The sequence below is a fragment of the Ranitomeya variabilis genome, chromosome 7 (genome assembly GCF_051348905.1).
Source record: "Ranitomeya variabilis isolate aRanVar5 chromosome 7, aRanVar5.hap1, whole genome shotgun sequence".
Taxonomy (NCBI): Eukaryota; Metazoa; Chordata; class Amphibia; order Anura; family Dendrobatidae; genus Ranitomeya; species Ranitomeya variabilis.
Window position 1 is genome coordinate 52,219,284 of NC_135238.1, and position 246,170 is coordinate 52,465,453.

The following is a 246,170-nucleotide window of genomic DNA, read 5'->3' on the forward strand; positions in this document are numbered from 1 at the left end:
AGGCCCCGGATCCAAAATGGCCACGGGGATGCATCCGGGTCCTGCAGGGAGGACTTCCGGGTCAGGAGCAGGCTGCAGCTGCAGCTCTGTAAGCCTGCGATGAGTGACATCGCCGATCTCACAGAGTGCTGTGCAAACTGTGAGATCAGCGATCTGTGATGTCCCCCCTGGGACAAAGTTAAAAAGTTTAAAAAAAAATTCCCACATGTGTAAAAAAAATAATTAAAAAAAATTCCTAAATAAAGAAAAAAATATATATTATTCCCATAAATACATTTCTACATCCTTCAGTGGGAGATTAATGCTGTCCTCAGGGCTTGTGTGCCACTCCTGATCCTGACTCCTGTGCGCGCCATCTCTCACTCAGTGGGCCATAGAAAGCCTATTTATTTTTTTGCTTGATTTGGGTTCTAAAATCTACCTGAAAAAAAAACACTACATCCATCAGTGGGAGATTAATATTGTCCTCAGGGCTTGTGTGCCACTCCTGATCCTGACTCCTGTGAGCGCCATCTCTCACTCAGTGGGCCATAGAAAGCCTATTTATTTTTTTGCTTGATTTGGGTTCTAAAATCTACCTGAAAAAAAACACTACATCCATCAGTGGGAGATTAATATTGTCCTCAGGGCTTGTGTGCCACTCCTGATCCTGACTCCTGTGAGCGCCATCTCTCACTCAGTGGGCCATAGAAAGCCTATTTATTTTTTTGCTTGATTTGGGTTCTAAAATCTACCTGAAAAAAAACCCACTACATCCATCAGTGGGAGATTAATGCTGTCCTCAGGGCTTGTGTGCCACTCCTGATCCTGACTCCTGTGCGCGCCATCTCTCACTCAGTGGGCCATAGAAAGCCTATTTATTTTTTTGCTTGATTTGGGTTCTAAAATCTACCTGAAAAAAAAACACTACATCCATCAGTGGGAGATTAATATTGTCCTCAGGGCTTGTGTGCCACTCCTGATCCTGACTCCTGTGAGCGCCATCTCTCACTCAGTGGGCCATAGAAAGCCTATTTATTTTTTTGCTTGATTTGGGTTCTAAAATCTACCTGAAAAAAAAAACACTACATCCATCAGTGGGAGATTAATGCTGTCCTCAGGGCTTGTGTGCCACTCCTGATCCTGACTCCTGTGCGCGCCATCTCTCACTCAGTGGGCCATAGAAAGCCTATTTATTTTTTTGCTTGATTTGGGTTCTAAAATCTACCTGAAAAAAAAATCACTACATCCATCAGTGGGAGATTAATACTGTCCTCAGGGCTTGTGTGCCACTCCTGATCCTGACTCCTGTGCGCGCCATCTCTCACTCAGTGGGCCATAGAAAGCCTATTTATTTTTTTGCTTGATTTGGGTTCTAAAATCTACCTGAAAAAAAAACACTACATCCATCAGTGGGAGATTAATATTGTCCTCAGGGCTTGTGTGCCACTCCTGATCCTGACTCCTGTGTGTGCCATCTCTCACTCAGTGGGCCATAGAAAGCCTATTTATTTTTTTGCTTGATTTGGGTTCTAAAATCTACCTGAAAAAAAAAATCACTACATCCATCAGTGGGAGATTAATACTGTCCTCAGGGCTTGTGTGCCACTCCTGATCCTGACTCCTGTGCGCGCCATCTCTCACTCAGTGGGCCATAGAAAGCCTATTTATTTTTTTGCTTGATTTGGGTTCTAAAATCTACCTGAAAAAAAAACACTACATCAATCAGTGGGAGATTAATGCTGTCCTCAGGGCTTGTGTGCCACTCCTTATCCTGACTCCTGTGTGTGCCATCTCTCACTCAGTGGGCACTGGGCCATAGAAAGCTTTTTTTTTATTTTTATTATTATTTGGTTTCTAAATTGTCCCTGAAAAAAACTATTTATCTTATTTGGTTTCTAAAGTCTCCCTGAGGAAAAAAAAAAAAAAAGGTGGGAGATTAATATTGACATTTGTGCTTGAGTGACAGTCCTGCGTGTGTGGCATCTCTGTGATTTTGTGCCACAGAAAACAGAGTGTGTAACATTGTGCCTGATTTTCCTTGTGGTCTCACCAACCTGTTAAGGGATATTGAAATCATACTGAAGTTATAGCTTACCGTGTAAGTTGTTTGACAGCAACAAATAAAGTTACTTTGGTTAAGTTTTTAAAACAATGAGGAAGTCTGGTGCAAGAGGTCGTGGCCGTGGGCGTTCATTGTCAGCTGGTAATGATGGTAGTGGTAGTGGAGCATCAGGTGGTCGTGGGGATAAAAATATTCCACGTAAGTCTGGAGCTGTGGAGCCAGTTTCGTCGTCTGGCTACACAAGGCCTCGAACGCTCTCTTTTCTGGGAGTAGGAAAACCGCTTTTAAAGGCGGAGCAGCAACAGCAAGTTTTGGCTTACATTGCAGACTCAGCCTCTAGCTCTTTTGCCTCCTCTTCTGAAACTGGTAAATGTAAAAGCAGCGCGTCGCTTGTGGATGTCCACGGTCAGGGACAAGTCGCTTCCTTGTCCTCTTCAGCAAAAACTACAACAAGAGAGAAGGATGCAGCAGGCGACACAACGGGTTACTCCATGGAGCTCTTTACACATACCGTCCCTGGCTTACAAAGTGAAACACTTAACAGGCCATGCCCATTACAAGTTGATTCTGACATGGAGTGCACTGATGCACAGCCACAGCCAGAGTACTATGCTGCTCCTTTGACTCAGACCACCACATTTCCCTCTCAGGGTACTGATCCACAATCAGACCCTGATGAGACTATGTTGCCCCGCCACGAACGCTATACCACCGACCGACACAGTGACACAGACGAAGTTGCACACGAGCTCGAAGAGGAGTTAATAGATCACCCAGTTATTGACCCCGATTGGCAGCCATTGGGGGAACAGGGTGCAGGCGGCAGTAGTTCAGAAGCGGAGGTGGAGGAGGGGCCACAGCAGGCATCAACATCGCAACAGGTTCCATCTGCCGGGCCCGTATCTGGCCCAAAACGCGTGTCAAAGCCAAAACCTCTTGGAGGACAGCGTGGCCATCCGGTTAAAGCTCAGTCTGCAATCCCTGAAAAGGGATCCGATGCTAGGAAGAGTGCAGTCTGGCATTTTTTTAAACAACATCCAATTGATCAGTGCAAAGTCATCTGTCAAAAATGTTCAACTAGCTTAAGCAGAGGTCAGAATCTGAAATGTCTCAATACTAGTTGCATGCATAGACACTTAACCACCATGCATTTTCAAGCCTGGACTAACTACCAAACGTCCCTTAAGGTTGTAGCACCCTCGGCCAATGAAGCTAGTCAGCAACGCAACATCCCTTCCGTCACTGTAAGGCCACCATTTTCCGCACCACCGGCAGTATCTGTGCAGGTTTCTTTGCCAGCCAAAAGCACTCAGGGTCAGGGAATCACCAGTTTTGTAGGAGGAAATATTGCATCTAGGTCACCGGCGGAAACAATACCATCTCCAACCGTCTCGCAGTCTGCCATGTCCACCGGCACACCCGCAAGTTCCACGATCTCCATCTCTCCAGTTCAGCTCACACTACATGAGACTCTGGTTAGAAAAAGGAAGTACTTATCCTCGCATCCGCGTACACAGGGTTTTAACGCCCACATAGCTAGACTAATATCGTTAGAGATGATGCCCTACCGGTTAGTTGAAAGCGAAGCTTTCAAAGCCCTGATGGAGTACGCTGAACCACGATACGAGCTACCCAGTCGACACTTTTTTTCCAGAAAAGCCATCCCGGCCCTGCACCAGCATGTTAAACAGCGCATCGTCCATGCACTCAGGCAATCTGTGAGTACAAAGGTGCACCTGACTACAGATGCATGGACCAGTAGGCATGGCCAGGGACGTTATGTGTCCATCACGGCACACTGGGTGAATGTGGTGGATGCAGGGTCCTCAGGGGACATCAATTTCGGGACAGTTGTGCCTAGCCCACGGTCTAGGAAACAGTTGGCTGTAGGCGTTCGCACCACCTCCTCCTCCTCCTCCTCGTCCTCCTGCAGAAGCTACAGCTCTTCCACAGACCACAGTCGGCCAACCACTCCATCGGCAGATGACACTGTTGCACACCAGTTGTCCCATTATGGGCCAGCTACTGCCAAGCGTCAGCAGGCTGTATTGGCTATGAAGTGTTTGGGCGACAACAGACACACCGCGGAAGTTCTGTCCGAGTTCTTGCAACAAGAAACGCAGTCGTGGCTGGGCACAGTAGATCTTGAGGCAGGCAAGGTAGTGAGTGATAACGGAAGGAATTTCATGGCTGCCATCTCCCTTTCCCAACTGAAACACATTCCTTGCCTGGCTCACACCTTAAACCTGGTGGTGCAGTGCTTAGTGAAAACTTATCCTGGGTTCTCTGACCTGCTCCTCAAAGTGCGTGGACTTTGCTCACATATCCGACGTTCGCCTGTACACTCCAGCCGTATGCAGACCTATCAGCGGTCTTTGAACCTTCCCCAGCATCGCCTAATCATAGACGTTGCAACAAGGTGGAACTCAACACTGCACATGCTTCAGAGACTGTGCCAACAGAGGCGGGCTGTTATGTTTTTGTGGGAGGATACACATACACGGGCAGGCAGTAGGATGGCAGACATGGAGTTGTCTGGTGTGCAGTGGTCCAAGATACAAGACATGTGTCAAGTCCTTCAGTGTTTTGAGGAATGCACACGGCTGGTTAGTGCAGACAACGCCGTAATAAGCATGAGCATCCCCCTAATGCGTCTGCTGATGCAAAGTTTGACGCACATAAAGGAGCAGGCGTCTGCACCAGAGGAAGAGGAAAGCCTTGATGACAGTCAGCCATTGTCTGGTCAGGGCAGTGTACAGGACAAGGTAGCGTGCGAAGAGGAGGTGGAGGACGAGGAGGATGATGGGGATGAGTATATTTTTAATGCGGAAGCTTTCCCGGGGGCACTGGAAATTGGTTGCGTGGCAAGGCCGGGTTCTGGTTTTTTGAGGGACACAAGTGACGTAGATTTGCCTGAAACTGCCCCTCAACCAATCACAACCGGAGATTTGACAACTGGAACTTTGGCCCACATGGCGGATTATGCCTTACGTATCCTAAAAAGGGACACACGCATAACGAAAATGATGAACGATGACGATTACTGGTTGGCCTGCCTCCTTGATCCACGCTATAAAGGCAAATTGCAAAATATTATGCCACATGAGAACTTGGAACTAATATTAGCAACCAAACAATCAACTCTTGTTGACCGTTTGCTTCAGGCATTCCCAGCACACAGCGCACGTGATCGTTATCACACAAGCTCCAGGGGGCAGCAGATTAGTAGTGTTAGGGGTGCACACATCAGAAGTGGCGTTGGACAAAGGGGTTTTCTGACCAGGTTGTGGAGTGATTTTGCTATGACCGCAGACAGGACAGGTACTGCTGCATCAATTGAAAGTGACAGGAGACAACATTTGTCCAGTATGGTTACTAACTATTTTTCATCCCTTATCGATGTTCTCCCTCAACCGTCATTCCCATTTGATTACTGGGCCTCAAAATTAGACACCTGGCCAGAATTGGCAGAATATGCATTGCAGGAGCTTGCTTGCCCGGCAGCAAGTGTCCTATCAGAAAGAGTATTCAGTGCTGCAGGTTCAATATTAACCGAAAAAAGGACTCGTCTGGCTACCCAAAATGTTGACGATCTAACATTCATTAAAATGAACCACAACTGGATTTCAAAATCTTTTGCCCCACCTTGCCCGGCCGACACCTAGCTTTCCTATGAAAAGCTCTTGCCTGTGGACTACTGTGAATTACTTTTCTAATGTCTAATTTTCTGCAGCTGATTGTCCGGCATATGACATGTTTACACCTCCCTAAATGGCCAAACTCACCACACGGGGCCGTGGTATCGCGACTTGGCGCAAGTACCCGTGAGACAGCTGTTTGCCTGAAGAGGTGGGTGTGCTCGCTTTTGGTCGACGGCATTGGTACTGGGTCCCTCATAGTACAATAAAGTGTCTCTGGCGGTGGTGGTGCGCACCCAACGTCAGACACACTGTTGTAACATGAGGGGCCCTGGGCCTGTACCGCCGGCCACAAGAGAGTTCACCCACCCCCAGGTCAAACATTGCTCTACCACTTCCACAGTTATCTCTCACACTTCCACCAATGTTTAGTCTATGCGCTGACATCCTTCCATACCTGCCACTGACAATACCATTGTGTTGACATGTATGATGGTACATAACATAGTCAGGGGCAGTGTCCTCTATTTACCACAGTAAATACTTTGCGCTAAATTAGTAGGTCTGAAACAACGCAGAGGATCCCACCCCTGAACCTAATGATTGCACCCTTTAGTGTCTTTGTTTTAATGCGAGACATTCACATTTATTTGTTGTTTTTTGACTACTAACTGGCAGACACTCATTACAATCGGCCTCCGTTGACCACACCACTGCTGCCCGTGTACCCCTGGAACCTATTTTACAGTGCCTACAGCCAGCCCATTTTATTATGTTAGGCCTTCGAAGCCTGTCTGCGGTCCCTCCTTCCACTAGGCCTCCACTGACCAGACCACTGCTGCCCGTGTACCCCTGGAACCAATTATAAAGTGCCTACAGCCAGCCCATTTTATTATGTTAGGCCTTCGAAGCCTGTCTGCGGTCCCTCCTTCCACTAGGCCTCCACTGACCAGACCACTGCTGCCCGTGTACCCCTGGAACCTATTTTACAGTGCCTACAGCCAGCCCATTTTATCATGTTAGGCCTTCAAAGCCTGTCTGCGGTCCTTCCTTCCACTAGGCCTCCACTGACCAGACCACTGCTGCCCGTGTACCCCTGGAACCAATTATCAAGTTTATAAGCGTGTCCCGAGGAACACTCCGGTATAAAACATCAGAAAATATAAAAATAAGTATTTTGCTTATAATAAAGAAAATACTGGAGAGATATCAAATGCATACATTTTAACATTAAAAACAAAAACACATACAACCAAAAACTGGTACAGTACCAAAATTGGCCACCAGCTACAAAAACTTTCTCCTGCAAGTAGTTAACTGAAAGGTTTTTTTCCATTGAAAACACAGATATGGCATCCACCGAGTGTTGTCCTGTCGCGTCTTCTTTATATTATTGCAAAGAAGCTGCAACTGAATAAAGCTGTGCTTCAACCTTCTGGCTTTCGGCCTATAGTATCAGATATTAAACTGCATTTGGCCTTCAACTTTGGTTACGGCCTACTAACGGTGTCTGCCCCTCCCTGATGTTGCCCTCAACTGAATAAAGCTGTGCTTCAACCTTCTGGCTTTCGGCCTATAGTATCAGATATTAAACTGCATTTGGCCTTCAACTTTGGTTACGGCCTACTAACGGTGTCTGCCCCTCCCTGGTGTTGTCCTCAACTGAATAAAGCTGTGCTTCAACCTTGTGGCTTTCGGCCTATAGTATCAGATATTAAACTGCATTTGGCCTTCAACTTTGGTTACGGCCTACTGACGGTGTCTGCCCCTCCCTGGTGTTGTCCTCAACTGAATAAAGCTGTGCTTCAACCTTGTGGCTTTCGGCCTATAGTATCAGATATTAAACTGCATTTGGCCTTCAACTTTGGTTACGGCTACTAACGGTGTCTGCCCCTCCCTGGTGTTGTCCTCAACTGAATACAGCTGAGCTTCAACCTTCTGGCTCTCATTAAGTGTTTTTTAAAAAACAAAATGGTGGTTAGGGCCTACTAACGGTGTCTGCCCCTCCCTGGTGTTGCCCTCAACTGAATAAAGCTGTGCTTCAACCTTGTGGCTTTCGGCCTATAGTATCAGATATTAAACTGCATTTGGCCTTCAACTTTGGTTACGGCCTACTAACGGTGTCTGCCCCTCCCTGGTGTTGCCCTCAACTGAATAAAGCTGTGCTTCAACCTTGTGGCTTTCGGCCTATAGTATCAGATATTAAACTGCATTTGGCCTTCAACTTTGGTTACGGCCTACTAACGGTGTCTGCCCCTCCCTGGTGTTGCCCTCAACTGAATACAGCTGAGCTTCAACCTTCTGGCTCTCATTAAGTGCTGTGTTTTTCAAAATTGGTGGTTAGGGCCTACTAATGGTGTCTGCCCCTCCCTGGTGTTGCCCTCAACTGAATAAAGCTGTGCTTCAACCTTGTGGCTTTCGGCCTATAGTATCAGATATTAAACTGCATTTGGCCTTCAACTTTGGTTACGGCCTACTAACGGTGTCTGCCCCTCCCTGGTGTTGCCCTCAACTGAATAAAGCTGTGCTTCAACCTTGTGGCTTTCGGCCTATAGTATCAGATATTAAACTGCATTTGGCCTTCAACTTTGGTTACGGCCTACTAACGGTGTCTGCCCCTCCCTGGTGTTGCCCTCAACTGAATACAGCTGAGCTTCAACCTTCTGGCTCTCATTAAGTGCTGTGTTTTTAAAAATTGGTGGTTAGGGCCTACTAACGGTGTCTGCCCCTGCCTGGTGTTGTCCTCCACTGAACGAAGCTGAGTTTCCACCTTCTGGCTCTTTTTTTTTTTTTTTAAATTGCTGGATGGGGCCTAATAGCTCTGTTTGCTCCTCCCTGGTGTTTGTCCTCAACTAAAAAAAGCTGAGCTTCAACCTTATGGCTTTCGGCCTATAGTATCAGATATTAAACTGCATTTGGCCTATTAGTGTGTTTGGGCCCTTAAAACAGTGTCTGCTGCTCCTGGGTTTGCTACTCCACTCAACAAGGCAATGCCGCCTGTTTAGTCCTGTTACCAATTTTGAACTGCATTTAGCCTACTTTATTCTTTGGCCCTATATCTGTTTCCTCCTCATCCTGCCCACTGCCCAGCCACTGCTAGATGAGTCTGCTGGTACATTGACCTAGACCACTACATTCCCCTTGCACTCTACACAGCCAGAATCTGACCCTGCTGAAAGTCAGGTTCCCCTTCCCGCATGTTATACCACCTTACACAGGGACAAAGAGGAAGGTGCAGATGAAAGTGCAGGTTCCTTCATCAGGTGGGGGGGGCATACTCGTTGGTGACGTCACTGGCACATGGCCCCTCAGAGTACGCAAAAGTGTCGCTGCTGGTGGGAGGCGCCCCCGCCGTGCAAACACACCGCTGTACTTTGAGGGGCCCTGTGCCAGTGCCAATGCCAACGAGTGGGCCCCCCTGCTTGCTTAGGATCACAGCACTTGCAAACTTGACATACTTACCTCTCACTGCTCCACCGCCGTGACGTAGTCCATGTTTCCTGTGCCCACTAAAACCTTGAACCAGCCCTACCCCCCACAACTTTTGCCAAATCACCCCCAATTTCCAGTGCCCAACTATTATTATAAAGTTAATTTAGATTGACAAGCTTCAGAAAACAAGAATGGATGTTTTTGGCATTAAAATGGGCACTGTAGGTGTTTTCCTGGCCTCCACTCACTGCCGGCTATGCTTCCCCATTGACTTGCATTGGGTTTCGTGTTTCGGTCGATCCCCGACTTTTAGCGATAATCGGCCGACTTCACTCGACTCGACTCTGGACTAAGTCGGGTTTCACAAAACCCGACTCGATCTTAAAAAAATGAAAGTCGCTCAACCCTAGTTAGGGGTGTTGTTGGATTAGGGTTTCAGGTAGAATTGGGGAGTTTCCACTGTTCAGGCACATCAGGGGCTCTCCAAACGTGACATCGCGTCCGATCTCAATTCCAGCCATTTCTTCGTTGAAAAAGTAAAACAGTGCTCCTTCCCTTCCGAGCTCTCCCGTGCGCCCAAACAGGGGTTTACCCCAACCTATGGGGTACCAGCGTACTCGGGACAAATTGGACAACAACTATTGTGGTCCAAGTTCTCTTTTTATCCTTGGGAAAATAAAAATTTGGGGGGCTAAAAATCATTTTTGTGGGAAAAATAAGATTTTTTTTATTTTCACGGCTCTGCGTTGTAAACTGTAGTGAAACACTTGGGGGTTCAAAGTTCTCACAACACATCTAGATAAGTTCCTTGGGAGATCTAGTTTCCAATATGGGGTTACTTGTGGGGGGTTTCTACTGTTTGGGTACATCAGGGGCTCTGCAAATGCAATGTGACGCCTGCAGACCAATCCATCTAAGTCTGCTTTCCAAATGGCGCTCCTTCCCTTCCGAGCTCTGCCATGCGCCCAAACAGTGGTTCCCCCCCCACATATGGGGCATCAGCGTACTCAGGACAAATTGTACAACAACTTTTGGGGTCCAATTTATCCTATTACACTTGTGAAATTACAAAACTGGGGGCTAAAAAATCATTTTTGTGAAAAAAAAAAGAATTTTTATTTTCACGGATCTGCGTTATAAACTGTAGTGAAACACTTGGGGGTTCAAAGCTCTCAAAACACATCTAGATAAGTTCCTTAGGGGGTCTACTTTCCAAAATAGTGTCACTCGTGGGGGTTTTTAATGTTTAGGCACATCAGGGGCTCTCCAAACGCAACATGACGTCCCATCTTAATTCCAGTCAATTTTGCATTGAAAAGTAAAATGGTGCTCCTTCACTTCCGAGCTCTGCTATGCGCCCAAACAGTGGTTTACCCCCACATATGGGGTATCGTCGTACGCAGGACAAATTGCACAACAAATTTTGTGGTCTAATTTCTTCTCTTACCCCTGGGAAAATAAAAAAATTGGGGGCGAAAAGATCATTTTTGTGAAAAAATATGATTTTTTATTTTTACGGCTCTGCATTATAAACTTCTGTGAAGCACTTGGTGGGTCAAAGTGCTCACCACACATCTAGATAAGTTCCTTAGGGGGTCTACTTTCCAAAATGGTGTCACTTGTGGGGGGTTTCAATGTTTAGGCACATCAGGGGCTCTCCAAACGCAACATGGCGTCCCATCTGAATTCCAGTCAATTTTGCATTGAAAAGTCAAATGGCGCTCCTTTCCTTCCGAGCTCTGCCATGCGCAGTGGTTTACCCCCACATATGGGGTATCAGCGTACTCAGGACAAATTGTACAACAACTTTGTGGGTCCATTTTCTCCTGTTACCCTTGGTAAAATAAAACAAATTGGAGCTGAAATAAATTTTGTGTGAAAAAAAGTTAAATGTTCATTTTTATTTAAACATTCCAAAAATTCCTGTGAAACACCTGAAGGGTTAATAAACTTCTTGAATGTGGTTTTGAGCACCTTGAGGGGTGCAGTTTTTAGAATGGTGTCACACTTGGGTATTTTCCATCATATAGACCCCTCAAAATGACTTCAACTGAGATGTGGTCCCTAAAAAAAAATGGTGTTGTAAAAATGAGAAATTGCTGGTCAACTTTTAACCCTTATAACTCCCTAACAAAAAAAAATGTTGGTTCCAAAATCATGCTGATGTAAAGTAGACATGTGGGAAATGTTACTATTAAGTATTTTGCGTGACATATTTCTGTGATTTAAGGGCATAAAAATTAAAAGTTGGAAAATTGCGAAATTTTCAAAATTTTCGCCAAATTTCCATTTTTTTCTCAAATAATCGCAAGTTATATCGAATAAATTTTACCACTATCATGAAGTACAATATGTCACGAGAAAACAATGTCAGAATCGCCAATATCTGTTGAAGCGTTCCAGAGTTATAACCTCATAAAGGGACAGTGGTCAGAATTGTAAAAATTGGCCTGGTCATTAACGTGCAAACCACCCTTGGGGGTAAAGGGGTTAAACCAGTCATAGCCAGTACATGTACGGCTAGATCCATGCTGGTATGGATCAATCAGCTGGAGCAGCAGGTTCAGTGGAAAGTGTCGAGAGACAAATTGTTATCTGCCATCCCGTTAATCAGAGGGGCTGCAGCATTTATGGCCGATGCTTCAGCTGACTCTTTAGACCTGGCAGCCAGGTTGGCGGGCCTGATTAATAATGCAAGATGCGCTCTATGGCTGAAAAGCTGGAAAGGTGCCATATTTAAAGGATCTTCCTTCCGGAGGGGTGGCGGATACAGATAATCCTGATCCTCCAGTAGGAGGCAGACTAAGGTTTTTTTTCCAAAGAATGGGAAGCAATAACAGCAAGTACCTGGATCCTAAACATAGTTAAAGAAGGACTGAGATTAGAATTCCATCAGATTCCCCTGGAATCATTTATAGTGACATCTCTCAGGTCACCAATACAACAGGCGGCTCTTGAGTCAGAAATTTGCAGCTTAATGTCGAAGGCAGTTTTAATAAAGGTTTCGGAGGACCAGGAAGGAAGAAGATTTTATTCCCCTTTATTCCTAGTCTCTAAACCAGATGGTTCATTTAGAACAATCATTAATTTAACCCCTTCACCCCAAAGCCTGTTTTCACCTAAGTGACACGGCCAATTTTTACAATTCTGACCACTGTCACTTTATGAGGTCATAACTCTGAAACGCTTCAACGGATCCTGGTGATTCTGAGACTGTTTTCTCGTGACATATTGTACTTTATGATAGTGGTAAAACTTCTTCGATATGACTTGCATTTATTTGTGAAAAAAACAGAAATTTGTCAAAAATTATGAAAATTTAGCAATTTTCAAATTTTTCGTTTTTATGCCCTTAAATTAGAGAGTTATATCACATAATATAGTTAATAAACAACATTTCCCACATGTCTGCTTTACATCAGCACAATTTTGGAAACATAATTTTTTTTTGTTAGGGAGTTATAAGGGTTAAAAGTTGACCAGCGATTTCTCATTTTTGCAACAAAATTTGCAAAACCATTTTTTTTACGGACCACCTCACACTTGAAGTGACTTTGAGGGGTCTATATGACAGAAAATGTCCAAAAGTGACACCATTCTAAAAACTGCACCCCTCAAGGTACTCTAAACCACATTCAAAAAGTTTATTAACCCTTCAGGTGCTTCACAGGAATTTTTGGAATGTTTAAAAAAAATTGAACATTTAACTTTTTTTTCACAAAATTTTTACTTCAGATCCAATTTGTTTTATTTTACCAAGGGTAACAGGAGAAATTGGACCAAAAAAGTTGTTGTACAATTTGTCCTGAGTACGCCGATACCCCACATGTTGGGGTAAACCATTGATTGGGCACATGGCAGAGCTCGGAAGGCAAGGAGCGCCATTTGACTTTTCAATGCAAAATTGGCTGGAATTGAGATCGGAACCCATGTCGTGTTTGGAGAGCCCCTGACGTGCCTAAACAGTGGAAACCCCCACAAGTGACACCATTTTGGAAAGTAGACCCTCTAAGGAACTAATCTAGATGTGTGGTGAGCACTTTGAACCTCCAAGTGCTTCACAGAAGTTTATAATGTAGAGCCGTAAAAAAAAATAATATTAATTTTCACAAAAAATGATCTTTTTGCCCCAAATTTTTTATTTTCCCAAGGGTAGCAGGATAAATTGGACCCCAAAAGTTGTTGTGCAATTTGTCCTGAGTACGCTGATACTTCATATATGGGGATAAACCACTGTTTGGGCGCATGGCAGAGCTCGGAAGGGAAGGAGCGCCATTTGACTTTTCAATGCAAAATTGGCTGGAATTGAGATCGGAACCCATGTCGTGTTTGGAGAGCCCCTGACGTGCCTAAACAGTGGAAACCCCCACAAGTGACACCATTTTGGAAAGAAGACCCCCTAAGGAACTTATTTAGATGTGTGGTGAGCACTTTTAACCCCCAGTTGTTTCACTAAAGTTTAGAATGTAGCGCTGTGAAAATCAAAAAATCATTTTTTCTTTCCACAAAATGATGTTTTAGTCCACAATTTTTTTTCCCCCAAGGGTAACAGGAGAAATTGGACCACAAAAGTTATTGTCCAATTTGTCCTGAGTACGCTGATACCCCATACATTGGGGGGAACCACTGTTTGGGCGCACGGCAGAGCTCGGAAGGGAAGGAGCGCCGTTTGAAATGCAGACTTAGATGGATTGGTCTGCAGGTGTCATGTTGCATTTGCAGAGCCCCTGATGTACCTAAACAGTAGAAACCCCCCACAAGTGACCCCATATTGGAAACTAGACCCCCCACGGAACTTATCTAGATGTGTTGTGAGAACTTTGAACCAACAAGTGTTTCACTACAGTTTATCACGCAGAGCCATGAAAATAAAAAATATTTTTTTTTCCACGAAAATTATATTTTAGCCCCCACATTTTTATTTTCCCAAGGGTAACAGGAGAAATTGGACAACAAAAGTTGTTGTCCAATTTGTCCTGAGTACGCTGATACTTCATATATGGGGATAAACCACTGTTTGGGCGCACGGCAGAGCTCGGAAGGGAAGGAGCGCCGTTTGAAATGCAGACTTAGATGGATTGGTCTGCAGGTGTCATGTTGCATTTGCAGAGCCCCTGATGTACCTAAACAGTAGAAACCCCCCACAAGTGACCCCATATTGGAAACTAGACCCCCCACGGAACTTATCTAGATGTGTTGTGAGAACTTTGAACCCCCAAGTGCTTCACTACAGTTTATAACGCAGAGCCGCGAAAATAAAAAATATATTTTTTTCCACGAAAATTATATTTTAGCCCCCATGTTTTTATTTTCCCAAGGGTAAGGCTGGTTTCACACTTGCGTTTTTATCTGCATGCGTTTTTTTAAAAAACGCATGTGTGAAAAAACGCATGTAATCGCGGTAAAACGCATGCGTTTTTTTAGACGCATGCGTTTTTATAGAAAAACACAAGAAAACAAGAAAAAACCCTAACCCTACCCCTAACCTGAAATACGTGGCACTGAAATACGTGGCACTGAAATACGTTTATATACGTATATACGTATATACGTATATAAGTGCCACGATATTTCAGTGGCCACGTATATAAGTGCCACGTATATAAGTGCCACGTATATAAGTGCCACATATATAAGTGCCACGTATTTCATGTACATGTCACGATATTTAAGTGCCACGTATATAAGTGCCACATATATAAGTGCCACGTATTTAAGTGCCACGTATTTCATGTACATGCCACGATATTTAAGTGCCATGTATTTAAGTGCCACGTATTTAAGTGCCACGTATTTAAGTGCCACGTATTTCACGTAAATGCCACGATATTTCAGTGCCACGTATTTCACTGAAATACCGTGGCACTTAAATACCGTGGCACTTAAATACGTGGCACTGAAATTTCGTGGCACTGAAATTTCGTGGCACTGAAATATCGTGGCACTGAAAGACGTGGCACTGAAATACGTGGCACTGAAATACGTGGCACTGAAATACGTGGCACTGAAATACGTGGCACTGAAATACGTGGCACTATGACTGTCAGAAAATGTTCATTAAATGGTTAGGGATGAGTTTAGGGGTAGGGTTAGGGTTTGGATCCCTTTATCACCTTGATGGTGGTGGGTGACTTTTCAGTGTGTGTTCTGTTTTTTTTCTATAAAAACGCATGCGTTTTTAACGCAAACAAACGCGTTGAGATCGGACGCCATGTCGCGTTTGGAGAGCCCCTGATGTGCCTAAACAGTGAAAACTCCCCAATTCTAACTGAAACCCTAACCCCAACCCTAACCCTAGTCCTAACCCTAGCGCTACTTTCACACTAGCGTTTTTTTGCATACGTCGCAATGCGTCGTTTTGGCGAAAAAACGCATCCTGCAAAGTCATCTGCAGGATGCGTTCTTTCCCCATAGACTAACATTAGCGATGTATTGACACACGTCGCAAGCGTCGTGCGACGGTTGCGTCGTGTTGTGGCGGACCGCCGGCAGCAAAAAACGTTACATGTAACTTTTTTTGTGCTGACGGTCCACCATTTCCGACCGCGCATGCGCGGCTGGAACTCCGCCCCCACCTCCCCGCACCTCACAATGGGGCAGCGGATGCGTGGAAAAACAGCATCCGCTGCCCCCGTTGTGCGGCGCTTGCACAGTATGCGTCGGTATGTCGGGCCGACGCAGCGCGACGGCCCCGTACCGACGCTAGTGTGAAAGTAGCCTAACGGGAAAATGGAAATAAATATATTTTTTAAAATTTTATTATTTTTCCCTAACTAAGGGGGTGATGAAGGGGGATTTGATTTACTTTTATAGCATTTTTGGGGCGGATTTTTATGGTTGGCAGCCGTCACACACTAAAAGACGCTTTTTATTGCAAACAATAGTTTTTGCATCACCACATTTTGAGAGCTATAATTTTTCCATATTTTGGTCCACAGAGTCATGTGAGATCTTGTTTTTTGCAGGACGAGTTGACGTTTTTGCTGGTACCATATTTGGGTACATGACATTTTTTGATCGCTTTTTATTCCGATTTTTGGGAGGCGGAATGAACAAAAACCAGCAATTCCTGAAATTCTTTTAGGGGGTGCGTTTATACCGTTCCGCGTTTGGTAAAAAGGATAAAGCAGTTTTATTCTTCGGGTCAGTACAATTACAGCGATAACTCATTTATATAATTTTTTTATGTTTTGGCGCTTTTACACAATAAAAACTATTTTATATAAAAAATAATTGTTTTTGCATCGCTTTATTCTGAGAGCTATAACTTTTTTATTTTTCTGCTGATGATGCTGTATGGCGGCTTTTTTTTGCGGGACAAGATGACGTTTTCAGCGGTACCATGGTTATTTATATCCGTCTTTTTGATCGCGTGTTATTCCACTTTTTGTTTGGCGGTATGAGAATAAAGCGTTGTTTTTTGCCTCGTTTTTTTTTTTTTTTTTTTTACGGTGTTCACTGAAGGGGTTAACTAGTGATATAGTTTTATAGGTGGGGTTGTTACGGACGCGGCGATACTAAATATGTGTACTTTTATTGTGTGGTGTTTTTTTTATTTAGATAAAGAAATGTATTTATGGGAATATATTTTTATTTTTTTTCTTTATTTAGGAATTTTTTTATTTTTTTTTTTACACAGGTGGAAAAATTTTTTTTTTACTTTTTTACTTTGTCCCAGGAGGGGACATCACAGATCGGTGATCAGACCATGTGCACAGCACTCGGTCTGATCACCGATGTGACAGGCACGTTCCACAGGCTTGCCGGCGCCTGCTATGAGGATTCTCAGCAGACGCCGGCAAGCAGGGTCATCTTATGACCCGGAAGGAGTCCCGCGGCCATCTTGGATCCGGGGACTCCTTCCAGGTCACCGGAGCAGCGCGATCTCATCGCGCTGCTCCAGTGGGAGAGCGCAGGGAGCCCCCGTCCATGCGCGATCCCCCTCTATGCCGCTGTCACTATTGACAGCGGCATCAGAGGGGTTAAATGCCCGCGATCGGCGACAGCGCCGATCGTGGGCATTGCTGCGGGGTGTCAGCTGTCATATACAGCTGACACCCGCACCCGATCACCGCGGCGCTCAGCGTGAGACCGCGGTGATCGGGGCGCCGTACTAGTACTGCGGCTGGCACTAATGCAGTGCCGGCAGCGCCGTACTAGTACGGCGCATGGCACGAAGGGGTTAAGGAAATTAAACACATTTATCCGTAATAATAAATTTAAAATGGAATCAATTAAATCCACCATAAAACTTCTGTTCCCTAGATGTATGATGCTGTCCTAGATCTGAGCGATGCATACTATCATCTACCCATACATGGCGAACATGAAAATTATCTCAGAATGGCGGTGTCCTTCACAGGAGAGATGAACCACTTCTAGTTTATGGCGATGCCCTTTGGTCTTTCTATGGCACCCCGACTGTTCACCAAGGTGATGTTAAAGGCTATGGCTTTCTTACGTCAGAAGGACACGTTAATTATACCATATCTTGATGACTTCCTGATAGTAGGAAATTCGGCCACCCAATGTAAAAATCGTCTAGCTGATATAATTTCGTCCTTGCAGGCATTAGGGTGGATCATCAATTTCAAAAAGTCCAGGCTCGTAATACAAGCCCTCCAGTCCTTTCTGGGTCTTTACCTAGACTCAACTAGTCAGAAATGCCTACTTCCAGAGGTAAAAATATTACGCATTAAGGAGAAAATTAAGGCAGCAATAGACAGACCCCGGATGTCTCTAAGGGAGGCAATGTCACTTCTAGGTTCACTTTCCTCTTGTATCCCAGCGGTCCAATGGGCCCAGTAGCATAATCGGAAGCTGCAGCATCAAATCCTCCTTGAGGAGAGAGGTTTGTAAGGTCACCTTGGAGGAATAATAACTCTATCCGCTGAAGTCTTATCCTCTCTGGTTTGGTGGTTAGATAATACCCATCTATCTAGCTGCGTCCCTTGGGTGGTGAAACCGTCATGTATAATAACTACAGACGCTAGCCCTACAGGATGGGGGACCCATGTGGGAAACAATGTCACACAGGGTCAGTGGAATATTAAAGAATTTCAGGGATCGTCAAACCTAAAGGAATTAAATGCGGTTAGTTATGCTCTGCGCCATTATCTCCCACAGCTTCAAGGAAAACACTTAGGAATCATGTTGGACAACACCACAGCAGTCACCTATGTCAACAGACAGGGCGGAACCAGATCTGAAAGTTTGATGTCTTCCACAGAAGAAATTTTCGATTAAGCCGAAGGTCAGTTACTATCCCTCTCTGCCGTTCATATCAGGGGTGGCAAGGACAATCTAAAAGCAGATTTTCTAAGCCGCCATATGTTGAGGCAAGGAGAATGGTGTCTGAACCACCAAATATTCAGAAAGATCGTGGACATTTGGGGTCTTCCTCAAATAGATCTTTTCACCACAAGAAACAACAAGCGAGTACAGAGATTTGCCTCCCTAAGGGTATGTGCACACGTCCGGATTTCTTGCAGAAATTTCCTGAAGAAAACCGGAAATTTTCTGCAAGAAATCCGCATTTTTTTTTTGCGTTTTTGTTCCGTTTTTTTCGCGTTTTTTTAGCATTCTGCAAGCGTAATTAGCTTGCAGAATGCTAAAGTTTTCCAAGCGATCTGTAGCATCGCTTGGAAAACTGACTGACAGGTTGGTCACACTTGTCAAACATACTGTTTGACAAGTGTGACCAACTTTTTACTATAGATGCTGCTTTTGCAGCATCTATAGTAAAAGATAGAATGTTTAAAAATAATAAAAAAAATAAAAAAAATGCTTATACTCACCCGCAGACAGCTGATCTCCTCACCGGCGTCCGTTCCGTATAGATGGTGTGCGCGCAGGACCTTCCATGACGTCACGGCCACGTGAGCGGTCACATGACCGGTCTCGACCAATCACAGGACCGTGACGTCATCGGCAGGGTCCTTCACCGCACACCAGCTACAGGAACCGAACGGCAGCGTGCAGCACAGAGGCGGGAAGACATCGAGGGTGAGTATAGGACTATTTTTTATTTTAATTCTTTTATTTTTGACCAATTATATGGTGCCCAGTGCGTGGAGGAGAGTCTCCTCTCCTCCACCCTGGGTACCAACCGCACATAATCTGCTTACTTCCCGCATGGTGTGCACAGCCCCGTGCGGGAAGTAAGCAGATCAATGGACTCCTAGGTGTGCGGAATCCCTGCAATTCCGCATTTTTAATGAACATGTTGCTTTTTTTTCCGCGATGCGATTTTTTCGCGGAAAAAATCGCAACATTTGCACAAAAAATGCGGAATACACTGTAAATAATAGTAGGCATATGTTAGCGTTTTTTTCGCGTTTTTATCACGTTTTTATAGCGAAAAAACGCGAAAAAAACGCTAAAAATCCTGAACGTGTGCACATGGCCTAAAAGTAACAGCTCATCCAGAGATAGTTGATGCCCTTCAAGATCCATGGCATTTCAAACTAGCGTATGCCTTTCCACCAATAATACTGTTGCCGCTGGTCATCAGGAAAATCAGGGAGGAGAAAACCAGAATAATTCTGATCGCACCATTCTGGCCCAGGAGGCCGTGGTTCTCTTGTCTGCAGGCAATGACAATATCAGACCCTTGGGTCCTCCCTTCAATCCCCAATCTGCTCTCTCAAGGCCCATTCTTACATCCTCAAGTAGACAGTCTACACTTGACGGCCAGGAACTTGAGAGGCAGTTATTAAGATCAAGAGGGTTCTCAGAAGGACTAATTAATATGCTCCTGCAGAGCAGAAAACCCTCAACAACAAAAATTTACACTAAAATATGGCAAAAATTCTTAGATTTCTACACAGACACCTGCTCCAGGGACGTTCCAATAACACCTATCTTAGAATTTTTGCAGAGAGGTAGAGATTTCGGCCTATCTGTTAACACATTAAAAGTTCAGGTTTCCGCTCTAGGAGCTCTTTACAGTTATAATGTAGCAGGAGATAGATGGATATCTCGGTTCATCAAAGCATGTGAACATGGAGCGGCCCCCAGGCGCAGGACGGCAGGCTACTCGGTACCGGGTCTATCGGTTTTGAGGATGTCACGGTGGCCTGACCCAGTCCGTGGTCCTGCTAAGGGGCGCCCAATAAAAGGTGAAGGTGGTGGTGTAGGTCGCAGTAAATAACGAGGACACAGGGTTGCAGTCTCTTTACCTCTTTACTGAAGGCTTCAGCATCCGCAATCCAGAGCACTGTTAACTGGGCTGTCTGAGACCGGCCGGTCCGAAGGCACATCCAGAGTTCCCTTTACAGGTGGAAATCAGTGCCTTCCTACTAGCGCCTGGGTGTTGTAGTACTTCCCTGCTGAGCACCACGGGATAGTCCTCACAACTGTCGTGTATGTTTCTGTTCTTTCTCTCCGTCCCCCAGATGATATGGATAGGACGCACCCGTATGACGGGGTAGGCCTGGAGTTATTTTATAGGGACCCTAGAGATGCCCCTCTCCCACAATTGCCTCCGTTGTCTTCATTAGGTGATTTAGGTGAGGCAGCCAACCTATAATTAACTGCCCTGCCGTTGGTTTGAAGTAATGCGTGGAGCCCAATACTTCCTCGGCGTTCCGGCCACCGGCTACGCGCCTCAGTAGGATGTTGCCGATCTCGGGGCACGACTCCTACTTGTTCTTTCGCCTTTGTGCTGTGATCTCGTTTCTCACTTCTCCACAATAAACCTCGCTTCTTATCCTTTCTTAAAATACCGCCGCAATGAAGTGCAGGTGCGGCTCCGTAACGATCTGTTCTTTTCGCTAGACCTCTGTCAGGATCCCACCCCTGACAGGGACCCCCCTGAATCTTCCCAAGCAACTTCTTCTCTCACTAGGTGTTGCCTGGGCAAAACCCAGTCAGCTTTCTTCCTAACTTCCTATCCAGCCCCCAGTTTTACCAGATTATGAGGAGTGGACTAATACATAGAACCTTTTGCTCCCCCTGGTGGCCAGAGTGTGAAGCGTAATGTGTGACTGTGATACCTGGTCAGGTGAACTCCTTAAGTGCCATCAGACGTACCATCACTCCCCTTAGTGGCGGAGCGACAGTACTGCAACGACCAGGACTCCGGGGCGCTGCAAATGCATGAATCCAGTCCACATATCTTGTATTCCTCCCTGGGACTAGTCTAGTCCTGGAGACCTTGGCAGGATCACCATTTGAACCATTAGACTCAGTTTCGCTAAAATATTTATCTCTAAAGACGGCCCTTCTAGTTGCACTGACATCAGCTAGAAGGGTTAGTGTTATCCAGGCGCTAGCCATAGACCCACTTTTTTATTAATATCCCATGATAGTTTAATACTTAAACCAGATCCCTCATATATTCCTAAGGTGGAAGCAAAATTTCATAGATCTCAAGAAAGCTTTCTTCCCTCCTTCTTTAGTGATCCCGCCACTCCAGAAGAGGAAAAATTGAATTCCCTAGACGTGAAAAGAGCAGTCAGGAAATATATAGATAGATCTAGGGAATGAAGTGAAGTGAAGTGCAGGGCTCTGTTTATATCCTTTCAGGGCCGCAAAAAAAGGGTATGGAGTCACAAGGGACACCTTATCTCGTTGGATCAGGGATGCGATTTAACTGGCATACTCCTCAAAAGATGAAAAACCTCCAAAGTGTACATTCAGCTCGAGCCATGGCATCTTCCTGGGCTGAGAGAGCAGACATTCCAATTGAATCTATATGTAAGGCTGCTACATGGTCGACTCCGTCTACTTTCTATAATCAATATAGACTTGATCTTTCATCTTCTTCTGACTTAGCCTTTGGCAGAGCCGTACTCAGCATGGTGGTCCCTCTCAGGTGATGGATCTCTAGAAATCTCTCTAGTGGATGCTGTCGTGGCGAAGGGTAAAAAGCCGGATTACTTACCGGTAATGCTCTTTTAATGAGTCCACGACAGCACCCACTCACTTCCCTCCCTAAGTTAGTTGTAATTACTGTAGAATACGTAAAAGTTATGGATAATTAGATAGCAAAACAGGACTCTTGAACGTATATTTATATATTGCATGTACCTAAAACTGGGTCTGTCCCTCTGGAACTCTGAAATCCGACTGAGGAGGAGAGGTCGACCGCCCCCTTTTATTTCTGTAGGTTTCCTGTTCTTATGGGTGGATCCCCTCTCTCTAGTGTGTGCTGTCGTGGACTCATTAAAAGAGCATTACCTGTAAGTAATCCGGCTTTTCCAGGGTAGGTCCTGAGGTCCATGACCTCCTGGCCTGGGAAATCCCTGCTCTTGTGTTACTTTAAGCAGCTTGAATAGGACTAGTCCAACAACCGGGGTTTCCCGCTCCCGTTACTCTGCCTCCAGCTTTAGGATCTGCTGCGGGCATATTTCCTCTTCACTGAGGACCCCCTTTTGGGCTTCACCTACCCGGGTCGGATCTGCAAACCCTATCCTGCCCACCTGTGATGTCGGTACAGGCAGCAGTGGGTCAGTCAGTTTGCCTCTAATGTCTGCCATCTGGTCCCAGACTATATAGTTTAACAGCTGACTGGGTTTTGGGGCTTACGGGGGTTCGAATGGACCTAGCAGGGTCTCCTCAGCTACTGGGGGGGTGACTGTACCTGTCTCTCCAGTACCGATTGTCCTTTCTCCCGCTTTCAGAGTTGAGGTCACAGGCCACGCGGCTGTCTGCTGCCCGGTCACTAGTGTTGAGCGATACCGTCCGATACTTGAAAGTATCGGTATCGGAAAGTATCGGCCGATACCGGCAAAGTATCGGGTCTAATCCGATACCGATACCCGATACCAATACAAGTCAATGGGACTCAAGTATCGGACGGTATCCCTGATGGTTCCCAGGGTCTGAAGGAGAGGAAACTCTCCTTCAGGCCCTGGGATCCATATTAATGTGTAAAATAAAGAATTAAAATAAAAAATATTGCTATACTCACCTCTCCGACGCAGCCTGGACCTCACCGAGGGAACCGGCAGCGTTCTTTGCTTAAAATGCACGCGTTTACTGCCTTCCGTGACGTCACGGCTTGTGATTGGTCGCGTGCCGCCCATGTGGCCGCGACGCGACCAATCACAGCAAGCCGTGACGTAATTTTCAGGTCCTGAATGCCTAATTCTAGGCATTCAGGATTTTAAAATTACATTACGGCTTGTGATTGGTCGCGTCGCGGTCACATGGGCGACGCGACCAATCACAAGCTGTGACGTCACGGGAGGCAGGAAACGCGCGCATTTTAAAATTACATCACGGCTTGTGATTGGTTGCGTGCCGCCCATGTGACCGCGACGCGACCAATCACAGCAAGCCGTGACGTAATTTTCAGGTCCTGAATGCAGAATTAGGCATTCAGGACCTGAAATTACGTCACGGCTTGCTGTGATTGGTCGCGTCGCGGTCACATGGGCGGCACACAACCAATCACAAGCCGTGACGTAATTTTAAAATGCGCGCGTTTCCTGCCTCCCATGACGTCACGGCTTGTGATTGGTCGCGTCGCCCATGTGACCGCGACGCGACCAATCACAAGCCGTAACGTAATTTTAAAATCCTGAATGCCTAGAATTAGGCATTCAGGACCTGAAAATTACGTCACGGCTTGCTGTGATTGGTCACGTCGCGGCCACATGGGCGGCACGCGACCAATCACAAGCCGTGACGTCACGGAAGGCAGTAAACGCACGCATTTTAAGCAAAGAAGGCTGCCGGTTCCCTCGGTAAGGTGCAGGCTGCGTCGGAGAGGTGAGTATATCCCTATTCTTTATTTTAATTCTTTATTTTACACATTAATGTTGTTTCGATACCGATACCCGATACCACAAAAGTATCGGATCTCGGTATCGGAATTCCGATACCCGCAAGTATCGGCCGATACCCGATACTTGCGGTATCGGAATGCTCAACACTACCGGTCACCCTTTCCATCAAAGTCTCCTTCCATTTAGTTACCACCACTAGCTGCAGCTGCAGGTCTGGGTTGTCATCTCTCAGGCCGGGGGAGCCCTCTGCTTTCACCTCGCACTCCTGTGCCCTGTGACCTCCGCTCTCTATGATGTCCCTCGGATTCTTCGCTGCCATGTCTGTAGTTTGCCTGCCTGCACGCCACTCCACGTGCTGCTTCCACCCTGCAGGCTTCTTCAGCCCTCTCTTTCGTGGGCAGTCCTTTTTCTTTCTATTCGCGCCATACCAGATCAGGAGGCGGATCTCTTTTGCTGACGGACACCTCCTCATCGCATAGTAGTGCTGGCAGTCGGCGGGCATGGTCTTCGTGCCTCATAGCTGGATCCCACCCTTGATGACAAGCCTTTCTTTTCCTGGGCGCCTCATGGAACTATAATGGCGGCAAGTTTTGCACAGTTTAACAAAGTCTATTGTGCACAGGACCCGATTTATTGGGTCAGTCCATCCTGTTTGTGATGCCAAGTTAGAGCGCCCGCCAGGGCCGTGGGATACTCGGTACCGGGATAGTTCTTAAAGGGGATGGGTCATGACAGCAGTGACCCGGTCCGTGGCACTGGGTGTCCAAATAAAAGTGAAATAAAGGGGAAAAATAGAGTTTATAGGGAAATTGTTAGTGACGCCACCTGTGGTACTCGGTAATAAAGATGTTAGCCGACGTTGCAATTAGATCCTCTGGGGTGATGATAGTGATGCAGAAGGATTGATACAGCTCTCCACAGGTAGAGCTAACCCTAGGGCAGGTGTAATATTGATTATGATGATGGTGGTTGTGGTAGGCCGGGCAGGTGTTGTAGAAAGGATACAAGGACCCTGCAAGGTGCAGTTTCCAATACTTTACTCACAGTTCTCCAGTCCACAAACGTCAGCCTGATGCTGTGTTCTTCAGATCAGTGGTCCAGCAAACTCCCAGGTAAATTGGGATGCACCTTTCTAGGACTCCTTTCATATGCCTTTCTCTGGTCATCTCACTATGCTGGCTTCCACTTCTCCTACCCAGCATCTAACCCACAGTGTCCCAAGTCAGCAGCCATGAACCTGGTCAGGCGACGTCCTTTCAGTCTCCTGGATTCTATACGGTTGCCTTTTTGGCAAACTATGGGTGGATGTGGCTGGGCTTCTTGCAAAAGCCACAGCCTCTGGTTTCTTAGCTGAACTTGAAGTATTCCACTAAGTTGGGGCCGGTCCCCTTACTGCGACCTTGTCCCTCCACATCTGTGGCTTCTGCACTTCCTATGCCCCTAGGACCCCTTCTGTCCTCCCGGGAGCTTCCTTCAATCACTCCCTTTCAATTCTCTCTTCTGGCTGTCAGGAGCTGCAGACCCACATGTCTGCTCAGCTCCACTTCTCTCACAATCGCCTCACTCTAGCTACCCCACCCACTCCTCCAACACCCTTTCCTACCCAGCCCAGGTGCCCCATCTGAACTGGTGTGTGTTGCATGTGAGTGTTAGAGTCCTGGATAGTGCTACCTCCTTACCTGTGTCACGGGAAGCCTAGGTAGGCAAGAGCTAATAACCCAGGCCCCTGCGATTTCCCTCAACTCTGGGAAACCCTGACTGACCCTTCTCCAAGAGTTTACACTGATGGTGTGCATGTCTGGGCCTCCATCCTCACCCTGTCTCCTGTTTCAACCCTAGGCTCAAACCACCACCCACCACCCAGTGAAGAGACCACACACCAATACCCACAGTTAGCACAGACAAGGATAACGGAAAATATGCACCACGCCGCAGTCACACAGGAATACACTATAAGTGCATAGGGCAAAACAAGTACAAATAAAGGAAGGAGAAAATATGACGAAGGGAAATACAACACCAGATACGAGACTCCTTCTCCTAGACCACCACTCCAGACCAAGATAACCAAGCACAAGACAGAAGCTATAATCGGCGACGCCCAATGTTCAGAAGAACTATTTAAAGGCAGTGGGCGTGACCCAGCTTCCAATCCGAGCACCAGCTAAATTAACCCCGGACCAGCTAGATAAAATCTAGCCGACACCACTGAGCGCATAGAGGACAAAAGCGGAATTACCGCTGTCTGTCGAACGCCCTAGTATGAACAGCGTCCGACATGACAGTAACCCGCCTTCTACGAGGGACCCCAGGGCCCTCACGACTTATAGGACCCGGCTTGTCCGGATGGCGGCGGTGAAACATACTGACCAGCCGATCCGCATGAATGTCCGAGGCTGGTGCCCAGGACCTTTCCTCAGGCCCATAACCATGCCAGTGTACCAAGTATTGTAAAGTGTGGCGCACTACACGAGTGTCAACCACCTTGGAGACTTCAAATTCCAAATTACCATCCACCAAGACTGGAGAAGGCATCGGTGTCGCCTCCCCAAGACCCACCATCTTTTTTAGCAATGATCTGTGGAACAAGTTGTGTATCTTATACACCGAAGGAAGCTCCAAACGGTACGCTACTGGGTTAATGACGGCGGCGACCCTAAATGGACCAATAAACCCAGGATCCAATTTAAGGGATGGTATTTTGAGTCTTATGTTTTTTGTGGATAACCACACCCAGTCATCCACACTCAGGTCCGGACCTGGCACACGCCTACTGTCAGCCACACGTTTGTACCTAGCACTCACGCTCAACAGGCGCTGTTTAACTCTCCTCCAGACTGATGACAGTTGTGCTCCTAACTGGTCTTCATCCGGGACGCCGGAAGAGCCCCCCTGACTCAAAGTACAAAATTGAGGATGTAGCCCGTAAACACAAAAAAACAGAGACTCCCCAGAAGACTCCTGGCGGTGATTATTGATGGCAAACTCAGCCAAAGGAAGGAACATCGACCACTCCTCCTGGTTATCAGAAACAAAGCAGCGTAAGTACTGCTCCAAATTTTGGTTCATACGCTCGGTCTGACCATTCGACTGAGGATGAAACGCCGAAGAATGAGACAACTTGATCCCCAGCCGTGAGCAAAACGCTTTCCAAAATTTTGCCACAAACTGAGTACCCCTATCAGACACGATGTCAGACGGGACCCCGTGAAGTCTGACCACCTCCTGCACAAATACCTGAGCCAGAGTCTTAGCATTAGGCAACGAAGGCAAAGACACAAAGTGCGACATTTTTGAGAACCGATCAACAATCACTAAAATGACCGTGTTCCCCGCTGAGGAGGGCAAGTCAGTGATAAAATCCATGGAGATCTCCGTCCATGGCTTACTAGGTACCTCGAGAGGAAGTAGTGTGCCAACAGGACGGGAACGGGGCGTCTTAGCCCTAGCGCACGTGGTGCAAGCTGACACGTAAGAGACCACGTCCTGTCGGATTTTGGGCCACCAAAACCGACGTGACACCAACTCCAAGGTACCCCTGACCCCTGGGTGGCCAGCCAGGACAGCATCATGAAGCTCTGCCAAAACCTTTAAGCGGAGATGAAGCGGTACAAACGATTTGTTGATGGGAAGCTCAGATGGTACCTCCTCCTGGGCCTCGGCAATCTCAGCCTCAACCTTGGTTGTGAAAGCCGAAACCACAACACCCTTTTGGAGGATGGGTACTGGATCTTCCCGAGGTTCTCCCCCCGGAAAACACCTGGACAGAGCATCCGCCTTAGTGTTTTTAGACCCAGGTCTGTAAGTAACAACAAAGTTGAACCGCGTGAAAAACAATGCCCAGCAAGCCTGCCTGGGAGATAGATGCTTGGCAGACTCCAAATAAAGCAAATTCTTATGGTCGGTAATAACAGTAACCTGATGAACCGACCCCTCCAAGAAGTGTCGCCATTCCTCAAAGGCCAACTTGATTGCCAACAACTCCCTGTTGCCGATATCGTAATTACGTTCGGCGGACGACAGTTTCTTGGAGAAATAGGCGCATGGACGCAAATCGCTCAAGGATGAGCCTTGTGACAGCACCGCCCCCACACCAACCTCAGATGCATCAACTTCCACGACAAAAGGTTTCGATACGTCTGGCTGCACAAGAATGGGGGCCGAAACATTTCTTAAGAAACGCGCACAGCAGCCTCAGGCCAAACGGAGAAATTGGTACTCTTTTTAGTCATGTCAGTTAGCGGTTTTGCAATGATAGAAAAATCTTTGATAAACTTCCTATAGTAGTTAGAAAACCCAAGGAACCGCTGAAGTGCTTTTAGGTTATCAGGCCGTTCCCAACGCAACACCGCTTGCACCTTAGCGGCGTCCATTTTAAAACCAGAAGCAGACACAATATAACCCAAGAAAGGCAACTCCTGAACCGAAAACACACATTTCTCATGTTTTGCATAGAGCTTATTCTCTCTGAGAAGCTGTAACACCTGCCTGACATGATCTAAGTGAGTATCACGGTCGCAAGAATATATGGGAATGTCATCTAGGTACACAATAACGAATTTCCCCAAAACATGCGAGAACACATCATTTATGAAATGTTGGAACACTGCAGGTGCGTTTGTCAACCCAAATGGCATCACCAAATTTTCAAAATGACCCTCAGGGGTATTAAAAGCCGTCTTCCACTCATCACCTTGACGGACTCTTATGAGGTTGTACGCCCCCCTGAGGTCAAGCTTGGTAAACCACTTAGCACCTGCCACCTGGTTGAACAAATCTGGTATCAGTGGCATAGGGTATGGATCACGAATAGTGTTGAGCGATACCGTCCGATACTTGAAAGTATCGGTATCGGAAAGTATCGGCCGATACCGGCAAAGTATCGGATCCAATCCGATACCGATACCCGATACCAATACAAGTCAATGGGACTCAAGTATCGGACGGTATTCCTGATGGTTCCCAGGGTCTGAAGGAGAGGAAACTCTCCTTCAGGCCCTGGGATCCATATAAATGTGTAAAAGAAAGAATTAAAATAAAAAATATCGCTATACTCACCTGTCCGACGCAGCCTGGACCTCAGCGAGGGAACCGGCAGCGTTGTTTGTTTAAAATTTGCGCTTTTACTTGGTTATGTGAAGTCCCGGCTTGTGATTGGTCAGGGCGGCCATGTTGCCGGGACGCGGACCAATCACAGCAAGCCGTGACGAAATTACGTCACGGCTTGCTGTGATTGGTCCGCGTCCCGGCAACATGGCCGCCATTAACCAATCACAAGCCGTGACGTCACGGGAGGCTGGACACGCGCGCTTTTTAAAATGGGCGCGTGTCCAGCCTCCCGTGACGTCCAAGCTTGTGATTGGTTGCGCCGCGGTCAACCAATCACAAGCCGGGAGGCTTGTATAATACATCAGCTGAGAGGTGATACATGGGAATGTGAGACACATCCTGCAAATTCGACCAAACTTATTATGCAATAATTGATGTTTTGACAACATTGGCAGTTTCCCCTTGTTTGGTTTAGTTCATCCTCACTCATTTTGTGCGCCGCGGTCAACCAATCACAAGCCGGGAGGCTGGACACGCGCGCATTTTAAAATTTTAAAATGGGCGCGTGTCCAGCCTCCCGTGACGTCCCGGCTTGTGATTGGTTGCGCCGCGGTCAACCAATCACAAGCCGGGAGGCTGGACACGCGCGCATTTTAAAATTTTAAAATGCGCGCGTGTCCAGCCTCCCGGCTTGTGATTGGTTGATCGCGGCGCAACCAATCACAAGCCGGGACGTCACGGGAGGCTGGACACGCGCCCATTTTAAAATGCGCGCGTGTCCAGCCTCCCGTGACGTCACGGCTTGTGATTGGTTGCGTCTCCCATGTGACTGCGACGCAACCAATCACAAAGCCGAGACGTAATTTTAAAATCCTTAAGGACCTGAAATTACGTCACGGCTTGCTGTGATTGGTTGCGTCGCCCATGTGACTGCGACGCAACCAATCACAACGCCGGAACGTAATTTTAAAATCCTGAAGGACCTGAAATTACGTCACGGCTTGCTGTGATTGGTTGCGTCCCGGTCACATGGGCGGCACGCAACCAATCACAAGCCGGGACTCACGTAAAGGAAAGAAAAGCGCGAATTTTAAACAAAGAACGCTGCCGCTTCCCTCGGTAAGGTGCAGGCTGCGTCGGAGAGGTGAGTATAGCAATATTTTTTATTTTAATTCTCTCTTTTACACATTTTTACATTAATGTTGTTTCGATACCGATACCCGATATCACAAAAATATCGGATCTCGGTATCGGAATTCCGATACAGCAAGTATCGGCCGATACCCGATACTTGCAGTATCGGAATGCTCAACACTAATCACGAACCGTAATCTGGTTTAACTCCCTGAAATCCAGACACGGGCGTAGTCCACCATCTTTCTTCTTTACGAAGAAGAACCCCGCTGCCACAGGCGAGGACGAAGGCCTGATGTGCCCTTTGCTCAAACTTTCAGCAATGTAATCCTTTAACGCTTGTCTCTCCGGACCGGAGATGTTAAACATCCTTGCTTTAGGCAATTTGGCCCCTGGTTTAAACCTGATAGTACAGTCATAGGGGCGATGTGGTGGCAACTCTGAACAGCCCTTCTCAGAGAACACATCCGCAAAATCCAGAAGTGACTCAGGAACGCTTGAAGTCACAGCAGACACACATGTGGCCAGGCAATTCTCCTGGCAGAATTCGCTCCACTGAATTATGTCCTGAGTTTTCCAGTCAATAACCGGGTTGTGCATAGACAACCATGGGAAACCCAAAACCACCTGTGCAGGAAGATTCCTGAGCACCTTACATGTAACCTGCTCGAAATGTAGAACCCCAATGTGGAGTTTCACCTCAGCCACAGACTCAGTAATCTCCCCCTGTGAGAGAGGAGCTGCATTTATGGTGACCACGCGGATAGAATGAGGCAGTTTTTCGATCCTAAAACCTGCTGTGCGCGCTGTTGTGAATTTGGATTCTGGGCTCCCCCGGTGGCTACTGGTGGAATTGAACTGGTGTCTTCATCTTCTCTGTTCACCTGTTCCCATCAAGATGTGGGAGTCGCTATATAACCTTGCTGCTTTGTTAGTTGCTTGCCGGTCAACAATGTTATCAGAAGCCTCTCTGTGCTTGTTCCTGCTCCTAGACAACTACTAGATAAGTTGGACTTTTGTCCATGTTTGTTTTTGCATTTTTGTTCCAGTTCACAGCTGTAGTTTCGTTACTGTGTCTGGAAAGCTCTTGTGAACAGGAATTGCCACTCTGGTGTTATGAGTTAATGCCAGAGTTTTAAAGTAATTTCTGGATGGTGTTTTGATAGGGTTTTTAGCTGACCATGAAAGTGTTCTTTCTGTCTTCTGCTATGTAGTAAGTGGACCTCAAATTTGCTAAACCTATTTTCATACTACGTTTTGTTATTTCATCTTAATTCACCGCCAATACATGTGGGGGGCCTCTGTCTCCTTTCGGGGTATTTCTCTAGAGGTGAGCTAGGACTTATTTTCCTCTGCTAGCATTATTTAGTCCTCCGGCTGGTGCTGGGCATCTAGAATCAACGTAGGCATGCTACCCGGCCACTGCTAGTTGTGTGTTAGGTTTAGTTCATGGTCAGCTCAGTTCCCATCTTCCAAGAGCTAGTTCCTATATATGCTGATGCTATGTTCTCTTGCCATTGAGATCATGACAGTTTGACCGGCCACAAAGTGTTAATTGTTTGGGCTGAAGCAGGAGATAGAGAAGTGTTTAAGGGAATTTTTTTTTTTTTTTTTTTTTTTTCCCTTCAGAGTTTTGCTGTCTAGCCCTTAATTGCTGTCTAGCTGCTTCTTACCTCCTCTTAACCCTTGAATGGCTCTGTGTCCACCTGTTTGTAATGGATCTTCAGAGTGTAACTGCAGGTTTGAATAATCTCGCCACGAGGGTACAAAATTTGCAAGATTTTGTTTGTCATGCACCTGTATCTGAGCCGAGAATTCCTTTGCCGGAATTTTTCTCGGGGAATAGATCTGGGTTTCAGAATTTTCGAAATAATTGCAAATTATTTTTGTCCCTGAAATCTCGCTCTGCCGGAGACCCTGCACAGCAGGTCAGGATTGTGATTTCCTTGCTCCGGGGCGACCCTCAAGACTGGGCTTTTTCATTGACACCAGGGGATCCTGCGTTGCTCAATGTGGATGCGTTTTTTCTGGCCTTGGGGTTGCTTTATGACGAACCTCATTTGGAGCTTCAGGCAGAAAAAACTTTGATGTCCCTATCTCAGGGGCAAGATGAAGCGGAAATTTACTGCCAAAGATTCCGTAAATGGTCTGTGCTTACTCAGTGGAATGAGTGCGCCCTGGCGGCGACTTTCAGAGAGGGTCTCTCTGATGCCATTAAGGATGTTATGGTGGGGTTCCCTGTGCCTGCGGGTCTGAATGAGTCCATGACAATGGCTATTCAGATCGATAGGCGTTTGCGGGAGCGCAAACCAGTGCACCATCTGGCGGTGTCCACTGAGAAGTCGCCAGAGAGTATGCAGTGTGATAGAATTCTGTCCCGAAGCGAGCGGCAGAATTTTAGACGGAAAAATGGGTTGTGTTTCTATTGTGGTGATTCTACTCATGTTATATCAGCATGCTCTAAACGCACTAAAAAGCTTGGTAAATCTGTTTCCATTTGCACCTCACCGTCTAAGTTTATTCTATCTGTGACCCTGATTTGCTCTTTGTCATCTATTACCACGGACGCCTATGTCGACTCTGGCGCCGCTTTGAGTCTTATGGATTGGTCCTTTGCCAAACGCTGTGGGTATGATTTAGAGCCTTTGGAGACTCCTATTCCTCTGAAGGGGATTGACTCCACCCCATTGGCTAATAATAAACCACAATACTGGACACAAGTAACTATGCGTATTAATCCGGATCACCAGGAGATTATTCGCTTTCTGGTGCTGTATAATCTACATGATGATTTGGTGCTAGGATTGCCTTGGCTGCAATCTCACAACCCAGTCCTCGACTGGAGAGCTATGTCTGTGTTGAGCTGGGGATGTAAGGGGGCTCATGGGGATGTACCTGTGGTTTCCATTTCATCATCTATTCCCTCTGAAATTCCTGAGTTCCTGTCTGACTATCGTGACGTCTTTGAAGAATCCAAGCTTGGTTCGTTACCTCCGCACCGAGAGTGCGATTGTGCCATAGATTTAATCCCGGGTAGTAAATACCCAAAGGGTCGTTTATTTAATCTGTCTGTGCGCCTGAACATGCTGCTATGCGAGAATATATAAAGGAGTCCTTGGAAAAGGGACATATTCGTCCATCGTCATCTCCCTTAGGAGCCGGTTTTTTCTTTGTGTCAAAAAAAGACGGCTCTTTGAGACCATGTATTGATTATCGGCTTTTGAATAAAATCACTGTTAAATATCAATACCCATTGCCGTTGCTGACTGATTTGTTTGCTCGCATAAAGGGGGCCAAGTGGTTCTCTAAGATTGACCTTCGTGGGGCGTATAATTTGGTGCGAATCAGGCAGGGGGATGAGTGGAAAACCGCATTTAATACGCCCGAGGGCCACTTTGAGTATTTAGTGATGCCTTTTGGTCTTTCAAATGCTCCGTCAGTTTTCCAGTCCTTTATGCATGATATTTTTCGCGATTATTTGGATAAATTTATGATTGTGTATCTGGATGATATTCTGATTTTTTCGGATGACTGGGACTCTCATGTCCAGCAAGTCAGGAGAGTTTTTCAGGTTTTGCGGTCTAATTCTTTGTGTGTGAAGGGTTCTAAGTGTGTTTTTGGGGTACAGAGGATTTCCTTTTTGGGATATATTTTTTCCCCCTCTTCCATTGAAATGGATCCTGTCAAGGTTCAAGCTATTTGTGATTGGACGCAGCCCTCTTCTCTTAAGAGTCTTCAGAAATTTTTGGGCTTTGCTAACTTTTATCGTCGATTTATTGCTGGTTTTTCGGATATTGCTAAGCCATTGACCGATTTGACTAAGAAGGGTGCTGATGTTGCTGATTGGTCCCCTGATGCTGTGGAGGCCTTTCGGGAGCTTAAGCGCCGTTTTTCCTCTGCCCCTGTGTTGCGTCAGCCTGATGTTGCTCTACCTTTTCAGGTTGAGGTCGACGCTTCTGAGATCGGAGCTGGGGCAGTGTTGTCGCAGAAAAGTTCTGACTGCTCCGTGATGAGGCCTTGTGCCTTCTTTTCCCGTAAATTTTCGCCCGCTGAGCGGAATTATGATGTTGGGAATCGGGAGCTTTTGGCCATGAAGTGGGCTTTTGAGGAGTGGCGCCATTGGCTTGAGGGGGCCAGACATCAGGTGGTGGTATTGACGGACCACAAAAATTTGATTTATCTTGAGACCGCCAGGCGCCTGAATCCTAGACAGGCGCGCTGGTCATTATTTTTCTCTCGGTTTAATTTTGTGGTGTCATACCTACCGGGTTCTAAGAATGTTAAGGCGGATGCACTTTCTAGGAGTTTTGAGCCTGACTCGCCTGGTAACTCTGAGCCCACAGGTATCCTTAAGGATGGAGTGGTATTGTCAGCCGTTTCTCCAGACCTGCGGCGGGCCTTGCAGGAGTTTCAGGCGGATAGACCTGATCGTTGCCCACCTGATAAACTGTTTGTTCCTGATGATTGGACCAGTAGAGTAATCTCTGAGGTTCATTCTTCTGCGTTGGCAGGTCATCCTGGCATTTTTGGTACCAGGGATTTGGTGGCAAGGTCCTTCTGGTGGCCTTCCCTGTCACGAGATGTGCGAGGCTTTGTGCAGTCTTGTGACGTTTGTGCTCGGGCCAAGCCTTGTTGTTCTCGGGCTAGTGGATTATTGTTGCCCTTGCCTATTCCTAAGAGGCCTTGGACGCACATCTCGATGGATTTTATTTCAGATCTGCCTGTTTCTCAGAAGATGTCTGTCATCTGGGTGGTGTGTGACCGTTTCTCTAAGATGGTCCATTTGGTTCCTCTGCCCAAGTTGCCTTCTTCTTCCGAGTTGGTTCCTCTGTTTTTTCAAAATGTTGTTCGTTTGCATGGTATTCCTGAGAATATCGTTTCTGACAGAGGGACTCAATTCGTGTCTAGATTTTGGCGGGCATTCTGTGCTAGGATGGGCATAGATTTATCTTTTTCGTCCGCTTTCCATCCTCAGACGAATGGCCAGACCGAGCGGATTAATCAGACCCTGGAGACATATCTGAGGTGTTTTGTGTCTGCTGACCAGGATGATTGGGTTGCTTTTTTGCCATTGGCGGAGTTCGCTCTCAATAATCGGGCCAGCTCTGCCACTTTGGTGTCCCCGTTTTTCTGTAATTCGGGGTTTCATCCTCGATTTTCCTCTGGTCAGGTGGAATCTTCGGATTGTCCTGGAGTGGATGCTGGGGTGGAGAGATTGCATCAGATCTGGGGGCAGGTGGTGGACAATTTGAGGTTGTCCCAGGAGAAGACTCAGCTTTTTGCCAACCGCCACCGTCGTGTTGGTCCTCGGCTTTGTGTTGGGGATTTGGTGTGGTTGTCTTCTCGTTTTGTCCCTATGAGGGTCTCTTCTCCTAAGTTTAAGCCTCGGTTCATCGGCCCGTATAAGATATTGGAGATTCTTAACCCTGTTTCCTTCCGTTTGGACCTCCCTGCATCCTTTTCTATTCATAACGTTTTTCATCGGTCATTATTGCGCAGGTATGAGGTACCGGTTGTGCCTTCCGTTGAGCCTCCTGCTCCGGTGTTGGTTGAGGGTGAGTTGGAGTACGTTGTGGAGAAAATCTTAGACTCTCGTGTTTCCAGACGGAGACTCCAGTATCTGGTCAAGTGGAAGGGATACGGCCAGGAGGATAATTCTTGGGTGAATGCATCTGATGTTCATGCCTCTGATCTGGTTCGTGCCTTTCATAGGGCCCATCCTGATCGCCCTGGTGGTTCTGGTGAGGGTTCGGTGCCCCCTCCTTGAGGGGGGGGTACTGTTGTGAATTTGGATTCTGGGCTCCCCCGGTGGCTACTGGTGGAATTGAACTGGTGTCTTCATCTTCTCTGTTCACCTGTTCCCATCAAGATGTGGGAGTCGCTATATAACCTTGCTGCTTTGTTAGTTGCTTGCCGGTCAACAATGTTATCAGAAGCCTCTCTGTGCTTGTTCCTGCTCCTAGACAACTACTAGATAAGTTGGACTTTTGTCCATGTTTGTTTTTGCATTTTTGTTCCAGTTCACAGCTGTAGTTTCGTTACTGTGTCTGGAAAGCTCTTGTGAACAGGAATTGCCACTCTGGTGTTATGAGTTAATGCCAGAGTTTTAAAGTAATTTCTGGATGGTGTTTTGATAGGGTTTTTAGCTGACCATGAAAGTGTTCTTTCTGTCTTCTGCTATGTAGTAAGTGGACCTCAAATTTGCTAAACCTATTTTCATACTACGTTTTGTTATTTCATCTTAATTCACCGCCAATACATGTGGGGGGCCTCTGTCTCCTTTCGGGGTATTTCTCTAGAGGTGAGCTAGGACTTATTTTCCTCTGCTAGCATTATTTAGTCCTCCGGCTGGTGCTGGGCATCTAGAATCAACGTAGGCATGCTACCCGGCCACTGCTAGTTGTGTGTTAGGTTTAGTTCATGGTCAGCTCAGTTCCCATCTTCCAAGAGCTAGTTCCTATATATGCTGATGCTATGTTCTCTTGCCATTGAGATCATGACAGCGCGCATTGTCCTCATCAATGAGATTTGTGGCAGAACCACTATCCACAAAAACAGTGATTGGCAACTCTCTGCCAGTGACATTAACTTTGGCAGGGAGCATGCATTGAGAAACCACCATGGAGGATATGCATAAGCTCAGATTGGTCTCCTCCACACCCTCTGAGCTTAGAAGTTTTCCGCCATTGCGTTTTTCTTAGACAGCAGAGGACAAATGTTAACAAAATGATCAGTTTTACCACAGTAAAAACAAGGCTCCCTGCTTCTTGAGCACAGGGACTCGATGCTTAACATGTGACACCCCTGCAATTTGCATAGGCTCCGTGGGCTCACCTGCAGCAACCTCACGTGAACCTAAACTCTCTCCCATAGGCGGCGTCTCATGCTCCCCCTAACGCAAACGGCGATCAATGCGGACAACAAGACCCATAGCGGAATCTAGAGAAGAAGGAGTCTCGTACAACAGAAGGGCTTTTTTAACCCTTCCAGAAACCCCATGAATAAACTGACTCCGCAGTGCGGGATCATTCCACTGTGTGTCGACTGCCCAGCGGTGAAATTCAGAACAGTAATCCTCTGCAACACGCTCCCCCTGGCAAATAGCGCGTATCTTAGATTCTGCTAGAGCCATTCTGTCAGGATCATCGTAAATGTGTCCGAGAGCAGAAAAAAAACTCTCCACTGAGTTAAATGCAGCAGAATCAGAAGGCAAAGAAAACGCCCATGCTTGAGGATCCCCGTTTAGCAATGACAACACCAAGACCACACGCTGAGCCTCATTACCTGAGGAGACCGGGCGCATACGAAAATATAGTTTGCAAGCTTCACAAAAAGTAACAACTTTACTGCGTTCCCCAGCAAACCTTTCAGGCAAAGGAAACAGGCTCAGCAACTTTTCCTGCCGCTCCAGCTTGCACATTAGATACTGCTAGTCCCTGTTGCTGCACTGCCCCCCTCAACTCAGTGACCTGTAGGGACAGAGCCTCCAACTGGCGGGTTATGGAAGTCATGGGATCCATGGAATTCAAATAATGTTGGCCGATTATAATGTCACGGGAAGCCTAGGTAGGCAAGAGCTAATAACCCAGGCCCCTGCGATTTCCCTCAACTCTGGGAAACCCTGACTGACCCTTCTCCCAGAGTTTACACTGATGGTGTGCATGTCTGGGCCTCCATCCTCACCCTGTCTCCTGTTTTAACCCTAGGCTGAAACCACCACCCACCACCCAGTGAAGAGACCACACACCAATACCCACAGTTAGCACAGACAAGGATAACGGAAAATATGCACCACGCCGCAGTCACACAGGAATACACTATAAGTGCACAGGGCAAAACAAGTCCAAATAAAGGAAGGAGAAAATATGACGAAGGGAAATACAACACCAGATACGAGACTCCTTCTCCTAGACCACCACTCCAGTCCGAGATAACCAAGCACAAGACAGAAGCTATAATCGGCGACGCCCAATGTTCAGAAGAACTATTTAAAAGCAGTGGGCGTGACCCAGCTTCCAATCCGAGCACCAGCTAAATTAACCCCGGACCAGCTAGATGAAATCTAGCCGACACCACTGAGCGCATAGTGGACAAAAGCGGAATTACCGCTGTCTGTCGAACGCCCTAGTATGAACAGCGTCTGACATGACAACCTGAGAGTGGGATACCACACCTATGGGTGAGGTGTAGCACCTCTGTGGTGACTGGACCCCAGAGGCGCCACATACAGCACCATGGAATCAATGGTGCTACATAAATAAATAATAATAATAATAATAATAATAATAATTGCAAAGGTTTTGCAGTCTAGGAGTCCCATGCCTTAAAAATGGGAAAAAATGTTTTCCTCTATGTCTCTTCCAGGGTGTATTACTGACCTTCCTAATTTTTCGCAGCCCTTGCCCTTAGTATATAGGCTTTATGAGTCTAGGAGTCCCATTATGTACCCATTTTACCAGAATGTGTACAAAGCCCTCATTTACCTAATACAGGATGCATCGGAGTCCTTCTTCCTTCTAATTTTTGGCAGTTCTTGCATTGTGCACATAAGCTTTGTTAGTTTCAGAGTCCCTCTTTCATAAATTAAACAGGATGTGTCTGATCATGTCACATTCACCACATTCCCAGATATGGTAGTAAAATGGTAAAATTACATTTACCGATGGGTGTAGTTTTATTTCCCCCTCTACTATGTCATCTACTGTAGTTATAGGAGACGGGGAAATACGGTGAGAGATGGCCCAGCTCTTAAGGGGGCTTTTTTTTTCTCTTTTTCATTTTGTCTTATATACAAGTCATTATACAAAAAAGAATGTTCCTAACATTTTTTTCTGGTAAAAATCCATTTTATCTTTGTTTTTTTATGTTTTATTGTCAGTCCATTAGGCTGCATTCCCACGATCAGTAATGTTCTGGACACAATGTATTTTTGCTGTGTTGTACAAAACAAGAACAGTGGATGAGATTAATAAAAATCACATACCCACTGTGCTTCTTTTTTACGCTGCATAAGCTCACTTGCAGTGAAGGTTTCCAAGCAGCAGCATGTCAATTTCTCTTGCGGAAACACTCAGTCTTCGGTGCAGATTACATTATTGAATTACATTAGATGTGGTAAATCTACAGTTAAAAAAGAGAATGCGTTATAAGTGTATTTATGCAGGTGTTTTTAGCGTAGCTTTAATAAATAAATAATTTTAAAAAATGATGTTTTTTGATAACCAGCCAAGGTAAAGCAGACAGTTGCAGGCTTATATTATCAGGCTGGGAAAGTCCCTGGTTTTTGGGCTCTTCCCAGCCTAGAATTACAAGCGCCAATTCTGGCACTCTGGATTTTCCTGATTGCCCTGGTGCGGTGACAATATGGGTAATGGTAGTTGGGGTTGATGTCAACTGTGATTTGTCAAAAAATACAGCTGCCATCGACATCTGGGGTTAGTAATGGAGAGGTGTCTATCAGACACTCTCATTACTAATCCCAAAATAAAAAATACATAAACACTCACAAGAAAAATACACTTTATATGAATAAAGGCTCCCTCACACTTTACCTCGTTCACCAATTTATTGGAAAAAAAAATCCATGCAGAGCGCAGCGAGACTCGGCGACGGTGATGAGCGTTGACGTCACTACCCGGCACCAGTGAATAGCGGTTACTTTACCTCTATTCACAGATGCTGGAGACAGAATTGAGAAATATGGACTACATCGGACCTGTGTGGCAACATTTTGTCTAATAAATTGGTGAACGAGGGACTGTATATTGTCTTTATTTTGGTCTTTTTATGTCTTTCAGGTATCCTTTTCTGGACTACTTCAAATTGGATTACTTTGAACCTATATGGAATTTTTTTATTTATTTTTTAATAAATTGGTAAATATGGGATAGTGTGGGGGAGTTTTTATTCAAGTAAAGTGTTTTTTTTCCTGTATGTATGTTTATATTTTTTATTACCAGGTTAGTAATGGGGGTGTTTGATAAACATCTATTAACTAAAATGTACTTTGTTCGTGGGACAACCCCTTTAAGTTAACTTAACCTTTTCATATGGAAACAAAAGAAAACTAATAAGGAAAAACTTTCTCGATTTTAGACATTTTTTTTTTATGACTATCAAGGTTGGCCCCTGGCTTTGTCCAAGCTTTTAATTTTCACCCTCTGTGTATTTGAGTTTGACATCCCTGATTTAGCACAATGCATTAACCTTTTCCAACTATAACATTCTTAATCTGAGAGACTCCACTCCCTGATACATGACAGTTGTATGCACAGTTCAGATAGCTTTTACTTTCTTTTCTATATACCGTATTATAATCCAACTGTTAAATGTCATTTGTCATTTCTGGAATGTGTTATTTTTAACAGATTGACACTTGTTAAACAAAGTTCTATTAGGCTACGTTCCCACAATGAGCTTTCAGTGAGTTTTCGATGTCTCAGATTTCCTGCACTCATTAAATAAATTAGAAATATCAAAAGACTGACCATCACTTTCAAACAGAAATCAGGTGGGAACAGGTGCTTACTAAGAGTAGCCATCTCCATATATAACCAACAAATAAAGTAGCACTCTGTGGCGCTATAGCATGCAAACATGAAATATATGAAATTCGAATTGCATTACTGCGCTAGAAAATATGAAAAATTGAGAATACTTAGCGCATAAATTGGCCAATTCATGTGTACTCGGCAGCCGCGATAAGGCGATTCTCGTTGCTGGGACCTATCCTGTGGGGAATGCTCTCATAGGCTGATAGCCTACATTTATATGGGCTCATGCTGTAATTAAAGCAGCCAGATGCTGAGGGTTGGAGTGCTCAGTCAGAGAGCCTATATATACAAATACCAAAAGACTGACTGTCACTTCATAAATAGAAAACAGGTGTGAACAGGTGCATACTAGTGATGAGCGAGTGTGCTCGTTACTTGGGTTTTCCAAGCATGCTCGGGTGGTCTCTGAGTATTTTGGGCGTGCTCGTAGATTATGTTTGTGTCGCTGCAGCTGCATGATTTGCGGCTGCTAGGCAGCCTGAATACATGTGGGGATTCAATAACAAACAGGCAATTCCTTCTTGTATTCAGGCTGTTTAGCAGCCACAAATCATGCAGCTGCTGTGACTCAAACATAATCTCCAAGCAAGCCATAAATACTCAGAGACCACCCAAGCATGCTCGGAAAACCCGAGAAACAAGCACACTCGCTCATCATTAGTGTATTCTAAGAGTAGCCATCTCCATATATAACTGACAAATAAAGCAGCACTCTGTAGCCCTATAGCATGCAAACAAGAAATTGGAATAGCCTTACTGTTCTAGAGAATAAGAAAGAAAAACGAAGATACTTAACACATAAATTGGCCAATTCGTGTGTGTGCAGCAGCCACGACAAGTTAATGTTAATCCTGTCCTGGGCTGATAGCCTACATTTATATTAGGCTAAGTTCCCAACAAAGAAGATCGCCTTGTCGTGGCTGCTGGGCATATATGAATTGGCCAATTTATGTGTTAAGTATCTTTGTGTTTTTTCCTATTTTCTACAGCATTAGTGCTATTCCAATTTCATATATTTTATGTTTGCATGCCATAGCGCTATGAAGTGCAACTTTATTTGTTATTTATACCATGGTCATCGGCTGAGGTTCCTCTGAAACCACAATTAGGGTGCACCACCATAGAATGTGGTGCACCCTAATGTTACCTGGATAGGGACCCCTGAGCTGAACCTCTAGCTATGCCTTTGCACTGATGGCATTGGTTACAGAAGAATTTCTAAACAAATGAAAGCTCCCCTGAGTACATTTGGGGCCATAATCCAGAAGTGGAAAGAACATCATTTCACCATTAACCAGGCACAACCAGGTACTCCTTGCAAGATTTCAGACGAAGGAGTGAAAAGTATTATCAAAACAGTTGTCCAAGAGCCAAGGCTCTCATGTGAAGCGCTACAGAAAAAAATGGAATTAGTATGTACAATTGTTTAAAAAAAACCTAAGTAATGCACTCAGCCTCAATGGCGTGTATGCATGCTCACCATACAAGACTTCATTGCTCAACAAAAAGCATACTCAAGTGTATGTAAAATTTGTTCAACTACCTTCAGACAAGTCAGTGAAAAACTAGGACAATATAGTCGGGTCAGATGAACTCTTTAGATGCCATAATACACACCATGTTTGGAGGCCAAAAGGCACAACATATCACCTCCAAAACATCATACCAACAGTGAAGTTTGGAGGTGGCAACATCATGGTGTTGGGCTGTTTTTCAGCATACAACACTGGCAAACTTCATGTGATTGAAGGAAGGATGAATGGACAAATGTACTGAGACAATCTTAATAAAAATAAATCTGCTGCCATCAACCAGGATGTTGAAGATAAAGCAAGGGGGGACATTTCAGAAAGACAATGATCTCAAACACACGGCCAAAGAAACTTGATAGAAGGAGTACAGGGAACCTTGAGGATTTCAAAAGTGTTTGTGTGAAAGAATGGGTCAAAATCACACCTGAGCAATGCATGTGATAGGTTCTCCATACAGGAGGTGTCTTGAACCTGTCATCACGGACAAAGGCTTTTGTACGGAGTATTAAATACATTTCAGTAAGTGTGTTCAATACTTTTTCCCTGTGTCATTTACACATAACTTAATTTATGGGCATCTATGGATTGATTTCTTGGCCTGTGTACATTGGATAGGTTGTTAACAACATCTGGTGAGCATTTCATGTCAATAGCACCTTTAGAAATATATTTGCTTAGAAAACTGGAGACGTGTCCGATACTTATTTTACCAACCGTAACTCTATTGACTGAAAAATTAAAACATTATGGGTCTTTGGAAATTGGTACACTACCCCAAAATTTATGTTTGTATACTGATTTTTTTTCACCACTAAAACAATAAAAAACTGGACTTGTTTGGTATCGTCGTAATCGTAATGATGATTAGAATCATATTGCAAGGTCATTTTTACCGCAAACTGTACACCAGAAAAACAATTCCTCAAAAAATAATGTCACAATTTCTCCCCACTTGGGAGTTTTTTTTTTCTGTTTTCCAATGTGGTAAAATGAATGGTGTCATTCCAAAGTGTAAGGCTGGTTTCACACTTGCGTTTTTATCTGCATGCGTTTTTTCGCGGCAAAAAAAACGCGCAAAAAAATACTACAGGTTGCATTTTTGAAAATGAACGCATGCAGAAAAAAAACGCATGCGTTTGAAAACGCGACCAAACGCAAACAAAAAAAACGCATGCGTTTTCAATGTTAAATATAGGGGAAAAAAACGCATGCGTTTTTTGTGCAAAAAACGCTGCAGACAAAAACGCAAGTGTGAAACCAGCCTAACTTGTCCAACAACAAAAAAACGAGCCAAGAAAAATAAAATAAATGGTTAAGGCTTTGGGAAGAAGCGGACCAAAAAACAAAAAAATGGAAACCGGCCTCATCAGAAAGGGGTTAAAAAAATGTTTTGTTTTTGATACTTGTTGGTATTAGGCTTTCGCACAACTTTCTTGATACAGTCATGGGCAGATTGCATGCATTTTTCATGTGCTTTCACCGCGGAAACGCACTAAAAATGTATGCACATTATTTACCTACGTATTTTCCACATCTAATGCAAGTCTGAGGAAAATCTAAAACTAAGTGTACCCGCAAGCGAACATGCACTGCTTCCTAACTTTTAGGTTGTGTGCAACCGGCCTTACTGCTGCAAATTGAACAAATCGCCATCTTCAATTCTTTACAACCTATAAAATGTTTGGAAACTCTGCTGGGCATACATTGGAGCAGCGCTTTTGGAGTTCTTTTTTATTGTGAAAAAAATCCTTATTATCATTGGGAAGTTTGTCCAATAAATGTGATTTATACTCTTTATACGGTTGATGATGTCAACATTATACAGACTCATTTGTATCAACCACTAATAAAAATTTGAAAAAAAATAGTATTTGCATAATAATTTTTCAGATATATTAACAACATAAATATTAATATATATATATATATATATTAACATAACTTATATATTGACTGTTAAAAATGATATTGGTTATTTTAAAATACATATTTTATCATCTACATACGTTATCATCAGCAAGTTTATATGCGGTAATTTACACTGATGCAAAGTTGCATATATTGTAAATATTGTAAATTCCGAGTGTTGTCTGGAATCAAGCTCGCCATCTTGTGGTTAGACTACTGTACTACAGTTAACATTTATTCAGTTGGATTCACCATATTATTGACATCCAAGTGTTACGGTCCATGTACGGATAGTGAGTTCTTTGCCAGGAACAAGTCTCGTGACCCGAACTCTACATCTGCATAGTCATATAGGCATATATGAGGCCTAAGAATTTGGATCAGGAAGACGGTGGCTGGTCAGGAAGTAAGTTGGCATCTGTCTGTTATCCACATTTTTTTCAACAGCCCATTGACTTCAATCTGCAAAGTAGACCAATATAGGACATGTCTCCACTTTTATATACAGCCCATCTCTCACCCACGTCAAAACAGCACTATTACTTGTTGTGAGAGCGGGGTGAGGTGAATTTTTTATTTTTTTTATTTGCAGGGCACAGAATGGGAGTTTGTAAAATAGAGGGAGTGCTGCTATTGTAAAGAGCCACAGAGGCGACATTTACCATATGGAGGCACTGAGGACACTATTAGTATGTAGAATTACAGAGGGGGAAATATTGGGGGCATTATTACTATATGGAGGAACAATGAGGGGCAATATTACTATATATTTTAGCACAATTGAAGCACTAGTGTTATATGGAGACACAGTTGGTGCACTATCATTCTAAGGATGCAGAAAATAGGCCAATATTACTATTTGGGTGCAAACAGGGGACCACAATTACTCCACGGAGGCACAGAGAAGGACACTATTAAAATATGGAGGGTAGTGTTCTTACTGTATAGAGGCAGATTGTGATCGCTAATACTATAATGGAGGCACAGGGGTCTACTGTTATAATATGGCATAACAACAAAGAAACAGATGAGAAAACATGCCATTAGGGTATAAAAAGTAATGCTTTATTAATTAAAACATAATAGACCATGCTGCTTAGAGATGATAAAATAAATAACAGGGCTGAATAGTCACAAGAACGATAGCAGTGGACAGACTGGGGGAGGATCCCAACAAAAGTATGCAAAAATGAATAAATATACACCACTAGTTGGTTGTTACCAACTGCGGAAGCGGCACTCATATACCTATTGACAACAGGTCATGAGGGCTACAGCACCATATCCACCCATATAGACAATCGGATATATTATCCTCAGGGAAAGTGTAGATCCCCGCACAGTTAAGCTGCCTCAGCGTGCACTGACCGCGCCGCCACCCGCATACCCATTAAATAATATAAGTAACATAACCAATAATAAAACCAAATAGATGGCAATGAGGCTTACATACTGCAATGAGGAGATCCTCCACGAGCCTGTCAAACGCCCCAACGCGCGTTTCGGCTCAAACACCTTCGTCAGAGGGCAATGGAGTAAACTAACAGCCGTGTATATATATGGGTAACCCCGGAAATAAAATGCGGCAATGACCCGGAAGTGGCCGCCGCCGCCATAGTAACAAGTGATGCCGAGCAGAGACGGACCCAGCCGAGAGAACAGTGACCACGGGGGCCCCACGTGATCAACCGCCACCCAAACAGAGTCAGAACGCTACGGCGTCACCGGAAACTGCAGCAGATACAAAAGATATATATAATACGGTGACATCAGCAATAACAGGTAATAAAATAAAGAGAAAATCGATACACCAATATACAAAATAACAAAATAACATGAAATAAGAGGGCAACTGTAGATAGGGAAAACCACAAGTAATAGAAATAAGTATTAGTTGGACTCATCCTATCATAATAACACAGTAGGCAGTGGAAGATCAGAAAAAGTCCATAATTATATATGATCAAAAAACCATAATACATTTTATTAAAGTCCACACCCCCTACCGATTAATAAATATACAATAGTCCCAAACAGATATAATACAGATCATATGGATTATACAGTATTACCAATAATCAAACAAAAAATAATACTAACAACAGTACAATAAACCCCCCACACCACCAATAAGAATACAAAACACCTGCTACACATAGAATAATGGCGGTCAAAATCACTAGGGACATACATTATTTAAAAAAGTACAAGGCTTGAGATCTTCGGCCACCATAGGCCATAGATGTCCACCTGTAGCGATGATATATTGATCCATAGATGGTAGAAAAAAGCCAATGTCCGCCAATAAACCGTCAAAGATGAGATTATCCCGGGGAAAGATATAATCTACACGAACCTAAATAAACATATAAGAATGAAAAACATTTTAAAAACATACCATAACCTGTGACAAACAACCCCGCTACTAGGTAGCAAGCGACCAGACCAAAGATTATACAAATGGGGCATAGCTGATGTGTTCATTCAAACCCATTGGGTGAACAGTATTCAATGTCCAAATCCATCTGGATTCAATCTGGGCCAAACGTTGGAACGTGCCTCCTCCACGTATTCCTACTTCAAGTTGATCAATGCCTCTAACTTTAAGGAGCCTAGAGAGTCACAGTTGTGAAATTCATAAAAATGACGGGGGAAGTGTCTTCAGAAGAGATATATCCTCAGCAGTGGTAGCCGCGGTAATGCCACGTACATGCTCTCTAACACGTATTTTTAATAGCCTTGTGGTCATACCGACATAGATTTTATTGCACGGGCATACCGCATAGTATATTACATTCTTACTGCCACATGATATATTCTTTCTGATTGTAAATTCCCGTGACCCACCGGAGTTAGAAAAGACCTGGGTACGTTCAATATTTGGACAGGCCACGCAGTGGCCACATGGTCTGCAGCCATATCTGGAAGGTATGGCGTCCAAAAAGGTCGTCACTGGTGTACCACTGTAGTGGCTATGCACCAACATATCTCTCAAGTTTTTAGCACGTCTTACCGCAATACCTACATTTTCCGGGATAAACCTAGCTACCAACGGATCGGCTTTAAGTACATGCCACGATTTTTCCAAGATTTTACGCATACGTGGAAACTGACAGTGATAATTGGTCACGAAGCGAACGATATCCCTATCATGCCTACTCTTATTATCGTATAACAGGGAGTGTCGGGATGAGTGTCTAGCTCTATTAAAGGCTCTCTTTATACTACGATTACTGTAGCCACGCGCTATGAGTCTCCCCTTTAAATCCTCCGCCTGTGCCAAAAACACACTATCAGTGGAACATAATCTACGAAGGCGGAGGAATTGGCCTGTAGGGACAGCACGTATGACATGTCCCGGATGGGCGGAGGAGGCATGCAACAATGAATTCGTAGAGGTGGGCTTGCGGAAGATGTCGGTCTGCAATTCGCCATAGTCATCCCTTCTAATCATCACACCTAGAAACTCAATGGTATCCCTATTATATTTATAGGTCAGGAAGATATTGAGATCGTTGGTATTCAATGCCGACATAAAATCCTGTAGACATTTGTTGGATCCCTGCCAGATCATCAATATGTCGTCAATGTACCGCGCCCAAAAGAGGACGCGGCCCACTGACGACGGATGATCCGGCAGGGAGAGGTCCCTCTCCCACAACCCCAGGAACAGACCGGCGTACGCCGGTGCGAACGGCGCCCCCATGGCTGTTCCCTGGAGCTGCAGGAAAAAGGACCCCTTAAAAATAAAAAAATTGTGGGTTAAAGCAAATTCCAATAACTGTAGAATCAAAGTAACGATACTGCTAGGTAAATGAGCCATACTCAAAAAGAAATTAACAGCCCGTAATCCATCTTGATGTCTTGATGTCTTATGTTCGTGTATAATGATTCAATGTCGGCAGTGACCAACGTCTCATCTTCCTCCAAATGTATACTATCAATCCGTCTCAAAAGGTCCCCCGTGTCCTTCAAAAAGGAAGGTAGGCTCTCAACCAGAGGCTGCAATTTGGAATCAATCCACTGATTTATCTTTTCAAGGTAATTACCTCTCCCAGAAATTATCGGGCGCCCAGGGGGCGCATGCACATCCTTATGTTATAATATGGCAGCAGAGAGGGGCATTGTTATGGGTTTAGCACACAATGTGCATGAAATTACGTGCACGATGTTACTTATACCTGCTTTCTCTGCTGCAGATCTAGCCATTCTCTAAATAGTAACACAGTAACATAGTTATTAAGGTTGAAGGAAGACTTTAAGTCTATCTAGTTCAACCCATAGCCTAACCTAACATGCCCTAACATGTTGATCCAGAGGAAGGCAAAAAAAACCCATGTGGCAAAGAGTAAGCTCCACATTGGGGAAAAAAATTCCTTCCCGACTCCACATACGGCGGTCAGACTAGTTCCCTGGATCAACGCCCTATCAAGGAATCTAGTGTATATACCCTGTAACATTATACTTTTCCAGAAAGGTATCCAGTCCCCTCTTAAATTTAATTAATGAATCACTCATTACAACATCATACGGCAGAGAGTTCCATAGTCTCACTGCTCTTACAGTAAAGAATCTGCATCTGTTATTATGCTTAAACCTTCTTTCCTCCAGATGTAGAGGATGCCCCCTTGTCCCTGTCTCAGGTCTATGATTAAAAAGATCATCAGAAAGGTCTTTGTACTGTCCCCTCATATATTTATACATTAACATAAGATCACCCCTTAGCCTTCGTTTTTCCAAACTAAATAGCCCCAAGTGTAATAACCTATCTTGGTATTGCAGACCCCCAGTCCTCTAATAACCTTGGTCACTCTTCTCTGCACCCGCTCCAGTTCAGCTATGTCTTTCTTATACACCGGAGACCAGAACTTTGCACAGTATTCTAAGTGTGGTCGAACTAGTGACTTGTATAGAGGTAAAATTATGTTCTCCTCATGAGCATCTATGCCTCTTTTAATGCATCCCATTATTTTATTTGCCTTTGTAGCAGCTGCCTGACACTGGCCACTGAATATGAGTTTGTCATCCACCCATACACCAGGGTCTTTTTCATTGACTGTTTTGCCCAGAGTTTTAGAATTAAGCACATAGTTATACATCTTATTACTTCTACCCAAGTGCATGACCTTACATTTATCCCCATTAAAGCTCATTTGCCATTTATCAGCCCAAGCTTCTAGTTTACATAAATCATCCTGTAATATAAAATTGTCCTCCTCTGTATTGATTACCCTGCAGAGTTTAGTGTCATCTGCAAATATTGAAATTCTGCTGTGAATGCCCCCTACAAGGTCATTAATAAATATGTTAAAAAGAAGAGGGCCCAATACTGACCCCTGTGGTACCCCACTGCTAACCGCGACCCAGTCCGAGTGTGCTCCATTAATAACCACCCTTTGTTTCCTATCCCTGAGCCAGCTCTCAACCCACTTACACATATTTTCCCCTATCCCCATTATTCTCATTTTATGTATCAACCTTTTGTGTGGCACCATATCAAAAGTTTTTGAAAAGTCCATATACACTACATCTACTGGGTTCCTTTGGTCCAGTCCGGAACTTACCTCTTCATAGAAGCTGATCAAATATGTCTGACATGAACGGTCCCTAGTAAACCCGTGCTGATACTGGGTCATAAGGTTATTCCTCTTCAGATACTCCAGTATAGCATCCCTTAGAATGCCCTCCAGGATTTTACCCACAGTAGAGGTTAAGCTTACTGGCCTATAATTTCCGAGTTCAGTTTTTGTCCCCTTTTTGAATATTGGCACCACATTTGCTATACGCCAGTCCTGTGGTAGAGACCCTGTTATTATGGACTCTTTAAAGATTAAAAATAATGGTCTATCAATGACTGTACTTAATTCCTGCAGTACTCGGGGTTGTATCCCATCCGGGCCCGGAGATTTGTCAATTTTAGTGATTTTTAGACACCGCCGTACTTCCTGCTGGATTAAGCAGGTGAAATTTAATTGAATTTTTTTGTCACTGATCATATTGTCTGATGAGCTCTGTATAACCCCGTCCACACCTTTGATTGTCAGCTTTCTGTTTACACTGTGCATAGACAGAAAGCTGCCAATCAGTGGTGAGGGTGAGGATATACAGAGCTCATGAATATAGAGCAGTAGATTTACTAGTCTTCTAGTGATAATCTCCTGCTGATAAAACATTGATTTTATTAAAACTACAGCAAGCAGCCCAATAAGTAACACATCACTGGAATGACGGTCTCTGTCTCTACTCTCAGATTAAGTGGCAAAAATGTGATGAAAAAATCCTTTTAAGGGCCAACATGCATCACAGCTCTTCTTGTCCAGCTAATAGACAGTTTTCATGGGCAGTTTAAAAACCATCACCAGTTCCTGAACAATAAGGTCCATTTAACTATTGATATAAGTAATGGAGTTCAATCTTTCCGTATCTCTCAGCATCGACTTGGCTTGTTTCCTGACTACATTTACCCATCTTGCTTGACCCGTCTGCCCATCCACTGCTGTGATAGAACACAACCGTCCCTTATCTCGACCCCTCTGTCTGCTGCTTTGGTATTGGGTATTGAAGGCTTTTATATGTGAAGAGTTCCTAATATTGACTTCTCTGGTAGTAGCAACATAGTGGCAAAGACCACATCTACTCACAGTGGGTTAAAGAGCAAAAACCAGAGAATGCCTTAGACTCTTCCCAGTTTAGCCCATCGGAAACTTTGAAGCAGTTTAGTGGGTCTACATCATCCCAGGTAGGCCTCGTGAGATGAGGTACTTGTCCTTAGCTGTCGAAAGTCAAGCCTGACAGCTAGATGTACCATAACTAAAAATGTGTCCGCGATGTTAAAGAAACACAAAAAAGAGTTCTATGAGTAATACATTGTGAAGAAAGAGTAATAAATGCAAAAAAGAACAATAGATTGCACCAGGGCCGACATTCAGAAAATTCATGTTTAATAAATAATATAGTAATCTTATGTATTTTGTGTAATTGACGAATATTATGAAATGGTTTGCTACTTATTAACAATGTACATAAAATAGATATTTAATAGTGATGAGCGCGTTTGCTCATTACTCAAGATTTCCGAGCATGCTCGGGTGTTCTCCGAGTATTTTGGGCGAGCTCGGAGATTTAGTTTGCGTCCCCACAGCTGCATGATTTGCGGCTGCTGGACAGCCTGAATACATGCAGGGATTGCCTCTTTGTTAGGGAATCCCCACATGTATTCAGACTGTATAGCAGCCGCAAAACATGCAGCTGTGGGGACACAAACTAAATCTCCGAGCATGCCCAAAATACTCGGAGAACACCCGAGCATGCTCGGAAAAATAGAGTAACGAGCAAACTCGCTCATCACTAGTATATAATTCTTAAACACATATATTGCAGCAAATAACTTCACTGAACATACTGTCCTCCATTTTAAGCATGTAAAATAATCACATGTGTACAAGGTTTGATGGCTCGGTGATGAGACGTCCCGACTTCATAGGTTGAGCGTTTGATGATGAGTCTTTTAGATCAGTCGTAACGTCTTCTCACAAGAAGGATCTACTGATCCAGCTCTGCTTGTTGTCTTGCTCTCATAACCATCGCCAAGGTGTCTGTTTTTGGTTGGCTCCAAGGCCGCTGTTCTTCATAACCATCCATTGGTCTGGCAGCTGATGAATTTGTGCGCCTCCAAGGCTGCTGACTGTCAAAGTCCTGAGCTTCTTCCACATTGTGCTGGTGTTGCTCTTGCTCATCATTTGGTCTTGCTCTTACCGCCATCTCCATTGCATCTCTATTTGCTTCTCCATGCATAGGCTGCAGTTCTTCATATTCAGCCTCTTGTCTTGCCCTCATAATCATCGCCATTATATTTGAATTATCAGAATTATGGTTATTTGGGGAAGAACTTTCTTCCATTTGCTGCCTAGAAAGTTCCAAGTCTCTGGACCGACCATCACTTTGTGGTCTGGATTCTGTAAGGACAACAAAAAGAATCATGAAAAACTAAAAACTTACAAGAACTGCAAAAAAAAGCAAATAAAAATGAATCGCAAAGGCTTTCTGAAGCTGGCCCAGACAATATAAAAGAGAATCACCAGTGTATGGCAATTATGTTTTGGGACATATTGCTATATATCATTTCGCAAGCATGATCAAAACCTTGCAGTTAATGTCTGTCTTTGAACACTATGATGTATTAAAGTACAGCTTCCTCTGCTAATTAATTTTATAATATGCTATGCTCTACAATAGGAGGTTGCATTATTAGCTCAATGCTATTTACAAGGGTGTCCCTCTATACATCTGTCTCTTTATTTGATATATGACCATGCAGTTGTGGCACCCCAGGAGTCTGGTTGCCACAGTGGCATTGCCTCCCTCACAGGGGGTGATGTCATGCTTTGAAGCAAGGAGGGGTCCCCTTACCAGGTAATACCAGCATCAAGCGCTTTCCTGACTCCAGACCAGAAGGAGGAGCTCTAACACCCTGTTTCAGGGGAGCTTCCCTATAAGTTCTGGCCTGGAGGCGGGGTTAGTTAGTCTGAGAGAGTGAGAGAGGAGAGAAGTTGAGGAGGGCTTGGGGAGTGGAGCTTTGTCCAAGCTCACCTCAGAGCCGAGCACCCAGAAACCGGACAATGGAGTCTGTGGTTGCTCGGGGACAGAAGTCCCAGCAGCTAAATCCGGAGGACAGGAGACTGCAGGTCTCCTAGCCCATCAAACACCCAGCGGCACAGCAGCACTCCAGAGCCCGGAGCCACCACTAAGGAGTGACACCTGGAATAGGCTCAAGTGGCCAACCATGTGGGTAACATTTTACACAAACTGATAGACAGTCAGAGGAACTTGTGCAGAGCTTCAGGCAGCAAATACCTAAGAGAATAGCGCAGAAGGAAGGCCTCCAAACCCACCTGGCTAGGTGGGTCCTAATTTGCTTCCAGGCTGCCCAGACCCCCACCATCGCCTGTTACCTGTGCCCGGACTGCACCTTCTATCACCAAGTAAAGGTAAAGAAAACTATAATCCTTGTGTCCTCCAGATATTTCCCGCACCCTCAGTCCTGCACCCCAACGTCCACGATCCCTTACAAACTGTACCGGTAGCCCTGGGGCCCCGCTCCACCTGTGGGGAGCAGAACTATCCCAGCTGCGTCACCATCAGCCCCAGCGGTCCCCTTAAGCACCGTTGGCCACTCATTGCCGAGCACCACAGGTGGCGTCACAAACAAATTCCCTATAAACTTTATTCCCCTTTCCCTCATCATTTTATTGGATGCTCAGGGCCATGGACCAGGTCACTGCTGCCGTTACAACCCCCCGAAGGACCGACCTGGCCCGAGTATCCTATGGCCCTAGTGGGTGCTCCACAGTGCTAATAACATATTGGGATGGCAGTATACTGGTCACCATCACAGATAATTGTTTACTGGACGATATATTCTTTTATTATCGTAGGTGATATATTTCCTGGGCTAGTGTGCATGGTCAAAATAATTCATGTGACAATTGTATATGATTTTCACAATTTATATAATGTTCATATTTCTGCGAGGGGAGTGAGTGCATATGTATATCTTTGGTTTGTGTGTTTCTCAGTAGACGTTTGTATGTTATATAATTAGGAGTGCACATCCATATGTGGTTTCTTTTCTTCCTTATGCCATATCTCTTTTCTCCACATGATGTAGCACCCTTTTATCTTATCTTATCGATTAGTAGTGCACCTTCTCCTTGTCCTTGTTGAAGCTGTGTATTGTGTAATGGCTGTGTCTGACCGTACAGGAATATGGTCTGATCATACATCTCCTAGGAAGGGGAGGACGCAAAACAATATACAGACACTACAGCACGGGATCGCAAATAATTATTTCTTTGAGGTAAAAGATTTTTGTAAAACAGACAGCGAAATGTTTTACCTCACAAAAAGAACCAGCTGTGATCCCATGTTGTCCTGTCTGTTTTGCAGCCCCCCACCAGTCCAGGAGCTGTGGTATGATCAGACCATGTTCCTGTACGGTCAGACACGGCCATTACACAGTACACAGCAGGGGAACATTTATAAGATTATCTCAGCACAGGAACATTTTTTTAAAACACATCCAATTGCGGAAATTATTATTACTCCAAAATCTATTGAATAAAATCAATTTTAAAATTAACTTTGTTCATGGGAAAACCTCTTTAAACTAATCACCATTGGTTGCATATTATAGGACATGTGCTGCTAATAACCATGATATTCTATGCGCAGAGATGCTTATTAATGATCCTTCTGCGAGCATAGAACTGGTGTACAAACAGACCAGTAGACACCCAGCGACCAGCATCTTTATAGCCGATTAGACGCTTATTGGCTGTGGTCAGCGGATGTGATAACCTCAATATTTTAGAGGCCTCAGTGACCCTTATATATGTCCAGTACACTGTTAAATGTAAAAATAAATGGTAAAAAAAATGTTCAAAGAATTTGTAACTTACCCCGACCCATCTGCTGCTCTTCACTTCTATATGACTGCTGAACCTAGAATATTACAAGTAGTTAATAGTAAATTTATAAAGCAAACATGGTACATCATCGCTTGCAGTTGATGGAGAAATCACTGAGTATTCGTTATCCACCAAAGGAATATTTACCTAATCATGACCAAATCGGTGGCCACTGATTTTATTTTGGGGGTTTTATTGATAGAGGTGAGAAAAATTATAGAGATTAATATTTAATAAAAATACGTTTTGTAAAGAAATTCCGTTTCCTAACCTGTACTTGTGGTGTTTGGTGGGGTGCACCACGCTTTCTTTCACTTGGTTTCTGTGATTTTCGAAGTCCTTCAAGCAAAAACGATTTGTCTTTACCTACCTGAAAAAGTTATAATACAATTATTTGTAATGATTATAGACAGGTATATGGGGTTTACGTGTTGGCAAGTATTCATTAAGGATTTCTTAAAGGGATTGTCCAGGCAAAATGAACATTTTCCCAGTGGCTTGGTGTGCTAAAAAATAGCAAACAAAATAATACTCACCTTCTGGCACATAACTGTATCCAGCACTGGAAACTCAGTGGTCTGGAGAGATGTCATTATTCAGGCAGAAGCAGGACCGCTGCGGTCTGTGATTGTCGGTCGCGGTCTAGGTGACTTTCACACCATGTATCAGTGCCACCACCAATGACACAATGCGGGAGTCCACCACAGCCCATTTTCATGGACAACGCCTTTAAATACCTGGATGTGTTTTAGCTACTGCTAGCAGCTGGCAAAGGCGTCCTTGATGGATCCAAAGTGATCATCTTCTATATTACAATGTGCCAGTTCTGGCAGTAGCACGTCAAGCCAAACTTTATAGTTTCTATGTTAAGTAGGTTGACAGATATTTTAACTTTGATGACCAAGCATTAGGATAGTCCATCAGTATTTGATTAGTAGGGAAGAGACCCCTGGCACCTATACTGATCAGCTATTTGAAGGGGCCGCGGCAGTCCTGAGAGCGTCACTGGTTTGTGTACCAGCATATCGTATATTTCAAGCCATTAGAAAGGTTATCAACTACTCAACATATTACTGAAAAAGAAGCCACATATACTAATGCATGGTTAGGCTACGTTCACATTGAGAATTTTGAGGAGAAAAAATCCAGCAAGTTTTTCAAACGGAAACCGCTTCATGAAACACTCAGGGAGGTTTTGGAACCTAAAGTGGCTTTTTAAAGGAAACCTGTCACCTCTGAAAAATGGCATTTACCTGCAGATAAGGGGTTAAAGCCACAGGTAAATAGCGTTACAATGCTGTGTATAAATAGTGAGAGGGACACACCACTCACAGGACTGCTATGGCTTCTTCAAACAGCTGACCATAGAGGTAGAGGTACCAAGAGATGGACCTCCAGTGATCTGATATTTTTGGCATATCCTAACGATATGTCATCAGTACAATATTTGGAATGCATAGGTAATGCAGATCAGTTTTCCAATGTATACACTTACATTAGCGATCTGTGTGAGCAGCAGCTTCACCATTATCTTCCGTCCTTGGACAATTTGCAAGTAAAGATATGAAATAATTCTGTAGCAAAATGTAAAATAATTAATTTGATGTCATCTGTGATATAACCATAAAGTGCACAAAAACTCTGCCTGCTCTGTTCAGATATATATACAGATCAAGACCAACTGATAAACTCAGATTGTCCACCATATACCACTTCATACAGCTATAGCACACATGAGCATGCTTGGCATAGCCGCGAATGACCAATGTACCAATCAGTCAGGTACTAACCGTAAATATTAAAGGCTTTGTCCGCTTTCAGAAAACTTTTGTCTGTCGAATTAATTCATTGTAAAAAAAAAAACTTAACACCTTGCTTAATCCCTGTGGGTCCAGTGTTGTGACTTTGGCATTGCCCGAGACTCTGTTGTTTGGCTGCAGTGGTGAAGTCATATCGATCAATCACTAAGCTCAGTGGCTAATGCCATCTACATAAGTTGAGCCGTTGAGCCCAGTGATTGTCTGCAGCGCTGTAAACTATGCGCAATTACAGAAGCAGTGTCAGAAACGCAGCATTGGACCAGGGGTGGATAAATAAAACAGTTTGTTTTTTGCAACAAGCTGAGCAGGGCAGCAAACGTTTTCTAAAAGGGGACACCTGGCCCTACCAGAAGAAGGCACAAAAACCTGACTTTTACAAAAAATGAGGATGACTATTAAGAAAATAGTAATCATAAACGCCATTAATTTTTTTGCTTGTTTTATTTTGTTTCCAGCTCTGCACAAGGGCCAAAACCCTGCACAATGGTCCAATCTCGGCAGAGAAATTCACACCAGCCAATCCCCAAGATATACTAATTTTTACCAAAAATTATAAGGACGGAAAATATCTATTCATGAAACCAATAGCTTATTTTTTTAAGGTACGGGCCTCAGCTCGTGACCAAACAAATGTTTGGCAAGTGCAGCTATAAAATGCCTATAGGACCTGTCTGGAATGTAGTTGTGTCCATATTAATATGATCACAGATCACACAATGGTTAGTTGAGTTTGGTTGTTGTAAAGAGTGGAGTAGATATATAAAACCAGAGTTAGAGAGCTACCGTATTTAAGGGACGCTATATTATACTTACAAAACAATCAGGGTGAGTATGTAAAAGAACAGGACACTTTCAACCAAGTTGTTGTAAATCCACACGACCCATTTTGCATTTTCAAAAAATCTTATAGAATTTATCCATGTAGTAATTGAGTCGTATGGAGTAGGCAGAGTCCGGAAAGGTCCACACATCTCTGAAGGCTTACGTCTAAAATCAGAAACAAGAAACTTTAGAAGAAACTAAATAAGGTGAAACAAAATAAAGAAGACTGAAAGTAAAGAAATTGTAAATCTTGCTTATAACTCCTTCCCCACCTGCTCAAAAGTCTCCACAACTCTTCATTCTCATAGATCTCTGCTCACATCTACATCTACTAACCCACTCAGGTGATGACCAACGACTTTCATCCTCTGAAATCATTCTTATTACATCCTCTCGTTCCACGTTGCAGATCTTCTCCTATGAGAAGCCCATTATGTGGAAATGACTCCCAGTTCCATCTACTTTACTCATAACAGTCCCAGATTCGAGAGTGCATTGATAACGCATTTAGTCAAGGAAGCCTATATCACGTCATGATTGTTCCTGGCCTAAACACAAACGGACCTCATCGTGTCAATCTCTGCTTCACAAACTGTTTTTTATTATGAAAATAGACCTGCAATATCTAAGAAGTGCTGTCATGAGAGACATGAGCATTGCAAAGAAGGACAACATATACTAAGTGCTAAGATCTCCTGTTCAGCTCTTTAAAAGCTTCAGTGGGCTACAAACAGTGGCGACATTACAGCTGACAAGAATATTAAGGAGAATTATTCTACTATCTGTCAGCCAATCAACCATGGATGGCGTTCTTAACAATGCAAACTGGTCAAAAGCAGAAGACTCCAAGATTCTCCTCATACTGCTCCTCCCAATTGTTGTTTTCAGCTTGGTGCCAGGCAAAGTGAACAGTCCTCTAAACCTTGGAAGACATTGCCCTCCACAATTTTAACTCTGTCGAAATTTTCCTTCAACAATATGGAAAGAAATGACTTTAGTTTGGTAAGAGAAGCTTGCAGCTATTTGTTTACCTCCACAAAGTGACCCCAACAACAGAGAGAACTCCAACAAATGATGGGAAAAAAAGGAGGAAAATGAAGATTGTGGTCATGTGTGATGCTCTCCAGGCTCTCCGAGGAGGAATACAGTTCATCATTAGGCTCACCTAGATAATGATAAAAAATACAATATTTGTCTGGGCCTCTACACAATGACCTTCACTTTGGTTTCCATTTTCTTAGTCAATTTACTGGAATTATATAATCTATGTTTATTGTTTTCCTTTTATCATATGCTCACATGTTCTGGACAAGATTACTATTTAGAATTTAAAAGTCAGTTCATGGAACCCCATAATGCTTGAAGATAAAAAGTGTCTTTCTCTTATATATTAGTTAACTCTACAATTTCTTGCTTTTTTCTGTAGCCATATTCCTATGTTGTGCTCTAAAAGATTTTATCTGTATTTATTTACAGGCTGTGTTCAGTTGTCTTTATTTTTATGCTGTATTCATATGTGAAGATTTATTAGCTGTATTTTATTTGGGAAAAATGTTTCGAATATATTGCATTTTAATGTATTACCTTTTTTTTATATAAAAAAAAATATTGAGCAATAAACAAAGGGTACATAGATTATTCATCAGCATTAGAAAAGCAAATAGAGTTTTACAGTACTTTGAACATTAGACAGTGAATTATAACTATAACCAACTTCCCCTCCCCCCTCCCATGTATTACCTTTTTAACATAAAATATTATGAATAATTTGATCATCTGTAATATTGGTAGTAAAGGGGAGAAGAAAATTCCGATCCTGTAAAAGAGAAAAATAACACAAATATTGCTATAAGGCTATAAGAGCAGACGTAGTTTTTATGCCTTTGCTAAACAGTGCCTGAGAAGTTTGCTTTTAAATATAGATATCTACATTAAAAAGTATTTCAACAACCTATGCATAAATCAATAATACAACCATATTTAAATTATATATACTATATCTTATTTGGAAAAAAAGTCATTTTTCTTCTTTATGATTGCTGAGGTCAACCACCCGTCTAGAAAGGCCGTACTGGGGGGCCCACGGCACTTAAGGGGAGGCCGCCATGACGGGGTTACGTGGGACCTGGGGAGCTGGAGCAGTTTAGAGGGGATACAGTGGAAAGGGTTAACTGGAATTTGAGGGGTGGCTTAAGGGGCATTTTTTGAATGAAGGGGGTGGAACCAGGGGACTGCGGGGAGGGGGCACATAAAAAGGGGCACGCTCCTCAAGCAGGCATCCATTTTAGGTGCCTGCATGACAAGTGTGGAATCTCCCGCCCACCCTCCCTTTTGATTAGGGTAATGGGGGGGGGGAAGTCGCCCACGAGGCTTTGGGTTCTGTTTTAAGAGGCGTTTAAGTGTATTTATTTTGTTCTGTGAATGCTATTAGGTTATTGTCACGGCAGTTTGGCGGGGGTGGAGGTCCTCGAAGTCGGTGGAAATGGTAAATGGTGGCTCAATGGGGGGGGGATCTTGAGAGGTCCTGGACCCCCCATAAGAGAATTTAACAAGGCGCGGTACGGTTATCCCGCGTGAGGTGGATTTATGGGCCCCTGGCATGGGGGTGGGTTCGGTGGACCAGGACTGGGTGTTAGCTATCCCTGAGCTGGTGCTTTACGGCTGGGGGTAAGACTCATCCTGGGCTGAACATTGTGGAATTTTGGAAGGCTGAGTTCTATAATTTTGGGGCTTTGAGGACCGCCCCTCCTATTCTGGGTTGTTATAAAAGTTATGTTATCTTTTATTTAATAAAATGGCTGCTGTGGCCAATTAAATCCAACATATGTCTCAGTCTGTTTTTGTGTATGATAGAAGTTTATTCTTTAGATGGTTATGGGGACTGTTTAAGGGGATTGGGGAATTTTTTCCAGGTCACGGAACTCACGTATACCCTATGTCATGAGAACAAGAGGTTTTTGAGTCCCATCCATCTATCTCCGTCAGTCCCATAGAAGTAAGTTTAAATTCATCTTTTAGAAATATCTAACGTTGATCCAAAACACGACCAGTATGGAACTGAAAACTGAAAACACTATGTCCTTGTTGGAGATCATATCTACAGTTTTACATTCTTTTGTAGTGAAATTAATTCTAACCTTTATGACAAACGGGTAGTAACTAGTATAAGGTGGAGATGGAGAATACTAAAATCTTAAGAACATATTTACAAATGTAAAGCGCCATGGAATAAATGGCGCTACAATAATAAATAATAATATTAATAATAACATACCAGGCCAACGTCTGTGCATAAATCAGATCCAAAACGTTCCTCGCAATATCAAATTCAGGGATTCCTAATGTTTTCCAGCAGTATTTGCCAATAATCCTACAAAAAATAGGTTCAGAAGTAAAACGCCAATCATAACCAGGACCCCTGACTCACATGTACAAGGACACATAACTTACTTTCTCAGAAACTCTCCAAAGAAGGAACCAAACAGCACAAAGAGAAAATCGATCACAACCAGACGATAGATGTCTTGTCCAATATAGGATTCCCAGCACTATAAAAAGAATGTCACAAATGTGCAAGAATAGTCACTTCTCGTTGTAATTGTTACTGAGGCATCTCTCATACTGTCGGAGGGGAAATTTGGGATTACGCTTGATTGATCCAACTTCATAGGCAGAAAGCAATAAATCAGTGGCCAGAGATTGTGAAGATATTGGACTACATGGTAGAAGTTTACGAGTTCTAGTTTTATCAAAACTACAGCAAGCAGCTCAATAAGTGACATATCAGTGGAATCAGGATCTTTGACTCTATGATACGCTGCTATCAGATGAGGCTGCAAAGACCTGGTGACAACTTCATTGATTCATAAGATGCTTTAACATACTTCACTGTGTATTATAGCATACTAAAAACATACTTTTTATTAAAGGGGTTGTCTGATTTAATTTGATAAAGCCTGCGGTCACGCACTGTGCACTGTGATGATTCGCTGGTTTCCGAGCCAGGAACGACGATGATGTAAGCGTTATTCATACTCCTGGGCAGAACCCAGCTAGCGGGTGCGGCCTTGTTCCATAGACTTGTATTGAGGGGGGCTGCGCCCATTAACCTGCTGGAACAAGACCTCGCCCACTAGACTGGTGCTGCCTGGGAGTATGTATAACGCATACATACCCGCCAGTCCTGACTCAGAAAGCGGTGAATAGTCACAGCGCACAGTACGTATGCTGGGGAGATTCGTAAGTCTGCAGTCACACAGAGTGACTGCAGACTTATCGATTTAGACCGGACATGCTAAGTAGTATAAAGAACCTGATAAGAACTGGTATATTTGTTCAATCAAAGGTTGCCAAGCCCCTGATGAATCTGTGCCTCTGTTGAGGAAAAAACATAGCAACTTCTGCCACTAAACAGCTATGGCAGCCACATATCTTCGGGCTGCCCACTGAGTTTTATACTGCTATACTGTATTGCTGCTGCCAGGGTTGCCATTGCAGGCCTTACACGGCCAGCTATCTCCTTGCCTTTCCATCCTATTCTATACTGTGCAGTTGCCGTCACTTCCATTGCCACCGCCACCAGATGCCCACAAAAGCAGCAGCCTGGAATTATGAAATATGGATAATCAGAAAATAAGCTATATTATTTAATTTTGGCTACCTGCAGCCACCAGTCGAAAGATTTAACTATATACCTCATATAGTAGAAAATAGGGTCGGCACTCGGCGCTATTCCCAAAAACAGGATAAGCATATTGGGATAGAGGCGGTATTCACACATGCGGTGCACAATAGCTGAATGAGATACCGTATACTTTTATATTATTAAATTCATTGTCTGTGTGGTATGCCGTAAACCCCATGGCGCACCTTCTGGTGCCTGCTGTTTAGCCAGACTTTTGTTTTATAACTCAATTATAAAGAGGACTTGGAGGTTTGTATGAGAAAAACTGAGTTATTTCCCATATAAAAGAAGCACTCCTCCCATCAAAATGTTTATCCTCTTAATATATTCCAGTCGTCATATAATATAGCACTATGTACTTACAATTGCTCATTTTGCCTTTCTACCCAGTTTATTCTTCTCTTTTCCATTAGGTCTATGACATCACGTAATTAAATACTGACTAGCCGATTCCTGCTAAGCTCTATGTAGAAACAGGAGGTCAATTTTCTCTGCACAAGTCATGAGTCACTGCAAAAGTCTATAGCAAGGGGAGAAGGGAGCAGCTGGGTCAGGAGTTGAAGAGGGGGATCATAAATGCAGGAACAAGAGACTTCCTGTTTCTACATAGAACCGAGAAAACAGAAGAATTAACTGGGTAGAAAGGTAAAAGGAGCAATTGTATGTACTCAGTGCATTATAATATAACTATTTTATGAGGATAAACACTTTGGGAGGAGGAGTGCTTCTTTAAGATATACTAGGAAACAAATTAGCGCAACATTTTAGATATATTTAGATTGATTTTTTATTTATATATTTAGAATGTTTCTTTTTAATTCATTTACATATTTAAATTGATCATTGATTTTATTAAATAAAGTGGATGGTCTTCGAGGGCGGACATTTACTGCAAAGTGGGCACATACAGTACATTGATTTGTCAGAAAACCTTACCAATATACGAGCTGAATCTGACTACAAATATATTATTATTGTGTAAGGAATAAGGAAAATGGTTATTGTGCTGATACAGTAGTTTGCAATCTATGAATGTTATTATAGTTGTGCTTCCTTAATGCTTCATATTAAGAGTTCCTATGTTCTTTCCATTGTTCTGAACAATGGTTGTGTGACCTTAAATTTCTACCGGTCAACATGATCTCGTTGACAAAACAATTACCCGTAAATATATTGTACGTACAGTCATTAACATGAGTCTATTCATGTTTGATTTTTGGCCAGTTTAATGGATGCCTTAGAGAGGAGAGGGGCACACAATATGAGAATGGGAGTGTTCACATTTCTTTGCTAATTTTTAAAACTAAGCAAACGTGCAGTTTTTTAGTTTTTTTTCTTTATAAATTGTGCCATTCATTTGAATAGCAATGTATAAAAGCAGAGGCATAACATGGCTTGCCAGCACCCAGGGAAAGTCAAGTATTACTCTTCCCAACCCAATAATAATGCTCCCTGAGCGCTTACTTTAGAAAGTATTAATGCCCCCTTAATGCTCCATAGTATGACATCAGTTGAGTGCCTCCTTCCAAATAAGAAAGCCACCTTTGTAGCACCCTTGACAACAAGGGCACGTCACACATGTGGTGCAACGGAGTGGTGTCATTATGCTGCCTGGGGATGTCTTATAGGACATTGACTTTGATGTCTTGTAAGATATTCAAAGTGGTGCTTGCCTGCAGATCCAGGGCACCTGGCCAGAAGTCAGGAGAATATCTACTGCCCGAGATCTTTGCAGCTAATGGCTACTTTTTATTCTTTTGAAATTTTGCACTACTAACAATTTTTAACTCAATTGCCTGATTTACATTCTAGCAATCTTCTGAAATTCGATGCTGAAAATGATGTAGTGTCTGTATGAGTAGTGCAGAGCAGTTACCAACTATATAATGCAGCAGTAAAACGAGCATGGGATACTTCGTGATCCGCCATTAGAAGCAGATGAGGGACATATGTTGCCTACCGAAGCCCTTTGAAGAAGCTACCAAATTGTGGCATCAACTATGCCATCCCCATCATGTTCATCCTGGTGAAAACATTCACCAAAATGCAACAGTGGACCAGTAGAAGCGTAGTAACAGCGCTTGTTCACCTGCTCACTCAACTGTCTCCTGCACACTGCACCATGCACTTTATTGAGATGTTGATATCATCTAATATGGATTAAAGGAATTTCAACAAGAAAGACTGGGTGAGTGCTCCATTTCTTTTCTTCTTGTCTGTGGAATATATCATTACTCTATATGTAAGGACCACCCAGAAGAGGTCTTTGATACTAAAAGTGTGAGGTATCACTTGAAGTGAAAGAAGCACAGTCATCAGTTGATATATTTGGTGCACAATCTTCTAAATGGAGCTATTTGAATGTGTTTATCACACTTATGTGGCTGTTTGGGATCCTCAATGTTCATGTTACATGCAGCAGCAGGAAGAGAAGAGAAAGGAGGAAAATGATGATTAGGAAAAGGAGCAACAAAGTGAAAATGGAGGGGGACATTGAGTTGGCACAGGTAGGGGATGTGACTGATATTCAGATTGAAAATGATCACAATGTTTGCCATGACGACTAGTCGTCACAGTGGGGTGTACAAAGTTAACCAAGAGAACTCTCAGTCATGCTGGTGAGCAGGGCCGTGGAGTCAGTAAGCCAAACCTCTGCCTCTGACTCCAGCTCCTCAATTTACCTGACTCCCAACTCTGACTCCACAGCACTGCCTCACTTACTGAGCATGTGCATAAAGTGCAGCACAGACTCATCTAAACTACAAGCCAAGATCAGGAACAGAACAGACATTTATAGGACATTTCATAAATTTCCCAAATTCTTATGAAACAATATACTGCACATACTGCATTGTTCTACTGTTCCCAATTTATATGTTTTAGGAGTTGGAGTTGGTCCATTTTATACTGACTCTGACTCCGACTCAACGGCTCCACAACCCTGCTAGTAATCATGACAAGCTAACCTGTTATGCTTGGGGGCTGACCATAGTATCATTGCCATCGAAGAGATGACTATGACTTGAATTTCAACCCTCATTATAAGAGGAAAATGGGGATTTTTTGTCCAGTTTCCAAATTGCTTTTCCTTTTTTGTATGTAGTTATTTATATATTTAACCTTTTATCAGTATAGAGGCTATAGCACTGGCTAGGAATTAATTAATAAGTGCCATCTTGTGTCTTTTTTCTTAAATCCTATCACTTTTTTACCTTAATGAGAGTTATATATATACACTGGTATTTATACTACATTATTAACTTCCAGGATAGTCCATCTTTTTTCTGTGTCTGTTGTTTCTCACCTTCACCTGTTTTTTGGCTTTTTATGACCATGTTTGTTCTTGTTTTTGTCACTAATAAACATTACTTTTATATTATCTGCATGTGGTGCCTCTTCTTGTAGGTGTATATATATTTATATTGGCTGGTTAACCATTTAGGATATATTATAGGTGTTGTGCAGTTTCCAAATTGGCGTCAAAATTAGAGTATTACTAGGATAACTTGTGTTTCCTGCTCGGCAAAGCTTTCACCAGCCGGAGACTTGATTACTGCAAAGTTGATCAAGAGACCCCTTTCCACTCCCACAGAGTCAGTGCTCCAATGCATGTACCATTGTTTGGGCTACAACAAGTATCCAAGGCAGCAGCTGCAACAACTACAATCTATTTGGCATGATGGAGCAGATGTTTAATCTGACTTTGCGACAACCTGAGACACTTCAGCAAAAAGAGAGGCACTGGCTGAATAGCTAGGTTCAGTCTTTCCTAGACTGTGTCCTTTCACTGGCAGATACTGCAAGCCCTGAATCCAGGGACTTTAATCTAGGCAGACTGGGCAAGTGTCAAAAACTGGTCCAGTTTGCTATAGTGTACTGTCTCCAGTGTACTGTAGAGAAACTATGCAACTCGGCCTATAGCTTTGTCATACATAAGTGGACTAAGTTGTCCTGGACAAGCATGGAAAACCTTACTTTTATCCAAATAAATCATACATGGATCAATGTCAACTTTCATTCACCTACAACTGATACCAATGATTAAAGGCTGTATGTTCATTAAAGATTTTGAAAGGGGGTCAATGCAGTCGTAGGAGATCTCAGAGTGTTACACGAGTCTTTTCCAGACTTTGAAGTTTTGATTTGCTGCAAATTGAAATGATTTAAACCCGACAAATTTGCATTTCAAAAGATTTGATCATCTCTACTGTACATTTTATCAAAGTAATTGCCAAAAATAAAAACTTACCTCTCGATCACTCTGTGCAATTTTCTCCAGCCAGTAGTAGCATAAAATACCAATAATTGAAAATTTCAGAAGGACATTTCTGGAAAGACATATATATATATTTCACTTACTGTACTGTTTCAAAGCAAGATCAAGCCTTTATGTATATGCAGCGCCCCAGAGTCCTGGTCGTTGCAGTAATGTCGCTCTGCCACTAAGGAGGGTGATGTTACGTCTGATTGCACTAAAGGAGTTCACCTGACCAGGTATCACAGTCACACTACACTTCACACTCCGGCCACCAGGGGGAGTGGTTCTATTTAGTAGGCCACTCCTCACGCTCTGGTAAAACTGGGGGTTGGACAGGAAGTTAGGGAGAAAGCAGCCCGAGAGAGTTCGGGAGAGGACCTGTCAGGGGTGGGATCCTGACAGTGGCCTAGCGAAAAGGACAGATCGTTACGGAGCCGTGCTTGAGTGATATAGTGGCAGGATTCTTAGAAAGGACACGAAGCGAGGTTTATTGTGGAGAAGTGAGAAGCTAGATCACAGTGCAAAGGAGAATAGAACCAGTAGGAGTCGTGCCTTAAGATCGTGGCATCATCCTACTGAGGCGCATAGCCGGTGGCCGGGGCACCGAGGAAGTAACAGACTCTAAGTATTACTTCGAACTACGGCAGGACAGTTAACTTCAGGTTGGTTGTCTCACCCTTTTACACCTAACGAAGACAACGGAGGCAATTGTGGGAGAGGGGCGTCTCTAGGGTCCCTATAAAATAACTCCAGGCCTACCCCGTCATACGGGTGCGTCCTAGCCATATCATCTGGGGGACGGAGAGAGAAAGAACATCAGAAACAGACACAACAGTTGTGAGGACTATCCCGTGGTGCTCAACAGGGAGGTACTACAACACACAGGCGCTAGAAGGTAGACACTGATTTCCACCTGCAAAGGGAACTCTGGATGTGCCTTCGGACCGGCCGGTCTCAGCCAGCCCTGTTAGCAGTACTCTGGATTGTGGATCCCGTAGCCTTCAGTAAAGAGGTAAAGAGACTGCAACCCTGTGTCCTCGTTATTCATCGCACCTTGCACCACGCACCATCATCACACCTTTCATTGGACGCCCCTTAGCAGGGTCACGGACCGGGTCTAGCCACCGTGACAACCCCAGGACCGAGACAGAGAGGCCCGGTACCGAGTACCCCGCGGCCCTGCGTCTGGGGGCGCTCCATATAAGAACCACACTGACATCTCCATATTATCAATAGTGACTGTTCCTTGAAACGATGACTTGGGAATTGGAGTGGTAAATACCCAAGATGCGCCAAGGTGCCTAACTAATATAGAGAGTGCCTCCTGCTTTTGGGAATTATTCTTTAAATGCAAATGTATCTTGAATTTGAAAAAATGATATTTATTACTATGGTATGTACAAATGCGACATTTTCTAAGATGACACACATCATATTCAGCAAGATACCTTGAAGCAGAAAAATTTACGGTAACTTCTCACACTCCACCAACTAAGAACAGACACATTCAATTGTTTTTGCAGTGTTCACGGGGTTTTCCAGAATATTGGTATAGAAGGCAAAGATAAGCTACTGTACCATGGTGAGAGGTAAAAAAGAAAACATACTATAGGAATCTGCTCCCTGATTTTTCTCTTTATTTTTAGCTGCAGGGTAGGTGACAGGTAGTCAGGTCGTGGTCACTTCCATTTTTTTTTTTTGCAGGAAGAGTAACTTCGCATTGTTACAGTCTTCCGCATTGAGACATTTTTCTTCTTCAAGCTACAGTTAATGCGTTGTGACTTGAGTTAACTGAAAAATGCTACATCTCTATATTATAAATGCATAGAAGAAAATACATTATTGGTAATAGATGCTAATTAAATGGATGGTCTAATAAGGACAACTGCTGTCCACACACCTTGTTAGGTTACAGTGAGGGAAATAAGTATTTGATCCCTTGCTGATTTTGTTAGTTTGCCCACTGACAGAGACATGAACAGTCTATAATTTTAAGGGTAGGTTAATTTTAACATTGAGAGATAGAATATCAAAAATAAAATCCAGAAAATCACAGTGACATTGTATAAATTATATAAATTTATTTGCATTTTGCAGTGAGAAATAAGTATTTGATCCCCTACCAACCATTAAGAGTTCTGGCTCCTACAGACCAGTTAGACGCTCCTAATCAACTAGTTACCTGCATTAAAGACAGCTGTCTTACATAGTCACCTTTATAAAAGACTCCTGTCCACAGACTCCATTAATCAGTCAGACTCTAACCTCTACAACATGGGCAAGACCAAAGAGCTTTATAAGGATGTCAGGGACAAGATCATAGACCTGCACAAAGCTGGAATAGGCTACAAAACCATAAGTAAGACGCTGGGTGAGAAGGAGACAACTGCTGGTGCAATAGTAAGAAAATGGAAGAAATACAAAATGACTTGTCAATAGACATTGATCTGGGGCACCATGCAAAATCTCACCTTGTGGGGTATCCTTAATCACAAGGAAGGTGAGAGATCAGCCTAAAACTACACGGGGAGAACTTGCTAATGATCTCAAGGCAGCTGGGGCCACAGTCACAAAGAAAACCATTGGTAACACATTACGCCGTAAAGGTTTAAAATCCTGCAGTGCCCGCAAGGTCCCCCTGCTCAAGAAGGTACATGTGCAGGTCTATCTGAAGTTTGCCAAAGAACACCTGGATGACTCTGTGAGTGATTGGGAGAATTTTCTGTGGTCACATAAGACAAAAATTGAGGTCTTCGGCATTAACTCAACTCGCCGTGTTTGGAGGAAGAGAAATGATTCCTATGACCCAAAGAACACGATTCCCACTGTCAAGCATGGAGGTGGAAACATTATGTTTTGGGGGTGTTTCTCTGCTAAGGGCACAGCACCTCATCTATGGGAGAATGGATAGAGCAGTGTACCATAAAATCCTGAGTGACAACCTCCTTCCCTCTACCAGAACATTAAAAATGGGTTGTGGCTGTGTCTTCCAGCAACACAATGACCCAAAACATACAGCAAAGGCAACAAAGGAGTGGCTCAAAAAGAAGCACATTAAGGTCATGGAGTGGCCTAGCCAGTCTCCAGACCTTAATCCCATAGAAAACTTATGGAGGGAGTTGAAGCTCCGAGTTGCCAAGCAATAGCCTCAAAATCTTAATGATTTAGAGATGATCTGCAAAGAGGAGTGGACCAAAATTCCTCCTGACATGTGCGCAAACCTCATCATCAACTACAAAAATGTCTGACTGCTGTGCTTGCCAACAAGGGTTTTGCCACCAAGAATTAAGTCTTGTTTGCCAGAGGGATCAAATACTTATTTCTCACAGCAAAATGAAAATAAATTTATATAATTTATACAATGTGATTTTTTGGATTTTATTTTTAATATTCTATTTCTCAATATTAAAATTAACCTACCCTTAAAATTATAGACTGTTCATGTCATTGTCAGTGGGCAAACTTACAAAATCAGCAAGGGATCAAATACTTATTTCTCCCACTGTATATACACTCCTCAACATTGAAATTGCAAATCCAAAAAGGAAAAGTCGAGGGATTATATAAATCACAGGATGTACAGACATGTTAATGATAAGCAAAAAAACTGAAACAAAATATTTAAAACATCTCGATTTATCTTCGAAACATCTGATTTTGCTGGGCGGCATGTTTCTATGTTCCAATGATCGGGAAAGAGTGATCTTATGAATATCAATCCCTGATTGTCGGTCTTACCTTAAAATCACGACATAGACCCGATGCTGCGGGTACTTGAATTTTTCCACTAGTCCAAACATAGAGTAGATTAGAGGCATGATAAGGTTGATGAGGGCGACCGCCACAGGAACCACTAATGTTGCCGCTTGTTTAGTCAGGTCATTTAAATCTGGGTTCTGATGAATCAATAAGGGGCGTTATTATATTATCTATATGCTATGTGTAAGCAAAATATAAGAGATTAAACAAAGAACATTTAGGCATATAATACTCAACCCATGTTAAAGGGAATCTATTAGCAAGTAATCTGAAAGCAGCGTAACGTAGTGACAATTGCCCTGATTCCAGTGATGTGTCACTTATTGGACTGCTTGATATAATACCTACCTTCTCTGCTGTAGATGTAGCAGTTCTCTGAATGCTGAGCTCTGTATAACTCCGCCCACACCACTGATTGACAGCTTCCTGTGTACACTGTACATTTTATCAAGCTGCCAATCAATGGTGGAGATGGGGTTACATAGATTAGCCTGACTGGCCTGCACGTGAAATCTAGTCCTGCACTGATGAAACAATGATTGTATTGAAATTACAGCACACAGACTAATAAGTGATACATCCCTGGAATCAGGCTCTCCTATATTAAATAGCAAAAATCTGCTGACACATGCCCTTTAAGTTGTATTTTTATGTTCTCATGCACGTGGATTGGTTTTTTTTTTGTTTACCTTTGCAGAATCCGCAACTTTAAGGCAGAGGTAATAAACTCCAGCACTACAGCCAACTGCCAGCCCAGAGGAGACGATCCAGGCCGCCACATGAATACCTAAGCGAGATAACTTCTGACGCAAAGGAAGCTTTAATGCTTCCATTAATTTTTCTGCCAATGTTTCCTAGATGAAGGAAAAAACAAAGTAATAAAAAAAGAACAATAAGGTTTCACTGACTGATCACATTCATATTCTGTTACCAGACACGGATTGAACATATTTTTCAAAAACATTATATCAATAACTTTTTTCTTTACTATCTAAGAGCATGGAGTGTATCTATGCAAATTTTAATAAGGCTCACAGCTGCTCTAAATAATATGTGTCCTTACGAGGCAGAGGAATCCATGTGCCCAATTAGGCACCGAGGCCTGGATTGGCTGTTACCTCTGCACCCCTATGGAATTAATGTTGTCATATCTATGTATAGACATGATGTTAACTGATACATTTTGGTAGTACATAGAAGATCAAGTAGTTCCTTAGGCAAGTTTGTGTCAACTTTTGCAAATTTTTTAAGACCCTGACTTGGCTTCACAATCTTCTTGGAGCTTAAAGGGGATCTCCAGTTTATTCTTATTTTAATACGTATGTTGAGAACGTGATTTTGTGACACTTACTAATATATACGTCTTACAGGCTGTCCTCCTGCACTTATTAGTACAGCCTTCCTCATAGACTGCACAGTTCTCCAGCTCTCAATATGGCTGCTGACGGAGGAGCATGTGACCAGATCTGTCCATCAGCTCATGGGCCCCAATGCCAAATCTCCATCAGGGCCCCTAAATATCACTGGTCTGCAATAGTATTGGTTCTCTTATAAGGGCCAAGGAGAACATGTAGGCTCTATGGCCCAGGTGTGACTCCAACCCCTTCACCTACTGTAATGATGCCCCTGACTGCACATGGGAAAGCTGTGTTTCAATTGATGGAGGTGAGTGGAGAGATCTGGGCACATGTTCCTTCATCTGCAGATATCTTGGGAACAGCAGGGTTGCGCCGTTTGTGCTAAGTTGTAAGGAGTGGTCTACAAACTCTTTAAGATCCTGGGGACTGATGTAAAATATTTAAAGGGACTCGGTCACCTGATTTATGCTGCCCAAGCTGTGGGCAACTTGAATCAAAGTCTGGCATCACAATTGCAGTCAGGTATATTTTTCTCTGAAATGCTCCAGCCTTACAGAGAAGATAAAGAATATATAGTTAGAAGATCCACTTGAGGACCATAGCCAGAGAAGAGATTCATCCGGCTCTGTCCCCTGCCAGCTTGTCCTACCACTGCTCTGGTGACTGACAGGTCTCTTTTTGTGTACACAGGGAGAGACCCATGAATCACCTGCGTCAATGATAGGAAGAAACGACTAGGGACAGGGCCCGGGCTAGTCTTTAGGCTCTGGATCTTCTTATTATAGGTGCAGATGAGTCACAAGTCTCTCGCTATGTAGACACAATGGAAAACCATGTCAATCTCCTGGATCAGAACAGGGAATATCTGGAAGGGGATGGCACCGGACTAGTTCCAACTATTGCTATGGTCCCCAGCCGTCTATGCAAACTATATCTTCTCTCAAACCAGGGGCGGACATATCATTGGTGCAACCTGTGCGGCCGCACAGGGGCCCAGGAGGTAAAGTGGCCCATTAATACCTCCAAAGCAGATGCAAATTTGCATTTTTAGGAGCTCTTGGGCTGCAAAGGTTCCATATATTGTTCTTGCCCAGGGACCCTTTTGTGCCAGTGTCTGAAACTTTGCATTGTTTCAAAGAAAGATGTTCCTGGCTGCAATCATACAGCTAGGCTCTGATTCATGCAGCCCATGATTTGGCGACCGACAGACAGGATGTCCTGACCGCCACTGCATGCCCATTTCATTTGAAAAAAGACAATCTAGACAACCTGTTTAATACATGCCATTTGGATGGCAGTAGTTATGTCTAAATATCTGTGTATGCTGCATTTCTGCAATGTGTTTGGGGGTCCTGCGCTGATCCCTCTAAAATAGGAATCAGAAGAAACCCTCAGCAGTGGCTGTATGGATGGAGTTGGAATGGACAATGTTGGTACTTTTTTCTGGAAGCGTCTGTATTTTTGCAGATGGCCACAGAGATACAGTGTTAGGGCTAGCGGAACGCATTGATTAAATATAGATGTTTTTATTGGTGCGTTCGCAGCCCGGGGTCCACCGTGCAGGAGGAGCCTGCTGCTAGCAAATGACGGCACTATATGGCGATTTAAGCGAACTCTGTTACTTCACAGAGTCGCATGGAAACAAGACGCTGTGCCCTGTTAACCCCACAGGAGTTCACAGCTAACTGCCGAGCTGAAGGCAGTCTGTGGTCAGGCAAACATACAATCTCCTCATCGGAGGAGCCGGTATTCTAGGGGCTTATTTCAGCCAGGGCCCTAAATCCACGCACACAATCTCCTCGCCGGAGGTGCCGGCATTCTAGGGGCTTATTTCAGCCGAGCCCCTGAACACACATAAATGTGACCACACTGGCGCATGCACATAACAGATTTGATACTAGCGCATGGCCGTGCGGCCATGCGAGCCTAAGGCTAGGTTCACATTGCGTTAGGGCAATCCGTTTAGCGCTAGCGCTAGCGGATTGCGCTAACGCAATGTTTATTTAGGGGCCGCGGTAAGCAGCGTCCGAGGCGCGTCACAGGAGAACGGCACATCACTAGCGCGAGCCGAAAAAGGCACGCGCTAGTGATGCGCTACAGGGAAAATTCACATTGCTGTCAATGGGTGCGCTAACGGACCCATTGCACGGGGTTAATTGCGACCTTTTCGCCGTGCAACGCTGTCCGTTAGCGTGCACACATTAACGCAATGTGAACCCAGCCTTATATAGCTGCAGCAAGTAAAAGACCTTCCTAGAAGGACCAATGAGAGACTGCCATACCTGAGCATGTGACCCTAGATCTCCACTGAGAGATCTTGCCCTGGGCATGCTCAGTGTGTGCAGAGCAGGACTTAGTCCTAGCACCTACAGGACCTTCCTGAAAGGACCAATGGACTTAGCTGCAGTGTCTGACCATGTGACCCTCGATCCCCACTGAGAGATCTTACTCAGGGCATGCTCAGAACGAGAAAAGCAGGACTTAGTCCCAGAAGCGTCTGCTCGCCGCTGCCCAGCACTGACTTCAATGGCAGAAGCAGGAAAAGCAGCAGCAACTCTTTGTACAGAGTGGGACTGAGCAAGACGCTGGGACCGACGTCTCCACTGCGGCAGGAGAAGAATGGGAGACAGCAGTGGAGATGGCCCAAGATTCCCCCTGTGCAGAGGCGGGAGCTCGACCCCTAACATACAGTATGCTACTTTTCTGACCACATCTAAAATAACTGATGCTTTCAGAAAAAAATTAGTTATTTTGAACTCCATTCCTATCAAGGTAGCCAATGGCTCCATCGGTGGTTCATCTGAATCCAATTTCTAGAGTTTTTCAGATAAAATCCCTGAATGAACTACAGAAATGCAGTGCGAACAGATTGAGATTTTTAACCAGACGTGACTTTATAGCATGCCAAGTGATAGCCTGTAAATCCACATTATGAGCTTTGTTGGGAATCTACAAAGTCTATCTTTTTTTTTTTTCTTCTATTTCCTCGTATTTAACTCTAAGTAAAAATTACCTTTACTTATAACTACTTTTATTTTATACGAGAAGTTCCATTTTATGGTCTTTGTAAAGTAATGACTGCTGTGGGAAAAGATTCAGGACACTACTGGCTGTGCCCTCCCTCTTCTGCAGTCCATTATTAAGAGTAAATGATTTATTGTGGACTACATTCTCCTCTTTCAATAGACTTTTGTAAGGAAGAAACAAGTTTTTCTCGTTTATCACGGAAAGACTACACAAACAGTGAATACCAGCCAGTTCTGTATCTGACACCCATAAAGTCAATAGAATCTGGGCCGTTTCGTACCTTTATTTGCGTGCTCAGATGTCTTTTCTTTAATTTCACAGCCTTCTCATTCGTGATGCTAAAATCCCAACTGCACAGAAGTTTAGCAGCATTTCCCGAAAACGATGCAGGGTTGATGAAGTTATTTCGAAATGACTTTGCCATGCTGAGAACACATCAGAAAAGTGAAGTCAATGTAACCAAAAACTATTAGTGTACAATACTAAATCCAGCTACAATCAATGCAATGAAGGCAGCTTAATGAGCCAATGCTTCAATTTGAAAGAGAAGACTTACAAAGTTTGTTCAGGGCTACTTTTTACCTGGCGTTGCTCCGGCCGGCGATTCAGCTACTCCATGTCAACAGAGCAGCTCTTCTTCTTCCGGACTGCTCTGTTAACATGGCATTGCTGACGGCATCATGCTGATTGACAGACAGTTTCCTACAATTAGGCAGCAGAGAGCTGGCTGTCAATCAGCATGACGTTGGTAGACACAACCCATTAACAGAGCAGCTCTTCTTCTTCTGGGCTGCTCTGTTGACAGGGCGTGACTGACGGCATCATGCTAATTGACATACAGTTTCCTACAATTAGGCAGCAGAGAGCTGGCTGTCAATCAGTATGAAGTTGGCAGACACAACCCATTAACAGAGCAGCTCTTCTTCTTCCGGGCTGCTCTGTTGAAAGGGCGTGACTGACGGCATCATGCTAATTGACATACAGTTTCCTACAATTAGGCAGCAGAGAGCTGGCTGTCAATTAGCATGACGTTGGCAGACACAACCCATTAACAGAGCGGCTCTACTTCTTCCGGGCTGCTCTGTCGACAGAGTGTGACTGACGGCATCATGCTAATTGACAGACAGTTTCCAACAGTTGGGCAGCAGGGTGCTGGTTCTCAATCAGCATGACGTTGACAGTCACAACCCATCAACAGAGCAGAGTGGAAGAGAAGTATCTACTCTGTCAACATTATGTCAGTGGAAGCCTCTGATTCCCCAGCAGGAGCAGTCTACCTGTTTATTAGTTCTTAGGCCTGTAGTAAAAAATTAAATACTCATGGATAAAGCCTTTAAGGGGAAAACCTTTAAAGGGATTCTCCCACCATAGTTCATGATGGCAGGTTGCTACGATATTCCATAATTTCCTAAACAATAACAACTATGGATCAAGTTTTCCCATGCAGCAGAACTCTTGTCCATCACTTAGTGTTGTAATTCTCTGCACAGTGGGAAGAGTGGACTGGAAACAACCAATTATAAGCATCAAAAGTGTCAAGATTTTACTTTTGCCTATCCCTCTGGGGTTTTCTATCCTTCTATTCATTTGTACCAGGGGAAGATATACCATTGGTGCAACCTGTGCAGCCAAACAGGGGCCCGAAAGGTGCGTACAGAATGAATGCAGCAGCAATTAAGGATGTGCATTGTTTTAAAACAGGGATAGAAGTGCCCAATTCTGGTAGCCAGTGGGGATATTGGTTTCGGACCTCCACCAATCTAGAAATGACCACTTATTTCAATAAATAAACTTTTTGTTATCACAAAATATCTCTATTACACAAATATTACTAATGCTGTCTTGTTTTTAAACCTTAGAAGGTACAAGTTAACCTTTGCTCTTCTTTTATTACTTTTGAAACTTCCTTTATCTCAATAATTTGTATTATTGCTGCTGTAAATGTTCTCATATACAAAACACCTGATTCTCCTTCTCATGTGCACTTCCTCATACTTTTCTCTAAATCATCCCCATAAGAACAATAATAAAAAATTAATGATACTTTGCACTTTTTTTAACATGTCAAATATTAATAGAGCAAAAAAAGGCTCAAAAAGTAATTTTTAAAGCGTTATTCCCATATTTGTAGATGGGTATGGCTGGATAAGGCTTGAAAAGACAAGCAGCCTTCCTGTTAACTTTTTGTTTAAACCCTATCCAGTTCTCTTGATAGTCACAATTTTATTTTTTATTGTTTAGTGAACATTGACAAAGGGACTGGCCACCTCAGCTGTCTAGCAGTGGCGGCCGTACATGTCCAGTGCTTACAAGCTTTTTCCTATTGAGCTTGTAAGCACTGCTCTGAGGTTGGTGGAGATCGCTGGAGTGCTCTATTAGCTCCAAATACTGGAAAGCTTCAGTCCCACTGCGCTACTGTGTTACAAAGCTAGATTACATAGTAGCATTGGGAGCACATAGTTCAGGCCAGTGGCGTAACAATGCCGCTGGTCCAAGTTGTCAATCCAGCAAAGGCGCCCATTACTCTTGCCTCATATTGTGTAGGACCCCGTGTACCACCAAAATAGCTGGGGTCCAGACAGTGATATATGAACTTCACAAGCCTTCTGAAGATGTTGTGTGGTAGCCCTTACATTGTGAGGCATGATATATACATTGGACTTGTTTTTCCAGTACATCCCACAGAATCTTGATTGGATAAAAATCTAGGGAAACTGGAGGCCAAGTCATCATCTTGAACTTTGTAATATCTCTCCATCCTTAGACGACCCTTATGTTCTCCAACTGAGAAAAACAGTCAGCTCATCCTATAGAAGTGGGATCTGTTTTTCTCGAATGTGCAGAATTAAAAAAAAAGTTTCTCACATCAACTCCATTTAGTCTGTCCATGAAACCGAATATTTTCCACAGACCCATAGACATGAATAAATGAGTACCATCCAATTATCAAAGGCAAATCATACATGCTGCGATTTTTTTTTCCTTGGACTATTCGATCAGAGGGAAAAATTGAACATATACATCGCCTCGTTGAATAACATTAGTCCGAGTGCGAGCCAATGTTTTGATGGATCGCAATCAGACTGAAACTACATTAAAAAAACCCACAAAAATTGAGCTTAACTTGAGTTGGTACACATGCAGATGTTAAACTCATGTTCACATTGGCCACAAAACATTAAAACCTACAAGAGAAAAAGTAAGCAAAAACCCTGATGTAATTAAGTAAAAAAGCAAAAGTGCATTTAAATAACACAGAGTTTTTAGTAACACTGTTTTTTTTATAAAAAAATAGCACAAAAGCCATCCCACCACGCCAAGCTAACTCTGATCGGGACAGTCTGCACGAGCCCTAAATCTATTACTTGCCAAAAATTGTGATATCTCCTAACAACCATTGATCAAAGTAATCAGGAATTTCCATTATCTGATGTATGTAGACAGCATTAGGGTTAATCCACAGGGTGGCTGGGACCTAGTGTTTACAGTCTTCTAAGGACATCTTTGAATACATGGTGAGTATAACTATCTTGTTCACCTTGACATGTTAAGGTACCGTCACATTAAGCGACGCTGCAGCGATAGCGACAGCGATGCCGATCGCTGCAGCGTCGCTGTTTGGTCGCTGGAGAGCTGTCACACAGACCGCTCTCCAGCGACCAACGATGCCGAGGTCCCCGGGTAACCAGGGTAAGCATCGGGTTGCTAAGTGCAGGGCCGCGCTTAGTAACCCGATGTTTACCCTGGTTACCAGCGTAAAAGTTAAAAAAACAAACAGCACATACTCACCAGCGCGTCCCCCAGCCTCTGCTTCCTGACACTGACTGAGCTCTGGCCCTAACAGCACAGCGGTGACGTCACCGCTGTGCTTTCACTTTCAGTTTAGGGCCGGCGCTCAGTCAGTGTCAGGAAGCAGAGGCTGGGGGACGCGCTGGTGAGTATGTGCTGTTTGTTTTTTTAACTTTTACGCTGGTAACCAGGGTAAACATCAGGTTACTAAGCGCGGCCCTGCGCTTAGTAACCCGATGTTTACCCTGGTTACCAGTGTAAAATATCGCTGGTATCCTTGCTTTTGCTGTCAAACACGGCGATACACGGCGACCTAGCGACCAAATAAAGTGCAGACCTTCTAGCAGCGACCAGCAATTTCACAGCGGGATCCAGATCGCTGCTGCGTGTCAAATACAGCGATATCGCTATCCAGGTCGCTGCAACGTCACGGATCGCTGGCGATATCGCCTAGTGTGACGGTACCTTTAGGTATAGCTAAACATACAGAGGTAAGCATCACCTTATCACCAGGATTCACTTTTTACAGTGATTAATTCTGTATATTCTTCTAGCTTAGATAGAATGTGACGGCTGCTGCTGATTTGTGGCCGTTAGTGATGAGCAAGTGAGCCACTCAAGCGAGCATTGGGGTGCCCGGGTACGCATAGAGTGTCGCGGGTGCTCGAGCGCCATGTTCGAGTTCCAGCCCCGATGTCTGCTGTTGTTAGATGCCCAATAAACATGCAGGGATTGCCTGCAATACATGGCAATCCCTGCATGTTTATTGGATGTCTAACAGTTGTCAAACACACGAGGCGGGAACTCGAACATATGGCTCAAGTACCAGCGAAACTCGATGCGTACCTGACCACCCCGATGCTTGCTCAAGTGAAGTGGCAAGCATGCTAGCTCATCACTAGTGGGTATCCACTGGATGCACTGGTCAGAGTAAAAGTACCTGTTCTTTTTTGTTTTAAGACCACTATGGGACTGGATCGCCCCGACAGGGCAGCGAGGTACTCGGTACCGGGTCCTGAGTTCACAGGGGAATGTCACGGCGGCGACCCGGTCCATGGCCCCGGGCGCCCATGTAAAAGGGAAAGGTCTTTTAAGGGAAAAAAGTTTATGTTCGTGACGCCACCTGTGGTTTTTGGTCAGGGTGACCGACGCTGCTTATAGGGGTCCTCTGGGGTGATGTTATGGCAGCTAGATGGTATACCTTCCCACAGGTGAAGTGGATCCCTAGGGCTTCCCAGTGTGAAGGTGGTAGAATGGTGAGAGGTGCAGGGAAGAACGAGGACACAGGATTGCAGTCTCTTTACCTTGCTTACTGTTGGTTTCAGCAGCCACAGTCCAGGGCACCAGACCACAGGGCAGGCAGAGAAGTCCAGGCAGTCCAGAGACAAGCAAGTTCCCCTGGGTAAATCAGGTGGGAGCCTACCACTCTGCGCTTTCTGTCTCTAAGTCCCTGCTGCCACAAAGTGTCTCAACAAGGTCTTTAATCGTTCTGCTGTCCTAGGACAGGTACCTGTATGGCAGGCAGCTCGAGCCGTGGGTTCTGGGGTCCGTTCTTGGTGACTCCGGGCTCCTAAGTGCTGCTGTGCCACAGGCAATTGTGGGCAAAGTTTTGGTAATATAATGACCTCCGGTTCTGCTCCGTGTCGTAGAGTCCATATAAGCCTCGGGCTCCCGGTTCCCGGCTCCTGGCGCTATAGCTGTTCAGAGGCCTGCTCGTGACCTCCTGGAGCTCTCACTTTCCTCTGTGCTCCCCTCCTGTCTGTCCTCGCATCCAGACTCCTCCTCCAGACTGAGCTCACTCCGCCTCCAAACCAGGATCTTTATACCAGGAAGCTGCCCTAAAACAGGGTTTTGAGCTCCCCCTCCTGGCCTGGAATTGGAAGGTGTTGTGTATGTTTAAATCTACCAAAGGAAATCCCACTTGTCTCTGGACATAGCACTATCCTCCCTGAGAGGAAGACAGCACTACTGTGGCACCCGAACTCCTGGGGTGCCACAGGACCATTTTTAATATAGTATATAGTAGACAACTCGTTTGATATACAGTACGTAGCTTCAATATTTCCTCAAACTTCATAGGCGAAGAATATTTCTGTTAAAATCTTTGTTTGGAATTTGTGGTTCCAACGATTTTAACCCCTTACTGACCTCGGACGGGATAGTACGTCCGAGGTCAGCTCCCCTGCTTTGATGCAGGGCTCCGCGGTGAGCCCGCATCAAAGCCGGGACATGTCAGCTGTTTTGAACAGCTGACATGTGCCCGCAATAGCGGCGGGTGAAATCACGATTCACCCGCCGCTATTAACTAGTTAAATGCCGCTGTCAAACGCAGACAGCGGCATTTAACTACCGCATCCGGCCGGGCGGCCGGATATGAGCGCATCGCCGACCCCCGTCACATGATCGAAGGTCGGCGATGCTTCTCCATTGTAACCATAGAGGTCCTTGAGACCTCTATGGTTACTGATCCCCGGCAGCTGTGAGCGCCACCCTGTGGTCGGTGCTCACAGCACACCTGCAATTCTGCTGCATAGCAGCGAACATCAGATCGCTGCTATGTAGCAGAGGCGATCGTGCTGTGCCTGCTTCTAGCCTCCCATGGAGGCTATTGAAGCATGGCAAAAGTAAAAAAAAAAAGTTTAAAAAAATGTGAAAAAAATAAAAAAAATATAAAAGTTTAAAGGGAACCTATCACCCCGTTTTTTAAAGATTAGATAAAAATAGTGTGAAATAGGGGCAGAGCTGGGCTTTACATTAGTGCCTTTTTGGTGCCTTTACACCCCCGTTAGGCTGCCGAAATACCTTTGTGAAGTGGCCGTTTTCTGCTGTCACTCAAGTTGGTCAGGTCGGATGGGCGTGGTCACAGCGCTGTTTCTCCCCCAGATCAGGCTCATCATTACGTTGGTGGCGTAGTGGTGTGCGCATGTCCAAAGAGAAGATCCACTGCCCAGGAGATTCAAAACAGCGCGGTCTTCGCTATTCGCCGTTTACCGGTGGGCGCGGCCATCTTTCCTGTGGCCGCACGTGCGCAGATGGAGCGCTCTGCTGCCCGGGGCTTCAGGAAAATGGCCGCGGGATTCCGCGCGTGCGCAGATGGAGATCGCGGCGGCCATTTTCCTGAAGCCCCGGGCAGCAGAGCGCTCCATCTGCGCACGCGCGGCCACAGGAAAGATGGCCGCGCCCACCGGTAAACGGCGAATAGCGAAGACCGCGCTCTTTTGAATCTCCTGGGCAGTGGATCTTCTCTTTGGACATGCGCACACCACTACGCCACCAACGTAATGATGAACCTGATCTGGGGGAGAAACAGCGCTGTGACCACGCCCATCCGACCTGACCAACTTGAGTGACAGGACAAAACGGCCACTTCACAAAGGTATTTCGACAGCCTAACGGGGGTGTAAAGGCACCAAAAAGGCAGTAATGTAAAGCCCAGCTCTGCCCCTATTTCACACTATTTTTATCTAATTTTTAAAAAACGGGGTGATAGGTTCCCTTTAAATCACCCCCCTTTCGCCCCAATCAAAATAAATCAATAAAAAAAAATCAAACCTACACATATTTGGTATCGCCACGTTCCGAATCGCCCGATCTATCAATAAAAAAAAGCATTAACCTGATCGCTAAACGGCGTAACGAGAAAAAAATCGAAACGCCAGAATTTTTTGGTCGCCGCGACATTGCATTAAAATGCAATAACGGGCGATCAAAAGAACGTATCTGCACAAATGTGGTATAATTAAAAATGTCAGCTCGGCATGCAAAAAATAAGCCCTAACCCGACACCAGATCATGAAAAATGGAGACGCTACGAGTATCGGAAAATGGCGCAATTTTTTTTTTTTTTAGCAAAGTTTGGAATTTTTTTTCACCACTTAGATAAAAAATAACCTCATGTTAGGTGTCTATGAATTCGTAGTGACCTGGAGAATCATAATGGCAGGTCAGTTTTAGCATGTAGTGAACCTAGCAAAAAAGCCAAGCAAAAAACAAGTGTGGGATTGCACTTTTTTTGCAATTTCACCGCACTTGGAATTTTTTTCCTGTTTTCTAGTACACGACATGGTAAAACCAATGATGTCGTTCAAAAGTACAACTCGTCCCGCAAAAAATAAGCCCTCACATGGCCAAATTGACGGAAAAATAAAAAAGTTATGGCTCTGGGAAGGAGGGGAGTGAAAAACGAACACGGAAAAACAAAAAATCCCAAGGTCATGAAGGGGTTAAGATATAATCAGCAAGTTAAATGGGCTGTCTGGTTCAGCTATTCTATTCTCAAATAACTTCTTAGGGTATTCTGAAATAAATCATTTGGTGATCGGTGGTGGTCCAATCTCTGGGACATCTATGTATACCATGCATTATAGGTTTATGCAGGGGCAGTATATACAGCAAGTATAGTAATGTAGTAGCCTAGAAACTGGTCTGTTCATATAGGATCACCTAGGCTGGTTATAGTTATTTATGACCAGCCAAGGTCTGTATAATTGCATTAATAGGAGAACAAAGATTCAATGCAATAAGGATGTGCACACCTAATAAATGAATAAGTATATACAGTATGATACAGGAAAGAAATATATCTTGGTACCGTGTTAGCCAGTAGATAGAAAAATATTTAGAATTGAGAGTCCTCAGTGGTTGATACCTTTTAATGACATTAAAAGGTATCAACCACTGAGGACTCTCAATTCTAAATATTTTTATATACAGTATAGCATGCTTGAGTTCTGCCTTAATGCCTGTGCCTAGCTAAAGTGTAACGGCACAACATTTAATCTTAATTTTGCCAAACGTATATTTTCAATAGGCCTGGAGACATAGAATATTGTCAACGTTTAGGTCATTATTCATATGAGCCTAAACCTTGACTCTAATTAACAATAGTCTATGTCTCCTGACCTACTGAAAATATACGTCTAGCATAATTATTATTAAATGCTGTGTCGTCACATAAAAGGTCTCAGAATAAATGACAGATCATTTTACCTGATGAGTAGGATGAGAAAACAGGTTGCCAAATACAATCCAATGGTAAATATATATGCTAACTGCATATTATACGGAGCTAGACTGGTATCTTTATTGATGGTACTATTTGTATAATGTCCATAGTACATAACTGTCTTTTCAAAGTAGCCCTAAAAAGAAAAAAAAAGTGATATATTTTCAAGGATGTTTTCATTTACGAGGGGGCTGATTTAATAGGTTTATCTTTCCCCTTCAACCCTTTTTTATTATTTTTTTTATTTACATTTTTTTTTTTGGGGGGGGGTATTTTTTAATTGGGCCCAGCATGGACTTAAAAAAGAGAAAAAAAAATTATTCTCATGTACCAATTACTTGTCATGCTTCTAAAGCACAACCTAGGTCCCCGCTAGTCTTCCTGGCTTCCAAAGCACAACCTAGGTCCCCGCTAGTCTTCCTGGCTTCCAAAGCACAACCTAGGTCCCCGCTAGTCTTCCTGGCTTCCAAAGCACAACCTAGGTCCCTGCTAGTCTTTCTGGCTTCCAAAGCACAGCCTAGGTCCCCGCTAGTCTTCCTGGATTCCAAAGCACAACCTAGGTCCCTGCTAGTCTTTCTGGCTTCCAAAGCACAACCTAGGTCCCCGCTAGTCTTTCTGGCTTCCAAAGCACAGCCTAGGTCCCTGCTAGTCTTTCTGGCTTCCAAAGCACAACCTAGGTCCCCGCTAGTCTTTCTGGCTTCCAAAGCACAGCCTAGGTCCCCGCTAGTCTTCCTGGATTCCAAAGCACAACCTAGGTCCCTGCTAGTCTTCCTGGCTTCCAAAGCACAACCTAGGTCCCCACTAGTCTTCCTGGCTTCCAAAGCACAACCTAGGTCCCCGCTAGTCTTCCTGGCTTCCAAAGCACAACCTAGGTCCCCGCTAGTCTTCCTGGCTTCCAAAGCACAACCTAGGTCCCTGCTAGTCTTCCTGGCTTCCAAAGCACAACCTAGGTCCCCGTTAGTCTTCCTGGCTTCCAAAGCACAACCTAGGTCCCTGCTAGTCATCCTGGCTTCCAAAGTACAACCTAGGTCCCCGCTAGTCTTCCTGGCTTCCAAAGCACAGCCTAGGTCCCCGCTAGTCTTCCTGGCTTCCAAAGCACAACCTAGGTCCCCGCTAGTCTTCCTGGCTTCCAAAGCACAGCCTAGGTCCCCGCTAGTCTTCCTGGCTTCCAAAGCACAGCCTAGGTCCCCGCTAGTCTTCCTGGCTTCCAAAGCACAACCTAGGTCCCTGCTAGACTTCCTAGCTTCCAAAGCACAGCCTAGGTCCCCGCTAGTCTTCCTGGCTTGTTTTCCATCGGAGATGGCCTTTGACCACTGCAGCCTATCAGTGGCCGCGACAGTGACTATTTGGGTTCATATAAAAAAAAATAGGGGACAACCCAACAACCTCTGTAAGATCAAGCTAAATTTTACTTCTATGAACCCGCGATCTGTAAATGATTGAAAATCAGCGTAAGTTGAAGGTTGACTTGAAAGCAAAATCTCAAACAGGGCCCCCCAATTATCACAGGTCTTTAATAGTATTGGTCTTCTCATATGAGTTAATGGGACCTTTTGAGGCACGCTAGGCTTCAGGGCTGGGGTGCAACTGCAACCTTTGCATCGATAATAGTTAAGCCACTGGCAAAGACAGTAGTAACAGTGGCGAATATGCCACCCATGTTCTAAATATCTACATAGTCCTCCTCATTGGACACAAGGGTTCTTCTAGAAACTGTAACTTGTCATCTTGCTGAGAATTAACCTCTCTCCAAACTTACCGCTCCTGTTAGAAGCTCTAGACCCGTGAACGATAAGTTGTTGGGTGCCATGTCAACAAACTGAGGAATGGTTATAAAACTGAAGTTCACCACAAACGAGAAGATATTGAACATCAGCAGCCACTTGATGAAATTGAAGTAAGAAAGTATACTTGTCCCGAATGTTCCTCCTATGGATTTCAGGGTGCCTTGCCAAAGCTGGAGTGCCTCAAATACCTCTGACGTCACCTGCTTGGATCTCCGTAGTGACTGGTGAGGAAGACAAATGTGGAGGAAAACAACACAATTTTACAAGCAATGTTCATTCCTCAACCACCACTTCACTAATATTTTTAATTAACCTAATTCAAAGAATTAAAAGGCTTGCTCCCAAAAAATCAAGTTACCCCCTTTACTCTGGCATAGGGGTTAACCGCTGGGGGGCGTTAAGCCACTTGGACCCCAGCAATCTTGAGACTCTGGAACCCCAAAAATGGGGCTTTGCAACACTAACTGGAGCTGAGGCGTGCATGCTCGACCTCCATTCCATTCATTGTCTATGGGAGTGTTGGAAAAAGCCAAGCAGTTTGCAATGCAATCCAAGGGGCTGTGCATTGCTGTCCAGAGATGAGATGCACATGCTCGACCTCCATTCCATTCATTGTCTATAGGACTGCTCGAGAAAGATAAGTGCTTTGCAACGCTGTCTGGAGATGAGATGCACATGCATGACCTCCGTTACATTCATTGTCTATGGGACTGCTGGAGAAAGATAATAATTTTGCAATGCTGTCCAAGGAGCTATACAACACTGTCTGGAGATAAGGTGCACATGCTTGACCTCCATTTCATTTATTGTCTATGGGACTGATGGAGAAAGCTAAGCACTTTGTAATGCTGTCCAAGGAGATTTGCAAAACTGACTGGAGCAGAGCCCGTCTATTAACACCTCCATTCCATTCAGCCTTATTCTAAGGGTTCCAGAGCCCCAGTCTCGGGACTACTGGGGATTTCAGCAGTCTATCATTCAGCAGAACAGTTATTGTATCTTTAATTGAAAGGTTAAAATTCATATTGCCACATATAAAATCCTATTAACTTCATGTTTTTGCCCACTGTTTAGTACACTATAAATGTACCAATAGGGATTTATTATTAGACAGGGGAGTGCTTTTTGCTTTTAACTGGTATAAAACAGTACAAGAAAAAATTGAATTGTTCAATAAAAAAATATATATATACAGTATATATTTTGTAACATGGAAATCTGTTACAAACAATCTTCACAGGCATCTGTTTAATGATTATGTCATGAGCATTTCCATCTCATCAGCTTTTTATGATACATTATATGAATAAGTCCAAATGTCCAAAGACATACTGATAGGGAATATAGATTGCAAACCCCAAAGCGGACAGTAATGATAATTTCTGTACAGCACTGTGGAATATGATGGTGCTACAAATAAGTAAAATAAATAAAGCTATTACATAATTCCATTATGGCCTATGAGTGAAGGATATACAAACATATGCCAGGGGAAACTTTTACCCATAGGCTATAATGGCATCAGTGGATAGGGCATGATAAAGTTTACAATGCCTCCATAAGACTAGCATGGCATCTGTTTATGGGTGCTTCCATAAACTATCATGGCATCTGTCTATGGGTGCCTCCATAAGACTAGCATGGCATCTGTCTATGGGTGCCTTCATAAGACTAATATGGTATCTGTTTATGGGTGAGGGATGTCTCTGTTAGGCACAGTCAAAAGGAAAATGAAAACATAATAAAGACACATCCTAATGGTCATTAATATGTACTTGCACCTACAGGCAAATCCAGGTCTGACTTTTCCCTTTATAAAGCATGAATCATTTTAGTATAATAATTGCAGTACCATAATAGTTGTATAATGCTACATCTCATGGTACTTGATGATGGTAGAAAACACCTTGGCGAGCTACCAAATACATATCACAATGTAAAAACATAACTAAAAAGCAGAAGATGTCAAGAAGTTCTTCGCCATGGATGACTGTGAAAATCTCATATACTCGTCACTTATGTAGGACCCTCGTGTCATGTATATACGAGGACCAACGCTGCTTGTCTGTGTCCTGAATAGCATCACTACATAATGACATGTATTAGGGTATGGCAAATATTAGAACAACTTCTTTAAAAGTCCTTTTAAGTGTATGTACGTAAGATGTAGGGGACAGATGAAAGGTAATACGACCACTGACCCCTTTGATTTTACATGATTCATTTTCTACACATATACAAATATTCCACCTACTAATTTAATACTTTGGAGACATCCGACGCAGCAGTTTGTCTGCGAGACATTTTTTAAAGATTTCTGCTTCAGCTTCACAACCTTGCACCTGTGGAGAGTCATATAATAGTTCAAATCATTACTTTATCATAAGAAATGGCCTAAGTAAAAATGTAGAAAAACATATAAATGGTCACTATTGACCTTCAGTCAATTGATAGACAATGTAATAAATTAAAAATCTGCAAATCACTTTATTTAAAAAAAATCACTCCAAAGTGCAGCTGGCCTCTAGGTCCCTCTCTCCTGTCTAACTTGCTGTCTACTGCCTGTTTTCAAGTGTAATCTGTCCATCGCAGCAGAGAAGCCGAGATGGAAGTGGAGGCATGGGCATAAGAGAAAGGAGGGCTATCTTGAGAACAGGTCAATTCCTGTACACATTAAACTAGTATGCACACACAAAGGAAGATATAAAGTGGTTTTCTCAAGGTATTAAATTACTTTAATTAGTTAGTATGAACATAAGCAAGTTTGCAATTGACTTGCTTTTTCTATCTACTGTCAGTCTCCTGCTGTGAGAGCTTATATCTTTCATAGTTTACAGCTGGTTTCCATGGAGCTTGGCCACTAGTCGCTGCCCAGACACTTTCCAAGTATGCGCACTAGTTACATTACAGGAGAAAGTTAACTCCTAATATCTCAGCCAACTCTATCCAGCCAGTTGATTTCTATACAGCAGTTAGCTGCTCACCTCCACCCCCTCCCTCTCCGCTCCTGAAAAGTCGCTGTTATAAATCTTGCTAAATCACCAGTCCTCACCATTGAAAGATTTCAAAGCAGGTCTCGTAATCATGGCTCTCGCTGTCCTGAGTTGCCTGTTTGCTTGAATGCCCTGTTATCACTATTTGTAAATATAGTGATAACTGTGTAGACTCAAGAACAAAGCACAGACAGCTGAATGTGTTACAGCAGACCGTGTGCTGAGCTATTAATTCTACAGTTCTGCTACTCACTCAAAGAGGAGAAAACCTGTCAAAAACCCGGAAGTGAGGAGACTGCATAGCTCTGCGCTGCTCAAGAGGTAACTTGAGAATACCCCATTAACTTGCTATGAGGATGATGGCAAGAAGACCTTGCTTTCCTACAGGTTTTGTTCAACAGGACAGAGAGTTTCTGCAAAGAGGTTATCTTGCTTTGGAGCATCACAGATGTCGATGCATCTCTTCATGGAAGTATTTGGATGCTTAAAGGGGTATTTCTGCTCATTTCCGTGTCGGGACCTGTGATAGAGCAGTGACATGTCATATATTGATACCGATCAGGTCGCATGAGCAAGCAGCAGATATCGCGCCCCTATCCTATTCATTAGAGTAGGATATGTGTGCGATACTGGCTACGGGAGCATGTGACCTGGCAGATATCAGTGCAATGCTACTAGCCCCACTTATCTCCCAAAGTAAGAAATACTGGAAAATTAGTGATGACCATGGGATTCCAGAATTGGGGCCCTCAGTTATTAGTTTGTATCATTTACACTGCTTAGTTAAGAGTAGACTAAAATCGGAATATGAAGACAATTTAAAGGGTTATTCCTATCTCTAGAAGTCGGCAGTTATCCACAGGAGTGAGAAAAACCCAACCTGGTGTCAGGGTTGGGAACCACTGACCTAACCTCATGCAAAATACTTGGGAGAGCTCCAGTTATTTTGTGATGTGGGTAGTACACGCTCCACTTCGCTATATAATTTATTTTTAATCTGGAAAAGAATACTATGGATCATATATAACTTACGGTGTTCATGTTATAACTTATATTCATTTCCTACCTAAACTCGCGTTTCTCATTGAGACAAACTGGAATCTTCCGGACTTCCTTGGCTACGTCAGCATCAGACATTTCCGCTAGCTTTTGTATCAACTTTTCATTTTCTGATTAAATTGTGAAGCAAAAAAAAAGAAATTAATGTAAAAGAAAAGGGAAAACAATGCAAATTATGGACTCAAATACATCATGCAAGATGCATAACGATGAGATGGTAATAACATTTCCCTATACATCTTTTAGGCTGTATTCACACTGGTGAGGTTAATAACAGAAGGCATGACACGGAGCGAATCCAATGAGCGAATCTTTTCAAATAAGAATTTGCAAAGCTTTGCTTAATTTTGACGAATCTACATTGAAATGACGTGTGTAACACTCTGAGGTCCCCTAGGACTGAATTCAGCCCATTTCATGCTCTTTAATGTAAACAGTATTAGTAATGTCAAAGTGAGCTCACCATACAGTATAAGGCCATGGGTAAACACATAACTGTTCTTCACTGATGTGTGTACAAACTATCTGCATAGCTTGTTGAGTGTTATAAGGTTTATTCTCAAAATCTCTTTTGCTAAGATGTGATGTCATCTCACTATTCAGATTCAGCACTAAATGACTGCTGCATTCCCTGCCTCTGCTTTTATATAGGATGATATTGACTGATTGGCTGGCTATGCCATGTGATCTGACAGCTGGAAGGCATTATGGGGAAACCTGCACAGATGCACCTGAGGTCATGTGATCCTTCTCAGGCTAATGCAATCTTCTACAATATGTAAAATGGCAGCGGCCAAATTAGACAGTTTGCACAACTGTCGAGCGAACAGAATTGCTATAGACACAACACAAATTCTCATCTTTGGGCCTCATTCAGACATCCATTCTTCTCTTGTATGGGAAAATACAGACTAATTATCTTGATTAGAGTTTGATTAATGTGGTCATTGGTTTTTCTCAAACATGGAGAAAAATATAAAAAAGGTTTCTTCACCTTCTCCTGTGTGACAGTCTGTGAAAATTGGACTGCACTCGGATGGCATCCGAGTGCTGTCCTTTTTTTCTCACAAACCCATAAACTTGAATTGCCAGCACTCGGATCAAAATAGGACACGTTTCCGCAATTTTTCATAAATCACATAAAATCATGGACATGTGAATGACCCCATAGACTGCTATCACAGGTATGAATGCTATCGGTGAAAACCATGGTTAGCACTCGTACATGAAAAACGGACGTCTGAATGAGGTCTTAACCATAACCCACGATGACTCAGTTACAATGATGGCCAGAATTTCATTATCTGTTATTATCTGTAGTAGCGCCTTGCTTTTCCTCTACATTATCCTTTTACATAGCCAGCACAGTGCTTTTTAACTTTTTAGAACAATGCCCTATCTTGGTGAAGAAAATGTGACACCGCATTCTTTCCTTTTCATAATCTGAAAATAGTAAAAACAGGAAGAATCCCACTGGGATACATTTTTATCAGAATACTGGCTGGAAAAAAAGAGGTAATAACAATAATGATGTACTGAAATTAAATATATCGGCCTAGGAAATAGAGCTTTCGAAGAACACATCAGCCGTCATTACGAGGCTCCTAAAAGACTACAGTGCTTTGTTATATAAAGATCCATCACATATTTTAGACTAATTACTCATCCAGACATCCAGGACAACTTGGGACAACTCCATTGGGGGTCGTAAGGACCATTGTATTTTGTGTTGTGTGAAGAGGAAGAAGCAACTGAAAAGAACTTAGAATGGAAGAAAACATGAGGCCTTCTATTTCCAGGCATTTTAGTTTTAGGAAATGTGCTGTGCTTCTACAAGTATGAAAACAGCATAGGGGTAAATCTTTCAACTTCTATTAACCCTATTTCTGCCCACCTTTCAGACATTTGTTCACGTGAGTCCTTTGGGTCATTACTAGGGAAACCTGCAACATCATTGGACACATTACAGGGATTTCTCTTAGGGCTCGGTCGTGTGCTATCTGTATGCAAAATGGGTCCCGAAAGGACAGCAAGCTGACCGATACAAGACAATCGATAGTTCACATGAGCCGTCTGTACACATAGACTGAAGGTCTGCATTGGTGGTGACTCTGAGTGAACATGCTGGGATAAGGTGTTATCGGTGCTAACCGAGTGACTTCGGTATCCTCGAATAATATGTTCAAGTCCCCGCGCCTGCATGTTTCGTGGCTAATCGACAGGCGCAACACATGCAGAGACTGCTTAGCAGAAAGGCAATTATTAAGATAGAAAAATGTATTTGGCCTTTCATTAGTTCTTAAATTCTTCACATAAAAAATGGATGCCATACAAAGGTACAAAACGGACATGTATTTTTGGAGTACAACTTATTAACTGAAAATAAACAACCTCAAAATAGAACATTAAAAATTAATCACTTTAATTTTTCCTTGTTTGAATATTTTCTTCTACTCGAGAGTGACCCACAAAGAAATAAATATGCTACTTATAAAAGGGAACTTGTCAGGTGGGATAAAGTTATTAACCTGCAGGGTTAGAAAGGTGCCCGGCCGTAGAACTGACAGTGCAGCACCCGGGAGAAAATGGTCTTCTCAGGAGCTGCCGGCTTTCTGTAAAGTGGTGCAGGGCAGAAGTCACGAGTCATGACAGAGCTGCCGTCCGGTTTCGCTCCGGCACTTGACAGAAAAGGGGTGTACCAGTCCCAGTGTGCTGCATGGGACACCAGGTTCTTTGTAACAGTCAAACTTTTACTAAACAGTCCAAATTCATCAGGTGGTTACAGGTGAGATAGGACACAATCATTTTCCTCCTCATTAGGGCAGAGTCACACTGCCGTATTTCTCGTGCAAGAATTGCATCACACTGCATGGACTGGCCTGGCACCTCTCCTGACCTGAGCAAGACAGCGTAATGGATTACTATGCAGCTGTCAAGCTCAGGTCAGGAGAGGCGACAGCCAGTACAAGGTTTACGATGCGATTCTCGCACAAGAAATACGGCAGTCTGTCTCTGCCCTTAGGACAACTCTTCTTCAGCTCTGTTGTTAGCTCTTCCTGGACTACCCCTTAGCCCACTGATCCTGTCAGACTCAGGAATTTCTCGTCTACCTCAGCAGTGCACCCAGGACCATCCATCACCTTCCATATATGCAGGTCCATGTCTATCTTCCACTGTGCTTCAGAGGACACGATGTGCCCGGCAGCCATTATGCTAGACCTTAGGCTCTGGACATTACAGGAATGACCAGTCGGGATCCCAGTAATGCCTCCCACTGCCTGGAACAAGCGACACATGCTGTCCCTAGCAACCCACTGCACCTGAACTTGGCCTTCGCTTAGCAGTTCACTATCTCTCACTGAAAGCCCTCTAACCAGGAAGTGCCTCCCTTTTTATTGACACTAGCGCCCACCCACTGGGCGAGTTCTAACCTTAACCATTTCCTATCTTATATGCTAAACCTTTTATCCTTATTCTATATCCTATGCTATCCTAAGCTTATCCTTATACTATTTTCACATTATGCATCAACACTTTATTTGCTATACATCACTATAATACATTACATTAGACACACGTCACTTTTAGATATAAAACCGTACAACGGCATTCATATAGTGCATCTGTTGTCTTCAGGGGCAGGAAGAGAGTAAGACAGTCCACATCCCTACATTTCAGTCATACAGGTGTGCCGGCTTGGCTACAGTCACTTCTTACAGCAATGGGAGCGGTGACTGTAAGCACACGCCGGCACTCTGACTAAGAGCTCATGGTGCAATGAATTATTGCATAGCCTGCTGTCAGTCAAAGTACAGGGAAATACTTACAGTTGCTGTTCACACTGCTGTAAGTGATTACTGCAGCTGCACTGGCACACTTGTATGACTGAAAGCCAACGGCTCCCGAGAAGAATAAAGTTCCGTTTCACCCGGTAAGTTGGCTTTCAGTACGGCAGCTGGGCAGTTTTCTAACTTTATTACGTCGCGGATTAATGCCATCTCTGCAGATTAATAGTGATTTCTGACCTGACATGTTCTCTTTAAATTACAAAAATTCATATATGCCTTTCAGCTACAGAAAAAAAGCAACTTCAGAATACAATATTGTCAAAAAAAGAAAATATGCTTTGGGCTTTAAGGTCAAAAGAACCCTAGTCATGAAAGTGATAATCAGCTGTACTGACTAAAAAGTCATCAGGAGCAAGCATTGTGTAAACCTATGACTTTTGTTAGTAGACATAAGTCACACTGATAAGGAATAATATGGCTTTAAAAGGTTATTCCCTTCTTCATATAAAGCTTGTAAATACAAGAAATACTCAGTCAGTCTTTCTTGAGATTTAAAAAAAAAAAAATCTTTTGTTTACAGCTCGTTGCTTTGGAGACCGACCACCACTACGAGACAGCAGAAAATGCTCAGTGTTTATACTCCCTTTTCTATTGAGTTTGTAAGCCTTGCTTTGAAGCTGGCCAGGATCCAAAGAGCGCGCTGTTAACTCTTAATCCCGGGCAGCTTCAGTGCAGTACTTATAAGCTAGACCGCAGTCATGGTCGGTCTCCTAAGCAACGAGCTGTAAACAAAAGAAAAACAATAATATCTAAAGAACGCTGCAAATTTTAATAATCAGCAAATTGCAAAACTACTATGTGACAATATCCATATATGCAGATGGGAAAAACCTATTGTAAAGAAGGGCCCAAAAGGAAAAAGGGGCCATTTTCACCTCTAAAGCAGTATTTAAAGGGGTGCATTATGACGAACTATTGGACTGCAAAGGGCCCCCATACTGTTCTTGCTCTCTTCTGTCTCAGTCCTCCCCTGTACGCATCAGAACATCATATCTAATGATTTTTTATGATCTCGTATTGTGACCTGTGACCTAACACAACTGTTGCCGGTTTAAAATTTTCCATCGCTGGTCACGAATTGAAATTGACTCACTTGTAGTGTTGAGCGATACCGTCCGATACTTGAAAGTATCGGTATCGGAAAGTATCGGCCGATACCGGCAAAGTATCGGATCCAATCCGATACCGATACCCGATACCAATACAAGTCAATGGGACTCAAGTATCGGACGGTATCCCTGATGGTTCCCAGGGTCTGAAGGAGAGGAAACTCTCCTTCAGGCCCTGGGAACCATATTAATGTGTAAAATAAAGAATTAAAATAAAAAATATTGCTATACTCACCTCTCCGACGCAGCCTGGACCTCACCGAGGGAACCGGCAGCGTTGTTTGCTTAAAATGCGCGCTTTTCCTTCCTTCCGTGACGTCACGGCTTCTGATTGGTCGCGTGCCGCCCATGTGGCCGCGACGCGACCAATCACAGCAAGCCGTGACGTAATTTTCAGGTCCTTCTAGGCATTCAGTATTTTAAAATTACGTTCCGGCTTTGTGATTGGTCGCGTCGCGGGTCACATGGGCGACGCGACCAATCACAAGCCGTGACGTCACGGGAGGCAGGAGACGCGCGCATTTTAAAATGCGCGCGTGTCCAGCCTCCCGTGACGTCACGGCTTGTGATTGGTCGCGTCGCCCATGTGACTGCGACGCGACCAATCACAAAGCCGGAACGTAATTTTAAAATACTGAAGGACCTGAAATTACGTCACGGCTTGCTGTGATTGGTTGCGTCGCGGCCACATGGGCGACACGACCAATCACAAGCCGTGACGTCACGGGAGGCTGGACACGCGCGCATTTTAAAATGCGCGCGTCTCCTGCCTCCCGTGACGTCACGGCTTGTGATTGGTCGCGTCGCCCATGTGACCCGCGACGCGACCAATCACAAAGCCGGAACGTAATTTTAAAATACTGAATGCCTAGAAGGACCTGAAAATTACGTCACGGCTTGCTGTGATTGGTCGCGTCGCGGCCACATGGGCGGCACGCGACCAATCAGAAGCCGTGACGTCACGGAAGGAAAAGCGCGCATTTTAAGCAAACAACGCTGCCGGTTCCCTCGGTGAGGTCCAGGCTGCGTCGGAGAGGTGAGTATAGCAATATTTTTTATTTTAATTCTTTATTTTACACATTAATGTTGTTTCGATACCGATACCCGATACCACAAAAGTATCGGATCTCGGTATCGGGATTCCGATACAGCAAATATCGGCCGATACCCGGATACTTGCGGTATCGGAATGCTCAACACTACTCACTTGACATAGTCTATCTGGACATAACTACTCACCTTGTTTGTTGCTATTCTCTATCTGCCGCTCCAGGGAAGGGTCTACTCCTACGATAGTTGAAGGCCTTAGTCGTATTAATCCTCTTTGGATGACTTTAAAAGCATAAAAAAACACAATTAAAACTGTTCTGCAAAACAAAAATCTTCCGTAAGCCATTAAAAGTAAAATTAATGCATTTGATAATAGTACTTCACAATACCGTTAAATTCTGATTAGCAGAAAAACTATGGGATTTTTTTTATTTTCAAGACATTTAGAAGCATGAGGTTTAGCAGAAATTACCTCTGTTATTCCCAAAGGAGTGTGAGGACCGGTCAAAGGAATTGTATATATTATTTGTGCATGCCTGATAAATCAAATATTTCAGCCCTTTTTGATAAGCCCATTTTTTTATATTTACAGCAAGCTTTTAAAATAGCTTTTATTGCTATTACTTTTATTAATTAGAAAAGGTTGATATAAAGGAGGAGACGATTAAAGTTAAGCGTATACATACCTCCTTCTGACACATCAATTGCACTATCGACATCCTGGTCTTCATCAAAGTAAGGAGACCTAACATTTGAGTCATTTTCAAATGAAGGATTATCTAGGAAAGAAAATTAAAATATAATAAATGTGCATCACAGCCTGGAACAACATTTGTGGAAATTACTATCCCCATACTCAGGCTTGGACTGGCCCACAGGAAAACAGAAGAATCCTCCGGTGGGCCCCTGTGCAGGAGTCGGCCACCACCCTCTTATATGAGCAGCACTTGGCACTATATACTGGAATCACTATGTACAGACAATGGCGGCATCTTATTCATAGAACAATCTACCCAGTTCATTGTTATATAAATTTGTGATTGAAGATAATACCACATGTATGTGGCTGAAAAGTAGGGCCCCGGGGGTTGGTTACTGGTGGGACCTTGGCACCCCAGTCCGACACTGCCCATACTGATATTGTATGCTGTGACTGATGACATATTTCAAAACTGTGTTAAGGACAAAAAAGCATCTTGCAATGCAAATTTCAACACTTAGATGATAAATTAAATACTGCATATAGACAGAATACAAGTTGTCCGTGATTTGACTTTTCCACAGTTCTGTAAAAAAAGAAGCTTCAGGCAAAGTCCACAGTTTATTGCTGTTGGGAGAAGGCGCCTTCAAATATGCAAAGGAAAAATGGTCCAAAATTCCAGTTGAGAGGTGTAAAAAGCTTGTAGATGGTTATAGGAGGCGATTGATTGCAGTTATTTATTCCAAAAGACGTGTAACCAAATATTACATTGAAGGAGCCAACAATTTTGTCCCATTTGGGGGTTTTGTGTGAAATTATGTCCAATTTGCTTTTTTTCTGAGTTTTTTTGTGTGCACACAAAAGAAATAATAACAACACCTGTGTAATTGCAATAATTTTCTGGGAAAAATAGATAATTTTCTGGAAAAATTTCAAGGGCGCCAACACTTTCGGCCATGATTGTAGGTGCCGGTTGTGCAACAAAGCCATCACCGGCCATTTATTTATGGGTGACTTACATGCACATCACCATTGGAAGGGGATTAAAAACACATCATCCTTATAGATGTCCCTATAAAATGCAAAACAATCTCAACATTAAAAAACAGTGTTCATTTTTTGTTTTTTTGTTTGTTTTTTTTTACTCACAGTGCCCAACGCTGTAGGGCTCGTCTGATGAATGGGGATATCTGGGTATTTGCTGATTATAATCCATGTCTAATGTTACAGCATTCATTGGTGCCCGATTTCCCATCCAGTTTCTCCTCTGTGCTGGATACTTGTCATCATCTTCATATGGGTTGTTGTGAAAGGGTGACTGCTGCCTGTAGGAAGGCCTGTATGTGGTTCATAAAGAAAATATGGAACTAAACAATGTAAAAAAATCACAACCACCTCAAGATTCACTCAATAAACATGTAAACACTGTATGTCTAGGCCTAGGGCATCAGAAAGAATGAAGGAGTGGCGGCCATTTTGTGTGGTATGAGGTAACACCTATAAGATGGCCTCCGTTGCTATGCAACAGCCTGTCGCTTTACAAGCAGCACATCAATACAGTTTTAGGAAAAGTTTCTGAGGCCGCCACAACACCATAAACCGCCTTCAAAAGAATGTCCGACCACTGATAATGCTGCAGAAATTACCGACATTACAAGTCCATTCAAGTGTATGAGTGACCCTGTAATAAATGGTCGTGTCATGTCCTCCAGAGCAGGAGCTGTTCTTTGAGACGTCTCCACACTCACACGTATAGGCTACTACACTTTTTGAAACCTATGTTTTGTGTTTTTTTTATAATGGCAGACACATATTTTTCCTTATTATTCAATTATATATATAGTTTTAACCCATTAAGAACACAAACTATTTTGTTTTTACTAATTATTTCCTCCCCTTCTTCCAAGAGTGGGTGTTGCTTTTATGCCATTCATTGTGCAGTAACAATCACCAGATAACATGATTCTTCAGGTCATTACGATTATGGAGATACTAGACTTATATAGATTTTTATTATTATTTAAATAAAAAAAAAAATTTTTTAAATTAAGTTTAAAAAAAGTTGTGTTTTTTGTCGCTATTTTACCTAGATTTGTCACATTTGTAAATATTTTTCTGTCAAGAGAGCTGCATATAAAATGTTTAAATTGCCTTTTATTGTATTTTTGGGGGAAAATGTGGAAACTGAAAATGGCCATTTTTATTTTTTCTTTCTTTACAGCATTTATTTTGTAGTTTAAATAACTTTATATTTTGCTACATCAGACTTTTACGAATGGATCAACGCTGGATATGCTTTTTTTTTTTTTTTTAAATGGGGTATAGGAGGTTAGTTTGCATTTTAATGTTTATTTTTTATTTTTTTTTACTTTACATTGTATATTTAAGTTTGCGATCAAATATTGCAATATAAAGTGAAAAACAAGGTCTTCTATGAAGCTCAGCCTGTGGCAGCCAAGTACCAAGGTGGCTTCAGCAAGACCTTGGCTACCATTGCAACCAATTGATACCCTGCAAACGTGTTGTAGGGTGCCTCTGGGACCCCCAATAGACAACCCACTGTGCCACTTAAATGCAGAGATTGGCAGTGGCATTTATGTGGGTAAACACCAGCGACAGAAGCTAGCTCCAACTGTTGGTCTTAGAGTCATGTGCTGGTTTTATTACACAACTGGCTCGCTCCATACATCTAAATATTCTTTTATTTTGATGACCCATCCTGAGGCCACATTCACAAGTTCAGTATTTGGATCAGTATTTGTAAGTCAAAACCAGGAGTGGGTGAGAAATACAGAAGTGGTGACGTGTTTCTATTAGGCCATGTTCACACGTTCAGTATTTGGTCACTATTTTACCTCAGTATTTGTAAGCCAAAACCAGGAGTGGGTGATAAATACAGAAGTGGTGACGTGTTTCTATTATACTTTTCCTTATACTTTGGCTTACAAATACTGAGGTAAAATTCTGACCAAATACTGACCGTGACCTAAGGGTTAGATCATCAATGTGAAAGTAGTGGCCAATAGCCGTGGCCAAATTGATTTCTAACAAATCAAAATCTGATAGCTATGGCTGCAGGACATGTAAGAGGTGAACCTAGGACAGGAGAACATAATAAATTATAATTTTTTAACCCCTTCATTCCCTTTTGTTTATTATTCTCTGGGGTGCGGAGAGACCTCAGAGCATTAAAAACACCTTTTCAGAGCACTTACAGTTCTGTCTGAATCAAATTTTACAGCCATTTCAGATGAACTAGGCCTGATAGGAACTTTTTTTATCACTTTGCTTACATCTATTGGACAACCCCTTAAAGTGGTCAAAATTTAAAATCTTGGGACAGCAATTTGGTTGAATGCTTTACGGCCTTGCAGCACTCCGGTTCTGGTTTCAAATCTGACCAAGGATAATACCTAAAAAGAAGTTGCGTGTTTCTCCAGGTGCTCAAGTTTCTTTGCACTCTCCAAAAACGTGATGATCCACTAATTATATGAACATGTATTCAGTGTGTGCATGAAATTCTGCGCCCAACTGAGGAGATGAACTAAGGTTGTGTATGATGACAACCTCTTATTGGCACTTCTGAATATGCATATAAGAAATAAAGCCTATTTTAAAAAATTAATAAAATAATGCTGCCATACCCTCGGTCAATCTCCAGAGTCTCTGAGTCATGGTACCCAGAGTTGTAGGCCCCTTCATTGTACGCCATGGTGATGTTCCTTATGTTCTGCACTTCGTATATCACCTTCTTAGAACATTCTCTGCCATGTTATTCTGGAAAAAAATATGCAAAAATATTAATAAGTCGGTTCAGTCACTTTGTAACTACACAAATTAGTCCACATCAGGTATTTGAAGGTGTCAGATTTTCCCCAGTGAAACGTCACACACAAGACTCCTTAGATACCTTGCCATAAAATAATATAAAAAGCTGTAATATCTACACTGATTAGTGTGACTTGAAGTGTCAGTGCTGTTAACAAGTAACTGGATGTTTATGACTCCCTATAAAATTATTCAGGGGTCAAAAAGCAATGACTGATGCTCCAGAGCTATCAACCTCTGTCTACAAGTCCAGAGGATGTTAAAGCAGCTTGAAGCCCATTAACTGCAGATAGTGTAGCTATGGTTAAAGTATTACTCAGCTGTGAAGTCACTTTGATGGGGTTTTCTGTTCTAGAAAAGTCCATACCTTGGATTGGTGATAACTCGTAATTCAGTGTGGGTCTCACTGTTGGATCTCCCACTGATTGACACAACACTAAACTTCTGTCCCCTATTCTCCCTTGGCAGAAAGCAGGGTCGAACTGGCCCACAGTAGAATAGGAAAATCCCCCGGTGGGCCCCGATGCAGGAGTGAACCACTTACTGGCCAACATGAGTAGCACTTAGCCCAATACATTTACACTATGTACAGACAAAAGTAGCATCTCATAATCCATTCAACAAGCTGCCTAGTTTATTATTTTATAGAAGCAGAAGCAAATTTGTGAAAAAAGGCAATGTAATATATGCATGTAGCTGAACAGTGGGCTCCCAGAGTAAATGTTACTGGTGAGAACTTGCCACCCCAGTCCGATACTGTTTGCAAGGCTGCACTGATAAGTGAATGTATGTGTGGACCGTGCCCTAAACGGCAGGGGTCACGCCTCGGCTGTCAGGTGATTGGGGACCAGGGGCTCCTTTCCTGTCCCTAACACTAAGGGGTGCCCTAGCTCGCCCTATTCCCTGGCATACTTCTGAAGGTGAAGATGCCTGGGTTGCCACCCTTGCCTTATCTGCTGAATCCGCCCTCCATCTGTTCTCTTTCCCTACCCTGGGAAGAGGGGCAATGTCATGCACCACAGTACACCAACCCGACAAACGAGGCAACACGAACAAGGGGTAACTAAAAATATTAGGCATACAAATACTGTACTTACTCACATATAACAGTGGAATCCACCGGGGAGTGGAGGATGGGGAAAAAGCAAAGTAAGAAGAGGGAAGGAAATTATCACACTTAGGGTACGTTCACACAGGACTTTTTTGCTGCTTTTTTTTGCTGCTTTTTTTTATGCTAATTTTCAGCTGCTTTTTACAGTACCAGTAAAGCCTATGAGATTTCAGAAATCTCATGCACACACGTTGGTTTTTTGTTTGATCAGTTTTTTCTGCTTTGCTGCTTTTTTTGGACATAGGGCATGTCACTTCTTTCAGCGTTTTTGCTGCGTTTTTGCAGCGTTTTTTCACCCATTGACTTGAATGGGTGATGAAAAAAACGCTGCAAAAACGCTGAAAAAACGCAAGTAGCATTATTTGCTGCTTTTTTTGTGCAGAAAATCATGGCCAGCAGGAAGGGATCTCACAGCCAAGAGCTTAGGGGTGTGGTTAGTGAGGTGTGAAGAGCCATTGTGAGCCATTGTGAGGTGTGAAGAGCCATTGTGAGGTGTCCTGATTGTGATCTATTGTGAGGGAGTTCCTGGTAGTGAGGTGTGAAGAGCCATTGTGAGCCATTGTCAGGTGTGGAGAGTCATTGTGAGGTGTCCTGATTGTGATCTATTGTGAGGGAGTTCCTGGTAGTGAGGTGTGAAGAGCCATTGTGAGCCATTGTCAGGTGTGAAGAGCCATTGTGAGGTGTCCTTTTCTAACAAATTAAATGACCAGGTAGTAGGTAAATACCTGCGTGCTTGAGTACTAACTGAGTGTCTTTGGTGTAGTCATCAAACATGTTTGATTCACCATATACCACAAAAAAAGCATGAAAAAAAACGCACCAAAAACGCACAAAAAACGCACCCAAAAAACGCACCAAAAACGCACCTATAAACAGCTGAAAATTAGCATAAAAAAAAGCAGCAAAAAAAAAGCAGCAAAAAAGTCCTGTGTGAACGTACCCTTACAAACACACGCAACTGTCACCGATAACTCCTCCAAACTCCTTCTCATATAAACACCTATTTTCCAAGCCATGCTGCATAAGCTAGCTCTGACATAGGTTTCAATCAGGACCCAGATTATAAAGGGGATGTGAGTTGGTAAGCTGAGAGCTTAGACTCCCAGAGCTTCCAACATGGCCGATTAACCCCTGTTCAGCCAAAAGAAATTAACACCATTTAAAAGAAGATGAAGTGCTTCTTTTCAGTGCAGGAGTAGGAGCAATCAGACGCTGTGGTCTTCTGGCTCCTCTCTGTTGCGGTAATCCCGTGATACAGGGTCTAGGTTCAACAAGCATAGTCTTTGAGAGGAAAGTCTGAAATAAAGCCACAATACATCAAATAGTAGGGCCTGCATGACAGACTGTAACGTGGCAAAGACTGAAAGATTGGTGGTTACTGTATTAGGCTACACTGTGTTGGTGTGGCCCCTAATGTAAGAGGATCAGAGGACTGGGCAAGAATACAGCTCAAACTGTTGTGTTTCATCAAGTTTGTTAATACTATAACAATTATTGAGAGTCTATCAGCACAATGACCAAAAAATGCAGCAATTTTGCAAAATTAAGGATGAAAAAAAAAAAACGTTCAAAACTGGCAAGTGTGAATCCAACTTAACAAGAATTGAAAGTGCGTAACACAATTAATTATCAGTTCTACGTGTACTTTGGAAACTAAGTTTGAAAACAAATATCCTAAATCCTGGTTGCAAATCCCAATAAGTAGACAAAATATGGAATGTGTTGTACGAATCATCATCCCAAACGACAGACTAACATTTCAGTACAAGGACAAGTAATCAGTTTACAACTTGTTCTGTTGTGTCACATAACAGGAAATACACTCAATATCTTACAAGGAAGAAATACAATTCTTATTTGTTTGGATAAGCGTCCTGACTACGAAGTTAAAATAAGTTCCTGAAACCTGTTATTAGGCACAGTGACATTATAAGGAATTGTTCTGCCAAATCACAATCTATTGGGCTGTGCTCAACTTGGTCACATACAATAGGTTGATAGCAGATAACAAAAGATTCAACTATTCTTCCGAGAGGTGACTGTGTACAAGAACTGGGTGTGCAAGCTTTTGCTTTATAAATTTTTCCACTGAAATATTAATGATTATATATCTGCTCTAGAAAGGTTTTTCAGGACTTTGGTATTAATTCTGGTCCGACACCCAAGACATCCACCGATCAGCTGTTTACAGCTTCCACAGTGGTTAGAGGAACAAAAAGTGCCAACGACATGACAACTCCAATCACGATGTAGTGCCCACTGCCTCGTTCTGTAGCTCAGCTCCCACTGACTTCAATAGAAGCTGAGCTGCAGTAGCCAAGAATGGCCACAATGATCAAATCTGTGTTGGTCTGGCTCTGCACCACAGGAGGAGCAAACAGCTGATCAGTGGCATCTTCAAGATATTTGTCCTAAGCAAACAATCTCTTTGAATAAAGTATCTTTTTGAAGCTTGCTAAGAAAACTATTTTTCAACCCACTGGTATGACAGGTAGAAGTTCAGTCAGGAGAAAAGTACAAAAAAATTCCATGGCATTAACTATTCCATGGAACACTGTGAAATCAGTCATCAAGAGTGGGTTTAAATTTGACACAACCGTAAAAATTACCTAGAATTGGACTTCTCTCAAAAATGGACGAAAAGACAAGTATATATTGGTCCAGGTGGCCACCAAGAGGCCTACAGCAACATACAAGGATCTGCAGAACTTTCTGGTAAGTACTTGTGTACTACATGTGACAGCAATCTCCTGTAGACTTTATATGTCTGGCTTGTGGGGTAGGATGGCAAAATGTAAGCCTTTTCTTACAAAGAAAAGCATCCACGCCCAGTTATGTTTTGCAAAAGCCAACATCAAGTCTGTCAAAACAATGTGGAAGACGTGTAATGGTCTGATGACATCAAGGTTGAACTTTTTTGCCATGATCCTAAAATATATGTTTGAGGCAAAGCCAACACTGCACATCACCAAAAGAACACCATGCTCACAGTGAAGCATGGAGGAGGCTGCATTATGTTTTGGGCTGTTTTTTCAGCGGCTGGAACTGAGGCTTTAGTCAAGGAAGAGGGAAATATGAACAGTTCCAAATGTCAGTCAATTTTGCATCAAAACTATTAGACATCTGCAAAAAAGCTGAAAAGAAAGAGGGATTTCAACATTCACCATAATAATGACTGTAAGCATACCATCAAATCAACAAAAGAATGGCTTTTCCAGAAGAAGATCAAAGTTTGAAAATGACCCAGCCAGTCCAGATCTAAATCTATCAAGACTGAATGCTGTCATAAATTCAAAAGGGACTTCAACTAAGTATTAGTTTAAGGGTGTACATATTTATGCAACCACTTTTTTTAGTTCTTTATTTTTCTGCTTCCACCCAAAAAGATTTCAGTTTATTTTTTAATTGAAATGTACACATTATACGTGATAGTATAGGTAGAAATAGTTCCGAAATTAATCTTCTTGGTATGATTTTTTTTTTACAAAAACCTGTCATTTTAACAGGGGGTTGTGTCCTTTTTATAAACACATCTGCTTTCTTCACTCATATCCACCTTCCTATGCTTGAATGGTATCTTACTGGCTGTAAGCCAGTGAGCTGTCAATCCAGGAGAGCAGAGGAAGGTGGGTACTGGAGTCAGAGAGGCAGTGGCTCGGGAAGTGCTCTAATTACACCAAGAGCACTTCCCGAGCGATTTTTTTCAGTCAAGGAGAAACATATTGGATCAGTAAATAATGTGAATGACATTATCTTTCAAAGAGCAACGTGACCATATGAACAGTTTTAAGCCATCTGGCATTTAGGGCCGTTCATTTTCCTGCTCATTGATGACTGTCGAATGAGATTAACTAATAATCTATCAGGAAGCTACTTAAGAATAGTACTTTGTAATTAACTTTTTATCTATCTATTACTGAACTTTCTATTAATTGATTTATGACCACATCAACTAAGAGCTGAACATTTATGTTATCATAAATTATATTAGAGCAGCTCAGAAAAAGAAAGTTAAAAAACTTCCAAACTGTATCCGAACAGCCTGACTGATGGATTCTCAGTTAACTCAGTCTTCAGCCAGCAATACAGTGCAACACGAAGGCAAATGGTGCAACATTTTTAATGAAACACAATTGAGAAATTGATTTTTATCCAAAAATACATACATTTAGGTAACAAAAATGCACCAAAGATAGCAAAACTCCATATCCTTTAAGGAGATAATCCAAAACATGCCAACACATGATCAATGGCCAACCGTGAATTACATGGATGACTGAAGTCTGCCAATGGAGATCACAAGCAGAGGGCTATGTCCGGATTAATCATATAAACAGTATATTAAACCAATACACTTTAGAACTTTAGAAATAAAGTTGTAGATTCCCTTTAATGCATCAAAGCAAAAGTAAACCAATATTAATTAGCTTGATCTCCAGTGAATGTGCTTCCCTGCAAGCCAGAAATATGACCCATTGTGAGGCTGGATTGCCACATACTCCTTATTTTCCTATTACTTCCTTTTGGCAATGACACTTTAGAAAGGGCACACTATACGAGAAGGCACATTTACATAAAAGTAGGTCTTTTCTCAGTAGATTACTAAATGTAGATAAGATTTAGATAACATTACATATGAAAGATTACGATTAACTCAAGTGAGGTAAAGCCATTCACAGGAAATTACAGAGTCAGGTCACCGGCCTCACTCCCCTCCCAATGTAAAATAATGGGTTTTAGATTTTTTTGTTTTTTCATTAAGCTACTTACACTATTAGATTCTTGCCTACCATCACTCCTTTTTCCATTGCCGACCACCTATCTTCTCGTCTATCAGACTAATCCGATCCATGCAATCCTAACTTTATTGCATTGTTTGCCATCTCTTTGATACCTCGGTTTTAAGGTTCTGTCCACCACTAGGTCAATATCTTCTCAACCTGAAAGTTTGCCCCCGTTAAAATAAAAGCACCTATACTCCCCTCCCATGCCGGTGCTGTTTCAGTGGTGTCGGAACTCGTGTTCACAACCTCACATGAGACGTACATCCAATCAGCGCTGGCGTCACAGTCTCCGTCTTCGGACATAAAAGTAGTCAACATGAAGTGTTGAGCTGCGGCTGGTTGGTCGTTTCCTCTTGATTACTTATTTGTCTGATGCTGGTGACAGTGACGCCAGCACTGATTGGCTCACATGACATAAGAACCGCACAAGAGCCCTTGGAACGAGAGAGTGCCGACACCGTTGAAACGGCATCGGAGATGAGTATAAGTGTTTATATTTTAATAGGGAAAAACATTCAGATTGAGAAGGGGTTGTCCTAGTAGTAGACAACCCATTTAAGATCTTGTCATCCAGTCACCAGACTACCCAATCCTATACACATTAGATGCCTGTTGGCTGAAAGATCATTCTAATGACAACCATCTTAGCTGACTCTCCCATACAAGGGAGCGCTTGTTTGGTCAAGCACTTCTGCGTTCTCTGTGAGAAAGCCGTAGGCTGACACGTCTTATTTCAGGGAGAACAATGTGATCGGTAGTCCAAAACTGGACATGTCTGATAGACATGACTCCCAACTATCATTTGGCCAGTGCCTCCATACATATTAGACTATCGCCTGAACCCGTCGATATCGGGTAAGGTCAACATGAGTCTAATATTAATGGCCAGCTTAAGGGTTATTACTTGTGCAACAACATGTAGCTAAGTCTATTTCTTCTTACAAGGAACCTTGGATAAAACTGGCCAACAGCTATCCATTAGATTCAATGAGGGCCATTTTTTACTTTTCATATACCCGTCTTCAACAAAATGCTTAGGGAGTAAAAAGTGGAAAAAGCAAAGACCATCATAGGACACCTTTTACTGTCAGCAAGCCAGAAAAATAAATTTAGGGTAGTTTACACCAGCCTATGCATTGCCTATATTAAACTTGTCGGCACACAAGAAGCTAAGCCAAGTCCTCTTATTTAAAAAGTGGTCAGAGTGATGCAAACGCTTAAAAGGTTCCCAAGATTACTAGAACGCCCCATTCCTCCTCGTCAAGTTAGAGACTGGATGCATATACGTAAGTCTTTGTCATTGTAAAAATAACAAAATAGACCATAAGTACCCTCTACTGTTTTTTGTTGACACGTCTATGCTGTTGACATGACTACAGCATTTGATTTAACCACTGCAGCCAATCACTGCAGGTCAGTACAATTTATCATGCAGGTCAGTACAATAATGGCAATGCTAAAAAGCTATAAGAAAACTTTAGGGTCTATTAGCACACATACTGGAGAAACCCAGCATTAAAATTGAAATTAATCAATACCATCAGTATCTCCTGCTTCATAGTCTTAAAGGGGTTGTGAACTACTGTAGACATCACTGTCTGGCTGTAACTCATCAACTATTCCATCAGGGTAGTCTATTGTCTGATGGAATAGTAAAGGCTGCAGCCATTCGGTGGTCATGTGACACAACAATGTCACGCCACCTGTCGGGAATAGTGGTGTCAACATTGTGGGAACAGCATTACATTAGGAGGTGAGTATCCATTGTTATAATTTTAATTGGGCTCCTGAAGTGATTGGGCAGGAGAATTCTGGAAAGTTATAGTATATCTTTTTTTTTATTATTATTATTATTATTATTATTATTATTATTTGTTCATTAAATCATTTTAGGCAAAGTGCCTGTTGCTCAATTCAATACTTCAATGTATAACCAGCATATGTTAGTCTATTGGGATAAAGCAAATATATCGATAGAACAAACAATGAAAACCTGCCAGTTCGGGAAGTATTGTCACTTATCATTTTCCAGTAATAGCAATAGTGTATATACAGTTAGATGTTGGCTCTCTCCTCTCTATTTACCAGGTAAATGAAAGACTTGCTTAGAATTCATATTCATACAGACCTAAGTAAATGTTTGTCGAAACCTATGGAATTTACTAAGCTACAGCAGTGAACAGCGGTCAAGATAAGGGGAATTAATAGCACAAATATGAATTACCAGTTGAATACTATTTATGAGCCGCATTGCTAATGTGCTATGAATACTTTGAATGGTCTCATACTATTGACTTGTCTTATCCTTTTCAGACGTAGGATGTTTTGCAACAAGGAAATGAAAAATAGTCTCAACTCTACGTCATCGCGATCTCGTGGCTTTCATGTGACAGTTACATAGTTACACAGTTACATAATTACATAGGTTGAAAAAAGACCTCGGTCCATCAAGTTCAATCTTCCTCCACCAATTGTACATTTTGTCACTAATTTAATTATAACCCACAATGTTACCGTATGTGTACTGAGGAAATCATCCAGCCCTTGTAGAAAAGCTGTAAAGGTACCATCACACTCAGCAACTTTGCAACGAGAACGACAACAATCCGAGACGTTGCAGCGTCCTGGATAGCGATCTCGTTGTGTTTGACACGCAGCAGCGATCTGGATCTCGCTGTGCCATCGCTGGTCGGAGCTAGAAGTCTGGAACTTTATTTTGTCGCTAGGTCGGCGTGTATCGTCATGTTTGACATCAAAAGCAACGACGCCAGCAATGCCAGACATGGAGCTATCAACCAGCGAGAACGAGAAGTGAGTCGCCGTTACGTCACTGGATCGTTCCTGCATCGTTCTGGAGTTGCTGTGTTTGACGTCTCTACAGAGACCTAAACAGCGACGTTCCAGCGATCTAGTTTAGGTCGGCTCGTTGTCTATATCGCCACAGCGTCGCTGAGTGTGACGGTACCTTTATAGTGTCGGCCATTACTACCTCTTGTGGTCGGCATTCCACAGTCTGACTGATCTAACTGTAAAGAACCCTTTCCTGTTTTGCTGCCGGAATCTCTTTTCTTCCACCCTTTAATGAGTGCCCCCTGGTCCTCAGTATGGTCTTTGGAAGGAATAACTCATGTTGTCAGTGTTTTGTACTGGCCACACATATATTGATACATGTACATGGGATCTCCGCTGAGGCGTCTTTTTTCTACGCTAAACAAGCCCAACTTTTCCAACCTCTCCTCAGATGAGAGGCCTTCCATCCCTTGTAATAATCTAGTTGCCATCTTTGATCCGATTCTAACTTCTAAATATCCTTTTCAAAATGTGGAACCCAAAACGGGATCCCATATTTTAGATGCTGCCTCACCAGTGATTTATAAATGGGTAATAATACGTTGGGATCGCGGAATTTTATCTTTTTATACATCCTAAAATCTTGTTTGCTTTTGCAGCTGCTGCTTGACATTGAGTACTGCTGCTCAGCTTACTTCTAACCAGAATCCCCAAGTCCTTCTCCTGTTCAGTAGTCCCGAGTATACTACCATTTAATGTACCGTATTTTTCGGACTACAAGACACACTTTTTTCCTCCCAAAAAAAGGGGGGAAAATAGGGGGTGCGTCTAATAGTCGTAATGCAGGCTTACCCGCAGTGGTGTGGTGGCGGCGGCAGAGGTGCGGCGGCAGAGGTGCGGTATGGCGTGCGCAGGGTCCCTTCCACAGGTGAGGTGATGCAGCGGCCCGGAATGCAATGTGAGCAGCACAGCCGGGTTGATCACCGGTTTATCGGTGGTGGCGGCGGCCATCTTCCTGAGGCCGCGCATGCGCAGATGGAGTGCTCTACTTCCCGGGGTTTCAGAAAAATGGCCGCGGGATGCCGCGCGTGCACAGATGGAGATCGTGGCGGCCATTTTCCTGAAGTCGAGTTCGCAGATTTAGATCTTGGCTTCAGGAAAATGGCCGCCGCGATCTCCATCTGCGCACACGCGGCCTCACGCGGCCATTTTCCTGAAGCCCCGGGAAGCAGAGCACTCCATCTGCGCATGCGCGACCTCTGGAAGATGTCCGCCGCCACCGATAAACCAGTGATTAACCCCGCTCTGCTGCACACATAGCATACCGTGCCCTGCTCACGCCATACCGCTCATTATCCCCGCACCTCTGCCGTCACCTCACCACTGCTGCAACCCCCCCATGGACACCAGGCCGTGGCGTTGCCCACCTAAGCAGGAAGGGACCCTGCTCAGGTGCACGCCTGTTATGATCCCAAGTGGCGGAGGATCACAAATAGATCAGCAAGTGATTAAACTAAGGACGAGCTCTAGGGAGATGGTAACTGGACTGATCGCAAATCTGAACCTATCCAAAACAACTAGAGGTAGCCGGTGAACATGCCTAAAAAATTCTTAGACGTCTTGAGCCAGCCTGTGGAACTAGCTACCCCTAAAGAGAAAGAAAGACCTCGCTTGCCTCCAGAGAAATAATCCCCAAAGATATAGAAGCCCCCAACAAATATTAACGGTGAAGTAAGAAGAAGGCACATACATAGGGATGAAATCAGATTCAGCAAAAGAGGCCCACTAGTACTAGAAAGCAGAAAATAGAGCAGGGGTCTATGCGATCAATAAAAAACCCTTACAAAATATCCATCCTGAGATTTCAAGAACCCACACACCAACTAACGGTGTGTGGGGAGAAACTCAGCCCACTAGAGCAACCAGCAAGCGAGGGAATTACATTTTAGCAAGCTGGAACAGAAAACATGATAAACACTGCTGATCAAAAAATGAGCAAACAAAACTTAGCTTATCCTGGATGGACTGGGAGCAAGGTAGTCAGAAGGAATCTGAGTAGCACTGATTACATCAACAGCCGGCCACAAGTGGAAGTAAAACAGAGCTATATAGGAATCTCCCAGAGGATAACGAACCAGCTGATAGCCAGAGACCAGCAGGATAACAAACAAAGCCACCAGGGGGAGCCCAAAGCAAAAGTCACACCATACCACCAGTGACCACAAGAGGGAGCCCGAAAACAGAGTTCACAACAGTACCCCCCCCCTTAAGGAGGGGTCACCGAACCCTCATGAAAACCCCCAGGGCGATCAGGATGAGCCACATGGAAGGCACGAACCAAATCGGCCGCATGAACATCAGAGGCGACAACCCAAGAATTATCCTCCTGACCATAGCCCTTCCACTTGACCAAATACTGGAGCCTCCGTCTAGAAACACGAGAATCCAAGATCTTCTCCACCACGTATTCCAATTCTCCCTCAACCAGCACCGGGGCAGGAGGCTCAACCGGAGGAACCACAGGTACCACATACCTCCGCAACAATGAGCGATGGAACACATTATGAATAGCAAATGATGCCGGGAGGTCCAGACGGAATGACACAGGGCCAAGGACTTCCAGAATCTTATAAGGACCGATAAACCGAGGCTTGAACTTAGGAGAGGAGACCTTCATAGGAACGAAGCGAGAAGACAACCACACCAAGTCCCCAACGCAAAGTCGGGGACCCACACAGCGACGGCGGTTGGCAAAGAGCTGAGCCTTCTCTTGTGACAACTTCAAATTGTCCACCACATGATTCCAAATCTGATGCAACCTATCCACCACAACATCCACTCCAGGACAATCAGAAGGCTCCACCTGACCCGAGGAAAAACGAGGATGAAACCCCGAATTACAAAAAAAAAGGAGAAACCAAAGTAGCAGAACTAGCCCGATTATTAAGGTCAAACTCGGCCAACGGTAAAAAAGTAACCCAGTCGTCCTGGTCAGCAGAAACAAAACATCTTAAATAAGTCTCCAAGGTCTGATTAGTTCGCTCGGTTTGGCCATTCGTCTGAGGATGGAAGGCCGACGAAAAAGACAATTCAATGCCCAACTTAGCACAAAAGGTCCGCCAAAATCTAGACACAAACTGGGATCCTCTGTCAGAAACAATGTTCTCAGGAATTCTGTGCAAACGAACCACATTTTGAAAAAACAGTGGAACCAACTCGGAGGAGGAAGGCAACTTAGGCAAGGGCACCAAATGGACCATCTTAGAAAAACGATCACACACCACCCAGATGACAGACATTCTCTGAGAGACAGGGAGATCTGAAATAAAATCCATGGAAATGTGCGTCCAAGGCCTCTTCGGGACAGGCAAAGGTAACAGCAAACCACTGGCACGAGAACAGCAAGGCTTCGCCCGAGCACAAATTCCACAAAACTGCACAAAGGAACGCACATCCCGTGACAAGGAAGGCCACCAAAAAGACCTGGCCACCAAGTCTCTGGTACCAAATATTCCAGGATGGCCCGCCAACACCGAAGAATGAACCTCGGAGATGACTCTGTTGGTCCATCTATCCGGGACAAACAGTCTCTCCGGTGGACAGTGGTCAGGTCTATCCGCCTGAAACTCTTGCAGCACACGTCGCAAATCTGGGGAGATGGCAGACAAAATCACCCCTTCTCTAAGGATACCAGCCGGCTCTGAATCTCCAGGAGAGTCAGGCACAAAACTCCTAGAAAGAGCATCAGCTTTCACATTCTTCGAACCCGGCAGGTACGAGACCATGAAATCAAAACGAGAGAAAAACAACGACCAACGAGCCTGTCTGGGATTCAGCCGCTTGGCCGACTCGAGATAAATCAAATTCTTGTGGTCAGTCAAGACCACCACACGATGTTTAGCTCCCTCGAGCCAATGTCGCCACTCCTCAAATGCCCACTTCATAGCCAACAGCTCCCGATTACCGACATCATAATTCCGCTCGGCAGGCGAAAACTTTCTTGAAAAGAAAGCACATGGCTTCATCACAGAGCCATCGGGGCTTCTCTGCGACAAAACAGCCCCCGCTCCAATCTCGGAAGCATCAACCTCCACCTGGAAGGGAAGTGAGACATCTGGCTGACATAAGACCGGAGCCGAAGAAAACCGACGCTTCAGCTCCCGAAAGGCCTCCACAGCCGCAGAAGACCAATTAGTCACATCAGAACCCTTCTTGGTCAAATCCTTCAAAGGCTTAACAACGCCAGAAAAATTAGCTATGAAGCGACGGTAAAAATTAGCAAAACCCAAGAACTTCTGAAGACTCTTAACAGATGTAGGCTGCGTCCAGTCATGAATAGCCTGAACCTTGACTGGGTCCATCTCAATAGTAGAAGAAGAAAAAATGAAACCCAAAAAAGAAATCTTCTGGACTCCAAAAAGACATTTTGAGCCCTTCACAAATAAAGCATTGTCACGTAGGACCTGAAAGACCATCCTGACCTGCTTAACATGAGACTCCCAATCATCCGAAAAAAACAGAATATCATCCAGATACACAATCATAAACTTATCCAGATATTCACGGAAGATGTCATGCATAAAGGACTGAAAGACTGAAGGAGCATTAGAAAGTCCAAAAGGCATCACCAAGTACTCAAAATGGCCTTCAGGCGTATTAAATGCAGTTTTCCATTCATCACCCTGTTTTATACGCACAAGGTTATACGCACCATGAAGATCTATCTTGGTGAACCAACTAGACCCCCTAATGCGAGCAAACAAATCAGTTAACAATGGCAAAGGATACTGAAATTTGACCGTGATTTTATTCAAAAGGCGATAATCAATACAGGGTCTCAGGGAACCATCCTTTTTAGCCACAAAAAAGAATCCTGCACCAAGAGGGGATGAGGACGGGCGAATATGTCCCTTCTCTAAAGACTCCTTTATATAACTCCGCATGGCAGCATGCTCCGGCACAGATAAATTGAAAAGTCGTCCCTTAGGAAATTTACTACCAGGAATCAAATTTATAGCACAATCACAGTCCCTATGAGGAGGTAGAGAATTGAGTTTGGGCTCCTCAAATACATCCTGGTAGTCTGACAAAAACGTAGGGACTTCAGAAGGAGTGGACGAAGCAATTGACACCACAGGAGCGTCACCATGAATTCCCTGACAACCCCAACTTGACACCGACATAGCTTTTCAATCCAGGACTGGATTATGAGTCTGCAACTATGGTAGACCCAACACGACGACATCATGCAAATTATGCAGTACAAGAAAGCAAATCACCTCCCGATGAACAGGAGTCATGCACATGGTCACTTGTGTCCAGTACTGAGGTCTATTCGTAGCCAATGGTGTAGAATCAATTCCCCTTAGTGGAATAGGGAATTTTAAAGGCTCCAAATCAAAACCACAGCTGTTGTGATCTGCTTTTTGGGCTCCCCTAGTGGTGGCTGGTGGTACTGGAGACTTGTGTGTTCTTTTCTGCCTCAGCTCACCTGCTTCCATCAGTTTTGGGAGTTCCCTATTTAGCCTTGCTCTCCAGTCACTTCCTTGCCGGTCATCATTGTAACCTGAGTCTTTCAGTTGCATGTTCCTGCTACCAGTCTGCTGATCAGCTAAGTGGACTCTTGTCCTTTTTGTTTTGTATTTTTTGTCCAGTTTACAGTTTGTCATTTCCTGTTACTGGAAGCTCTTGTGGACTGAAATTGCCACTCCTGTGTCATGAGTTGACACAGGAGTCTTAAAGTAATTTCAGGATGGGTTTTTGAAAGGGTTTTTCAGCTGACCGTGAAGTCCTCTTTTGTATCCTTCCTCTATCTAGTAAGTGGACCTCGCTTTGCTAAATCTACCTTCATACTGTGTATGTCTTTTCCTCTGAACTCACCGTTAATATATGTGGGGGCTACTATCATCTTTGGGGAATTTCACTAGAGGTAAGCCAGGTCTGTTCCTTCCTCTTCCAGGCGTAGTTAGTTCTCCGGCTGGCGCATGGCATCTAGGCAGCCGTAGGAATGCTTCCTGGCTACTGTTAGTTGTGTGGTAGATTTAGGTCACGGTCAGCTGGAGTTTCAACTACCCGAGGGCTAGTCTGTTATTTTGTGTTTCTGATGTTCCCATGCCATTGGGGAATCATGACAGTATGACCGGCCTCTGTTAAAGTAATTGGCAGAAGAAAGGAGAGTAAAAGAAGTCTGTAGATTTTTTTTTTTTTTTTTTTCCTCACATGTTTGCTACTTAGTTGGCTCAGTTGTATTTCTGCTCTATTTACAGCCTTGCCTTTCTCTCCTTCTAATCCTTGAATGGCTCTGATCTCTCCGGTGTAAGGATGGACTCTCAGAGTTTGGCTGCAGGTTTAAATAATCTTGCTACGAAGGTTCAGAATTTACAAGATTATGTTATACGTACTCCTATTTCTGAACCTAAGATTCCTACACCAGAGGTATTTTCCGGAGATAGATCTCGGTTTCTGAATTTCAAATGTAATTGTAAATTATTCCTTTCTCTCAGACCTCACTCCTCTGGAGATCCTGTTCAGCAGGTTAAGATTGTGATTTCTTTGCTGCGAGGTGACCCTCAAAATTGGGCATTTTCATTGACACCAGGGGATCCTGCGTTGCTCAATGTGGATGCGTTTTTTCTGGCTTTAGGGTTGCTGTATGAGGAACCTAATTTGGAGATTCAAGCTGAAAAAGCTTTAATAGCCCTGTCTCAAGGGCAAGATGAAGCTGAGATATACTGCCAAAAATTTCGTAAATGGTCTGTGCTTACTCAGTGGAATGAGTGTGCCCTAGCGGCAATTTTCAGAGAAGGCCTTTCTGATGCCGTTAAGGATGTCATGGTGGGGTTTCCTACGCCCACAGGTCTGAATGAGTCCATCACAATGGCGATTCAGATTGATCGGCGTTTGCGGGAGCGCAAACCCGTGCACCATTTGGCGGTATCTTCTGAAGGGACGCCAGAGAAAATGCAATGTGACAGAATTCTGTCAAGAAGCGAGCGGCAGAATTATAGGCGCAAAAATGGCTTGTGCTTCTACTGTGGTGATTCCGCGCATGTTATATCAGCATGCTCTAAACGTACTAGGAAGGTTGACAAGTCTGTTTCTATTGGCACTTTACAGTCTAAATTTCTTCTGTCTGTAACTCTGATTTGTTCATTATCAGTTATTACCGTGGATGCCTATGTGGACTCTGGCGCCGCTCTGAGTCTCATGGATTGGTCCTTCGCCAGGCGCTGTGGGTTTGATTTGGAGCCTCTGGAAGTTCCTATACCTCTGAAGGGTATTGATTCTACACCTCTGGCTTGTAATAGACCACAGTTCTGGACGCAAGTGACTATGCGTATGACTCCAGACCATCAGGAGATGATTCGCTTCCTCGTGTTGCATAATTTACATGATGTGTTAGTGCTTGGATTACCATGGTTGCAATCTCATAACCCAGTACTGGACTGGAAAACTATGTCTGTGTTAAGCTGGGGGTGTCGGGGGGCTCATGGGGACATACCTTTGGTTTCTATCTCGTCATCTATTCCCTCTGAGGTTCCGGCATTTTTGTCGGATTTTGGGGATATTTTTGAAAAGCCTAAAATTGGTTCTCTCCCTCCCCACAGAGAGTGTGATTGCGCCATAGATCTGATTCCAGGCAGTAAATTTCCAAAGGGTCGTTTGTTTAACCTATCTGTACCTGAGCATGCTGCCATGCGAGAGTATGTTAAGGAGTCCCTGGAAAAGGGACATATTCGTCCTTCTTCATCACCTTTAGGAGCTGGGTTTTTCTTTGTCTCTAAAAAGGATGGCTCGCTGAGGCCTTGTATTGATTATCGACTCCTGAATAAAATTACTGTCAAATATCAGTATCCGTTGCCGCTGCTTACTGATTTGTTTGCTCGCATAAGGGGGGCTAAGTGGTTCTCCAAGATTGATCTCCGTGGGGCGTATAATTTGGTGCGAATTAAGCAAGGGGATGAGTGGAAAACCGCATTTAATACGCCTGAGGGCCACTTTGAGTATTTAGTAATGCCTTTCGGCCTTTCTAATGCACCTTCAGTTTTTCAGTCCTTTATGCATGATATTTTCCGTGAATATCTGGATAAATTTATGATTGTGTATTTGGACGATATTTTGATTTTTTCTGAGGACTGGGAGTCTCATGTTCAGCAGGTCAGGAGGGTTTTTCAGGTCTTGCGGGAGAATTCTCTGTGTGTAAAGGGTTCTAAGTGTGTTTTTGGGGTTCAAAAGATTTCCTTTTTGGGGTACATTTTTTCCCCTTCTTCTGTTGAGATGGACCCTGTCAAGGTTCGGGCTATTTGTGACTGGACGCAGCCTACTTCTCTAAAGGGTCTTCAGAAGTTCCTGGGCTTTGCTAATTTTTATCGTCGATTTATAACTGGTTTTTCTGGTGTTGCTAAGCCTCTTACGGATTTGACTAAGAAGGGTGCTGATGTTGCCAATTGGTCCTCTGCCGCTGTGGAGGCCTTTCGGGAACTTAAGCGCCGCTTTTCGTCTGCCCCTGTGTTGCGCCAGCCTGATGTCTCTCTCCCCTTTCAGGTTGAGGTCGATGCTTCCGAGATCGGAGCGGGGGCGGTTTTGTCGCAGAAAAGTTCCGATTGCTCAGTGATGAGACCTTGTGCGTTCTTTTCTCGAAAATTTTCTGCCGCCGAAAGAAATTATGATGTCGGTAATCGGGAGCTTTTGGCCATGAAGTGGGCATTTGAGGAGTGGCGTCATTGGCTTGAGGGTGCTAGACATCAGGTGGTGGTTTTGACTGATCACAAGAATCTGATTTATCTTGAGTCTGCCAGGCGCCTGAATCCTAGACAGGCGCGCTGGTCGTTGTTTTTCTCTCGGTTTAATTTTGTGGTCTCATATTTACCAGGTTCTAAGAATGTGAAGGCAGATGCCCTTTCTAGGAGTTTTGAGCCTGATTCCCCTGGTGATTCGGAACCTACAGGTATCCTTAAGGATGGGGTGATATTATCCGCTATTTCCCCAGATCTGCGACGTGCTTTGCAAGAGTTTCAGGCGGATAGACCTGATCGCTGTCCACCTGGTAGACTGTTTGTTCCTGATGATTGGACCAGTAGAGTCATCTTGGAGGTTCATTCTTCTACGCTGGCGGGTCATCCTGGAATTTTTGGTACCAGAGATTTGGTGGCTAGATCCTTCTGGTGGCCATCTCTGTCTCGAGATGTGCGTGTTTTTGTGCAGTCTTGTGATGTGTGTGCTCGGGCCAAGCCTTGTTGTTCTAGGGCTAGCGGGTTGTTGTTGCCCTTGCCTATTCCGAAGAGGCCTTGGACGCACATCTCGATGGACTTTATTTCTGATCTTCCTGTCTCTCAGAGGATGTCTGTTATCTGGGTGGTGTGTGACCGTTTTTCTAAGATGGTTCATTTGGTGCCATTGCCGAAGTTGCCTTCCTCGTCTGAGTTGGTTCCTTTGTTTTTTCAAAATGTGGTTCGCTTGCATGGTATTCCTGAAAATATCGTTTCTGATAGGGGTACCCAGTTCGTTTCTAGATTTTGGCGGCCATTCTGTGCCAGGTTGGGCATTGATTTGTCTTTTTCGTCTGCCTTCCATCCTCAGACTAATGGCCAGACGGAGCGAACTAATCAGACTTTGGAGACGTATTTGAGGTGTTTTGTGTCTGCGGATCAGGATGATTGGGTTGCCTTTTTGCCGTTGGCGGAGTTTGCTCTTAATAATCGGGCTAGTTCGGCCACTTTGGTTTCCCCTTTCTTTTGCAATTCGGGGTTTCATCCCCGTTTTTCTTCTGGTCAGGCGGAGTCTTCGGATTGTCCTGGAGTAGATGCTGTGGTGGATCGGTTGTATCGGATTTGGGAACAAGTGGTGGACAATTTGAATTTGTCCCAGGAGAGGACTCAGCGGTTTGCTAACCGCCAGCGTCGGGTTGGTCCTCGCCTTCGTGTTGGGGACTTGGTGTGGTTGTCTTCCCGTTTTGTCCCAATGAGGGTTTCTTCTCCTAAATTTAAGCCTCGGTTCATCGGTCCCTATAGGATTTTGGAGATTATTAACCCTGTTTCCTTTCGTTTGGACCTCCCGGCATCTTTCGCTATCCATAATGTGTTCCATCGGTCGTTGTTGCGGAGATACGAGGTGCCGGTGGTTCCTTCTGCTGAGCCTCCTGCTCCTGTGCTGGTTGAGGGTGAATTGGAGTACGTTATAGAGAATATCTTGGACTCCCGTATTTCCAGGCGGAGACTCCAGTATCTGGTTAAATGGAAGGGCTATGGTCAGGAAGATAATTCTTGGGTAACTGCCTCTGATGTTCATGCCTCGGATTTGGTTCGTGCCTTTCATAGGGCTCATCCAGGTCGCCCTGGCGGTTCTTGTGAGGGTTCGGTGCCCCCTCCTTAAGGGGGGGGGTACTGTTGTGATCCGCTTTTTGGGCTCCCCTAGTGGTGGCTGGTGGTACTGGAGACTTGTGTGTTCTTTTCTGCCTCAGCTCACCTGCTTCCATCAGTTTTGGGAGTTCCCTATTTAGCCTTGCTCTCCAGTCACTTCCTTGCCGGTCATCATTGTAACCTGAGTCTTTCAGTTGCATGTTCCTGCTACCAGTCTGCTGATCAGCTAAGTGGACTCTTGTCCTTTTTGTTTTGTATTTTTTGTCCAGTTTACAGTTTGTCATTTCCTGTTACTGGAAGCTCTTGTGGACTGAAATTGCCACTCCTGTGTCATGAGTTGACACAGGAGTCTTAAAGTAATTTCAGGATGGGTTTGTGAAAGGGTTTTTCAGCTGACCGTGAAGTCTTCTTTTGTATCCTTCCTCTATCTAGTAAGTGGACCTCGCTTTGCTAAATCTACCTTCATACTGTGTATGTCTTTTCCTCTGAACTCACCGTTAATATATGTGGGGGCTACTATCATCTTTGGGGAATTTCACTAGAGGTAAGCCAGGTCTGTTCCTTCCTCTTCCAGGCGTAGTTAGTTCTCCGGCTGGCGCATGGCATCTAGGCAGCCGTAGGAATGCTTCCTGGCTACTGTTAGTTGTGTGGTAGATTTAGGTCACGGTCAGCTTGAGTTTCCATCACCCGAGGGCTAGTCTGTTATTTTGTGTTTCTGATGTTCCCATGCCATTGGGGAATCATGACACACAGCGCCTGGCAAATGACCAATCCATCAGACTCAGGGCGGCACCTGAATCTACAAAAGCATTAACCGGGTAAGATGACAGGGAACAAATCAGGGTAACAGACAAAATGAACTTAGGCTGTAAAGTACCAATGGTGACAGATTTATCAACCTTTTTTTTGCGCTTAGAGCATGCTGAGATAACATGAGCTGAGTCACCACAGTAAAAGCACAACCCATTTTGCCGTCTATAATTTTGCCGTTCACTTCTGGTCAGAATTCTGTCACATTGCATAGATTCAGGTGTCTGTTCAGAAGACACCGCCAAATGGTGCACAGGTTTGCGCTCCCGCAAACGCCGATCAATCTGAATGGCCAGAGTCATTGACTCATTCAGACCTGCAGGCGTAGGGAACCCCACCATGACATTCTTAATGGCTTCAGAAAGACCTTCTCTGAAATTTGCAGCCAGGGCACACTCATTCCACTGAGTAAGCACCGACCATTTCCGAAATTTCTGGCAGTACACCTCTGCTTCATCTTGCCCCTGCGAGAGGGCCAATAACGTTTTTTCAGCCTGGTTCTCAAGATTAGGTTCCTCATAGAGCAATCCAAGGGCTAGAAAAAACACATCTACACTAAGCAATGCAGGATCCCCTGGCGCCAATGCGAAGGCCCAATCTTGGGGGTCACCACGCAAAAAGGAAATGATAATCTTAACTTGCTGAACGGCATCACCAGAGGAACGAGGTTTCAAAGAAAGAAACAACTTACAATTGTTCCTAAAATTCAGGAACCTAGATCTATCTCCAGAAAACAACTCCGGAATAGGTATTCTAGGCTCTGACATAGGACTGTGAACAACAAAATCCTGAATACTTTGAACCCTAGCAGCAAGATGATCCAGACTGGAAGCCAAGCTCTGGACATCCATGTCAGCAGCTGAACTCAGAGCCACACCAAGATTAAGAGGAGGAGAGAAGCAGCAACAGCAGCTAGACACACGGCAACAAAAAAAAAAAAAATTCTCAAGGCTTCTTTTCTCCTGCTTCTGCCATGCAATTAACACTTTACTGGCCGGCTGTACTGTTATGATCCCAAGTGGCGGAGGATCACAAATAGATCAGCAAGTGATTAAACTAAGGACAAGCTCTAGGGAGATGGTAAATGGACTGATCGCAAATCTGAACCTATCCAAAACAACTAGAGGTAGCCGGTGAACGTGCCTAAAAAATTCTTAGACGTCTCGAGCCAGCCTGAGGAACTAGCTACCCCTAAAGAGAAAGAAAGACCTCGCTTGCCTCCAGAGAAATAATCCCCAAAGATATAGAAGCCCCCAACAAATATTAACGGTGAAGTAAGAAGAAGGCACATACATAGGGATGAAATCAGATTCAGCAAAAGAGGCCCACTAGTACTAGAAAGCAGAAAATAGAGCAGGGGTCTATGCGATCAATAAAAAACCCTTACAAAATATCCATCCTGAGATTTCAAGAACCCACACACCAACTAACGGTGTGTGTGGGGAGAAACTCAGCCCACTAGAGCAACCAGCAAGCGAGGGAATTACATTTTAGCAAGCTGGAACAGAAAACATGATAAACACTGCTGATCAAAAAATGAGCAAACAAAACTTAGCTTATCCTGGATGGACTGGGAGCAAGGTAGTCAGAAGGAATCTGAGTAGCACTGATTACATCGACAGCCGGCCACAAGTGGAAGTAAAACAGAGCTATATAGGAACCTCCCAGAGGATAACGAACCAGCTGATAGCCAGAGACCAGCAGGATAACAAACAAAGCCACCAGGGGGAGCCCAAAGCAAAAGTCACACCATACCACCAGTGACCACAAGAGGGAGCCCGAAAACAGAGTTCACAACACACGCCGTACTGCATCACCCCACCTCTGCCGACACCATGCCTCCTGTGACCCTGCTCTGCCACTGCCAGCCCTCAGGTAAGATACCGTAAATTCGGACAATAAGATGGACTTCCATCTTGTAAAAAAATCTTTTTTTCTGCAATTTCCACCCCAAATTTGGGGTGCGTCTTATGGTCCGGTGCGTCTTATAGTCCGAAAAATACGGTATATGCAGCAATGGGATTACTCCTTCCCAGCTGCATTACTCTACATTTATCTACAATAAATCTCATTTGCCAAGTGTTTGCCCATTCAGATGTCTTATTTAGATCATTCTGCAATATTGTAATGTCAAGGTCAGATTTTATTATCCTACATAATTTGGTGTTGTCAGCAAAGACTGACACTTTACTCTTAATCCCATCCACAAGGTCATTAATAAAGAGGTTAAAAAGAATCAGTCCCAGTACAGATCCTTGCGGTCCCCACTGCTCCCAGTACAGATCTGTTATGACCCCAATGGCAGAGGGTCTCAAAAGTACATACCAAGTCTGCAAACATAAAAAACCAGCTCATAGGGCAGTGGTAACTGGGCTAACCGTATATCTAATCCTAGCACCACAAATCGCAGCAGCCGGGGAACGTGCCTACGTTGGTTCTAGACGTCTCGCGCCAGCCGGAGAACTAACTAACCCTAGAAGGGAAAAGATAGACCTTTCTTGCCTCCAGAGAAAAGACCCCAAAAGTTGGATACAAGCCCCCCACAAATAATAACGGTGAGGTAAGGAGAAAAGACAAACGTAAGAATGAACTAGATATTTAGCAAAGAGAGGCCCACTGACTAATAGCAGAATATAGTAAGATGACTTATACGGTCAGCAAAAACCCTATCAAAATTTCCACGCTGGATATTCAAGAACCCCCGAACCGTCTAACGGCCCGGGGGGAGAATACCAGCCCCCTAGAGCTTCCAGCAAAATCAGGAATCACATTTAGTACAAGCTGGACAGAAAATAAGAGCAATACAAATAACCAAAAAACAAGGAAGCAGGACTTAGCTTAATTTAGCAAGAACCAGGACCAGCAGACAGGAGCAAACAGAAAGGATCTGATTACAACGATGCCAGGCACTGGACTGAGAATCCAGGAAGTTTATATAGCAACACCCCTGGACTAACGACCCAGGTGGGTGCCAAACTGAGGAAAGACAATCCCAGAGTCATATCACTAGTGACCACAAGAGGGAGCCAAAAAAGTCTAATTCACAACACAGATCCCTGCGGTCTCCACTGCTGACTATATCCCAAGTTGCCAAGCGACAGCCTCAAAATCTTAATGATTTAGAAATGATCTGCAAAGAGGAGTGGACCAAAAATCCTCCTGACATGTGTGCAAACCTCATCATCAACTACAAAAAACATCTGACTGCTGTGCTTGCCAACAAGGGTTTTGCCACCAAGTATTAACTCTTGTTTACCAGAGGGATTAAATACTTATTTCTCACTGCAAAATGCAAATACATTTATATAATTTATACAATGTGACTTTCTGGATTTTATTTTTGATATTCTACCTCTTAATGTTAAAATTAACCTGCCCTTAAAATTATAGACTGCTCATGTCTTTGTCAGTGGGCAAACTTACAAAATCAGCAAGGGATCAAATACTTATTTCCCCCACTGTATCTCCCCTCACATTCGGCAGCAGTGACCCCAGGACGCAGGAGTCCTGTGTTCAAATCCCACCAAGTACAACATCTGCTAGGAGTTTGTATGTTCTCCCCGTGTTTGCGTGGGTTTCCTCTGGGTGCTCCAGTTTCCTCCCACATTCCAAAGACATACTGATAGGGAATTTAGATTGTGAGCCCCATCAGGGACAGCGATGATAATGTGTGCAATCTGTAAAGCGCTGCGGAATATGTTAGCACTATATAAAAATAAAGATTATTATTATTATTATATGACTACAGTTCACAACATTATTATAGAATGGAGGAAACAATTTGTCATTAGTACACAAAAGAACACTCCACATCCTCAACATGTTTCGCCATCTCTTGGTGTTCTCAGGGGAATTTACAAGGGAATGGCCTTTGAAATCTGGCGTTAAACTATTTGAAAAGTTGTAAATTTTTAATCTCAAGTTGTGCAAAAATTTTGCCGTTTTTTCACAGCATTTTTGGCCAGCTATGCCAAAATGGTCAGAGTGCATCTTAATGAATCTGGAACTTCTGACTCTGACATGCTCCCTTATCAAGGCATCTTGAAAAAAACTGGTCTTGATGAATTGGGGTCTTAGTCTATGGCAGAAGTTAGCACTAGAACAGCTCATGGCAATACACTTAGGTCCTGATTCATCAAGACCTGCATTGATCATACCAGTCTTGATAAGGGGGCATGCTAGAGTCAGAGGTGCCATATTTATTAGGAGGCACCTTGCCACTAATTTTACTCCAGTCCATCTGACCCCAGCTAAACCCATTTTGCCAGCGTGCAAAACGTCAAAAGTTGTAAAAGTTTTGAGCATTCTTCCGCAAGTGTTTTGAATACTTTGATAAGGCGGGTCTAATCCCTGAGACACAACTGGAGAACTACTAAGATGTACTCCCGGAATATCCTACCAATGTATTTCTATATACCTTCATTTCAGAATGCATTACGTGGTAATAGTTATATATTTGTAGTTCTTTTTGTCGAAATATCAACTATTATAACCAATTCTAAAATCAGAATTTTACAGATAAATTGACAAAAAAAGTTATTGTTATAAATTATAAGTACTAAAATAAATGTGATAAAAAGTCTGTTAAGTAGTTTCCCTAATAATGATTGTAATGTTATTTATTTTGTGATATTTCTCATTAATTGTATCTTTATCACATTTATTTGTGATAAAGAGTCTGTTAATATACATTTAAAGAGCAATATCACAAAATAAATAATATTACCATCATTATAAGTGAAACCACATCTATCAAACTACTTGGCTTGACTACAAATATATGCTGTCATTGAAGCAACAATCAATTCAACGTCAATGCTGACATTCAATCAAAAGAAAGGCGATGTGCATGTACATTACCCCAATGTCCAAGACACATTATCTGGAAAGCTAGAATGCAGAACCAGCACTCGATGAAAAAAAAAAATTAGAACCAGAAAAGTACAAGAAGGTTAACCATAGAAAATCCAAAATTTTGAGGCACCAGAATGGTGAAATACAATTGAGATAGACAAGTGAAGCAACGTTTCAGCCCAAAAGGGCCTTTTTCAAGTCAGAAGTACAATAAAAATTACAGTCATTCTTCTGGCATCTTATTTCAAGGATGATGGGGACAACTATCCCCTATGTCTCTTTCCTCCTTTAATGGAAAGGATGTTTCCTTCTTCCTTGCATTTTACTTTATGCACATTCATATTTTATACATTTCTCGTGATATTGTTGTTAAACGTGACGGAGTGACTTTCTGTAGGCAGAAGTTACTGGTCCTAAAATTAGATCTTTTTAGGAGGTGCTGCCAAACAAGGAAGTATTTTATACATTATCAGCCATTACCAGCTAGCTTTCACTTGGAAATACTCAGCATTGAAATTACTGGGCCCAGAAGGAAGATATTTCACTTATCAAAATACTGGTTTGTTTGCTCTCAAATGTAATGACAATTTCCATTTTCAAAGAATTTCAGACTTCCTTATAGCCAACTTCTGGGTACACATATACACAAAAACATTTTTTTAGAATTTAAAATTCCCCAAACTAAAAACTCGTGAATTTGGAATGAAATTTTCAGCAATTCACAATTTACAAGAAATTGTTTCTTTACCTTAAATGTTAGATTATGTTTGCATGTCCATTTTTGGATCTGTTTTGGCATGAAAAAATGGAAAAAGGATGATCCAGTAGAGAATCCATTTATTTAATAACATGCCTTTTGTTACACTGCGGTCCAGCTGCAGTCTGAAAAAATGTAGCACAACGTTTTTTTGCCTAGCCGAAAAAAAAAAAACAGCAAATGGATCTCTTTTTTTTAACACTTAAGTTTATGGAAATGGATCCTAAGTGATGGTAACCTGTTATGTCATCTGTTATGGTTCCGTTATTTAAGTGTAGCACAAGCCCATAAAATTTCAGGTGTTCAGAGACACACCAAGTAAAAACATATCCATAAAAAAACAGAACAAAAATGGATGAAAAATGGAAATAAAAGTGTGCATCCACTCTAATTCCATATTACGTATTTTTTTTTTCCATTTTGGATCCGTTACAAATTGATGAGAGCTTGTCATGTTAACAGAGCCTTAGCAGTAGTGATGAGCAAACATGCTGGGATAAGGTGTTATCCGATCATGCTCGGGTGGTACCCGAGTGACTTCGACGTGCTCAAAATATATGTTCAAGTCCTTGCGGCTGCATATTTCACGGCTGTTTGTTGGGCAATTTCTGCATGTGTTGTGGCTGTCAAACAGCCATGGGATATGCAGCCACAGGGACTCGAACATATTTTTCGAGCACACCGGAGACACTCGGTTAGCACACGAGCGTGGTCCGATAACACCTTATCCGAGCACGTTCACTCATAATAAATTTGGGTTTATGCTCCTTGGTTTGGATTTGACCATTTGTCTTTTTTATGGATCAGAACGATTTAAAAAACATTAGACCATTTTATTTACCAGGTCAAGATAGAAAGTAAAAAAAGTTAAACAATGAACGAGTACTGCATATGTCATTCATTTTATGGTGCGTCTATAGCTGACGTCACGGCAGAAGAACTAAACCTGATAGCGCTCCGACGTGTCCACACTATCTATAGAGGCATTCCCCTGATAAGAAACGTGAAGACTTTCTATGGCTTTATTGCAACATAACATAAAGAGTAAAAGTGGGTACTGTATATGTGAGAAGTTTTTACATGGAAATGTCACAGATTCATGAGTAAGGAAGAACATAATTTACCTGCTGCAGTCCTATTTTCTCTAAGTGAGGCCAGGGTCACACTTGCGAGTTCAATGCGAGAAACTTGCACGAGTCTCTCGCATCAAGTCCCGACACTGCCGCCGGCACTCGGGACCGGAGCGTGCGGCTGCATGTATTTCTATGCAGCCACACACTCCGGTCCCGAGTGCCGGCAGCAGTGTCGGGACTTGAACTCGCAAGCGTGACCTCGGCCTTGCACACATAGTAGACACTTAAATAAGAGAAAAATGTGATACTTCGATCAGGCTGCAAACTACGTATCCGGGGGACTGAAACTGACTGAAGGAGTGAAGCTTGCGGACTGAAACTTACTGCTCGTTCACCCAAGCATATAACTCGGATGAGTGCTATGCAATGTTTTATCATATAGCACTTGAACCAATGTTATTCTATGGGACAGTACAGATCTGTGATGTGGAAAAAATTGCAGCCTGATGTGAGTGGCTCCAGAATTTGCATCACGCACACCCACCCAAGTCTATGGGTGTGGGAAACAATCGACTACACTTGGATGTCATCCTAGTGCAGTCCGACATCAGTGGACTCAGACAATGGAGAAGATGGAGAAATTGAGTTCTCCTTCTTCACACCAGAGATACAATTCTACGATTGTGTGACCCCGACGTTACTACACATTTATTAACTAAAGTTAAAGGGAACCTGTCACCAGGTATTGCCGATACGAGTTACGGCCACCCCCTTTCAGTGCTTATATACAGCACTCTATAATGCTGTATATAAGCCCCCGATCCGACCTGTAAGAGAAGAAAAATAACTTTTATTAATACTTTTTATTATACTGGTGACAGGTTCACTTTAAAGGAAATCTGTCACCAGGTTCTTGCTACCTCATCTGAGAGCAGCATGATGTAGGGGCACAGACATTAAACTCAAATAGGGATCACTTATTTTACCACTTGCTGCAGTTTTGATCAAAAAAGTGTTTTATCTGCTGAAGACCTAGCAGTTCTCTGAATTCTGAGCTCTGTATAACCCCGCCCACGTCACTGATTGACAGCTTGCTCTGTACATTGTGCATAGACAGAAAGCTGCCAATCAGTGGTGGGGGCGTGGCTGGGCTATGTACCAGGCCATGTAGTCCTCTAGTGATAATTTCCTACTGATAAAACAGTGATTATATATAAAAACTACATTAAACAGGCCAGTAAGTGATGCATCGCCAGAATCAGGGTATTTTTCGCTACATTATGCTGCTCTCAGGTTAGGTAGTAAAAAACTGGTACAAAATTCCCTTTAACTGTTAAGATATGCAAAATATTTTTTTCCATATCAAAGTTGTTCATAGCCTTTGGGGTTGTATGAGATTAAAAAAAAAAGTACCTGTTGTGCTTTAATTTTTATTATTATTTTTTTTAAATAGCACTAATCTTGCTAATTTGACGGATTTTGCAGCACAATTTGACTGTTGGTTTCAGTGATTTTGTAGCTCTGTCCCATTTATTAAAGGTTCAGGTTGCAATACTAGTCACAATCCATTGGAATTAGTTCCGATGTAGAAAAAACATCCTTCCCTTCTAATTAAATACTTCCCCTTTAATACCACATAGCGCGACTTAAAGGGCATTTATTTATAAACACAAAGTATATTTTAGAATCTCTCCATTCATCACAGGAATGCTAATATGAATGGACAGGGAGGGAAACAAAAGTTCTCAAGCTTTTTACACTGCGTTTGTTATTGCTTGCTTAAACAAACTTAACCTCCGTCTGGTTACAAATGTCTTAAGCCCGTATGTGCAAACGAAATGCTATTATGTGGCAGATTATGTGAGCTCAACCCAAAGAGTCATCAATAAAGAGGATTCCCTGTACTAAGTAGCACTACCCTTAGAGATAACAGGTAATAACTGATAACATTATCACTATGCTATACATTAAGGTTCACGGGAAGATAATTAGCCTGTAATGAGTGACGATAGTGACGATCGATAGTATTCCAAACTGATTGGCGCTTATAAACATTAATTATTATTTGGGATTTGGGGAAGACCAATCGTTGGTATAACCAGTTAGACATTTAATCAATAACAGAAGAGGGTCTGCTGAATAGTCGATAATGAAGTAAATGAGTAATCTAGGTTGGGTCTGGTAGAGCAAGAACCACTTGTAGGCATTTCTGTGCTATAGCACCTAGAAGGAGTCCAGAGAACGAGATCCCCCATCTATGATGTCCACATGCCCCATAGAAAATAAGGAAAGGGGTTCTATTTCATTGGACAACACTTTTAACACTAGAGAAGGAACTTCGACTTTTCTGACCTGTGTAAAACTGTAGAAGCCTTTGATGCTTATTTTATATTTCCTATATACAGTATATTGTATGCAAGACATATATTTACACAGAAAATTGTCACTTAAAATGTAAAAATTACCAAAATAACTATATTTAACGAGGATACCTGGGACTTTAGAAAAAAGGCATGTAGCTGCTAACAGAGGCAACTACCTACCTGTTGTACCGCACACTGATCATTGACCGCTCCTGCCAGAGATTCAGCTGCTCCCTGTAGACAGAGCAGCAGTTTCTCTTCCTGTTGACAGGGTGAGATTAATGGTGTCATGCTGATTGACAGACAGCTTATGCTCCCTAAATGGGTGAAGCCTGCAGTCAATCAACATAACTCCAGTAGTCCCGCCCTGTCAACAGTAACAGAAACTGCTGCTCTTTTGACAGGGAGCAGCTGCATCTCCGGCAAGAGTGGTCAATGACCGGTGCCGAGTACAACAGGCAGGTAGTTGTCTCGGTTAACAACTACATGCCTTTTTTTCTAAAGTTGCAGATATCCTCTTTAAAGTCAGTATCCTACTTCATCTCGCAATATCACACTCTTCCCAAATAAAAAAATTAAGCTGATCTATGTGGCTGATCTATGGGGAGGTGCGCTGAAACCTTAGAGCTATCTCATTTTTCACAGCATGAACCTGAGCTATGGAGTGAACATTGTGGTCACTGGTGGTTTTCTTCCCACAACTAACAAAACTCTTGGGGGAAAAGTAAAATCGGCATTCAAACCCGAGTATGCTATTGGCCTTATGCGTAGGCTTGTGTTCCACATCCCGGATATAGCAGTCACAGCCTACTATAAAGGCAATCTTGCAAGGCACTTCCATATCCATGAGGTCATAACTTAAAGGAGTTGTCCCATAAAAAGATTATAAATTTATGATCGCTAACACTTTGGCTACTGAGACTTTCACCAATTCCAAGAATAGGGAGCTCAAAGTTCCCTGCATCACCGAATTAATAGTGAACATGTGCAACCATCACTCCTATAAATAATGAATGGCGCAGTGGTCGCACATGCTCACTAACACTCTACTAACACAGCAGACTTTGCGATCTGTGGGGGTCCCAACAGTCAGATTCTGAGTGAACATACATGATAAGTGATTTATGTTATGGGATACCTCTTTTAAAAACGAATGGAATCATACTTTTAAGCAATGATTGGGCATCAGCCTTTGATTAGCAGAAGTTAGGTCTTTTAAACCTGCAATGATCAGCACAATGAAGGGGTTCCTCCTTCAGTGTTTACAGAGATTAAGTAGTTTGTTCACATATTCCTAGTATCTTACCTCAATCCTTTTAATTGTGCTGATCATCAGAGGTCGGAGATGTAAAATTCCAACAATCAAACACTGATGATGACCCAAGTCCTGGAGAGCCACTTTAAAATATATAACAATTCCATGTTATTTAAACCTGTTGGGTCCGATAACACTATTCACCTGCAGATATAGGGTTAATCTGCATATTAATAGTGTTATGTTGGTGCCCAATAGCAGTACAGCACCTGGGAGAAAATGAACTTTATTTCTTCCGGGAGCCGCCAGCTTTCAGTCATGCAGGCATGCCCAGAGCAATTACAGTCACTACTCACGACACTGACAGCGGAGGTTGTAAGCACGCCCCGACACTGAATGACAACCGGCTCTACACTGATGCACTCCAGAGATGGCAGTCGGTCAGTGCCGTGGTGTATTTACAGACGCCACTCTCAGTGCTGTGAACAGTGACTCTAATTACTCTGGGCATGCCTGTATGACTGAAAGCCGGCAGGTCTTAGGAGAAAAAAAAATAATTTTCTCCAGAATGCAAGACTTTCAGTACAGCGACAAGGCACCTTCATAACGCTATTACACTGTAGATTAACCCTATATCTACAGATTAATAGCATTATCTGACCTATTTTTTTTTCTTTTTGTCGGACTTTTTGTTACAATCCACATTAAGAGGTCTCATAAAAGGAAATCTAAGTAGCCAATTATTTCCTAATAAATGTATTAGATTTTAATGTAGATATTACATTATTTTCTCTGCAGGATGGTATATCAATTATGAATCTACCAGGCCCAGGGTACCATCCTAGGCTTTAATAAAAACATAGAGATTTGCTGACGCCTAATATAACTACTCATACGGACACACAAAAGAGCACAGTGAGGTCAAAAATACTCTGTTGTAAAAAAAAAAAAATCACAGTAATAAGCAAGTGCTAGTCAAAAGATGTAAAGAAAACAGGGTATTTAGTTGATACGTTTTTTTGCAAAAAAATGTATACTAAGCTGCTCCACCAAATCGTCAAGGTATACCCTTATAGAGCAGTCCTAACTAATGTATGCAATCCCTATCTGATGTATTTAAAACCTGATCATCTGTATAGTACCTGTATAAGCAGGGTTCAGAGAAGGACTTTCCATGTGGACATGCAGGATGGAACAGCTTAAATGCAAATGACCCACAGAGGAGTGGTGGACTCCCCAGTCTTGTAGAAACAACAGAGTATTTTTGACCTCACTGTGCTCTTTTGTGTCTTCAAGTTTTCTGGTGGTGTGAACAGGTTCCTACAGACTTGTTCAGTGTGCAAGTAGCCCATGTGTTTCTGGTTCTACTCATTCGGACAGCCTGGGGAAGATACTTCTGTGCTAGCCTTTGCTATGTAGGAAACCTAATCTCATTTATGTTTTCTTTTTTTAACATGTTGTTAGAATTTAATGAGATGTATTAATTTCCAGAATTGTTTGCCACTAAACCAGAATAAAAGAGCATAAATTATACATGAGCTGGATCCATTGCCTTGAACCAAGTTGCTTTTATTCGTAGATGATCATGCATTAATCATATTACCTGGAAACTTAGCAGCTATACTACATAATGCTACAGAAAAATGTAGTAGGTTGAAGTTTGGCTCTTGCGTAAAGAACTTTAAGGCCTTTTCACATAGCGTCACGTACTGCATGGGGTTTGTATGATCATTGTTTCGATCATTCAGTCTCCATACAGTGTGGAAATAGTTGGCAGTAGATTCTCTAAATGATTTTAGGAATGCATTAAACAATACAAAAAGCCAACAAATAAGTGATATGTGTATTTGTCGCCTGATCAGTGATATGTTTACATAGGCCAATAACTAGGACACAAGTGTTTCTTATGAAGGAACATTTGGCTAATGGGCTCATATGAAGGGGCCTTAAAGGGTTATTCAAATATGTAAAATTATCACCTTTAAACACCTAAGTCCTACCGCTGGGACCTGGAGTGGAGTGGTGGACACAATTGCATGGCACCGCTCTTTTTATTCTTTATGGTATTGTCAGCCCAGTAAACTGCTCCGCCATCTCTATCTCCACCAGTCTAATAAATAATTAAAATATTTAAAATAATGGTCAAAAACACAAATTAATTTTCAGTCTAAATGCCTATCAATTTAATGCCATAATTTAATCTATTTCTTAATATACTTTAATTAAAAATTCCCTATTCTTCCCTCACTACACTATCAAACTGATATTTTATTTTTTTAATACTTCCTTTTTGATTATGTTGTATTGAGAATCTTGGGAGACAGAGGCTGTGGTCACAGGCACAGCCCCTGCTCCCTCCCTGAAATTATTCGTAATCATTGACCATCATTTCAGTACAGAGCACGCATCGGTTATTAATTAAAATCCAATTTTATTTATTTTTCTCATACACAAAGTCCATGATGGAAACGTAACAATGGTTTTAAGCCAGTTTTCTGCCTGCAGTACATTTTTTTGCCTATTTCAACTGCTCCTGCTAACTTTTGGAAAAGTGTGAAAAAAATTAGATTTAGCAGCATATGAAATATATTTTTTTTATGTCATCCATATGCTTGAACTGTTAACCATAATGGATTATATTAATATATAATATTTGGGTAAAATCTGCAATGCTTCGGTGTGTAGGGGTGGTCCTTACATTAGGCAAACAACGTTGCATAAGCTAAATACATTTGTCACATAATTACAGTGCTTCTCCCTTCTTCTTGTGCAGGAGCGCACCGCTCCCCTGCCTCCTGGCTTCCTTCTTGCTGTGGACACTCCTGTTGTACGTTCTCTGATGTTGCAATTTAGTTGCATTGAAATTGGCTGGATTGGAAGCTAACAGTCCACTCCAAGTAATCCCAGCCAGCTTCAGTGCAGTGCTTACAAGCTGAATAGGAAAGAGCTTGTAAGCACTGGACATGTGCAAACGACAGTAAAATAAAAAATCCTTCCATTCATGAGAACAGAGAGGACAAGTAAAATGCAAAGTTGTTTGTTTCTACAAGCACGTTGAAATTTTATTTTTGGAACAAGATTGGCTCTATGAAGCCAGAGATGCCAATCAAAGAAGATGGGGGGTTTGGAGATTGAGGGAAAACAAACAGGTGGGATGGTGCATTTAAACGTTTGACCCCTCCACGATGCACCGGGGACCTGTACTTGGTTTGAACAGTCATTCCGTGCTGACACAGTCCTTTTAAGTCATTGACTAGGACTTGTGAATGTATTATGTCTCTGTGACTTATGGTCTGCAGCTTTGTTCATATCTGCGCTACTATTTACATACTTCTGCTCTATAACACGTCTGCCGGACTCCTTGCGTTCTGAATATCAGCGACACCTGACAGACCCTTGTGACTAAAAATCTAAGGGGAAAGTTTGGAAAAGTTTGCGTTCAATCACAGACTTTCTCCATAGGAAAAAGTAAACACGTGTATTTCTGTTAATAAAATTTGCCCTGTAACTCATGATACACACATCAGCCATGACATTTCCAACATTGTTACCTGGCCACATTCTCCAGTTACTTTGTGTAATGATAGAAGCCTCATTGCCTACAGCAAGACCTACTGGTAAAGCCAGTATTTATGGAACCCAATATCTTATCAGTATTTGACAATAGAAGGTGTATTAACTGGCAGAATCCTATAGGTAGAGAATGCGAAAAGAACCATAGTAACATAACAATTAAAAGAGGTTTTCTCATCTTCTCGTTCATGAGCGCACAGATCCCCTGCTTCCCAGCTTCCTGCTCTCCAAGGAGCACTGTGCTCCTGATTGTTTGATCATCCAGACCAGCAGTATCCAGCTTGCCAGAACTGTGCACTCTCCGATCCTGCAAGGTGAACCAGTTTTTCCTCTGCAGCATCAAAGGAAGGGAGCAGACAGATGGCCGTATAACCCATGCGAGGATCGCATCACAATCCTCGAACTGGCCAGTGGCTCTCCAGACCTGAGCTTGACAGATGCAGAGAAATACATGCTGTCACGCTCAAGTCCGGAGAGCAGACAGTCAGTCCAAGGATTGCGATGCGATCCTCACACAAGTTATACAGCCATTTGTCTACACCCAAACACGAAGGTACTGAAGCTGGCCAGATGCAGAAATCCAGCTAGCGTCAAATCAGCGAATACATGCTCTATAGTAAAGAGCTTTTAAGCGCTGTGCTCCTTGCCTAGGAGCTGATACACTACAGAGGTGTCCGGTAACCTACGCGGCCATCAGGACACAATAAAATTAGAAATCTTCCGTTCTTGAGAATTTTTAATAAGTCTGGAGCTTTTTTGAGCGTTAACAGACCAAAGAAAAAAAAGTTTCATGCACTTTGTGAACTTTTATACAGTGTACTTTGAATATTGTTTTTTTCTATACATGAAATCCAAACATATACCAAGAAAATATGTGACTTCTGATATCAACTTCCTTTGTTAAAAGATGTATGGCATAATTTTCCTTTTTTCAATGGCTGAGTTCGAAAGAGAGCATGACAAATGATATGTTTTGTGATTTTTAACCCTCAGGGCATGTCCATATGGCATCTTTTTCAGGAGAGGATGCTCTTGAACCCGCCTGAAAAGACATTCAATAAATGTAAAAAAAGAAGGACCATTTGCACTGCAATGTCGGAATGACTTGCTGTGCATATGTTCATTCTTTTTTAGCTTTTTTAACTGCTTTAAGCTTTGACAGCTGCAAAGTGGTTAAAAGAATTGACCTGAGCATTCTTCTGGCGTCTTTTGTTTGAAGTCGCTGACAAGTATATATATATATATATATATATATATATATATATATATATATATATATATACACATTTAAAAAAAAAGATGCTGCTGGTAAAGCGACTTTAGAAACAACCAAAGTAGCCCAACGAAAAAGCTTCAGCATTGCTAAAAGATGACATTGATTTTTCAAATATAGACCTATTGAAGAGACGCCGCAAAAGTGAATAACATTTGCACATAGTCAAAACTCATGGTTGTTAAAGGGTTTGTTTTATGTTCTTAGTTCAGGAAAGCACTGGTAAAGAGATGAACACACTTGTCCATTGAAGACACGGGTACTGTTATAGTGTATAATGTAAATTGTGACATGCATTATTAGTGTTGGTGTTGTGTTCTGCCCAACAGTAGGGAGAGTTAGAGTTAATGACTGGGACTAGACTAAAGTGGGAGGGGATAAGCGAAGGGACAGAGACAGTTTCATGTTAGGACATTAGATAGAGTCCATTGTGCCACAGAAGAAGTCTTAAAATCTGACCAGTCAGCAGAACTTTGTGACGTGGGTGTCCCTGATGTGAGTGGAGACCAAGACAGAAGATAGCATGATCCTGAGCAAAGAGGAAGGAAAACTGAGGGAAGGACAGAGTGGTCAACCAGAGTCGGGTCCTGTGACAGGACGCCTAGCAGTACAGCCCTGAGTTCATAACACAGAGAGGTAATGGGCCAGGATGGAGCAGGGAACATGAGGTGAAGAGAGTGCTGCAGGCAGGAGTTCCAAGGCTTCAGAAGGAGAAAATCTAAGTACTGACAATATTGGCAAACTGGTTTCCTTAAGATTGGTACTGTGCTGGGTTGTGGTGAAGGTAGGTGAACTAGCGGAGACAGAAATCAAGAGATTTAAGAGAAAGAAACTGAGACTGTGTGTGAAAATGCTCTGTGTGTTGAAGGAAACGTTCATTAAGCTGTGTACCCATTATCTTTTGTACATAATCCCCACCAAGTTATCGTCCAGTAAAAAGTTTATTTTTGACTGGTGGACTCCCTCAATAAAGTTCTCACCATCAGGTCTGGCCAACCAAAGTCATTGGTATCGTGCGGCCTACAAGGACGTAGCGACCCCATTGATAAATTCAACACACCCAGCCAGGAACCCCACCTTCATGTAATGTGCATTGGCATAAGAGATGAGAATTTTGCCCACTACTACCGCCCAACAACACATTGCATGCTGGTGTTCTACCTCCTGCTTATGATAGACAGTTCGGACCATTGGCATGGCTGTGAAGCTGGTCTGAACTTTACAAGCTATATAGTAAAGAGCTAGTTAGCACTGCGTTCCTTGCCTGGAAGATCGGACACTGATGATAGACTATGGAAGTGGCCGGTAACCTAGATAAGCAGTAAAAATTAAATTGAAATTCCCTCTATTTGAGAACAGAGAGGATTTTTAATAACAAATAAATTGCAAAACTGCTTGCTCTTAAAATAATTTTGCAATGCGCAATTTTACCCATTCAAGAAGTTGAGACAGCCCCTTTATGGATATGTGCTCGCCGAGGTTTTTTTTTTTAGGAAATATAGGAGAGGAAACTCTACAAAGGGTCTATGCACAAGGAATCTTTTTGCTGAGTTTTCAGAGCTTAAACTGAGTTGAAACTCCATGTTTTTGAGATTTGTGTGTGTAATACTTGCAGCACATGTGTGGCAACCCTATGCCGCCCATGTGTGGCATCAGTATCACATGTACTGGCGCCTGGGAAGCAGAAGTACAGTTAGAGCTGTTCCCCGACACTGGGTGCTGAAGACGGCTCTCATAATTCTCGCGCTGATCGTCAGCAGAGCATGGGAGAAGGATGAGAGCCGTCTTCAGCTCTCGGTGCCGGGGAACAGTGCTAATTGTACCACTGCTTCTCAGACGCCGGTATGTCATCCGTGTGTCATCAATGTGCACGTGTGTGGGATGTTTTGCGGCCCGTTCTATGGTTAAAAAATGGACATGTCAGCAATTTTGTCCGCGGACACACGGTCCGTGGAAACACTTGAATGGGTCCACATGTGTAAGTGTCTCCAGTAAGTGTGAAAAGTGTCACCACATGTACTGGACACACTGACATGTGAAAGAGGTCTGCCCCGAATTATTATCTCCCGAATTTATGTATCCGAAAGGCTAATTGTTTTCAAGGCCAACACCCCCTGAAAGAGACTATTCCTAGTCCAGAGTTCAATAAGATTCTTCTCATTTACAATTCTTAAGTACAAAGGGTAAACAAAATGGCAATGCTACTGTAGTGGCCAAAATCTGATCTGTGCACAAATCTGTTTATGATCCATGCGATTATAGATATATGATATTCATTGATGTAGTATTGTAAGCAAAATAATGTTCATGACTATCAAATCTTTACGCCAGTTTTCTACCAAATTTTAATCACTAGGAGCTAAAGTTTTGAGACTTTATTTTTACGCTGACCTTATCTCTTCACCTCTGCAGCCGCAAACTACTCTTGTGGCAGTAAGACGCAGGTTTTGCCATGTTTTTCTAAAAGCGTTTTTGCAGCATTTTTTTGGTGCGGAATAAATGTGTGATTTTGTCTACAATGCATGTTTATTACAGATAGTTTTATTCTCCAAAAATGCAACAAATAACGCTGCGAAAACGCAGCAAAACCTGTGTAACGGGGTCTACCGTGCTGGAGTACCTCTTTAGTACCACCCCGTGTTTCAGGAGGTACACTCTGCTTTAGCTGGAGTCTGAATGAAGGACGCTGGCTGGAATTTCTTGATTACATGGGCGCATATAAAATATCACTGCTTCTCCACGTATTTCCAGTATGACAACACTTTACTCACAGGACACAGAATATATCTCACACAGGTACAGAGGGCAGGCCTATTGAAAAGCGGCAGGCCAGACATACATTACAATAGCCGCAGGGGGCCGGAGCCTGCCGATATTTACTGTGGGAATTACAAAGGTGGGAGAGGTCAGAAGGGGGATATCTTGTCCCCTCTGCCCAGGGGCGCAGCCTGTGGGCTGATGCATTAGGGACATGCCTCTCACATGGAAACTATTATACATACATATAACTGCACAACATAATCTGGGTGCTGAGGGGTTCCGTAACACGGCTCCCCCTTTTCAGCGACGCGATCGGCATACTCAACGGATCGGTTTGGGGATGACCAAAGTTTATGGGGTTGGTACAAGTTCCGTTTGTCGACTTAGTCCATCGGCGTTACCGTTTTTGCTTGCCGGGTCTGTAGTGGATGGTGAAGTCCAGAGGTTGTAGAGCTAAACTCCACCGCAGTAATCTGGCGTTGTCTCCGGAGTCCCGATTAAGCCAGACTAGGGGATTATGGTCCGTTAGGAGGGAAAACTGTCGTCCATACAAATATGGTTGCAACTTTTTGAGTGCCCATACTACCGCCAGGCACTCCTTCTCGATGGCCGCATAGCTTACTTCACGGGTAGTTTCCAACTCAGGTAAGCTACCGGGTGTTCTTGGCCGTCCGGCCCGACTTGGCTCAGTACTGCCCCCAATCCAAACATAGAAGCGTCTGTGTGAACAAGGAAACGTTTAGTTGGATCGGGTGCGGCCAATACAGGGGTATTGGTGAAGGCGTCCTTTAGCTGGCGGAAGGCTTCCTCACACTCTGGGGTCCAGGTTACCTGGCGGGGTTGGTTCTTACGGGTCAGATCAGTGAGGGGCTTGGCTACGCTGCTGTAATTGGGAACAAATTTCCTGTAATACCCCGCTGTCCCTAGTAAGAACATGACCTGGGTTTTAGTGCGTGCGGTGGGCCATTTGGCTATGGCCTCAATCTTGGCTGGTTCTGGTCGCTGTTTCCTACTTCCCACCCAATGCCCTAAATACTGAACCTCTGCTTTGCCCACGTGACACTTGTTTGGGTTCAGGGTGATTCCGGCCTTGTGGATCCTGTCCAATACTGTCTCTAGGTGATTTAGATGCTCTTCCCATGTCGCGCTGTAGATGGCGATGTCATCCAGGTAGGCACAAGCATAGTCCTGGAGACCATCCAGAAGCCGGTCAGCCAGCCTCTGGAAGGTCGCCGGGGCAGTCTTCCTCCCGAATGGCATAACTCGAAACTGGAATAAGCCGAAAGGGGTGACAAATGCCAACTTGGGAATAGCGTCAGGACTAAGAGGAATCTGCCAGTAGCCTTTGCATAGATCGATGGTGGTCAAATACTTTGCCCCCGCCAGCCGGTCTAACAACTCATCCACACGCGGCATGGGATACGCATCCATCACCGTTTTCTCATTGAGCTTACGATAGTCTACACAAAACCGAACCATGTAGTCCCATCCTTCTTGGGCACTAACACTACAGGGGATGCCCAGGGACTATCTGACTCCTCAATGACCCCTAAACGCAACATCTCTTGTATCTCTTGTCGCATCCCTTCTCGTACAGACTCAGGGATGCAGAAGGGGGTTGTCGCAGGGGGGTCTGATCCTGGGTCTCAACCTTGTGTTGTGCCAGGTGAGTGTACCCTGGTCTCCCCGAAAACATCCTCTGTCACTGCCTCAACGCCTCCGCCTGCTGTCTCTCCCGGGGACCTAGGTCTTCACCCCAGTGTACCTGGTCCCATGTTTTAGACTGAGTCCTTTCCCCTAAGACATCCGGCAAGGGAAGTCCGGCTAAATCCTCTGCTTCAGGTGCACAGATGGCCACTACCTCTTCAGGGAGCTTCCGGTAGGGCTTCAGCATATTCACGTGGAACATGCGGACAACCCTGGGGTCGTCACACTCGGCGACATTATAGGTGGTGTCGGCTCTTTTCCCCACTTCTTGGTAGGGCCCCTGCCATGCAGCTTGGAACTTGTTCTGCCTAGTGGGCTCTAACACCAGGACCTTCTGTCCTATTTCCAAGGTGCGTTCTCTGGCCCTCCGATCGTACCATACGCGCTGGCGCCGCTGGGCCACCTGCATGTTCCCACGTACAGCCTGGGTCCGCTCCTGTAGGCAGTCCCGGAATTCCAGCACATAGGGTACAATACGTACCCCTTCTATGATGCCCTCCCCTTCCCAGTGTTCTAGTACTAAGTCTAGGGGCCCCCTTACCCGCCTCCAGTATACCAGTTCGAACGGGGAGAACTCCGTGGATTCTTGGGGCACCTCCCGATAGGCAAACAGGAGGTGTGGCAAGAATTTCTCCCAGTCCCTGTAGGTTTTGGTAAAAGTCCCAATGAGTTGTTTTAACGTCCCGTTAAAGCATTCACACAACCCATTGGTTTGCGGGTGGTATGGGGCGCTTCTAATGGACTTTACGCCGCACAGCTTCCACAGTTGGTTGGTCACCTCTGCTGTAAACTGGGTACCCTGGTCCGAGATAATCTCCCGGGGAAATCCAACCCGTGAGAAAACCTGGAGCAGGGCAGCCGCCACCATCTCTGCCAGTATGTTAGTTAGCGCAACCGCCTCTGGATACCGTGTGGCATAATCTACCACTGTCAATATATACCTTTTCCCTGACGGACTGGGTTTGGCTAACGGCCCTATCAGATCGACCGCTACTTGGCTAAATGGTTCCTCCACAATGGGGAGGGGGCGTAATTTGGCCATGCATCAATCTCCCCTCTTGCCAATGCACTGGCAACTGTCACAGGTCTGGCAGTACTGACGAACATCATAGGTTACCCCCAGCCAAAAGAAGTTTTGTGTCAGACGATGCTCTGTGCGACTGACGCCAAAGAGCCCGGCCAAGGGTATGTCATGAGAGATTCGCAGTAACTCCTGCCTATACTTCTTGGGAACTACCAGCTGTCGTTTTATAGTGGGGCTCATCCCTGTGTGGTGCTGCTCTATGATCCGGTAGAGGAGTCCCTGCTTCCATACAAACTGTTCCCCTTCCAGTACCCCTCTCCCCTCCTGTGCCTTCCCACGATATCCCTCCAATGAAGGATCCTCAAGTAACTCCCTCTTAAATTCAGCTGGGGTGGCCCAAGAAATGTGTCTGGCTATGGGAATACGTGTAGGGCTGGGATGTCTTACCTGGGCCTCATCTGAGTGTGATTCCGCCTCCGCAGCTTGAGCTTGTCTCCGGGTGGTCACAGGATATGTCTCAGCCAGAGGGGCAACTGAGAAGGCAGATAACATGGGCCCCAAGTCATTTCCCAGCAAGACATCTGCAGGCAAATCCTCCATCAAGCCGACCTCAACAAGGCCATCCCCGACTCCCCAGTTCAGGTGAATCCTGGCAGTGGGCAGTCGATGTATGGCTCCCCCTGCTACACGGACTGCCACTGTCCGGTCCATCTTCTCTTGGTCCCGGACGAGATGAGGCTTCCCAAGGGTCAAAGTTGCCCCGGAATCTCTTAGTCCCTGCATACGTTTCCCATTAACCCACACAACCTGTCGATCCTGTTGTCGATTATCTGCCCGGGCTGCCTGCACGGGGTCTACTTCATGCAGCACTTCCTCCATCACTTCCACCCCCTGGTTAGTCGTAGGCCCCAATGCCGGGTCAGCTTCGCCTTGGTAGCAGTGTACAGCGGCCCGGCTGAAGGTAGCTGTTCCCGCCTTTGGCCACTGGGTATGCTGAGTCCGGTTGGGACATTGTCTTTGCAGGTGGCCCAGCTGATGGCAGGTGTGGCATCGCGCCCCAGGGGGACTGTAGTAGGCCGGGTTTTTAGCTGGTCCCCCTACAATCTTCGGTGGTTTGGGGGCCTCCAGGTCCATGGGCGGACCCCTAGCGACCATCTTTGATCCGGACAACTGAGGCCTCCTGGCATCATGATGTTCATCGGCCAGACGAGCGGCCTCCTCAAGAGTCGTTGGCCGCCTGTCCCGAAGCCATCCCTGTGTCTCGGGGGTTAGTCCATTAAAGAATCGTTCTAACAAGAAGAGCTGGAGGACATCCTCCTTAGTGGTTGCTTGGCTCCCTTGTACCCACTGTAGCAGTGACCGCCGTAATTTACAGGCCCATTCAGCGTGGGTATTGGTTATGCGTTTTATAAGTCGGCGTAATGCCTCTGGTGTCAGCGCATACTGGGCCAAGATCACTTCTTTGATCCGCTCATAGTCCATACAGTCCTCATCAGGTACCGTTTGGTAGGCGTCCGCTGTCCGGCCGGTCTGCTTGCTGGCCAGAATCTGAACTCGTTCCTCCGGCTTCACTTGATGAAGGGCACACTGCCGCTCAAAGTCCTGCAGAAAGCCATCAATGTCTTCCTCTGCCTCCCCCAACTGTCGGAAGGCATTATACTGGATCTTTTTGTGGCTTACTGTTGAATGTACCTGGTCGGAGGCCAGAGCTCCCCCTGCTCGCTGACTCTCCTATCTCCGCTCTGCCATCTCCATCTTGGCCAGCTCCACTTTGGTCCGCTCTGCCATCTCCATCTTGGCTAGCTCTATCCTGGTCCACTCAGCCATCTTTTCCTTCAGATCAGTACGCACATCAGCCATCACCTCTCGTATGATCTCTACTGCAGGGTTTGGGCCATAGAACGCCACTCTGTTCTTTACCTCCCTCTGGAATTCAGTCTCCTCCACGTTCACATTGGAGGGCACTGCACTGTCGTGTTCCATGATGGCTGCTATCAAATCTGCTTTTGTTTTGTTGCTGGCGATTAACCCTCGGGCTTCCACCAGATCTTTTAATGTAGTCCTCTTTAACTTCTGGTAGTTGTTTTCCATTCATTCCTTTCCTCCTGTAGACGGGGTATCACATCCCGCTGTCTGCCACCAGTGTAACAGGGTCTACCGTGCTGGAGTACCTCTTTAGTACCACCCTGTGTTTCAGGAGGTACACTCTGCTTTAGCTGGAGTCTGAATGAAGAACACTGGCTGGAATTCCTTGATTACATGGGCGCATATAAAATATCACTGCTTCTCCACGTATTTCCAGTATGACAACACTTTACTCACAGGACACAGAATATATCTCACACAGGTACAGAGGGCAGGCCTATTGAAAAGCGGCAGGCCAGACATACATTACAATAGCCGCAGGGGGCCGGAGCCTGCCAATATTTACTGTGGGAATTACAAAGGTGGGAGAGGTCAGAAGGGGGATATCTTGTCCCCTCTGCCCAGGGGCGTAGCCTGTGGGCTGATGCATTAGGGACATGCCTCTCACATGGAAACTATTATACATAGATATAACTGCACAACATAATCTGGGTGCTGAGGGGTTCCGTAACAACCTGTTTGCTGCGTTCTTTTCACTTCCTCGTTACTTTCTATAGGTGAAAACAAGCTGTAAAAATGCTTAAAGAATTGACGCGCTGCAGATTTCAATAACGTCGCTGTTCTCAGATTCAGTCAGGAAAAATAAAACAAGCGTTTGCATGAGATTTCTGAAATCTCAGAGCTTTTGCTGGTAGTGTAAAACGCAGCTTCGTGTTCGCATATAAAAATGGAGCAAAAACGCTGAGTGTGAACATTACATAATTCTGCCCTCAGCATTCTCTTTTGATACAATAACTGTAGGTTGTTTCGGTAGCTGAACTTGCAGTGACTCTGATTTGGTGAATGGTTGTCCCGATAAGATAAGTCTCGTGAACAGACTGAGATGACAACCTATGGCGCCCCACCCTGGCATTTATGTTTTATGAGGCATACGTATAATGTATATATTCACCTTTGAACACCACACTTGTTTTACACATCAATTAAATCTAGATAAGGAACTGAGTTACTTTGTTAATGTTTAAAATTACTACTTATTTTGTGCTAATCATGACTTAGGCCACATTCCCACGACGCGCTTTTGGGGCGTTTTTGGCGCTACATAAAAAACACAGTGTTTTACAGTTCCAGCGAAGCGGATAGGACATATAGAAATCTCATGACCACTGCGCCCCTTTCTAACGCTGCGTAAAGTGACTTGCGGTGCGTGTTTCAAATCCACGTTAATTTCTCTTGCTGAGTTTTCTTGACAGATTTTCCCCATAAACTCGAATTAAGTGCAGAAATTCAGCGCATAAAAAAATGCACATGCATTTTTAGTGCATCAAAAACGTGTCAAAAACACATGTAATCCGCACTTCTCTTGCTGGTACGCTGATTTTTCTTGACAGATTTTTCCTATAGACTTACATTAGGTGCAGAAATTCGACACATAAAAAATGCACATGCGATCTTAGTGGGTTTCCAAGCCATAAACGCATCAAAAATGCATGGAATCCGCACCTAAGTAGGTCAATGAAGTTTTATCAAAACCAAATACCAGGAAGTATGAGAAAAACACTTTTATTCAAGGCATGACACACCAAAAAGAGACAAAAAGCGATAAAAACGTATGTTAAAAATCGCACACAAAAACGCAATGAAAAACCACAAGTCACCTAATAGGTGCAGAAATTCTGCCACATAAAAAACTTACCAATAGGTCATTGTGGGAACATAGCCTATGATGAAAAGCAGCGGTAACATATTTGCTGGCTTCAGAGCAGAAATCTCCTATCGCCGCTCTTTGTCAGGTTGGGTTCCCACAATAAGTTTTTGATTATTTTTTGCACCGTTTCTGTAAATTTGTTGTTTTTTTTTTATTGCACTTTTTGGCGCTGTGTTTTTTGTCTCTTTTTGGTGTGTCATGCTCCAAATAAAGCTGCTTTGTTTTTGATACTTCCTGGTATTTGACTATGACTAAACTTTATTGATACTGTACAGTTATAGGCGCATTACAAGCGTTTTTTACCTACAGATTTTCCACATCTAATGCAAGTCTATAGGGAAAATCTGCATATAATGTCAGCGGAAGACGGACGTATGAAACCTCAGGACAGTCACCTCCGCAAATCCACAGACATGAGTGGCTCCGAGCAGTGGCGGATTATAAAAAGGTCAATCTGGGCGGTAGCCGAGGGCCCAGTGGTGTGGGGGGGCCCTGGGCAACCGCTCAGATTGACCGCCGCCATCAGGGCATTACTGCCCTGACTGGCGTATGGGTCCGGTGGGCAGAGGGGACCCGCATCGGGCCCCGTCTCATCTGCTCACCGGGCCCCTACTGGCGCTGCGGCAGATTAACACTATTGAAGTGCAGGCGCGCGCCCGCACGTCAATAGTTAACAACCCCCAGCCAATTCGAGGCTGGCAGCTGACGTCAGCCGCAGCGCGCACGTCACCGGCGTCTGATGTCAATGTCAGTCGCCGGCAAGTGCGCGCTGCTGGAGGGAGCTTCGCCGCTGGACTGCGGACATGTGAGGAGAACTCGTTTTTGTTTTTTTTTATTGCGAACGGCAATCCGGGGGGCCCGGGCCAGTATGCTGGACACTGGGGGCAGAGATGGACACACTGGGGGCAATATGCTGGACACACTGGGGCAGATTGCTGGACACACTGGGGGCAATATGCTGGAGACACTGGGGCAGATTGCTAAACACACTGGGGGCAATATGCTGGAGACACTGGGGCAGATTGCTGGACACACAGGGGGCAATATGCTGGAGACACTGGGGCAGATTGCTGGACACACTGGGGGCAATATGCTGGACACACTGGGGGCAATATGCTGGACACACTGGAGGGCAATATGCTGGACACACTGGGGGCAATATGCTGGACATAGTGGGGGCAATATCCTGGACACACTGGGGGCAATATGCTGGACACACTGGGGGCAGGATGCTGGACACACGGGGGGCAGAGATGCTGGATACTGGGAGCAGAGATGCTGGACACTGGGGCAGAGATGCTGGACACTGGGGGCAGAGATGCTGGACACTGGGGGCAGAGATGCTGGACACACTGGGGGCAGGACTAGAGACATGGGCAGAATGTAGATACAGGGCATGATTGGAGGCACGGGGCAGAATGAAATACATGGGGCAGGATTGGAGACAGATCGTGCAGGATCATGGGGCAGGATGGATACGATGGAGACTGATGGGGCAGGATGGGGAGATCATATGGGGCAGGATGAATAGTCATGAAGGCAGGATGGGAGACATATGGCTGGAGCCAGGAATGAGATACACGGGGCCAGGATGGGGGATATTATTATTACCATAGGGGCTAATTAAGGGATATTATTACTGCAGTGATGTATTTATTTTATTTTTTGAGGACACTGTTTTAAATGGGGGGCGGTCCTGTTACTGTGTAGAGTGACACTATGTCGCCTCTTTTTCTTCATGTGGTGTAATGTAGAAGTTGGGAAAAATTAAGTAATGTGTTCTACAAGCGGAGCTCCAGATAATTGTGTTATTTCCTGCAGAGACGAGTCCTGGCTGAATGAAGTGATGGCGGTCTGTGCTGGATGAAAGATGAAACATCACTGGTGAGTCAGTGTTACCTATACACTGACACTATACACTGTATACTATATACTGAACTGAAGGGTAAATTGACTAGATCAATGGATGTTTGACAGGTTACAGTTTCACACAGCAACTATTTTTCTGGAATAATCTGGTTCAGGTATATGATGACCCCGTCAAATGACCCCGTCACATGACCGGGGAGCCCACAGTGTCTGAACAGCCCGGGGCCCTGGCTACCCTTAATCCACCCATGGCTCCAAGTGCGGCTCCATGTGTTCGTTCGAATACGCTGCCACAATGAGTATTTGGGGAGCTTTTGATGTTGCAGATTTTTTCTTAATGTATTTTTGCATTGAAGCTGGAGCTACCTTCTATCTTGGTGCACTTTCGATCTCTGCACCAATCATTGTCTATGGGACTGCTGACAATAGCCAAGTACAGTGTTCAGCTTTCTCCGATACTCCATGCACACCTCTGCTACATACAAGATGGGGGTTCTCGGGAGTTCTAGAGCACCGATCTCAGGATCACGAGGGGGTCCAGTAGGTTGGACCACCACTGATCAGCAAATTATCCCCTATCCTTTAACCCCTTAGTGACCACCAATACATCTTTTGATGTATATAGCATATAGATGGTTAACAGAGTGTGAGGGCTCCCTTTTTAACCCCATCGGCACCCTGAGTTCTTGATCGGGTGGTCTTAATGTTTGCCATGGCAATTCATTAGAGCTTAGAGTCTGCTGGCTACAGTGACCTGATCAGACGTTATCAGCATTTACATGGTAAAAATACATTTCTTCATTCCTGTTATGCCACTTTGCATTAATTCCTGAAAAGCACTTGAAAGGTTAACAAAATACCTGGAAAAAAAATTTGAATACGTCGAGGGGTGCTGTTTTTAAAATGGTGTCCCTTTGGGGGGATTTCAATATATAGGACCCCCAAAGTCAATTCAAAACTGAATTGGTCCTTAAAAAATAAGTTTTTTTTCCTCGAAAAATGACCACTATATTATTAATCGTTCTAAAATGCTAACAAAATAAACATTTTAGAAATGGTTCTGATGTAACAAAGACATGAGGGAAATGTTATTTATTAGTGATGAGGGAATATACTCGTTGCTCGGGTTTTCTCCGAGTATTTGTGACTGCTCGGAGATTTAGTTTTCCTTCCCGCAGCTGCATGATTTGCGGCTACTAGACAGCTTGATTACATGTGGGGATTCCCTAGCAACCAGGCAACCCCCACATGTACTCAGGCTGGCTAGTAGCTGTAAATCATTCAGCTGCTTCAACAAAAACTAAATCTCCGAGCAGTCACAAATACTCGGAGACCACCCGAGCGTGCTCGGGAAAACCCAAGCAATGAGAATACTCGCTCATCACTATTATTTATTAATGTTTTTGTGCAGTAAAACTATCTGGATTAAAGGGATTATCAATCAAAGTTTGAAAATTGCTAATTTTTTAACATTTTTTCTAACATTTCTGATGTTTTTATAAATAATCGCAAAACATATCGACCTAAATTTATAATTATCTTAAAGTACAATGTGTCATAAAAAAACAAACTCAAAATTAATGGGATATGTTGAAGCATTCTAGAGTTATTGCTACATAAAGTGATACTGGTCAGATTTCAGAAATTTGGCTTGGTCACTAAGGGGTTAAGCTAATTTCCTATTTCTAATGACAACCAAGAGAATAGTGACTGTGGATCTGGGCTACACTACACAATCTATCTCACTTATATAGCGCTTTACAGACATTATCATCACTGTTCCCGATAGGTCTCGCAATCTAGATTCCCTATCAGTATGTCTTTGGAATATGGGAGGAAACCGGAGGAAACCCACGCAAACACGGGGAGAACATACAAACTCCATGCAGATGTTGTCCTTGGTGGGATTTGAACCTAGGAGCCCAGTGCTGCAAGACTGCAGTGCTAACCACTGAGCCACCGTGCTAACCACTGAGCCACCATGCCAGATAAACATGAGTGATACTATGTATTTACACATTCATTTTGTGTAACTGCGGCAGGGCTCTTCAGAATGCAAGTGTCGTGTGACAATTACTATCATCGCTACGTAAAGGAATCCGCCCCAGACTAGAGAAAGCCACAGGAGTCTATTTACCTGCTCAGTCCACATTTTTCAGATTAAAGACATTGCAGAAGAGTAACTTAATTACAAGCGAATTCTGAAAAGTCATAATGCTGGAAGATACCCCTTACACATATATCTTGTGTTATGCAGCGGGGTGGCTCAGTGGTTAGCACTGCAGCCTTGCAGCGCTGGGGTCCTGGGTTTAAATCCCACCAAGGACAACATCTGCAAGGAGTTTGTATGTTCTCCCTGTGTTTGCGTGGGTTTCCTCCAACATTCTAATGACATAGTGATAGGGAATCTAGATTGGGAGCCCCAATGGGGACAGCGACCGTGATGATGATCTCTGTAAATCGCTGCAGAATGTGACGGTGCTTTATAAGCAAAGCATAATAAACGCATGGATATATTGTATAACTGTTACATATAAATGCACTTTTCGATAACCAGGAATAGTATATTACATATGTATATTCAGCATTGTGTCCTGCACTTACATAATTACTAAAGTATAGCATACATCCTGCACAGTATACGGCGTGTACTGCGATCATTGTACTTATATATGTACATCAGATTAATAAATATTTACTCTTGTGTATCTACATATGTAACACAGATATAACCAGTATGACGTGTATGGTGATCCTTGTACTTATATACAGATCAATACTCTACATATAGCTCACATGTAGCACAGCATATATCCTGTATAATAAATGACGTGTATGGTGTACTTATATAAAGATCAATACACCTATGCATCTACATATAGCCCACATGTACCACAGCATATATCCTGTATAATAAATGATGTGTACGGTGTACTTATACACAGATCAATACACCTATGCATCTACATATAGCCCACATGTACCACAGCATATATCCTGTATAATAAATGATGGGTATGGTGTACTTATATACAGATCAATACACCTATGCATCTACATATAGCCCACGTGTACCACAGCATATATCCTGTATAATAAATGATGGGTATGGTGTACTTATATAAAGATCAATACACCTATGCATCTACATATAGCCCACATGTACCACAGCATATATCCTGTATAATAAATGATGGGTATGGTGTACTTATATACAGATCAATACACCTATGCATCTACATATAGCCCACATGTACCACAGCATATATCCTGTATAATAAATGATGGGTATGGTGTACTTATATACAGATCAATATACCTATGCATCTACATATAGCCCACATGTACCACAGCATATATCCTGTATAATAAATGATGGGTATGGTGTACTTATATACAGATCAATACACCTATGCATCTACATATAGCCCACATGTAACACAGCATATATCCTGTATAATAAATGACGTGTATGGTGTACTTATATACAGATCAATACACCTATGCATCTACATATAGCCCACATGTACCACAGCATATATCCTGTATAATAAATGATGTGTATGGTGTACTTATACACAGATCAATACACCTATGCATCTACATATAGGACACATGTAGCACAGCATATATCCTGTATAATAAATGATGTGTATGGTGTACTTATATACAGATCAATACACCTATGCATCAACATATAGCTCACATGTAGCACAGCATATATCCTGTATAATAAATGATGGGTATGGTGTACTTATACACAGATCAATACACCTATGCATCTACATATAGCCCACATGTACCACAGCATATATCCTGTATAATAAATGATGGGTATGGTGTACTTATATACAGATCAATATACCTATGCATCTACATATAGCTCACATGTAGCACAGCATATATCCTGTATAATAAATGATGGGTATGGTGTACTTATATACAGATCAATACACCTATGCATCTACATATAGCCCACATGTACCACGGCATATATCCTGTATAATAAATGACGTGTATGGTGTACTTATATACAGATCAATATACCTATGCATCTACATATAGCCCACATGTACCACAGCATATATCCTGTATAATAAATGATGGGTATGGTGTACTTATATACAGATCAATACACCTATGCATCTACATATAGCTCACATGTAGCACAGCATATATCCTGTATAATAAATGATGTGTATGGTGTACTTATATACAGATCAATACACCTATGCATCTACATATAGCCCACATGTACCACAGCATATATCCTGTATAATAAATGATGTGTACGGTGTACTTATGTAAAGATCAATACACCTATGCATCTACATATAGCCCACATGTAACACAGCATATATCCTGTATAATAAATGACGTGTATGGTGTACTTATATACAGATCAATATACCTATGTATCTACATATAGGACACATGTAACACAGCATATATCCTGTATAATAAATGACGTGTATGGTGTACTTATATACAGATCAATACACCTATGCATCTACATATAGCCCACATGTACCACAGCATATATCCTGTATAATAAATGATGTGTATGGTGATCCTTGTACTTATATACAGATCAATATACCTATGCATCTACATATAGCCCACATGTACCACAGCATATATCCTGTATAATAAATGATGTGTATGGTGTACTTATACACAGATCAATACACCTATGCATCTACATATAGGACACATGTACCACAGCATATATCCTGTATAATAAATGACGTGTATGGTGATCCTTGTACTTATATACAGATCAATACTCTACATATAGCCCACATGTAACACAGCAACAATAAGTAAATCTGATAAATGTTGTATATGACATGTACAGTACAATGTGAAGCAATGCAGCCCAGGTATAGAGACATACAGTCCGGCACTGCTATAGAGCTGAGATCATTCACCATCTGTATATATTGTACAGTACAGACCCCATAGATCGTGCTGCATTACACATCCCATATGCTCCCATGCAGCTCCCCAGCCTGGAGCACCTGTGGTCGGGGACATTACCTGTGGTCGGGGACATTACCTGTGATCGGTGACATTACCTGTGATCGGTGACATTACCTGTGGTCGGTGACATTACCTGTGGTCGGGGACATTACCTGTGGTCGGTGACATTACCTGTGGTCGGGGACATTACCTGTGATCGGTGACATTACCTGTGGTCGGGGACATTACCTGTGGTCGGTGACATGACCTGTGGTCGGGGACATTACCTGTGGTCGGTGACATTATCTGTGATCGGTGACATTACCTGTGATCGGTGACATTACCTGTGATCGGCGACATTACCTGTGGTCGGCGACATTACCTGTGGTCGGGGACATTACCTGTGGTCGGCGACATTACCTGTGGTCGGTGACATTACCTGTGGTCGGTGACATTACCTGTGATCGGTGACATTACCTGTGGTCGGCGACATTACCTGTGGTCGGTGACATTACCTGTGGTCGGTGACATTACCTGTGATCGGTGACATGACCTGTGGTCGGGGACATTACCTGTGGTCGGTGACATTATCTGTGATCGGTGACATTACCTGTGATCGGTGACATTACCTGTGATCGGCGACATTACCTGTGGTCGGCGACATTACCTGTGGTCGGGGACATTACCTGTGGTCGGCGACATTACCTGTGGTCGGTGACATTACCTGTGGTCGGTGACATTACCTGTGATCGGTGACATTACCTGTGGTCGGCGACATTACCTGTGGTCGGTGACATTACCTGTGGTCGGTGACATTACCTGTGATCGGTGACATTACCTGTGGTCGGCGACATTACCTGTGGTCGGTGACATTACCTGTGATCGGTGACATTACCTGTGGTCGGGGACATTACCTGTGGTCGGTGACATGACCTGTGATGGCAGCCTGGGCTCCTTCACCTCCAAGGTTCTGTCTCCAGTAGAGGATGAGACCGGAGATCTGCAGCCCAGTTCTGTAAGAGAGCAGCAGCAGGGGACGATCGCCGAGTAGGTGCTGACAGTCGATCCCAGCAGATCCCAGGAGATCGCAGCTCCCTCCTGTCCTCACTGCTGCCTGCTGCTCCCGGAAACCTTCCCCAAAGCCGTTCCCTGGGAGACAATCAGCAGCTGACTGCCTGCTATGGAGGAATGTCATGGATGTCACAGCGATCACCTCCCAGCCATCACACCCAATACTACACAGTGAAACACATGAAGACTTATTACATGCTGTAAAAATAATAAAAAGTGCAAATACCAAGTCCTATAATTAGCAATCTGTCAGTGAGCTCTTCCTGATTGGGAGATTGTAACTCTTATCTGTCTGTTCTGAACTTCTCTGTGTTAATGACCCCATAAATGTTCAGCCAGGTGTAATGATGAGCGAATGTGCTTGGATAAGGTGTTATCTGAGCATGCTGGGTGCTGCACCAACACAAGCTCTGCATCTTCTTGGAACAACGTCCTTACCAAGTTATTAGCAAAAACAGAGAGTAAATATTTCCAAGGCACCGGAGTAGTTATTTTGTTCCTTTATTTTACAAAATACATCCGAAAGCTGAATAGTAACGTTTCGGCCAACAATGGACCTTTCTGAAGCCAGTCTTTTGTCATTTTGTAGCTGGATTGAGAAAGCCCCACTGTTGGTTGAAACGTTGCTATTCAGCTTTCGGACGTATTTTGGAACATAAAGGCTATGTGCACACCATGCAGATTTCCTACAGATCCGCGTTTTTTTTCTATGCGGAAACACTGCAGATCCGCAAGTGATTTACAGTACAATGTAAATCAATGGGAAAACAAATGCTGTGCTAATGGTGCGGAAAAATCTGCACGGAAAACGCAGCGGATTCAAAAAAGGATCATGTCACTTCTTTTTGCGGATCTGCTGCGTTTCTGCACCTATTCCATTATAGAAATCCACAGGAGGAAAAAAAAGGAAGAAATCCGCACAGAATCCGCAGCAGATCCGCAAAAAAGAGCACAAAATCCGCAAAAATAAGCGCGCAGATTCTGACCTGCGTTTTCTGCCAAGAAATGCAGAATCTGCACAGAAAATTCCACAGTCAAATCCGCAATGTGTGCACATAGCCTAATTTCTCCGGTGCCTTGGAAACATTTCACTCTCTACATCCACATCACCATTAGGCCGGTTCAGATGACCGGATGCAAAATCGTCCATTTTTCATTCAGAAATGTATTTATTTTTATCTCTATTGTTATCTTTATGGTATCCGTATGTCAGGTTTTCGCATTTGTATAGCATTCATTTTATAAGTGAACTATAAGTTTAAAGGGAACCTGTCACCCCGTTTTTTCCGTATGAGCTAAAAATACTGTTAAATAGGGCCTGAGCTGTGCATTACAATAGTGTAGTTTGTGGACCCCGATTCCCCACCTATGCTGCCAAAATACGTTACCAAAGTAGTCGTTTTCGCCTGTCAATCAGGCTGGTCTGGTCAGATGGGCGTGGTGTCTTCCCCCAGATCTTGCTTAGTTTTCCGTCGGTGATCGGTGGGGGCGGCCATCTTCCTTTGGCTGCGCGTGCGCAGAAGCGGCGCTCTGCTGGCCGCGGCTTCAGGAAAATGGCCGTGGGATGCCGCGTGTGCGCAGATGGAGATCGCGGCGGCCATTTTCCTGAAGCCGAGATGCGAACTCTGCTTCAGGAAAATGGCCGCCGCGATCTCCATCTGCGCACGCGCGGCATCCCGCGGCCATTTTCCTGAAGCCGCGGCCAGCAGAGCGCCGCTTCTGCGCACGCGCAGCCAAAGGAAGATGGCCGCCCCCACGATCACCAATGAAATAGCACGCACCGCGCTCTTTTCACTCCCCTGTGCAGTGGATTCGGGACCTTGGACATGCGCACACCACTACGCCACCAACGGAAAACTAAGCAAGATCTGGGGGAAGACACCACGCCCATCTGACCAGACCAGCCTGATTGACAGGCGAAAACGGCGACTTTGGCAACGTATTTCGGCAGCATAGGTGGGGAATCGGGGTCCACAAAATACACTATTGTAATGCACAGCTCAGGCCCTATTTAACAGTATTTTTATCTCATACGGAAAAAACGGGGTGATAGGTTCCCTTTAATGTGTATGGGGGCCTTAAAGAAAAGAAAAATAGGAAAAAAATAAAACTACCAATAAAAAGTATTTCAAATTTTGAATAGCTTTATTATATATATATATATATATATATATATGTATATATATATATATATATATATATATACATATTTGTGAAAAAGGCACACATAGTTGGTGTAACTGAGCTATAAATCGATCATGGTATTTAACTCATATAATGAACGCTATAAAAAAATGTAATGAAAAACATTGGAAAATTCAAAGTTCTTTATTAATCTCACCACCAAAAGAATGGAATACTCAGGGATCAAAAAGTCCTATGTACCCCAATGTGTCTATAAAAAATGTAAAAGTTATATCTCTCAGAAAAAGGAGACCCCCCAAAAAATGATGTTTTAAAAAACTATATATAAAAGAAACTACACTCAACAATGTAATTTGCAGCACCAAGAAAGAAAATTCATCGAGTTATGGAAATCACAGAATGGCTAGACATGTTAATGACATCCAAAAATGGAAACAATAATGTGAAAACATCTCAATTTATTCAGCATGGATTATGAGCGCCATGTGCAGAAATCCTCGCACTTACACAGCTTGGATGCTATTAATAAGATTATTGATGGATGTCTGCGGAATCTCCTGCCACACCGAATGTACTTGGGCAAATCATCAAGATTCGCTGCTGGCAGCTTCCAATGAAACCAATGATTTCCCAGATGTGCTCAATGGAAAACGTGTCTGGAGACACTACACAGTCTCACTTTTGTCTTAGATGAAACGATAGCCAGAGCTTGGTCTGGAGACCAATTAGGCAATGCCATGAAAGGGTCTGTCGTTTTTTCAACATGACATTAAGCCACATGTTGCTTGTGCTAACGTGATCAGTTTGCATGGCCAAAATGTTACCTGGCCTGCAGCATCTCCAGACTTGTCTTCCTTTGAGCACATCTGGGACGGCAGTTGCAATAGGAGCTGCCAGCAGAGCATCTTGATGATTTTCCCAAGTGTATTCAATGGCAAAACATTACTCAGACAGAGATTAATAACATCATTAGTAGCAGTAAATGGGCGTAAGTACGGTTATTTCTGTGTGTAGCGCTCATACTCGATACTGAATAAAGATGCTGAGGAGTGTATATCAAATTAGTATTTCCCTACTTGTGCTGATATGCAAAATAAATGTAGCATGGCATTTATACCATGCAGAGATCACTGTAAGAACATCTAAAAAACAAGCAGGTATGGTTTGCACCCCCTCCTAAAATTCTATATGTATACCGTATATAGATATATATATATATATATATATATATATATATATATATATATATATATATATATATATATATATATATATATATATATATATATATATTTTATTTTTTTTAATCAATACATTTTATGTACAGGAAAATAACAAATTGTGCCACAAAAAAACACAAAATTGATATGGCTACACTGATGAAAAAATACAAAGTGCTCAAGGTGCGAAACGGACAAAACAACCGAGACACATCTGATCAGGATAGTTTGGCTCACAAAACAATAGGTGAATACTGAGCTTGAATTTTTATTTTTTCTTGACAGCTTATCAAAAAAAATCACAAACAGGCAATATTTTTATTATGGACTCATTGGAAAACTATAATAAATCATTCCGATTATGAGTGATCCATGTCTGAAGCCCATGATTCTGATATCTGCTGCATTCACTATAAACTGTAAAATGATGATAATTACAGTGAAAAATAATCAAATAATTTGTATAAGGATCAAGGACGTGTTTATTTTTTTTATGGACTGGGCATAAAAGTGCTCTATTTTTATAGACTTTCATGGAATCTCTGGATGGTTGGCAACCCTGATACCCAGGTGGGCTCCTGTGCGGACCTCCAGGCCCCTTGATTTGAAGGCATAACTAGAGTACTATGGACAAAATATGGTCCAGGGCTTCCACCTAACAGTAGCGCTGCTTGGGTATATAAAGTAGTTTTGTATTTTTTTTGTATTATTATTAGTGTTGAGCATTCCGATACTGCAAGTATCGGGTATCGGCCGATACTTGCTGTATCGGAATTCCGATACCGAGATCCGATATTTTTGTGGTATCGGGTATCGGTATCGAAACAACATTAATGTAAAAATGTGTAAAAGAGAGAATTAAAATAAAAAATATTGCTATACTCACCTCTCCGACGCAGCCTGCACCTTACCGAGGGAAGCGGCAGCGTTCTTTGTTTAAAATTCGCGCTTTTCTTTCCTTTACGTGAGTCCCGGCTTGTGATTGGTTGCATGCCGCCCATGTGACCGGGACGCAACCAATCACAGCAAGCCGTGACGTAATTTCAGGTCCTTCAGGATTTTAAAATTACGTTCCGGCGTTGTGATTGGTTGCGTCGCAGTCACATGGGAGACGCAACCAATCATAGCAAGCCGTGACGTAATTTCAGGTCCTTAAGGATTTTAAAATTACGTCCCGGCTTTGTGATTGGTCCGCGTCCCGGCAACATGGCCGCCATTAACCAATCACAAGCCGGGACGTCACGGGAGGCTGGACACGCGCCCATTTTAAAATGGGCGCGTGTCCAGCCTCCCGTGACGTCCCGGCTTGTGATTGGTTAATGGCGGCCATGTTGCCGGGACGCGGACCAATCACAGCAAGCCGTGACGTAATTTCGTCACGGCTTGCTGTGATTGGTCCGCGTCCCGGCAACATGGCCGCCCTGACCAATCACAAGCCGGGACTTCACGTAACCAAGTAAAAGCGCGAATTTTAAACAAACAACGCTGCCGGTTCCCTCGCTGAGGTCCAGGCTGCGTCGGAGGGTGAGTATAGCGATATTTTTTATTTTAATTCTTTCTTTTACACATTTATATGGATCCCAGGGCCTGAAGGAGAGTTTCCTCTCCTTCAGACCCTGGGAACCATCAGGAATACCGTCCGATACTTGAGTCCCATTGACTTGTATTGGTATCGGGTATCGGTATCGGATTGGATCCGATACTTTGCCGGTATCGGCCGATACTTTCCGATACCGATACTTTCAAGTATCGGACGGTATCGCTCAACACTAATTATTATTATTATTGAATCACCATTGATTCCATGGTGCTGTACGTGAGAAGGGGTTACATGCAGGACACAAATACTGTATAAATTACAATGTACATACTAACAATGACTGACTGGCCCTTGCGGCCTTACATTCTACAGGATACCGGGGAAGGAGACAGTAGGTTGGGGGGTTGCGGCAGCTCCGGTGGTGGTGTGGTGGCAGGGAGTCATTGCTGACTGTAGGCTTTCTTGAAGAGATGGGTTTTCAAGTTCCGTCTGAAACTTCTAAATGTGGTGGATAACCGGACGTGTTGAGGCACAGAACTCCAGAAGATGGGGGATACTCGGGAGAAGTCTTAGAAGGATTGGGTGATGAATGAATACATGTGGAGGAGAGAAGGAGGTCATGGGAGCACCATGGAATAAGTGAGGGAAGATATCGGGAGATTAGTTCGAAGATATATAGTGGAGACAGATTATGGATGGCTTTGTAGGTCAATGTTAGTAGTTTCAACTGGATAAGTTGGGGAATTGAGAGCCAAATAAGGGAGTTGCAGAGAGAAGAAGAGGGGTTGCAAAGAGAGAGGTGAATTAGTCGGGCAGCAGAGTTAAGGACAGACTGGAGAGGTGCGAGGCTGTTAGCATGGAGACCACAGAGGAGGATATTTCAGTAGTCAAGGCGGGAGATGATGAGGGCATGCACTAACATTTTTGTAGATTCAGGGTTGAAGAAAGGACGGATGCTGGAAATATTTTTGAGTTGGAGGCAGTAGAAGGTGGTAAGAACTTGGATGTGTGGTTTGAAGGATAGGGCAGAGTAAAGGACTACTTTGAGAAAGTGGACTCCCGGTACAGGAGAATGCATGGTGTCATTAATTGTGATAGATAGATAGATAGATAGATAGATAGATAGATAGATAGATAGATAGATAGATAGATAGATAGATAGATAGATAATAAATAGATAGATACTAATGATAGATAGATAGATAGATAGATAGATAGATAGATAGATAGATAGATAGATAGATAGATAGATAGATAATAAATAGATAGATACTAATGATAGATAGATAGATAGATAGATAGATAGATAGATAGATAGATAGATAGATAGATAGATAGATAATAAATAGATAGATACTAATGATAGATAGATAGATAGATAGATAGATAGATAGAGAGATAGATAGATGGATAGATAGATAGATAATAAATAGATAGATACTAATGATAGATAGATAGATAGATAGATAGATAGATAGATAGATAGATAGATAGATAGATAGATAGATAATAAATAGATAGATACTAATGATAGATAGATAGATAGATAGATAGATAGATAGATAGATAGATAGATAGATAGATAATAGATAGATACTAATGATAGATAGATAGATAGATAAATAGATAGATAGATAGATAGATAGATAGATAGATAGATGATAGATAGATAGATAGATAGATAGATAGATAGATAGATAGATAATAAATAGATAGATACTAATGATAGATAGATAAATAGATAGATAGATAGATAGATAGATAGATAGATAGATAGATAAATGATAGATAGATAGATAGATAGATAGATAGATAGATAGATAGATAGATAGATAGATAGATAGATAGATCGTGTAGGGCAGCTAAGTGAGATGGAGGAAAGATGATGAGTTCAGTTTTATCCACATTGAGCTTTAGGAAGTGAGAGGAGAAGAGGGAGGATATGGCTGATAGACACTCTGGGATTCTGGACAGCAGAGAGGAGACATCTGGACCAGATAGGTAGATCTGAGTATCATTAGCTTATAGGTAGACCTGGAAGCAATGGGACTTTATGAGTTGTCCCACACCAAGGGTACAGAGCACAGCAGGAGTCCCAAGATGGAGCCTTGAGGGACTCCAACAGACAGAGGGTGGGATGATGAGGCAGTATGGAAATGGGAAGTGCTAAATGTGAGGTTAGAAGGGTGTGAGGAGATCCAGGATATGACAAGGTCTTTGATGCCAAGGGAAGAGAAGATTGGTAGTAGGAGCAAATGGTCGACTGTGTCAAAGTCAAAGGACATGTCTAGGAGGAGTATAGAGAATTGTCTGTTAGCTTTGGCGGCAAGTATACCGATAGTATTTTTGGTCAGAGCAGTTTCGGTGGAGTGTTGGTGGGACAGAAGCTGGTTTGTAGGTTGTCAAAGAGTAAATTAGATGAGAGGTGGGAGGACATGCTGTTTGAGGAGTTTGGAGGTGAAGGGGAGCAGAGATATGTGGCGATAGCTGGATGCAGAAGTTTGGTTGAAGGATTGCTTCTTCAGGATGGGTGTGTTTGAGATCAGAAGGGAAGGTACCAGAAGTTAACGATAGGTTGAAGGAGGGTTAGGGCCGGGTTATGCAGGGTGGTGAGGTTGGGGAGGAGATGGGGTGGCACAAGTGGTGAGGTGCGATTTGGAGAGAAGATGAGTAAGCTCTCCAAGATGGGTAAGAAGGTTATGAGTGAGGGGCAGTGGTCTATTATACACAGGGGTTCTGGTGGTTGAGCAGTAAGGACTTGCTTGGTTCACTTTTGTCGATCTTGTTTTTCAGATGTAGGGCAAAGCCTTCTGCAGAGATGGGGGAGGTGGGAACGGGTGGTGGAGAGCAATACAAGTGCTGAATAACTGCTTGGAGTTGTGGGATTAAGAAGACACAAGAGTGGTGAAGTCGTCCTGTTTAGCAGAGGTGAAGGCCAACTTGAATGTGAAAGTTGCTTTTTTGAATGCAGTGAAGTCTTCCTGTGATCGTGTTTTCTTTCAGCACCGCTCTGCAACCCTGGACACTCGCCAAAGCTTTTTAGTGTTGTGCCAGGGTCGTCTATTGATTTGTCACACTGGTGCACGAGACCTGATGAGATTGTGGCGTTGTAGAAAAAGGTGGAGCTGTCTGTATCATGAAGATATGGAGGACAGCGGTAGGGAAGAGTCAGAGAGTGAGTGAAAGTCTAGGTGTGCGAGGTTTCTGCGGGGATGCACTAGTTGCCCGACATGGGGGGCAGGTGAGGAGGACAGGAATGATAAAGTGAGACGAAGGTGGTCAGATGAAATGAATGTTATAAACAAACTGCTGTACTCACCTTCCTCAGGTCCACCGGCGAGTGTCCACCACTGCTCCCGATGTGTGGCATTGGCTACGGCGCTGATGTCGCGTTGACAACCAGTGAGCTGCCAGTGTAGACGCAACGCTCCGATCAGGGCCGCTAAGCTCACTGACTGGCGGCCGTGTGCTCTCTAACTGCTGTGTGCTCTCTGATTGGCGGCAGCGTGCTCACTGATTGGCGGCAGCGTGCTCACTGACTGGCTGCCTTGTGCTCACTTTAAGGGGTTACATGTGCTCTCTCTGGAGGGTCCAGGACACCCCTAATAGTAGTATTTGCAGCACTTTCTATGCTGCACTGTTCATGGGACCGCTCTCCAGAAGGCGCTGCTTATGAAGGCCTCCTTAGTACTGAGACACTTTCAGGAAAGTACTAGGCCAATTCGTTGAAAGCAGTGTTTATTGAATTGTCTGGGAAGTCAGTGTTTATGGGTGAACTGCATATTGACGCACTTTCTGGATATCCCTGCTAGGTCTGTGTTCACATCCGCGTTATCATTGCGGCAGTGTTATGGAATTACTCGTCATGCAATTCTCCGCGATACTAATGATGACCAGTAAGTCACGTGTCATCACATCCGCTCCGCCTCCTCTCCCTTCAGGTGTGGTCACGTGGTCGCATACCTCACTCGCTTCAGCGAACTCCTCCCCCTCCTGTGTGTAACACCTGGACTAAGACGCGCCCACTTTAGACCTCCCAACCAATCAGACTGCTCCCGGATACGAAGACCCTCCTCATCGATCGTCATGGTAACCATGGTGTGAGGAGGGGGGAGCGGAGCTCGGGAGGGGTTGGCGTAGTCCCCGCCCAGCCTGGCACAAGTGGAGGAGTCCCGGGACAAGTCCGTGTGACCGAGCGGAGCCCGGGGGAGATGGACACTGAGGATGATAACGGTAAGTGGCCCGGCCTGGGGTGAGGCAGTCACACGCGCTCTGTGACGTCCCGAGGTGTGAGAGTGACGTAATGTAGAAGGGGCCACTGTGTGTACTGGGACATTAGGAGACGGGGTCCTAGCACTCCACACATGGTGCTGAGCAGTTTACACCTGGGGAGTCTCTAATTACTGGGGTAAGTTTTATCAATGACCCCATTGAGTTCAATGAAGTTTTTGAAAAGGGTCATGTCCGGGACCACACGGGGTCATGTCTGGGGCCATGTCAGTGTCCATACAGGGCCATGTCCGGGACCTTACGGGGCCATGTCCGGGACCTTGTGTTGCCATGTCAGTGTCCATACAGGGCCATGTCCGGGACCTTACGGGGCCATGTCCGGGACCTTACGGGGCCATGTCCGGGACCTTACGCGACCAAGGCCGGGACCTTACGCGGCAATGTCCGGGACCTTACGCGGTCATGTCCGGGACCTTACGCGGTCATGTCCGGGACCTTACGCGGTCATGTCCGGGACCTTACTGTACCATGTCCGGGACCCTACAGGGCCATGTCCGGGACCTTACGGGGCCATGTCCGGGACCTTACGGGGCCATGTCCGGGACCTTACGGGGCCATGTCCGGGACCTTACGGGGCCATGTCCGGGACCATACGGGGCCATGTCCGGGACCATACGGGGCCATGTCCGGGACCATACGGGGCCATGTCCGGGACCATACGGGGCCATGTCCGGGACCATACGGGGCCATGTCCGGGACCATACGGGGCCATGTCCGGGACCATACGGGGCCATGTCCGGGACCATACGGGGCCATGTCCGGGACCATACTGGACCATGTCTGGGACCATACTGGGCCATGTCCGGGACCTTATGTTGCCATGTCAGTGTCCATACAGGGCCATGTCCGGGACCATACAGGGCCATGTCCGGGACCTTATGTTGCCATGTCAGTGTCCATACAGGGCCATGTCCGGGACCTTACGGGGCCATGTCCGGGACCTTACGGGGCCATGTCCGGGACCTTACGGGGCCATGTCCGGGACCTTACGGGGCCATGTCCGGGACCTTACGGGGCCATGTCCGGGACCTTATGTTGCCATGTCAGTGTCCATACAGGGCCATGTCCGGGACCATACGGGGCCATGTCCGGGACCATACGGGGCCATGTCCGGGACCTTATGTTGCCATGTCAGTGTCCATACAGGGCCATGTCCGGGACCTTACGGGGCCATGTCCGGGACCTTACGGGGCCATGTCCGGGACCTTACGGGGCCATGTCCGGGACCTTACGCGGCCATGTCCGGGACCTTACGGGGCCATGTCCGGGACCTTACGGGGCCATGTCCGGGACCTTACGCGACCAAGGCCGGGACCTTACGCGGCAATGTCCGGGACCTTACGCGGTCATGTCCGGGACCTTACGCGGTCATGTCCGGGACCTTACGCGGTCATGTCCGGGACCTTACACGTTCATGTCCGGGACCTTACTGTACCATGTCCGGGACCCTACGGGGCCATGTCCGGGACCTTACGGGGCCATGTCCGGGACCTTACGGGGCCATGTCCGGGACCTTACGGGGCCATGTCCGGGACCTTACGGGGCCATGTCCGGGACCATACGGGGCCATGTCCGGGACCATACGGGGCCATGTCCGGGACCATACGGGGCCATGTCCGGGACCATACGGGGCCATGTCCGGGACCATACGGGGCCATGTCCGGGACCATACTGGACCATGTCTGGGACCATACTGGGCCATGTCCGGGACCTTATGTTGCCATGTCAGTGTCCATACAGGGCCATGTCCGGGACCATACGGGGCCATGTCCGGGACCATACGGGGCCATGTCCGGGACCTTATGTTGCCATGTCAGTGTCCATACAGGGCCATGTCCGGGACCTTACGGGGCCATGTCCGGGACCTTACGGGGCCATGTCCGGGACCTTACGGGGCCATGTCCGGGACCTTACGGGGCCATGTCCGGGACCTTACGGGGCCATGTCCGGGACCTTACGCGACCAAGGCCGGGACCTTACGCGGTCATGTCCGGGACCTTACGCGGTCATGTCCGGGACCTTACGCGGTCATGTCCGGGACCTTACGCGGTCATGTCCGGGACCTTACGCGGTCATGTCCGGGACCTTACGCGGTCATGTCCGGGACCTTACGGGGCCATGTCCGGGACCTTACGGGGCCATGTCCGGGACCATACGGGGCCATGTCCGGGACCATACGGGGCCATGTCCGGGACCATACGGGGCCATGTCCGGGACCATACGGGGCCATGTCCGGGACCATACGGGGCCATGTCCGGGACCATACGGGGCCATGTCCGGGACCATACTGGACCATGTCTGGGACCATACTGGGCCATGTCCGGGACCTTATGTTGCCATGTCAGTGTCCATACAGGGCCATGTCCGGGACCATACGGGGCCATGTCCGGGACCATACGGGGCCATGTCCGGGACCTTATGTTGCCATGTCAGTGTCCATACAGGGCCATGTCCGGGACCTTACGGGGCCATGTCCGGGACCTTACGGGGCCATGTCCGGGACCTTACGGGGCCATGTCCGGGACCTTACGGGGCCATGTCCGGGACCTTACGGGGCCATGTCCGGGACCTTACGCGACCAAGGCCGGGACCTTACGCAGTCATGTCCGGGACCTTACGCGGTCATGTCCGGGACCTTACGCGGTCATGTCCGGGACCTTACGCGGTCATGTCCGGGACCTTACGCGGTCATGTCCGGGACCTTACGCGGTCATGTCCGGGACCTTACGCGGTCATGTCCGGGACCTTACTGGACCATGTCCGGGACCCTACGGGGCCATGTCTGGGGCCACACGGGGTCATGTCCGGGGCCATGTCAGTGTCCATACAGGGCCATGTCCGGGACCTTACGGGGCCATGTCCGGGGCCATGTCCGGGACCATACAGGGCCATGTCCGGGACCATACTGGACCATGTCTGGGACCATACTGGGCCATGTCCGGGGCCAAATGGGGTCATGTCCGGGGCCATGTCAGTGTCCATACAGGGCCATGTCCAGGACCTTACGGGGCCATGTCCGGGACCTTGTGTTGCCATGTCAGTGACCTTACGGGGCCATGTCCGGGACCTTACGGGGCCATGTCCGGGACCTTACGCGACCAAGGCCGGGACCTTACGCGGTCATGTCCGGGACCTTACGCGGTCATGTCCGGGACCTTACGGGGCCATGTCCGGGACCTTACACGGTCATGTCCGGGACCTTACTGGACCATGTCCGGGACCCTACAGGGCCATGTCCGGGGCCACACGGGGTCATATCCGGGGCCATGTCAGTGTCCATACAGGGCCATGTCCGGGACCATACGGGGCCATGTCCGGGACCTTACGGGGCCATGTGTGGGACCTTACGGGGCCATGTCCGGGACCTTACGGGGCCATGTCCGGGACCTTACGGGGCCATGTCCGGGACCTTACGGGGCCATGTCCGGGACCTTACGGGGCCATGTCCGGGACCTTACGGGGCCATGTCCGGGACCATACGGGGCCATGTCCGGGACCTTACGTTGCCATGTCCGGGATCATACGGGGCCATGTCCGGGATCATACGGGGCCATGTCCGGGACCATACGGGGCCATGTCCGGGACCATACGGGGCCATGTCCGGGACCTTACGGGGCCATGTCCGGGACCTTACGGGGCCATGTCCGGGACCTTACGGGGCCATGTCCGGGACCTTACGGGGCCATGTCCGGGACCTTACGGGGCCATGTCCGGGGTTATGTCATTTTTATTTTTCCTCCTCGCCTGCTGTAACTTTGCAGTTTTTGGTGGACAGAGTTGTATCAGGGCTCGGTATTTTCCGTTTTCAGCTGTAGTTTGTATCATTGAAACATCGGGGTCCAAATGACTTTCTGATCATTTTCTAATTAATATTTTGTTGTTTGTACCAAATCTATTTTTGTTTTGTGTCATTGTCTGGTATAAATATTAGCACTAGTATGGATACTCATGCACGTGGCGATACCACGTGGCAATTTTTTTATATTTTAATAATATTCTGGGAATAATAAGGTGATTTAAAAAAAAAAAAAAATATATATATATATATATATATATATATATATATATATATATATATATATAATTACTTTTTTTGGGGAGGGGGATATTGTCTTTAGGGGGCTTTGATCCTGTGACCACATGTACAATACACAGAAATATCGAATCGGATCACATTAGGCCGATGCACTGATCAGAGGTGCAGAGGAGACGGAGAAAGTAATTTCTCCATCTCCTCCATTCCCGGCGTCCACGGTAATCTGACTGCACTTGGATGACATCAGAGTACAGTCCGATGTTGCACACATAGACTTGTATGGGTGAATGCGATTGGATTTTCAGATGCAGTGCTGCGTGCTGAGATTGTTTGCTCATGCCAAATCGGCACGATAAAATAATCGCAGATCTGAGCTGCCCCATAGAATAACCCTGGGCCGAGTGCTATCCGATAAAACATCTCAAACAGCAGTCAGCCGTGTTGTACACTCGTGTGCCTAAGAGCTATGCTTCTACATGAACGTATGTGAAGACAACAGATCCCTGGATTCACACACAGCTCACATCCAGCCTGTATTACTGGTAGAGACACTCCTATAAAAGAACAATCTGACACTTGGTCCGGCTGCAAACTGCATGTGAAGGAGTATGATAACGAGTAAAGGAATGAAGATTGAGTGAATGAGTTAATAAAATGACACTAAATTTAATTCCTTAGCAATAGCCACTGACTTGTGAAAACCAGTTTCCATGTCACAGGTGTCCTGAAAATACCCGTTAGTGAGGTCTGTCTTTTTCTGAGCTTTATTTCAGCTGATTTAGAACCACAGACCCCATCAAAGTTGAGCTGAATGGGGTCTGTGGGGTTCACATTCAGCCAGGGATAGGAACAGCTAATTGATGGGGCTGCTGGGAGTCAAACCCTCCCCCGATCTGACCTGTCATAGGTATCAGTCATCAATGTCCTAGCCCCTTTAAGTCATAGTTATATTCAGATGCCTTAAAATGAAAGTGTATATACATTGTTTCCTAATGGGAAAACACTTAATACAAAAGTTATTTTGTGGATCAGGATGAATTAGCAGTGGCAACAAAATGTCATCGTGTTCCCAGCGTATCACTTTACTACCACAGCTGTAACTGGACCGATGTCTTTTTTTTTTTTTTCTCCAGATCACGAAACTTGTTTTATGATTCACTGTTATTGTTATAAGTCGTTCACACTTGTATTTGTTTTCCACCAATTTATTATTATTCATATAAAAAAGATTCTAGAACGCCCTCCGATCTTATCAGGAAGAGTGTTATTGTATCTCTGCTGCGTCGGTGTAGTGGTATATGCCTCCTGGTGCTGTAACTGGATCTGTATCTGTGTAACAAGAATGAACCATAGTAAAGTGCTCACTGCCGAATTCTGTTACTGTCTCTGGGGCCTGCTGACAAGTTTCGGCAAGTCTCCATCCATGTTACTACTTTCTGACTACTACTACTTGGGAGTTCAGCAATGAAGTGAAGCTTTTTGTATTTCAGATGTCTTTCTCCCGGAAGGAAGCGCGGTTACGCCTCACCAATTCTTACACGAGTTACCAAGTTACCAGACCCTGGTGCGAAGAAAACCATCCAATTATGGAACGATGGAATCGAGGAGAAACTCGCGGCCGAAACTTTCACTGGCCCGGGGGCTAAGTCACATAGAGGCTACGGATGCCGAGCTCAGTACTCCGCCGCGAGAGTTTGCCCTCAGCATGCAGGAAAAAAGAAGATTGAGGTTATTATTGCTGACGCTTATGGTTACATGCATGGCCGTATTTCCAGGAGGTTGATTAATTATGCTTCCCTATGGAAAAGTAAAAAAAAAAATAAAAAAAATTAAAAAAAGTATTTAAGGCCATGTTCACACCTTCAGTATTTGGTCAGTATTTTACATCAGTATTTGTAAGCCAAAACCAGGAGAGGAACAATCCAAGGAAAAGTATAATAGAAACACCTCACCAATTTTGCATTTATCACCCACTCCTGGTTTTGGCTAACAAATAAGTAAAAACTCGCCAAATATTTAACAATATTTAAAAAAAACACCACCGTTCTGTTCCCCAGTTAAAAATAAAGAAACGATGAAAAAAAAAACGTAATTGGCATTGTCACGTTTCATAGTTCAAAGTTTGATCTATCAACATATAATATGGTTTCGCCCACGGGGTAAGCATTGTAACGGAAGGAGAAATAAATAAAAAAGCCAAATTTGATAAATTTGGTCACTTTACCTCCCATAAAAATATGTAATAAATAAATGCTTAAAAGATCATATGTACCGCAAGATGGTACCATCGAAAACTAAAGCTTGGCGCTCAACATACAAGCCTTACATAGACAGAAAAGTGCGGGTTTCCGAAAAAATGGCAGCACAAACCAATTATTTTATTTTTTTCAAATTATTAATTATTTTTTTTCAGCCAAAAAATGGTGAAATTGGTACAAATTTACTAATATCAGTGTAATCATACTGACATGGAGACTCATGTTGTCAGGTCTTTTTTATTATTATTATTATTATTATTATTATTATTATTATATTGTTTATCATATGAAACTAGAGCAATGTATCTCAATTATTTAACATTTTACTCAATATTTATCAAACAAGTATAAACACTTAAACAGTTACTAAATTAGAAGGAAAGGAAAGATGAAGTCACATCATTGTTACTGCTTATGGTCAAAATAAAAAGATGATGTTCTTGACGACATGTTAGTATCAAATTTTGTCTTAAGGGCAAATCATGCGAATATCAAAAATATATGTTAGTTCCCCCTTTTTAAAAAAAAAATATTTTTCACATTAAATCAATTGCACATGTTTTATTACTCCATTCCCATTAATACGGCGTTCTGTTGCCTTTCCAATATCTCGGGATTAAGATTTTGGCTGCATTTATATAACGAAAAGTGGAGTGGGGGGAGGGGATGTTATAGCTGCTGCTTGTGTATCGGTTAAGTTTAATATAATTAATGTTTCTGTTAAATATCAGGTTAATTTTACATACGGCAGTTGTGAAAAAATTAAGCCACCAAAAAAATCTGGTTTTATTTCAGTATGCTTGGACTTTTGTTTTTAGTTTCTCAGTACTTTATATGGTCAGATGGTGTCGTTTAAAAGTACAACTTGTCCCGCAAAAAACGAGCCCTCATAGGTGGGTATCAACGGAAAATAAATTTGCTATGGCTCTTCTGAAGAAGAAGTGGGGGGGAAAGAAAAAAAAAAAAAAAAAAAAAAAAAAAAGAAACAAACATCCGATGGTTGTGGTGATCGATAACAGAGCAAAACGGCTCAAGCGGGGTCCTTCATTCCGATAGGGTTGGATCTGCAGTACCCATCCGCAGCCACTATACAGTTGATGGCGCTGTGGAGTTCTGCGGTTGATATCACTACCGCTAACCTGTGTTGCTGCATAGGTGAATATAGTAAATTCGTTATGCAGGTACTCTCTGATGGGTGGGATTCCAGCAGCCATGAACTTTACATTGATCCTGGCAGATCCTTCCAATTTAGATTCTATTGTGATTGTTGCCACAATGTGAATTAATAAGCAATGGCTTTTAGTGCGAGTAGATCCTATGCCACATGATATGTAAACGGCTCATTCTCATGAGTACAGACGTCTATTATTCCAAAATGCCCTTATATTCCATTGTTTTCTGACTTGTAACCGAGCCAGAAATGAAAGCTTAGTGTACTACAGTGTGTCTTTGTGACACAGAGGAGAACAATGGCTGCAGCAAAGTTTGCAGATCTTTTCTATGTATGTGTGTGTGTGTGTATATATACAGTATATCGATAGATAGAGATATATTATGTTTTCCCGAAAATAGGAAAAGGTCTATAATTTTTTGCTCTGAAAGATGGGTTAGGTCTTATTTACAGGGGATGTCTCATTTTTTTTTTTCCCATGAACAAGATACATTTATTCTTGAGCCAAAACAAATAACATGATTAGATTTGAATGAATGTTTGTCGCACACCCTGAGAAATTGCCCAGTTGCGACTTTGGCCCTGACTGTAACTAGGGCTTATTTTTGGAGTAGGGTTTATATTTCAAGCATATTCCAAAAATCCAAGAAAACCAGACTAGGCCTTATTTTGATACCAATATACTTACCAGTATATGATACCAATAAAAATGAAAGCTCTCCACTCAAAAAAATTGAGCTGTCGCACCGCTCCATTAACGGAAGAATTCTCAGAATATGGCATCTCGAACCAAAGCATCCTTAGGCTGTGTTCACAATTTGCATTTTTGATGCGTTTTTTTTTTCCCGCAAGCTCTGCTCTCTTGGCAGTAAGAAACTTGCTTCAAAAATGCAGGTTTTGCTTAGTTTTTGCTGCTTTTTTTGTCAATGTACATTAGTTTCTTGTGCATGCTGATAAAGTTTTGAGCATAAAAAACATCTGATTCTACTTCATCAGGTCCCAAAAGCCAAGGTATTGCGCAAAATACCGAGGACAAAAAAAGCTAAACAAGCTGTGTGCATGAGATTTCTGAAATCTCATATACTTTACTGGTACTGCAAACCGCAGATGAAAATTTGCATAAAGAAACGCAACATGTGCACATATCGCTTTTAACAAAAAAAAAAAAAATAGCTATAATAATTAGCTAATTTTGGTATCGTTCAGAAGACTCATGTAGGGACAACCCATCCCTCAAAAAAAAATAATACAAGGCCTCATACGGCCATGTTGAAAGAAAAGTAAAAAAAAAAAAAGTTATGGCTTTTGGAAGAATGGAGAGAAAAAAAACAAAAGTGCAAAGTGAAGAATTGCCTGGTGATGAAGGAGTTAAGGGGCTTTCTGGTTTTCCCACCATTAGCCTATCTTAGGACTGGCAGGATCTCCAGAATGAAGGTGCCACAATCCCAGTACAGTGCTGTGGTCTCTTGGCAAATTTTCCTTGCACCTCTGCGCCCCCCTCCACCTACTGTGCTGGGGGCGACAACAGTCTCTACAACAGGAGCGCTGTGGTGTACTGATCAGGTCCTAGTGACGATCCAACATGGGTACAGCTCTTTTTTTTAAGATTGGGCTAGATGGCGTTTTCCGCTTGCAGCTCCGGTGGTGACATTGATACTATTTTGTAGCTTGTTTTATAGGAAAATAGCAATTACTATCTTAAGAAAATTTCTCTTTATTTGTGTTTTTTTTTTTTTTTAAGGGATGAGCAAGTGATGTATTCCCAGCAAACCAGAGGCTGGACTCTTTGGAAAGACAACACTAGAAATTTTAGCAAAAAATTCCATTATGATTCTTTATCCTTCCTGAAGCAACTGTGGCTCTGGAGGTCCAAAATTCATGACATTGAGGGTAAGTGTGAGAGGCGGCTCGATCGATCATATGAGCGGACCTTGGACTATTCCCTCTAGTAACAACACACCGGGTATTTGTGAAGAATGCCTTCCGCAAGGTGATCCTCCTGCCCCTCAGTCAGGGACGGCTCATAGCTGGGAAAGCGGAGAGCGAGCGGGTGAAATGCCAGACTAGAACCGTAAAGCTGGGGATCACGTGTGCCCAGCCTCTCTTCCTTTGCCAAGGTGCTGGCATGGTCCTCGGCTGAGAGCTCGGCTTTAAAGAGGTGGTACAGGATTAGAAAATAAAGGGGTTTGCTTTAAATTGACCGTAGGAATGGTGCATTCTGTTACATCACTCTCCAGCGTCTTAAGAATCATTGACTTGTATACCTGAGCCTTTACACCGCATATGTGCAAACATGAGACCCCTGTTCTATCAGTGGGGTCCCAGCTGTCTTATTTCCTTCCCCTCGCCCCCAATTCAACTTATTTTACTTAGAATACCTATGTAAAATACTTATTCATCACTCTCAGGAATTGATGTGGATTTCGGTCTGGATTCTGTGCCGAATTCACATCAAATTGGCCGATATTCGGCATCCAGTGCAAGTGAATGTGGTGTCTAATTCCCATTCACATGCAGCAGAAATAATCTGTATAGAATAATAACAAGGTATTTGGACTATGCCCGCTATCCCCTCCTCAGCTTTGTGATAAGTTTTAGTTTTTGGATAGTCATTTAAATGTAACCATAAAAGATATCATATCTGTACAGCTCTCACATGCGCTAATCTAGGATCATAAGATCTATGTAAAGGAGTGTTATCCCTTCTAACCGTCCTTTATCCTTACTTTTAGGTAAATTTGGTACTGGCATTGGGTCTTACTTCTCGTTTCTGAGATTTGTGGTGCTGCTGAATTTTGTCATTTTCCTTTTGATGTTCTGCTTTACAACCCTGCCACTTGTCATTTCTAAAATGGAAGTTTTCAACAGCACCGAAATAGTGTCATCCAGTTCTGGTAAGAAGCATGTTTTCTTTTTTGTATATTTAAAACGTTCTCTTTATTATAAATTGTAAAAGCAAGCGACTTTATAATTTACTACTTATTAAAAATCCTCTCCGTCCTCAAGCTGAGGGATTTTTAATTTTGTGTATTGCTCAATTCCTAGGTCACCAGCCACCGTTGCAGTCAGAGGTGGCCATGCTCCTATGTAAGGAATAAAGCGCTTACAAGCTCTTTGCCCTGGAGCTTGCTGATCACTGGATCTGGCCGGCTTTCAGTTTCCCTGCCTCCTATGTGCAGCATGGGAAAAGGCACAATTCAGACCAGTGACGTGACAATGGTGGTAGTGCAAACTGTCAATGATTCAGGAGCACGTCGCTTTCCGGGAAGCAGGGAGCCAGAAGGCAGGGGAACGGTGCACTCATGAAGTTCTATCAGGAGAACAAATCTGAACCAGAGTATTTTGACTCCATATAATCCAAAGTTTAGTCACATTAGGTTCGATTCATCAAGACCGGCGTCATTCAGGCTGATCTTGATAAGTGGACGTATTGGCGTCAGATGCTCCCGATTCACTCCTTTTCTTAAGTCAGGAGCATCTGACTAGTGGTGTTCTCATCTGTGCTCCTCGCCACAAATCTTACTCCAGATGGGGATTGGAGTGAGATTTTCTGGAGTGGGAAACGCTACAACCTGCCATGAATTCAACGAGCCGTGGCATCCCGCTGGTGTGGAAATGCCAAAAGTCGCATAATTTGAGCATAACTTGGAAATGCGCCAAAATGTTGAGACTTTTCGAAGCTTTTACCCCAGAATTCTGGTGTGACCGCTTTGATGAGTCATTCCCAATGTAAGTAAATGTAATATTTTCTAATACCTTGCTGCACACTTCTAGGTACTAGTGATGAGCGAGTGTGCTCGTTACTCGAGTTTTCCGAGCATACTCGGGTGTTCTCCGAATATCTTGGGCGTACTCGTAGATTATGTTTGTGTCTCCGCAGCTGCATGATTTGCGGCTGCTAGACAACCTAAACACATGGGGATTGTTAGGGAATCCCCACATGTATTCAGGCTGTCTAGCAGCCTTAAATCATGCAGCTGTGGGGACTCAAACATACAGTTAGGTCCATATATATTTGGACAAAGACAACATTATTCTAATTTTGGTTCTAGACATTACCACAATGAATTTTAAACAAAACAATTCAGATGCAGTTGAAGTTCAGACTTTCAGCTTTCATTTGAGGGTATCCAAATTAAAATTGGATGAAGGGTTTAGGAGTTTCAGCTCCTTAACATGTGCCACCCTGTTTTTAAAGGGACCAAAAGTAATTGGACAGATTCAATAATTTAAAATAAAATGTTCATTTCTAGTACTTGGTTGAAAACCCTTGGCTGGCAATGACTGCCTGAAGTCTTGAACTCATGGACATCATCAGACGCTGTGTTTCCTCCTTTTTGATACTCTGCCAGGCCTTCACTGCGGTGGTTTTCAGTTGCTGCTTGTTTGTGGGCCTTTCTGTCTGAAGTTTAGTCTTTAACAAGTGAAATGCATGCTCAATTGGGTTGAGATCAGGTGACTGACTTGGCCATTCAAGAATATTCCACTTCTTTGCTTTAATAAACTCCTGGGTTGCTTTGGCTTCATGTTTTGGGTCATTGTCCATCTGTAGTATGAAACGACGACCAATCAGTTTGGCTGCATTTGGCTGTATCTGAGCACACAGTATGACGGCTCTGAATACCTCAGAATTCATTCGGCTGCTTCTGTCCTGTGTCACATCATCAATAAACACTAGTGACCCAGTGCCACTGGCAGCCATGCATGCCCAAGCCATCACACTGCCTCCGCCGTGTTTTACAGATGATGTGCTATGCTTTGGATCATGAGCTGTACCACGCCTTCGCCATACATTTCTCTTTCCATCATTCTGGTAGAGGTTGATCTTGGTTTCATCTGTCCAAAGAATGTTCTTCCAGAACTGTGCTGGCTTTTTTAGATGTTTTTTAGCCTTTTTATTCTTGATGCTTATGAGTGGCTTGCACCGTGCAGTGAACCCTCTGTATTTACTTTCATGCAGTCTTCTCTTTATGGTAGATTTGGATATTGATACGCCGACCTCCTGGAGAGTGTTGGTCACTTGGTTGGCTGCTGTGAAGGGGTTTCTCTTCACCATGGAGATTATTCTGCGATCATCCACCACTGCTGTCTTCCGTGGGCGCCCAGGTCTTTTTGCATTGATGAGTTCACCAGTGCTTTCTTTCTTTCTCAGGATGTACCAAACTGTACATTTTGCCACTCCTAATATTGTAGCAATTTCTCGGATGGTTTTTTCTCTGTTTTCACAGCTTAAGGATGGCTTGTTTCACCTTCATGGAGAGCACTTTTGACCGCATGTTTACTTCATAGGAAAACCTTCCATATGCAAGCACCACACCTCAAATCAACTCCAGGCCTTTTATCTGCTTAGTTGAGAATGACATAATGAAGGGATTGCCCACACCTGTCCATGAAATAGCCTTGGAGTTAATTGTCCAATTACTTTTGGTCCCTTTAAAAAACAGGGTGGCACAGGTTAAGGAGCTGAAACTCCTAAACTCTTCATCCAATTTTAATGTGGATACCCTCAAATGAAAGCTGAAAGTCTGAACTTCAACTGCATCTGAATTGTTTTGTTTAAAATTAAATTGTGGTAATGTCTATATCCAAAATTAGAAAAATGTTGTCTCTGTCCAAATATATATGGACCTAACTGTCATATAGCAGGCCCAAGATATTCGGAGAACACCCGAGCATGCTCGGAAAACTCAAGTAACGAGTATACTCGCTCATCACTACTAGGTACATAGTCCTCATCCTGAATATTCTGCGTTCCTTACATACCTGATCAAGATCTTTTGGACACTGAGTTAAAGATATAGACCCTCAATCGCGAAGATTGACCCAATTGCGCTTTATACGGATATGGAATTTTGCCTAATATTTATTTTCCTGTTTTCAGAGACTGAATGTTCATACTACTCCCCACCTAGCCGAGTACTAAAATATTTCTACACTAACATCGTGGATCTGCTGTCTGGGACGGTACGTGTCCGACCTTGGTTTTTGGAAGACCTCCTTTCTCTTTATTTCCTTCTGATTCAATAAGAAATGGGGATGTCCATGAAATTGTAGTACAAGAAGCTTAGCTGCTTTCCAGTACCTACTACGTACAGGGGTTCTCCAGCAATGATATTGATCACCTAACCTCATGACGGTTAATAAACGTCTCATGGCTGAGACCCCCACTGATCACGAAAATGAGGGTCTCGAGCCCCAGTTCTGTTTTTCTGCAGTTTGGATTAACTGGAGCAGCACATTCCTGCTGTCATCATTTCACGTGTAAGGAGACTAAAGGGATGGCATTCTCCATCACTCCTATAGATCATAAAAGGAGTGGCAGTTCACATGCCGAACCATGCTATTTAGTGCGGAGATGCAGGAGCTCGGGACCCCTGTCATAGAGATCAGTGGGGATTAGGCATGGGTAACCTTTTCTAGTGATAAACTTCATTCTTGGGAGGAAAACCACTTCCTGACATGATGAACCTGATACCGCTAAATCTGAAAGGAAGGTTCTAATGCGAGGTGTGTTTGCCCCCATGAGTTATAGCCTGGCATCTTGTTCCATGCCACTCCATGGAAAGCCCTGATGTATCAATACTTCTCAGCACTTGGTTGTTTCCAGCAGTCCTATAACTATAGACGTCCTTCAGACTCCTTTTAGTATTTGAATAGCTGGGGGGAATCGTTGGGGTCGTACCTTCATAGACTAGACTTAGTATCAATCACTTATCCCATAGACTAATGATAAATCTTTTGCAAAAAAAAAAAAAAAATCTGAAAGGAGCTTGTCTTTAGTTCAGTCATTGCGTTATTTTACATGAATGATCCCCCTACCATTGTTGATATAGTTCTTAGAAAAAGGTGAAAAGTGACAACGACACAATAAGTGAGTCTTTATAGATGACAGTGTAAAGGGTTATTTCCATCTCTGATTTTCATGGCTATAGTTATAGAAAGATTATTGAACAGCTGAAACGCGTCGTTTATGATCTGATGTAATGGAGTAAATCTTGGAAAACAATTTCATCATACATGAGTGCCGGTCTTTGTATAACTACATGCAAGTGGGTCGCCATCCCTTGACGTGAGCATCACTGTCTTAAGAGTGCCAACTGGAAGTATGTGTGGACTGAATGTCATGGCTGAGACAGGGATCTAAGGGGTAAGGTTTCTCCATGTGGAGCGTGACATGCCAGGTCAATCATGCCAGTACGAGGAGACTTAAACGCTTCTTCAGAGAGGGGGAGGATTTGAGTTCTAATGCCACATATTGGAAGTATCAATCTTAAACGTCAATATCGACCCTTTATGCAAGGTTTTTAAGTCTCAACATACTGGCATGTCACTCTCCAGAAGGAGAATCGTTACCCCTTAGATCCCAGTCATCGCCTCTCACCTAGCCAAATGAGATCTCATACTTTGCACTGACGAGGGGGCAATAACCCGAAACATGTGTCTGCAAATTGAGATTCTGGTTTGTGCTTTTAATCCTAAATCATATTGCAGGGCTCCTTAAGGAGTCGACATTGACTGTTAGGATCGCTATTTCCAATAGGTGGCACTAGAGTTCAAGTCCTTTTCCTCTCTAAAGGGACAATTTGCACTTATGGGTGAGACAGAAATCCCCACTTCTAGGTACCAGCGGGAAGAGGTGGGCTTATGAAAAATAGCCAAGTGCATGTTTTTGTAAGGCTCTTAGAAATAAATGGGAAATGAGGAAACTGCATAGCAAAATGAGCTATACATAACTCCTGAGTTGTGGAAACGGCGTAGCTCCATTGTAGTATGGAAAGTGCATAACCCCCATTCATTTCTAGGGGAGTTAAATAAAACCCATAGCGCAGCTGCACTCGGTTATTTTTGTAAGCCCACATTTGGGGGTCCTAACTTAAAAGCAATTATTCTCATCTCTACATTGAAATACAAATATGGGTATAACCCTCTTAATAGGTGTTTTCCAGCACTTTAATGTTGATGGCTAGGTCATCAATATCTGATCGGTGGGGGTCGGACACCCAACACACCTGCCATTCCGCTCCTTGCAGTGACGGCCGAGGCCAGATGTAAACAAAGTGTGGATCAGAACATCTCCGTTCCATCACACAGTTCAGTGGTCGCTGCTGAGCAAGGTGATCAGCTCCTAAAATATTAGTTGTTGATCTGCAGTAACTGGGAGCGACAACTACACAGTATGAATTGAGCGCTGGTTTTCCTTTCTGAACTGTATACATTTGGCCACTGCAAAAAGCTGATCGGTGGGACTGCGGGGTGTTGGACGTCCACCGAACCGATACTGATGGCCTACTCTAAGGATAGCTCAGCCTCTAGAATGAACCTTTAGATATTAGTATTGAGATCATTCTGAAAATGTGCTTCTCTTTCAGGGTTTTCTTGAAGTTACTTATCTGTTCTATGGATTTTACACCATAGACTCCGTCACCGTTTACAATTTCAAGTACCGGCTTCCACTAGCCTATGTACTGGTCACTATCATCTACCTGTTATTAAGCATCTTCTGGATTGTGAAGAGGTAATGTTATCGTTTTCTATGACATTTTGTATGTAAGTTTAATTCCATTAACACTAGCGATGAGCGGATTGTTTCGCGAGACTCCGGTCTAACGTCGGCTGATAGACGGAAGACCCGAGAATCTAACTTTCGGCAACCCCATTGCAGCAGGGCTGGGGCAACGTCATCTGTGTGACGTGAGGATAGACCAGAGGCCCGTAAATTGATCCACACATATCTAATTAGTACTTATTAAAATTACATTTGAAGTGAAATGGCAAAAATACTAATCATGATCATTTTGGTTTGATATGTTCTGATATTGGTTAGTCAAAGAAATCCACGTGGTCAGGAGTGTTGGGTAAACTACAGGCTGGAACTAAATTTCAAGTATACACGTGTGAGAAATTATTTTAAAAAATCATGTTTTAAAAAAAAAAAAAAATTCAAGAAAACTCATACTCTGTGGTATACCTAAGATCTAGGAGGAGGTTGATGATTAAACACCCGTGATCACCTGGTGACCGATCATTATGACGGCACCTCCATACATATTTTAGTCCATATTGGATGTTGGTTGCTGAGCCTTGGCCATACAATTTTAATAATGCCAGGTAGGGACAAATGATAAATCTAGGACTGTGCTTTCCCAGAAAGACCCTTCTTAAGGCCGGGATCACACATACGCGAGATACGGCCGAGTCTCGCAGCTGAAATCCCTCCTCTGGCGCTGGCACTCGGGAGCGGAGCGTGCAGCCGCACAGCAACACATGGAGCTGCACGCTCCGCTCCCAAGTGCCGGCGCCAGAAGAGGGATTTCACCTGCGAGACTCGGCCGTATCTCGCGTATGTGTGATCCCAGCCTAAGAAGGATTATAGGCTATTGACTAAGAACTTGACGTTTTATTTTTGCATGTTCTCTCCAGGGCGGTGGAAGGCTTTAAACGCAGCCTTGTACACAATGAAGAAAGATTTCAGAGCTTCTGCAATAAAATATTTGCCGGCTGGGATTTCTGTATTAAAGACCAGTACTATGCTCGTCTGAAGCACAGCACTCTGCTGCACGAGTTACAGGCGAGTGACACGTAGCCATGGAGTCTCTTTGTTTGCTATGTCATGAATCCTTTTCTTATTCTGCCTTAAACACAATGGAAAGTCTTCATCCTCACCTTTGTCCAGTAACATACAGCTGACACCCCTCTGCAATTACCAGGGCTGCAAATACCGGTGATCTCAGACGTTTAACCCCTTATGAGATAGTGACTTACTGCATGTAAGTGGCTAGGCCATCTCATAGCCCCCTGTGATGGGATTTTGGGGTGCCAATGCATTTTTATGGTAGCCGAGGGCCTAAGAATGACACTTTATGGCTGCCATTTTTAAAAAGAAACCCACGGGAGTGGTACTTTAAAAATAGATTAAAAAAAAACCCAGATAAATGGCATCAGCGCATCTTTAACAACCCGATAAAGGGATCAGATTCTTTTCTACAACGAGTGCTAAAAAAAATAATGCCAAAATTGCTGTTTCTTGTTCATAGCACCTGAAGGGAAAGCAATCAGTCGTATGTAAATCAAAACCGCACTAACTCATCCCGCAAAAAAGGAAAAAAAGTGATCGTGCAAATGTAGTAAAAACATTAACATTTTGGGATAAAACTGCACCTTAGGCAAGTTGTTCAAAGTGCTGTTTGTGAAGGAAGTGAGTCCAGCTTCAATCCATAAAATCGAATCCTTTATGTCATGATTAAAATAGATATGGCAACACTAAAATATTCCTAGGCATGGGCATGATTGGGGATAAGGGGTGCAAGGAGGTGAAACCAGTCACCTTTCGAACGGCTGCTGCATTCTTATACTTGGTCTGATGATATTTTAGTGTTGCCAATTAATCATGAAATAAAGGATTTGATTTTATGGATAGAAGCTGGACTCTCTTCCTTCACAAGCAATAGCAACGTCTGGCAGAAACAAGACTCTTGGCTTCCCCACAACAGAAACTTGCCTGGTTTCCTTCAAGGGTGAACTGAATTTTTTGGTTACTTTTAGTACTGTACATTGCCAGGTAGCCGCAACAATCAGGGATAAGTCAGGGACTACTAATCAAAAAAGGCTCTGGGCAGGTAGGAGGAGGTTCACAGGGTCCTGGTATGTTCACTTTTTGCTCAACTCTTCTAAGAGACATGGTTGAAAGCGTTTTCAGGCTTTTATGGCCATGAGAATACAGCCTTATTCCAGTCATATACACGTGTCCTACGGGTGCACCTGATGTAAAGTTCTGTGGCTGCGATGAGTTCAGTAAGATGTTTTGCAATGACACACATATCATCTAAAGAGACCTAGCGTGAGAGATGTCAGCTGCTGGTGGCACGGGCAACCAGCAGCACATTTTGGCCAACTTTTATCTTTCCATTGCACCTTAAATATTCATCATCACAAAATAACTGCCATTAAGTTCCCATTACGTTTTTTGTTATGGACTTTGTCACTTCTAGTTAAGCAAATTTAGTTTGTTTTCTTAAGGTACCGTTACACTAAACGACTTACCAACGATCACGACCACGACCAGCGATACGACCTGGCCGTGATCGTTGGTAAGTCGTTGTGTGGTCGCTGGGGAGCTGTCACACAGACAGCTCTCTCCAGTGACCAACGATCAGGGGAACGACTTCGGCATAGTTGAAACTGTCTTCAACGATGCCGAAGTCCCCCTGCAGCACCCGGGTAACCAGGGTAAACATCGGGTTACTAAGTGCAGGGCCGCGCTTAGTAACCCGATATTTACTCTGGTTACTATTGTAAAAGTTAAAAAAAAAACACTACATACTCACATTCTGATGTCTGTCACGTCCCCCAGCATCCACAGGGTTAAAACTGCTTTCAGCAAGAGCGCTGCTAATATGCACGCGCTGCTGCCGAGAGCTTCCCTGCACTGAGTGTGTCAGCGCCGGCAGTAACAGCGGTGACGTCACCACTGTGCTCTGCTTTACGGCTGGCGCTGACATAGTCAGTGCAGGGAAGCTCTCGGCAGCAGCGCGTGCATATTAGCAGCGCTCTTGCTGAAAGCAGTTTTAACCCTGTGGACGCCGGGGGACGTGACAGACATCAGAATGTGAGTATGTACTGTTTTTTTTTTAACTTTTACAATAGTAACCAGAGTAAATATCGGGTTACTAAGCGCGGCCCTGATATTTACCCTGGTTATAAGTGAACACATCGCTGGATCGGCGTCACACATGCCAATCCAGCGATGACAGTGGGTGATCAGCAACCAAAAAAAGGTCCTGATCATTCCCATCGACCAACGATCTCCCAGCAGGGGCCTGATCGTTGGTCGTTGTCACACATAAGGAGATCGTTAGCGTATCGTTGCTACGTCACTAAAAGCGTGACGTTGCAATGATGTCGTTAACGATATCGTTATGTGTGACTCAGCCTTTGACTAAATAAGTCACAGATCCTTCCAAGGAAATGTTTACCATCTTAGTCAGCCGCCAGTATTGGCACACTTCACTTTATTAACTCCTAGATATTTATCAGTTCATTGTTTTTCCTTGCAGACTGATTTAGCAGAAGAAAGATTGCGGCACAGAAAGCAGAAGCGAACGCAGAGAGAAACGATTAAAATCTACTCCTTGAGAATTTTCCTGAACATTATTGTCGTTGCAGTGTTGTGTGGCTGCTTCTATGCAGTCTACTTGGCCACGACCTATTCACAAGAGAATAGCAATGCCGTGAGTATCCATCTGTGCGCACCAGGTGCCGCTGGTAAGATAAGAGACCTAGAGATTGTCAGGAGGGTGGCACCATTACCATACTTTCAGGGGTGCATAACCAGAAATGTAAGAAGTCAGCTTTTCTCCTCTGATTATATAGTGGGTCTGATCAGTAACAGTGTTTAGTCCTATTTATGTAGCCCCTGTTCACTGTTCGCAGGACTAATCCATGTTATACTATTGAACTAATGGGGTAGGAGTTTGAAGATGTAGACTTTTAGAATATGTAGACACGTTGAGTAAATTCTGCTTCTCTTGGCAGGAAAAAACGCAGCTGAAAAAAACGCGCGTTTTTGCCTAATTTTAGTGAAGTCAATAGTGAAAAACGCAGGACAAAAACACACAGAGAATTGACATGATTATTTTCTGCACCAAATCGTCAAGTCAAAAATACTTATGTGTGCATGACACTTCAGACTTTTCATTCAGTTTGCCGACCTCAGGATTGCTTCAGGATTATCTAGAGAATCTACAAGGAACAAACACACCAAATTTGCAATGTGTGCACACAGCCTTAGGTAATTTACATAACATTTTCCAAGAGGTCCGCAACAGAGTAGTACTCCGTATTGTTGTAGTTAAGTGGGTTCTCCAGGCGTAGAAAAAGATAAAGTAACTAAAGGAAATGTCATTGTAAATTCCTAATTATTTTTAATTTGCAAATCACACTTGGTTTGTCTAGAGAGGTAATCACTATAGTACAAAAAATGGCTGCACTCATATTTACAGAAAGTTGACCTTACATGTTATTATTGCAGGTGCCCTTGAGCGTGTGTCATAGGAAGCTCTGCTGCTGTGACCATGTTACAGCAGCCACTTAAAATTCTGAAAGACCTGGTGGACCGCAGTGTGAGCAGCCTCTTCTTACTTCAGCACTCCTGATATCTCCAGTATTAGATCAGGAGACATGGTGGACAGTAATGCGAGCAGCCTCTTCTTACTTCAGCACTCCTGGTATCTCCAGTATGAGATCAGGAGACATGGTGGACAGTAGTGTGAGCAGCCTCTTCTTATTTCAGCATGCCTGGAATCTCCAGTATTAGATCAGACATGGTGGACAGTAGTGTGAGCAACCTCTTCTTACTTCAGCACGCCTGGTATCTCCAGTATTAGATCAGGAGACATGGTGGACAGCAGTGTGAGCAGCCTCTTCTTACTTCAGCCGTCCTGATATCACCAGTATTAGAAGAGTTAGACTGTGTGGACAGTAGTTTGAGCAGCTTCTTCTTACCTCAGCACTTCTGATATCTCCAGTATTAGAACAGGTAGACAGGGTGGACAGCAGTGTGAGCAGCTTCTTCTTACCTCAGCACTCTTGGTACCTCCAGTATTAGATCAGGTAGACAAGGTGGACAGCAGTGTGAGCAGCCTCTCTTAACTCATAACTTTTGAGATCTCGAGTATTAGATCTGAAAGATCTGGTGGGCACCAGTGTGAGTGGAATCTTCTTGCCTCACAACTACTGGTATCTGCAGTATTACATCAGATAGACAGGGTGGACAGCAGTGGGAACAGCTGTCACTAGACCTAGTATTTTTCCTAAAGAGGTTGAATCATCTTAAACATTTGTAGTCTATTTCTAGATAATGGTACCATGTTTGATCTACAGGGGTCACATTGGTCATCTTAAAGGCAGTCTACCAAGACAAAATGATCTTCAATCCAAGTAGAGGCACACTGTGCACCCTTGCCATGGCACCTTCTCACCTACTGATTTTCCATCTTTCTCCACCCTCCCCTGTTTCCAGTAAAGTCAGAACTGACAATTAAGGAAGAGGATGGAGTAAACAGATGGGAAACAAGTGGATGCATTGAACTGTTCGGCCATGGTACAGGTCCATTGATCGACTGTGCTTGCTTAGATCAGTCAATTTGTGCTGACAGACTCCCTTTCAGAAAAGTAATCATTAGACTGAAGGAGCAGTGGTGCTGGCAAAGTGCTGTCACCCTTCATCTCCAGTTGTCTTTGAGGCTATAAAAACCAGAGTAGCACAAGATGTTGGTATAGGGTGTGTGTGTGTGTGTGTGTACATTTATATATTGCAATTTACTTAGAGGGTTTGTCCAGTCTAAGGGTTCAAGTCTGCAGTCACTCTATCACTGCAGACTTGTGCATCCTCCCAGTGTGCACTATCAGGATTCACTGGGAGCAGGCAGTGATGTGACCACAAGTACGGTATACTTCTGGCCACATTCCGACTAGACGCGTCTGGCCTTCCTCAATACACTTTTATTGAGCGACGCCTTGCACGTCTAGTCTGCATATGACTGCATGAATTTATGTGCCCGAAGCCTGAACAACCCTTTTGAAAGTGACAGCAAGTTATCAATGTATAAAATATTACTTACGGTAATTTTGAAACCATATTGTCAGTAGCCTCTTACAAGACTAGTCTTTTTATTACCATGTCCGCTAGATACATTAGTAATGTGCAGTGTTGTCCAGATAAGAAGCCATTAATGCCTATAGTTCTCCTTGCCCCGTTTCCAGATGAGCACTCAGAATGACCGGCTGAGCCTGCTGGTGGAGTATCTTCCATCCATTGTAATCACTATTGCCAACTTTATCACTCCCATCATCTTCGAATATATAGTGCGCTATGAAGACTACTCTCCGGGTTTTGAGATCCGCTTCACTCTTATAAGGTAAGTAACCCTCTCCCTGTGAGTTTTTATATATATATATATATATATATATATATATATATATATATATAATTTTTTTTCTGATGTACCTACATGACAGCATCTTCCCACGGTGCACCATCTGCGGTTCCGTAAAAATGCCTTACAGGATGGTATTCATAGGCATTAAATGGTCACAAGGCCCATCAGAGCCCATCCCATGACACGGGAGCTCCTGCTTCCATCACCCTATATAGATCTGACCTCTGTACACGGGCCTATGACGGCTTATTTTAGTCATGCTCCTTATCAGTCCTTTGCTTTAAGTTTTGTCTGTACAGGGCTGCGTTCCTGCTTCATTGAGCAAATAACTAACACCTTGCAGAGCAGCAGAAAGTCCTCCAGCCGCGAGGATCCCGGGCTGTAGGAATCTGACTGCATTGCCATATATTTGACACAGGTCACACACTTTCTGATCAGTAGGCGGCAGACTGCTGAAACGTTCACGTATTCGCCTAGAATATACAAGTCACATTAGTAAGATCACATACATGTTGGTGGAGATATGAAAAGTAAAGTGGTTCCAAGTTCCTCCAATGGTGGTCCCTTGGTCTTCCCAATACAGGTGCGTGTTTGTCCGGTTGGCCAGCATTGCTGTACTGCTCTTCTCCTTATGGAATAAAATTACTACCTGCTCAATTAAGGCTTGTCCAACCTGTGGCTACAACTACATAGACTATCCAGTAAGTGGTGTCAACTATATAATGTGTATGTAGGTTTGCTGACATGTGCCCTCCTTGTGTGGTTCTTGGGGGCTAACTTCTGGGATTACAGGCATAGCACAGCTTTGTCCGTTCTGCTCCATTCACGTAAGTTGTGCTGAAACGCAATAGCAGACCCTACATATGGAAGAGAGATGATCAGGGAGCGGTATCGGGGGTCACAGCTTCACTGATCTCTCATTGAAGGGATATTCTAGGGCAGTGTTCCCCAACTCCGGTCCTCAAGAGCCACCAACAGGTCATGTTTTCAGGATTTCATTAGTATTTCACAGGTGATGGCATTATTGTTTGTGAAGGTGATGCAATTATCACCTGTGCAATACTAAGGAAATCCTGAAAACATGACCTGTAGGTGGCTCTTGAGGACTGGAGTTGGGGAACACTGCTCTAGGGGTATGCTATCATATATCCTGTAGCTAGTTAGAAAAAATATCAGTCATACCCAATTTTCTCTCCTGTAAGTTCCTCACCTGTCACTGATGCGGTCCTCAGTATGCAAAAACATATCTCCATGCTAGAGATGAAGGGGTAGATTTGCCAGTACAGTTAAAAGGGTTGCCCAGTAAGATGTTGATGGTCTATCCTTATGATGATGCCTACAATTGGCGGCCCAACAATCTGCCAATAGCAGGTCCTGTGGCTTCCGTGAGTAAGTAGTGTATGGAGTTGGGACAGCTCAGCGCTATACACTTATTGTAGTGATCTGCAGCACCTGGGAGCGGCCACTACACAGTATACAGAGCTGTGCTGGTTACTTCCAACTACACCTGGAGCTACAAACCATTGATCGGTGGGGGTGCCGGGTGTCAGAGCCCATCAATCCGATGGACCTATACTAGCCTTGTGTTATCAGTATCGAAGTTCTGCATCACCTCTGTAAGTCTTAACCCTATAGTGTGTGTTATAATATAATTTTTTTATTTCCTTTTTATGTTTTATGTTTGGAAAGATTGTACAAATGTTAAAAAACTCTTAGCAAATCTTCTATTATGTATTATTCTCTCTTCCTACAGTGTTGGGAAACCAGGGTTGGCCAAGAAATGTACAAGCTCATGATCTTTGACTTCTTAATCATTCTGGCAGTAACCATATTGGTAGAGTTTCCAAGAAAGTAAGGTGTTTCTTTTTTTCTTTATTTCCTTTATCAGTCAGTCATCCATTACATTGATCTGTTTATTCACTAAAGCTTTTATTTTACCCATTCCCAATTTTATTTTATTTTTTTTACAGTTTGTGCACTAACTTTTCTTTTTCGATTTCTTCCAAGATCCATAACTTTTTTTTGATCTTTCCATCACATGGCCGTATGAGGGCTTCTTTTTTTTGCGAGTTGTAGTTTCTTAATGAGGCAATTCATTTGACTATTTAGTAGAAAAATGAAAAATAAAGATCCAAGTGCAGAAGATCCAATAAAGATAAAGATGTAAAGATCCAAAATCTGTGGTGCAAATATTGGATTTTGTTTTTGTGGCGTTCATAGTAATGTAGAATTGACCTTTTCTTATGATTCTCAGCAATTGATTTCGACATTAAGATGATAAATATCAATGGTCTCAGCTCTGATCCTGGCTGTCACGCTGATCTTCTGAGTATTCATCTATGTTGGGTTTTCTTAATCTTCCATATTATTCTAGAGATAAGGGTCCTCTTACTTGGTGCAAATTTTTATGGTCCTTACCAAGGGGGCAGTATTATCTGGGGGCATGTCTTTTTGACTCTTCTGCATTATTACCCTGTGAGCCATGCCCCCTTGGTGCACCATAAAAAGGCCCAGATCTCTGGAACTGTATGGCGGATTTAAAGAGAACCTGCCATCAGGCGCTGTTCTACTGATTTTAATAGATGCCTTCAGTGCAGACATTTTTTGCCTACTTGTTCTTTAATGATCATTAGATGGTTGGATGCGCACAGTGTTCTTACCGTGAGCTTCAGGAAATTGGTGTCTGTGCATGCACAGGTTTAGATTTCTGCCGAGATCTCAATCTGCACCTTCACCATTTTACCGCTGATAGGTCAATTTCCTCATGTGCTGACATCGTCGCCTTTGTACTGAAGCCCGCGAACAGATCAATCTGTGCCAGCGCCGCTTGCGGCTAGGATGGCATCTGCATGAAATTTGAAAAAGCATCAAGATACCAACACGAGAGGTAGCTGAGGGGCCGTGGCAGAGAACTTAAAGGGGTTGTCTGTCAAAAATGATAACCCAACAAATGAGCGTGGCCTCGCGCCATACACTTGTATGGAGTGAGGCTGCACTCCCCCCCCCCCCCCCCCCCCCCCCAGTGACCCAGACGTCCAGTGGGCATGGCCGACTAGTGGGCGCAGCCTCGCTCTATACAAGTGTATGGAGCGAGGCCACGCCCATTTGTCGGGTTCTGGCTGGGACTATGTATAAAGCTGGGGTCACACATGGCGTAAGACAATACGCCACGTATTATACGTCCGTACTACGGCCGTAATACGGAGAAATGTTCCCAAAATAGTGATCCGTAGTCAGGGTGTGTCAGCGTATTTTGCGCATGGCATCCTCCGTATGTAATCCGTATGCCATCCGTACTGCGAGATTTTCGCGCAGGCTTGCAAAACCGACATCTAATGGATTTATGTGCTCAAATGTTAGGGAAAACATATATACAGTATATGTATATATATATATATATATATATATATATATATATATATATATATATATATATATATATATATATATATATATATATATATATATTTATATATATATATGTCATTGAGACACATATATATATATTCTGTATTTAGATTTCATTCAGCGCGAGATATGTGAAAAGTCGGGAATTCAATTGCCGGCTTCTCATTTCTCCTGCACAAACCCGACATGATATGAGACATGGTTTACATACAGTAAACCATCTCATATCCCCTTTTTTTTTGCATATTCCACACTACTAATGTTAGTAGTGTGTATGTGCAAAATTTCAGCGCTGTAGCTGCTGAAATAAAGGGTTAAATGGCGGAAAAAATTGGCGTGGGCTCCCGCGCAATTTTCTCCGCCAGAATGGTAAAGCCAGTGACTGAGGGCAGATATTAATAGCCAGGAGAGGGTCCATGGTTATTGGCCCCCCCGTGGCTAAAAACATCTGCCCCCAGCCACCCCAGAAAAGGCACATCTGGAAGATGCGCCTATTCTGGCACTTGGCCACTCTCTTCCCACTCCCTGTAGCGGTGGGATATGGGGTAATGAAGGGTTAATGCCACCTTGCTATTGGAAGGTGACATTAAGCCAGATTAATAATGGAGAGGCGTCAATTATGACACCTATCCATTATTAATCCAATTGTTGGAAAGGGTTAAAAAACACACACACATTATTAAAAAGGATTTTAATGAAATAAACACAGCGGTTGTTGTAATAATTTATTGTTCTCGCAATCCATTTCCAGGCCCTCGCTTGGCAAAATAATAAACACACAATATACATACCTTCTGATGTCAGATCACGTCCCACGAAGTAATCCATCTGAAGGGGTTAACTAATATTACAGGCAGAGCTGCGATAAACCACTCGCTCGTGCCTGTAATCCCCGGGTGCTGAAAGGAAAGCAGTGATCTATACTTACATTCAGTCGCGGTGAGGCGCCCTCTGGTGGATGTTCTCATGAACTGCAGCCTGGGAACTTTTTCCCACGCTCCAGGTCATATGAGGACATCCACCAGGGGGCGCATCACCGCGACTGAAGGAAATGTAGGTCAATGACCTACATTTCCTTCATTCGCCGGGGATTACAGGCACGGAGCACACCGCTGCATTTAGCAGGGCTCCTGCCTGTAAAATAATTAACCCCTTCAGATGGATTACTTCGTGGGACGAGATGGTTCACCAGAAGGTATGTATCTTGTGCGTTTATTATTTTTCCAAGCGAGGGTGTTCCTGATGGATTGAGAGAACAATAAATTATTACAACAACCGCTGTGTTTATTTCATTAAACTACTTTTAAATCGTGTGTGTGTGTGTGTGTGTGTGTGTGTGTGTGTGTGTGTGTGTTTTAACCCTTTCCTACAATTGGATTAATAATGGATAGGTGTCATAATTGACGCCTCTCCATTATTAATCTGGCTTAATGTCACTTTACAATAGCAAGGTGGCATTAACCCTTCATTACCCCATATCCCACCGCTACAGGGAGTGGGAAGAGAGTGGCCAAGTGCCAGAATAGGCGCATCTTCCAGATGTGCCTTTTCTGGGGTGGCTGGGGGCAGATGTTTGTAGCCAGGGGGGGCCAATAACCATGGACCCTCTCCTGGCTATTAATATCTGCCCTCAGTCACTGGCTTTACCACTCTGGCGGAGAAAATTGCGCGGGAGCCCACGCCAATTTTTTCTGCCATTTAACCCTTTATTTTAGCAGCTACAGCGCTGAAATTTTGCACATACACACTACTAACATTAGTAGTGTGGAATATGCAAAAAAAAAGGGGATATGAGATGGTTTACTGTATGTAAACCATGTCTCATATCCTGTCGGGTTTGTGCAGGAGAAATGAAAAGCCGGCAATTGAATTACCGACTTTTCACTAACAGCGCTGCGTATTTCTCGCAGGTCACACTGCAGGTCCGTGTGGAATCCGTATTTTTCTCGCCCCCATAGACTTTCATTGGCGTATTATTTGCGCAATACGCTGACAAACGCAGCATGCTGCGATTTTGTACGGCCGTAGAAAGCCGTATATTACGGATCCGTAATATACGGCTGATAGGAGCAGCCCCATTGAGAAGCATTGTGCCGTATGTAATGCGAGTTTTACGTACGTAGTTTTTGCGCTCTTACGTACGTAAAACACGCATGTGTGACCCCAGCCTTACGCATATGTTCACGCCGGTCCCAGCTCAGAAACCAGGGTATCTTCGCAGCACACAATGCGTACACTGGGGGAATTCTTAAGTCTGCAGTCATACAGTCACTGCAGACTTATCGATTTGGACCAGACAACCCTTTAAAGAACAACCAGGCTGAGATTTCTGCCCTGCATGTACCTAGTAAATCAGTATGACAGCACCATTATCCCCATTCCTTTAGTTTAACATGCCTAATCGTGATGACAGGCTCTCTTTGAAAAAAAAAATATAGTATAATCAGGGGAGTAATGCAAACAAAATAAAAGTAAAAACTGTCCACTTTTGACCCGATGATAGGTCTCCCTTAAGCTGGGCATACAACTTACTGTAGGTAGCTGGTGAACATGAATGTTTTCAATGAGTAGTGAGGAATAAGGAGCTGCCAGACTGTTCTGTGGATTGTGAAGATGTAGTTAGGACACCACTCATCATCCACTTTGAATTTTGAGCTTTTAAGGAAGCTTTTTTTTTCACACTGCATATTACCAATCACAAAATAAAGTTTTATCATCTAGTTCTGCTCTTGCACCATACAAAACACAAGGGAATGCTGCCCGGAAAAAGCTTTGGATGAATGAGCCATACAGGCCGGTGGACCTTGACGGCAGAAAGGGATAGATTTGAATAATGCCACAAACTTACAAAATGATGCCAACCTTTACATCTTCCTGTGCTGATGGGGTCATAACCAGCATTCTGTACCTTTTAGGTTGCTGGTAACGAATTTGTCATGGAAGCCCCTGCAGTGGTGGGGTCAGCAGGAATTTGAGATCCCACAGAATGTACTAGAGCTTGTGTACGGGCAGACAATCTGCTGGATCGGAGCTTTCTATTCCCCTCTTCTTCCAGCGATAGCAACCATAAAGTATTTCATCATCTTTTATGTTAAAAAGGTAAGTGATCAAAACCATAGCGGACACGAGGGCTGCATATAGTGGTGTACCATTAGGGACTGTCACATACCCTTAGGGTACTGTCACACAGTGCAATTTTCGTCGCTACGATGGCACGATCCGTGACGTCGCAGCGTCGTATGATTATCGCTCCAGCGTCGTAGACTGCGGTCACACTTTGCAATCACGGCGCTGGAGCGATGCCGAAGTCCCCGGGTAACCAGGGTAAACATCGGGTTACTAAGCGCAGGGCCGCGCTTAGTAACCCGATGTTTACCCTGGTTACCAGCGTAAACGTAAAAAAAACAAACAGTACATACTCACATTCCGGTGTCTGTCCCCCGGCGTTCTGCTTCTCTGCACTGTGTAAGCACCATAGCCGGAAAGCAGAGCGGTGACGTCACCGCTGTGCTCGCTTTCCGGCCGGCAGGCGCTCACAGTGCAGAGAAGCTGAGACGCCGGAGGACAGACACCGGAATGTGAGTATGTACTGTTTGTTTTTTTAACGTTTACGCTGGTAACCAGGGTAAACATCGGGTTACTAAGCGCGGCCCTGCGCTTAGTTACCCGATGTTTACCCTGGTTACAAGCGAACACATCGCTGGATCGCTGTCACACACAACGATCCAGCGATGTCAGCGGGTGATCAAGCGACGAAAGAAAGTTCCAAACGATCTGCTACGACGTACGATTCTCAGCGTGATGTCTGATCGCAGTAGCGTGTCAGACACTGCGATATCGTAACGATATCGCTAGAACGTCACGAATCGTGCCGTCGTAGCGATCAAAATTGCACTGTGTGACAGTACCCTTAGGGAAGCTATTATCAGATAATTACCCATTGTTTAAAACAGGTTTGTGTGTTACATGTACTTTACAAAGTCGCAGCTGTTAGAGGTAGGTCCTGGCCGTGTGTCACCATTATCTGCTGGGTATGGGGCAGCTCTCCCCATGAGCCATACTCCCAATCCAGACTTGTGCCGTGTATGTACGGCGGATGTCAGGAAGGGGAAGGCAATTGGTCATTTTCTAATGATGCATTACCTTTAAGTTAATACCGATGGTTCCATGTACAGGAGCTAATGTGAAGAGTGACTGTAAGAAGAGTTGTCCCGTCTGTGCATTACATGGGTAGCCTGTGATTTGGCTGGGAGCTCTGGATGCTTCCATAGGTTAGTATGGATAAGCCACTGGGGTCCTTCAGTCAAGACTAGAGAATGTCTAAAGCAGATTACTCCTTTACAGTGCTAGATTGTCTACATGTATTTTTGTGCTTTATTATTGATCCCCTCTCTACCACAGACTACTTTGATGGAAAACTGCAGACCACCAACGAGACCTTTCCGCGCTTCCAGTTCCAAATTCTTTTTCCTGGTGATACTACTGATTGGCCTCATCCTTGCCTGCATCCCTGTGGGTATTGGAATAGCGCAGTAAGTTGGACCTTCCCTTAGACTTTCACATATCAGACAGACCCAGAATCCACATTTCATCCTTTGCTTCAAACTGCAGGATAAATGCCTCTAAAGCTTGTGGGCCCTTCATTAATTACAACACCTCCTGGCAAGTCATTCCAGATACTGTGGAAACGTTTCCAGAAGGTCTGAAGAAGTTCATTTATGTCCTTTCATCTGAATCTTTTGCCGTTCCGTTTTTCATGGTGTCGTGGTGAGTCTTTTGGAATTGTGTTTTTTACTTTTAGGGTACTGGTATCCAATACATCTATTATTTTTGGTTTGGGCAGAAGATTAGGGGTCTGCTCACATTTCTGATTTGCCTCATGGAGATCTGACACTCAATACATGACCTGTGGCAGGAATCTAAGATTGGCAGTCACATGTCTGCACATAAGTCATTGGCGTGCATCCACCAGCTTTACTATCCTGGATCCCCAGAAATAAGTATCATGCTCTTCCCACCACCCTGTCTGTCATCTGTCCTTCTTTGCTGGTATCCCATAGTCCAGTGTGATGACGAGTCCACAGTGGCCTCTTCTCGATAGTGGTGGCCGTGGTATATTACATTACTATGGACAGACCTGAATGAGGCTACGTCCTGATAATGGTCACAGAATAGAGACAGTACATAAGAGAGGAAGAAAATCTTGTCTACAATCCTGATTTCTGTGAAATATCCATATACGTTGTCTTCTCTCTCTGCAGCATGGTCATGTTTTATTTCATTGCGCTGGCCGGTGCCCATAAGAAAGTGGTGGAACAGTTGCAGGAACAGCTGGCCATGGTAAGAACTGGATATCCTCATTTATTTCCACATAACTATAGTTCAAGTCCTCTACGAAGAGGAAATTTGCATATTTAATTTCTCAGAGGAGCATGCATGGCTTATAAGTCTCCTCGCTCTGACATGCCAGGCTTGGCTTGTACCCCTTAGACCCCGATCTAATGTGTAAAATGATAATGTTGTCACCTTACTTGCCGTGTGCTGTGCAGGGCATTACACCGTTTCACAAGAAATTGTCTGTGTTTCGTCTTTTAGGAAAGCAGAGACAAAATGTTCCTAATCCGACGCCTGGCGGAAGCTCACAGCATCCACATCTTGCAACGTTATGGGCAATGAACCCAACACTACTGTTACTGCTGGTACGAGAGGCCATGATACTCAGTGGCTGAACGGAAGGGTGCACTTTATTAATTGCACATGAAAGTTGTATCACACATTATCATGGTGTATACCGTTTACGTATTTAAAGTAAACCTGACGCCAGATGAAGAGTGGCCAGTAATTGTTCTTATTTTTTTCCCGCTGCTCCTCTTTGCCATTTTTTGGTTTAGATCCACCATACTATTTAAGACATTTTTTTTTTTTGATATAGTTTTTACCACGCAGGCATGGCTTAGGATATTAATGTAGAACAGCTTTTAGAAATGTGAGGAACTCTCCCTTGTGAAGACAATAAAAATAGTTATGAAACAAAGCTGAAATTCCTGGAACTGTATGGTGGATTTTAAAAAAATTGTAAAAAGTCTAAGAGCAAAATCTGGCTACTTTTGCACCTGTCGACAGGTGATCATCCAAAGTGCATTCGGCTATTAATATCACATTGTCTTTTATTTATTTTCCATTGTAAATGTGTAATCGGATAATATGACATCTGACCTTGTATTGTATTGTGTGCGGCCTGTGCCGTAGACCCCAACTGGAACCATGGAACCTGGACTGTCTGCTTTAGAGAATCATTTCCATGCTAGAAAGATTCTTGGATGATACCTTGATCACAAGGTGCTGCTGAGCCATTAAATATGGTTTCAATGCATTTCAGTTCTGCATCAGGAGGAGCGAAGAACTACTGACGTAGCGTTTGTGGTTTCCTTGGCCGGTCTCATACCTACAAGTATTGAGCACTTATCCTTCCCGTTACAATGGGCCGTGTCCATGATACTTGGCGAGCTGCCATGAGAGGCCACTTATGAAGCTCCTCTCTCCTGATACAGAAGTGACAGGTGTCAGATAACCCCTTTTTTATGTGATTGGTTGTAATCTAGGGAGGAACCCAATAGCTATGAGTGGCAGGAGGCATGGACTTGTTGGGTGTTCAAGAGCAAGGGACACACTTTATAGCCACACTGGACTTTGTCTAATAAGTTACAAAGGGGAGCCCTTTCCCCTGCTGCTCAGTCAGTGCATTTAGCTCCAGTTCTTGGATACATATACCGATTTAGAGTTGTCCGTTTTCTCCAAGGAGGCCATTAAGTTGGCTGTACACTGCCTAATTAGATAGTTGGCCCATGTTTGGAGGAGTGTTATTTTGTGAACTTCTTATACATGGAATTTTTCTATCATTTTTATACACCAGCGAGATGTCTGGATGAGGGGACCTGAGGATGGGCAGATGTAGGTGTAAGTGAATGAAGTCCTCCTAGAACTTGCTTTAAGTGAGACCTTACACCATAGGTAGATGCCAGCCAAACGCTTGCTCAGCTGATGGTTATCCTTCTCATTCCTCCACCATAGAAATTAATGCTTAGCTGAGCATACATGATGGGGAGAGAATAGTAAGCTGGTGTCTGAGACCTCTGGCAGCAACTTATCTCCTAGAAGACTGAAAGGCTGAAGCATGTCGAAATCGGACCTTCCTGACCATTCTATACACTGAAATCTATACCATTTGGCAGAGTTGTGACAGCAGCTTACATGTGACATGGTCGGCCAACCCCATCGAAATAAGCAAGATTGGCCAGTATTCCTCGGGTGTATGGCCACCCTTCATACGTTAATGACGGCTGCTGGTCAGCCAGCATTACAGTCCAGGAGTCAGATACAAGATCACTATTGTGATACATGATAACAAACCCAAAAATAAATGGTGGGGAACAGAAACACTTTCTGTGGATCCCTTGCCATCATGTTGGAGTATAGACAACATGACTCCATCAACCTCTAGCTGGGAGGAGTGGAGCTCCCCGTAGAAGGGTCTTGACAAAGTTGCTTTATTCCTGGCCTTTCCCCAAATTTATTGTCTCACATAAACAAGCATTGGAAAAAAAAGATGCAAAATGATTGATGCCTCCTGAGACAAATAGATACGGGTTTGGATTTTTCCTCTTTTAGATCCCTTTGCTTGTATTTTGGTAGGTGATTGAATGAACACTGTCTACTTCATGTCTGTGCATACAGTGCTGTCATCCCATGGCCAAGCTGCCGGTGACCCACTGCTCAAAGTGTAGACTGTTACGCAGTTTTTCCATAACTTGAATCTAAACCAGTCCAACAGGAAAATGTAAGAAAGTAAGTGTGATTTTGTGAAAAGACGAATGTTAAGGCCCCCATACACATTAGACTAGACTAAGGCTTCCCGAATCCGCCAATATTGTCTGACACTGTGGGGCAACCTGATCGTGCCTCCGACAGATTTTGAGTGAGAGAACGATCGGCACGTTGGGTTTCCAATAACCGATTCATTTGCCCTCCCTGGAAATAAGCTTCCTCTAGAGGGGTCTGGCAATGGCTCTCTCATGGAGAACACAGGAGGAGGCTGGGCCGAGCCAAAAGGTCCTGTCTATGGAGAAGTTGGGAGAGAAAGCTGTCAAGTAGCTAATGTGTATGGGAGTGGGGTGGAAGCTTTAGATTTAGTGCACTGACCTATGGCCAGCAATCTGCTTTTTTTATGGTTTTTACCTTGAATTTTCCCGATAATATTCAGTTTTAGCTCTTTAATGTAAATTGCAGGTAAATGTACATTTGTGTAGTTGTTTGTGAATTCTTGGCACTTTATGTAGTGTATTCGGTGTTTTCTATGTTTCTCGTCCATGTATTACAATAAAGCAACACTGGTCAATTACCTATTTGTATAGTATAATGAACACTGGAAGACACAAAGTCATTATTACAGGTTTTCTCACCGGGAGGTGGTTGATGATCGAAAGCACTTGTTGTGTTGTAGTTTACTATTGTTTTATTCTTTGTTACATGTCAGTAAAATGCGTAAGGGAAAAACAAATGCTAAACAATGTCTGCCAAAGAATATTATTGTCAAGGTAATGAAATAAAATGTATTTGATATTGTCTGTGTTGTTTCTTATGTAAAGTGATCAATAATCCATAAAATCATTTAAAGAGGGTTCTCTAATCATGAGAATACTTTGACTTTGAGAGCACTGCTGCAGTTTGCTCATGTTTTGGAGGACTTTACCCCACCATGCTTTCTCTACATAGTCACCCACTGACCTAAATGGTCACTGATTACTGCAAATCTGACTACTATAACCACCGTCCTTCAAACTTCTAACACTGATTACACAAGAACCACAAGACGGATTTCTTCACCCCAGGTATCATTTTAATCAGTTTAACACTGCCAACCTGACAATGCCTGTAGTTTACTTAGCAAAATCCTGCTGACAGGTTTGCTTTAACTCTGCTGAAGTCCATGCATGGTACAGGAAAACACCTACTGTGTTTTTCCTGAAGCATGGTCTTTGATGCAGTTTTGCATGATTTTTCCGTCTTTTTTTTTTTTTTTTTAAATGCCGTAGCAAAGATCGTGTCAGCTTCCAAGCGGAAGCTGCCTGAGGAATGGAACGGTCACTTTTGGCCATTTCACAGGTTTCGAAACCTGAACTGAAGCAGTTACAGAATGATGAAATATATGCACAGCAAGTCGTTTTGACGTTGCAGTTCATATGTTCATTCTTTTAGGCATTTTTTGTGCTTTTTTTCAGGCAAGCTAAAGGGGTGGAATCTGTAGTGGTAAAATGTTGTTTGCACATATCCTAAGAAACTCGCATAACCTTACAATGTTTTTGCTACGTCTCTTAAGCTGATCTTTCTCCGCTTCTTGTACCTCTTGTATGATATTACACTTGGTAAATATGATGTTCCAGTAAGAGTGATGCAAAATGCAAACAAGGCTGGAATTTGTAAAATTATTTTTTATTTCGGCAACATAAAAAAGGTGCACTAAAACATTTAATGAAGAAGTGAGAAGCAATAAATATACCTTGGTACACGAGCATAAATGCTATATGTATCATCATTTACCAGTTTACAGAATTTCATCCTTTTACTTATCCTGAATCTTCAAAAGTGCAACATCCAACACTGTCTTGGACTTTTTATCAGCAATTTCTACTTTTGCACCATTATCCAGTAGTATCTTTATCGTTTTTGGATTATCTTTTTGTACAGCGTAATGTAAAGCCGTCTTCCCACACTTGTCCTGCTGGTCTATGTTCACCAGTCCAATATTTGTGTCCAACAGCACCTATTTTAAAAAGTGGAATACAAAGTATTTCAGATTCATTGGAAAACTATGAATTGTCACTAACGTATAAGGAAGTCATTCAGCCCAAACTGATAGTATAATCTAAGCACATAGCCTTGTAGGGGATGTAGCCTCTATTAAAATCACACCTTTGTCTTCTAAATGCTGCCTCGAATGATCAGAAACTGAAGTTTAATCACATATGCTAATTAGGGTGCTCCATGCACCCTTACTATAGCCAAGCGGCTGATTTTGCCCACTGATTTTGCCTGCCCCCGGTTTCCTTACTAGTGAAGGCCATGTTGTAGGGAGAAGTGTCTCCCAAGAAGGAATGGTTCTTGAAAAAGTCCATTTGCTGGCTAGTCACTGTATGCCATAATAGCTTATGTTAGACAAATTGAGCAGGGTCATCTAAAGACTCTGTCATAGCTCGATTTGGGTTGCTGCAAGGTCGGTTCCACCTTCTGCTGACCTATTGCCCTTTCATCCCTACCAAATGCTGATAGTTTCTATTGTCTTTGTTTTCCTTTCTTGGTTTGCTCCTCTCCAGGTGTTTCTCATTTTACTGTTTTTGGTTTGCCCAATCACATTCTGGATGGGGTTTTATATGTTCACCCTTCACTGCACTTCCTTGCTGGCTACACCTCTTGTTGAATGTGTGTTAAGGAGTCCCAGCTCTTCAGCAAATGGGTTTACCTTGCTTGGTAAACTCCAGTTGTATTCTTGCATTTAGTCTGTTTGCTTTTCCTCCCAGCACATTTTCCCTTTACAATTGTTAGGTTTTTGGAAGGTTATACTTGTTCCTTTATTTTTGGTTATCCTGAACTTTTCTTCTCTACTTTTTATGAATGTGTCTTAGTTTCCAACCTTGGGTGTTTGCATCTTTTTTCACACATTCCTTTGCCCTCTTTGGCAGTGTGCTGTGGCCTCCCCTATGGTTTAGCAGGAGGTACGAGAAATCCCTCAATAGCCTTTTAGGGCGTTAGGTCCAAGGTGTTTGTAATTGTACGGCCAGTTTGGGTGTAGGTGTAGCGTTTCTTGTGTGTGAGAGTGTACACGTTCATAACAGACTCCCTGGATTGGTGGCTTTGAAAACCACCCGTGTCATTAAGCCAAGGTATGGAAAAAGATGGTATGCACTCTTGGACTCGCACATGGTACTGCTAACAATGCAAATAGGAAGGCAACGTCAGTAAACTTGTGATCAGTATAAAAGGCCTCGAATAGGACAGGATGTGATGCTAGTCCATTTGGAGAGGATAAGTAGACCATATCTATCAAGCCTTGAAGTACAACAAAATGAACCTTCTGGAACAGGATGCAATTTCTGGTATAAAGCCTGGAATGGATAGCCAGTATAAAAAGGACTACGGAATATATGAAAAGCCTGAGTCAGGAGGTGGTCAGCTCTATTAGAAAAATAAGTTCCCAAGCATGTACAGTGCCTTGCGAAAGTATTCAGCCATCTGGAACTTTTCAACCTTTTCCCACATATTATGCTTCAAACATAAAGATACCAAATGTAAATTTTTGGTGAAGAATCAACAAGTGGAACACAATTGTGAAGTTGAACAAAATTTATTGGTTATTTTAAAGTTTTGTGGAAATTAAAAAAACTGAAAAGTGGGCATGCAATATTATTCGGCCCCTTTACTTTCAGTGCAGCAAACTCACTCCAGAAGTTCATTGTGGATCTCTGAATGATCCAATGTTGTCCTAAATGCCTAATGATGATAAATATGATCCACCTGTGTGTAATCAAGTCTCCGTATAAATGCACCTGCTCTGTGATAGTCTCAGGGTTCTGTTTGAAGCACAGAGAGCATCATGAAGACCAAGGAACACAACAGGCAGGTCCGTGATACTGTTGTGGAGAAGTTTAAAGCCGGATTTGGATACAAAATGATTTCCAAAACTTTAAACATCCCTAGGAGCACTGTGCAAGCGATCATATTGAAATGGAAGGAGTATCATACCACTGCAAATCTACCAAGACCCGGCTGTCCCTCTAAACTTTCATCTCAAACAAGGAGAAGACTGATCAGAGATGCATCCAAGAGGCCCATGATCACTCTGGATGAACTGCAGAGATCTACAGCTGAGGTGGGACAGTCTGTCCACAGGACAACAATCAGTCGTACACTGCACAAATCTGGCCTTTATGGAAGAGTGCCAAGAAGAAAGCCATTTCTCAAAGATATCCATAAAAAGTTTAGTTTAAAGTTTGCAACAAGCCACCTGGGAGACACACCAAACATGTGGAAGTAGGTGCTCTGGTCAGATGAAACCAAAATCGAATTTTTTGGCAACAATGCCAAACGTTATGTTTGGCATAAAGGCAACACAGCTCATCATCCTGAACACACCATCCCCACTGTCAAATGTGGTGGCAGCATCATGGTTTGGGCCTGCTTTTCTTCAGCAGGGACAGGGAAGATGGTTAAAAGTTGATGGGAAGATGGATGGAGCCAAATACAGGACCATTCTTGAACAAAACCTGTTGGAGTCTGCAAAAGACCTGAGACTGGGACGGAGATTTGTCTTCCAACAAGACAATGATACCAAACATAAAGCAAAGTCTACAATGGAATGGTTCACAAATAAACGTATCCAGGTGTTAGAATGGCCAAGTCAAAGTCCAGACCTCAATCCAATTGAGAATCTGTGGAAAGAGCTGAAAACTGCTGTTCACAAACGTTCTCCATCAAACCTCACTGAGCTCGAGCTGCTTGCCAAGGAAGAATGGCCAAGAATTTCAGTCTCTCGATGTTCAAAACTGATACAGACATACCCCAAGCGACTTGCAGCTGTAATCACAGCAAAAGGTGGCGCAACAAAGTATTAAAGTTACAGGGGCCGAATAATATTCCACGTCCCACTTTTCAGCTTTTGAATTTCCACAAAAATTTAAAATAAGCAATAAATTTGATTCAACTTCACAATTGTGTTCCACTTGTTGTTGATTCTTCACCAAAAATGTACATTTGGTATCTTTATGTTTGAAGCATGATATGTGGGAAAAGGTTGAAAAGGTCCAGGGGGAAGAATACTTTCGCAAGGCACTGTAGGTTCCAGAGCCTCAGGAAGATGTACAATTAGATGGTGTGGTCTAAAGGAATGTTGCTTTCCTGCAAACAATTTAGTAAATCTATGCACTTGTTGCCTTGATGGGCTAAACTTACAGATTTTATGCAGATGTTGACGTAGTTCATTAAACAGGGAAGTGGCAGGGAAAGTTGTGAAGTTAAAAAAGTAGGGTGGAGGGGGCGCAAATACTTGGAAACGGTAGGGCATACTCAACTATTCTTGTCTTACTAACCTCATCGTCATCTACTTAGCTTCAGCTATCCTGGTCACTCAGTAGGGTCTTCCCATTCAGTAACTGTCCCTCCATCAAGAGAGTCCTTTCGAATACTGGGGGGCAGGTAGGAAGGTCAGGTGACCCTATGGCTAGCGGAAAATAGGTGAGTCATGGGTATCCTGTTCCTCTTTGCCTTCCCGAAGGAGTGAAGAACAGTGTGATAATTCAGCAGTTTTCTCTCCTCCTTTGGGAATAAGCAGAGAGATTGTGTCCTCCTGTTTTTTTACAAATTGTGGGAAAGAAGGAAAAATAAAAAGTTTGGGTAGATACTATACTCATGCGCATTCACTGTGGTCATCTCCCCACTGATTGGAAATTGATGGCATAGCCTACTGATTTCCCGTCTCTTGATGAAACAGGAAAGCTTTTTTTTTGTTTTTTTTTTTTTTTTTTTTTTTTCAGAAACCCCTCAATTTTCTATACCTGGCAAATACTTGGATGCTCCTGAGCAGCTGCATGATGTAAAAGTGTTTTGCCTTCTTCATCTGTTACACTGAGAATATATAAATCAGATATATTTATAGATAATATAAAAAAGTAATGCAGCCAACACTATTCAGTATTTCAATAATTCTGCAAGATTTTGATCACATCTTAGTGGCCAGCTATGGTAACATGGACACATGGGGGGGTTCATCAGTGGCATGTACTCAAGGGGCTCATGCACATGACCGATTTTCTCATATGAATGCTTGCACTCGTACCTATGATATTCTATGGGGCTGTGCACATATCTGATATTTTCCTTATACCAAGTGATCCAGGAAAAAAATCAGAGACATATCAGATTTTAATCCAAGGGGTTGGATCAAAATCGTCAATGCAAGTCTATGGGTCCATGGAGAAAATCTGACCGCACTCTGAGTCGGATTTTCAAGAACTGCTTGAAAGGACAAGGTGGAGAAACTTTTTTTCTTCTCCGCAAATACAAGAAAAACTGATGCCACTCTGATCAGAATAGTCGGTCTGTTTTTCTAGTATGTGGAGAAATCCGTTGTGTGACGCTACCCAAAATGTAGGTCATTAGATTACTGATGGTACATTTGACATGATCTATTAAATTTGTGCTCTTAGCAAGGGATCTATTATACCTGGGTAAAAAGAAAAAGGACTGGCACAAAATTCTAAGTGTTGTGTCATCTCGGTTGCGTATTGCAGCTAATGAGCGCTGAAAAATCTTTGAATTTTCATTGCACGATTCCACTCTTCTCTGTCTTTGGATCTGATACTTGGAATGTTTCTAGAATGCAAAAAATATAAACAAAAACATTGGTAAACAAAAATATTCATAAAAAGTCTAATGGAATGTGTTTAAAAGAGGAATTTTTAAGCACGAGAGTATTGATTCTAAATTAATAAAATTAATTTAAAATTTCCCAAATTTTGACAAATATAGCAAATCCAAATTTTTGGCAAATAAAATCCAGCAAAATAGCAAAAAAATCATCACCTCTTCTGCCCCTGCTAACCTACTCCTCACTGGTCCTCCACTAGTTCTCTTAATTTTTGACTCGCGTGTTATGGCGCTGGCGAGGTCAAGGCTCAATTTTTGATGTCTTGATATTTTACTGAGTTTTAAGAAGGAACTGAATTTTCTACAGACTTTGCACAAATCATTAGTAAATGTGAATATAAAACTTTGAAATATGTCTTATCAGAGAATTCTGCTTCTTTCTTTACTCATCAGCCACTTCTCACCCTCCTCCCTTGCATAATAAATTTAGCATCCCCTCTGGAAAAAAAAGAAAGCTTAAGACTCATTCCCACTTGTGATGAAATTGGACGAATGTAGTCTGATTAAAAATCAGGTTGCAATGTTATTGTATCATTGTGTGTTCATGTGCAATTTTTATTTTTTTAACAGCTTGGATCAGATCACGATTGGACTGGAAAAAATCGCAGCATGCTGTGATTGTAATCGGTTCGCATTCGGCAATAAAAGTCAATGGGTGCAAGAAAAAAAAATCACACAGCACTAGGACCATGCGAGTGCTGTCCGATTTTTATACACCTATGTCCTTTGAAAAGCCGGCAATTCATCTGCCGCGTACAGTAAAATCACAGCAGGGACCGACCGCATAGAATAGATAGATTACATACAGTATATATGCATAGAATAGATAGATAATGTAGATGTCAGTGTATGTATATATACAGTATATATGTATATATTACATAGGTAGATAGAAAAAAAGCTGGCAATTCATCTGCTGCGTACAGTAAAATCACAGCAGGAGCCGACCGCATAGAATAGATAGATTACATACAGTATATATGCATAGAACAGATAGATAATGTAGATGTCAGTGTATGTATATATACAGTATATATATGTATATATTACGTAAGATAGATAAAAGAAAAGCTGGCAATTCATCTGCCGCGTACAGTAAAATCAAAGCAGGAGCGACAGCATAGAATAGATAGATTACATACAGTATATACACATTGAATAGATACTATTATTAAACACCCCACCCCTAGTGAGAGACACGGCAATCCCTGGCTTACCGCCGAGGAAAATTATTTGCACCTTTTTTCCATGTGGCTCCTTTTCCTGCTATTTTAGCTATTACTCAGTTTACATGCACAGAGGCACTTTATGACTATTTAGTCATTTTCTATTTTCTTTCCAGATTTACTCATCTCTGTACATCTCTTCCGCCTTCCTCTAATTATCTGTTCAGTGGACTTTTTGACTACACAAAAGGGCACTTTGCCTGGATGAATTACCATCTATTTATTTATTTAATATCAATACGTGTGTATAGTCACTTTTTTAGTTTGTATTGTTCAGTGAAATTCATGTGTATGTGATTTTTGGAACCATTTAGGTTTAGGCAGTTTTTCATGCAATCCACAATTGGTGGTCAGCTGGTTTTGCTATGTCTTTTGATTGAAATGAGGCATCCATTTTATTGAATTCTGTATATACTGTATATGTTTAAATAAAATCATTGATTACACTCCTTTCCCCCCTCTTCTTTTGTGGGGGTATGTTAACTATATTGTAATACAGAGTAGGACCTTGGTTGCGAAGGTTATTTATGGACTAATATGTATGCTCATAGAATAGATACATACTTACATAGGTTGAAAAAAAACACCTAGGTCCATCAAGTTCAACCTTTCTCCACCAATTGTACACTAATTTAACTATAACCAGCAATGTTATGTGTATCGAGGAAATCGTCCAGCCCTTGTCTAAAAGCTGTTACAGTGTCGGCCATTACTAGCTCTTATGGTCGTGTATTCCACAGTCAGACTTCTCTAACTGTAAAGAATCCTTTCCTATTTATCTGCAGGAATTGCCTTACTCCACCCGTAATGAGTGCCCTCTAGTCCTCAGTATGGTCATTGGAAGGAATAAGTCATGTGCTGTCCTCCATACTGACCACACATATATTTATACATGTAAATGAGATCTCCTCTGAGGCGTCTTTTTTCTAAGCTAAACAAGCCCAACTTTTCCAACCTCTCCTCACATAAGAGGCCTTCCATCCCTTGTAATAATCTAGTTGCCGGTCTTTTAACTGATTCTAACTTCTGAATATCCTTTTTAAAATGTGGAGCCCAAAACGGGATCCCATATTCTAGATGTGGTCTCACCACTGATTTATAAAGGGGTAACAATACGTTGGGATCTCAGGATTTTATCTCTTTCTATACATCCTAAAATCTTGTTCGTAGATATAAAGATGTCAGTGACATATTAAATTAGTACAGTGTGTGTGCAGCTGACCGAACATGTATTTATTAAATGATAATTTTTCTGAAAAAAATGGCGTGGGCTCCTAATTTTCTTAACCAGCAGAGGGAAAGCTGACAGCTGGCGGCAGATATTTATAGCCTGGGAAGGCGGTAATACCCATGGAGCTTCACAGGCTACTTAACCCCTTTCCGATATCAGGCATAATAGTACGCCGATGTTGGACTCCCCCTGTTTGGTGCAGGCTCGTGCACTGAGCCCGAACCTTTCTGGGCACGTGTCAGCTGATATATACAGCTGAAATGTGCCCGCAACAACTGCAGGTGGAATCAACCGCGGCTGTTAACCCGTTAAATGCCGCTGTCAATCTCTGACAGCGGCATTTAACTTGCGCTTCCGGCATGCACGCCGGAAATTCTGCCCATCGGTGACCCCGTCACGTGATTGCGGGTCACCGATGGGTTGGCATGACAACCAGAGGTCTCCAGCAGACCTTTATGGTTGTCATAGCCAGATTGGTGGTCGGCACTCATAGCAAGTAAGCATTTCTGCTACATACAGGCAATGTGATCATCACCTGTATGTAGCAGAGCCGATCAGACAACTGCAGCTTCTAGAAGTATGCAAAAAGTAAAAAAAAATTCATTTAAAAAATATATAAAAAAAAAATATCAAAGATTCGAAATAAGAACAACAAAAAAAAAAATATACACATATTTAGTATCGTCGCATTCATAATCATCCAGTCTATCAATATAAAAAAAGAATTAACCTGATCGTTATACGGCGTAATGAGAGAAAAAGTCAAAACGCCAGAATTACGTTTTCTTGGTCTCCACAACATTGCATTAACCCCTTCCCGACCCATGACGCCACGTAGGCGTCATGAAAACCCGTGCCAATCCGACCCATGACGCCTATGTGGCGTCATGGAATGATCGCGTCCCTGCAGATCGGGTGAAGGGGTTAACTCCGATTTCACCCGATCTGCAGAGACAGGGGGAGTGGTGCTTCAGCCCAGGGGGGGTGGCTTCACCCCCCGTGGCTACGATCGCTCCGATTGGCTGTTGAAAGTGAAACTGCCAATCAGAGCGATTTGTAATATTTCACCTGAAAAACTGGTGAAATATTACAATCCAGCCATGGCCGATGCTGCAATATCATCGGCCATGGCTGGAAACACTAATGTGAACCCCCCCCCCCACCCCACCGATCGCCCACCCCAGTGCTCCGTTATGGGGTCCGGTCCCCTCGGTCCTGTGCTCCGCTGCCCCGTGCTCCTGCCCGCTCCCCCCGTGCTGCTATACCACCCCCCTGTGCTCCGACGCCCCCCCCCGTGCCCCGATCTCCCCCCCCTTATACTCACCGAGGCTCCCGGTGTCCGTCCGCCTCCTCGCTGGGCGCCGCCATCTTCCAAAATGGCGGGCGCATGCTCAGTGCGCCCGCCGAATCTGCCAGTCGGCAGATTCGTTAAAAGTACATTTTGATCGCTGTGAATAGGTTCTATCACAGCGATCAAAATAAAAAAAAATAATAAATAAACCCCCCCCTTTATCACCCCCATAGGTAGGGACAATAATAAAATAAAGAAAATATTTATTTATTTTTTTTCTTTTTCCACTAGGGTTAGGGTTAGAACTAGGGTTAGGGTTACGGGTAGGGTTAGGGTTAGGGGTAGGGTTAGGGTTACAGGTAGGGTTAGGGGTAGGGTTATGGCATGTGCGGATTTGGCTGCGGATCCGCAGCGGATTGGCCGCGGATCCGCAGCGGATTGGCCGCTGTGAATTCGTAGCAGTTTTCCATCAGGTTTACAGTACCATGTACACCTATGGAAAACCAAATCCGCTGTGCCCATGGTGCGGAAAATTCCGTGCAGAAATGCTGCGTTGTATTTTCCGCAGCATGTCAATTCTTTGTGCGGATTCCGCAGCGTTTTACACCTGTTCCTCAATAGGAATCCGCAGGTGAAATCCGCACAAAAAAAAACACTGGAAATCTGCTGTAAATCCGCAGGTAAAACGCAGTGCCTTTTACCTGCAGATTTTTCAAAAATCGTGCGGAAAAATCTTACACGAATCCGCAACGTGGGCACATACCCTTAGGGTTAGGGTTGGAATTAGGGCTAGGGTTGGAAATAGGGTTAAGATTAGGCTTGTGGTTAGGGTTACGGGTGTGTTGGGGTTACAGTTGTGGTTAGGGTTGGGATTAGGGTTAGGGTTGGGATTAGGGTTAGGATTAGGGTTGGAATTAGGGTTACGGGTGTGTTGGGGTTAGGGTTGTGGTTAGGGGTGTGTTGGGGTTAGGGTTGGGATTAGGGTTATGGCTACAGTTGGGATTAGGATTAGGGGTGTGTTGGGGTTAGTGTTGAAGTTAGAATTGAGGGGTTTCCACTGTTTAGGCACATCAGGGGCTCTGCAAACGCAACATGGCGCCACCATTGATTCCAGCCAATCTTGCATTCAAAAAGTCAAATGGTGCTCCCTCCCTTCCAAGCCCCGACATGCGCCCAAACAGTGGTTTACCCCCACATTTGGGGTACCAGCGTACTCAGGACAAACTGGGCAACAATTGTTGGGGTCCAATTTCTCCTGTTACCCTTGCAAAAATAAAAAATTACTTGCTAAGACATAATTTTTGAGGAAAGAACAATTATTTTTTATTTTCATGGCTCTGCGTTATAAACTTCTGTGAAGCACTTGGGGGTTGAAAGTGCTCACCACACATCTAGATAAGTTCCTTCGGGGGTCTAGTTTCCAAAATGGGGTCACTTGTGGGGTGTTTCTACTGTTTAGGCACATCAGGGGCTCTGCAAATGCAACGTGACGCCCGCAGACCATTCCATCAAAGTCTGCATTTCAAATGTCACTACTTCCCTTCCGAGCCCTGACGTGCGCCCAAACAGTGGTTTACCCCCACATATGGGGTATCACTGTACTCACAACAAACTGGGCAACAAACATTGGGGCCCAATTTCTCCTGTTACCCTTGTGAAAATAAAAAATTGCTTGCTAAAACATCTTTTTTGAGGAAAGAAAAATGATTTTTTATTTTCACGGCTCTGCGTTGTAAACTTCTGTGAAGCACTTGGGGGTTGAACGTGCTCATCACACATCTAGATAAGTTCCTTGGGGGGTCTAGTTTCCAAAATGGGGTCACTTGTGGGGTGTTTCTACTGTTTAGGCACATCAGGGGCTCTGCAAATGCAATGTGACGCCCGCAGACCATTCCATCAAAGTCTGCATTTCAAATGTCACTACTTCCCTTCCGAGCCCTGACGTGTGCCCAAACAGTGGTTTACCCCCACATATGGGGTATCATCGTACTCAGGACAAACTGGACAACAACATTTGGGGTCCAATTTCTCCTATTACCCTTGGGAAAATAAAAAATTCTGGGCTAAAAATCATTTTTGAGGAAAGAAAAATTATTTTTTATTTTCACGGCTCTGCGTTATAAACTTCTGTGAAGCACCTGGGGGTTATAAGTGCTCACTATGCATCTAGATAAGTTCCTTTGGGGGTCTAGTTTCCAAAATGGGGTAACTTGTAGGGGAGCTCCAATGTTTAGGCACACAGGGGCTCTCCAAACGCGACATGGTGTCCGCTAACGATTGGAGCTAATTTTCCATTCAAAAAGTCAAATGGCACGCCTCCCCTTCCGAGCCTTGCCGTGCACCCAAACAGTGGTTTACCCCCACATATGAGGTATCAACATACTCAGGAGAAATTGCCCAACAAATTTTAGGATCCATTTTATCCTGTTGCCCATGTGAAAATGAAAAAATTAAGGCTAAAAGAAATTTTGTGTGAAAAAAAAAGTACTTTTTCATTTTTACGGATCAATTTGTGAAGCACCTGAGAGTTTAAAGTGCTCACTATGCTTCTAGATAAGTTCCTTGGGGGGTCTAGTTTCCAAAATGGGGTCACTTGTGGGAGCGCTCCAATGTTTTGGCACACAGGGGCTCTCCAAACGTGACATGGTGTCTGCTAGCGATGGAGATAATTTTTCATTCAAAAAGTCAAATGGCGCTCCTTCCCTTCCGAGCCTTACCATGTGCCCAAACAGTGGTTTACCCCCACATATGAGGTATCGGCGTACTCAGGAGAAATTGTCCAACAAATTTTAGGATCCATTTTATCCTGTTGCCCATGTGAAAATGAAAAAATTGAGGCTAAAATAATTTTTTTGTGAAAAAAAAGTACTGTTTCATTTTTACGGATCAATTTGTGAAGCACCTGGGGGTTTAAAGTGCTCACTATGCTTCTAGATAAGTTCCTTGGGGGGTCTAGTTTCCAAAATGGGGTCACTTGTGGGGGAGCTCCAATGTTTAGGCACACGGGGGCTCTCCAAACGCGACATGGTGTCCGCTAACGATTGGAGCCAATTTTTCATTGAAAAAGTCAAATGGCGCTCCTTCCCTTCCGAGCCCTGCCGTGCGCCCAAACAGTGGTTTACCCCCACATATGAGGTATCCGCGTACTCAGGACAAATTGGACAACAACGTTCGTGGTCCAGTTTCTCCTTTTACCCTTGGGAAAATAAAAAAAATTTCGCTAAAAGATCATTTTTGTGACTAAAAAGTTAAATGTTCATTTTTTCCTTCCATGTTGCTTCTGCTGCTGTGAAACACCCGAAGGGTTAATAAACTTCTTGAATGTGGTTTTGAGCACCTTGAGGGGTGCAGTTTTTAGAATGGTGTCACTTTTGGGTATTTTCAGCCATATAGAACCCTCAAACTGACTTCAAATGTGAGGTGGTCCCGAAAAAAAATGGTTTTGTAAATTTTGTTGTAAAAATGAGAAATCACTGGTCAAATTTTAACCCTTATAACTTCTTAGCAAAAAAAATAATTGTTTCCAAAATTGAGCTGATGTAAAGTAGACATGTGGGAAATGTTATTTATTAACTATTTTGTGTCACATAACTCTCTGGTTTAACAGAATAAAAATTCAAAATGTGAAAATTGCAAAATTTTCAAAATTTTTGCCAAATTTCCGTTTTTTTCACAAATAAACTCAGAAATTATCGACCTAAATTTACCACTAACATGAAGCCCAATATGTCACGAAAAAACAATCTCAGAATCGCTAGGATCCGTTGAAGCGTTCCTGAGTTATTACCTCATAAAGGGACACTGGTCAGAATTGCAAAAAACGGCAAGGTCATTAAGGCCAAAATAGGCTGGGTCATGAAGGGGTTAAAATGCAATAGCGGGCGATCAAAAGATAACCTCTGAGCCAAAATGGTATCATTAAAAACGTCAGCTCGGAACGTAAAAAATAAGCCCTCACACAACTCAAGATCTCGAAAAATGGAGACGCTACGGGTATCGGAAAATGGCGCAATTTTTTTTTTTTTTTTTAACAAACTCTGGATTTTTTTTTCTCCAAGTAAGTAAAAAAGAACGAAATGAAGCACACCCCTATGACTAAATGACAAGGTACGATCTAACAATATAAAGTGTTTTCTGCACATGTGCACTGGGGACAGTTTAGATGCTAAAAATGATGGGGCAGGTTTCCTTTAAGGAGAATTACTGTAGGGTTATATAAGCATTCTAAACAATACAACCACAAAAGGCCCTCCCACATGTATCTTAATGTCATTAATCCTAGATATTTTGGATAGCCTCGGGACATACCATAACATCAACATTATGTTCTTCTCGGCCTTCGTCTAAAGCATCCAATTTAGAAGAGGAGTGCATATTGTCATCTTCTGAAAGACTCAGATCAAGTGATGTATCTGAAAAGATGTATTCCTCGTCTAGCGAAGAATCGGTCTCGTAGCTGCTGTGCTCTCCAGTTGAACAGCTGTAACCAGTGGTCATTATGGCTTCACGATCTAGCGTGGAGCTCAACTTGTTATAATCATTGATATCAGCAAAGTCTCCATGAACTTCACTGATGTCGTCATGTTCTCCATGTTCAACTCTTGTTTCTTGACTGTTCTCAAACCTGGAAAAAGGCCAAGAGTCAAATGAGCTTGAGGTCACATTATTCCCAGAATCTGAGAGAATTTCTTGTAGTAAAGCAAGTTCTGAAGATCCTTTATCAAAACTTATGTATTCTTTGTTTTCACCAGAATACTGTGACTTGCTGTTTGCACTTTCGGAGGATAGTCTCCGTTTGATTCTTGACTTTGCACTAGTAGGATCAACTTGTGTACATCTCTTTGTACAGCCATCCACTTCAAGAATGATTGATGACTCTTTGTTTTCGAGAGCGAAGAACACATAGCTGGTTGGACTCCAAGCTCTGCTATATTTCGGAGATTGTATTTTATTCTGCATTGTCGGATCTCTGTCCGTACTTGTATTACCCGACGTCACATCATCCAAGCTGCCCTCACCAAATAGAGTTTGGCCCTTGCTATCTTCTGATTTTATAATGGTAGAAGGGTTAACCACTATGGAAGGGACCTGAGAAGATGTCTCTTTACTTGTATTAATCTTTCCCGAACATACAAAAACTTTGGCTTTTTTAGAGCTCGCATTGCCCGGAGGTCTTCTTGCTGGACCATATCTTCTTATCAATGTTTTTGTTTTTAGCAATTGGGTTCCTTTGGCAGCTCCTGGTAACTGGTTTGACTTCTTGATACTTATCTTAGAATCATCTAAAACACTGTTGTTCACTTCCTTAGCAGTCTCTTCTTTTCCATCATGTGTGCGTGGAAACTCCAGTTTCCCAGAAGGTACCAGACAAGAACTGGTCTTGCGGCTTCGAGGTTTGGTTGTGGTTGGCCTATGCTTTTCTTTTTTCATCTGAACGTTTTTTGTATCTAAAAATACAGAAAAAACATGCTATAAAATGTCCTTTATACAGGTAATAGATGTCCTGGAAGGTGAGGGTTTTGGCTGATGTCTGGAGCTGCAATACGCACAAATATGGGGACTGGCTTGTGCCTTATGCACAAGGCCTCAGGTAAGCTGATAAATCGAGGTGATTATAGGCGAAGGTACAGCTCCCCTCTCCACTTTCTTGCAAAGTGATATCAGGTCACAAAACATGCCCCTACACTCTTTCATAGAAACCCATGAGTTGTTTTTTTATGCCCCGGTGCTTAAAGTTAATCATATCTTTGGTTCTACCATGCAGCAGCTCAGGTAAGATCGCTGCCCCCAAAATTATGTAGGGAAAGTACAGAATTAAATAATATATAAAATATATCAGGAAATAAGAACATATGAAATTACCATTCTCCAAATAGGGTATATATTTTATGGTAGTAACAAAACCATATAATTATACATTGCCTGATGAGAACACGGAGAGTAAACTCCAAGATCCCTATACTATTGCAAGTCAGGAAAGAAAGATATTGTAAATGGGTGAAAGACTTATAGGCCCCGATTTATTAAAGTACTTTCACCAGAAATCTGGCAACACTGATAAGTTGCAAAATGTTTGCACAACTTGAAACTGAACAAAAATATTGCGCATTTTTGCGGTTTCACAGCAATTTCGCCCAACTCCACCAAATGGCCAGAACAGTGGCATGACTCCACAACTCGTCTAATTTGAGCTGTGACGTTCCTTATACCAGAAGTCTTACTCCAGCCCTTGACAAGAGTAAGATTTGTGGCGAGGCACACGGAGGTGCGCACCACTCGTCAGATGCTCCTGATTCATTAAGAGGGGTTCCACTCTTCATGTATCAAGCACCTCTAACTCCCCCGGGTGTCTTCATCAAGACTGGCATGAACAACAATAGTCTTGAAGAATTGGGGCCATAGAGTATCTGGGCAAAACTATATACCTATTTATTTTGTGTAAAAATTATCTTCACTTGTTTTGACCCTTTAGGCAATGACTTGATTTAAAGCCAGATGACTTTCCTATGACTATCAGTTACCTCTATCCATTGCTGTCCGTGCTCTGGTCGTTGCAGGCATGTCCGGTGCCTTCATAGTTTTACATGGTGATAGCCAGTCATCATACGGAAACACATACTTTTTTGTTCCCTTCTTTACAGTGATTTTCTTGCAGTACCAAATGCAGGCTTGTAAGAAAAAAAGGAATATATGCATATTAGCTCAAGTTAGTATAAATGATCCAACATTATTGAACGTGGATTGATCAGAAGACTGAACAAGGCTGGCGTACACCTCTGATGTATAGTTGTGATGTGTCACTATAGGCACAGTGGGATATGACATCCACATATCCCCATCGAAAAAAAATGTAAACCACATAGTAAATAGCTTTACTAGTGGATATCACTGATATATGGAATTGAACAGTCTGCTAAAGTGTTCACCTGTCCCAGTGCTGAGAGTTGCCAGACAGTCCCATCTCTTCTGTGTCGCTCCAATGACGTCACAAGCCTGGATTATGTAAACCCAGCTCAGTTAGCAGGATGGTGCTTGCGGGAGTATTAAAAGAGGTTTTCTGGCTTGGGGCTCAAACTCGCAGTTATTCCATGTGACTGCAAACTTGTGAATCCTCACAGCATGCACAAGGCACATTGTCAAGATTCACTGATGCTGGGAGATCATGTAACTGCAAGAATGTGATTTCCATACTTCCATCATATTCCAACTAGTCCTGCCTTGCTCAATTCACTTGTGTTGAGTGAGTCTGCGCACGTCTAGTTGGCAAGTGACCGCATGTATGCAAATTCTATACTTGCAGTCACATGGCACTGGAGAATCCTGACAGCTCATACACTGCACACTGTTAGGACTCACAAGTCTGCAGTCACATAAAGTGCCTGCAGAACTGAGCTACAAGCCTGGACAACCCATTTAAGGCTGGTAGCGTCCTGTCACAACTTTACTCCACTGTTCCTTTGCTCTGCGCTGCACCAAGAACACCTGTCTGTATTGCTCAAAAACTGCTCATACAGGCTAGGTGCCCCTAATTATTTATGGCAGAATTTCACAGAATTGTCAGGGCCAGGTTGGTGCCATCCCATAAACCTACCTACCTTTATCTTTTTTGTTAATTCTTACGGATAAATCAGTCACTTCTCCAACATCTTTAGCCTTGACATGAAAAGTAAAAGCCTGTAAGAGAATAAAAATGGTACAGTACACTATTTTATAAGAAGCGTTTCAAGTCTCTATGTATCTCGTAACTTTGGTAATGAATTCAATTGTAAAACCTATGGAAAACACATAGCCGCTTAATAAAGAATATACTAAGAATTCAGTTTATTTAGAACATACAAAAAATGACATTAAAGACAATACTAAAAATAGGGAGAATCATACGGAGGAAAATTGTGGAAAAATGTATCATGTAAATGGGTATAAAATACATGGTCAAAAATACTCAATATTAAACAAAGTGGATGTGCATAGGACAATATATAGGCAGAATAATACAATTATACACATTTAATACTTGTGGTATACCACAGTGGGGTAAAGTGAAAATAATTAAATAGAACTGTCAGATGCAAACACACAATGTGTCAGAAGAGTAATTGACAAGAACGAAGAAAATCCAAATCTCCGACGTACGTTTCGCCGTTAGCTTTCTCAAGGTGAATTTAAAATTGTTATTATAGATATCTATTGTAGTCTAGGCTGATAATAGGTTGATATCTGATATCCCGGAAGGTGTAGCCTAAGTTACTGATTAACATTGGATGATTTGGGACCCACCTCCATGAGTCAGAGCAAAGTGGCTGTAAAGGAAATGTATGGCTAAGTGTAGCAATAACAAGTTTTCTAAAACTGGATCAGGTGGGAAAAAAGGTGGTCAGTTGATCCCATCGATGGCTTGAGTATTAAAATGAGTCATTGTGACACAACCCCTAAGACTGGGTACTAAATCCGACCAGTCATGTTCGCAAATTGTGGACGTGACCGATTCCATGTGCTTGTTTGCAGAGCGGACGAGTGCAGGAGCCACTTGCTATTTACATGCACTAGTCTGGTCCGTAATTTGGAATAGTGCATTCTGCGAGTCTTTTTTTTTGCACGCAAACCATTGGTCCGTATTGTCAGTCGACCATGTGCAATGGCACATTGGCTGTAATGGGTATGTGTGCTCCTCATGGGCGGTCCGTGGTGCATGATACACTCATCTGAACGAGCCCTTAAGCTGACTGTTTTCTCATGATCGATCAAAGGAGAGCCCAGCTCTTACCTGTTCTGCACTGGATGTAATGGTGTTGGCCAATGGATCTTGAAGGGAAAGTGTGTGTGTTCTCTCGCTTTTTCCATATAGTCGTATAAACATGGAGGGTGATGTTTCTTGAACGCTGACTGTGGTGTAAACAGCGATTTCATAATCTATGTTCTCACTTGTTGTTGGAACCTGCAGTTTACACAGAGACCGTACATGTATCCATGGATGCAAATCCCAAAAGTGCGATTGTAAATCCTCAACCACAAAGAGACGAATGTCAGATACAAACTTTATTATTATTATGGCTTTCTGGTAACAATGACAACATGCTATCAATGCCGGCAAGATTTATTTGGCCCATGGAAACAAGTTTATTATTGTTCCCAAGTCAATAGTGTAATATACCAAGCTGCACAAATTTCCTGCCATGTAATGATAGTATGCATACAAGTATATATGCATACTGTTTGTGTGTATACAGTGGCTTGCGAAAGTATTCACCCCTCTTGGCGGTTAACCTATTTTGTTACATTACAACCTGTGTTTAAATATTTTGTAATCCGATTTGTGTGTGATGCATCAGCACTAAATAGTCTACGTTGGTGAAGTGATGTGAGAAAAATATAAATTCAATTTATGAGATCAAATAGTTTAAATTGGCATGTATATATATATATATATATATATATATATATATATATATATATATATATATATATATATATATATATATATATAAAAAGAAAAAAGGAGAAGAGCGGCACTGCCTGTGTCTTAACGACTTCTCATAGGCTCTAGTCAAGGTGCATTTGTGCAGACTTCGGATGGACAAACCATACAGTGGTGACTTGGTGGTGCACCTCAATGAAAATGTGTCCATAAATATGTAGCAATGAAAAAGAAAATGAGGGCACTCACCAATCTTTCACGTTCTTAGTCCTTTATTGCAACACGATCCAGTTAAAACACATGGCCGGGGAAGAGAGAGAGCCGAAGCCCGTGTGAGCAGGCGAGAGACGACAGCTGTTTCGCGCTGTGCTTTGCGCTTCTACAGGTCAGCTTGTGCATAGGTGAAACAGTGGAAATGTAGTGCCGGCCATGACACCGCCCACCACTGTGTCCCCTCCCACAAACCAAACGATACATACATACTTTAAAAAGCACACTTAAAACCATTAACGCAACCTTAGTTGGTAACAAAACCTTTTGGCAGAGCAGACAATTGGAGACATTTAAAGTTATTCTAGGAACCACAGTTAATCTTTAGAAAGCATAAAGGGTTAATCTTTAGAAAGCATAAAGGGTTAAGCCCTCGCCGCTACCAACAGCGCACAAGACACTGCAGAATGCACTTCTGCCATAATATTCACAAAATTACCCCCCAACATCGGTATAAACGTCAGCAAAAAGCAAAGAAACAAAAAAAAAAAAAAAATTTTCCTTTTTTTCAAGCAGCAAATCATTAAAGAAATATCGACATATCCACACGGTCATTGAAACCTAGTGGCCCCAATGCTTCACTGCGCAGGATCCATCTCGTCTCACATCTGAGGAGCAGATTATCCAGATCACCTCCTTGCGCCGGCAGACTGACTTTCTCAATCCCGGCGAAGGAGAGGACCCCTGCATCACCGCCATGTGTATCCCTAACGTGTAATTAACCGTGGAACACCTTTCCCTGAGACAATCGATTTGCAATGCTCGCGGAAACGAACATATAGTGGCCGGATCGTCTTTCCCACATAGTAATACCTGCAAGGACAGAAAACAACGTATACTACGTGATCTGTCCTGCATGTGATGAAATCTTTAACCGTGTGCTTCACTGCACCTATATGAAGAGTCCGGTCAGTTACATGTTGCTTACACCAAGGGCAATGCCCACACCTGAAATTACCTTTGGGGATAGCGGTGTTCAGCCAGTTCTGATTTGACTTAACTACTCGATTCCTCACTAATCTGTCCCTTAGTCTGACGCTCCGTTTATTCGCTATGAGGGGACCCCTAGACACTACCTCAGCCAACTCCTTGTCCCGACCTAAGATATGCCAATTTTTCTTAATGGCTAATCTGATTTGCTGGTCCATATTGCTATATTGAAAACTGAAGGTAAACCTTCTCTCTACGTCAACCCTATTAGAAGGCACCTTCCTTACGTTCTTGCTTATGCAACTCCTCTCACTTCTCACTTTTTCCTTTTCTGTCATTAAAGCCCTATCAGGATACCCTCTTTGTTTGAATCTAGTCTCCATCTCATTTAGCTGCCGATCAAAACCCTCATCAGTATTATTAACCCTACTCACTCTCAGAAACTGACTATAGGGCAAAGAGCGTTTTGTATGCATTGGGTGGAAACTATTAAAATGTAACATGGTGTTACCTGCTACTGGCTTACGATAAAGCGACGTACAGATCTTATTGTCCTTAATTTCCACCAGGACATCCAGGAACTCCAACCGCTGCCCTCCGAAAACTGACGTGAAGGCCATGTTCATATTATTACTCTGATTAAGGTAAGTTACAAAACTATTGAAAGCCTCTTCTGTTCCATCCCAAATCAATACCACATCGTCGATATATCTCTGATAAAACTTTATATGATGCAAAAAATTATTTTTATTTGCGTACACATATTTCTCCTCAAAGAGCCCCAAAAACAAATTTGCGAAGGTACAAACTGCCGGAGTCCCCATCGCAGTCCCCACTGACTGTACATACCAATCATCTAAGAACATAAACGCGTTATGCGTGAGGATGAACTCCAAACCCTCACACACAAAGCCAATAAAATTCTGGCTCTTTCCCATGGTGCACAAAATCTGATTGACAACCTCAACCCCTATTTTTTGGGGGATCCTGGTATATAAACTTTCGACATCTATCGAAGCCAGGGAATAATTCTCCTGCCATTCGACATCTTGGATACCATACAGAAAAGAGTTAGTATCCTTCAAATAAGCAGGAATATCTTTCAACATGGGACGCAACAGCCAATCAATGTACTGGGACAGGGGCTCGGTGAGCGATCCTATCCCAGACTTTTTAAAGAATTGTTTGGATTTTTTTTTTTTTTTTTTGTTTCTTTGCTTTTTGCTGACGTTTATACCGATGTTGGGGGGTAATTTTGTGAATATTATGGCAGAAGTGCATTCTGCAGTGTCTTGTGCGCTGTTGGTAGCGGCGAGGGCTTAACCCTTTATGCTTTCTAAAGATTAACCCTTTATGCTTTCTAAAGATTAACTGTGGTTCCTAGAATAACTTTAAATGTCTCCAATTGTCTGCTCTGCCAAAAGGTTTTGTTACCAACTAAGGTTGCGTTAATGGTTTTAAGTGTGCTTTTTAAAGTATGTATGTATCGTTTGGTTTGTGGGAGGGGACACAGTGGTGGGCGGTGTCATGGCCGGCACTACATTTCCACTGTTTCACCTATGCACAAGCTGACCTGTAGAAGCGCAAAGCACAGCGCGAAACAGCTGTCGTCTCTCGCCTGCTCACACGGGCTTCGGCTCTCTCTCTTCCCCGGCCATGTGTTTTAACTGGATCGTGTTGCAATAAAGGACTAAGAACGTGAAAGATTGGTGAGTGCCCTCATTTTCTTCTTTTTCATTGCTATATATATATATATATATATATATATATATATATATACACTCACCGGCCACTTTATTAGGTACACCATGCTAGTAACGGGTTGGACCCCTTTTGCCTTCAGAACTGCCTCAATTCTTCGTGGCATAGATTCAACAAGGTGCTGGAAGCATTCCTCAGAGATTTTGGTCCATATTGACATGATGGCATCACACAGTTGCCGCAGATTTGTCGGCTGCACATCCCAAAGATGCTCCATACAAGGCAGGATGGATCCATGCTTTCATGTTGTTTACGCCAAATTCTGACCCTACCATCCGAATGTCGCAGCAGAAATCGAGACTCATCAGACCAAGCAACGTTTTTCCAATCTTCTACTGTCCGATTTCGATGAGCTTGTACAAATTGTAGCCTCAGTTTCCTGTTCTTAGCTGAAAGGAGTGGTACCCGGTGTGGTCTTCTGCTGCTGTAGCCCATCTGCCTCAAAGTTCGACGCACTGTGCGTTCAGAGATGCTCTTAGGCCTACCTTGGTTGTAACAGGTGGCGATTTGAGTCACTGTTGCCTTTCTATCAGCTCGAACCAGTCTGCCCATTCTCCTCTGACCTCTGGCATCAACAAGGCATTTCCGCCCACAGAACTGCCGCTCACTGGATTTTTTTTCTTTTTCGGACCATTCTCTGTAAACCCTAGAGATGGTTGTGCGTGAAAATCCCAGTAGATCAGCAGTTTCTGAAATACTCAGACCAGCCCTTCTGGCACCAACAACCATGCCACGTTCAAAGGCACTCAAATCACCTTTCTTCCCCATACTGATGCTCGGTTTGAACTGCAGGAGATTGTCTTGACCATGTCTACATGCCTAAATGCACTGAGTTGCCGCCATGTGATTGGCTGATTAGAAATTAAGTGTTAACAAGAAGTTGGACAGGTGTACCTAATAAAGTGGCCAATGAGTGTATATATATATATATATATATATATATTCACTCCTTTTGCTATGAAGCCCCTAAAAATTTCTGGTGCAAGTAATTACCTTCATAACTCGCATACTTAGTAACAGGATGTCCACCTATGTGCAATCTAAGTGTCACATGTCTGTCAGTATATACACTTTACCCGTTCTGAAAGGCCACAGATGCTGCAACACCATTAAGAGGCACAACGAACCAAACACCATGAAGACCAAGGAGATCTCCAAATGGATAGAACATGGTACCACAACAAACCTGCCAAGAGAGGGAAGCCCACCATAACTCTCAGCCTGGGCAAGAAAGGCATTATTCAGGGAGGTAGTACAGAGACCAAATGCAATCCTCAAGGAGCTGTAGAAATCCCATGCAGAGACTGGACTATCTGTCCATACGATGACAATACGCCGTACACTCCATAGAGATGGCCTTTATGGAAGAGTGGGCAGAAAAAAAGCTTTTACTTACAAACAAAAATTGTAAGCCTTGTATTGATTTTGCCAAAAGACTTGTGGGAGACTCCTTAAATGTATGGCGTAAGGTGCTGTGGTCAGTTGAGACCAAAATTAAACTTTTTACCAGCTCATCACTCCAAGAACACCATCCCCACAGTCAAACGTGGTGGTGGCAGTATCATGCTGTGGGGATGTTTTTCAGTAGCAAGGACAGAGAAGACGGATGGTGCAAAATATAGGGATATTCTTGAGAAAAACCTGTTTCAGTCTATCCATGATTTGAGACTGGGACAGAGGTTCATCAACAAGACAATGACCCAAAGCATATTGCTAAATCAACAGTCGAGTAGTTTAAGGGGAAATATGTAAATGTTTTGGAGTGGACTACTCTAAGCTTAGATCTTAGTCCAACAGAGAATCTGTGGTCAGACTTGAAGATTGCTGTTCACCAGAGGAAGCCATCTAACTTGAAGGAACTGGAGCAGTTTTGCCTTGAGGAATGGGCAAAAATCCCAGTGGCAAGATGCAAAGAATGTAGAAAAGCAGGGGCCCTGAAATAGCACTGCCACCGGTTCTAAGTGAAAAGTAGGTGCCATAAATAATTGACCATATAATAAATTTGTTGATGCTACGTTTTTCAGAGCTGATCTAGCTCCTCCTTCAGGCATATACAGTGTTATCCAGAGCCCCGGCCTTTCTACATTCTTTGTTCCCAGCTCTGGATCCTCGGATTGGATCCAGCGGGTGGAGCTGCCACCACTGGAGATCCGTTCTTTGCCATTCCCAATGTTGTGCCTGAAGCTGCACAACCCATCCAGGTGAACACCACTAATCACTGGGATTCTGTCAGTTTCCATTTGACCCGCACAAGGAGCGCTTTCTCTCTTTTTTTGTTTCATAGTGGCTCATAGAAACTTACCCAAAGCAACTTGCAGTTGTAATTGTCACAAAAGGAGGATCTACAAAGTACTGACTTTAGAGGGGGTCAATAGTTATGCATACTGAAGTTTTCAATTATTTTGTCCTATTTGTTGTTTTCTTCACAATAAAAAGGAAATGCATGTTCTTTACATGAACTGATGAAAACTGTAAAAAAAAAGTGAAATTACAGGTTTTGAGGTAGCAAAACATGAACAATGCCAAAGGAGGGTGACTACTTTTGCACGCCACTCTGTGTGTCTGTATTGCATTGGGGACAGCAATGACAATGTCTGTAAAAGCGCTGCGGAATATGTTAGCGGTATAAAAAAAATAAAGATTATTATTATTATTATATATACAGTACAGTATATTCACAGCGGGTGAAATAAGTATTGAACATATCACCAATTTTCTAAGTAAATGTATTTCTAAAGGCGCTTATTGACATGAAATTTGCACCAGATGTCGATATCAACCCATCCAATCCACACAGGCAAAGAAATCAAACCATAGATGTCCATAAATTAAGTCATGTGTAATAAAGAGACATGGCACGGGGGAAAAGGTATTGAACACAGAAAGAGAGGCGCAAAAAGCCATGGAAATTCATGACACCAGCAAAAAATCTATCGGTAATTAAAAAGCAACCCTGTTACTTAGTAAAAATATCAGCTGGTTCAGCTGATGGCCTATAAAAAGGTGACTCATTACCAAGGTGTTACACAAGAGGTATCTCATGATCGGTAAAACCATTGAGCTGTCTCAAGACCTTTGCAACCTTATTGTTGCAAAACGTACTGATGTCATTTGTTACAGAAACATTTCTAAACTACTGAAGGTTCCAGTGAGCACTGTTGGAGCCATAATCTGGAAGAGGAAAGAACATCATTTTACCATAAACTGACCACAACCAGGTGCTCCTTGCAAGATTTCAGACAGAGCAGTGAAAAGAATTATCAACAGTTAAGTTTGGAGTTTTGAATATCATGGTGTGGGACTGTTTTTCAGCATATGACACTGGCAAACGTCATAAGATTGAAGGGAGGATGAATGGACAAATGTACACAGACATTCTTGATAAAAATCTGCCATGTACCAGGATGGTGAAGATGAGAAGAGGGTGGACGTTTCAGCAAGACTATTATCCCAAACACACAGCCAAAGAAACTCTGGTTTCAGAGAAAAAAATTAAGCTGCTAGAATGGCCGAGCCAATCACCTGACCTGAATCCAATAGAAACTTATGGAAGGAACTAAAGCTCAGAGTTCATAGAAGGAGCACACAGGACCTTCAGGATTTGAAGAGTGTTTGTGTGGAAGAATGGACCAAAATCACACCTGAGCAATGCATGCAACTAGTTTCTCCATACAGGAGACATCTTGAAGCTATCCTCACCAACAAAGGCTTTTGTATGAAGTATTAAATACATTTCAGTAAGCGTGTTCAATACTTTCCCCTGTGTCATTTCTCATTATTCAACATAACTTTACTTAATTTATGGACAACTACTGTATAGTTTGATGGCTTTGCCTGGGTGGATTGGATGGGTCATAATTGACATCTGATGAGAATTTCATATCAATAGCACCTTTCAGAAATATATTTAAGTAGAAAATTGGTGACGTGTTCAATACTTATTTCACATGCTGTATATATGCTATAGCTCACAAAAGTGAGTACACCCCTCACATTTTTGTAAATATTTTATTATATCTTTTCATGGGACAACACTGAGGATCTGATACTTTGATACAATGCTAGTGTACTGTGTTGTGATCCTAATGGCAGAGGATCTCAGGGTCTTCAGCAAAGTCTGCAAACATAAAAACTAGCTCTTAGGGAGGTGGTAACTGAGCTGACCACATACCTGATCCTAGCCCACAACTAATAGCAGCCGGGGAACGTACCTACGTTGGTTCTAGACGTCTCGCGCCAGCCGGAGATCTAACTAACCCTTTCAGAGAAAATACAGACCTCACTTGCCTCCAGAGAAAGGTACCCCAAAGCAGATACAGGCCCCCAACAAATAATAACGGTGAGGTAAGAGGAAAGGACAAACGTAAGTATGAACTAGATTCAGCAAAGAGAGGCCCACTAAATAATAGCAGAAATATAGAAAGCGGACTTATGTGGTCAGCGGAAAACCCTACAAAAATATCCACGCTGAATATCCAAGAACCCCCGTACCGACTAACGGTATGGGGGGAGAATATCAGCCCCCTTAGAGCTTCCAGCAAAATCAGGAATCACATTATGAACAAGCTGGACAAAAAACAGAATAATACAAATAACAAAAAACAAGAAAGCAGGACTTAGCTTATGTTGCAAAAATCAGGACCAGTAGACAAGAGCAACCAGACAAGGACTGATTACATGGATGCCAGGCAATGGACTAAGACTCCAGGAAGTTTAAATAGAAACACCCAGAGTGTTAACGAACCAGGTGACTACCAACCTGGGGAAAGAGTATACAAGAGCCATACCGCGAGTGACCACAAGAGGGAGCCCAAAAGTATAGTTCATAACAGTACTGTACTGTAATGCTAGCATACTAGTGTGCCTCTTGTATAACAGTGTAAATTTGGCATGTCCTCAAAATATCTCAACACACAGCCTTAAATGTCTAAATCGCTGGCAGCAAAAAGTGAGTACACCCCTATGTAAAATGGTAGAATTTTGCCCAAAGTGTCAATATTTTGTGTGTCCACCATTATTTTCAAGCACTGCCTTAACTCTTTTGGGCATCTTCACAGGTGGCTCTTCTGTGATGACATCACGGAGCTGGTGGATGTTGGAGACCTCTCTCTCCTCCACCTTCCGTTTGAGGATGCCTCACAGATGCACAATAGGGTTTAAGACTGGAGACATGCTTGGCCAGTCCAGCACCTTTACCCTCAGTTTTTTTAGTAAGGCAGTGGTCATTTTGAAAGTGTGTTTGGGGTCATTATCATGTCGTTATTTCTATGCAGCCGCACACGTTGGTCCAAGTGCCGGCGGCAGTGCCAGGTGTTGATGTGAGACACTCGCGCGAGGTGACCTGCCAGTGTCCTCAGATGCAGATTTCACTTGCGTCAAATCCTGAGCAAATACTGAGCCAATCCTGACCATGGAAACATACCCTTACAGCGCGTGCACTGAACACTGTGGGGATTCTCTGGTGCTGGCACTTGGAGAGGCAGGCATGTGACAGTATGTGATTTGCATACATGCGGCTACGTGCCGACTAGACGGGCAAACAAAAACGTCTAGTTGGAATGTGGCCGGAAGTATACTTGTTCCTCACAAGCTGTTGGAATTTTCACACTTACTGCGTTAGGTGATCGCCTCCCACCTGATTCCAAAGATGCTTCTCCTATAAAGAAGAGGAATACATTACGCCACATTTATTAGCTTAAAAACAGTTTTGGGTCTCCAAAAGTTACAAATAATATCATACAAACATAAAAAAAAATTGCTAATTTCTCACATTTTTTTATTTTTTTCCAAAAGTTAAAAAAAGTAAAGTGGAGTACGCAGGAGGGGACAGACAACAATCTTTAGACCACGTTCACACGTTCAGTATTTGGTGAGAATTTTACCTCAGTATTTGTAAGCCAAAACCAGGAGTGGAACAATCAGAGGGAAAGTATAATAGAAACACGTCACCACTTCTGGATTTATCACCCACTCCTGGTTTTGGCAGAGAAATACTGAGGTAAAAAACTGACCAAATACTAAACGTGAACGTGGCCTTAGACAGATCCATCAAGTGTTGAGTATTTTGTCGCAAATCTGCACCTGCTCATAAGAGGTATAGATTTAATTTTCAGACGCCAAGTCAGTATAAAACTGATCCAAGTTTATTAAAAGCCATGCCAGTCTGAATAAACCTGCTCTGACATTTTATGTCTTTTTATATCCAGTTACTGTTTCCTCCAGAGATACTTACTTTTGTGTAGGTGAAGATGATGTGTGTGATGTTCTGAAGTCTATGATTTAAAAAGCAAAAAAACAGTTATATATTACCTAGGGCAACGCAATTCAGGGATTCTAAAAGGGATTCTCCACTACTAAATAAGTTAATCTTAACCCCTTAAGCCCCAAGGGTGGTTTGCACGTTAATGACCGGGCCAATTTTTACAATTCTGACCACTGTCCCTTTATGAGGTTATAACTCTGGAACGCTTCAACGGATCCCGGTGATTCTGACATTGTTTTCTCGTGACATATTGTACTTCATGATAGTGATAAAATTTATTTGATATTACCTGCGTTTATTTGTGAAAAAAAACGGAAAATTTTGAAAATTTCGCAATTTTCCAACTTTGAATTTTTATGCAATTAAATCACAGAGATATGTCACACAAAATACTTAATAAGTAACATTTCCCACACGTCTACTTTACATCAGCACAGTTTTGGAGCCAAAATTTTTGTTTGTTAGGGAGTTATAAGGGTTAAAAGTTGTCCAGCAATTTCTCATTTTTACAACACCATTTTTATTTTAGGGACCACATCACATTTGAAGTCATTTTGAGGGGTCTATATGATAGAAAATAACCAAGTGTGACACCATTCTAAAAACTGCACCCCTCAAGGTGCTCAAAACCACATTCAAGAAGTTTATTAACCCTTCAGATGTTTCACGGGAGTTTTTGGAATGTTTAAATAAAAATGAACATTTCACTTTTTTTCACACAAAATTTACTTCAGCTCCAATTTGTTTTATTTTACCAAGGGTGACAGGAGAAAATGGACCCCAAAAGTTGTTGTACAATTTGTCCTGAGTACGCTGATACCCCATATGTGGGGGTAAACCACTGTTTGGGCGCATGGCAGAGCTTGGAAGCGAAGGAGCGCCATTTGACTTTTCAATGCAAAACTGACTGGAATTGAGATGGGACGCCATGTTGCGTTTGGAGAGCCCCTGATGTGCCTAAACATTGAAACCCCCCACAAGTGACACCATTTTAGAAAGTAGACCCCCTAAGGAACTTATCTAGATGTATGGTGAGCACATTTACCCACCAAGTGCTTCACAGAGGTTTATAATGCAGAGCCGTAAAAATAAAAAATCATATTTTTCACAAAAATGATCTTTTCGCTCCCAATTTTTTATTTTCCCAAGGGTAAGAGAATTGGACCCCAAAAGTTGTTTTGCAATTTGTCCTGAGTACGCTGATACCCCATATGAGGGGGGGGGACCACCGTTTGGGCACATGGCAGAGCTCGGAAGGGAAGGAGCGCCATTTGGAATGCAGACTTAGATGGATTGGTCTGCAGGCGTCACATTGTATTTGCAGAGCCTCTGATGTAACTAAACAGTAGAAACCCCCCACAAGTGGCCCCATATTGGAAACTAGACCCCCCAAGGAACTTATCTAGATGTGTTTTGAAAACTTTGAACCCCCAAGTGTTTCACTACAGTTTATAACGCAGAGCCGTGAAAAAAAAAAATCATTTTTTTCCCACAAAAATGTTTTTTAGCCCCCAAAATTTTTATTTTCCCAAGGGTAACAAGAGAAATTGAACCCCAAAAGTTGTTGTCCAATTTGTCCTGACTACGCTGATGCCCCATATGTTGGGGTAAACCCCTGTTTGGGCACACGGGAGAGCTCAAAAGGGAAGGAGCACTGTTTTACTTTTTCAAGGCAGAATTGGCTGGAATTGAGATCGGACGCCATGTCGCGTTTGGAGAGCCCCTGATGTGCCTAAACAGTGGAAACCTCCAATTCTAACTGAAACCCTAGCCCTAACCCTAGCCCCAACCCTAGCCCTAACCCTAGCTCTAACCATAACCCTAGCCCTAACCCTAGCCCTAATCCTAACCCTAGCCCTAACCCTAAACCTAGCCCTAACCCTAATGGGAAAATGGAAATAAATACATTTTTTAAATTTTATTATTTTTTCCTAACTAAGGGGGTGATGAAGGGGGGTTTGATTTACTATTTATAGCATTTTTTTAGCAGATTTTTTATGATTGGCAGCCGTCACACACTGAAAGACACTTTTTATTGCAAAAAACAGTTTTTGCGTCTCCACATTTTGAGAGCTATACTTTTTCCATATTTTGGTCCACAGAGTCATGTGAGGTCATGTTTTTTGCGGGACGAGTTGATGTTTTTATTGGTAACATTTTCGGGCACGTGACATTTTTTTGATCGCTCTTTATTCCGATTTTTGTGAGGCAGAATGACCAAAAACCAGCTATTCATGAATTTTTTTTTATTTTTTTTTTTGGGGGGGGGCGTTTATACCGTTCCACATTAGGTAAAATTTATAAAGCTGTTTTATTCTTCGGGTCAGTACGATTACAGCGACACCTCATTTATATCATTTTTTTATGTTTTGGCGCTTTTATACGATAAAAACTATTTTATAGAAAAAATAATTATTCTGAGGACTATAACTTTTCTATTTTTTCGCTGATGATGCTGTATGGTGGCTCTTTTTTTGCGGGACAAGATGACGTTTTCAGCGGTACCATGGTTATTTATATCTGTCTTTTTGATCGCGTGTTATTCCACTTTTTGTTAGGCGGTATGATAAAGCGTTGTTTTTTGCCTTGTTTTTTTTTTCTTTTTTTTACCGCTCTCACTGAAGGAGTTAACTAGCATGACAGTTTTATAGGTGGGGTCGTTACGGACGCGGCGATACTAAATATGTGTACTTTTTTTTTATTATTTAGATAAAGAAATGTATTTATGGGAACAATATATATATTTTTTTTTCTTTAGGATTTTTTTTTTTTTTTTACACATGTGAATGTTTTTTTTACTTTATAACATTGCCCCGGGGGGGGGGGGGGGGGACATCATGTTATAGGGTCAGATCGCTGATCTGACACTTTGCACAGCACTGTGTCAGATCAGCAATCTGACATGCAGGGCTGCAGGCATACCAGCGCTTGCTCTGAGCAGGCGCTTGTAAGCCACCTCCCTGCAGGACCCGGAAGTAGCCCCGTGGCCATTTTGGATCCGGGGCCTGCAGGGAGGAGACGCTCCGTACAAGGTGAGCACGTCGCCTTGTACCGAGAGTCTCAGGGAAGCTTGCAGGGAGCCCCCTCCCTGCGCGATGCTTCCCTATGCCCCCGGAACACTGCGATCATGTTTGACTGCAGTGTGCCGGGGGTTAATGTGCCAGGGGCGGTCCGTGACCGCACCTGGCACATAGTGCTGGATATCAGCTGCGATAGTCAGCTGACACCCGGCTGCGATCGGCCGCGCTGCCCCTGTGAGCGCGGCCGGTCGCATATGACGTACTATCTCCTCACTGGGAATTAAGTCCCAGGTCAACTCGACGGGATAGTACATCATATGGGATTAAGGGGTTAAAGGGAATCTGTCAACAGGTTTTTGCTCCCTCATCTGAGAGCAGCATAATGTAGGGACAAGAACCCTGATTCCAGCGATGCATCACTTAGTTTACTGGGTGCAGCTGTTCTCACACAATCAGAGTTTATAGATTTAGCAATACAGCAGAGCTGAGGAAGCTGACCCCGCCCACACCACATCTAACCCACCCACACCAGGCTCTCTATGTAAAAAAGTCCATAGACTCTGAGCTGCTCATCCCAGCAGGAGGCGTGGCCAGACCAGGAAGCACCTGTTGCTGTGTCCCTGCAATTACAACCTCCTGGTGCTAAAACAATCATTGCAAGCAACAAAACCAAGGAGCTTGATAAGAAAGCCAACTACATTGAGATGGCCCATTGATTTAGGAAGCTAAAAGTGAATTGCATTCCCTACGGAACTGATTGTATAGTCTATCTGTATGAACAGACCCCGCTCTTAGGTACCCCACCTGGGGGCGAGCAGTCATCCTCTCCTGGAAAATCAAAAAGTAGTGGTGCCCATGACATGCAGATCATGGGTGGTTACTTCTGATCGCAGGGTGAAGTCTTTTTGATACCGTTTGTCACTATATCGCTTGCAGTTACTAACAGTAATATCTAGCGAGCCTGAAGAAATGAATACAATGGGAAACCTAGAAAATCTTAACTCTAATGTTATCAATTTTAGCTGATCTGTCTCTAATATTGGTTTCTGCAAGGTTTCGGAAAATCACTGTCCCATGACTGCAGTGTGTTGTTAAAAAAATAAAAAGAGCTTTATTCATTCTCCCCAGGTCCTGGGCTGAGTCTCTACCGCTGCTCCCAGTGCCTGATATTGTCTGCGCAGTGCAGATGTCACATCAACAGCGCTGCAGCCAATCAATGAGCTCAGGGGCTTTGAGCAGCTTGTGGAAGAGCCACTGAGCTCAGATACTGGCTGCAGCGCTGTCAACGTGACGTCAGCTCTATCGACACTGGAAGGAACAATGGAGACTTTGTGCTGGACCGGGGAAGAGTGAGTAAGGCACGTTGTTTGGGCTTTTTTTTTTTTTTAACAACAAACTGCAGCCGGGGAACAGAGGTTTTCTGAAACCGGAAATCCCCTTAAAGTGACCACAGAGTGCTATGTGTCTGTGATTCCCAGTGATATAATTTTTGCAAGTATCCAAAATTAAGTGATGATTTTCACTGCAGTACCGCCACAGAAGAAAAGCAGAGTTCCATAAAGTCCTCTGATATCTATGTTGAGTTCTCCATAGCTAGAAACATTGCTACTAGGGTCCAAAATGGAAGATTCCCGTTACTACTCTAATACGATATTTGGAATGACACATTTTCTTAACTAGCCCCGCCCCTGAGGAACTATTTGTTTCTTACAGTGGCCACAATTAAGTTTGCAGCAGATGATATGAGTCTCTTGATTTCTCCATGCGATACGGCTTGTCTAGAGCTTCGGCCAATGCCTGAAGAATGGACCGTCCAGTCACTAAAAATGAGCAAAGACTTTGGTTTTCTTCAGCTACAGTCAGCAGATAACAGTAATACAGTAATATAATGAAATAACATTCAGCAGATGACTCCTGATGGCCCCGAGCTATCATAAATGGGGTGAATGAGCGCACAGCTATGGATCCAGGCTACCCGGTAGGCTGACCCACTGGATGGATCCTAGTACAACAACACAACTATGAGAATGAACCCGACCATGTGCCGTCCTATAATATCCTGTCGCTGTAAAAAGATCATCATCTATGTATGAACGGCCTATCTCCCATGTAACCACTGACCTACATGGAGATCCTATCCTTGGCCGCTGGTAGTAATGGACTATCTGATTTATAATTTTTTCCCCAAATCAGCAGAAATTGATACCGTATATTAACCTGGAGGAGGAAAGGTGTTACATGGGGATAAAATACAATTTTACATTGATAAATTATCCAACGATATACTTCGATTCTTCATTATTCCGTCACTGCCACTATTTGGGGCGCCATCATTGTGTACATGCTAGATCATCAATATCAGATCAGTGGGCTTTCCACACCCGGCACAGAGACCAAACAGCTGTTTTCCGTCCCAGTGGGATGTAATCTGTGATCATAGCTGGAATCTCACAGCTCCATTCACAGTGTAATGGCCATTGCCAAAACCTGCAGCTCCGCTCCTACTCCCCGATCTGATACCGATGACGCATATTATAGGTCATCAATATCGCGAGGCCGGACAACCCCTTCTACAATGGCTCATGGCACAATGTGACTAATATACACTATATGTATCCAAATGTCAAAAAATTCCTGATAAAAAGTCTATCAAAATGAGTTTACCTTTATTGAGACATTACATTTCAATCTCCCCAGAACAACAAGATCAATATCGAGAAGGAGTTTTATCTACCTGTCTTTCCAGTTTAGGCCTCTCAGGAAAACATAATTTCTATCAAAACGCTCCTGTAAAAAATAGATTATAAATATATTTTGTAAAAGTGGTAAGAAAGCAACAGCCGAAGAGAGATCTTACAATGTGTCACCAGATTCCATCCCCATAAGCTCTTATGACTGTACAGCCAGTCTTAGAAAAACGAGATCGAATATCTCAATGCGGTCAGGTGTCGGACCCGCAGCACCATTTTATGTTTAACGGGCTTAAAAGTTCCCCGTTGTGATACAGATTCACTGATCTACCGATCGGTACAGGTCCCAGTGACTGTATACCCACCGATCAGTAAGTTGCCACCTGTTTTCTCCAGACAATCCCTTTAAGTTCATTTTCCGGTGGCCGTCCCTCCTGCCTCTCTTGGAAACTATGTTGGATGATGGTAAAGATGTCAATCAAGAGCAGAGGGAAGGGATTTGGTAGGAGGACTCTGAAGAATGAGCTCTCGGTGGACACTTACACATTCATCAGCACTATGGTGTCCATATTGGGACTACACCTTCTATAAGGTACCACAGATTTTTGGTATCTGGCTCTGCTTTAGGAGGCTGAACTGCAACTTTTAACTATAAGTTGCAGTGGCATCCTGGTGAGATCAGCTGTCGTATTTAGTTCTGTACATATATGTATACATATTACATATAGAAATCCTGGAGTTAGACAGTCGCCTTGGGTAATGAATCGCAGGTCTTCTTTAGAGATCGTGTGATTTGTGCCCCATATTAAATGGATTTAGTTTCTTCTGGTGCTGAAGAGGTTAATGACCCTTTCTATGCTGGTCAGAAACATGCAGCTTCATTTCAGCTGCTTCTGATCTGGTCAATACCTCTTCCTATATAAACTGGTCAGACCTTCTTGTCCCTGCTGGTGAAAGATTTATCTTCCTGTGCTGTGTGCTAAAGCTAAGTGGCTGGAGTGGAGTTGTTGTAGCAGTGTTCTGTGGTTTGCTGTAATACGTGTGTGTTTATCTCCTGGTCCCATTTAGTTTATTCCTCCCTGTCCCTATCCTTCTCCCTATTGCTGGATAGTGCTTTTGTATGATAGAGGTTTTCTGTTATCCTTATTTTGTGTCCCGTTTCCTTACATTTCTGTCTCATGCCTCATAGGGTGGGGGAGTGGACAGATCAGGGTTTAGCAGGAGAATAGTAAGGTCGGAGGCCTTCAAGAGTACTCCTGGGACAATAATAGTTAGGGTCCCAATTGCAGGGACAGTTTGAGGCCCCCCTTCCTTACCGAACACTGTCACAGCATGACACACTGGAGAACGGCATCATGGTCGGAAGAATAGAAGGAACAAGGCTAAAAGGAAGACCTACAACCTGATGGCTTGCTACAATCAAGATAATGGTGTAGAAAACCCTGGTGGACCTACGTCTTGCACAAGATCGATCTTCCTACTGAGCATTTATTCATCAAGTCGCCATGGCTTGAGATTGTGCCAAAGGCCGTTAAATAAAAATTAATCTAGTTCTTTGAGGCCTCCAGAGCTAATATTGTGAATGACACAGACAGAACTGGGCTCCTGTGCAAGAACAAAATATGGGCCCTTTGCAGTCCAAGAGATCTTAAAAATGCAAAATTGCTCCTGCTTTGGAGGTATAAACGGGCCCCCTTAGGGGTCCACAGGTTCGCCCCTGGAGTGACAAGCCTGGGGGGTAAATCCTGAGTGCAACCTCAGAATTGTGATACATTGAACCCTTACTAGTATTTGCTATGGAATCTCCTATTAATTACTATATAGAGCGTATGGGGCTATGACCTACAGGGACGGTGAACGACGACATGTTCTCTCTGATTCTCCTCTGCACTTGCTGCTTGTTTTCCACATTTATTTCCACCTTCTTGTTCCATCCAGATTTATTCGTGTACGATCTGAGGGAAGCTTCCAATTTATTATCCAAGAAGTTTTCCTTCTGTCTCTGAGATCGTTTCCGTTGTTCTGCAAACTGAAAGAAAGAGGAGCTGTCATCTCTCCTGACACGTCTGATTCAGTAACTACAGGCTGACCCCATAAAATAGTATGAAAAGCAGTGATAAACCTATCCCTCTCTATGTACATGACATTCCTCTGTAATTCCTCATGGAAATTGATAAGTGAGCACCATCATTTCCATAATTAATAGGGTGTGTCTGTATCAGCACAGCCACCGCCATCTTGGTGCTCCTATCCTCCTACCAACCACAAGAGACGGGCAATTTCACTAAATAGTAATAAAAAGGTTGTCATAAAAAAAAATTTTAACCAGTAAAATATATGAAAAACCTTATAAGTTTTTGCATCGTCATAATTGTACTGACCTGAAGAATCACAAAGCCAGGTCATTGTTAAGAAAAATGAAAGATGTAAAAAACAAAATAATAATAATAATAATAATAATAATAATAATAATAATAATAATAATAAAAAAAAAAAAAAACAATGTTAGAATTGTGTTTTTTCACTATTTCACCACACTTGGAATTTATTTTTTCAGTTTCTCAGTGTATTATATGGTAACATCAATGTTGTCTTTTAAAACGTCAACTTATTAAATATTAAATATTAAGGCCCAATACAGCAATATTGACAGACAAAATCTAAAGAGTAGGGCTCTTGGAAGTAGGTTAGTTAAAAAAAAAAAAAAAGTACAAAAACAATAAATCGCCCTGTCATGAAGCGGTTAAAACTGTGCAGAGGAGTCGTGCTGTACCAGACACACCAGGTCCAACCCGACCACTGCAGTCTTGATAGACATCTCTCGGCCACCATCAGGATTCTTTAAATCTCATACGTTAACATGGACTCCCCCTGGTAATGCAAAGAGGTGTAGTGTGATGACGCTGGGATTTAAAGGGTAATGTTTTGCTCGTGGAGAATGGCATGAAGGAGACAGGTAGGACTAGAACTCTAGCGCCACCTATTGGAAGTAGAAATCCTAACAGTCAATATCGACCCTTTAACGAGCCTTGTCACATGACTTAGGATAAAAGTCAAAACTAAAATCTCAGTATGCAGACACTTGTTTCAGGGAGTTACCACTCCTCAGGGCAAAGTATGAGATCTGATTTGACCCCTCTGACTGGAGTCTAAAGGGTAACATTTTGTCTCGTGGAGAGTAACGTCAGCGTGAGGAGACTTATAGGCCATGCGATGCAATCAGATCTCATGCTTTGCACTGACTGGAGAGCGCCAAACATGTGTCTGCAAGGCCCCTTAAAGGGATTGCTACTTCCAATAGGTGGCACTAGAGTTCTAGTCCTCTTCCTCTCTGGAGAGACAATTTGCATTTCATGATGAAGCTGGGCACAGGGCCCACTTGACTCTTCACATGTCAGTAGTATATAGTACGCAGCATTTTAAAGATTGATTCTTTTGCTGCAAGTGAAGGAACATAAAGGGCATGAACGAAGAATTGTCAGGGCAGCTATTACACATTAGTAGCAATTTAGGGCTGTAAAATGACCTGTCAGGTTGTCTTTATATTCCAGCTCTATTATGACAACACTTCTGGATTCTCGTTCACCAAATGAATAGAATTTCACTATGTATGAATGGATAAAATTCTTAGTAACAGTGACAGGTCCTATGTCAGCTTATGAGGAGCCTCCTTACTGTACATGTAGGAAGCACTGGTCGGGCATCAGTAGAGTAGGGTCTGCCAAGCTTGTATAGGAGGGCTGTCAGTCACAGCCGCCCTCCTACCAGAGGTTGTGTGGGCTCCATGGAGCACTTGTACTTCACAATGAAAGAAAGAGTTAAACAATGCATTCCAAAATCCCAACAGGACACTGTGTAATGTAGGGCACTGAGATCCCCCATTATTACAGCATCGCTCCACGTACCTGATACAATCGATGGTTTTCATGTGAGTCTTTTCCATTTGCAGATAAATCAAAGCCGGCTTCTTGTCTCTCTACATCAAGATAATATTTTCTGCAATTCAATACATTAACATTGTTTATGTTCTTATCAATTACACTAATGTTAAATCTTATAAAGTTACAAAGAACAGAAATCCCACAGCACATCTTCTATCTACAATCCAAAGGTAGATGGCAACATAGCGGACGTCTTATTAGCTCATATGTGGGAGGCGGTCTATCTATCTATATATCTATCTATCTATCTATCTATCTATCTATCTATCTATCTATCTATCTATTTATCTATTATCTATCTATCAATTATCTATCTATTATCTATCTATCTATCTATCTATCAATTATCTATCTATTATCTATCTATCTATCTATCTATCAATTATCTATCTATTATCTATCTATCTATCTATCTATCTATCTATTATCTATCTATTATCTATCTATTATCTATCATCTATCTATCTATCTATTATCTATCTATATATTATCTATGTATCTTTTATCTCTTCATTATCTATCTATTATCTATCTTCCATTATTTATCCCTCTATTTTAACCCCCACTCACAGCCTTGCAGCCACTGCCGGGATGATGACGCTGCTGGGGACAGTGCAGTCCATGCTCCTCGCTCGCTGCCTCTAGTTCTCTGCACATGGATGTTGTCTGCAGTCATAGTAACACAGGGTGTGGACCATGAAGCTATGAGTCTTCGACAAAATGGCGCCTGTACTGCGGACATTTATAGTCACCTGTATTTGGTCTCTACAATCTAATACAACGGCGAGAAGCGTCGGCGTCTCCCGGCAGCGGCCGCGGACTGATGACGTCAGAGGGGAGCGGCGAATTTTATGTGAGAGCGACAGGTTTGTGACAGCAAGAAGGTCGAGGTCAGACAGTGGCATGGAGAAGGCTGCGGGGCTGTGGCCGCTGGTGTGCAGCCTCTCCGGGAGGACAGGTCCGTGTGTGTGCTCGGCTGCTGGGACTACGACTGTCAGCATCCTGGGAATCCAGGTGTCTGATGGAAATTGTAGTTTCTCACCAGGGGCAGATGGGTGCAAGGATGAGTGTATGGGGAGGTGTAGCTGGGTATTGTAGTGCTTCTCTGAGTTCTGGCACATGAGCAGCCCTCAGCCCTATGTGTTCCCCCCAGACCAGGGAGTGGTCGCTGCAATATTAAAGGGCTTGTCCACTGACATTGATGGTAACGATACTTTACACAGTTCATTGTTTTTAGTGGAAATCTGACATCCGGCGCTGATGAGCTGTAAACACTGTGGAGGGGCAGCGCTCAGCTCCATACACCGAGAAGTGGCCGCTCCTGCTACTGCAGCTCCCCACAGTGCAGCTCCGCTACTGCAGCTCCCCACAGTGCAGCTCCGCTACTGCAGCTCCCCACAGTGCAGCTCCGCTACTGCAGCTCCCCACAGTGCAGCTCCGCTACTGCAGCTCCCCACAGTGCAGCTCCGCTACTGCAGCTCCCCACAGTGCAGCTCCGCTACTGCAGCTCCCCACAGTGCAGCTCCGCTACTGCAGCTCCCCACAGTGCAGCTCCGCTACTGCAGCTCCCCACAGTGCAGCTCCGCTACTGCAGCTCCCCACAGTGCAGCTCCGCTACTGCAGCTCCCCACAGTGCAGCTCCGCTACTGCAGCTCCCCACAGTGCAGCTCCGCTACTGCAGCTCCCCACAGTGCAGCTCCGCTACTGCAGCTCCCCACAGTGCAGCTCCGCTACTGCAGCTCCCCACAGTGCAGCTCCGCTACTGCAGCTCCCCACAGTGCAGCGCCTCTATTGCAGCTCTGCTCCGGCCACTACAAGTCAGCTCCCATTATTGCAGCTTCACTCCTCGTAGTACAGCTCCGCTACTGCAGCTTCACACTCACTGCTGCAGCTCCTCTTCTGTTCTTTTCAGACCTCTCCTTTTTACCAGTGATAGACTTTGGTACGACCCCTTTAGCCTTTTAATGACCAAATCTAAAGGGGCGTTAATGACCCGACATTTTATATTTATCTCTCCATTTCAGGAGCCATAACTGTTATGAGTAGGGTTATGGATAGGATATGATTTATTAGAGGCCTTTTGGGAACTCCAATCACTTCCTGTGCAATTGATAACGATTATTATTTTTTTTTTTTAATGCTGCAAATAATGAAAAAGTGATTTTTGTGGGAGGGGGCATCCTAGATTGTTACCCTGTCTCCTTACAGCCGCTCACACAGTACATACCTCACCTTGTAATACCTTATATTGTGCATTCTCTCCTCATTATCAGGAATAAGGGGCCGGTGCTGCGCCAGGGTCTATGCTGGTGCCATCAGACATCACAGCTCAGGGCTTTACTCTGATGAAGAAAGAGCCTTGTTGGATAGAATAATCCGAGTGGACCACGCCGGAGAATATGGGGCAAATCGTATTTACGCTGGACAGATGGTCGTGTTGGGCAGAACGTCGGTAGGACCCATCATTCAGGTAACTCTGTACTTTCCTTTATGTTAATATTAGCAGTTGATGACGAAGGTCATATATCCCAATGCCTTATATTTCTGGATGTTACTTTACTGACGCTGGGTAGTAAGCATGGAATCACATAATTATGTATTGGGGCTGAAGATGAAACGTATATCTTTGTATAAAAAAATCTAGTTTAATTAATGCAAGTAGTTGAAACTTGCCATTGACTTTTTTTTTTTAAGGGGCTGTTTCTCTTCTTCGGCATTCTGCCAGCACTATATGTGCTGGGACATTCCTTTCTTTACACAATCCATTGCTACTGCCATTCACCAATCGCTTTCTTCCCACTTTCTTTAACCTATTGATAACAGGTGGGTTGATAAAAGGGAGACACCTAGTGGCAGCACTTTGGAGTGATTTTTCTTTTCAAGGGTAAAACATGTTTGATAATGATAGTGATTTGCAGAGATCAAGTAGTCTGATAGGACTGTCACCATTTAAAGCCACAAATGTCCTATGAGGCTTTATTCACACTGAGCGTTTCTTTTTTTTCCCCGCAAAGTTTTAGAGTTGATCCTCTCCAAAAAAAAAGCTTCAAAACTCATCCTATTAATTTTTGGGGTTTTGGGTTAATCCCCTTTCTTGTTCATACGGTATGAGCTTTTGTGTTATTTTTTTGTTGTTGTGTGGTTTTTTTTTTTTTTTTTTTTTACCTTCCTGAAGAGGTTTTAAAAAATGCCTGGTGGGGGAAAAAAAGTGCACGTTACTTCTTTTGAAGCAGATGCTGAAAGAAGCTTCTTTTAACTGGGCACTGTCCAATCAAAATGCTGCAAATAACACTTCAAGGGGAAAAAAAAAAGCTTCCAAAATACTTTAAAAAAAATAAAATTCTTCAGGAAAAAGAAAAACTTCTCCAAATACTCTACAGCGATGGTGATTTCTGCTTGAAAAAAAGTCATTTAAAAAAATAAAATAAAAATAAGTTCCAACTTTCTTGTATAATAATAATTATGCCTTATTGTTGCAGCACATGTGGGATCAGGAGAAGGATCATTTGAAGAAGTTTAATGAGTTAATGATATCGAACAGAGTGCGGCCCACGGCTCTGCTGCCCTTCTGGAACGTGGCTGGATTTGCTTTGGGTGAGCTCTGTTGCCACCTTGTAAGGCCCAGGTACCACCTCGTCTCGGATCTGATGTCCAATTTTAGGTTTCTAAAAAGGACGTCCTACAGCTAGTGAAGGTACAGAGAAAGGCAGCTAATCTAATGCCTTTTCTTAAAGGGAATCCGTCAGCAGGCTTTTGTTTTGTAATCTGAGAGCAGCATGATGTAGGAGACCCCGATTCCAGCGATGTACCACTTACTGGGCTCCTTGCTGTCGTTTTGATACAATCCCGGTTTTCATTGCTCGTGTATAACCCCACCCACATCACTGATTGGCAGCTTCCTGTGTACAATGTGTACAATGCTGGGGGCGGGGTTGGACCAGAAGGCACAAGACACCTAGTCCTGTAGTGATTTATCTCCTGCTGATAAAACATTGATTTTATTGAAACAGCAAAACACAGCCTGATAAGTGATACATCGCTGGAATCGGTATCTCGGCCCCTACCTAATGTTTCTCCCAGATTACATAGCAAAAACCTGCTGACAGATTCCCTTTAAATGAGGCCTATAGTGGGACTTTGCTGGAAAACTGTCAGTGGGACCATGGTGCCCTAACTTCAGTGCCCTGATCCTATTGAACTATTTCTTGCTCTTTTTAGATATTTTATAGTCATTATAACAGGGAGAAGTGTCTGGTGGGATCCTTGTGCCCCGCTCAGCATGGTGACAAGTCTCCCTGTCCAGGAATGGTCGTCCAGGGATCCATATGAATAGCAGTAGGCGCAGGAAGGAATTTTTCCCTTTATGGTTGAGGCTGATTTTTGCTTCTTTGTCAGGTTTAGACCTTTAATAGTGATGAGCGACCTTGCTGGGATAAGGTGTTATATGAGCATGCTTGAGTGCCAACCGAGTGTCTTCGGCATGCTTGAATACTATGTTCTAGTTCCCGCAGCTGTTCGACAGCTGCAACACATGCAGGAATTGTCTAACAACCACAAGACATGCAACCGCGGGGACCCGAACATATTTTTCAAACACGCCGAAGACACTCGGTTAGCACCAGAGCATGCTCAGATAACACCTGATCCCAGCACGTTCGCTCATCACTAACCTTTAACCCATACCTTGCACTTTCTTTTTTCCCTGCAGGCTTTGGGACTGCCCTACTGGGAAGAAAAGCCGCCATGGCCTGTACTGTGGCTGTAGAAGAGACCATATCTAATCATTACAACAACCAGATCAGAACCCTGATGGAGAGGGATCCTGAGAAGCACAAGGAGTTACTGCAGGTATCGCTGCAGACGTTCGGCCAGGACTCCAGGGAAAACCCGACATTTCAACCTGTTTTCTATTGCTCTCCACTTCTGTATAAGGTGTAACATAGAATATTCTCCCTTATGTAACTTGTAGTCCTTTTCTCTGTAGACAATAAAGACGTTTCGGGACGATGAGATGGAGCACCACGATACAGGACTGGAACATGATGCCGAGCAGGTAAAACACATACACACAGGAGCTGCAACATTTTCTAGAAATCTTCCCCTTTTCATGTCCACAGCTTCCAAACAGACCCATGCGTTTCCATGGTTACAGACCACAAACAAATCCTGTGTAGTCTAAAAGTCAAAATTGCCGTCATCTGTCTACTATTTTTTGGCTATCTGGCAGCTTAGCTAGAAGTTGGGGACACCTGGGGCTATTTGACTACAGACTTGGGTTTTGTCTGGGAAAATGGCCACAGTGTGAACGTGCTCTTACACACTGCACGTATACCAGCTTATGCTCCGGCTCTTTTTTTTTTTGGTTTTGCTGTACTTTCTTTTACTAAACTTACTACAGGGTATAGGGTCATTTATTTGTTTATTTTTTTCTTGGGCTTAGACTTTGCTTATAGTCAGTTACTATTAAAACATATGGGTCTGTTTCGGGGTTGTAGACACAAAATAGGATTTTTTTTTCTTAAAGGGAACCCGTCACCAGATTTGTCCCATATGAGGTAAGGCTACCATCTTTCAGGCCTGATGTGTACGGCATTATAGAATGCTGTAAGGATGACCCAATCCGCCCTGCCAGACAAGAATTAGACCTTTTGCTATACTCGTCTACTGGGTGGTCCGGTATGATGGGCGTCTCTGGTCTTGATCCGGCTCCTCCTCTCTTCTTGCAATCGCCGTCCTCCTTCTTGTGTCGTGATGTCCTACGTCACCCACACAGTGTTCTCCATCGAGCCCCTGCGCAGGCATACTTCTCTCTGTCATGTCGAGGGCGCAGAGTAAAGTACTGCAGTGCGCATGCTCATGCGCTCTTTGACCTTTTCCTGCGCATGCGCATTGCAGTACTTTTCTCTGTCCTCGACACGACCGAGAGAAGCACGTCTGCGCAGGGGCTCGATGGAAAACACTGTGTGGATGACGTAGGACATGTCAACCTCATGAACCAAGAAGAGAGGAGGTGTCGGATCAAGACCAGAGACGCCCATTAAACCGGACCGCCCGTAGTGAGTATAATACATATTTGGTATCGCTGCGTTTATAAAAATTCAGTCTATCAAAAAATTAAATTGGGTAACCCAGTCGCCAAATGCCGTGACCGAAAACTAGAATTGAAACTCCAGAATTGAAGGGGGGGGGGGGGGGAAGTTGGTCACCCCCAATTCTGCAAAAAATGAAAAGCTGCAATAAGAAGCGATCAATATGTTGTATCTGCCCCAAAACCAGATCAATAAAAACGTCTGTGCGCCACAGATAGAAAGGAGCCCTCCCACCGCTCCATGCAGGTAAAATGGAAGTGATAAAGGCTTTGGAAAATTTAGACACAAAGAATTTTTTATTTCTATTTTACGATTCCCCCCCCCCCAAAAAAAAAAAATTACTGTAAATAAAAATTAAAAAAAAAAAATTACAAATTTATTTAATGTACTGACCTGGAGAATCATGTAGCCCGGTGATTTTTTTTTTTTACCATAATGTAAAAAAAAAAACCACTGCCCCAGAACAATTTTTTTTTACATTTTTTTGGCTTTAACAAACTGCTTTTTCTGGCCGAGTCAAGGACTATCAGCGAGCTCTTAAGGTCCCAGTGAATATTAAAACTCGACTGTCTTATTTGCAGGCTCCCGCTTATTTCCTGCTGAAGAACGCCATACAAATGGGATGTCGAGCTGCGGTATATTTATCAGAACGAATATAAGGAAAGAAGATTTTTTTTTTTCTTAAATGTAAGAAGGATTTTTACTGAGAACCGTTTTATACTGATTTCTCGAGATGAAACGCTGGAGTTTTTTCTAAATGGCCACTAGGTGGCAGTGTGGCTTCCTGGATATAAGTGAGAGATCCAGAAAACGCATCTTATTCCGGAAGATCCCGACCTCCTCAGGATGGAGGCGGCCACTTCTGGAGGATACAGCGGGATACACTGGAGCTTCTCAATTCATTAGAGAACACAAAGGCACATCGGGTTTTAATATGAAGGTGTTTAATCCCTATGGTGCCATTAAAATATCCTGCTTTAAATTATTGGTTTTATTATTAGCCACTGCTTCTATAACACCGACATATTCCACAGCGCTGTACCACTCAAATCTATTTAGTCAGCCATGTCTTGGTAGTGTAGGAGGAAACCCACAGAGAGAACATGCACCAGATGCTATGGTACCGCCAGTAATGGGTGCATGAAAGCTTTCAGGGGCTCTTATTAATGCGCCCAGGGAAGTGATAAAAATGTAAATAAAAAAATGAATTTGCTTTTATTTGATTTTTTTCCCCTGCCTTTTCTGGGCCAATTAATTACAGGCTGCAGTGGTCAGATGAGACCTCATTGCAGGAGGCGACCACTGGAGAGGTGGGTACGGGGTGTTGGGGGAAGGGAGGGTTCATCTGTTTTCTGCAAGTGACATTTCCAGTGACAGTCAGTGTATTGAATGAGTAATTGGACTGATTGTTATGGGTAACTTATTTATTTTTGCCTGCGTACCTATCTTTAACATTAGGTACGCAGGTCGTGCGGCTGTATGCGGATGCAGGACGCAGCTGGTTGCAATTTTCTTTTTTTCTCAGCATCGTCAAAACGACGCATGCGGAAGCATCCGCATACAGCCGCACGACCTGCGTACCTAATGTTAAAGATAGGTACGCTGGCCGCATGCAGAAGTAGGCGGAGCTATCGGCGGAGGTGCGGCCGAGGGCGGGGCTTGACGGAGGAAGTCCACAGCCCTCTGCAGCTCCTCAAAACGCTAGTGTGAAACTAGCCTTGGGCAGCTGTGTTCCCCTGTGACGCTAACAGGGCACAGCGTTTTCCCTTCTGTGCGACTCTGAGACGTAACAGAGGTCGCTTATACTTCCATATTGTGCCGCCATTTGCTAGCAGCAGGTTCGTCTCTTGCACGGTGGACCCTGGGCTGCGAACGCACCAATAATTATATCTAAATATACTCTGTGCGTTCCGCTAGCCCTAACATTATACTAGCACCAGAGTCTGGCTAACAATGACGGACAAACATCAATCTTTGCGGTACATCTAGCAGCTGGAGGGTAGGTTGGCGGCTCTCGAGCGCACAACCTCAGCTGTGGATGTAACCGCAGTTGCTGTACAGGCTGCAGCCACCTTGTCCACTGCCACCCCTGCACCGACTCTATCTTGCCTCCCGCTGCCAGAAAACACGGGTATTACATACCTGGTAATGTGTTTTTTCATGAGACATGACGGCACCACGAGAGAGGGGATCCGCCCATCAAGGACAGGAAACCTTCAAGATAAAAGGGGCGGCTCCTCTCTCCACATCAGTTGTTTACAGAGTACGAGAGGAACTCCGCTGGTTAGTGTACACATAAATAATACATCCTATACGGTTCTATTCACCGATACCCCAGGGAGTGTATAATACAAATAATGCTAATAAAGCACCCAACTAATGACGTGATCAAAAGGGTGGGAATATAAGGGTGCCGTCATGTCTCATGAAAAAACACATTACCAGGTATGTAATACCCGTGTTTTTCCATCATACATGACGGCACCACGAGAGAGTTACAGAGATTGTATTCTCTTTAGGGAGGGATCACTGCTTGTAACACTCTTCTCCCAAATGTGAGATCAGAGGTAGCAGATAGGTCTAGCCTATAATGTTTAAAGAACGTAGACGGAGAGGACCAAGTGGCCGCCTTACAAATCTGGTCGATGGTAGCATCTGCTCTCTCCGCCCACGACGTCGCCATGGCCCTCGTGGAGTGGGCTTTCAGACCCTGTGGAACAACCCTGCCTGCACTACTATACGCTAGAATAATGGCCTCTCTCACCCATCTAGCTATAGTCTGTTTTGAGGCTTTAAGGCCCTTCCTTGACCCCTGGAACGAAACAAATAAAGCCCTATGCTTCCTCCAGGATTTTGTCACCTCTAGATACTGTAGGATACATCTCCTAACGTCTAGGCAATGGAGTCTCTCCTCTTTTTGGTTACTGGGATTGGGACAGAAAGAGGGTAGGGTTATGTCCTGAGCCCTATGAAATCTCGATACCACTTTGGGGAGATATGCCGGATCTAATTTTAATACAACCCTATCGTCCATGATTTGTGTGTAAGGGGGGTCAGCTGACAACGCGTGTAAATCCCCCACCCTACGGGCTGATGTAAGGGCCACTAACAAAGCTGTTTTTAATGTTAGTATTTTATCAGAAGTTGTATTTAATGGCTCAAAGGGGCTTTCCGTCAGGGCTGTTAACACTAGATTTAGATCCCATGGTGGAGGAGTAGGAGATGGAACAGAGTCAGCTCTACTACAGGCTCGGACAAACCTCACCACCCACCTATTACTTGCCAGGTCACAGTTAAATAGGGCTGCTAAGGCTGAAATGTGTACTTTGAGGGTACTAACAGCTAACCCCAGATCTAAGCCCTTTTGCAGGAACTCCAGTATTGCCACTATTGGGACCTCCCCTTCCCGTATTGGCCCTGAGCTGGAGAGGAATTTCTTCCATATCCTCCCATAGATCTTGGTCGTTACTGGCTTTCTGCTGCTGAGCAAGGTGGATATTAGCCCAGCTGAGAACCCTTCTTTCTCTAGTAACGACCGCTCAAATGCCAGGCTGTCAAATGAAGCCCGGAGTTCTGCGGGTGGTTGAAGGGACCCTGCGTTAGAAGGTCCTGGTCTTCCGGGAGAACCCATGGGTCCGTCACTGACATCACTCTCAGCCAGTAAAACCACGGTCTTTTCGGCCAGAAGGGAGCTATGACAATTACCCTGGCCTTGTCCTCCCTGATCTTCCTCAGAACCGCTGGGATTAGACATATCGGTGGGAAGGCATACAGGAGTCCTGACGTCCATTCTATGCTGAAGGCGTCTACTGCCAATGGCCTGTCTGCTGGGTTCAGGGAGCAGAACTTTTGGACTTTCTTGTTGACTTTTGAGGCAAAGAGGTCTATCTTGGGTTTTCCCCACATGTGCACTATCCGTTGAAAAACGGACTTTTTTAGGGACCATTCTCCTTGCCTCAAGTGGTTCCTGCTTAAAAAGTCTGCCTTTATGTTGTCCACGCCTCGGATATGCAGGGCCGATAATGACAGGAGGTGCCTTTCGGCTAGAGACATGAGTCTTGTGGTTACGTGCATCAGAGCCCGAGAGCGGGTGCCTCCCTGGTGGTTCACGTATGCGACCGCTGTTCGGTTGTCCGATAGGACTCTCACATGATGCCCTGCCAAGTGAGGAAGTAATCTCTCTAGCGCTTTTTCTATTGCTAGGAGCTCCCACTCGTTTGAGGATAGATCTTTCTCCTCTTGAGCCCAGGGGTCTTGGACCCATAGTGTGTCTGAGTGGGCTCCCCACCCCCACGGACTGGCGTCTGTTGTGATCACCTTGGAGGCTGTAAATGTCCAGGGAACTCCTCTCGGGGATGACTCTATCTGTAACCACCATCTGAGAGATTGGAGCACAGAGAGTGGGAGAGTGAGCTTCTGCTCTAACTGCCCCTGAAGTTCCTGGTCGTTCTGCAGCACACACCATTGCAGTTCTCTTGCATGGAACTGGGCCCACTTTACTGCCGGTATGCAGGAGGTTAGGGATCCTAACACCGACATGGCCCTTCTTAAAGTCATTTCCGGTTTTTTTAAAGTGGTCATAATCATTTGTTTGATTTTTTCCTCTTTTCCTTCTGGGAGGCGACACTCCTGTGCCACGGAGTCTACCGTTATCCCCAGGAAATTCTGGACCATAGTTGGCTCCAGCTTGGACTTCTTGAGATTTAGTTGCCATCCCAGTGTCTGAAGAGTGTCCATCACTATCCTGACCTGTTCCTGACAGTGAGAAAAGTTCTTCCCCACTATCAGGAAGTCGTCCAGGTAGGGTATTATCAGAGTGTCTTTTTCTCTGAGATGAGCTGTGACCTCTGCTATCAGCTTTGTGAATACCCGTGGGGCTGTTGCTATCCCAAAGGGCAGAGCCTTGTACTGGAAGTGACGCAGCTGAGACCCCATCTGGACTGCCACTCTGAGAAACCGACGATCTTGTTGTCTGATTGGGACGTGATAATAAGCGTCCTTGAGGTCGAGGACGGACATGTAACACTGGGGATAGAGAAGTTTCACCGCTGATTTTATGGTCTCCATCTTGAATGATGGTATTACCAGAAATTTGTTGAGGCCTTTTAGGTTTATTATTGTCCTCCAGGAGTTGTCTGGTTTCTTTATGAGAAAAAGAGGGGAATAAAATCCTTCCCTTCTTTCCTCTATAGGAACTTCTTCCAAGACGTGTTTGTCTAGGAGTGATGTTACTTCTCCTTCCAGACTGTCTTGTTTCTCCTGAGAGGATTGTACTGGGGTCTGCATATACCTTCTTGGAGGCCAGTGGTGAAACTTTAGTTTTAGGCCTGATCCTACGATCTGCCGGATCCATATGCTGGATGAGATCCTCTCCCAGGCTGGAAGGAAGTGAGAGAGCCTCCCTCCCACCTGAGAAGGACCGTCACTGGGAGGGTTTTTTGGTGTCTCTGGGGGACTTGCCGAAATAGAAGCCCTTTCCTCCCCTGGGTCGCTTGTCCAGGTTGCTCCTGTCTCGGTCTCTGTACTGCTGTCTCCGGAATTTTTGACCTCTCCGAAAGGAGCGACGAAAGGGCTGAAACGGCTGTTTCGGGAAGTTCTTCTTTTTATCCCCGGCTTTCTCCAACACCTCGTCTAAAGCCGGTCCGAAGAGGAAGTTCCCCTCACAAGGCAAAGAGCAGAGCTTCATCTTCGCCTGAGTATCTCCCGGCCAGCATTTAAGCCATACGGCACGGCGTCCTGTGTTGGCTAACGCTGCTGATTTTGCTGCCAGCCTAGCCGAGTCCGCTGACGCTTCAGCTAGAAACACCGCCGCTGCTTTCATAGTTGGTATTGCCTCCAGGATAGTTTCCCTGGGAACTTTTTTCTCTACCTGTTCCTCCAGGTTGTCTATCTAGATTTTAAGGGATCTGGCTACACAAGTGGCCGCGATGGCTGGCCTTAGTGCTCCTGCTGAGGCTTCCCAAGCTGTCTTCAGGGAACTGTCCACCTTCCTATCCAGAGGTTCTTTTAGAGAACCTAGGTCCTCGAATGGCAGGGAGGATTTCCTGGCAACTTTGGAGACCGCCACATCAATTTTTGGGGCTCTGTCCCAAGATGAGGACGCCTCCTCTTCAAAAGGGTACCTTCTTTTTAGGGAGGTAGTTAACTGGGACCTTTTTTCTGGCTTTTGCCATTCCCTTTTAATTAGTTCTTGTAGCTGCTCATTAACAGGGAATGACCTCCGCTTTTTCTTTTGTAGGCCACTGAACATGAGTTCCTGGGCTGTCTTTTTGGCCTTCTCATCTACCAGCCCCATGGTAGAGCGAACAGCTTTAATAAGCCTATCCGTAGCCTCTGCTGGAAAGATGTCTTCTTCCTCTGAGCTACTATCAGAGCAGCGGGCTGTATCGGAATCCTGCTCTGACCCCGAGGAATCTCTTTGGGATCCTACTGAAGGGCTGGATCTGTCCCTAGATCTGGCATCTGTGTCAGCTGTCTGTAATGCGTTTACGGACCTAGAGACTTCGGTCTGAATCAGGGACCTTAGGCTGTCTGTAAAGGAGGGCGTTTCCTCCGCCACAGTTTGGTTGATACACTCCTGACACAGTCTTTTACCCCAAGATGTCTTTAAGGGTTTTTTACATAAGGGGCACTCCTTATTTTTAGTTTTTCCTCTACTCTTTTTGGGGACCTCTTATACTCCACCCCGCAATGTATGTAAGAAGAGAGGGGAGAGACGGAGATAAGAGAAGAGAAAAGAACAGACATTAGCGTGCTGGACTTTCTCGCAGATCACTCACCACTCGGACGCTTTCAAAGTACGGGTACCGGATCCGGAGGTTGGCTGGTTTTCTCCGTGTCTCCCACTGAGACTAGGGACCCCTCCTTGGCACGGCGATCCGTCCGTACGCTGTCCGAGCGGCTTCTGCTGCTGCCATGGCGGGACTGGCTCTTTTCGCTTGAGCGAGACCGCCTCTCCTGCATCTCTTGCTGTGGCATCAAATGCTCTGGT

General features: G+C 43.6%; 4 protein-coding genes across 6 annotated transcripts; 2 read left to right on the forward strand and 2 right to left on the reverse strand.

Annotated features, from left to right (window-relative positions):
• Positions 1–50,945: 50,945 nt before the first annotated feature.
• On the reverse strand, positions 50,946–151,760 carry TMC5 (transmembrane channel like 5). Of its 3 annotated transcripts, none has more exons than XM_077275079.1 (22): positions 151,418–151,760; positions 99,204–99,336; positions 96,709–96,896; positions 95,546–95,638; positions 95,049–95,141; positions 88,860–88,962; positions 87,055–87,142; positions 84,773–85,021; positions 82,998–83,149; positions 74,500–74,644; positions 70,524–70,688; positions 69,814–69,971; positions 66,067–66,145; positions 60,584–60,681; positions 60,408–60,503; positions 58,874–58,949; positions 58,165–58,298; positions 57,125–57,298; positions 55,987–56,065; positions 54,763–54,861; positions 54,483–54,525; positions 50,946–51,980 (listed from the first exon to the last, which is right to left on the reverse strand). In XM_077275079.1, the coding sequence occupies exons 2-22, from the start codon at positions 99,269–99,271 to the stop codon at positions 51,568–51,570; spliced, it is 2,793 nt and encodes a 930-aa protein (XP_077131194.1). In that variant the 5' UTR covers positions 99,272–99,336; positions 151,418–151,760; the 3' UTR covers positions 50,946–51,567. The 3 variants fall into 3 exon arrangements, with proteins under 3 accessions (XP_077131194.1, XP_077131193.1, XP_077131195.1); XM_077275078.1 differs by having other exon boundaries at positions 151,437–151,742; XM_077275080.1 differs by lacking the exons at positions 99,204–99,336; positions 151,418–151,760 and adding an exon at positions 97,206–97,224.
• Positions 151,761–160,541: 8,781 nt separating this feature from the next.
• On the forward strand, positions 160,542–195,202 carry TMC7 (transmembrane channel like 7). The gene is made up of 16 exons (XM_077275081.1): positions 160,542–160,712; positions 166,296–166,533; positions 169,976–170,124; positions 170,967–171,128; positions 174,116–174,198; positions 176,604–176,749; positions 177,655–177,802; positions 180,288–180,461; positions 182,995–183,149; positions 183,754–183,871; positions 184,924–185,021; positions 189,494–189,677; positions 190,980–191,110; positions 191,190–191,345; positions 191,840–191,918; positions 192,174–195,202. Exons 1-16 carry the CDS (start codon positions 160,691–160,693, stop codon positions 192,252–192,254), a joined length of 2,124 nt encoding a protein of 707 aa, XP_077131196.1. The 5' UTR covers positions 160,542–160,690; the 3' UTR covers positions 192,255–195,202.
• An 845-nt stretch (positions 195,203–196,047) lies between these two features.
• On the reverse strand, positions 196,048–233,776 carry LOC143785940 (uncharacterized). The gene is made up of 14 exons (XM_077275083.1): positions 233,661–233,776; positions 233,055–233,145; positions 230,996–231,178; positions 229,194–229,246; positions 228,171–228,279; positions 223,410–223,449; positions 222,790–222,833; positions 213,566–213,736; positions 212,397–212,475; positions 211,323–211,469; positions 209,110–210,248; positions 200,851–200,999; positions 200,183–200,252; positions 196,048–196,398 (listed from the first exon to the last, which is right to left on the reverse strand). The coding sequence occupies exons 1-14, from the start codon at positions 233,711–233,713 to the stop codon at positions 196,198–196,200; spliced, it is 2,529 nt and encodes an 842-aa protein (XP_077131198.1). The 5' UTR covers positions 233,714–233,776; the 3' UTR covers positions 196,048–196,197.
• Positions 233,777–233,795: 19 nt separating this feature from the next.
• On the forward strand, positions 233,796–240,161 carry COQ7 (coenzyme Q7, hydroxylase). Its single transcript, XM_077275084.1, has 6 exons — positions 233,796–234,048; positions 235,364–235,560; positions 236,570–236,684; positions 237,799–237,938; positions 238,075–238,143; positions 239,761–240,161. Exons 1-6 carry the CDS (start codon positions 233,811–233,813, stop codon positions 239,836–239,838), a joined length of 837 nt encoding a protein of 278 aa, XP_077131199.1. The 5' UTR covers positions 233,796–233,810; the 3' UTR covers positions 239,839–240,161.
• Positions 240,162–246,170: the final 6,009 nt, after the last annotated feature.

Bases quoted from the DNA above. Each gene is read 5' to 3' on its own strand.
- LOC143785940 (XM_077275083.1), bottom strand. From the start codon at position 233,713: ATGGACTGCACTGTCCCCAGCAGCGTCATCATCCCGGCAGTGGCTGCA. The intron at 228,280-229,193 runs GTAGATAAAACT...GCTCATTTTTAG, and splicing joins GGCCTAAACTGGAAAGACAG to TGACTGGACGGTCCATTCTT. The intron at 212,476-213,565 runs GTAAGAGCTGGG...ATTCTCTTACAG, and splicing joins TTACATCCAGTGCAGAACAG to GCTTTTACTTTTCATGTCAA.
- TMC5 (XM_077275079.1), bottom strand. From the start codon at position 99,271: ATGGCGTACAATGAAGGGGCCTACAACTCTGGGTACCATGACTCAGAG. The intron at 66,146-69,813 runs GTAAGACCGACA...ATGTCTTTCCAG, and splicing joins GTCTATGTCGTGATTTTAAG to AAATGTCCTTCTGAAATTTT. The intron at 54,526-54,762 runs GTTAGGAAACGG...GTAATATTCTAG, and splicing joins ACCAAACACCACAAGTACAG to GTTCAGCAGTCATATAGAAG.
- TMC7 (XM_077275081.1), top strand. From the start codon at position 160,691: ATGGACACTGAGGATGATAACG. The intron at 166,534-169,975 runs GTTATTATTGCT...TTTTTTTTTAAG, and splicing joins CAGGAAAAAAGAAGATTGAG to GGATGAGCAAGTGATGTATT. The intron at 174,199-176,603 runs GTACGTGTCCGA...CTTCTCTTTCAG, and splicing joins TGGATCTGCTGTCTGGGACG to GGTTTTCTTGAAGTTACTTA.
- COQ7 (XM_077275084.1), top strand. From the start codon at position 233,811: ATGGCGCCTGTACTGCGGACATTTATAGTCACCTGTATTTGGTCTCTA. The intron at 234,049-235,363 runs GTCCGTGTGTGT...CCTCATTATCAG, and splicing joins CAGCCTCTCCGGGAGGACAG to GAATAAGGGGCCGGTGCTGC. The intron at 238,144-239,760 runs GTAAAACACATA...TCTTATTTGCAG, and splicing joins TGGAACATGATGCCGAGCAG to GCTCCCGCTTATTTCCTGCT.